General features: G+C 48.0%; 12 protein-coding genes and 1 non-coding gene across 24 annotated transcripts; 7 read left to right on the top strand and 6 right to left on the bottom strand.

The window, feature by feature from the left end:
• The first annotated feature begins 15,541 nt into the window (after nucleotides 1-15,541).
• On the top strand, nucleotides 15,542-21,779 carry THUMPD3 (THUMP domain 3 tRNA guanosine methyltransferase). Its single transcript, XM_075762524.1, has 9 exons — nucleotides 15,542-15,848; nucleotides 16,342-16,419; nucleotides 16,905-17,438; nucleotides 18,538-18,668; nucleotides 19,071-19,140; nucleotides 19,547-19,662; nucleotides 19,849-19,959; nucleotides 20,209-20,332; nucleotides 20,590-21,779. The coding sequence occupies exons 1-9, from the start codon at nucleotides 15,636-15,638 to the stop codon at nucleotides 20,719-20,721; spliced, it is 1,509 nt and encodes a 502-aa protein (XP_075618639.1). The 5' UTR covers nucleotides 15,542-15,635; the 3' UTR covers nucleotides 20,722-21,779.
• A 1,857-nt stretch (nucleotides 21,780-23,636) lies between these two features.
• LOC104630133 (von Hippel-Lindau disease tumor suppressor) lies at nucleotides 23,637-26,372 on the top strand. The gene is made up of 3 exons (XM_075762526.1): nucleotides 23,637-23,896; nucleotides 24,266-24,376; nucleotides 24,795-26,372. Exons 1-3 carry the CDS (start codon nucleotides 23,653-23,655, stop codon nucleotides 24,977-24,979), a joined length of 540 nt encoding a protein of 179 aa, XP_075618641.1. The 5' UTR covers nucleotides 23,637-23,652; the 3' UTR covers nucleotides 24,980-26,372.
• A 4,603-nt stretch (nucleotides 26,373-30,975) lies between these two features.
• Nucleotides 30,976-50,228, top strand: IRAK2 (interleukin 1 receptor associated kinase 2). Of its 3 annotated transcripts, none has more exons than XM_075762529.1 (13): nucleotides 30,976-31,349; nucleotides 33,173-33,352; nucleotides 39,918-40,088; nucleotides 40,743-40,855; nucleotides 42,284-42,478; nucleotides 42,862-42,926; nucleotides 43,375-43,489; nucleotides 44,211-44,320; nucleotides 44,688-44,883; nucleotides 45,586-45,648; nucleotides 46,681-46,881; nucleotides 47,047-47,551; nucleotides 47,932-50,228. In XM_075762529.1, the coding sequence occupies exons 1-13, from the start codon at nucleotides 31,163-31,165 to the stop codon at nucleotides 48,048-48,050; spliced, it is 2,220 nt and encodes a 739-aa protein (XP_075618644.1). In that variant the 5' UTR covers nucleotides 30,976-31,162; the 3' UTR covers nucleotides 48,051-50,228. The 3 variants fall into 3 exon arrangements, with proteins under 3 accessions (XP_075618644.1, XP_075618642.1, XP_075618643.1); XM_075762527.1 differs by having other exon boundaries at nucleotides 30,977-31,349; nucleotides 42,308-42,478; XM_075762528.1 differs by having other exon boundaries at nucleotides 30,977-31,349; nucleotides 42,311-42,478.
• A 13,066-nt stretch (nucleotides 50,229-63,294) lies between these two features.
• On the bottom strand, nucleotides 63,295-70,124 carry SEC13 (SEC13 homolog, nuclear pore and COPII component). Its single transcript, XM_075762545.1, has 9 exons — nucleotides 69,985-70,124; nucleotides 69,575-69,619; nucleotides 68,679-68,794; nucleotides 68,073-68,224; nucleotides 67,166-67,299; nucleotides 66,213-66,346; nucleotides 65,562-65,682; nucleotides 64,587-64,733; nucleotides 63,295-64,151 (listed from the first exon to the last, which is right to left on the bottom strand). The coding sequence occupies exons 1-9, from the start codon at nucleotides 69,985-69,987 to the stop codon at nucleotides 64,041-64,043; spliced, it is 963 nt and encodes a 320-aa protein (XP_075618660.1). The 5' UTR covers nucleotides 69,988-70,124; the 3' UTR covers nucleotides 63,295-64,040.
• Nucleotides 70,097-92,232, top strand: LOC104635765 (cullin-associated NEDD8-dissociated protein 1-like). Of its 4 annotated transcripts, none has more exons than XM_075762541.1 (15): nucleotides 70,097-70,757; nucleotides 72,958-73,101; nucleotides 76,978-77,132; nucleotides 78,819-78,942; nucleotides 79,599-79,855; nucleotides 80,471-80,576; nucleotides 81,251-81,399; nucleotides 83,446-83,738; nucleotides 85,070-85,211; nucleotides 86,717-88,222; nucleotides 88,593-88,688; nucleotides 89,376-89,545; nucleotides 89,660-89,824; nucleotides 90,511-90,618; nucleotides 90,804-92,232. In XM_075762541.1, exons 1-15 carry the CDS (start codon nucleotides 70,690-70,692, stop codon nucleotides 91,029-91,031), a joined length of 3,711 nt encoding a protein of 1,236 aa, XP_075618656.1. In that variant the 5' UTR covers nucleotides 70,097-70,689; the 3' UTR covers nucleotides 91,032-92,232. The 4 variants fall into 4 exon arrangements, 3 of the variants coding, with proteins under 3 accessions (XP_075618656.1, XP_075618657.1, XP_075618659.1); XM_075762542.1 differs by lacking the exon at nucleotides 70,097-70,757 and adding an exon at nucleotides 73,788-73,859 and having other exon boundaries at nucleotides 72,962-73,101; XR_012837081.1 differs by lacking the exon at nucleotides 90,804-92,232 and having other exon boundaries at nucleotides 70,568-70,757; nucleotides 89,664-89,824.
• A 169-nt stretch (nucleotides 92,233-92,401) lies between these two features.
• On the bottom strand, nucleotides 92,402-173,927 carry RPL32 (ribosomal protein L32). 2 transcript variants are annotated; one of them, XM_075762547.1, is made up of 4 exons: nucleotides 173,922-173,927; nucleotides 93,562-93,662; nucleotides 93,160-93,341; nucleotides 92,402-92,577 (listed from the first exon to the last, which is right to left on the bottom strand). In XM_075762547.1, exons 2-4 carry the CDS (start codon nucleotides 93,655-93,657, stop codon nucleotides 92,448-92,450), a joined length of 408 nt encoding a protein of 135 aa, XP_075618662.1. In that variant the 5' UTR covers nucleotides 93,658-93,662; nucleotides 173,922-173,927; the 3' UTR covers nucleotides 92,402-92,447. The 2 variants fall into 2 exon arrangements, with proteins under 2 accessions (XP_075618662.1, XP_075618661.1); XM_075762546.1 differs by lacking the exon at nucleotides 173,922-173,927 and adding an exon at nucleotides 94,556-94,650.
• LOC142603273 (small nucleolar RNA SNORA7) lies at nucleotides 93,732-93,870 on the bottom strand. Its single transcript, XR_012837163.1, has one exon. It is a non-coding gene; the product is annotated as a small nucleolar RNA SNORA7 (small nucleolar RNA).
• On the bottom strand, nucleotides 95,137-101,480 carry EFCAB12 (EF-hand calcium binding domain 12). Of its 3 annotated transcripts, none has more exons than XM_075762530.1 (8): nucleotides 101,328-101,404; nucleotides 100,607-101,176; nucleotides 100,287-100,481; nucleotides 99,737-99,890; nucleotides 98,793-99,019; nucleotides 98,077-98,290; nucleotides 97,125-97,290; nucleotides 95,137-95,823 (listed from the first exon to the last, which is right to left on the bottom strand). In XM_075762530.1, exons 2-8 carry the CDS (start codon nucleotides 101,063-101,065, stop codon nucleotides 95,400-95,402), a joined length of 1,839 nt encoding a protein of 612 aa, XP_075618645.1. In that variant the 5' UTR covers nucleotides 101,066-101,176; nucleotides 101,328-101,404; the 3' UTR covers nucleotides 95,137-95,399. The 3 variants fall into 3 exon arrangements, with proteins under 3 accessions (XP_075618645.1, XP_075618646.1, XP_075618647.1); XM_075762531.1 differs by having other exon boundaries at nucleotides 95,139-95,823; nucleotides 100,607-101,017; nucleotides 101,328-101,480; XM_075762532.1 differs by having other exon boundaries at nucleotides 95,139-95,823; nucleotides 100,607-100,809; nucleotides 101,328-101,454.
• Nucleotides 101,345-106,581, bottom strand: MBD4 (methyl-CpG binding domain 4, DNA glycosylase). Of its 2 annotated transcripts, XM_075762533.1 has the most exons (8): nucleotides 106,501-106,581; nucleotides 106,072-106,263; nucleotides 104,955-105,709; nucleotides 104,217-104,291; nucleotides 103,459-103,593; nucleotides 103,056-103,205; nucleotides 102,312-102,415; nucleotides 101,345-101,566 (listed from the first exon to the last, which is right to left on the bottom strand). In XM_075762533.1, exons 1-8 carry the CDS (start codon nucleotides 106,536-106,538, stop codon nucleotides 101,489-101,491), a joined length of 1,527 nt encoding a protein of 508 aa, XP_075618648.1. In that variant the 5' UTR covers nucleotides 106,539-106,581; the 3' UTR covers nucleotides 101,345-101,488. The 2 variants fall into 2 exon arrangements, with proteins under 2 accessions (XP_075618648.1, XP_075618650.1); XM_075762535.1 differs by lacking the exon at nucleotides 104,217-104,291.
• Nucleotides 106,688-140,267, top strand: IFT122 (intraflagellar transport 122). Of its 2 annotated transcripts, XM_075762537.1 has the most exons (30): nucleotides 106,688-106,818; nucleotides 107,616-107,682; nucleotides 108,645-108,729; nucleotides 109,571-109,649; nucleotides 110,436-110,512; nucleotides 110,952-111,018; nucleotides 112,053-112,199; nucleotides 112,549-112,710; nucleotides 113,632-113,707; nucleotides 114,234-114,425; nucleotides 115,176-115,314; nucleotides 115,952-116,154; nucleotides 116,604-116,741; nucleotides 117,519-117,683; nucleotides 118,553-118,750; nucleotides 120,333-120,473; nucleotides 122,232-122,285; nucleotides 124,553-124,714; nucleotides 128,151-128,317; nucleotides 129,211-129,382; nucleotides 130,513-130,615; nucleotides 132,142-132,282; nucleotides 133,325-133,422; nucleotides 134,269-134,369; nucleotides 135,521-135,686; nucleotides 136,660-136,771; nucleotides 137,214-137,342; nucleotides 138,238-138,317; nucleotides 138,955-139,119; nucleotides 139,825-140,263. In XM_075762537.1, exons 1-30 carry the CDS (start codon nucleotides 106,778-106,780, stop codon nucleotides 139,912-139,914), a joined length of 3,717 nt encoding a protein of 1,238 aa, XP_075618652.1. In that variant the 5' UTR covers nucleotides 106,688-106,777; the 3' UTR covers nucleotides 139,915-140,263. The 2 variants fall into 2 exon arrangements, with proteins under 2 accessions (XP_075618652.1, XP_075618651.1); XM_075762536.1 differs by lacking the exon at nucleotides 112,549-112,710 and having other exon boundaries at nucleotides 139,825-140,267.
• RHO (rhodopsin) lies at nucleotides 145,052-148,376 on the top strand. The gene is made up of 5 exons (XM_075762538.1): nucleotides 145,052-145,420; nucleotides 146,337-146,505; nucleotides 146,609-146,774; nucleotides 147,016-147,255; nucleotides 147,730-148,376. The coding sequence occupies exons 1-5, from the start codon at nucleotides 145,060-145,062 to the stop codon at nucleotides 147,847-147,849; spliced, it is 1,056 nt and encodes a 351-aa protein (XP_075618653.1). The 5' UTR covers nucleotides 145,052-145,059; the 3' UTR covers nucleotides 147,850-148,376.
• On the top strand, nucleotides 150,921-152,202 carry H1-8 (H1.8 linker histone). Its single transcript, XM_075762606.1, has 5 exons — nucleotides 150,921-150,936; nucleotides 151,025-151,410; nucleotides 151,496-151,622; nucleotides 151,717-151,775; nucleotides 151,849-152,202. Exons 1-5 carry the CDS (start codon nucleotides 150,921-150,923, stop codon nucleotides 152,200-152,202), a joined length of 942 nt encoding a protein of 313 aa, XP_075618721.1.
• PLXND1 (plexin D1) lies at nucleotides 155,071-237,818 on the bottom strand. Of its 2 annotated transcripts, none has more exons than XM_075762540.1 (36): nucleotides 236,364-237,818; nucleotides 216,910-217,086; nucleotides 213,895-214,026; nucleotides 212,010-212,110; nucleotides 211,219-211,348; nucleotides 209,750-209,924; nucleotides 208,130-208,238; nucleotides 207,294-207,396; nucleotides 203,112-203,216; nucleotides 200,670-200,759; nucleotides 199,701-199,794; nucleotides 197,124-197,287; nucleotides 195,227-195,378; nucleotides 194,814-194,913; nucleotides 191,435-191,574; nucleotides 190,473-190,640; nucleotides 188,077-188,167; nucleotides 187,619-187,894; nucleotides 186,543-186,692; nucleotides 182,632-182,746; nucleotides 181,457-181,564; nucleotides 180,669-180,781; nucleotides 179,323-179,430; nucleotides 178,208-178,338; nucleotides 177,587-177,785; nucleotides 171,579-171,725; nucleotides 170,115-170,271; nucleotides 168,993-169,096; nucleotides 167,878-167,941; nucleotides 166,080-166,114; nucleotides 164,280-164,384; nucleotides 163,290-163,453; nucleotides 161,722-161,869; nucleotides 158,472-158,612; nucleotides 157,437-157,511; nucleotides 155,071-156,833 (listed from the first exon to the last, which is right to left on the bottom strand). In XM_075762540.1, the coding sequence occupies exons 1-36, from the start codon at nucleotides 237,681-237,683 to the stop codon at nucleotides 156,717-156,719; spliced, it is 5,808 nt and encodes a 1,935-aa protein (XP_075618655.1). In that variant the 5' UTR covers nucleotides 237,684-237,818; the 3' UTR covers nucleotides 155,071-156,716. The 2 variants fall into 2 exon arrangements, with proteins under 2 accessions (XP_075618655.1, XP_075618654.1); XM_075762539.1 differs by having other exon boundaries at nucleotides 179,374-179,430; nucleotides 236,364-237,803.
• Nucleotides 237,819-263,058: the final 25,240 nt, after the last annotated feature.

Here is a 263,058-nt window from a genome sequence, read left to right on the forward strand (position 1 = left end):
TCTTTCAGCGAGCAGAAATCATCCAGGCTTGGTTTACATTTGAATGAGGTTATCATGGCTATTTCAGTTAGGGTGAGGAACGCTGTCCCTAACAGGCACAGCTAACCCACCACTGATAGAAATAATTTCTAGCAATGAAAGGACCTTTGCTATTATGTCCAGGGAACTGGTTTTTGTTTTGAGTTTTTTTTCCCAAACCTGTTCATTTCTGTTCTGCAAATACCCAACAGTCTGCTCTGGGAGAGCCTAGCAGTCCACTCCGCTGCCTTCACTCCATCGGCCACCCTCGGAGGGGCAGATACATCCTTCATCACTGGGAGGAACTTCCAGGGCCAGTGTTTCCCCAGAGCAGGGGAAGGCAGGATGGCGGGTACCAGGGCTGTAGCGTCGCGCAGGCTCCTCAGGCATCTCCTGCACCCAAGCACACACCTGGCACAGCACCTTTCACGACTTGGGCAACCACAACTTCAAACAGCCATTACACCGTATCCTTGCCAGAGCTGCAGAAAGCCACAGAGAAGCTAGCAGTAAAGTTGGAGGAAAGATGGAGCCATAAGGATTTAAGTTTAGCAGAATTTCTTTTATTATTAGAGGGCAGAAGGGGCAGGGGGTAAAATTCAAACCAAAAAGTTTCCATGGGCTTTATTCCCCACTCCTCCCACTACAGCTATGATTAGACCAACTGACAGTATTTTGCCTTCAAACTTTGCCTCATAAAAGAATTAAACAGATTTCGGGTTCAGAAACATACATATCCTGTGATAGTGCATTCATTAAAACAGCCAGAGGCTGCAATTTGAACAGCAGTAACTGGGACAAGCAGATCTCCAGTTTAGATTCTCATTATTACAATTCCCGTTCAGTTAAACAGCTTTCTTAAAGTATCAGAGAGAAAGCAGAAGATTTGCTTCCTTTAAATTATCCATCAGTCGGTGGCAATGGCCTCTCTCTGCAGCCCTTCTCTTGTGTGTGGTCTTGATCAAGGTGCTTTATTTAAAACACATGAACGCAGCCTGCTCGGTCTGAAATGCTGACTGAAGCCGAAACACACATGAAAAAGCCGCAGGACGGAGCCGAAAAGTCCTTCTGACTCAGGCCCCTCAGCAGGAGGCAACTTCTTATACACACATACTGCCACACATGAAAATGAAAATCAGCTAGCAGGTAGTGGCCAAGTCATGTTTTGGCAGAAGCAGAGGCGGTGTGCTGAGGGGGGAAAGGGTCTGTCCATTCAGACAAAAGTGGAACACACTGATACCTGTGGTCTGTGCGGACTGAGACAGTGAGTCCGGCACTCTGGGCTGCATCCGCGACCACGGCCCCGTGGACATGCTCCATGCACCAGCACCGCACCTTCACCTCTGCACCCAGACATGCTGCTGCCCTGCACACACTCCTGTGCAGAAAGCCAGGACTTTGCTGCAAGTCCAGTAGCGCACAAACCCTGCACCAGCAGGAGACTTAAATAGTCTCCTGATGGAAGAATCAGCAAATTTACATAGAGCATTTAATAAATTCTGAGTGCAGTGAACAATGCTGCAGCTAGGGTAATGCCACTCGCATCACCAAGGTCAAATACTGGTTTTTTCCCAGCCACGTGTGCTGGTTCTATGGGGAAGTTCTGACTGATGATGGAAGGCAGTGACAACCCAACAAGACTAGGAGCTGCTGCTTCTCTCAGCAGCGACCCGATGAGGCTTAGCTGTTTCCAGCAAAAACTCCCAAGGACACAAACTATCATTAATGGAGAACGTTTTACAGACCGAGGCAAGTGCTGGCAGTGGCTCGGCAAATGCACTGCAGTAATTTAATGACCTGCTCTACTGACAGCAGCGAAGCCTGGGTATGTTTTATGGGAATTTATGCAGAGGAACTTTCATTCTGCATCATGGCAGGCAGGGAAGCCATCGCAGCTGCTGTGCAGTGAAGGCAATTTCAACAACTGACGGATCGAACACTGCACAAACCTGCCTTGGGTTTTGAAAGACCCTGTTTACTCAAAGATTCTATCACAGGGTGTCCTATCACAAGGAACAAATGTGTTTGTGTATACCACACCTTCCCCCTTTACCCCAAGGAAAGCGAGTTCAGGTACAAAGACAGAAAATATTAAAAATACGTTGTGGTTTTGCTTCCAGAGCTGTTAAAGATAAGTTTCAGGATTATTACTTTTCCAATCTTTAAAACTTATGCAAGCTCAGCAGGAACTTTGGCAAATCCCCATTTTCTGGATGTCAAAGCGGATCCAAGACCATGAAGTTGTATTCCCGACGGGAAGAGTAAGAACTCCTGAACTGTGCAACCTCTTCTCCTCCCCACACAGGCCACCGAGACAGCACAAAGGCCTGGACCCCATTAGACCTGTCTGACTGGTTTGCAGCTTACACCACAGGCTATCTATCCACACTTAATTCAGATCTTACCAGCACCATTTGAGGTTAAAATCCCATGAAAAAATTTGAATTGTAAACTACTTCATCTTTGCCTTCTTTTTTATTTATTTGTGTGTGTAAGAATTTTCTCTTTACTAAGTTATCTCAAAGTAAACTTGACTGTCAGTTAGGAAGTAGATGCTGGTAGGTTAAAAGGTTAGCTGAACAAATTCCAGTACTTAACCCTCACTTCTGTAGTAAATCCATGGCAACTTTCTGTGTAGCAGTGACGTACAGCAGAAGAGGGAGTAAAAACAGTACCAAAAAGCATCCAGCAAGAGTGACATTTGAAAAGGAAGTGGTAAAGCTATTGCCCAAAGTCCCTGAAAGGAGTGCTTTCTTAAAGAGGTTACAGAAGGAAAGAGCCTGACACCCTCACGTGCATTTTTCACTGAAAAGCTTTCTGTACTGCTCAGAACATTTTTATACTGGAAGAGCAAACTTTTGATTTCACTTCTCAATGCATTTTTCTCAATGTATATTTCAATACAAAACTAGATGCTCGGCAAGTTTGCTATTACTCCAGAAGCAATCAGAGCCACAAGAATGACAACGCTGTTCAGCCAGCTTGTTTCTAAAGGCCGTTGGCAATGCACCCACGCCACAGCAGAGCAGCCACTGAAGGTCCACCAGAGATGTGCATTAGCAGTGATTAAAGTGATTAAAGTGCTGGGAGTGAAGTGACAGGGAGTTTAAAACAGGAGTTAATTCTCTGATCTAAGACAGTCATTCAGGATACCCCAGAAGCAACAACCAGAGCAAAAAAAAAATGATCCAGAGGTCAGAAAATCACGGTGCCTGGCCTTCTTATGGAGCCTTCATGCTGTCATTTACAAAGAGACGTTTAATCACCGTATCTAAGCAAACTAATCCATGAGTCCCAAAGTCCCCTTTCTAGGTGAGCCGTTCCCACCTAAGGAAACCACACATCTGCACCCCTGGTAGGAGCATCAGCCCCATGAACACTGCCTCCAGATGGCTGGCATAACTCTCTGGGTGCACTAGAACTACTATACAAATCAAACTAGATAAAATCCTTTTTTGGGGATGAAAACCTTCTCCTAAAGAGACTGCAACTTAATAGATTCATCAGAAAGAATACAAGTGAGAAGATTTGAGGTGATTCAGGCAAGGAAACTGGGAAAGCCACAACTCCAGGGTCCTTTTCTCAGCCTTGTTGTTGATATGTCGTATGATCTTCAGCAGGTGTTGAAACACTCAAGCCTTGGCCAAGACCTGGGAGCAACTCTGATCCCTCAACACGCAGGTACCAGCCAGGCAATTTCTAGAACACTCCAAAGACTCTGGTTGCTTCTTTTGGAGACATCTTAGCTATTAAGGAATGGAAGAAAGAAAGAGAGGTTTTTTGTTTTGTTTTTAATACATCAACCAATGTCATCATAGCAATAAAGACAGCTTTCAATTTAGCTACTAACTTATTGTACAAGAAGCTACAAGTAAAGTTTAGCTTTTGATTTTTCTTTCACAGTCTTCCTGTTCAGAAAAACAGAGCTTATTTCAAAAAGAAGACCAGGACAACTCAGCTTGGTCCCCGCAGAGCATGGTTTGAGGGCTTTTTGCTACTCTCCCCTCTTCTGTTTAGTAATGAAGTTATTATCATTGTCCATTTCATGTTAGAAACCTGCCATTCTTTACTATCAGTTACTCAAGCTTAAGTTCTTGTCTAATGAATCACTCACATTTACAAACACCAGAGAAGTTAAGTGACTAGCCAGTGAGTCACTGCTGTCACTCTTAGACCCTGTTTGATTGCCTCAGAGTCACGGGCAGTCCAAACCGTACACATCTCCACTAAACTGGCATGGCAGTGCTCTGTCGCCTCTTGGCATTCCGCTACACAAAACATCAATCAAAAGAAATGTCTGTCCATTGTCCTCTACGAGGTCCAGGAGTCCTCTGCTGCCAATTTGTTACTTCTGCTCTCTCATACCCTAATTATTATGATTTCTGTTCCTCTGCTGCCAATTTGTTACTTCTGCTCTCTCATACCCTAATTACTATGATTTCTATGTCAGACTTTCTTGCTGTGCAGAATGTGCCCTACCGTATTTTTATCTCCCTCCATACTGACAGTCGCACTGTGCACATTACATTACTATTGCTGTTGTTGCAGAGAACTTTTCTGTTCCCACTAAGCAGCTACATGAAAATTACTGATAGTGATGGATGAATGCACAGCAAGGCTCTCCTTGGCCAAGGAAGGGATGGAAAGCACCGACAGGTTACATGAAATACAATAGAGTCCGGTAACATCCGGAATGTCCTTCTCCAAAACTGGCCTAGCAGTGTTCCCAAGTACTAGAAACATTTCACCCATATGTGAAGCAATAATCGAGTTTTACCTCAGGTTTAAGCTTGTAATATGACCGGCTGCAGGAGCTGGAAGAAAGAAATCTCTCTGCCACATGTCAGGGCCTGGCAATATATTCATATGCAGAATGAGAACAAACATTCTGCTGTTTCAGATATTCCTCTATATAGAAGATCTAATTTATCAGGGCCAATAACCTGATCCAATATAAGGAATTCTGCAGTCTTAATCCAGGGGGTAGCTTTTCTGGCTGGAACATTCTCCTTTTTATATAAAATCGCCCCTCAAGGAAACAACTTAGACTCTGACCAGCAAGATACAAGAAAGAACACTGCTACAAAGCTTTGGAAAGTAGTATCAGGCACGCACTGTATTTAACAGACCTATAAAATACTGAGTCCTTGTAAAAAAAAACAGTAGAATAATTAATCATGGGAGCAGTTTAACTTGCACATGAAGGATTCTCTACCAGCTGATAGTTTTATGTTACCTTTTTCAAAACTAAGCTATAGGCAAACAGAAGATACAGGGTGGATGCAGGAATTACTGAGTGCAGCTTCATGTAACAGACCTGACCAAAAGTCACAAAAATGGCTCCATCCTTAAAAGTGAAGTTCAAAGAATTTTACATTGTTTTTAAGGTAGTATGCCAAACCCACACAGTTGTAAAATACATCAACATCTCCTCTCAGTAGTGAAAGAGCTTGATTTTTTGTCTACAAGATCCCACACAGTTCTCATTCTCAGTGTCACAAAGGATCCCAATAAAAATAAATGGCTAAAGTATCTATTCTGTCAGGATACAAACTGGAAGAACCTATTCTTTTACATCCATGCCTGGAATTGTCCTTCCAGCATCAGGCTAAGTCAAAGCCTACTTTCCAGCTAGCTAGCAAGAGCCCCAATTAAGTGGTTTGACAAGGAGCACGCTGTGCCAATTTCTGATGTCAGTAATGGACCGCTGTAGGTGTTGCTTTGAAACAATGAAAAGCCCAGCTCACTCTACCTATTTAATAGCTTCAAGCTGTTAAAACATAAATATAATTTTAAAAAGCACCCTCTGGAGCCAGAGGACAGCCCTCTGAGACATCACATATGGCTTCAAGAGAACAAATCTGAAGCCACAGACATATACTTTGTCCTCCAGAAAATTATCTCTCTGACGCCCATGGTTACAAGTCCTCAGAGATGGATTTGGTAGCGCTGGAAATCAAACTCACCTTCTCCAAGTTCTTCTAAATTCTGGGGCTTGTTGAGGACCAAGCCCACAAACCAACAGCAAGAGCAGCTCAGATCCTTCACTGGGGACAGGTTTACAGCCAGAGAGCATGCAGGCTGCCTGTGGTAGGAAGAGAGGAAAAACTGCTGGGAAGCAGAATACAGTGTTTGGCATTAACTTTTAGGAAGAGAAATCTACTAAATTACATTTGAAACCACTGATCAAACCCCATTTCATTTCTGAAATTGCTTGCCTAACTGGTATTATTTTGCTTTCCACTCCCAAGAAAACAAGCCTGATCCAATTAAATCCAGCCCTATTATCAGCTAGTGTAATTTTCCGTAAGGGGAGTAGGAAGTGTCCTTCCTTCTGCAAAGCTGAATTCATCTCAGCGGGCCCTCACCTGCTAATCATCAGATCTTTAGTGATGAAGTGAAGCAATTATCATCTGATGGCTGTTACATTAGCATAATTGCGGACTCTTAGGGAGCGGTGAATGAACAGTTCCCTGAGCACCGAGAAGTGCCACGTCCCAGGGATGGGACCCCAGTACCTCCCGAGGTGTCAGACCACCGTGGGGGCACAGGGATGGCCCTGCAGTGCCTCCACCCAGGGCACACATCTCCTGGCACACTGGGGTTTAATACAAGGTAAATGCTCCAAGTGTTGATCAAATGAGGTGCCAGTGATTCAGGTTTAGCTTCAGACTACACAGAAAGGTAGGGCATGTGGAAATCACAGACCTTTCCAGGAGACACACACACTGCCTTGCTCTGAACGTCAGCCATGGGTGGCCACTGGCTTATTTGTGGAGTTTTATCAGGGTGTCTGGCATCTCTGGGCTACTCAGGGTTCAAACACCTTTTTGCTCTCTTTCTCATTGAGTGTTTGTTTATTTATTTACCACAGTATTTGCCCGCCTCATAGTTTCATTGAATCGCTTCTCAAAACTTCTGAGGTAGAGGAGTGCCATCTGGGACATTTTAGAGGTGGAGCACTATGACAGAGAGGGTAATATTTTCAAATATGTCTAAATGGCTTAAAAGGCTAAACTCCATTTACAGTGTGCAATCACACTGGAACTCAACACTCTGACAATCATTGGAATTTGGGCTTTAAGTGGGTTGCTTTGTTATAGGGTATGGTGTAAGTGCTTTGCTGCCAGGGGGATCCACGGTTCAGACAGGGGCATGCGGACAGACTCCTTCACAGTGCCACAATGGAGGGGAATAATTAAATACTCAAAAAGGGACCTAGAAAGCCACCTAAACCTAAACTAGCAGCAGGAAGTGCAGAGAGGGGAGGTATGGTTCGAGCCCTAAAGCAGTTAGACACTTCTGAGTTTTCACTTGAAAGTCCCCGCCCAGCCTGTGGGACGTAAGACAAATTACCTTTTCCTCCAGAAAAATGGCTTTCCCCACTGGCTGGAGCACACCACACTGCTCTGCCAGGTTTGGAGTGGAGCTGGAATCCAGGTCAGCTCTGTCCCAGGGAAGCACCTCAGCTCCAAGACCAGTCAATGGTCCAGTAAGCACCAACACCCAGAGAAGTAACTGCAGCAGCAGAGGCTTAACCCTCCCCCCGCAAGGCTGGAACAAACAGCAAAGGCACCCAAAGACAAGACTTCTCCAGGTCGTGTGGAAAGGAGCTTTGACAGACCCTCTTCCTCTTGTCTTGATTGACAAGACAAAAGACAGCCCATAAAGCTAACAACGAAAGGTCTCAATATCTTTCTTTTGGGAGGGGTTGGGGTGGAGGGGGGTACGCTTTGATTTAAGCAAGAGATTGATATCTCTGGATCAGTCTCCATGGGCAAGTTGGAGAAAGAGAAGGTCTTGTCTGAGAATCCTCCCAGGCCTTGGGCATGAACTGATGAACAGCTTCAGGAATTCAACAGTTGTGTTGATGTCTACTGACAGAAATTTAGGTATCTGTGGCTTTTAGGTACCTACAAGATTAGGCAAGACTTCTCAGTTGCTGGAGGCACCTAATAACTGGATTTGGATGCCTAACAACTGCCTTGCACACGTTCACAGAGAAGGAAAATGGTAGCTCAAGAATTTGAGACCAGGTTGCTGGAGCTGGGAGTTACCACTGCCCTGCTCTTCTCTGAACAAAAGACCAGCCCAATCCATTTCATAGAATCACAGAATCATTGAATCATGTAGGTTAGAAAAGACCCTTAAGATCCCCAAGTCCAACTCTTACCCCAGCACTGCCCAGCCCGCCACTAAACCATGTCCCTAAACACCACATCTACACATCTTTTAAATACCTCCAGGGATGGTGACTCCACCACCTCCCTGGGCAGCCTGTTCCAGGGACTGACAACCCTTTCGGTGAAGAAATTTTTCCTAATCTCCAATCTAAATCTCCCCTGAAGGGAGGTTTATTTTTTGCCAGAAGCAAAAAATACAATCCAGATCTGTATTAGCTGAAATAACAGGCAACTCTTTTTCTGAACGTGCTTTTCAAATAATTTAATTTTCTAAAATAGATATTCATTCAAAATCAAAGGAAAACTTAGTAATAATGGGATCTTGCCCATTCATCCTCAAATAAGGCTTCAGTCTCCAGTTACCTGTGAGTACAGCTTTTCAATCACCCCTGCTCCAATGAAGCAATGGTCTATAAAAATCTGCACAAGTCTGGAACACCTTGGGAACCCATTTTTAGTAACATTCAGCGTCATATGACTATTCATTTTGTTGGCATTTCTCTTAACAGCCACACACACAGTGCAGTAATTTCCTGTCCATGTGCAAGACCCATATATAGGGCTCACTGGTGGTGTGCAGGGCATCAGTTTTCATTAAAGGTAAGCTGATATGATCTCTGATACGGAGATCTAAGACAGCTCACCAGAGAGTGAATGCTTTATGAATGTAGGAAGAGATATAAACAGAGCAGAAGACTACTATTTCTTGAGTTTCTTCTGATTTTGATTACCACAGTCAACCCAGGATTACCTTGAGATGAGCCTCAAACGTATCTAGTGAAGCCAATGAGGTTATCCCAGAAATTAATTCACTGTACTATTTTCACATGTATTTTAAAAGAGCTATGGCTAAATAAGCAGAATATAGAAAGTCAGTCATTCTTACATAAATGTATGATTTTCTTCATATCCACAAGAAAATGTGTGGAACTGTGTTTTTGCTGTTCATGAATTTGGATCTAAAATGTTTTGTCACCACAACCAAGAGATAATCCTGCTCTGTCCTGCGGTGTGGCATGCTAATGCAAGGACAGAGACGCAGCTGGGAAATGTTACATATTTGTGATTTGCCAGAAACAAGAAAGGTCTCATGCAGCACCAAGTTGGAGGAAAAAACCCACGCAGAATAGATTTGTACTAAATCCAGATAAGATCTACACAGCTCCTACTACAGCACCGAATAAAGGCAGCAGCGTGGTGCTAGTGCTAGCAGTGCTGATTACCATGCTGCTTCCACAGGACACAAAAAAGTCATTTGCAGCTATCTGGTAATTCCCAGAAAGACAAGAGTGCTGACTGTTTTGAGAGTGCTGATCCTACCTGAAATCAGTCCTTCTAATCTGTTTGTGTTTTCCTTCCTCACTGTCTAACTGGCATTGTTACTGTGGTTCCCTCTCAGCCAAAGAACCATTTCTAGGATGGTTGAAATGCTTCTTTCCATGCAAGGACATTTCAGGTAACCGACTCCATTGACCCTGAGGTTTAACTCACAAAGTCTCCACAAACTACCTCAAATAAACGAGTGAAGATAACAGTTCCTCTGCTAACGAAGTTAGGTGCAGTATGTCTGGAACCAAGGATGCTTGTTTTTTTCTTTCCACCAGGCACTCCAGGCTCTCCACAGGCAGGACCCTGAAAACCCTGACTGCTTCATCCTTCCCAACAGCCTCCAAGAGCACAACGGGACTCAGGGCCAGCTGAACCCAGAGCCATGAAAACTGAGCGACACCCAGATCGCTTTGCCGGACCCAACACTCACTCGCTGCTGCTATGACACAAAGCCCAGGAGATCTTTGGACAAAAGACATCAGAGAAGCGCTGGCTGCACGTCATTAATGTAAACAGGCTTTTGCTTGACCGAACAACCACCACATCTGGAGTCACATGTGGCAGCTTACATGGGACTTTGTTATGAAGGCTGATGCTAATGATTTGAATTAATTGTGATGTTTAATTTGGATTAATTGTGATGTTTTTCAGTCCAAACCAAAAGTTGCGATGGTCTGAAGCAAAATCCAGACACTGAAAAAGATCAGCTGTCTCACTTTAAAGGTTTTATTTGATGCAGATTTCTTAGGATGATATACCATGGATATTAGATTGTCCTATCCTCCAGCTTTTCCATGATGGCCTCGAATATTTAGAGATCCCAGCACTCCTTAATGCTTTCTTAAAAGCTGGGCTGCTCTGAGGAGCCCCACTTGTGTTTTTCTCTCCAGGAAGACCCGGCTCCTCCTTAGGTACGTCTTAGGAGGCACAGGCTTTGCAGCTCTATGTTGAGGGACTGATTTGGAAGAAAACATACTTCCTTGCTCAAAGAACTTTAACCCTTGCAAAACCAAGTGCTGGATGGGATTTACACAACACATCCCTGTTACTGCAAGACAAACTGTACCGGTTCACACCAAATTAATTCTACAGCTCTGAAATGAACTCAGTATAAGCGGTTTCTCCAGGCAAGGCAGGTGCAGGCAAAACTTTGCGCTTCCTTATTGGAAATTCAGTGCCATCTCTAAAGTTGTTTATGCCCTACCAAATTAATTAAACCAATCAAAGAAGTTAATTTCAGTTACTCTGGTCCAAATTAAGCAAGATCTTTGAAACCTTTCACTGCTTTCATGAAACTGTTAGTGGTGCAAAGTCCTGTGTGCACATGAAGTTTCTTGCTAGATAAGGCTCCCTCAGCAGAGTTTTCATTTAACAAACCTTACAGAGGACAAACCTCGGTTTCTCTGGGCCGAGGTGTATGCAACACAGTTCTGAATGGCTTGATCAGTCTGACATTTTAAGCACATCTTTTACGTTTTGTAGTATGAGTTCTCATTCTTGCATCCCCTTATCACTCATCTGACTTTCCAGAACACGCAGCTCTGCAACCACCCATGCTGCCCATACAGAAGTTGCTAATTGTGGCTTATTTGTTTATGTGCAAAATCTACTGGGGACAGGAAAGGTGGGACGATCCCCTTGTTAACAAAATACCTCCAGAAATAAAGGTTTGCAATACAATTTCTCACTTTAAGTTGTTAACTTGGCTTATCGCCTGCTAGCCTCAGTTCACACCTCTTCTGACCAAAGCGCAGGGCTCACCAGTGGTACAATGAATACTGACTAATTCTTCCCCATCCAGTAACCATTAAGTTGCCAACTCACCCCTCTTCTGATCTCTGGATTTCAAAATAACATTACTCTATACTTCAGCTGGAGATTCCCAAACACTCTACCATACTATCTTTCTCTCCCACAGATGGAAATAGTAAAACTCAAGAAAAATTAACTGACTCCATGAAGAATGCTGCTGACGAATGGCTTACCAGTTCTGCCTCCCAGCCCACTGCTCTACCAGCCTTGTGTGAGGAAGAAAAGCCACGAGGTCTCAACTCCCCAGACCATCGCTTTGTCTGCCTCACTGCCCAGCACTCCTGGTCTCAGGAGCAGACTCTTGGTCCAGCACACTAGAAGGCCGGCACTGGAATTTCAAACTGCTCCAAGGGTACACTGGACCGTGCCAGCCCCTCACCACCAGCACAGAGGGGAACCTGCTCTTGCAAGCTGTCTGATTGACAGCAGCTTGCAAACACACAGCCATTTCAATCCGTCACACTCCATGCTAAAAACTCCCCCAGCCCCATGTTTTTTGCTGCAACTTGACTTGCTACAGTGCACAGTGCATCCTTCTGCCATTGTCCTACAGCCAACCAAGGATTCATTTGCTTAATTTTTACTTTTGAAATTCAGAACTGCTGACAAAGGGACTCCAGAGACTTTCTGGAGAAAACTCTGATCCCTGCAAAATAGGAGAATGGTGGTACAAAACCAGTCCGAAAGTGGTAACGGAACTTTTGAGAAAGGAAATTACTTGGCTGAGTTGTTTGAGGTTCTTGGGGTTTTGTTTGTTTGCTTGCTTCGCTATCTGTAGTCAAACAACACTTCTGGAAAATCATACATCTCTGAAAGATTTGTCACCTGAGTTGCCTTATTTAGGTATGAACTGAAAGAATTCATCCAGTTGTCGAACAGGTCACCTTCAAAAGACCCTGAATACCCAAAAAAGCCAGAAACGTGGAATCTTCTCATGTGGAAAGCCAGTAACAAAAATTAAAAGAAAACCTCAATTCATCATATAGAGGTCCAAACCATGCTCTTTGAAAACAAATTTGCAAATTATGCTTAAGTGACTCTTCCAAAGTCACAGAGCAAGTCAGTGGCACACTAACCATACAGCTGCTGTGCACAGTCGTATGCCTATTCTGAGGTACAGGACAATGCAAAATCCAGGTTATTCTTCTTTTATATTCATCTTATAGTCCCAATTATAGGATAAATTATGGCTTTTAGTAAGTTCAGTTTATTGTAAATATTCTTCAGTTATGTGCCAATGAGACAAATAACTTACTCCAGGATAATATTAGGACACTTTTTTTTAGATGGATGATTGCTATTTCCATCACTCTGTTGATTAACCCTGAAGAGCAAGAGTGAAGAAAACCACCGTATCCTCAGGGATGCAGCCTGCTGTCTGAAGCGTGCCTTCCAAATGGACAGACCCAATTCACCCGGCATACAAAACCTTCCAGAGGAATGGTCAGCAATGTTCTTCTTCAGGTATGTACTAAACCAGCCATGAAATCGATGCTGCCAGCTCACCAGGAACTGCTGTTGTCTGTAAACGAGTCCAACAGATCTACCCAGCAGGTACTTTCTTGCTTTCACTGAACTTTTCTTCTGGGAGCCAATTCTATTTCCCGGCTCTGGGAAAGGTGGTTCATAATGGACATGAAAATACAACTCTGGTTTTGACTTGAAGAGAGTTTGTCATTTTTTCTCTCCTACCAAAACACAGGTCCGATATTGTCTAAATGGAAAAAATATATTGGCTGTTTGGATAAATGAGAATACGTGTGATACTACCAGTCTGACAACGCACACTGACTCCCACAGAACGGCACAGCAAGAGTGCCTTTTTCCACCTACATTTGCAACACTATGTCCCAGCTTACATATTTATGCAGCACCAACTACCAACATATCTATGGTCTGCTTCTACAGAAAGAGATAGAAATGAGATAATACACAGTTGAAAACCAGGGAGGTTTATCTCACAGTCACTCAAGAAGGCTTTGAAATATACAGGAGCTTTCTATAACCAAGGGCTGATCAAAGAATGAGAATTAACATACTTCGATTCCACAGAAACTGTTCTGAGTTTTGCCAGGATCAGCTCTCTTCTGTCCCATGAAGTGCTGAGCAGATGCCATCACCACAGTGCATCCCCACGTTCCCACTGAAAGCAACTGCAAAATTCTCATGAGGGTTCAACAAATGCAGCGATTTTGGTGGCAGCCAAGGACACTCAGACACTCACGGGCTGAGTCTGCACCTCTCGGATCACATGGGAGGACTGCCCTCTAATTCCCTGTATGGGACCCTTCTCAGGATAAGATCTTAACAAAAGTATTAATGCAGTTACATGTACTATGTTGCCCATGTGCCTCCCACATAGGAGGGTTTGTCCTGAATACTTAGGCAAAAATTTCTCCTTATACCCACTGTCACACATTGTGCCACGTGGTGCTGGTTTTGTGTCTGCAATTCATAAAGGGAACATCTCCACCTATTTAAACTGAAAGATGTTTCAGCCTTACATTTACAGAGCACGTCAGGAGTTTTTAGGAGGAAAGCTGCAAGCAAAGTGTGGTATTATTCTAAGAAACAGTCTTGCATGGGTTTTAGACAAACAGATGTCTTCAGCTACTGTGGGATTTGGCCACTGGCAGGAAATAATTCTGCGAGTGGTGCTTGGACAGGTGTCAAGAGCTGAAGCATCACAGGCCGATTACCGGTTCTCACCTTTCAATCTGAGACCGACTGAGAAAGGTCAGACCTGCGGCTGATAGGCCAGACACATGGAACTCACGTGTCTGGCAAACACCTTCAACAAAATGTGCTGACAGTTCTGCTATTGAAAGTAGCTCAGCAAGCCGAGCCAAGCAAGTTCGTTATCCCACTTGAATCATGAAGCTCTCCCTTGCTATAGACATTGTGGCAGCACAGAGCTAGGCAAAAGCTGTAAAATCGATGTGAGCAGCGAGACACAGACCCTGGGACTTGGCCCGCTTGGGTTCCCTGCTGCTGCCAGGAGAGGCGCTGGCCAGTTCAGTGCTGCGGTGCCGTGTCCATGCTGCTCTGCAGGCATGGAGCCCATCAGCGGGACGCTCCGACGTTATCGACAACGTAGAAAATACTGCGCTAAAGGCGTAGTGTCCCGGCCTACACCAGCAGTCGGCATGGACACACCGCATGGGAATATGCAGTTTGTGCAGCCACTGTCACACCCCGTATCGCAGTGCTGTCACCACATTGCAGGGTGTCAGCTATGGTTTAGAAGAAGATGCAAACGTGCCCAAGAGGTTCTCTCTGCTTCAGCTTATTTTTTAAGTTCTCATCAGAGAAGCCATTTCACAGAAACTTTCTCCAGTATGTTTATGACCCAAATTCCACAGTTTTAATTCTATACTTTCAGACTTGAATCACAAGGTAAAAATAAACCAACGGAATAAAACCCACACCTTCCCTCTCTGAGACACACTCACGCTTCTTATGAAAAGCAAAGCGATGCTTCAGGTTTAATGGCAAGAGCAATGCTTCAGGCATCCTCGTTATTAAAATGTCACAGCAGAATCAGAACCTAGGTAGGAAAACAGAAACAAACAGTGCTGTTGCCAGTGCACGCTGCAACTGCGGAAGACCAAGCTGCAGGGACAAGTTGTGTTTACATTTATAAATCCAGTGCTGGGAAAAGGTAAAGACTAGGAGATTTAAACAAGAGAGGAGGAGGAGGGAGAACAGTGCCTCTGTGGCTTCACACAGTTCATGCTCTGCCATACTGACACAGTCATGGCTATAAGATATTTAGGGCAGCCTGTCTCTTTCTTTCTGTGTCTCCTGAAAAAAACCCCAAACGTTTTGCAGGTAGTGTTTTATTTAAAAATCAGTTCTAGCGCTGGAAACACGCCAAGGACAACAGCTGGAAGATCAAGGAAATTCAGTACTTTTTATAAGAAGGAAGAAAAAAAAAAAAAGGAGCAGAAACATGAACGGACCCCACGGCCTTCACGGCTCCTTCCTGCCTCCCCTGCACGTTTTCCCTGCCCACCCGGACGAACACCTGCCTCTTCCCGGCAGCAATACTGTTCTCCGGGCGACGGGCGCAGGCCACCGCTGCTTCACCCGCACGGCCGCCGGTCTCCTCAGGCAGCGGGCGAAACAACTTCCCCGCCGGGCGTCGCGCCCGCGCACTGGCGGCAGCGCCAGGGGGCGCTGCCGCCAGTGCGCGGGCGCGACGCCCGGCCCGGAAGCGGAAGGGCCCTGTCGGGCGGCGGGAGGTCCCGGCCCGGCGGTCACCGTTAGCCGGTGTGTCCTCGGTGGCGGGGCATGGCGGAGGCGGCCTGCGGAGCTGGGGCCGGTATGGCTGCGGGCCCGGCTGAGGAGGGAGCGGAGCTCGCGGCCGTTATCGGCGCTACCGTGCCCACCGGGTTCGAGCAGACGGCGGCCGAGGAGGTGCAGGAGAAGCTGGGCTCGGCCTCCAGGATCAGCAAGGACCGGGGGAAGATCTACTTCGAGGTCCCGGCCCGGAGCCTGCCGCAGGTCCGTGCGGGCTGCCCGCCCCGCTGCCCCCCCCCTCCCTGCCCCGGGCGCCGGCCCCGGCCCGTCGCGGCTCCCGCTGCCGTGGCCCGCTCCGCCGGGACGGCCGTGCCCGCTGTGGTGCTCGGTCCGGCCGCGCCAGACGGCCCTGCTGGGCCTCGCCCCGCGGAGGCTTTAATGCCGGGGACAGGGTCCTGCCCACCGTGAGGTTAAAGGCGTTCGTTAGGAGTTCTGCCCTGGCCTCTGGGGTTCCAGAGCTGCCTGCACGTTTGGGGTTGAGGGGTAGGTGAAGTCAAAGATGGGGCGCTTAAATCAGCGCAAAGAACGCTTCCTTCTGGCTTTGCACGTGAACCGATAACCCCGTATGAACAAAAAAAGTGGTAAAACGTGGTGTCGTCAATTCAGCTGCAAGATGACAAAGCTCTAATTACCATACACAAATCCCCTAGACGTCCATGGCTAGTGGCATGACACCGTGGTTTCTGGTTTCTTCTAGGTCCATCGTCTGAGGTCAGTGGATAATTTATTTGTTGTTGTTCAGGAGTTCAAAGACTATCAATTTAAAGAAAACAAGGTGAGTTACTTCTCATTTTTCAATCAGTTCTGGGTTCTGGAGTGTTGTGGGTTTTTTAATTTAAGACTAGTTTCAGAAAGCATTCTGTTTCACGAACAAGAGGTTTTTATTTTATTTGTGCCATTATCCCAGTTCCTCTTTGCTGGCACATAAAATGGAAGCGTGGTTGTCTTGTCCAACATAATTTTTTCAGTTATGTATGTTGCATAGGCAAAATCTAAGATGACAGCAATGCCACGCATGTAGGTCACACTTAGAACAGCACAGCATCACTTCAGTCACTTAATTTAGTGTTAGCTGTTTTTGACACGATAAGTGATGAAATACTTTGGGCCCTGTGACGTAAAGCGCAAATCAGTTATGGCAAAAATTGCACAGAAATTTTGGGTTACATGTTTAGGAAACTAATTCAAGAGACTTAAAAAAGGATAGTTTTTAAAGGGAGGGAATGACTTTAAAGCACAACTTTTTTTTGTCTTTTAAAGGAGGATGCTCTAAAGGATTTGGAAGATTTGGTTAAAAACCTGCCTTGGACCGATCCGTTGAAAGTTTGGGAGCTGAACAACAGCTTAAAAAAGAAAAAGACAAAACGCAAAAAGCCTAGTCTGCAGAGTACTGCAAGCAAAGAGAAGCTGAATGAGGATGGAGAAGAGGAAGGAACAGATCAAACAGACGCCAGTAAACAGGAGGACTGTGCCCAAAACGCTGCAGGGGTAGAACCCGCTAGCAGCCAGGATACGGAAAAGACACAAGGAGTGGCATCCCAAAATGCGGGGGAGGAGGAGGACAATGAACAGTCAGATGCTAAAGACGAATTGCAGACGGGTTCTGGGGATGAGCCCATGGCTGGTGATGGTAAGCCAGGTGAAGGAGAGGTGAAGGTGTTGAGGTTCCGTGTTACATGCAATAGAGCAGGAGACAAGCACAGCTTCACGTCCAACGAGGCTGCGAGAGACTTCGGTGGAGCTGTGCAGGAGCACTTCCAGTGGAAAGCTGACATGACTAACTTTGATGTAGAGGTACAGTGTTGTGACTTAGCAATACCTACGTTTCTATTGTAAAAATTCTTAGTTCTTAATTCTGATGCTTAGAGGCCTCCAAAATGCCTTCAGAAGATGACTCTGGAAGTAAAAGTTGGTAACGCTGAAATCACAGTGGCGGCAGATCCCACCACTTGCTAGTGCTTTGGCTATCCACAATCATACCCTCTTTCATGGCCTGTGTGCACACCCCTCCTCTTCCTCAGGTCCCCCTCTCGCTCTGCAAACACAGTTGTCTTCTCCTCGGGTTAACTGATTAACATCACTAAACCCAGTACAGCCGAGCTGGTGCTCAGACGCCTTCCCCTCTCCCTCAACTACAGCAAAAGCTGTGGTACTGAGTGTTACCCATAGCGTTTGATCTCGTTCATATTTAAATATACTGTAGGTGCCTTCTGCTTTGCATTTACCTTCATTACATCTTTGCTTCATCCACTGTTTTATATCGGTGTGAGTTAACGGAAGATACTCCATCTAGAAGCTGTAGTTCTGTGGTTGAAGGGGACTAAAAGGGTTAACATTAGCTGCCCAGTATTTATTTCTTATCCCAAGGAAAGCAGAGATTTGGAAAGGACGCCCAAGAGACGTGGTTGAGCGATGGTGCGTGACCACTGTTTCGGAGAGGCAGAAAAACTAACTTTTTCTTGCAGGTCTTTTAAGGGCTGGCCCACTGTCCTGTAACGGTATTTTCGCCTTCCAAATTAATATGGTGGAGGGGACCAAGAATATAATTTTTATTGCTGCTTTGCAAATGCTTCACTGTGACTTGCAGGACTTAGCCGACTTCTCCCCCATACTTAAAAAACAAAACCTCTAAAAAGTCAGCGCAATGGTATAGCACTTCTAGAAGTCTTGTGTAAAAGCTGCTGTGTGAATGAGAAAACGTGTGACCGCTCTCCTGGATTTTGCCCACTGTCGCCATTACAAATGGTGCGTTGCTTTTCTTCCAAGAATGCTGTTTTATACGTATTTCCTCTTCTTTTTTAAATTACTGCCTAAGATTCTCATAATTATTTACCAGGTGTACTATGGAAAACTGCTGTTACTCCTGAAATTTAGCACTCAAGTTTTTTTTTAGGTTCTTCTGAATATTCACAACAATGAAGTAGTTGTGGGCATTGCCTTAACTGAAGAGAGTCTGCACAGAAGAAACATTACACATTTTGGACCCACAACTCTTCGTTCAACTCTCGCTTATGGCATGCTTAGGTCAGTGCGTTTGCATAGTTTTATATTACTCTGTTAATGAGTCATTTTGTTTCAGAAATTAGATCCTTTATGCCCCCCCCAGTGCTTCCTCAAAAGCCGTTTCTGTTAATTCTTAAAAAGAAAAAAAAAAAAAAAAAATTGCTGAAGCAGTGTGCTTTGTAATTAGCAGTGGATGCTTTCTAGCTTAGTAAAGTAAACGTTTGCTGTGATCCATTAGCCAGTTTTCAATTTCACATTCTTGAAAGTATTGCACTGTATTGCTGCTTATAAAATGCTAATTAATGAACAGAAAAAATAATGACATAGAAGTTGTTTCGTTAGAAGGGTAGTTCAGTTTTCCTTCCTTACAGAAATTCACGGTTTTAGGACTGTTCTCACCACATCTTTTTTTCTGTTCCTCAGACTCTGTGATCCACAGCCAACAGATATCATAGTTGATCCCATGTGTGGTACGGGTGCAATACCAATAGAGGTGATTCTTCCTTTAGTTTTTAACTTAATAAAACTTGATGGTATCTGCAACTGAATAATATGTGTAAGGTTGTTTTTTTTTTTTTGTAATAGCTGAATAGCCAACTCCAAAAGTATCTCATGAACTCTTAAACAGATACAAGTGCATTTTTTCTAAACGACCTCATTTTTCCTCCCAGAGCTGTAGCAGGAAGAAACTGAATCCAAAGTATTTTGAGCTTTTACGATGCTTAACAGCTGTAACAGATACCTGTTACAGAAGTTTAAAATCATTGATGTCCGCTTCCAGTTGCTTTGTTGTATTCTGTCATATCTGAGTAATTCTTCTGCTTGTTTGCTTTGGTGTTTTTTTTAAAAATTAAGCAATGTTGATGCTAATGTTGCTTATTATCATTATTTTCCCCCAGGGAGCTACTGAATGGCCTAGCTGCTACCATATTGCTGGTGATAACAACCCACAAGCTGTAAAGAGAGCAGCAAACAACATCTGTTCTTTACTAAAGAAAAAGGAAAATAAAGAAAGGTGAGAAGAGTACAAGTGATTTTCTTTTCCCGTAGTATTGGATGTGAAGAAATGCGTTTTGCACTGCTGCATTTGACTATCTTGTTCATATTTTCCTGTTTATTTTTTTGCTAATGTTATAGCCCTCCTCAATTTAAAAATATTCTCAGAAAACCATGCCTGAGATAAACATCTTTGCACTTGCAGCAGTACTTCCTTGGGCATACCCTTAGACATCATTCAGTGGGACATTTGCAATCTCCCTTTGCGGACTGGTTCTGTGGACGTTATCGTGACAGACATGCCATTTGGAAAGAGGTGAGGTACCACTGGTAAAGTTACTGTGCTTAACTGTTGCTACTGCCGGGGCCTGCCTGCCAGGGGTTAGGGTTCTCTCTACTTAATTACTTAACTGCACCTAATTAAGAAGTATTATTGTCTATATTGAAAATTCAGGTTGAAATCATTAGTAAATGTGGTCCTGAATGAACTAATCCATGTCTGAAAGACCAACAGGAGTTAACTATTTTTCAGTGATCACAAAGGGGATCTTAATTTGCTTTGCAGGATAGGGTCTAAGAAGAAGAACTGGGACCTCTACCCAGCCTGCCTTATGGAGATGGGGCGGATCTGCACACCGGGGACAGGCAGGGCTGTGCTGCTTACACAGGACAAGAAATGCTTTGCCAAGGTACGTTCTGTGAGACAAAATCAAACCCATGAAAATATATTGAGAAAAAAAATTGTTAGCTCACTTCATTGCAGAAGATTATCTATTTTTAGAGCAATAATTAGTAACTTTTAAATGCAGTTTTGGACCTGAAGAGTCATTTGACATTGCCATCAGATGTGATTTAGAATAATCAAAAATCATTTCTAAAGCAAATGTACCCATACTACCTTATCTTGAAGCTGCCACCACTCTTTGGCTGTTTTTTTGGATTGTAGGCCTTGTCACGATTGGGACACATCTGGCGCAAAGGTCAGACCGTGTGGGTGAATGTAGGGGGACTCCATGCTGCAGTGTATCTTCTGAAACGCACCTGGGAAAGAGCAGAAGAAAAGAGGTCATTCTGGTAACCTGTGTGGAAGAAAAGAGACACCTCCAGAACTTGTTGAATAGCAACACCTGAGAGCATAGGTCTGTCAGTTCCTGAGGGGGGATAAACCAAACAACCTATGCAGAAATTGTGTAATATGAGTATTAAAGCAGAGATCAACTTGAGAGCTACCAGTTGTACTATATGTTCTAGAACCTTGTTATTTAAATCACCTCTTTCCTCCCTGCCACCCAAACTGAAATTCAGTAGTGGAATTAGTAATGCTTTCCTTTGAGTCTTCTCTACCATGTCCATTGTATTTTTCAGTTAAATACTTATTTCTTCTGCTTATAGTAGAAAACACATTGAGGCAGCTTTTGGAGGTAACAGTGAATTTATTTCCCAAACTGTAGAAATCATATATGTGTCTTAAAATGACTAACCAGACTACTAAGACTGGCATCTTGAAGGGTTTGGAGGTAGTATCTCTTTTAATGTAGGGATTTTCCCAATTGAAGTTTTCTAATTAATACCATTGCCCAAATGAAAACTAAGATAATAAACCCGTATCTGCTTTTTCTGGTCTGATAAGCAAATGCCAATTAGTCAACAGTATGCTGGTGCTACTGTTTTTTTTAGCTGTTACCTCAACTTAGTGCTAATTATTACTAAATGTCTAATCTACATTTTAATGTACCACTGCTGTGGGGGCAGGGGTAACACACACAGCCTTAGCAAACTGTCTGTAGTTACTATTTGAGAACAGAGATACTTCTAGCAATTATATTAAAAAGTTGAAGTTTTCATTGTCTGCTGTAGACACATTGAGGTGGCGATATCTTTAAATTTATTAGGTGATTTAACTGCTGTAGTTATGCCACAGTATTTACAAAACTGTATTACCTGTTGAATAACTTGAAGTTGCAAATATTTTTTCTTCTGTAAATGTGCTGTGATTTCTCAAGCCTCTTACTCTTTGCTCATCAGAGGCTGAAAACACTAGTTTGCCATTTTCATTGAAGTGTATTAATGCTAAGTGTGTGTAAGTGTTTAGAGGTGAATTAACAAGTATTAAAGTTTTACAAGTTTTGCATAGGAGGTAAGTCTTAATTGTACTCTTTTTCTGGTCTGTGTCCAGTAAAGGATAATGCAGCCCTTTATTTACTACACAGTTGTCTTTCTGGGTAACACAGTGCCAGGAGCATCCACTTAATTCTTGCCCACAGTGCATGGTTTATGACTGTGCCAAGGTGATGCATGCAGTTGTTGCATGAGGTGGCTATCTAAATACTCCTGTTCTACTGAACTTTACAACTTAACCTGGATACATTACTTAAAATGCATTAACACCTTGGTGGTTTGTTATTGTTGATACCTTTTTTTTTTTTTTTTTTAAAAGAAGACCAAGCACAGTAACATTTTCCGACCTTATAGCGTGCTTTTTTAACTATTTTTTTTTTTCTTGACTTAAAGATCAGTATGAGATTACTATAATGCAAGTCATCATTTTTGGCCTGAAAGATGATAGGGTCATGTTTTATTTTTTTAAAACCACAGCTAACATTAAATAGATTCAAATCAGATTGACGTGACTTGGCAAACTAGGCTTTGACCCACATCAGGAGATGGGACCTAAGATTACTGACCGTTGCAGAGAATTTCTATTTGATTTTCAATACTAGTCACACTAAAATTGTGTCATATTTCATAGGAAACCCTAAGTTTGAAAATGCTGAAGAACTTGGGAACAAGAAGAGAGAGAGAGATATATAAATATATATAATTGTACATCACTGCTCTCTTATAAATGTAAATCTGCTCAGAGTTGTGCAATTTAAAGCAGTTTCTCTTAAAGATTACACTTCTGTGTCAATTAAGACAATTGGCCTCATTTGTCTATAAATGCTGTATAATCCCACAGTGCTGCGCACAGTTTCTTACAATGAGTATCCGAAATGCGTGCCCCTTTCATGATGTGAATTTACTGCTTTCCTCTCCTAGAGGGAAAGTGGAGGACTTCCTTTGAACAAGGGCTGGGAAGCACACCTCCCCAGTGGTTCTTACACATCCAGCTGTACTGAAAAAAACCTAACTGACAGATGATGGCTTCTCTTCTGTCATTCTCTACTGATTCTCCCTCACAGGCTGCTAGAGGGATAGTACAGAAATTACAAACATGCCTCTCACCTAAGTCTTGTTGCAGAATGTTAAGTATTATAAAAGAAAAAGCTGATGTGTTGAGACAGCCAAGGAAAAGGCACTATTGATACTTGCAGCATTGTAACCTGCCATGACTGTGGTAAAAAATACGCTAAGCTGCTTTCAGGCACGAAAAGCTGTGTTTTGAGGGGTATCTTGAAAAACCAAAGCATCCTCTGAGGAGGTGTACCGATCTTTCCAGAAAGGCTGAAGGCCTTTACAGGTACAGGGGACTTGAAGCACAAACCGCTTTATGTCAGGTTATTTGTTAAAGTCTGCCGGAGCAGCTCCAGCCCTGGCCTTCCCCGCAGGATCGCTGGACAGGCCCATCCCTGTGGGAGAAAGATCGAACCTCTAAGAATTTTCTTCCTATGACTTATGTGGCATGAGCACGTTTCCTTCACTAAAAACAGCACCTGCCGGTTCAGCTTAGTGATTTATTTTCAAACAGATACACAGACCAGGCTGATTTTTTTCCACAACGCTTCATCAATCAGGCCGGGACAGAAGCTTCACTGCACTGACTCTGCTGTTCCGCACTTTTTCCCCTTCAAATTCGGACTGCGGGCTCACGCCTCTTGACCGTAAAACCCAGCGTACCGATCAAGGCCCGTTAACGCCGCTCTCCAACCCAGCTGCCGGTACCGTTAGGCCGCTCTCCTGCCGCTCCGCCCTTCGTTCCTGTCAGCCGCCGCGGAATGGCCCCACCCGCTCCCCGTCGCGGCGGTGAGGCGACGCGCATGCGCGGCGGGGCGGTCCCGCCCCGCCGCGCATGCGCGTCGCCTCACCGCCGCGACGGGGAGCGGCCGCGGTGATGTCGCCACCGGGACCGGGGCCTGAGGGAAACGGCGGCGGGCCGTGCCTGCGTTCCGTTAACACGCGAGAACTTTCCGAAGTCGTTTTCAACAACCGCAGCCCCCGCTCCGTTCTCCCGATCTGGGTGGACTTTGAGGGCAGGCCGCGTTATTATCCGGTTCTGCAGCCGCGTACCGGACGGATTATGCATAGCTACCGGGGTGGGTGCGGCTGGGACGGGCTGTGGGAGTCGGGAGGGGGGTGCGGCCTTCGTTCTGTGTGGGGCTGCGGCTGTCTGCGGGCGCCGGTTGGGTGAGCTGGCGGCGGCGGGCCTTCCCCGGGCCTGCCCGCCCGTGCGGGAATGGAACGGCGCCCCGTCGGGGTCCGGGCACGGCTAGCCCCTGGGGCTGTCTGGGAAGCAGAAGCCGGCCAGGCGCCCACTCCTCGATGACATCCCCCGCTCGCACAGGCAGGCAGGGCCGCGGCGGTGGGCTGTCACCGGGGAGCAGATCGGTTCCTTACAGGCATCCCTCAGAACCGCTCGTTAAACGGATCGGTAACGGCTGTGTTTCCACCTTGTTCTCTCCCAGGTCATCTCTGGCTGTTCCGGGACGCGGGGACAAACGATGGACTCCTTGTCAACCAGCAGGAGCTGTTTGTAGCGGCTCCCAATGTGAATAAAGCAGACATCACGCTGCCAGGTAAACGGAGTGGGACTGCCTCTGTGGTGGAAACAGACGAATTTTGTACTTGATCTCTTTGGACTTCAGTGTAAGGATCGAGGGAGAAATCAAGTACACAAATAATAAAATCTGCCTCAGAAATAGGAAAGAATTCTATTGTAGGGTTTCTAGCTAGAGCTGTCATTGTGCTGTATTGAGTAGAGCTGTTGACGCACCTCTCATTTTAAAGATGTCTCTGATGGGTTTTGTAGGGTGCCTCACAACAGGAAACAACAAATTCTTTTCCTCTCTCTAGTGAATTTAGTGCGTTGTGAAAAAAAGCTGCTAATGTTATGTTCTGTATTCATGTATTTGGAGAAGTGCTGTCTGTGTTGGAGGCAGTGGCTAACGAGAGCCCTTGTGATGAGGTTGTGTGTGTGTTTGTTTTTCACCTTAGTGTTCACCCTGAAAGAGAGGTGTCTCCAGGTTGTTCGCAGTCTGGTCAAACCGATGGATTACAGGAAACTGGACATTGTTCGATCGTTATATGAAGAGCTGGAAGATCATCCTGATATTAGGAAGGATCTTCAGCGACTTTCTCTGGAGAGAAGTGAAACATTGAAGAACGGAATTCTGGAATAACATGATTACTCACTCCAGACTCTTTAAATAGCAAACTACTGAATTTAAGCAGGAAGAGTTGCTGCGAAACATGTCAAGAACTAATGTCTGCATTTTAGGTTCTGAAATACAAACTCAGTTAAATTGAAGAAAACTTGCTATGATGCTATGTCAGATCCAAGAGACTAAAGAGCACGTAGAAACATGCCAGGTTCCTGATGGTTCCGTTCTGTTCTTCGTTATGTGTATTGCAAACCAATGACTCTAGAGGCCTCGTGCAGGTGAAGCTCAAAGAAGTTTTATTTGGACATAGATCAGGTCACCTGTTTGGAGAATATGCGTACAGATCAACTTTCTTTGTAATAGAAAGTAAATTACACCAGGGATTAATGTAGGCCAGACTCTAATGATTGTAAGTGGCACAACACCATTTTTGCTTGAATAATTTGTTTTCAATGGAATTTCACCCTCTCACGCTTAGCTCAGATTTGCCTGTGAATCACAGAGCGTGGGGGGTGTTTGTGTACGCAAGGGTTTCCACCACCACCTCCTGAGGGCCTGACCTGAAACGTTATGTTGGTGGAAAGGTGGCATGTGTAAATGCTTGGGGGCTTTTCTGCCTCTGACCTTTGCATTTATAAACCCATGTCATGCCCGCTCTGGGGCCAACGGATTTTTACACAGATCATACCTTGAATGCCTTATTTGCCCTTCATGATGGATTCTTGCCTAGTTGATCTCAAGGTGATCCAACCTAGTCAGCCGTATAGCCTGGATCCTAGTTTTGGGACACCTTTCTCCTCTGCAGCTGCTTCCCCAGCTTCCTGTACAGGTGTATGGGGTAAGCGTTCAGAGAAGGTAGATGCTTTGAGTCCAACCTTTCCCATCGCAGCGCAGCAGTTGGGGTTGTAGTGGGAGGCCTTTCCGGGGAGCATGGACCACTCAAGCTGTTTGTGTCCTAGGGAGCAGACAGCGGGCTGTATCAGCTCCTCCGGGCCTATTGCTAGATCCAGCTCACAGAGCCACGCTGTATTACAGGCTAGATAAGCAGAGAAAACATTTCTTTTCCTATATGGTGCTCCTCCCATACCTCAATTAGAATGCATATTTGTGTGAATGTACACCCGTAAATCAAAGGAGCGCTGCTTTTAGCAGATCTGTGAATTGTCCACCAAGTAACAGACGTAGTGCTGTTCAGTGTTAGAAGCAGGTTGATAGGAGATTATAGCAGGTTATTTCTGTGGCATACTTTTCTTTCCAGCTATACATTCTTAAGAAACACAGCTGTGAAACTGAGAATATCAAAAGTATTCTGTAAGTATGAAACGTCTCCCCTTGTTGTATACTTGTTTTTCTTACATATTTGAAGTGTATGAATTGATCTTTGTCATAAAAATGTAAATCCATGCTAACATTTTTACTGTAATTCAGTCAAATAACTTCAGGACCATATGCTTATATTCCTGCAGTACCCCTGAAAGTCGTCCTAGTTGAAACTGTTCAGCCCCCTGTTGCTGCAGGACTGTGTGGTAGCTAACACTAAACTGTTACCACAACTTCAGGCAGCGTCTGTGCATAAATGTAGCTACGTTACAATTCCTGCTCTTACCACCATTTGCAGATCTCTTTGAGGAACGTGAGCCTGCGCAGGCCTCGGCAGCAGACGTCAGTGAGTCGCCCAGCTCATCGGGAGCCCTTAGCTTAGAGGGTGCTGCGCTGTCCTCCTGCAGGTGCAGCCCTGCGGCTACCTGAGTGGGGTGTTCCTCCTGATGTCCTTGCGATGCTGTGGTTACAATCGATGTGGCAGCATTGCCAGCCAGCTGCAGAAAACTGGCTGCTTGACTTTGCAGTTTTTGTTTTAATGTAGTAGGTATTAGGTCTTAGGTTCAACAGATCTGTACGTATCATAAACATTCTGTATGTTTCTGATCTGTGTGGGGTCTGGGATCTCTTGTGTTGCTTGTTAGAACAATTTACATTTACTGGACTTCTTCCAGTATACAGCCAGCCGGTGGCACTTTTCTAGTACAACGCTTATCACTGCTAAGGGATCAGGTTCCTTGGATTCCGGAACGTTGGAGGACAGCAAAGCATACTTACGTATCTGTGACATGCCGAAGACAAACACAAAAACTACTACCCCATGATCTCATTGCTCATAGAAGAATCCTGTCTTTGCTTAACTTTTAGTTGCATATACTGAATTCCAAGGCAGCTTAAGTCCTTAGCTAACGAGAGCTCCTGATAGGCAACAAATAATTGTGGATGCTTTGTGTTCGTTTGCTGTGGTTTGGCCCTTTTTCTAAGGGACACTTCCTGTCCACTCTGTGGAAGATTGACTTAAGGGCAGTTTGTTACCATGTAGAAATGAACCAGAGATCTGTCAGTCCATAGACAGCCTGACTGATGAGGGTACATCCAAAGCAGAGAGCGTTGGGTTGTTACTCAATGACTGTTTGATTTAAATTGCAGAAAAATGCAGAAACAATTGTCAGGGTCGAGACAATTGTTCAGGTATGTGCTGTAGTCAGCAGTTATGTGTCTACACAGTCGCTCTACCACATTTCCCTCACCAATTTGTGTTTTGAATGTGAAACATTTGATACTTTGGAAGACTTGAGTGCATTTACCCACAGAATCCCAAGTAGAAGGTGCCATTTCCCTGAATCCGTGAGGTATGTGAGTCCTAGGACAGGAATTTGACAAACCCTGCTTCAGTTCTTTAGCTTCAGCATTTCATTTAAGCGCAGATGCTGCCCTTGCACAGCAGGCAAGCCGCGCTCAGTCCCCTCTGGAGGTGGCAAATGCCTCTTCCACAGAACAGAGGCCAGACAGGGACTTTTGGATTCCACACCGGGCAGCTGTCCCTAAGTAAGGCACTGTAGCATCTGATTTTTAGTACCAAAGGACATTGCTTGGATATGGCTTCACAATGTTATACTGTTGTTTCATTCTGCCAACAATAGCTGACTACTCCTTGCACAGCCACTAAGAGTAGGAAGTACTTTAAGCAAGAGGCAATCGTCATTTAAAAAATAATGTATAGCAAGAGGCAATCCAGACTTGAAATTTTATACTTTCCCTATACAAGATAACAAAGGAAATTCTGCTTCCATTTTGCAGATGACATAGAGTTTTCCAGAGTTACACAAGAACTCTGGGAGAGTAAGGGACTGAACAAAGACAAAGCCCGATGCAGAACCCTGCTCACACAGCTGCCTCCCCTATTCCTCCCACAGCTCTTTTCATGCAATGTGGACACATTTTCTTGTGATAGGAATTCTGTAACTACTTTAGCTAATTGTAGCTCTAATGTGCCATCTAAGTGTTAATTTTCCTGTTGACAAATCATGAAGTACCTTTTTTTTTTTTTTTCCATACATCAGTTTTAAAAACTTAGCAACTTCCTCTCTAAGATGAGAAGCACTTAAAAACATGTCTCTCAAATATCTGACCAGGTTTTATTTTGACAGACCACCGAGTCACACCTGATGTTACACTTGATCTCTTGCCACAGTCTGTACTGTTAAAGGTCTGGGGTTTTTAACCAGCATGGCAGTGACTGTGAGCATGTTAAATACCACCTTCCTGTAGCTGGGCTAGTCATGAGGCTCAAATTATGAAATGCTCTCAAGACCCTACCATGGACTAAGTTCAGTAACAATATCAGTCCAGCTGTGTATCTTCCTTTTTTTACTTAGTGGCATTCTAGCATAAAACCAAATTGATTACATATTATTTGTCATTGGAATGCAATAGGTCACAATATTTCTCATATCATTTGAGTTTCATTCTTCAGCATTCAAAGTGGAAGGCACTGACAGATGCAAGGAACTAACTGACGAAAAAGCCTCATCAATTAGTTAAAGCAGGTGCATAAACGTTATCCTAGAAAATTTTGGTCAGTAAAGAACTCCTATTGATAAAATATGTTTAAAAAATAAACCCACATGTTATAGATTGGTAAACTTCTGGAGGAATGATCAACATATGCCAGAAAGTCTCTTTCTTCTGTTCTGGAGCGCTCCTTTGGGTCAGAACAACAAAAGACTAGAGGAAACTCCAGCTGGCTCTAAGGCATGAACATTGGAAAATGGAGCCTCCCACTGGTTACTCAGCTGGATCAGTAACGAGTGAAAGTTGCCATGTACTTGTGACAGCTACATTAAAAATTTGGGTAGTTTTCAGTGGGAGTCATGGTGCCGTCTCGCTGGCAGTCCCCGAGCAGAGGCAGCTGAGCCAGAGGTCAGGACAGGACGGAGAGCTCCCGCTCGACACGGGTCAGCGCGGTGTGGTGGGAACGCGCTGCTGCAGGAAGTGGTGTGTCACGGCCAAAGGTGAAAAACACCAGGGAAATAACAGATGGTTCTGAGGTTCGTTTAGTGTCCAAGGGCTCAAGGAGAGCGCACAGCAGTGCAAAGCCCTGCCTGATACTTCGTCATTTGAAAGCGAAGGCTAAGCAACAGGCAGGTATAGGATCATCCTAGTCTCCATTTGAAAAGGTACACGTCAGTTCCCTTGTAAAACCTTTTATTACAATGGTTGGTGCGAAACTGAAGCCATACGCAGAGCTAGATGCTAGCTAGAAATGAGCATTCTTTCCCCTTGTTTTCCCGTGAGGCAAATAGTCCAGACAGTTTCACAGGTTTTTTCCAGTACCCAAGGGAAAGAAGTTTCCTTTTCTTCCTGATTTTATACAGTTCTTTGCAACACAAATGTCGGTCTCGTCTTATGTGACTTTCAGAGATGCTCTGATCATCTTCCCATGACAGAATTTAGATATGTGTCAGAGGGATAGTAAGCAGGGAAAAGGGAGGGAAAACCCCATAAATTTAACTGCTACTGTTGAAATAATGGTACTACTGCTAAAACAGCTAGGTCCCGAGGCAGTCTTTGAATTGTGATAGATTTAAGTAATAATACCCACTGGATATTTTTGTTTAGGATTTTTTCTGTCTTTTGACCTTGTAGCTACATTAATATCACAGGTAAGAAATTCACTGTTACTTTAATGGTGTGTGAAAGGCTCATGATTTCTGAGGCAAGAAAAAACCGCCAAGGTTTGAAACTTTGATACGGAAAACAAGGCTTAGCTGTACTGTAAAATACATGCGGATTATAAAGAAATTGTAAATTAAAAGCCCTCGAAACTTACAGTACGGTTTGCACTTAATACAAAAAGACCAGAGGGAGGAACGGGTTAGAGTTACGTGTGCGGTTGTGCAAACTCCCATGATGGCAGAGGTACAGCTGTGAGGCTCTCCAGGTAGATCATTTTGCCAGAGGTATTTGTAGCATGTACACTGGTGAATCAATTGATTATAAAACTTTCTCAAAAGCAGGTTAAATACAAAAAAAAGGCAAAACTTAAAAATTTAGAGACAGTGTTGATTTTTAGAGCACAGTTTAAAGCTGATCTTTTACTAGCAAGACCTGGGCAGGTCACCACTATTGACGCTTTTGACTTCTCGCTACCTGCATCTGCTACTGTGCACTAACTATACAAGTGAAATCCTGTACGCTGCGATGAGTGTAAATCCTGGGAAGGGCCAGACTGGCAGCAGGCCGGCTCTCGGTGTTAGCTGGCTGTGCTTTTTACTGCCCTCTCCGTCGGTGCGCGTTTCTGTCTTGGATCTGGTGGTCTTTGAAACTTTCTGGATCCCCGATGGTACAGCACCCAACACGGTGGGGAGCGTGGTTGGTGTGGCCCTCGGGGATCTATGTTTAAACACGCATCCCTATACCCACACGGGCGAACAAGCCGCAGCTGACCGCCCTGGAGATGCGGCCAGCGCCCGGGCTGCCCTGCGCACATCTGGCTTTGCTGGGAGCAGCTGTTGCGCAGGCTGTCGGCAACGCCAGCTGGGCGTAACGAGCAGGAAAGCATCTTTCACCTCTGCGTCACGTGAAACTTAATTTGGCAACCAGGCTGGAGCAATAAGCACTCATGGAAAGGAAAATCTGATTTGCCTTTGGGGCCGGGCCCTGACGTCAGCCGGAGCAGGAAGCGGCGCAGTGCGGTCTGACGCTGCCGAGAAACGCTTACCTGTGCCGCGGGGCGGGCGGGGCCGGCCCCTCTGCGAGGAGGAAGCCGTCGGAGAGAATCAACCCTCGGCCGCGCAGCGCAGCGCACGGAGGAGGCAGAGGCGGGAGAGCGTCGCTGCCCGCGGTGCCTGCCCTGCGGACCATGCCCGGCCGCTGCTGATGGCCGCGGCGGGGACGAGGGGCTCGGCGGAGAGGGGCTGCGAAGCGATGACCCTGCGGCAGCCGGCGCCGGCCCCGAAGGGGGGCTGCCCCCCGGCCCTGTACGTGCACAGCATGCCTGCCTGGGTGCTGGAGGATTTCTGCCGCAAGATGGACTGCCTCAGCGACTACGACTGGATGCGATTCGGTGAGCGGGGGGGGGGGCTGGCCGGACCAGGGCTCGAAGGCTGGGAGCAGTGCGCAGCCACGCCGGGCAGCCGTCCCACGCCACGCCGGGCAGCCGTCCCACGCCGGGCAGCCGTCCCACGCAGGGCCTCTGGCCGAGTCGTTCCCCGGCGCTATGAGCACAGGCAGGGAATTCCCGAGCAGCGATCTGCTTTGGGCATCGAGCGAAAGCTCCGATGAATCGCTGGAATTCCAGACTTGTGGGCTCCCTTGGCTTCCCCCGGGCAGCCAGGCTCCTTCCCCTCGCCCTCCGCTGTCTTTCGCCCTCCCCTCTCCGCTCACGCTTTATCTTCTGCTACTTCTCACTGCGTGCCTGTCTTCACAACATCCCTCACGTGTGCTTAGATGTCCTATTTTTTTCTTTCTTTCTTTGCTTCCCTCATACGTATTGCCCCTATTTTTCTCAGTCCTGGCCGTGTCCAGTTAATGAGTATAGGGAATGTAGTCCCCGAGTTTTTTATTCTCTTTTCTGTATCCCAGTCCAAACAATTCTAACCTGCATCTTTTATCGGTTGGCATACCTTCCTTTATTTAACATGATTGAATTTTGTTCGAGACTTTACTAACTGCTGAGTAAACTCTTACCCCAGTGAAAGTTGCTGACCAAGGGTGGGATTTACCTTCGCTGTCTTCAGAAGCATAAAACTGTATGTTGGCATGCTCCTAAAGCCCACTGCGGTGTGAACTCGGGAGTCTTTGTTTCCCCGCACACCCCCGGCCCCCAAGCCTCTCCGCTTCAGGCTTGCGAAGCGAGGAGCACATCAGGTGGGGCCAGCTGAGAGGGTCTGAGCTGACGGGCGCCTTTGGTGGCATCTCCCCCGGAGACCACAAATGAGCACAGCCGAGCTGGGCAGATCCCAGGACGGAGTGACAAGGCAGCCCTGTGTCACAAACCGCTGTTTCAGCACAGTTTGCCCGGTCTTCTCTCCCCGACCCTCTGCCCGAAGGAGTCAGAGCTGCCACCACCCGTCCCGCAGCCGCAGAGCTGCCCAGGGCAGGCAGAGCCTCTTGCCGCCGTTGGGCGGGCACTGGCACGTGGGGAAGCTGGGATGTAGTCCCGTCCCAAACACGAGCATCCTTAGACACGTTTGTGGTTTTACGGTTCTGGTTACCTCGCCCTCCCCAGCCCACGGCGCTTCACTGCGGCCGGGTGCATGGGATGTAGTGGGAACTAAACAAGGGAGGTGGATGACATGATGGTAAGCGAGCCGAGAAGAGCACAGGGGGTAACCAGCACACTCTGCACATGCAGCAATCGGGACAAATTATGTAGGGTCAGCTTTAGCACGGTATCTCCTGCTGTTAAAATAGCTGCATTTCACCAATAGGTTTATCTGACTGTAAATAACACCCAGGTGATTCAGTTACTATTTGGCTTACCGTAACGTTGGTATTTAGTAATGTAGACAGGAGTGCAGTCTCACCACTGACTTCTGTTACCTGTTTTGGGAGAATCACACCAGGAATTTCATCTGAACTTACTTTGATAAAAAGTACTATGGTGAAGGAAGGTTGGGGAGAAAATATGCTGAAAAGTGTGACTGGGTTTTCTTTTTGGGTCTCTGATATAACAACATTTTTTCCATAATAGTCAAAGAAATAAAAGGAATATCCTACTTCAGAAACTGAATTTTCTTCACGTCCACATAGCTAATTTATTGTGATCCTTCCTTGTAAAAGTGTGCAAATGAAAAAGTAAAGTGTGTCTCGCACCTTAGCTTTCCCTACTTGCACTTGCTTGCTTTTTCTGACTTTTAAACAGAAATATCTGTTGTCTCCCACTAGCCTCCTACGTGATAACTGATCAAACAGAGCTACGGAAAATCAAGTGCATGGAGAAGACGGGGATCAGCATAACCAGAGAGCTCATGTGGTGGTGGGGAGTGAGGCTGGCGACAGTGCAGCAGCTGCTGGACCTGCTGCAAGGACTGCAGCTCTACCGAGCGGCCCAAGTCATTCTGGACTGTGAGTAGCTGCTGTTCCTCCCACGGGGAGTCTGCGCTGCTTCTGAGAGCACCCAGACCCAGTCCTGTAACTCTCTCTTGCCAGCTGAAGAAGCTTTTTGCTGGGAGTCCCATGCTCAAATTCTAAAATTTCTCCTCTGATTCTGATTTTCTACTCTCTTAAATAAAATTTGTGGTGGGAAAGAAGAGGTGATGTAGAGGGGGAATCACTGGTCCCTCTATTTCATCATCCCACCTTTGTAGTGGCCGTCTTCGATGCTGAGAGGTGCCAAAGAGAGATGGGCTGTGCTTTGAACCAGGGGTGGTACTTTCACGCATCGGACAGGGTTTCAAATCAGAGCTTAGTTATGAATGTTTTAATTTTTCATACATTCTTGTTTCTCCCTGAAATTTTGTCATCATACTCTAATTGTCAACAAACTTGGAGGAACAAAACATATAAACAGTTCAGCCTATGCAGCCTGCTTTCCTGCTGCACGAGAAAAAGGTTATGAAAAGGAGAAATGGTTTCTTGACTGCCTGCATTACTATTTCTTTATCCCACTTCAGATTTTCTCTATCCCTATCATATGTTCTCCTCAATCCTTCCATTAATTAAACAACTGTTCTCTTTTCTAACTCTTTGCCTGTAATTCTTCTTCCCTATCTCCAGGTTGCTCTATTTCAGATTTATATTTTTTGAGGTAGGATGACTAGAGTTTGAACTCAGTGTGCCTAGTTGAAGTAAACAATTGGCTTATAGAAATCACAACACTTTTAAGTATAATTTTCCTTTCCATTTTTCTCCATTGAAAAATATGTTTAAATTCCAGCTGTCCATTTTTGTAAAGCAAATTGTACCTTAATCCAGTTCTACCACAAAATCTGTTGAACCCTGGACAACATACTGTCATTCTGTATTGAGTTGCCCCAAAAAGTTGGGAGCGGACCACATTCCCCTTTTCACACATATTCCCACCCAAAATCTACTTTCTGGAAATCAGATACTTGCATGAATGTTGCTAGTTCTCCATAGAGAATTACAAGAAAGAAAAACTACAGATTTTTGTTACGTGGCCAAAAATGCTCGGAGAAGCACCATCCGGGTGCACGTGGGAAAGCTCAAAGCTTATGAGGCCGTACGCATCCGCAGGTGGAAAGGTGCGGGAGCCCTGTCTGCTTCCCACATTCCCTGACTGGCGGCTGGCGGCCGGGGCTGGCTGTGGGTCCCACCGGGAGCAGCTGTTGGGGAACAGGAGCCGGCCCGGCCCTGCTCAGGGCTGCAGCCGGCATCCGCTGCGCAGCAGCTGGAGGCATTTCTCGTGGAAAGTCCAATAATGCATCATGGGTTTCTGTAGTTTCCTGGCATTAGCGTGACTTTTAACCTTCATTTTGGAATGCAGACAAAAATCTTTAACAATGGTACTCTCAATTTCTATTTTCTTTTTTTTTAAAAAAAGGAATATTAAGTACTACAGCACAAGCAGCCGTCAAGCAAATTCTGCCTTAGCTCATCAAACACCGTAACCACAGACCCTAAGAGAGCTTTGCTCACTTGACAGAGCTGGTTTTGGCATCGCCCATACGCAGCCTGGATCAGCAGATCCACTGTCAGACTGAATTCAGTCACAGCGTTCAGCTTAGGAGACTAACAATTCTTACTCCTCATTCTTCAGCAAAGCGAGCTACAGGGAGGCGAACTTGAATCTGTTTTAATTTGTATGGCAGTGATCCAATTGTCAATTTAGTCACGCTGTGATTTTGAGGGTCCAGTCTGAGTGGACAGGATTGAAAACAAAATCTTGATTTTTTTTTTTTTTTTTTTTTTTAAATCTATACATTGAATAAATCTGACCTAGATATCACTAGTGCAATAAGCCTGGCTCCCTGATAATGGTGGTTTTATGGATCCTCTGGAGTAGAGGGTGACTTCCATGATGTGATGACACTTTTGCTCTCTGCCTGTTCAGTATTTAACACCGTTGATTCTTTGTCCATAAACAGTGTGTGTGGGTGCTCTTACATAACACAGTATAACCTACCACACCTTAAACTCTCATTAGTTACTCCTTGCATTCTTTCCCCGTCAGAACACATCCTGGGGCCCACCTTTGTTTACAGCTGGCTCATTTTGGTGTATTCCTTTACAGAGTTCATTGACCTTTCTGTAATCTCACCTTATACATTGTGATTTAATTTAAAAAAAACCCACAAAACAACAAACTGCATTTTCCTTCCATAAAAAATAAAAACTGAAATAGAAAAATTATGGAATGGTTTTACCACTACATAATAACAGCAACAATTGTCAACATAGTTTTTGTCTGTCATGGAAAAGGCTGGGTTTGTTCAGTTAGGTATGATGCCTTTTCTTTCCCATGTGGGTTAATTTTGCCATTTTTGCAAAAGCTGAGTTCAAAGAGCTTAGAAAAATCACTTGCTATTAACAACTGAGATGCTGCTGCTTTTACCCCAGGGCAGAGGGTTTTCTCTTCTCTTACAGACCTTTAAAACAAGACCGTGAGTAGATTTCAAATGGAGATTAGTTCAGCACATTGCAGTGGTGAATCACTCCCAGAGAAGCTTCATGTATTTAATTTCAGAGAGCTATTTCTTGCAACCCCCGACACCGTTGGAGCCAGGCTGATGTATAGCACCTTCCCCTGGAAGCCCAGAGGCTGCGCAGAGGGTCTCTGATCATTCGGCCTGGTCCTGTGTGCAAATCCAGACAATGGCACTGGATCAAATCCTGAGAGGCCGCGTTTTAAAGCCCGTTTTAAAGCCCCTGACAAGATTTCTTACACAAAAGCCAAGTAAGATTGGTCTCTCTGATTATGTAAAATGCAAAGAATTAGCCTTCCAATCCAAGAGCAGCTTCCAGCAACATCGCCATTAAAAATACAGACACAGGAGAAATAATCATCATCACTGCACAGAAACATTCATCATCCTTCTGTTCATCTGACCGGTTTCCTTTGAAGTGGTATGTAAATATCAGTGTGGCTTGTGCAATAGGCACCTGACTTCAGCCTTGGTGCCAGAGGGGATTACCTACTTTTGCTTCTGCTTCTGTGATTTACCTTTTTTTTTCTTTTTTGAGCTTTCTCAAAAATATTTCTGAGACTGCCGTGGTTTAGCCCCAGCCGGCAGCTCAGCCCCACACAGCCGCTCGCTCACTCCCCCCCGGTGGGATGGGGGAGAGAATGGGAAGAGTGAAAGTGAGAAAACTCATCAGTTAAGATAAAGACAGTTTAACAGGTAAAGCAAAAGCGGTGTACACAAGCAAAGCAAACCAAGGAATTCATTCCCGCTCCCCACGGCAGGCAGGTGTTCAGCCATCCCAGGACAGCAGGGCTCCGTCACCGTAACGGTGACTGGGGAAGACAAACGCCGTCACTCCCAACGTCCCCCCTTCCTCCCCCAGCTGTATGTGCCGAGCATGACGTCATAGGGTATGGGATATCCCTTGGGTCACTGGGGTCAGCTGTGCGGCCGTGTCCCCTCCAACCCCTTGTGCACCCCCAGCTACTGGCTGGTGGGGGGTGAGGAGCAGAACAGCCCTGGGCTCTGTGCGAGCACTGCTCAGCAGGGATAAGCCATCCCTGTGGGATCAGCGCTGTTTCCAGCACACATCCAAACCACAGCCCCGTACCGCGACTGGGAAGAAGCTAACTCTACCCCAGCCAAAACCAGCACAGAGACTTTTTGGACTTCACTTGCCACAAGCTGCAAAAACTAAGGGTTTCCCCTCTGTTAAAAATAAAACCCAGTCAACTTCCTCCAGGCCAGAGCAGTACACTTTGTGATTTCTAAGGAGAAGCTTCGTTTCTAAAAATTGGAGTTGGCTGATGCAAGTAAACAGGAGTCTTTATAAAGATTTCTGCATGCTAGACAGTAAATAGGGAAAGTAAATATTAAGAGATCATGGCAAAAAATGGACATACGCGATACAGCTCCTTAAGGCACTGAACTGATGTAATAGATCTAACAAACCTTTGTTTCTCTTTGTGACAATGGGTGAACTACAACATTGGACCGTTCCAGGAAGGGCTTCGTAAGGAGTTAGCAGTGATTTTGGGTTTGACTTTTGAGTTCTGTAAAGCATTATGAAGACAAAGAGGGTTTAAAAGAGGATGGAAGAGACAAATCCTGTGGAGAGATCAAATTTTAATTATGTTTCTGGATGATTAATATTAATTTTTGTCCCAGATCAATTCAAATGCAATAAATTGCAAAACTACAATGAAATGATCTTTTTAAAAAAACTTCTTGTAGTTGTCTTTTATATTGGAGTCCATAGCAAAACTTCACATTAATTTAAGTGGCAGTCCGGATTATTTTGTTGTTCTGCCATGTGGAAGTAGGGTTTTTTTCTGGAATTAACCCAAGACGGGCATTCCACTGTGTGCTCAGCCAGAAGCAGAAGTGATCTCTAGCAGGATCTTTTTAGGTTTAGACAAATCTTTGAAGTCTTTACCCTCTATTTCTGCTTTTTTATCTCTATTTATCTGAATGTGCTTACTCAGGTGATTCCTCTTGGGCAGATAGGGAGAATAATTGCTTTTCTATGGGGCACTTTAGAAAACTAAGTGGTCCTTACATCACCATAGTTCTATTTGTTCTGACTCAGAGGAATCAGACACAACACACAGATAGATTTTTGCTGGTAGATCACTTCCAGGAGAGTTCTACCTCCCTTCAACAATTTCTTGCACTACTCTAGTTCGCACTACTGAATGTCCATGATAATAATTCTTTTCTTATGTCAGTTCTTTAGCTTCAGCGGTAACCTGTTTGTCTGATGTGCAGGAAGTTGCAAAATTAATGAAAACCCCTGAAAAATAGGTTGAAAGAGGGAAGTGATTCTAATTTTAGAGACTTCTACGTTAACGTACAGGAGGGAAAAGCCAACAACTGCAGAATACAGGACTGTCGGTTTTGACTAAAGGCCTGCAGACTGTTCGATAGCTAATTTCAAAAACCCGTAAAATCCGGGATTTCGTGGCATTCTGACACAGTAATAAAGAAGCATACCTGATTCTTCTGAGTTGTACTTTGAAGACCTAGTTTCATTCAAACCTGCATTCATAGGCGCCACTGAAGAACGTGGATACAAACCCCAAACAGAGGTCAAAGGAAAAAACTTGCCTGACATGAACATGTCCTCTTCTACCATCATGGCTTTTCCTACACTCCTGCTCTTCAAACCTGAGTACGCTGAAACCGCCATAGCTTGTCTTCTCTTAAACAGTTCTACTCAATCTTGGTTTATTATAAGGAACAAAGATTATAAATGAAACATACTGCTTCCTGCTTCGTTCAGAGACTCCCAAGGCTTTGTACGAGAAAAGCACACAAAGTGGTTATCTGATTTCAGATGCAGAGGGCTGCAGCTTTTGATGCCAAGATCACTGCCATGCTTAAGATTCAAAGCTGATAAAACAGCATGACAACCCTCCCCTTGTATTAATACTTGTGCTTATTTTCTTTTACATCAAAATAAAACACTCGTTTTGAATTTTAAGAAAATGCTAGATGTATTGCTGATAAAAGGTGCCAGGTGGAAATGAAAGTTTAGAACTACAACCAGGAAAATGTGGTTATCAGGCAGTAGAAAGTCCTTATATCACCCCTAGTGCACACTGGGCATGTCCAAGCTCCTTTTAAATGTATTCATGGATAAGAATTCAGCTGCTTCTTCAGGAGATTCTGACAGTATATCACAGTGTCTTGAATTTTTTTTTACTTTATTTTTTCCCATCCTAACTGTAGCCTAATCTAATTTCAGTAATTCCCTCTTCGAGTCCCTGTATGCTTAAAGCATCTTTGTACTTCTTTTAACCAGACTTCAGGTTGCTTTTTCAGGCCTGATTCTGAGATTTTACCAAGCTATATACAATACGGGATCTTTTAGAGTTGTAGTGAATCAATAATTTGGCCTTTAATTTTTCCTTATATATCAGCAAGTCTTGACCTTTGACCATTTTTATGTTTTCCCTTGATTGTCTCCAGTTTGTTTCTTTCTGTTCGTAAGTAAAAGTATGATTCTTTATTGCAAATAGTTCTGTATAGGAAGGTGTTTTCTGGGAATGAGCATGGTCATGACACTAAAACCGCACAATTGAAAATAGTCTAAAATATTTAACTGACTAAACCCAATACGATTCTGTCAAATTTCCTCACAGTCCCATGACAGTGAGCAAAGAACTAGATGCCTTCTTTAGGCTGGGAGATATTTGTGATGATTGCCTGAAGGATGTCGTATAGAAAATGACAAAATAAGTATACTGTTATTGCGAATTCCTTATTGCAAGAGACTATACATCTTTTGCATAGCCATCACTGATATTTGGTTGAAGCTATCACTTCTTATTAATTTTCAGTAGTAGTTAATGTCATGAATATGGTCTGAATCTAAATACCAATAGTGTTCCAGCAATTTAACAATAAATTGCTTGAATGTTCATTTTAATGTTCATATTAATTTACAGTCTGGTTTCCTGACTAGGATTATTTCCTGATAACTGAGTGGAGTCAGACTCTATTTTCCCTGGTAATCTTCATCTTTGCTTTCTTTTCTTCTGAAGGGACATCAGCCTCTAATACTACCAACTCTGAAAAAGAAGAGCTGGTAGAGCCACCAAAACAGGAGAACATATCTTTAACTCCCACAGAAAACAAAAACAGAGAGAGAGAACATGAGATAAGGCTATTGCCATCACCAGACTCTTCTCATCTGGGAGTATCACCAGCAGGCAGTAAGTAAAAAGTAACAGATTCTGACTCTGCTTTAATGTCGAAATGACTGTATAGACAAGACTGCTTCCCATTCGCTTTCACCATAGCATAATGAATATATTGCTCTTCAAAATGGTCACATTTGACTATTTGCCTTTTTCCTAGCACTGTGGTCTCCTGAGCTGTTTATTCTTAACGTTAGCACACGGCCTCCTCTTCCTCCTTCCTACAGCTGTCTTGGCTTTGAGAGATGCTGGCTATATCCTGTGTATTTCAAGAGGTTTCCCGGGTCTCTCTGAACACCCTGGTCTCATCCTGGCTCCATACATTTCCTGCCCAGTGTCCTTCTCTCCATGCAAAATAAATCTCGGCATGCGTCAGCAGGCTCCTCTGCCTGGGAAGGAACCTCAGGACGTAGTGAGGAGAGCACCTGGCCAGCAGTATGGACATAGCGAGCTCCATGTCCCCGAGCCAGGACTAGAGATCTGTGTAGTCATCTTGCAAAGAGGAACCAGAAAAACAGCTCCCTGTCTTCACACAGTGTTTCACATTTTGACAGCTTGTCATAGACTATCCCTGGTTAGGAAATTCAACAAAATACCCCAGACTTTCATAATTAGTCACAGGTTGTGGTATTACAAAAATAAGATGTATTTTCAATGCTGCTATTTCAGTTTCAGGGTCTGTTTCTGAAGGAGCCTTGTATTCGCTCCCTTCTCCGCCACCTCCCCCAATGGACCTTTTGAAATCCTTGCAGTCCAATCCTCCTGTCTCATCAAGTGTGAAGGTAAATCCCTTTAGCACTCTCTGATTGTAACAATGAAAATTGTCTTTGACATTCTGTGGGTTTTTCAATTAAAGTTTATCCCTCTACTTGTATAGTGAAAGAGTGGGGCTTGAATACAATTTGTTTGGACTGAATATAATAGTAATGGTGCAGTTAGATTACTTGAGGTTTACATCACTTTTTTGCCAGTGAAGGACCAGCGAGGGGAAAAATTAACAATATTGCATACTGCATAGCTCAGCATGGGTAACATGCCCACAAACAGCAATTAATTTTGAAGGGATTTCCAGTATAGATTTTACAGAGGACTTAACATTTCTGGTGAGATTGTAGGACAGTGCAATGTATACCACTGACTAGGCAGAATGGCATACTTCTTTTAGTTTAATTTTATACTTAAAATGCAGTTTCTGCTCAAAACTAGGCTAGTATCAAATATAAGTCAGGTTGCGCAGAGCCTTGTGTAGCTGACAATTGAAAATCTCCAAGGACGGAGGTTCCATCACCTCTCTGAGCCCCCATTCCAGTGCTTCACCATCTCACGGTGAAAAGTTTTTCTCCTGTTCCTAGTGCTTTCAGCACAGTGTCCTGTTCCTTTCTCCCTATAGCTCTTTTGTCTTTAAGAGGGTCTAGCTAGATCTGTCCTGTGGGTTCTCAGAGTGTTTCCCAGATCCACATGCACACTCTGGTCCCACCACGGTTCTGACTCAGCCTGTTTTCTTTGGTTTATTTTGTTCGAGTTTTTTTAAAGAAGATTGTGTTCTAAGACTTTAAACTCTTTCAAAATAACGCGGTTCAAGAGTACCCGCCAGAAGAGAAGATCGCTACAAAGAGTGCAGTAGTTTCAGAGTTTCTTGAGAGGGAGTTAATGTTTTTGTTTTCTCAAGCCTAGAGCACATTAAGGTTGTGAAAGCTGCATGGTTAGGCTACAGTGGAACTGTAATAACAATTGGCATTAGGACTTGCCACACTGGAAGCAACAAATTGTTGTGCAACGAACACCAGGTGCTTCAGAAGTAGATGTGAAGTTCCTCCCAGAACGTAAATACATTATGAGGGACCCTACTTTCTGTTTCTTCCTATATGCCCCAGTCATAAAGATTAATATTTTTTGTAACTTAAACTAACATCACTTCAAATAAATACATGGACTTTTAGACAAAACTTAGTCTGTTTTCTGGGAAAGGTGGAAAGGCAAGTTCGTAACTGTTTTCACATCTATTATGCAAAATTTTTACATCAGCAAAACACATGAAGACAGGTGTTACAAAGGGAAACCCTCATGAGTGATTGCACAGTCCCTTTCACAATTTCTTTCAACAATCACGGTGATTGCTTAAATCATGGAAAAGAAAATACGATACCAGAAAGAAGGAAAAAGCATATGAGTTTTCATGAGTTAAACTTGTTTCTTCTACAAATGTGTAGCCTTGCAGCTCTTCTACTCCTCAGCAGGAGACAATGACGGATCTCCCCAGCGGGAGTCTTTTGTGGACCCAGAAGGAAGTTACTAATGCCACAAACGATTTCAGTGACACGAGCAGAATTTGTGAAGGTACTTTTGCTGATGTCTACAAAGGTCAGAGGAGCAACATAGTGTATGTCATCAAAAGACTGAAAGAGGCAAGTACTCCACCTTTTCTTCTTCTTGGTTATTAGTGTCTCTCGAGCATTAGCAGTTGTTGTGTAATATTGTATGGGCAAGGAACCAGAACAGCTACACAAGAGGAGAGTAAAAAGGAAATGATACAAATTGAACCTAGATTCAGCAAACACGTGAGTAGTTTTATTAACTTTGTCCGTGGGAGTAGCCTGCAGAGTGGCTACCTGCATTGATGATTGGATCAGAGGTGTCTGTACACTGTTTTTTGTTCTAATTTTCAATTAATTGTTGCCTTTGACCCAAAGCTGTCATCAGTGATACTTGCCTAGAGACTAAAAGATCAGTATAAATGCAACATCTTAGTATGACTATTGACATTCTATTGCATGTTTTCATTTTTCAGATGGAATGCACAAGCCCAAATTCCACCCAAAGATTCTTTCATACAGAAGTACAGATTTGCTTTCGGTAAGCGGTTGACTTTAAAGGCGTTCTGTGTGTATCCTGCTTGCGGCCTGCTGCCCGCATGTTTGGTTAAGACTGACCGCAGGCACGGTGCTGTTTGGGGACAGAGGGGTTATGCGCTGCCCTTGCAGGAGCCCTGGGGAAGCCACGTGCCTCTGGTGATGCTGCAGCTCCCTGCTGAGCGCAGGCAGCCGCGCTGCTGGTCTTCGAGATGTGAGGAAGCGGTGCCTTCTGGAGCCTTGTACCCCTCCACCTGTGCAGAGCGGGGCTACGCTGTAGTGATCTCTCTTTGCTGCCAGGGTAGCCTTCTGTGCCTGCTCAGGGCCGTTCCGTGCTTCCACCTGCAGGACGCAATTCCTGATTGCCCTGAATTATTTATTCCAGCTCAGGAATGTATTGTTCTGTGTTGCTCTTATTCCCTTTGCAAACTATCGTTGATCTGTGCCTGCAGGTGTTGTCACATCAACATTTTGCAGCTGCTGGGTTTCTCAGTAGAAACTGGATTGCACTGTCTGATATATCCATACCTGCCTAATGGATCGCTACAAAACAAACTGCAGTGTCAAGTAAGCAAATAATCTGGGTCCGTTATCTATCTGTGATTACAAGTCCTGTCCTGTCCCTGTATGAAAAGCAATTATATCTCTTTGAATTCTGAGAAACAGCCAAACAAAAAAAAGTGCCCAGATATCCTGACTGTAAGCACTAGAGAGGCTGCAGCTCTTTTCCAGTTTTTGTACTGCAAAGCAGATCAGGTCAGTGGGAAGTTTCTGCTGTGCGGCCTTTGGCTTTTTAAAGTAATAAGGAATCTGCAAAATATGTCTATTCATATTGTAGTATTTCGATGGATTTGGGAATATGTTTCTGTAGAATCCATCATCATAATCATTGGCATAATGTGCTATGAAGTTTTACAAGGGCTTAAGAGGGAACAGTTTGAGGTGTTTGCACCTACTGAAAGAGCATCTGCAGAGGGCACAGAAGCATCAGAAAAGCAATCCATCAACACCAGCACTATGCCTCAGTAACGGCCAGCGCTTGATGCTTTGGACAAGTGTGATCCTTGCTGTATCCTTATCTCACTGGGTCCTGTGGCCACACAATATATAAGAATCGGCTCCTTCCTTGGCCTAGAAATCGCCAGTTTCTGCCTTGGACCAGACTTTTGATTTAGGTCATCAGGAGTTTTGACTGGGACTAAAACTATGTCTTTGGTTTTCAAAACTACTCATGCCTTACAGTTTTTTATTCTGTAAAATACCTTTTTTTTTCCTCTCTTCCTTGCAGGATGCTTCTGCTCCACTGACCTGGGAGATGCGAATTAGCATTTCTATAGGACTCATCCGAGCTGTAGAGTACTTACATAATTTTGGAATTCTTCATGGGAATATCAAAAGGTGAGGGGTTTGGCATATCAGCACGTCCTTGGTCACCTGTGAATTCGGGATTTCTTTAACAACAATGGCTGAAAGCTTATGCAACTTTGAAATCCATTTGCAGTATCTTTCTGCTGTCTCATGTTTACTGTTTTATGTTTAATCTGTCTTTTCTAAATGAGGGAAGTATACTCTTTTGAAGTAATTTTTGGAGTGCTTGTTCTTCCCCCTCTCCCTTTCTACCACTCTTTATCCTTCCATTCACACACAGCAGGCCAAATGCTGGAAACTTTCAGCACCTAACTTTAAAAGCGTAGAACCGTAATTCTTTACCTCAGGTTGAAGTACTTACTTGACCAATATTGTTATTTGTCTCTCGTTGTCACAGCTCAAATGTCCTGTTGGATGAAAACTTTACACCAAAGCTTGGACATTCAGGTCTGCGATTGTATTCTGGTGATAAAAAGTCAGAATATGCTGTGATGAAAACCAAAGTCCTACAAGCTTCTCTTACTTATCTGCCAGAAGATTTTATCAGACATGGGCAGTTAACAGAAAAAGTTGATGTATTCAGCTGTGGTGTGGTACGTTGCCTTTCTTCCCTGTTCTGTTGCAGACTTTGGTGCTTCTAGACAGGAAATTGGATATAAGAATATGTGCCTCATACAGTCGTTTTGCCGGAAATTTCATATCATACTTGCTGACTATGTAATGTGTTGAAATCCTGGTTCACACTCCAAATGTGCTTCACTTTGTGGCAAAGTGAGGTGAACCTTTTGAACAACAGAAACAAAATTGTTTCTTGTTGCAAAAAAAAATATTATTACTGCTGATCATTTGTAAAAAAAAGAGTAGCAGAAAGACTGCAGTTAGGTTCTCAGAATTCTTGCAGATTTGTCATGTGAACTGCTACAAGCATCACTGGTTAATGTGGAATTTCAACTAAAATAATTGATAGTCTGTGATATCACCTGTCTCCAGGTGTTCCCATTTAAATAGGACGTTACTCTATTCAGTGGGATTTCTTATCTAGATTTAGAATTACTTTCTTCTCATCCTTTGTTTCAACAATATCTATTGTACCCAACTATAAAATTTGGACTTGGCTCTGGAGGTAGATCTAGTGTCATAAAGATTGCCCAGATCTGGCATTGTTAAGCCATCTGAAGTAAAAATGTAACTTCAAAATGCCCTGGCAGTTCAATATTTCTTTAGTTACAAAACTAATTTTTAAAAATAGAATTAATTCTGAACAAATTATTTTATCTTTCAAATATACTTTCTAGGTCTTAGCAGAGATACTGACAGGGATTAAGGCACTGGATGAAGGAAGACACCCTATTTATCTGGTAAGAAAAAGCAGGACTAATGAATACCAACAGGAGTGAATGGTGTCGCTGTCATAAAATGAATTTTCCTTTTATCTAAGTACAGTTTGTTATTTGCAGGCTGCTGTGCACGTCCTGAGGAAGGGATGTTGAGAAGCCATATCCTGGTCCCATTAACAGCCATAGCCTACCTGCCTTTCGATAGAAGCAGAGTATATGTTCCCATTTCCCGATTGTATTAGGAGATACTCCAGAATAGTTGGTGTTTAAATACATGCTTATGTAAGAGACAAAGCTTTGTGCCGAAATGCGGCTACATGTTTTTATGTGCCAGAAAGAGGTGTTACAAGCCAAACCATGTGGGGAAACCTGGGTAGGCGGGAACTGCGGTGGCTCATGTTCATGTTTATCAGGCATTTACGTATTGCACTCGTGTCTGGAATGTATAATCCTAGGCAGATTGCCTGTGGTTAGAACAACACCAGTGACTTTCACAAGCAGCCAGAACTGGCTGGGCTCACCGAATGCCATTAACAGCATCTTCATGGAAACAGACCCCACCTTATTCCTGCTATGGGTTATGCTCCTTTGGATTTGCCATTGTGCTCAAGCCTTTGAGGGGAAAATGATAGTACATTCTTACTGACTGTTTCCAAGCAATTCAGCAATGTTCAAATGGGTTCAGAAAATAAAGGACCCTAAGTTTCTGGTTTCTTTAACAAACCTTTGAAAATTCCTGTGTGAGAACGCTGCTATTTACAGCGTTGATTATTTTTCATTCCTGTAAATGGGTATAAGCCTAGAAGAGCTTCATCTGCCTTAGTGAATATGACATTAGACACACACAGAGAAAACCTTTGGCCTTTTCTTTCCTGTGAAAACAAACATTTCTGTCAGCTGCATGAATGGAGATTCTGGAAGCTTTTAGGTCTGTAAACCAGCCGTTAAGGAGCAATAATAACAAATTTATGCAAGACTCATATTCTCAGTGAGTCAGACAGAAATAAATGTGTTAACTTTGCTCTCACTAATGTATCTCTTTCCTTTGAACAGAAAGATATGATTGCCGATGAAATTCAAATAGCGAAAGAAAGCTCATACTCCAAAGTAAAAGATTTTGAAAAGCTAGCCGCCAAGGAAATATGTTGTAAACATCTAGACAAGAAAGCAGGATACTTGCTGGAAGAGGTTGCTATTGATTTTGCTTCAGCTGTCTGCCTTTGTCTGAGAAAGAAGAATTCTAACATAGCAGAGGTAATATTTTAAATACACGACCAAGATTTTAGTCTTCTTGACAGCAAGCTCTAAAGCTACAACATGCATGCCTTACTTATTTTTGAGTGTGTTGACGTAGGAGAGTATGTGTAAGCAGGGGTGCAGGAACTATTCTGCATTCACAGATCTTGTTGTTAAAAACAGGTGCTTGAAATTATGGAAATGGCTGAAAATAAATTAAGAGAGCATTACATCTGTGGAGGCAGCACTTCTGGATTCTCCATGAACACTCCAGAAGAAACTGATGATGACACAACCAGTCTCAGCATGGATGTGCCTTCTGCGGGGGAAAATGAAGAGTATGGCATGCAGCCGGTGACCCTGACAAGTGCCAACCCATGCACACCTCTGGCAGGAGTCGTGCCTGACCTCTACTGTGGGCAGATGTCAAGGGTCCCTTGCGAATCAGATGAATCAAGTAGTTTTCTATGGAATCCTTCTGAAAGGTCTGCAGAGGAGCTGTCTAACAACAGCTGTAACAATTCAGAAAATACGGCAGCCTCTGATTACAGGGTCAAGCAGGAAAATCCTGCAAACGGACTCCAGGAAAGAAATGCGGCGTGCACCAGAAGTGATGACATCTTGGAAACAGCAGCTACTGCACAGAGCACCTTCCAACAAAAAAATGCAGACCTTGACTCTTCACAAGGTAAATCCAGATAAACCTGAGGGGTGCATGCAGGACATTCAAAAGCATACGATCCTCAAGCTGTTTTGGCAAAACTGCCCATGCCCCTGCTATGCTAACCGAAGTCTTTGTTAAAGTGCTGTAGTGTTATAATAGTAGGGACAAATTGCTCTCTTCTCCAGATTTGCTTAGGTTCTCCTTCCTACTTCTAAACACATTTCAGTAAAACTTTTCTCCTTGGTTATGATTTTACCAATAAATCTACAAAATGTTTTCTGGTTTTCTATCAGATTTTTTTTCCTAAGCCAGTTTTGTTTTATTTTTAATTTAAAATTATCATCTATTCCTTAGACAGTAGATGGATAGTTTTTTTCAATATTTGGGCTTTTTTTGTTTTTCAGCATTAGCCAGAGAGACATCTTGGAAAATAAAGATAAATGATCAAAAAAAGAAGCTCATGGAAAATATTCTGCTGTATGAAGAAGACAAATTAAACAGTTCTGAACTTTTTGAATCATAAAATGGATGGATTTATTAGCAGTGGACTGCTCAGAAGGACCAACAAGGACTGTCTCCTCATTAGAAAGATGGTAAAAGTATACCTTTCAAGTCAAGTAGCAGATTTGAATCAGAAACATTAGCCCTGGCTGAAGAAAACAGAAGTGATCACACTGAGAAGAAACAGAAAATACCTGTTCTAAAGCAGCTTAAAGCACAACGCCACCCCGTAAACAGAAATGCCTTCTTCCTTTTCAGCTGCAATGTAAAACGATATGGCAAACAATTGCCAAAATAACTTCTGCAGTGTATTTCAGAAAGCATCTACATATAACGTATGTCTTACTAAAAACCACAGTCCTAGAAGTTGCAGGGCACACACTGATCAGCAACCAGTTAGCAATACCCTTATTGTTATCCCACTGTCTACATGCAGACAGAAATCTCCAGAGAGCACGGAGGTTTCAGTTGTCAGAGGAGTCTATCCTATTCCATGTCATCTTAGTCCACACACTCAAAAACACTGCATTACCAGCGAGCGGAATTTTTATGCAAGTTCTCAGATGTATTCTACGTGACTTAATCTCAATTTGAATTGCACTGAACATAGTTGTAAGTAATTTAAGCCATGTTAGTCTACTGTACGAGCTGCTCTAATACATATATACATATGACACCTTTTGAAGTCTAACCTTTAAGTTTAAGTTGTCAGGACCTCTAAGTGTATAATACTTCAAAAAGTACTTTGGAAGCTTTTTTTTAAAAGTATCCTTTACATGTTATTAAGGTTTCTCACTGTGTTTTGCATGGTAACCGTTGCATATTTTGGGTTAGGGACAAGATTTTAATTTAAAATATCTTTAATTTTGTTATAGGTCGCTTGAAATTTAAGTTGTTACATCTATTTTGACAATGGGTTAAAGAATCAGTGAAAGATGAGCTGGCAAGTGGATCTGTTCATGGTGCCATGCTCACCACGCATTCTCAGTGGGGAATCATTTTGTGTGTCTCGTGGCTTACCCAGCCTTAGCAGCCTTGGGGTCAGCCTCGGTGATCACGCTCAACAGAAGAACCCGAAACTTGTATGCTGTCATATTTATTATCAAGGGAAAGCCCCCTTAAGAAAGTGTTGCTGTTATTGTTATGACTATTTATTATTTGTAATATTGTTAGCATATTCCAGCTTGTGCAGTCTAAGGAAATACAGGTTTGTTTTAAACAAAAAGAACTATCAGAACATGTAGCTCAGCTTACAGACAGGTGACTGCTGCCTCCTTAGCTCAGGTAATAAGGCCTGATGTACAGAAATGGCTAAAACTCACAATGGAGTCCAGAGAATATTAAAAATACCAAAAAACTTTGTATGTAATTATTTTCATTGGAATTGTGTAATGATATAGTTTTCCTAGCTTTACACGAAGGTCTCCGAGTAAGGCCTCATATCTTCTATATTTGTACAGTACCTAGTTCATTGTAGGTACTATTATGAGGAAGTAAAAGTATTTTAACTGAGACTTGAGTATTAGAATAATCTACAGAGCTATCAAATTGATTTCTACACTAAAAGCTGGTAAAATTCCTTAATTATAAGTGCCTTGGATACTGTCTATATATTTACCAGTGTCAGGTTTTTTTATTTTACCAGAATCAAACCAAGAATACATTGATACTGACATAAGAAACATTGAGTATATTCAGATTGGTCAGTAACTGCTTAATTCTACATGAGAACTGAGATACTTTATGGTGCTGAAAATTTAATATTTGTTGGTTTTCCTGGGTATATTTTGGGAGATCCGTGGTAAATCCCTTGGATCTCCTCCAGGAAGAAATGCACATAGGCACACCCCAGAGCTGAATGGAAAACCTAAGTTTTTTAAATTGAGAAACATAATTTAGACACAGTTGATGATTGACAAAAAATGCTTTAAAGGTTTTGTTCTCCTGCAGTCACAAAATGAAATTATTGTTTTTTGCCTTGTTCCATGTTAGTTTTAAAGTATTCTGAGGTGATATACATGGTCTTGTAGAGTTGCATAAGTATATAATGTAACATATATAAGACACTGCGTAGTCTTACAATAATGGACTCTGTCACATAACTTGGCTATTCGGTATAATGTATATTTTAATCTCAACTTGGCAAATGTATACATTACCATTTACTAATACCTTTGTGAATAAAAAACCTGAAAAAATCCTTTCTTTATAGCTTGCTTTTTCATGTTTATGGCACAGAAATATGTCTCTCAGTCCACCTTATTTATGTAAATTTGTGTTTGTAGGGATGCAGCACAAGGTCTCTTTGCACACACTTAATCATTAGTAATTATTAGTATAAACATGTTTATTCACTCTTCATTCCCTGTTAAACTGATTTTTTCCTTTGACACGTCCCTAGAGAAAAAAATTCACTCTAAAGTTAATAATTACAAGGATTACTGAGGTCCAACGGACATTTATCATCATTTAGATGCACAGTCTCTAGTATCCTTTATCCTTAAGGCATTGTAGCTCTTTTTGTCAAAAATGGACAACTCTGCTTTTTTTTAATCCATGAACACTAAAATAAGGGCACAGAATATAAATTAAAAAAATGTATAGTTGTTCTAGAACTATAGAAATGTGCAAGTAAAACTGATGTGGAGATTAGCACCTCCCAAAGGTGCTGTTAAAACCTAGAGGCTGAACATCATCCTATATTGGGATTAGTGGTAAGAATTACCAATTCATTCACACAGTATTCTGATTTTTCTTGTATGTTTAATAATGTGAATAATTACAGACACGGAAGCATGATGTCTACTAGCAAAACTAAGAAGGTACTTAAATATGCAGAGTGTGAAGAAAGCTGCATTACACAGTTTTCAAGGTTACTAAATGCTGTGTAACAAACTAGCAAATTTTTCAGCAACCAGTGACTGCATCTTAGGTATGCTTTGTACTAGAACATTTTTGTATCTAAAAAAGAAATATCCATGCTATAAAATATACAGCTTCCAACATGTGCTAGGGTGGTTTGTTTGGTTTTTGTTTTCAGGCAACAGTGAAACAGATGCATTTCCTAACATTTGATGAATCGTTTTCCTGGTGCTATTTCTTACACAGTTGCTGCTGTTTATTAAAGTAAATGGTAAATTCCCTAAATTGAAAGACTGGCTTACACCTTCACGCATTCCAGCAAAGTGAGTGCGCAAGGACAACCCAGCCAAATGTGACATTGACCTGGACACATTATTCTTAAGTGGAATCTCTTTGAGTTTACAACTTGAACCAGCAGTTGACAAATACAAATAAGTATTTCAAGACATGATTCCTCCAGGAGAAGATTATCAGAGAAAACAACCACAGTGTTATCTATGCAAAGCTGTTGACTCTTCAGACAACCTTTAGGTACTCACAGTGTACTTCTCGTGTATTCACCCCGTGGGGAATAACCCTAATCCAGAAGTGCAGGAGATGCTCATCGGAGAGGAGAAAGGAGCCAGTGAGCCCAACAGAAAACCAGTGTTTGCACTTGTGGGAGGGTTTGTGGCACAAGCTGGGAAAGGCGAAAAGCAAGTAGAAGAGAAAATGGCCCGACTGCATAGCCAATGACAATTGTCATCGATGACATACTCACTTCCATGCATCAGCTCGCTTACAATCAAATGCGTATTTCGTGTTTTGTGTGCTTATCTGCACACCGCCCTTGCCCAAACTGATGCCTTTCAGCTGCGGTAACATACAGTACAATCCACGTGGCTTTTGCAGCATTCGCAAGTGATACAAATATCTTTTCTTCTCTCCTTACGTCCTCTAATTAATAAAGCCTGTCCTGCTGAGAAAAGGCTTAGTACAAAAGCCCACAGGAGAGCCCAGGCCGCTCCTCAAGCGCCTTCTGTGCGCTCCCGCCCCACGACAGAGGCTGCGGGCCGGGCCGGGCTCCTCAGAGGGCAGATCCCGCGGGCGCCCCGGGTCCCGCAGCCGGTCCCGCAGCGGTCTCCTGCCCGTCCTGTTACCGCGAGCCCTTTCCTGCAGAGCGGTCCGAGTGCGGCACAAACGAACCCGCTGCGACCTCCCGAGGATCGCCGTGGCGGGGCTGAGGAGAAAGAGCCGCCCTTCCCGCCCTTCCCGGGGTGCCCAGAACAGCCAATCGACACCAGCGGCGGCTGGGAGCCGCCCAATCGGCGTCAGGGCTGGCTCCAAAGTCCCGCCTTAGGAGGCGGGGCTGTCCCCTGAGGGGCCGCCTCCCCGCTCGCCCCTGAGGTGCTGCGGCTTGGGGTCGGTGCTGCCCCCCCCCGAGCGGGAGGGGCTGCGGAGCCGCAAGAGCCGGGCCGGCGGCGTGAGGGGCGCAGGGGGCCTGGCCGGGCGCAGGGCTCCCCGCCCAAGCATCGCCAGCTGCCCGGAGGCGGCCGCCGCAGCCAGCCCCGGTGCTGCCTGTGCAGCCGGCCCGGAGAGCCGGGGCCCGAGGGGCACCCTGGGGCTGCTCAGGGGGTCCGTGGGGCGGGAGGCCCAGCCTCGCGCAGGGGCTGCGCGGCGCCGTGCGTGGGGTGTCCCTCTGCCTCCGCGCGGGTGGGCGGCCCGAAGGGCTCCTTCCAGGAGCAGACCCAGGGGTTCGGGATGAGAGAGCCAGTTGCTTTAAAAGGCAGATGCTCTTGGTGGCTGGAAGAGCCAGAGTGTAGGAGGTGAGTGCAGGAATCCTACTGCTGCAGCAGCGTTAGTAAAACCACCTGATTTTTTTTTCCCCCCAGGCTTGGGTTGGGATAGAGTGACAGAAGTTTGTCCTGTAACGATATGCTGTTTATCGCCTGTGTTGTAAAGTAGTGGTCTGAAGTGGGACATCTGCAGAAAGCAAACGAAAGTTGTTTGTGTCCTGGAAGTTTTAAACATGTGGCTGTCGTGTTTCTAGCATTTCCTATGGAGCACTGGCAAGTGTTGGTTTTAAAAGTAACTTGTGAAGCGTGGGAATGGGTTCATGTCTTTTTTATTCCCTTGTGATGAATAAAGCTGACTCTGACGCTGCTTACCTTCTCCCTGGGAACTTCTAAGCCCAAAGGGAGAGTCGTGGTCAGACTGGCTGGCCTGACATCCTCATGCCAACAGCAAACAATGCGTATGCTTTAGATTTTTGTCTGTAACTTAAACTTTTTGCTAAATCCTATCAATTAATGGTTACCTGTGTCTAAAAGTACAAAGATTTAATCATAGTCTTTAAATATATATGTATATAATTATGTAGTACCATTGTTTGCCATCATTCAGTCCCACAGAACTTCTGTTATCAGTGACATCTTGTAGTTCTGCTATTGAAACAAGCCTGTAGATGCACGTGTGAATGAAAATTTCAGGTTTCAGACATAATTTCCTTTTTTTCCAGTTAATAACTCTTGGAGGGCAATCGAATGTCATTTGTTCACTCACTTTAAAGATTTCGAGTGCTGTTCCTGTCACTCCTATTTTTAGTTATGAAGCAATGTTTCTTTGTGGAAGTCTTTCAAATCTTCACTTCCCTTTCTTGTAACAAACTGCAAGAATGAACATAACGGATTGAGAAAGTACTTCATTTGTAACTATAAAGCTGATGTAAAAATCCTTTATTGCAGCAGAGCTACTTTTTTTTTCTTTTTGCTTAGCTTACTGTAGGTGGTTGTTTTCTATAGACCCTCAGGCTTTCTAATAGATTTTTATCTTAACAAGTGAGGCTATGAAACCATAACATTCATTGAGTTTGTGTTTTGTGTTGGCCAAAACCAATTGTATTCTCTTTAACTATTTAGCCTTTTTAAATCTGTATAATTCTATAATGTTGTCTGAACCTTGCTTAGTATCCTGAGATGTCTGGTCACTTAATACTTCCAGTCAGGTAGACAAATGCTGATACGTTTTATTGTAAGCATAAGTGTGATGAGAGCAAAACTCTAGGGAATCAGCCTGCTCCATTTCCAGTTATCGTACTGGCAAGATGCAATTTTATAGCACCTTCCCCTTTCTTGGGAGGGGGGGGAAGTTCTCATCCTTTAGGTTGTTCTTCTCCCCTAACTCACATACTATCTGTTTAGTTGTTAAAAACTGCTTAAACATGTTACTAAGAATAGACTGTTTTGTTTATTGTCTAGCTTGAAAATAAACCTGAGTGTGATGAGGTAAATGTCGTGCAAAGAACAGAAAATAAACGCGACTCGAGAGAACAACAGGCTGGAGATCTCAGGAAGAAGAAATCAGAGCATCAGTGATCCAGTGTAATATGCCTTACGGCACTCCAGAGTGTGTTCAGGCGGGGGGGACAGCTCCGAAAGGAGGTATCTCCACCAGGTGAAGTTCAGGCTGATAGTCTGCAGTCTGGAAGAAGTCTTGTAAGCTCGGTTGCACCCCAAGAAGTGTCTGTGTCATTCCAAATTTTCAAGAAGGGTGACAATTGCAACTGTGTTCAGACAGAAAACAAAAGGAGGTGAACGAACCTGCAGCTGCCCCGTTGTTGTTCTGAATCAAAAAAAGGACATCCTGTGACTTGTCGAAGCGCAGTCACTGAAGAAGCCTCTCCAAAGCCTGCATTTGTAGATGAACAAAAGAAAAAAAGGGTGGTGAGTATGTCTTTGATGAATGTTTATGTTGAAACATTTGTGGGACCTCAATGGTAGAATCTTTCTGAAAAATTTTAAATGAAGAGGATGAAATGTTTTTAGTCTGTTTCTTACTTTAGGAGTTTCCTGTCTTTGTAAAGCCCAGTCTAGTGATGTACCATTACGGGGTGGGGGTGGGGCATTAGAGCATTCTTTAGATTGAGAAACTATTACAGTTGAAGTGACTAGATATTTCCACTTCCTTAATCTATAAAGAATTAAACACTTAAAGTCATATGAAATACTAGCTGCTTATTCTGAGGGAGTCTTGATTGTTACTTCTTTGTGATGTTACTATCATTTTTTTTTAATAGGAAGTGGGTTGCTTATAGCTTAATTAGTCACCTTATTTCACTTTCACAATTGAATAATCATCTCAAATTAGTGGAAGAAGACAACTTTTACTTTTCTTAAGGGCTTTGGAAAAGTAATACTCCATCCTCTTCAATGTAGGGAGATGGAGTCACCTTCAGCTGTAATCAATGGCAGCTGCATTTGCCTTTTCCCAATGTGATTTTTTTTTTTTTAATTTTATATTTAATTCATTATCTCAAATTATAGTAAGAACAAACCATAAAGAAATAAGCATATTCAGCTCCAGCATGAAAAAAAAATCTTAATTTTGGGCACTTAAGTAATACTGGAATGGTGACTGATCCCAAAATAGTTTCTGGTTAGGGAAGTCTGAGTGAATGACTTGGGACTAACACAGAAGTGCACTCTTCCCTTTCCTCCTCCCATTCAAATAATATTTAAGGACATAATCAAATATTTGTGTAACTTTGTGCATGGCTCCAGGTCATATATGAGTGCTTTGTCATACTGTTACCAAGCACATAAAGGAATATTGTTTTAGGGGTTGTTTTGCTCTTCAGCCCTGCCAGAGTCCATTCCTTTTGGTTGCTGAAATCTGAGGAGAAAGATGAGTTTCAAGTTATTGACTTTATTAGGAACATTATTACCAAGTGAATAGAAACTGGATGTGGGTTGGCAGAGTAAAACCCATGCTTTTACTTTGGCTTTTGATTTGGGTTTTTTGTTGTTACTATTAAATGATTTCTTGCATCATGGCTAGGTCACGTTCTTCGCATTCGTTGTATGCAGTATTTGGGTTAGGACAACCAGTCGTAGTGAATACCCCGGTAATTACCCAGCTTCTGTTACATGTTTTTTACCTTGATGTCTTTGCTCAGAAATAAGATAACAAGAATGCCAGTTTTGAAATTACCTGTATGGTGTCAGAGGTAGAGATCTAGCTTATTTTTTCGAATAGATTGCATAGTCATTTTGGAAAAATCCTAGAGCAGATGTTGTAGGAGTAACATAGGTTATTTTATTTTTCTGTGCCAGAGCAAATTATACCACAAGAACAGTATAATCAGTGAGAGCTAATATTGCCCTCCTTTTTTAAAAAAAACAACAACAACAAAACAACCCATCCTCATGTCAATCTGGGCAAAAAGAATTTTAGGAATCTTTCAGTGATTGATGCTAGTTTAGTTTACTGATGCCAACCCAAATATCTGTGGGCCAGCTAATTCTGATAATTATGCAATTTACTGTTCTTGAAAGTGTTTTATTGAAATCTTGGTTATTTTTCCCGCTTTGGTTTGCAGCTCAAATGGAAGGAGATGCTAAAGCAAATCGAACTTGGTATAAAGTCTCCTGAATAGTTGGCACTTAAAGTTTTGCATTGAAAATGGCATGTATTCCATGATGTACACATACTTTTAAGGGAAGTGTAGAGATGGACAAATAATTATACACCAGAAATACTGAACTAAATCACTTCTGCCTCAGTATGCAAGGATTCTTTAATATATTAGACACTTTAAACTGTTGAAATCGGGAATCTGGTGCTAATTGCCTTCTGTGGATGTGGTGATAGGACAAGAGGTGATGGTATTAAACTAAAAGAGGGTAGGTTTACATTAGATAAAGGGAAGAATTTTTTTATAATGAGGGTGGTGAGACGCTGCAGCAGGTTGCCCAGAGAAGTTGTGAATGCAGTCAAGTTGTAACCACGCTAGTCCAGTGCTTTGCTCTTCAGGCGTTGCTTTCCTGGCAGCCACAGTCTCATAGCACTGTTCCAGGAGCACTTCTGTGGAATTCACTGCGTTGCTTACCTATTCTTCTGCCTCCAAAGCAAGAGAGACTGTACAAAAAATCTCTCTGAGCAGGATACTTGGAAGAAAATAGGGAGCATCAGTTTCTTCTAGCAGGGTAGAAAGCACCAGAGATCTGTTTTGCTCTTATAATCGTTGTGCGCTACTAGGTTATACTACCCTCTTGAGGCTGATGTTATATTTGCAAAGGAGAAAATAGTGCACACATTTATAGGTCCAAAGTTTTTTCTCTAGATCACCAGGAAACGGTTGGGTTTTTTTAAGACAACCTTAGAATGTTCTGCTCAGTAAGCTGGATAAGTAACACAGCATAATAGCTTGTGCCTCAATTTTTGTTCAATTTTTGTAGGTTAGCTCAGCCATATTTTTTCTTCTCAGTGAGTAGACTGTATCCTGTGTAACTCTGTCAGAATTCTAGAAACAGCAATCCTAACTACAGTGCTTCTTATTTTAGGAAAGGATTTATGCAGTACCTCTGGCTGACAGTTTCCTTCCTGTACTGTTTGGCAGCTTATTGGCTGACTGTGTCGATGGAATATGCTTGGAAAACATTAAATATAAAAATAACACAAGCAGTAGATCTGTTGTGGAAGTGATGATTAGAGTTCAGGGTAATAAATATGACTTCAGTGCTCTTTCTGACTCTTCCCTTTCAAAACTTCTGCAGGTTCCAAAAAGGATGTGTCCACATCCTTACCCTGGGCTAGACTTCTAAGAACTGTTTACTTGTCTTTTTTAATCAGTTTCCCCCTTCACTTTCTCTCTTGCCCTCTGGTGGAGTATAGCACAAGACTGTGCTAGTGCCATCAAAGGTGATTCATTTAGGTGATTAATTCTGTGACAGGAAAAGAGACCTTGTCTAATAAAAATGTAGTTGTATTTACATTTATTGCATTAGGCTGTTAAAGAGTACTTTATAGTCTTCAGGAGGAAATTCTAAAAAAAGTTCATGGATTATCAGATGTCTGTATGGGCTGAAGTACAGAAAAGAACGTGTACTGTATTGGAGCATACTGGTTTATGCATTTGAAGGCATGAAAAATTACCATGTACTTCTGATGTATGCACCAGTATGGATATGGTTCTGAATCCAAGCAAGTTAAAAAAAAAAGAAAATTAGTTTTCCAGTTTTGGTTTGTTTTTTTTTAACTGGAAGAGATATTAGATGGCTTCCTTGATAAGTTCCATATTCACAAATCCCTTGGCAATTAAGCTAATTTGGCAACTGAAAGTTGGGTCCTTGTCCATCTAGTTCATGTAGTTTATTACATGAACTATCTAGTTTGAGCTACTCTTGAGCAAACAAACAAAAAACAACCCCACAAGTAACTGCAGTTTCAGCATAAGCTTTATTCTCTATTATATATGTGTACAGAAGCATAAGAAGACGTTTCCACCAGTTTTAGGGAGGATTCATATAGCCTTCAAACATGTCATTTAGAATAATCGCTATATTTACTAAGGAAAAGAGATAAAATAAGAAAATAAGCCTATGTGTCAGCCTGTGATTAACCTTGCCCTTTCTTTTTTTTGACTCTAGGTCTTGTATTCTTCCTTAAAAGATAATCCATTCCAAAGTCTGTCAGGGCAAACTGTTCAGGTTCACATACTTCCTTCTTCTTTAGAGTTGTGAAATTAGTAATAATTTCATTTTAAAGTAAAATTTAAAACAAAACAGGCCATCTAGTGCTGTATTTGTCCTTCATCTTGCCTCAGTTTCTCATCTGAGTTTCTAAAAAGGCAAAAGATAAAGATTATTTTGATAGTCTTAATATTTTTCTGAAAATCCTGTTTCAATAATCTGAAAGTTCTGCAAGTGCTGAACCAAAGGCAGAAGATAAGGTGGCTTTCACATAGTTACAGTCTATAAGGGCATATCATATATGCATAAGACTGTTTTATTTGTGTAATGGCCATATTTGTAGCCCTTCAGAAGGAATTCAGAGGAAAATGAAGAGAGGAGCTTGGGGGATACCTTAGGAGCCTAAAAAGCAGGGTGAAAGTGGAAGCATGAAGTAATTTGTAGTTAGAATGTGTAACGCAGATATTAAGACTGACATAAATTAAAACAGAAGATTCATAAAGATGAGCTTAACCATGGGTGAGTGCAAATGAAGTATGACAAGCTGTAAACGTAAAAACCAGGCAGCTTGTGGTGGGAGCTGGTTATTAGAACTGTCTTGGTTACAATAATGTTTTTAATACTTTTCACCATGAAAATCATGAAAGATCTTTGCTGAGAAAATAAGAAACTGCTGGGATTTGAGGGCAAAGGGGGAAAAAAAAGATTAGTAGTGTAAGGAAAGGAAGCCTTCCCCTTCTGCCTAATATACTTCAATGTGATTCTTCAAAGTTCAGCTAGCGGTTTCCAAACATTAGATACTTAGTGGTTCTCTTAGGTTCTACTTAGTCCCAATCACTTCTGAAATGCTGCTCTGAATGTCTTACATGACAAATTAGATGACAAAAGTTGTTTGGTTTGTGGTGTTGGTGGTTTTGTTTGGTGGGTTTTTGGTTTTTTTTTTTTTAAAGCTCTGCTTTTATGACTTGGCTGGCATTACCTTTAGCAGTCCCCTCAAGCATGTCCCCTAGCATCTTCTCCAGCACTTGTCCATATTCTTGATATTCTTCTTCTGTTATCTTGACACCAATTTCAAAAGGAACATTGAACTATAAAAACATTAAAAGACAGAGTTTAACAGACAAGTTCTGGACAAGGACATGACAAGTTCATTTTATTCACGGGAACAATGATAAGCAAGAGGTATAAAAAGTTATTCCATCTATTTACTTATTAGTGCTGAGACATGTAATCAAAATCTGAGAAACAGGGTGTACAGTTACTGCAGACCAAACAGCACAATAAACTGGAGGAAAGAAAACTTTACAGGAAACTCACATTATTTTATGTTAGTTCTGAAATGTAAGTGAATCCTAAATAGTAGACTGTGATCTGAATTACTGCAGCTAATTTTAAATCATTTCATACTATCAATGCTGGCAGTTTTCACTTGCCCTTTTCTATTTGCATTTCCAGTTAAATATGATTGTAGTTTTAATTTGTACAGCCTCCTGTGACAGAAATCGTGTAACCCAACCCCACCCCTTAAACTTGTATGTGAGGAAGAAGAATAAATACAAACCTTAATTTCAATACTGCTTCTGTCATCTTCTGCCCCTGCTTCATCTGTTTCCCAAAAACCTTCTGTGTCTCGACGATGTAATTGTGCTGTGGGGTTTTTTGGATACCTTTGTTGCTGGAAAGCAAGCAAAATAATAGCTATTCTTTCCATAATCAAACTAGTCTGTAGTGGGGAAGTTAGAACCTGTCATTAACGCAGATGCAGCAAATTAGCTGAAGGCATCATACACTTATGTATGTATGATATGTAGGCCCATAATAACTGTACTACTATTGCTGCATTCACTTTAATGGGTATTTGGTTTAAGGGGTCATTAAAGAACAAGCACCTTACAGTTAATTTCCAAAGAAGATGCTAACAAATTATTTAAATTAATGCTTTCTCTTCAATTGTTCTTTTTTTTCAGATTATTAATTCTTAGTGAATGAGATTAGATACGTATTCTCATAGCATGAATACAATGCTACTGGTTTGTTACAGAAGTTCTCTGGAATAACTCCTTCCTCTTCCAGAAACTGTATCTTATAAAAGCTTCTCTGAACACTGTAAAGAATATTGTTTTTAAGGACTTATAGAGGAGGATAATGTTGAGAAGGTATTTTCCTGCATTTTTTTACCTGTGTTTTTTTATATTCAGGGCTTAAAAAACTAGAGCCAGCCAGAGTAGTTTCTGTCCAGAGGATGCTGAAAAGAGTAATTCCCAGCAGAGTACTTCTGAGAAACATGATTACCCTCCTGAGGCAGAGTGTCAAACCTGAAAACATAAGTTGAAAAATTAAACATATTTTACAACCTCTGCATTTAATTGAATCTAGATCCAGTGAAAATATTTCTCCTGACTTGAATGACCTGAAATTATTTCTAAAGATGGATGTATAAAGCAAACATGATTTCTATATGCTAAAGGTAAAAATATCCTGTCCAAAAGAGACTATTGCTTACTGTGAGGTACAGTAACTGGAACAGACAGGTTAGTGGAGAGGAATTAGACAAGAAAACTGGCGAAAGCTGAAAATGCTCTGAAACTTTACCTGGTTAGTTTCGTGGCTTCACCAAACCACTGCTTTCTGAAGCACTTTATATATTGAGTGGAATATTTGTTCTGTTCTCCAATATTCCTGGAAATGCAATCTGATATGTATTTAAATTCCTTGGAAACTTGGCCTGCTAGTAAGATAACAAAATCAACAAAAAAGTGAAAACGATGCATAGATCTGTTACTGTGCTTATTTTTATGTAGAATGAAATTGTGTAGGGAATGAAGTGAAAGTTTCCTTTTCCTGTGGCATTAACATTGTTTCTTTTAAAAATGAATAAATAACTGTAACATGAATTTTTCAAAAAGGAAAAGCCCCAAACCCTTCTTTATGATCTGAGGTGGGGCAACAGAAATAGAGAAGTTGACCTGTAGTGACAGCCATGTTTCTCGTTTTTGCCTTTAAGTGCATTTTTTCTCTCCTCCTGTATTCTTTCCCAGGTTCTGTTTTACCAGATTTTGTTGTCTTTTGCTGGAAGACTGAAACTGAAAATGATACCTAGGAAACTTGGTTTCCATTACTCTAAAACTGGAATATTAACAAATCCTTAAAACTTCACTGAGTATTAGTAGCAATGGCTGAGGGCCTAGAAAAATCCCATGAAGGGAAATTGGGATTTTTTTAATTTTTATATTTTACTTGAGAAAGTGGGAGAAAAGAAGGAATGTATGATGAAGGATGACAAATTTGCAACTTCTGTTGCTTGTATTCTACTTTAACTTGAATGACATGGCTAATTTGTAGGATCCATTTTGTACTGCAGCCTTAGAAATTTCCAGCAGTAGGATTGAGGAAGGCATGGGGAAATGTGCAAAGATGGAAAGATGAGGAGGAATTTATATATAGTGGAGGGTGTCCCTGGAGGTTGGAACTAGATGATCTTTGAGGTCCCTTCCAATCCAAACCATTCTATGACTCTATGAATTTAGTTAAATCACATTTGTTGTTGGAGAAAATGTAACATGGAGCTATTTGTAACAATCTTAACTGTGCTCTGGCCAAGTAAGACTATGTATCTTTAGCACATCTGTGGAGCTGGAAAACTAGTTTTATTTGGGGATGCAGTTCCATTTTGTTTTCTTCTGCAAACATGATTTAAGAGCTTTCCTCTTCTGTGTCTCATGTGGTCGCTTTCTGGTTGATTATTTCAAATAATCAGACCGAGCGGCAATTTTAAGTTCTTCTGTGTGAAACTTAGGTTGAGCATGTTCTTTTTCCTCTTTCTTTTCCCCAATCCTGACCGCAAGTATGAGAAGGAAGAGATCCAAAACCATGAAGGTCATTCTCAAGAGCAACTGAAAAACTTTCACCTAATGCTTATATTTGCAATGAAAAAATTGGATAACTCTTAAAATAATCTTTTATCAATTGTAATTGTTGGAGATACTTTGATCATTACTTCAAAGCCTTTTAATACATTTCATCTTAAGGATGAAGGAATAGCAGGCTGAACTGGGCCTTGCTGTTAAGTAGGCTTGAATTCTTAAGTATAAAACTCATAAAATTTAAGGACAATTTTTAACATGGTGAATTGTGGAACCTAATACTCCCACGGGCAAAAACTTGTCTTGTGTACTTAAGAAGTTAGTGGCCTTTTTCCTTAGAATACAATGTGGTAACACTAACTAAGAATGAGGTTTAATTTTTGAGCCTCTTTATTGGAGCTAATGTTCTTGATTTCAAGCTTTTTTAGTTTTCCACAGCAGTTAAAGCCAACCCAAAACCCTCTTGGATGACCACATCCTCTGTACCAAAGAAGAACAAGGGAATATGGTACTGGCATGAAAGACTGCCTGTGCAGCTTGTTTTCTTAGTAGAAATGGAAAACAGCTTGAACATAATGCTTTACTGTATAACTTGAAATGGAACTGTTTGATTGTAATGCTAATTTCTAGATGAGCTGATTGCTTTTTTTGGGTAAGGCTACAGTGCCTTTAAACAAGAATGGGGATGTTGCATACTTCTGTTGGTATACAGAAAGATAATTCATGTATGTGTTTCTGTGAGAGCAACTAGGATGTTATTTGGCTAGTATAGATAATGATCATAAAATGAGGTTTGTTTTTCTAGAAGAGGGGATATATTATGTTGACTGTGCCAAAACAAAGAGCATACTTAGGAACCGCTACCTTGGAGAAGAAAGAAGGCTGTGAATTGATCACTTGTGTTGCTTCAGTGCAACTTAAGAATAAAGGGAAAATGTGATCTTCTACAGCATTAGGTGCTAGTGGAGTAATACCTTCCCAGCTATTACAAAGCACAGATGGGAGGACAATGTGACTGGCTTGACTGAAGGTAGACTGTAGACAGCCTTGACAAGGCCCCTGTGAAAAGATTATTAAATACAGCACACCAGGCTTTAACCAATAGGATTTTATTCTGTGGGTATCTCAACAAAAGAAACCTGAGGTACAGTACAGAAGTGTGGCTAAAAAAAAAAAAATAATCTTCAAATTATGGTTTGATTTATTGATGTTGGTTAAATGACCAAGTTTGAGATTATTGTAAAGCAGAAGACATATGCATTCCACTACTCCTTTTCAGCTTCAGGAAAGCACAGAGCCTTTCATACATCCAAGCACATTATTTTCAGGAAGCTCTAAGCACCATTCACTATACCCAGAAGGGCTAGCTAGCATGCTGTCATCTAATGCCAAAAACTCCAACAGCCCTTCCCCTCACTTGACATAAAGTGCTGGACTTTGAAGGGACAGAGTATTTGTCCCCCTTGCACAAAGGAGTTCACACCTCACCCCTCTGATAGCCTCCTCCTATTCCTACTCAAGTGCTTGAAGTCCACAGCACATCCAATTAAATTTGATCCCTAAACCAGAAAAGCAGGGTATAATTTCTACAGCATCAAGGAGTAGTATAAGGCACAGTACTTTGCCATGTTCTTTACCTTAAATTTAAGGGAATGTCCTTTAAGGCTGATTACCAACATATTGTAGCCTCCTAGTAAGAGTTACAGAGTGCTTATAAAATTGGATAATTGTTTCCCATGTTCATGTCCAGTTTAGATAAAATCAGTTCTCATCCGGTTCAAGAAACATTGCAAATCAGGTATAGTGATCACTTGCTGCTGCTGAACATTCACTCATGCATCACTGCTCGTTCTGCTGCCCCTCTGTAACGGCAGACACCCCTCCTTGGCCCTTGTTGACATCGCTGATACACGCCCACAGTCCATCTACTGATTCCTTCCATAGCGTCACCTCAAAAACAGATCAGGAGGAAGTTTCAGCCTTAACACATTCTCAGTTTCCTATTTCCTTGCAACCATCACATCACTAGTTTGGTGATAGTCTACAGTTACGGAAGCATCGCAGCATTGTTCTAGTGATCCAGTTGCTGCGTACTGAGTTATCACCCAGTGATAAAGGAGAGTATGTGAATTCTGTTAGTACCCTACAGAATAAAGTTAAACTGCATTTCCAATCTCCAGTAAGGACTAAGAATGCAGTGCAAGTAGTTTGCCAAAGGTTAGTGTCTGCCTTCCCTCTTGGTAAGTCAAAAGGAAAAAGTTTCCACCATTGCAGCAAAGGAGAATCTACAACAGTCTTAACTTAAACAGCAACAAGAGCCTGTCTCATCACTGCTCTTCTGAAAATACGGCATGCAGGAGCAAGAGTCAAGGCAGCAGTACTCACTTTATTGTCTCCTCCAGACACCGCAAGAATATTTGCGGTAATGGACCAACTCACATGCCAGACGACATCATTGAACTTGTGTAACAACTTTGGTGACCACGAGTTTCCAGAGGCATCATCACACGTCCAGATAAACACTCTGCCATCCTACAAGAGCAAGGAGACCGAGGTGGTTAGATCACTAGTTGTAACACAGAAAAAACAACCTTGATTGCACTTATGGCAACACTTCCAAATCACAGCCCCAACGTGAACCCTAGACGTGTTTACCTGTGTCTTTGCTCAACACAGCAAAGGGGCTATTTTCTTACTATAGCTATAAGCAAGACAGGAGTACAGCGCTCTGATGAGAAAAACTGCACAGAAAAGATGACTTGCAAACACCAGAGAAGAGCCTCCCAAAATAGACAGATATCAGCTAGATTTTTTTTCCCCCAGAACGAGATTTTGCTTTCCAGTCACATGACAGCAAGTTAGCAGCTTACCAAGTAGTCTTCTTGCTATTAGAAAAAAAAAAAAAAAGCATTTACAGAATTATTAGCAGCAAGGACACTACAGTCAATATGAAGATTGAGGACATCAGAGCTGATTAAAAATGCCAGTCATTAGAAAATGTATTTTTAGCTGGAAGTTCAGTGAATTTGATCCAGAGACACTAAAACATTACATTAGTTTGAAGGTCTTCCTCGTAGTGAGACCATGCTGCTCATGATTTTCAAAATAAAAGATGGTCTTTGGTACAGAACCACACACGCACAAACTTTCGTCCAGAAATGCTTCCACTGGGCTTCCAAGTTTGGGAGGAACAGAAATCAAAGGCTCTTATACCCAGACCCAGATATAGCAAAGGATTGCCCAGAAGGCCTGTTACAGCAGTTCTATCCTTACTACTCCTTTACTAGAGAAAAGGGGAAAGAAGTAAATGAAAGTGAGGGCATTGAGAGCCTGCCTCCATCACTCCAACAGAAGACTCACCTGTGAGCAGCTAGCAATGGTACTTGTTGGCAAACCTATGGACGGAGCCCAGGCTACATCTCGAACCCAGTCACTGTGAGCCTCCAGCTTCTGCTCTTCTTTCCACTGACCGTCTTCTTCCCTGAAAACACGGTTATACAGTCAAAAGGGTGGCAGCAGTAGCCAGTCATATTTCACCTGTTCTGGAAGGCTTTGTTTTTGTAGTCTTCAGACTCCTGGCTTATCATACAAATAATATATATATGCACACACACAAAAAGCATGAGTGTTCCTCACTCTTCTCCAAAAAGCTCTATGACTTAAACTGACAAAATCCCTTCCAGGGCACAGAAAGCAGCATAGGCAAAGAGTATCTGATCTTCAGTTACTGACAGAGATCTGTTGCTATCCAAGTGACAGAGGTAGTCAAAGACAATTAGAAAGCCACTTTCCAAGATAAGATGAAGCAGGACTGACACAAATTGCTATAACCATGTGAGATATTGTACGTCACTGTGTTGTTTGTTTTTAAAGCACTTCTCTAAAACGATAATTCAAAGATGAAAGCACAGAGGTACCAAAAACATTACTTGAGATACTAACAGGGACATTCAAAGACTATAAAGGCTATCAGGTTTTTTAAGTTCTTAAGTCTGGCAACAGAGCACTTACTTCCAGATCTTGACAAGGTTGTCACAGCCACCAGATGCAAATCTTTTGATGTAGTTTGGTTTTTGACCAGATGGTTGTTCTATAAGGCTTCCTGGTACAACAGCAGGAGCCCAGCTAACTGCATTACATCCAATCTATTTAATGAAAAAATATCATTATTAGAAGTGGCTTACTTTAAATAAAGAAATAAAAAGCTGCCGAGGGGGCAAAGCACACCTAGCATGCTCACTATTGGGGTGGGGAGGGCAGGAATAAGCCCATCTTAGGAAATTAGGGAGTCTTGCACGATGCTGGATGGATATCAGATGAATAAGAAATCCAGGTACAGCATAGTCTCAAGAGGGCACTTACTCAGAACACCTCAGGTAGCTAAGTAACCGTTTTATGTGCAAATATCTGAGATGATACGTAAACAGAGGGAATGGAGATATAAACTAAAAAGACACAAGACACGTGCAGTTGCTAAGATTTAGGAATGCAGGAGTAGAAGGAACGTGTGGGTCCAGAGCCCAGTTGCCTATTATTGAGAGCCACTGCCATTAGCTTATCAAGTTCTGCTTAAGCAAAAATCCCCACTATTTTGGAAAAAACGAGTCCTGCGGTTTTTCCAGCTTCAGTTTATTCACAGTCAGTTTGTACAGGTGTTCTTAGTACCAAAGCCATTTCCTACCAGGCAACTGCCAGCGCTGTGCTTAAGGTGATGCTTAACAAACAAGTATTATCAGTGCTGTTTAGTAACCTTCACATCTTGTTTTCTACTTCATATTAGTGACTACAAAGTATACCTTCCCACTCTGGATTAATTTAAAATACGTTATTCTTGATTCTGGAAAACGTTTCACACCATTTCACTGTATTTCTGTATTTATCTAGTCTACAAATTCTTTGAGGCATCATCTCGGTGCTTATCTGTAGCTCCAAGAACTCTGTGCTGCTCCAAGGGAACAACTTACCGTATGTGCATTGCTGATCTTTTTGACCTCCCACTGCCCATCACCCGTGTAGCTCAATAACGAAATGGCCCCGTCAGAGCTCCCGCAGGCCAGGATCAACCCATAGTCGTGTGGTGCCCAGCAGACAGAATTCACTGTGAAGGGTGAGACAGGCTCGATTACCACGCAGCGACTACCCAAAACTGAACAACCGATTCACTGACTAGTATTAGTGGAATAGTCACTAAAAGCAAGCAGCTTTGAAACCTACGAATAAGAAACTCAAGAATAAGAATCTCAGCATTCCTGAATTTCAGCAAAGCTAGTCAATTAACATTGTTTAATGAATGACAGAAAACTGTCTTTATCTTTGGCACCCTTTTAGAAGGGGCACACCGAGAAAGCACACTTAACGAGATCACAAAAACTGACTATCCCCTGCGACAGCAAAGGCTATTGCTGACTCCAGAACAAAAGCTGAATGGCAGGCGTAGTGTTTAAAGTCTAGATTAGTAACAAAACAAGGCTGGAGACTTCTCAGATCTGCATGTAGGAGGGCCAATCATCTGAACAAAACGATTTCCATTGTAAAACAAAATGCAGCATGCTAAAATCTACCTTTTTTCTTTCTTCCTGTAGTGGATACACTCAATGTTTCCCTCAAGAATTCAGGACCCTATTGTTTGTAAGCTGATTTATTTGTAAAACAGCTCCTATGCAAACATCCCCTGAATCAGGACAGGAGGTTATCCAGCAATACAACATTTCGTAAGTGTTCTGTTTATGCCAAGTAGACTCATGTCTCCCCATGAATGTATCCCTATCTTTTTGATAGGAGCTTTCTTCCATAACATGGATGGATTTATTCCAACCTTTCTGAATCCCTTCACATCCCCAGTCTCACTTCCCAGCTCCAGGCCCCACATACCTGAGGAATCATGCCCTGTGTACTCATATGTCTTTTCCCAAGTGCCATTTTCTTCCTTCCAAATAATAACCTTCCTGTCATAGGAACAGGATGCCAGGATATTTCCGTACATAGGATGAGCCCAGGCAACCTGCCACACGGGACCTTCATGCCTGCAAGAAATGATGTTATTTGGAAAACCTGAGAGAAACCCACTCCAGTTGCAGCTGTTTCACAGCCACCTTTATTGTAAATTGGTGTTCTGTAAGCGATTGATGCAGCAATATAAAGAACATGAGTAATGCCAAGATGAAAACCAGCATACAGGACTGTCAGACAAAGCCACTGCCATCGAAAACAATTCCCAACATTTATCCTTAAATTAGCAATTAAGATTGTGAGTTTACTTCTTGAAAGTTATAGGTGTCAAATATTCAATGAATGAAAAAGTCCCAGTGTTATTTCTAACTGTCCCCCCTTACAGCCCTGAAGAATTGTTTAGCAACAACCAGCCATAGCAATTTTTACCTTGGAGGAATCTACCATCCATCTTCTGTTACCAAAGGGCAAAATGACAAAACATTAAAGATTTCCACAAATTAAAATCTGCTGTTTACGACACTTTACCCTCTCAGGTCTGCGATGAGGATTTGCCCTCCATTCCGAACATCGAAGATTTTCACGGATCTGTCTGAAGAACAGGTGGCTAACCGAGTGCCATAGTAATCCATCTGAGCATCGTGCTGCAAGGCGATAGGAGAGCTGGTGTCAGCACGTGAGAGCCCTGCTTTGTTAACAAATCTTACTATGTTTTAAAAATAGCAGTACGAGTTGTGAACAGATGACAGAGTTCCAGCATGACAGGTTAAAAGGGATAGTTCCTAACAACCCCAACAAGCCACATAAGTCATTTATTTCCCCAATTGTTGTTTTCACTATCTATACCAGTGTTACACAGAAGTAGTCTAAGGGACTCAGCGCAGTAATGCACAGCGTTTTCAGGAGAGGACAGGAGATTAGTGCCACGGACTATACAGCCTTGACCAGTTATGTATTTTTGTTTCTTAATACATGAAGCGGGTGTAAGAACGCTGATGTCGCTTACTCATGTTTGAAACTTCATTATCTGACTGGGTTATTTTGAAGTTTTTCCTCCTACCCATACTTGTACATCTGCTCCCCAAAACATCCACATAAGGGACATCAGTTTCATCTTCCAAAGTTCTGTACCATTTAGGATATGCGTAGATGTTGTTTCATAGAAACAAGCCTAGGCATGAAAATTAAAGTTTGAAATCATCTCCCCTTCCCCCGGTACCTAACTTTTCCTGTCCACACAGTGTAAAACAGCACTATCAGAATTTCAGGCAGTATTCTCCATCTAATATCCCCTGCGCATCCCTTTACGCAGCCATGTACGTCGCGCTCTTCGCCCCTCACGGCACGGTGCCACGAAGCGGTTCCGTTAAGGCTGGCGGGAGCGCAGCGGGGGGTTGTACAACAGCAGCCCCCAGCACACTTACTATCATGTCCTCGTGAGAGGTGTCCACGGTGTTAATTACCGAGACCTGCGGGGGGAGGAGAGAGAAGAACCAGTACACCGCACGCCAACGCGCGGCCCACGGCGGAGAGCCCGCCCCTCGCTCCGCGGCCCCAAGCTCGCAGGCCGCTCCGGCGGAGGAGGCGCCTGGCCGGGGCTGCCATTAAGCAGCAGCCGGGCGCGTTACGCTTTGTGCCGTGGCCGGGTGCGGCGCGGGCTCCCCGGCCCGGGAGGCCGAACCCGGCTGCACTCGGGCCGGGCACCGGGAACGCCGCCGGTTCTGCCCCGTGCTGCCCCCCCCCCCCCCTGCTCCGACGGGCGCCGCGGGCAGGGCGGCCCGGAGCCCCTCTAGCAGCCGCTCTCCTTCCCTTCGCCCCCCCGCCCCGGGCCTACCATGGCGGCGGCAGACCCCGCGGTGCTCCCGGACGGCGACCTGCCCGGCCTGCTCCCCGGCCGCGCTCCTCAGACGTGGCACGACGGTCCCACACCCAAATGGCCCCGCCGCGGCGCGCGCCCCGCCCGCCCGCGCGCCGAGGTTCCGCCCGCGCGCCGGAGTTCCGGGGGCGCTGCTCGTGCCGGTGCCTCCGCGCCCGCCCGCCCCGCGCTCTGTGCGCCGCGGAGCCCCGCCGCAGCCTGCGGGCAGGGAACGCGCAGACCGGCCCTCGTGGCCGGCCCGGCCCTTCCCCGCGTGGGGGGTCCCTAAGCCGCCCCGGGCGCTCCCGCAGCGCAGGGACCCGGCATCGCCCCGCGGGGGGCCAGGGCGAAGCGCGGGCGGCTGCCGTGCCGTGCCGTGGAGCCGAGCCTCGTGCAGCGGGGAACGGCACCGGCCGAGCCCGGAGAAACGACCGGCCGCCGCCCGCAAGGCCTCCGTGCTGCCGCGCGCCCCGCCGGCAGGGGCCGCCCCAGCCGCGCGCCGCCGCCCCGCTCCCGGCCGCCGGGGGCCCTCGCGGCCGCCGCCCTCGGTCCCGGCCCGCCGCCTCGGGGGGGCGCCCGGCCGGCGGCGGCCCTGAGGGGAGCGGAGCGGAGCGGCGGCGGCGCGACCCGGCCCCTGCGCCCGCCGCCATCTTCCCGCGCAGCCCCGGCGCCGCCGCCGCCGCGATGGCCAGCGTCTCCTACCACATCTCCAGCCTGCTGGAGAAGATGACCTCCACGGACAAGGACTTCAGGTGCGGGGACCCCCGGCGCCGGACGGGCCGTGCGGGCGGCGGCCGCCCGGAGACGGCGCCTTGGGGCCCTGGGGGGGGGCTTCCCTTCCCACCGGGCGGGGGGTCCCTTCCCACGGAGAGAGGTCCCTTCCCACCCGGGAGGCCCCCTGCGGCAGGAGCCGGCACGGTGCCCTCGACCCTGCTGGGGGTAGAATCCACCCGCAGCCGTGCAGGACGTTTCTATGTCGGAAGAATTGATCCTTTTTAGTCACTGTATTAAAAGCCAACTGTGTTGTTCTGGCTGAGGGGGGGGGAGTGTAGAGAAGCAACAGCGCTCCCCGCCCCTGCCTAGGCTGCTGCATAATGGCAGTGAGCGAGCAAAGTGGAAGCGGGAATAAGAGTCTTGACAGCTGGACTTTAAAGTCTTATTTGTTCTGTAAACGAAGAGCATCGTAGCAAAAATGCTGAAATACTTGTTAGTTTGTTTTTCCACGAGGAGGTTAGATGGTCAGTGCATCAAAGGGTGTGAGAGGCACCGGTGAGCAGCCGTGTCGCCCGGGTGATGGACGCTGCAGATTCTGGCTGTGCTCAGGTTGGAAAATATGCCTCCCTAACAGGACTAAGATTTGTTTATTCTCTTTGTCAGCAGAAAAAGTTGACATCTTTTTAGGATGGGGCCCAGTGGCTCGATACTTAAGGCGCTCTGTAAAAAATTGTTCAAGCTATCAAGTATGAAAGATTTAACTCATGAGCATATTGTTCTCCCAATGTCAACCTGGAAGGTAACATTTGTGCCAGACTTGATATTTTGAGGTCTTTTAGACAAGAGGGGTTAGTAATATCCTAAAAGTAGGTTGATTTTTGCAGAGGCTGCTGATATTTTTCTGATGTTAAAATAGGTACTTTTTAAAGAAGTCAGCGATGCAGTAGTTGCACAAACAGTTTGTTCGAAGAATTTATGGTCAATACTCCAAACAAGATGTGCCCAACACAGAGCACGTGTCATGTTACAGAGGTATTCCAGGGCCGTTTCCTCCAGCACACGGTCAAATGTGAGCCCGCTGTCTCTTCAGTTGCACAGCCAGTTACCAGACCAGGTTTCATGTGCTTCCCTCTCATCAATGGATCCGTGTGCCAGTTCCCGAGGTCCTGTGGGCAGAACGGCAGTGGGTAGTGAGTCGAAAGCTGGGTGTGTTGCCGCAGAAGACTCTGCTCAGCCTGTGGCCATAATTGGTCATGTTTGTTCTACACGTGTAGAACTGCAAGTGCAGCTTAATAGCTCTCGCAGAATCAAAAATAGATTGCACATGAGAGGTAAATGAGAGGGAAGAGCTTCCCTGTGGTCCCTTTTAGACATCCATCCATCCATCCATCTATCCATCCATCCCTGTGCTGGGGCTGACATTAGAAAGCAGCTAATATATGATAACCACTCTTATATTTCTCAGAACCTCAGACTTCTATACAGCACCTTTTACACTTCCTGCTTCCAGGAAAATAGATGCTTTCCAGAACTTCTCAATATCCATTTTGACATTGTCCCTGTTAGAAAATTGTGTTGACTAACAGTCAGCTGGGAGTTTGTTTTTCCTTCTAAGCTGGAATGATAAATACTTGCTTGGTCTTGCTCATAGCAATCTAAATATAGCCTAGGAGACTTCTAAGGTATAGTTTGCATGGAGTCATGACTTAATTTTTCCTTTTTTAGCTTGATGTGCCTTCTCCCTGTGTGGGATCATACTGCCAGTGCTAAATAAGCCAGAAAGAACAGAGCCAGGTGCATTCTGAGACCCTAGACTGGTTTTCCTAGGCCAGGCAGTTGGTGGAAAAAATCCCACCATGATTTTTTCTAGCATAGTTAATCATCTTGATTTAGTCACTGAGAAAAAATACACAAGCTGGGTGCCAATTTTAGAGTTTTAGTTCACCCCATCCCTGTTATGTATTTTAAGGAGAAGAGAGAATGTATATTTCTCATTTTCACAGATTCCTTAGCTAAAGCTTTTGCACCAGCTACCTCTGTCCGAGTTTTCCACTTGTCAGATAGTAATAATTCTTTGTACCTTATTTTTCAGGACAGTGTTAAGGGTTGTAAGTTACTCTTTGAAAATGGGTTTTCATACAAGCACTAATTGTCAAGTTCCGTTGTCCAAAGCGATGCGAAGGAAATGCATTTGTGCCTGTATCTCAGCCAATCCACTTTTGCTCTATGTTCCTTCAGGTTTATGGCCACCAACGACCTGATGATGGAACTGCAGAAAGATTCAATAAAACTAGATGAAGACAGCGAGAAAAAAGTTGTGAAAATGCTTTTGAAATTGCTGGAGGACAAAAATGGGGAAGTACAGAACCTCGCTGTCAAGTGGTAAGCACCTCTGCAGTGATTGCCATAGTCCTTGGCAGTGACAAAGCTGCTGCAGGCGGCAGGGAGTGCCTTAGAGTGGAGCCTGGCCCTGCAGTGTTGGCACCTTACTCCAGCCTCACTTTGCAGGGGCTTCCCCTCTCGTGCCGGGCACAGCAGTTTCTTTCTCTGTTGATATTCAGGAAGGGTGAGCATACAGATGTCTTTGTAGATGATGTAGGTGATGTAGATAGATGTAGGTGATTTTGGAACTAGTTCAGTGTTGATATTATGAATCTTACCATATTAAAAGTAGCATGCCTAAGATTTTATTTCTTCAGAGAGAAGCCCAGTTTAAAATTTTGGTCATCAAGTTCCTCTCCTTTCTTGGGCTTTGAAATCCAGTGCTGAATTTCCCAGTGGTTCTGTCTTTGATAGAGACAGTACTAAACGTGTATAGCCCTTCAAAAATGGCATTTGAATTTCAGGTCCAAATCCTACCCTTCAAGGGCATTTTCATTAAAGTTTATAATGCACTTGGGTTTTTTTCCCTGCTTTGACTCCAAGTGCAGCCTGTACTGTTGCTTTGCCTTTGACTGTTTCAGTATTTTTTTAATCCAAATAAAAAAGGCAGAAGGCTCCTTTATTACTGAATCATCTGATGAAGTGATCCTACTGCTGACATGTTCTTTCCTGTCTCTTTCCCCCAGCATGTCTAAATGGGAGTGTTCATTCTAGAAATGAAATTGAATGGGTCAGTTCACGCACAGGGCTCCAGAAAGGTGGGCCATTTCAAGATGACTTTGGGTTCTTGTATTTTTTTCCTACTGTGGATCTTATCCATATTCCCTTCTTTTTAACTCTGTACTGCTTCTATCCCTGTACTTTCCCTGTGAGCTTTGGCTCTTTCTGATTCCCACTGTCCTGACTTTTTCTGGCCCTGTTCCTGTCTCTGCCTGCTTTGGGTTTTTTTTTTTTTTTAATTCTGTTTTTTAAAGCAAAGCCGTCGGGCACTGAACAAGCTACAAATATCTTTGCCTGTTTATCTATGGTTCCATACTTGTTATAATCTCTCGTTCATCATGAATGTGATAATTAGAAGGCCTCAAAATGGAACCAGTAATATTTTCTTTTCATACTTAAGGAGGTATTTATATAACAGCTAATGTCCAGTCAGTTATTCCCAGCCAGGTGGCAAGGATCGCTAAGGAGAAATGTGATGGTTGGAAGGACACTGGCAGTTGGATTAGGCCCAAGTGTGGATCTGTGCAGCCCACATCAGGATTCAGGAGTAAGTTAGGAAACTACTGAGAGGTCTTGCATTTGTTTTATCATCTAAAACTATGATGTTATTTCTTCAGAGGAAAGCTGAAATCACACTTCACACCCAAAAAACCTCACAAATTTGAAGTCCATGTGAAAACTTGCCCTGTTTCTGGTTCTGTGATTTTTTTAATTTATATTTTTTCAGTTTAGATGTGTTCCTCAGCTTCTCTGTGCCCTGCCTGTAAAATAGGGGTAACTATTGGTTCTTTCTGCATGTTGAGGTGTAAGCTTGAATGCTACTTGCATAAAGTCTTAGTATTTCTTTTCTAATTCTTGTATTTCAGGGTAGCTACTCAGACTCTAAACAGCTATTATTGTCCCGATTGTTGAATTTAGGAATAGTCTTATACAGAACAGGCTGCGTGTGAGTTTGCTGTGTGTACTCTGGCAGACGCTGCGCCTGTAGTGTTAGTTAAGCATGCTGCCTGTGGTGTGCCAGCAGGGAGACGGCTCCCTGCACATAGGTGTCCATACAGTTTGCATTACTGGAGCTATGCCGAAAGGAAGAGAGAAAAAGAAGACAGAAAATGCATTTTTGTACAAAGATTTTATAAACTGTGTCCAGCAATAAACGCTGTAGAGTGCTAGTACATGTCTTCTCATACAAGCTCTTAAGAAAATGTAAATCATCGAGGCCAATGTTTTGGCAGTCCTGCTCAGCTCCCACTGGCCAGGGACTTTAACCACTGACTGTCAGGAGCAGAACCTTTCCTGTGTGTAAACTTCAGTGAAAGAAGGGTATGTTGAAAGCCCTACGTATCTCTCTATCTCTTTTTGTACTCTGTAGGCAACTGGTAGCCTTTCCTTTTGAGCCGTATGGACATGTAGCACTGGTGATAGTCCCTAGGGATCACTGACTATGCCCTAGTATTATGCAGCACACAGAGCCAAAACCTCTAGTCCCTCTTTTCTGTATAACATGTGGGGGAAAAAAAAAAAAGAAGAAAAAACAAAACTCCAAAGAGGCAGAATAGTCCTTTCCTTCACTCCATTTTCTATTTTCACGTGGCTCTGTGGACAGCATCCTGAGAGAGGGGGGAAAGGAGAACTGTGAAACTGTTTAGGAACTGGTTATTTAAATATATTTTTGCTGTAGAACAGCAGCATCATTGTATTTTTAAAACTCTAGAACCCTGTTTAGAAAAATGGTTTTGCTGCACATGAATCACAAGGAGCTATTCAATTCTCATATGTTTTTTGAACCAAAAGGAAAAGATTTGTATTATTCAGTTTTGACTAGTCCCCACAAGAAAGGGAACAAGGAAGTACTGACTAACATTTTGTACCTGGCACAGAAACGGGAGCACAGCCACATCACTGCTACAGCAAGTAGCTGCTTCTCTGGAAGGGAAATAGGAAAGTACCTAAAGCATCTGTCAGGAATCTCTGTTCAGGCCCAAATCCTTCCAAATTAATTTCTAGATTTGGGCATGAAGAATTACCTGGTGATGTTAATCTGCAAGCTAGGGCCCCAGTTTTTCATCTGGGCAGGCGGTTCAGTGGGATAACCACAGGGCTTGGGTCTCTGCTGCTGGTGGGTCATGGTGCCATGGGCGAGCTCACTCAACCTGTAGAAAAGTGACGTGTTGTTAGGATTGAAATCAGGCTCACAGTATTTTCTGCAGATGTTCACTAAAACAAGAAGATGGAATTTTCTGTGCAGTATGATGGTTCCACTCGTCTCTGCTTCTCACAAAAATTCTAGCAACCAGATTTGCTGTCTGTGAAACAGCAATTTCTTAGTAAGGGATACAGGATGTTCATGGGAAACAAATGCAGTTTCAATTCATTAGCTTAATTCAAAGAGTTAAGTGCAGCTGATTAGGGAGGGAAAGCAGTAACATGTGACTTGCTGAAATACCATTAATACTTTACATTTTAGCTAGTTACCTTGTAAAGATGCGGAAATAAATAGTTGCAAACAAATGCTGACAATCTATCTAGGCACAATTTTGAATACAAACTTATCAGCAGGAAACATAGGTTGTTAATAGAAAGTTTTTCTAATAATAATAATTTTTAAAAAGTGCAGGGGAAAGGCAGCAGTCTTCCTTCCGTAGTAATTCTGAGCCTTGGCTCAAGTAGAGGTTTTCACACACACACAGAGGCAGTAGGTAGCTAATTGCTTGTGAAAATCTATTTGGGATTTCCTCCTGAAAGTCAGTTTTTGATGGTTGGGTTGGTTTTGTTTGGTTTTTTTTCCAAAACCTGACTGTAACTTTTACCATTACTCTGTGTAACATGGTTGCTTTGATTCAAATTCATCTTATAATTTCTGAGCTGCTCCTTCCAGTAAGATCTTAACTGGCCTCATGTTTGCATGTGAAATGTCCTCCTACAAATCTGATGTGAAATCCACTGAAGTCTGATATAGAGTTAACTGAGGCAACAATGCAGGGTACGTAAACCTGGGGACACGACGTGCTGCAGGATATCGGTACTTGATACTGATGTTTTGGTAATATTTGCACTTGGGGCTGAGCTGCCTTTAAGGAGGAGTGAGCCTGAGCATCCCTTTTGATGGTGGAAGGCATCCCTCTTCCTCTCCATTCTGACTGGCTTCTCCTCCCATAGTCTGGGCCCGCTGGTTGGCAAAGTGAAGGAGTACCAGGTGGAAACCATCGTGGATACGCTGTGTACAAACATGTTATCGGACAAGGAACAGCTGCGGGATATCTCCAGCATTGGACTGAAAACAGTCATCTCCGAGCTGCCCCCAGCTTCTACAGGTAAAATGTCTGTCCCTGTTTGTGAGACTGAGGCAATAGGCAATCACAGCCTTTGGGAAACAGAGGAAAATGTGTAGTTCAGAGCCTAGAAGTTATCAGATTCCTGATTCACCGGCTAGAGGACAACTAATGAAATAAGTAGGAGAGAGAGTAGAAGCTGAGACACCAGTATGATTAAAGATGGGATGAAATGAAAACTTGAGCTAGTCACCCTGAGAATACTCAAGTCTGAAACTGCATCTGAGTTCTTGGAGAAATCTGGTTTTGTTTACGGCAATCATAAAGCATTCGCTGTGCATCAAGATACTGCAGTTTGGGCAGTCTGGCAGGGCCGGTCTCCATGTCAGCAATGCCACTGCCCTCTGCGATCTCAGCACTGCACCACCTCCTGTCCGGCTGGACCGAGTCATCCGACTGCCACAGCTACCCTGGCTGCTTCTCCTGCATTTGGAACTACGTGTCCCAACAGTGCAGCAGCTATTCAGGAGATACCCGAGGCTCCTGGAGATAAGTTTCCTCTGCAGCCATCTCATGTATCTGTTGTTCCTTCATGGTGGGTGGCTGTGGCAGCGCTGCCAGGCTGCTGGATTTTAGACTGGGAGGAGAACTAGAATTAGTACGTAAATATGTACTAGTTTCTGCAAAATGCGAAGCTCTTGTGAGCCATTCTTTATTTAACGTACACAACATGAACTAAAACTAGTTTAGAGTGGCAACAGATAAGGGCTGGGATTGACACTGTGTGGGTAGAAGGCAGCAAAAGCACTGTGGGTTTGCTGCAAAATGGGGAGGTTGGACATCTCCCCCCCGTGCTTCCTTCACCCTATGCCCTGCTCCGTGTGGTTGCTGGTGCTGTCTGGAGCAAAGGGAAGGTTTGAAATAATAGTTCAAGAAACAGCGTGTGCCTGAGGCAGGCTGCTTTCTCAGTGTTGTACAGCAGTTAATGACGCTCCCAGGGTGTTCCACTTCTGCTTTGTCTCTGTTGCATCACGGAGGCTGTTCAGAATGGCATGGGAGGCAATTGAAAGTTTTGTGGAATTTGAAGCTGCTTATGCTTTGCACTGAACCGATGGGGGGAAAACCCACAACAAAAGTCAGTGTTGGGACCGGCACACCCCAGCGTGAAGACTAAACTGGTATCTAGACTGTTGATCTGGACTGTAGGAGATTGAGGTTCTAGACTGCGGTTGTAATCTCAACATGTTCTTGAACCTGGGTTATATATTATTTTGAGACAGATTTATCTAGTTTTACCCTTAAATTTCATCATGGAGCTGAGAAACAGTTTCTGTCAAGACTGCTCGTCCTATCAAGGAAACCTCAGTTTGTTGAAACTGAACGTTTTCAAGTTAAAAACGGGGAAAAAACATGCCAGAAACTTTCCACCCAGCTCTACTCCCTGCATTGCATGGGCCTGGGAGCTGCCTGTGAGACAGCCAGGGTGTTTTAGGGTAAAAGACACTCTCTGAGAAGAGAAGCTTCTTGCAAATAGTTAATGCATCATACTGCGGGGATGCCTTGCTGTTTGCAGTGTGTATCTGCCATCTCATTTGCTAGTTGACTGCTGTTCTGGTTAGGTTTCCTGGTGGTGATTCCTTTTTTTAATGCAGGAGGCATTGAATGGTTCTTAGCAGTAAAAAAGACTTCTTTTTAACTTACAGTGGGGAAAAAATCTCTCTCTTGCAGGCTCCACCATGACAGCAAATGTGTGCAAAAAGATCACAGCCCAGCTGACAGGAGCCATTGGCAAGCAGGAGGATGTATCTGTGCAGCTGGAGGCTCTTGACATCCTGTCAGATATGCTCAGCAGGTACCAAAGGATTTCCTTCTGGCAGCTATGTACAGCAGGGGGCTGCGTGTGTGTTTGCTTTTGATTTCTGCATTTCCCTAATCCTACTACGAGGGTGTAAAATAAAGGATTTGGGTTGGCTGCCACTGGGGAATATCTCAGCAGAGCAGATTCCCCAGCAGGGATGAGAGATGACACGCTGAGCCTTTCTGTGCTTGGGAATAGCAGTAACATTGGTGATGGATCCCACAGAGGCTCAGTTCAAACAAGTGTAGGGAGGGAGACAGCAAAGCAGGGAAGTTTATTTTAGCCTTGTGATCTGATCACACATGCATTTTTTTTTTTTCCTGGCTGCCTCTTTCTCTTGTTACATAAGTCAGAGTGACAGTGTCATATGTCAGCTGCATGCAAGAAATTTTTGACAGACCCCCAGGTCATCCAGAAGGACACAGTCAAAATCAAACTCCTCCACGATGGAGACAAATAACCCCTCCCTGTGCTTTACAGAACAAGTCGGTGTTCAGACCAAAATGCCAGACACACCCTTTTCCTCTGCCTCCCCACAACATGCATGAAGTCTTCATAGCTGAAGGATTTTTACCGTTTTTTTTGCTGGCAAGAGGGCTTTTTCTCTGAGGCTTTGACTTTCAACTTCTGCCTTGTTCTGTTGATTGCAGGCTAGGGGGAACACTGTACTCTTTCCATTCCTCCATCCTGAACTGCCTCCTACCCCAGCTGACAAGCCCCAGGCTGGCAGTACGTAAAAGGGCCATCATTGCCTTGGGTCATCTTGTCTTGACCTGCAGCGGAAACATCTTCTCGGAGCTCACAGAGCATCTGCTTGCTGAGCTGAAGAAGAATGAGTCTACTTCTACTACGAGGACGTACATTCAATGTGTCGCTGGCATCAGTAGGCAGGCTGGACACCGCATAGGTAGGACGAGTAGCTTGAAATGACGGTGGGAAACCTGCATGCATTTTAGAGCAGCTCCTTTTAGTGGTAAAAGAAGCGCGCTCACTCTGTTCCTAACATATTAGTGGCTTGTGCTTTGTGATTCCCTCTGTGGTCCTGACCTGGCTCTCTGATCTCCACTTGGAAGGGAGGAGACACCAGAGTAACTCTCTGGCTGCCCTTCTGTAGTGATTTCATCTCAAGGTCTTGCAGCGCTTCCCTGGTCTGAATTAACACCTCTGTGAATTAGGTCAGTGGATTCACCCCATTTTAAATGAGAGGAGAAATGGAGGGCAGTGTATTGTGTTACTTCTCTAAAAGATCTGCCAGAGCTGAGATCAGGTCCTAGAAGATCTCTAATCACAGCTCTTTCCATGACTGGAGTGCCAACAAAGGGCTGAAAACTGGGAGCAGGGGTCTGCTGAAAATCCCTGCAAGGCTGGTCTCTGGTGGGCTGCTGGCTCCTTGCCCGTGGGGGCCAGGGGAGGAATGCCCTGCCAGGCACACGAAGGAAGTGGCAGATGGCTGAGCTGTTAGCCACCCGGATGAATGAAGGCTGGAACGATTTCTCACTGCTGCTTACTTTGTCCTTCCCAGGAGAACATCTGGAGAAGATAATTCCTCTCATCGTTCAGTACTGTAATGTGGAAGATGATGAGCTGAGAGAGTACTGCTTTCAGGCCTTCGAGTCTTTTGTGAGAAGGTGTGTGCCCTTGAGGAACAACTGTGCACCATCCTGTGCATCAGTGTCCCCCTGGTGTAAATATCTATACGTTCAGCATCCAGGGTTGAGTACCATCCTACACGTGTTCCTGTGATTTCAGTGCACAGATGAAATCACTTCTTTGTAAGCAGAGTTGGGCTTGAGTTATGAGCTATTTTACCTCAACATGTGAGAGTGTGTTTCTGTATTGGTTTTGCAGGAGCGAGAGTTTTCCTTGTCCTTGGAGGATTCCTCAGCAAGAGGGAACTGCCTGGCTCCTGGGCATGGAGGGAGTGGGAGGCAGGAAGGGGGCTCAGGCAGAAGAGCTGCTGAACTGCAGCTCTCCTGTTGTTTGGTCAAATGTTTACTGCTTTCCTTGGAAAAGGAGCCCTGCAGAGCTGCTCAGGTTTTCTCCATGAAGGGAGGATTCAACCAGGTGGTGAAGGCAATTTTTTTTTTCCCCATATACTAATCATTGCATCCTCCCTAGGGGAATGTGGTCTTGCTTCGTGCACAGCAGGAAGGAGCAACTCCGATTTAACTTACGTTAACAAAATGTTCATATAGTTTGTGAAGCATTTTGGGATCCTTCTGAGATTAATTATATTATTTGGATATTTAAAATAGCTTAGTTTTTAATTTTTAACCCTTAGGATTTTTATTTGTCGTGCTAGGTGCCCAAAGGAAATTGACCCTCACATCCCTGGTGTGATGCGGTTATGTTTGAAGTACATCACCTTTGACCCAAACTACAACTATGATAATGAGGAGGAGGAAGAGGAAGAGATGATGGAAACCGAAAATGGGGAGGATGAAGAGCAAGGTGCCTGCTTGTGAGGATGACTGTGCTCAGCAGAACACTGGGTTAACATTTCTCCCCTTCTGCTTTCTTGCCATCTGTGAACGTTACTTTTTGCTTCAAGACAGTCAGTTCTTTTAAATGGGTTATTTTAATTTACCAATGGTAATAACATAGCTTTATGTGCAAAGTTCCAGCAGTAATTCTGAGTTTGTAAGCTTTATTTTTTTCTGACAAGGTCCTCAGATCTCTGCCTGCCTTAGGCGACAGTGAAAACACTGAAATGTGAACTCTGAGCTAGCTTAGTGGAGAGCTAGACAGAGGAAGCACTGTTTTTCCTCTGCCTGCTGACTGCGGGAGTTTCTTAGAGCACATCCAGCAAGCAGCCAGGCTTAATGCCTGGAAATTCTGAGGAGCAGCTGCTCTGCCATCCTGAGAAGCGCTCAGGATCCTTGTTGGAAACACTCCCTTGTGTTCCCAACGGTGCTGGTGCAGCTTGCAGCCTGCCAGGCAGACCTTGGACTCCTGCTCCAAGCCGTTGACTCGATGTGCATGGGTTGCTCTTCAGGGGGAGGCATGAACGCTGCTGTTCTTGCCTGCTTTCTGGCTTGTCCAAACTTCAAGTGGTGACACCAAGTGTTTGAACACAGCTGTAACACAGGTTCCTGTCTGTCCTCATAGTTTAGCTCTAGTAGGCTTAGGCTTGTGTGAGAGAGATTGCTCCTTGTGGAGTCCTGAACAATGGTATTTCTTGAAAAAAAAAGATGTTACAGGCAGATCTAGAAATTGCAGTTAGTTACCCTCTTGCTGCATCTCCTGGGGTGTAAGACAGTGGTACCTTTTTTAACCAGGCAGCTAGCCAGCATTTGTAGCTTACTCTGGTTAGAAAAGGAATCAGAAGTCTTTGATGTGGTCTGACCTATTTACTGGACTGGAGCAACTCCTGTTTTCCCTGGTCACAGGGGAGGTCAGGCAAGCAAGCAGCCCTTCCAGGCTGTGGCAGCCAGCACCCCTGCAGGGTGTGTCAGAACCATGCTGCTTTGTCAGGCTGCAGCTTTTTCTTGGTTTCTGCGTTGCTTCCTCTTATCTTTCCGTCTGTTTTCCACACGTGCACGCTGTTCCCGAGCACAACAGCCAGCCAAGGCTCGTCTTTGCAGTCACCTGGAGGCTGCAGAGCCTGTACTTCTGCACATGTGCCCCTCTTTGCCAGTCTAGTTGCCTTTTTTTTTTTTTTTTTTTTTTGTAGGAAGAGGTATATGCTTAACTGCTATTTTAAATGAAAGCCTGCAATTTTGATGTAACAGTTTCAGGGCAACTTAACTCATCCTACAGAAGAGACCAAGTCCTGAACACTTCAGAGTGCCACCACTAAAAACATCTTAGTCAGTGAAAGCAATATGATACTGTCTTCAAAGGAGGCCTTTCATTTATTTTCTGAATCGTGTTGACTTTGGTGGATGCTGAGCCTTGGTCAGATAGGAGGGATGTCTTTAATGTCTGTTAGCTGTAGACAACATTTCATTATGTCTCTATTTATAGTTGCATATAGTGTGGCAGCTAAGAGCAAAAGTTAGAACAAGTTCCTTGGAAGAAACGCAGTTTTGTTTACTTTCATACTAATTGGGGTAAGATCCTGGCCGGCTTCCTGCAGAATACGTCAAATGTTCTGTCAATAACATAGTAAATTGTTACGCTGTTTTGTGCCATTCAGGAATTGCCAAGACAAGTATTTACATATTTCTGGCTTTAAAATCTGGAAACCTCATTCTCCCTTCAAAACAAATGCCTTGATGCCTGAGCTGAAGCAGCCAGTAAGGGTAGTAACATTAAGTTTTATTCTCAGTCAGCTCTTACTTGGAACAGAAGAATCTGATGTAGGGCAGCCCTGGGCCATATTGGCTGGTAACGATGTCTATAGGGACAGGCTATTCGGGGCAATTTCCTGTTCCCAGATATGTGACAAACTGGCATCTGTTTGTCTGGTCAGCTGGAGAGGGAAGCTCTGAGGATCAAGTGATCCTCCGGTTTTCTCATAATGTTGCACCTTGTTTTCCCTTGTCTTCTTTCCAGAAAGTGATGATGAGTACAGCGACGATGATGACATCAGCTGGAAAGTCCGCAGGTCTGCAGCGAAGTGCCTGGAGGCCATTGTCAGCAGCAGGCATGATCTCCTGCCGGACTTCTACAAAACTCTTTCTCCGGTCCTGATAAGCAGATTCAAAGAGAGGGAGGAGAACGTCAAAGCTGACATCTTCAGCGCTTACATCTCCTTGCTGAAGCAAACGCTGCCCATCCAGAGCTGGCTGCATGCTTCAGATGCCTCTGGCAAGGATGACGTTCCCCTGACAATGCTTCGGAACCAGGTGTGTGAGGAGGTGCAGGCTGGGTTAAATCAGAAAGCAATGAAGAGAAGGAGGTACCGTGCCACCGATGAATATGCCTGGTAATTAAGCTTGAGAACGTAGCTAGCTGCAGGAGCCCTTAGGACCAAATCCTGAGGCTGACCGTTTCTGTTTGTCTCCTGCCCATCCCGGGGAGAGAGCGCTGAGCCAGTGCAGGAGCAGTGGGGTACAACCTGCATTGCCCCCCTCCCGCCTCTGGCATGCGTGTGCAGACTGTGGGAGACGGGTTAGCCTTTGGGCGTAGTGTCAGTCTGTTGCCTTACAGTTACACCAGCTGCTGTGCAGGAAACTCATTGAATAAATCGTGGTGGAACTGTTCCAGAGTAAGCCACTGGGAGCTCAGTAAGGTTTGGATCTGGTCAGTAGGTGTACGAGAGCATGAAACTTGGTTCATTATGGGAGAACAGCCAGTGGCTTCCAGGGTAGCTTGCTATGGTTGTGCAGAGAGTCTGCACGTCACTGCTGATCAAACAATAGTGAAAGCAATTTTTCTGACGCACTGCTTTAATTCAGAAATATGCTGGAGTAGAGTCAGAATAATTTAGCCACACATGCTGATCAGGACTCTGCCTAGCCCAGGATCCTTGCTAACGCTGAGGTCCACACATGGTGTTTCAGAAGAAGACAAAAGGAATGTTGGAAATAACCATGTTGTTAGAGAATAGCATGACCACGAGAGCAGCTTTTTCTGGCAGATGCTGCTACTGACTGGTGAGTCCTTGAGGCAGGAGGGTTAAAATCCCTGCCAAAATGTAATTACATCACTGATTAATCATGTTATGTGTATGAGATATCTATTTAAATAACTTGCACCTCAGCCCTGTGATTTGTGTTTTGATTTCACTGAAACACTGGCAGGGTGTCCAAGTTTAAATATGGTGATGGGGCTAGGTCCTTAAACAGCAGACTGGGAAGGAATCGTAGATCTCTAAGCTTCTTCAGCAGTGGGTCCTGGTCTGATCATTTTGTTGTGTTTCTTTAAGCTTCTGTGTTAGGGGATAACCCTGACTTCAGGAAGGGCTGCTTAGGAGTCTGTTTGTAGCGTACGGAAAAGAAGAATAACGTGCCCTCCCGCTCTATCTTTTCTTCATGTGCACTGTCCTGCAATCTACCCCAAGTCGGTTCCCCTGGTGAATGAGTGCGCTGTTTCTTGCTGTCCCCCCATTAGTTCTCTTGCTGTACTGTTGGAGCCTCTGGCTCAGCTGAGCGAACTGCTTTGGTGGCACAGCTCTGGGCCCTCAAAGCAGCGATGACTGGTGTGTTTCTTTCTGTTTTTCTTTTCCAAACTGCAGGTCCCCAACATCGTCAAGGCCTTGCACAAGCAGCTCAAAGAAAAGAGCATCAAATCAAGACAGGGTTGTTTCAGCCTCCTGACAGAACTGGCCAATGTTCTTCCCGGTTGCCTGGCAGATCACATCCCTGCGCTCGTCCCTGGTAAACTTGTCCGTGGCCTGGGGGAGAAGGAGCTGAGTTGGCTCGATCCATTCCTAACATGTGTGCTCTTTGCCTGCGTGATCCAGTTTTATTCCTGCGTAGTATTCTGCTCACTGTCAGGACGTACACATCAAACTCTGCTCTGTGTTGATGTGCTAAACAGCTCCCAGATCAATCCTGGCTTCTGTCTGCCACTGAAAGCCAGGATAAGAACATCAAGTTCATTTCCACAGTCCCTGGAAGAGATGCTTTTGGGAGAGCCAATTCCAGCCTCCTTTGAAACCAGCTGGAATTATGCTGTTAGCCTGCTGAGATCAGTAACATGAGTGACATTTTCTTTTACAAAATGCAGTGGCATTTTAAAAAATTATTTATATTGACTGATTATTTAATTTGCACCGCCACATTTTTCTCTTTCCTGCCTGTAGGTTCACAAAGCATCCCACTGCTGAAAGGCTCAGAATACTACAGTCCTGCCTTTGCTTTTAGTGTGACTATAGTAAACATAAAAAAAGTCTCCTGTGATTGTCCCTGGGCCAGATCCACGCACCTCTTACAAACAAATAGGTTGGAAATAAGCATTCAAACCAAGAGTCAGGCATGAGTTCGGGGGTGGCAAGCAGTATTGTTGTAAAAGTTTCTCATTAAGTCTTCTGAGACACAAATATGTGCCCAGAACTTGGAAGTACCTCTCTTCTGCAAGGCAGTCCATCTTTAGTGGTCCACAGTTATGTTCCAAACAATACTAACAGAAGTTGTAAAACTAGATAAACATAGAGCCCCTGCTGCTGCTTTTTTTTCTTCTTTTTTCTTTTTTTTTATTTTTTCTTTTTTTTTCTTCTTTTTTCTTTCTTCTTTCTTTTTTCTTCTTTTTTCTTCTTTCTTTTTTCTTCTTCTTCTTCTTTTTTTCTTCTTCTTCTTCTTTTTTTCTTCTTCTTCTTCTTTTTTTCTTCTTCTTCTTCTTTTTTCTTCTTCTTCTTCTTTTTTTCTTCTTCTTCTTCTTTTTTTCTTCTTTTTTTCTTCTTCTTCTTTTTTTCTTCTTCTTCTTTTTTTCTTCTTCTTTTTCTTTTTTTTTTTAAGATTTCTGAGAGAAGAATGAAGGAAAAACTCATGATGTGGCATTCCTGCTGCTGGGAGTGCCTGTTGTTGAGACTAGGCTTTCCTAGTCTTAATTTCATGCTGTTTTGTCATACTTACCCACACTTGACTAACCATCCCTTCCTGCCTCAGCCCAGGCTGACTTTTCCAATTAACTTTTTAAACAGTTTCTGTAGCCAGCCAGCCAGCCAGGACTGCACCAAAGGCCAGTTATGTCTGAATTGCCAGTTCCTGGAAAGCAGGAGGACAGCAAGGAGAGAGCTCTCTCTAATAGCATGTATCATCTGGGTGGGGAGAGGAAATAAGGAAAACTGACTCCAATTGTTTCCTGCTTTGAGGGGGCAGGGGGTGTGATAAAAACCACTTGATGAAGTAAGGCAGCAGTCATTCTTGTCTCTTCTGCACAGGTATTGTTTTCTCCTTGGCCGATAAATCCAGCTCCTCCAACATGAGGATTGATGCGCTGTCTTTCCTTCATGTTCTTCTTTGCAACCATCAGCCGGAGGTATTTCATCCTCATATCAAAAGCCTGCTGCCTCCTGTGGTGACCTGTATTGGAGACCCCTTTTATAAGATCACTTCAGAAGCTCTGCTGGTTACTCAGCAACTTGTGAAAGTCATCAGGCCTTTGGACAAATCTTGCACTTTTGATGCCAAGCCCTATGTGAAGGACCTTTTCCTTGGTACTCTGAAGCGACTGAAGGCAGCTGACATCGACCAGGAAGTGAAAGAGCGTGCTATCTCCTCCATGGGACAAATTATTTACAATCTGGGAGACCACTTAAGCACTGATCTCCAGCCAACCTTGAAGATATTTCTGGAGAGGCTCAAAAATGAAATCACCAGATTGACAACAGTCAAAGCCTTAACCTCAATTGCTAGTTCTCCACTTAAAATAGATTTGAGACCCATTCTAGGGGAAGGTTTCCCCATTCTAGCTTCCTTCTTGAGAAAGAATCAACGTGCCTTGAAACTGAGCACTCTGACTGCTCTGGACATCCTGGTGAAGAACTACAGTGACAGCCTCAAGCCCGCCATGATAGAGTCTGTTCTAACGGAGCTCCCTGCCTTAATTACCGAGAATGACATGCATGTTTCCCAGGTGGCTATCATGTTCCTTACTACTTTGGCTAAGGTTTATCCATCCTGCATCTCTAAGATCAGTGGTTCAGTTCTTGCGGAAATCTTTCAGCTTGTCCACTCGCCTTTGCTTCAGGGAGGGGCACTGAACGCGATCATAGACTTCTTCCAGGCTCTGGTTCTGACGAAGACGGCCACCATGGGTTACTCAGAGCTGATGAAGCAGCTGACTGCACCTATCTACTCCTCGGGCTCAGCCGGGGCATCAGTGACGTTACACAAACAGGCGTATTGCTCTGCCGCAAAGTGTGTGGCAGGCCTTTCCTCAGCCTGCCCGAAGGAAGCCCCTACAACAGTGAACCAGTTTATCCAGGATGTGAAAAACCCCAAGTCCAGCTCTGCTGTTAAAGTGCTAGCTTTCCTTTCGCTGGCAGAGATGGGGCGCACCACAAACCTCAGTGCTCAGAGGGAGCTCAAAACCGTCATCCTGGAAGCATTCTCTTCCCCCAGCGAGGAGGTGAAATCTGCTGCTTCCTACGCGCTGGGGAACATCAGTGTTGGGAATCTGAAAGAGTATCTTCCCTTCATGCTGAAAGAGATTGGGAGCCAGCCCAAGAGACAGTACCTCCTGCTGCACTCTCTAAAAGAAGTCATCAGCTCCTCCCCAGCAGATGGCCTCAAACCTTACGTGGAGGATATTTGGGCTCTGCTTTTCAAGCACTGTGAGTGCACAGAGGAAGGGACGCGCAATGTGGTGGCCGAGTGCTTGGGGAAGCTGACGTTGGTGAATCCTTCCGAGCTGCTGCCCCTCTTGAAAAAACAGCTGTCATCAGGTACTGGGAAGGGCAGTGGTGAGGGTGGGGAAATGCCTTTTGCTGGAAAGTCTTCATGTGAACTGCTGGTGGGTACAACAGGGAGCAAAGCCAGTCTGCAGGGGCAAGAAGAAACAAGGGATCTCTGCAAAGGGGGATCTGAGGAGCGCTGGCTTGTATGGAGGGCAGGAGGGTGTTAGGAACAGGGACAACATGTGGAGGTTGTGCTGGGGCAGGATTTAACAAGGAAGTTGTTAAGACAAATCCTCTGTCCTTTTATCTCTTGAATGCGTGTGTAATGTGACCAGGAGTAGAATACGCACTTCAAAATGACAGCAATGATTTTGTCTCTTGATCTTCCGCTGTTTTTTTCTTTCCATCTTCATCGCAGGCTCTCCACATGCCCGGAGCACGGTGGTAACTGCAGTCAAATTCACAATTGCAGACCAGCCTCAGCCTATTGATGCTCTTCTGAAAGGCTGCATAGGTAGGCTAGTGCAGATAGCAGGGGAGCTGGGAATGTGAGACGTGTTAGGCAGCATTAGCAGCTCAGGGATTTTTCACACCTATGTGAACCTCATCTAATCCAGTTAGTTTTTTACCTGTGTTTCTACGCTTTTGGGGTTACAGAGCAAGTGTCTCACACGAGTCCTCGTTAGATGCTCTGGGGCATGTGCCATTGGTGACAGAGTTTTTTACAGAGCATAAGTTCCATCTGTGTTTAAACTTATGATTCAGGCATCTCATGACAAGGATCATGTAAAATAGAACCTACATTAAAAGGGTCTTATGTCTAGGGAGCCTACATCTCAGATCTGTTGTGTAAAACTGGGCCTTCTGTTTCGGAGGAGTCTGAGCAGACGACGTCTGAGCAAGAAAAAAACAAAAACCAACTTCCTTGAATACTGAAGCTTCTGATTTGACTTCAGGGTGAGGTAGCTAGAATCATGCCATTTGTTTTTACACCCAAATGCAGGAAGGTCACGTTTCTCCCATTTACTATACCCCAAATGAAGGGAGGGGAAGCATCTCCAATGTCTGTGAGGCTGCAGCGCTAGAGTTCTTTTACTATAGGTGCTTTCATAACCAGGCTCCTTGAAATACAGTGGGATATGCTTTTAAAATACTTTTAAAACAGTGCAGCAGGACTGACTGGTGTGTTCTTATCCCACAGGTGACTTTTTAAAAATGCTTCAGGATCCAGACCTGAACGTTCGACGTGTGGCTTTAGCCATGTTTAATTCTGCTGCTCACAACAAACCTTCTTTAATCCGAGATTTACTAAACACAGTTCTCCCCAGCCTGTATAATGAAACGAAGGTCAGGAGGGAACTTATCCGGGAGGTATGTCATTCGCTCGGCCCGGGTACAGTTCAGCCGTGACTGCGCGTGAGGCTGCGGTGAAGCCATCACCTTGTCTGCTCTCAGGTGACAGTTGTGGATTTTTTCTTGTTTAAGGTAGAAATGGGGCCATTCAAGCACACAGTGGATGATGGCCTTGATGTGAGGAAAGCTGCTTTTGAATGCATGTATACACTGCTGGAAAGCTGCCTTGACCGACTGGATATCTACGAGTACCTGAACCACGTGGAGGATGGACTGAAGGATCACTATGACATTCGGGTAGGTGCTGTGCCTTAACTGCTGGCGGGTGGTGACCTCACTGAGGTTATTCGTTCTCCGGGGGCCTGGGCTTGAATCGAGCCGGCGTGTCACCGCAGCACAGAGTGCCCCTGCCGTGCCTTTTCGTCGTCTCTGCAACTGCTGCAGCCTTTCATCCAACAGTGGCTAGCTCTGGTTTGACTGTGGTGGCCTTGGAAACATGCCCCTGGTGTAGCTGGTTTTGTAGGAAATTTACCAAAGTCCAAGATAAGTTCCCTCCACCTCTAAACTTAGGATTGTCACTTGCTTGGTGGGGCCAGTGACACTGTATTAAAAAAATAGAGCATTGTCATTGTTGATGGCCTCATAGCTCAATAGGAAGCGCTACATCCTTTTCATACTGTTAATTGATTTACCTCCACCTAGGCGTGGGTACAGCAGCGGGGTGTTGTGTGCTGACTGTTGCTGTTTCTCTCAAAGGCTGTCAGCCCTTCAGACACCTGAAGGGGGGCAGCGCACAGCCCAGCCGCGCTGCCAGCGCATGTGTTTCTAATACAAAAAGCTCTTAGTAAAACCCTTCACACAAGCGCACACGAACTCACCACGTGTGGGTACAGCAGGACAGCGCGGGGAGAACAGGCACGCTGGGCCTGGGGGAGTGGGGGGTGCTGTGAAGCAACGCGTTTTGTCTCTCCTCCTTGGCCTAGATGCTGACTTTCATAATGCTGGCTCGGCTGTCCACGCTCTGTCCCAATGCCGTGTTGCAGCGGCTTGAGCGACTGATTGAGCCACTCCGGGCGACTTGCTCCACGAAGGTAAGATCAGGCAGAGTGCGACACGCGGGGCCGGGTTCCACTGTGAAGCCAGTGGTGCTGTCACTGCTGCTGAGCCGCCTGCTCCCCACGTTCCTCCGGACAGAACATAATCTGCTTGTCTCAGTCTCTGATTCATTGTGCCTCTGCCGTCCTTTCTAAACTGAAATGGTGCTCTGGGTTTGTAGGTAAAAGCTGGCTCCGTGAAACAGGAGTTTGAGAAGCAGGATGAACTGAAGCGATCTGCCATGAGAGCTGTAGCTGCTCTCCTCACCATCCCCGAAGTAGAGAAGAGTCCGGCAATGGCCGAGTTTTCATCTCAGATCAGATCCAATCCTGAAATGGCGTCACTTTTTGAGAGCATTCAGAAAGATTCTGCTTCCCTACCCACCACAGAGGCGATGGACATGAGCTAAGAGCTGCCCTTTACTCCGCCACCTTCCTGTCCTCGCGATGCATGAGCCGATCGGAGACGCCACGGATAGGCTGAGGCAGAACGTCATCGTGCTGGTCTGTGCTGTGACAGCTGCTTGCAAGTCCCTGGGCACCAACAGCAGAAACTGGCTGGTTCCAGCTGCGCTTGATCAGACACCTCGCTGAATCGTAACAAGCTACAGGGGATAAGGGAAAGGTATCCTTGCGCAGGGGAGGGGTTGGAAGGCGAGTATAGTATTCTGATTTTTTTCAGCAAGTTTTTAAGGGGCATACAAAGCAATCTAAATTGACCGTGGTTCCATGAAAAATGGTACTACTTCCTGAAATATTTCCTTACTGCAGTACAAAGAAAAATAGTTTAAAATTTTTTTTTAATCACTGCACATGCACTTTCTACCCCAGATTGCCTGAAGAATGTATTTATATTGTTTCACTAAGTAACATGGCTGAAAAGTAGAAGTCACAGCTTTCGTTAGTGACAAGTATTGTAACCATAGGCCCTGTTGCAAAAAGAACATGTCATCCAGGCTGCAGGCACTGCATTTGGCAGTTCGTTACCTGAACCCCAGGCCTTCTGCCTCGGGCTCGAGTCACAGAACTGGCACTGATAGTTTAGTGTTTCTGTGGTGGTTGAGTGACAGGAAGCTAACTTGCTTGACTTACAGTTTTGACTGCAAAATACCTCAACCAGCTGTCTTCCAAGAGGGATGGCTACTGGATTGTGTCACAGTAACAAACCTTACACTGAGCTTTTCTCTGCTGACAGCACTGGCCTAGCCTTCACCAAGCCACCAGCGAGGTGGGTGCTGACCTGCACGGAGCTCCAGTCACCAAACAGCAGCCAGCACTTGTGGGAAAGCCGGTGTTCAGGATTTAGTGCTGCAGCAGTAGGTGCAAGCACACAAGCAGCCTGCACTAACCCCACTGTCATTTGAACACGCACTCTGTAGTGTTCAAATCCTGCTTTGTGTAGGGGGAAAAAGCCTTAAGCGACAGAGAGGCTGTAACAGCAAATGAGAGGAGGAGCCCACCATGCCACACTTCTTGTAGCCATGGAGCTGTAACAAGCTTTCATTTCTCTTTTTGACAGAGTGGTTGATGTGAAAATTATTTATAGTGCTGTGTGAAAGAACATCCATGCTGTTTGAGTGGTATAAAAATAAAGATATACGTGTGAAGCCACATGTGCTCCCGAATCCATAGCTATCGCAGTGATATCACCAGTCACTACCACCATGAGCAAGGGGACAGCCACCCCCCACCCTGGCCCCAGCAGCAGGTGGCTGCCCTACCTGCCCACAGGCCCCAACCCAACATCTCCCCCTTCGGCCATTCAAAACACCCACCCGTGTTTGGTTTTACACTTTATTAAATACATCGTGGCTGCAGGAGCCGGTTTATTCATTCTCCTCACTGCGCAGTCTGGCGTTGGGATTGGTGATCTTGATGGCAAGCTGAGCGGCTCTCTCCACAATTATCTTCCGGTTCTTGGAAGACACATTGTGAGCGATCTCTGCGCAGTATGACCTGTCGGAAACAGCGCATCAGGCTGGCAGCAGCCAAGGCACAGAGCTCCTGAGCTGTCCCCGCCCAGCAGAACCACACAGCTCCCGTCCCTCGGCCACACGTGACCCTCTGGCCCGACGCAGGAGTTCGCCCCACAACGACTCAACCCTTTGCTTCTCTTCACGCAGATTAAGTCAGTGAGAGGTAGTTTTTAATGGTGTTATGACTCTTACTACTTTGCTTTGAAAGAAAAAAATCTGCAAGTAGATTTAGGGGCGTGTGTCTGAACACATAGGAAGCCGCAGTTCTGATCACTTCTATCAGCAATACAGGTGCAGTGCCATTTACCACCACCACGATGTTGTATTTCTGCCAGCCCCAAGACACCCTCCGTGCCCTCCCACCAGCGGCACTAAGGAAACAGAGACAACTCTCGTGCTCTTAAAAGCAAGAACTTCCCTGGTCTCCTGCCTATGTCTCACCACAGCCGCGCTGCCTTTTTGCCTGCCGACCCAGCGCTGCGAGGCACCAGCAGCACACAGCCCCGGCGCAGGCAGCAGAGCTGCTGGCACCAGAGGGAGCGTGCAGGCCCTGCAGACTTACTTGTTGCTCATCATGAGCACCTCCAGCTCTTTGACGTTGTGGACCAGGAACTTCCTGAAGCCCGTGGGCAGCATGTGCTTTGTCTTCTTATTGCTGCCGTAGCCGATGTTGGGCATCAGGATCTGGCCCTTGAACCGCCTGCGAACTCTGTTATCGATACCTCTCGGTTTACGCCAGTTGCGCTGAAGAAATGCAGAAAATATTTAATAGTTATGAAATGACATCAGTCTGAAAACACCCGCCTCAAGCCAAAACCAATCTCCAACACAACCCGCCATGCCAGACTGTTGCAGCATGGTCCACTGCTTCAATACTGACCCTTTGGGCCTGAATTCAGCATTCAGCCGCCACGTCCAACTGCCACAGAATTCATTTTCTAATGAACTTCCAGCGATTTTTTACCTTGATCTTGACATAGCGATCAGACTGATGGCGGATAAACTTCTTGGTCCTCTTCTTGACAATCTTAGGTTTCACGAGAGGTCTGAGGGCAGGCATGGTGCCTAAGGTAAACAGAACCAGGATGAGAACGGAAACCCAACACAAGGGCGATGTGTTGTTCCACCTACAACACGTGTAGCAGACTATCTTCCACTCACTGCCCACTCGGGAGGCCAGCGAGGGAATGGGTATTCATCTGCAGTGTCTCTCCCTCCCGCCTCCGAAGCTGGAAGAGCACTGGGAGCTCTCCAGATGCGATCCTGGGAGGTCACACGTTGCTCAGACCACTTTTGCAGCATTACATTCCCCACCCTCTGTCCTCCTGCCCGAACTGCTCGAGAGCCCTCCCAGCTCCGAAAAGCCCGGCTTCCCCAGCGCGGGCGGAAGGACGGACAGCACTCGAGTTCTGTTCCCGGAGACCACAGCTGGCCAGAGCCACCCAAGGCAAACCTGCAGGCTCAGCTGGAACCGCCCCCGGGCGGCGCGGCCCCCCGCAGTACCAGCGCTCAAAGCGTCGGGTTGAGCTCCGCTCTCCGGTGCGGCCCTGCCCGAACGGAAAGGCGCAGCGCGGTCCGCGCTCCCGGCCCTGGGCCCGCTCCTGCACCGCCCCGCGATCGCCCTGTGGGCGCCGGCACCGTGAGCGCGGCCAGGCCAGGCCAGGCCCCGGCGCTCCCCGGCCCACACGCGGTGCCGGTCCGCGGGTGGGAGCGCGCAGCCCGCCGGGGGCCGCCCACGCCGCGGCCTCGGAGCAGACCCCCCGTTACCCGGCCGCGGCCTTTCCCCGCGGAGCCCCCCCGGCCGCCGTCTGCGCCGAGGCCGCCAGGGAGGGCCCGGCCCCGCGGCTCCCCACGGAAAAGGGCGGCGGAGCGAAGGGGTCGCGCCCGCGGGAGGTGGCCGTGCCGGGCCAGCGGCCCCCGGGGCCGGAACGTGGCGGATGGACGCGGATGGGACTCACCGGGTGCGCGAAGGCGCCTTCCGCCACGGCCCCTGCCGAGAGAGAGAGAGGCGGCCCCGCGCGCAGGGGCTTATGGGATACGCGGGCGGTCCTGGCAGGCCCCTACGGCGCCGCGGCTGCGCAGAGCAGGCACTGGGCCCTCGCGGGGCACCGGGCCTCCGCCGGGAGGTGGCGCCGGGCTGGCTCTGTCCGGCGGGGACGTCCCGAGAGAACGGATCGGTGCTGCCGCCCCCTTCCCGAGCTGTCCGTTCGGTACGAAGCTGCCAGGACCTGCCCGGGTCACTTCCGCCAGGCTGTGCCGGGGGGCGGGGGGGCGCGAGTACCGCTTCCGCCAGTCCCGCCGGACGGGAGGGCGCCCCCTGGCGGCTCGGCCTCTGCCCCGGTACCACCCCGGGCACGGCCCCAGCTCCGCCCCTAGCCCCGTTCTACCGCCGGGCCGGGCCGAGCCGCGGCTGCCGCCAGGCTCCACCACCCCAAACCGGCCCCCGCCCCACGCCCGGGACAGGCCGCCCGGACCCGCCCGCCACCCGGAGCGCAGGCCGAGGCCGTGAGGCCCCCGGGGCGGGTGCAGTCGCAGGACAAGGCTCCCCAAGAGCCCGAACCCGCTGCTCCGCTGCTCTCCCGGGGCCGGGGGCACAGGCAGAGCCCCGCTAGGGTCAGCGCCCGACTCACCCGGCGGGAAGGGGCCAGGGCGGGAGCGCCCAGGGAAGGGCAGGAGCCGGAGCCCGGCAGCGGGGGCCGAGCCGCGTCCCCCTCCGCCACCCGCACCGCACAGGCCCTTGCACTACTGAGCTCACGCCCGGGGAGCACGGAGAGCGCTGCCTCCCACAAAACACACGGGCAGTTACGGGAGGAGCAGGGCAGCTCCCGGCTGAGAAGTGTATTTTGTGCCCGTCCCGCCCCTGCACCGGTACCCCGGTGACACGGTCCGATAGCTTTGCTCTCCCCCTGAGCGGGGCCCAGGGCCCGGGAGCTGACTGACGGAGCAAGAAGCCGCGCTCCCTTGGCGCACTGCTGCGAGAACGGCTCCAGCAGCAGCGGGTCTTTCGAAGGCAGCGTCGCCGTAGGCCGAGCCCCCTCCCTGCCCGGTCAGCTGCGGCGGGGCCTTGGCTGCGCAGACACAGCTGAACAGGGCCTGCGCCCCGCCGGGCTCCACCTCGGGAAGGTACAGGCGCAGCCCGTCCAGAAGATGACCTGGCCAGAAGTTATTGTCATTTGACTTGCTCACGTGCACAAGCTTCATTTGCATTTTATTTCTTTGAAACTTCCTAGGGAAAAAAAAAAAAAAAAAAAAAAAGAGATAACACTGTTTTACAGAAGTGAAATACTGGGAGTTTCACCGCTGCTGCTACAAGTGGCAAAAGCAACACTGAGGGGAACCAGGTGCCCGGGCTTCCAGGCGCTGGGATGCTCCCGCCAGACCTGCACCCTTTCTGATGCTGTCAAGACTAGAGTTACAAATGGTTTTGTTTGAACAGACTGGGATGATGATCCCCAGTATTTCCTCAATGGCATATTCAACCTGCCAACCCTTCAAACTGGGCTGCCAAATGACCTTTTTTGAAGAGAATTTTAATCCAGCTTGCCTTGTGTTAGATCCAAATATTTGCTGAATAAACCAGGTACGTTTGTCATTTTTATACATTATTTACATTAGAAATGCCAACATGCAAAGTTATCTCAGGAGTTGATACATTGCCCATCACTGCAGTATCTAAACGCTCTTGAACTGAGACAGCAGAGAAAGTTGTGCTCTACTTCGCTCTGTTTCTTCCCCTCTAAAAGTTTCTCCACCAATGCAAACAAGTTTGGATTGTTCAGTTTTTGGAAAGAGAAAGTTCTCTGCTGCTTTACCAGCCCTGGCCTGGTAGGAGGAAGGTGGGATCATGCTGCTTGCCTCCGAGAACCAATTCTCATACCCCTGTAACGTTCAGGGTAAACTCAGAACAAAGGCGTCACTTCTTACATGGGCGCCCCAGTCACTTCAGACCTGAGCAGAGCTTTTGTTTCAAAGTGCGATTTACTGCTTTCTGAAAAAAAAAAAATCAACCCATGCCAACGGCCGTGAGGAGTTCCGACGTTAGGTTTAACAATCGAAATGCAGTGGTTTTGGTGTAACAGGAGAAGCATAGCTGCAGCAGTAAGGCCACCCAAGATGAGACAGTAAAGCTCAATTCTTTGGGATTGTCTTTCTTCCGCAAGAATAAATATTCTCTGAGTGGATTTCAGACAGCGCAGGGTCAGTCTGAGGAGGACCTTCCCAGGAGAGAAGGTTGTCACCCCGCAGCTCCCTCCAAGTCCAGGGTACAGAACCAGACCCAGCTGGACCATAATGCTCCTGCCAGGCACCACAAACTGCTCACCGGCACCACCACAACCCGGAGACTTCACTGAAACACAGAAGCAGCCATGTGGCCAAGGGGGGCTCTGCCTCTTGGCTGTCACTGCCTGCTCCCTCCAGCACCATGACATCTCACCCCAGCACCTCCCCGTACCACTCCAACGCGGCGGGGACTGAGCACAGAGTGACACGCAACAGGAGCAGATCCTAAACCCTCTTCAAACAAACCTATTTTCCACCTCTCTGGCCTGCTTTCTGGATACAGTTCTCGATCTGGATGTGCTCGCAGGCGACGGAGCAGGATCACGTGCTGAGGTGTAGGATCCTCCAGGCTGCCTGGTCTGCCTTGTGTCTTCTCCCTCTTTGATGATCTTGTCTCCCGGGTGCAGCAGGGCTGTTGGCAAAGTGCACAGTAAAAAGAAAACAGCTGTGCTTCGCTGTGCCCAGTGATGGGGTGAGGACAGAAGATGCCGAATGCATTTACCAAAGAAAACCCTTGAATTCTGTTGCCCCAGGCCTGACCCTAGTGGTCTCTCCCCACCCAGCCCAGGCCATCTCTGTTCAGTCTGTGACACTGCCAGGAAGGGATACGGGATACAGCCATGGCACACAGGAGGTGGCTGAGGGCCCCAGCTGCACTAATAGGACTTCACGGCCCTTCCCACAGGCCCAGGAGCCCATCTTGGCACAACCGTCACCCTTCAGTCCCAGTGAGCCACGCAGTAGGTGTAGCGGTCCCCAGCTCAGCCACAGCCGTGTCTGTGCCTGGCCAGGGACCCTGCTGGCCCTGACCCACAGACAGACTTCCCAGCTTGACCTTGGACTTGCCACGTCACCATGAACTTGCCTGATGATGTGGGCTCTTGGTCAAAGCTGGCTACCAACCCAGGGGCAACGGGACAGGGCCCTGGCTGCCAGGCTCCTTCCCAGCCAGCCGTGGTATCGCACTGGGACACTGCTGTGCCCAGACGCTGAGCCGTAGCGCCCTTTGCTATCTCAGCTCTGCTCCGGCCCTAATGGTTGTCTCTGATCCTAACCGGCAGCCTCCCATTGCCCCACAGGGCTGCAAGCATGCTTCATCGGCAATCCCTCCCGCACGAGCCATGTGTCTGAGCTCAGAAAGAGGCACGAACACGTCAGATTTATGACATTTACATCACGCCTTTGGTCTCTGCTTTACCTTTTTGCAGCATTAGCTCCGTGAGACCACTGTTGTGTTCTCTGCACAGCTTGAGGCTCTTCCGATAGCTCACGAAGCAATCCCTGCGGTACCGGTCCACCAGTGCGCCCACATCACCCTCCGCAGTTGACGGCAGGCAGTGCTCATCAACGGCTGCACCCTCAGACCTCACCAGATGACACTCTTCTTTCCGTTCTAGCGGGCTGTCCTTGTTCTGCCAGTAAAGGACAGGTCCTGGTTAGCGCTGCCGGGCAAGTGCATCTGTGCCCCTGCCAAGATGCTCCAGATAAAGCGTTTTGGGGTGAATTAATCAGTGTCATATTTTTATTTGATCATCTTGCACTGACCCTATAACTGAATGGGACAAAGTGCTTCTCAGCATCTTGCAGGACAAATCACAGTCCGGCAGGCACGTCAACTCACGGTCAGGAAGACTCCATCCCCAGACATAAACATGGTTTCAACATCACCTTTTTCTTGCCATTTACCCATAAAAAAAAAGTTAATCTCGCCAAAGGATTCAGAAGGTAAAACAATTGTTTTAGAGGGCTTGTAACGCCTCAGCTGCAAGTCCCACATGGTCAAGGGACTACTAAGAGGTCAGTATTCACAACAGCTCCCTGTCCATCCCTTCCCCGCTGTACTGTCCCCTCCAAACCACCCCACACGCACCAAGACGTGCGGGCATGCTTGTTTTCCTGCCACGTACACCACACCTTCTTCCATTGCCTCCTGCCTCTGAACTGTCTTCCAGTCTCTTCCATTTCATCGTAGCTTAGGTATCTGTGTTCTGGCTCAGTGGTGACTGGGGGAACTTCTAACAGCATTAACTGTGTTTCAGGCTTGGCAGGAGCACGAGGCTTCATCTCTTGGGCTTTGCCCCCAGCAGAAGTTACACAACTGGCAGTTGTGCAAGTGGTTTTATGGAACTGAGCTTGTACACCTTGACAGATTAAAAACAAACAAACAAACAGCCCAGAGAAACTGTGTTACAAACTGGCAGAAACATCAGGGCTAATCAACATTTAAGGCAAAGGGCTTTTGCATTTCATGCAAACTCAAACTCCCAGCAGACTCAGATCTTTGAATGAAAACATCCGTTAGCTTTTGACCCAGACACAAATATCACAGACCGCCCCATCTCTGTTTTGCAGTTTCCCTAAAGCATTTTGCTTCCACTTTCAGTTCTGTGTTTCACGCTTACAAAGTCTGTCTAATCTGCAAAACGCTTAGTGCAATGCAATGGCAGCAAAACACCTCGTATCTCACAGATCTGACAACTGCAGCTTAAGATGACACTGTGAGGAGCCTTCAGGTTTGGGTTAGGTTTTAAAAGATAACCCCTTCTGACTCAGTGTTTTCCAGCTGCCACCATCCAGCTTTTGATCAGCTGGATGATCAATGCTAACTAACAAAATCCTTTGCAGTATGTTAAACCTCAGGGTTAGACTTTAAGCCAAACCCAAGAGGTTGGATAACCTGTCCCCTGTGGTTGGGGTGACGCCTCCTGGACTCTACAGCTTTTCCCCAGAGAAGCCTCCTTCCATCCACTCTGCTACAACAGGTCAGTGTCTCAGGGAGCCGTATTCCGGATGCAGTTCAGTGTTTCCTGGCAGTAAGGATGCGGAGCCACTTTCCCAGCACTGTGCTTTCCTCTCACCTGTTCTGGTCTCTCTGGATTGCCCTTTCATCATTTCCAGCCACTGCCTTTGACATTCAACTAGATCGTTCTTGCTTATAAAGTCGCCCCTCACTGAGGAAGCCAGGAAGATGATCAAAGTCTCCAGGTCCTTGTTGCTGATGGGAACTTTGGTCTGTCAGCCAAAACCAAAACGAGAGAGTCATCACAAACACATCAAGGCCTGGCCCAGAGCTAGGAGGGGCACACTCTGCAGCTGTTCCAGATGCTTTGGCAGGGAAGGATGGCACAGAGAAAACCTGGTGAGGTTCACTTGGGGTTATCAAAGATTAAGGACTTTACTGGACCTCTGCAGCCCTCAGCAGAGCTCTCAGCTGTTACCACACTGAACTTCCCAGCCCTCAGGGTTTCGAGCAGATAGTTTCCCTTGGACTATAATATCAGACCACCTCCGAATAGACCTGAAAGTGCTCTTCAGAGCAATCTGCTCCACAGAAACCACTCTGGGCTTGCACACAGGAAAATACAGCAAGAGCTGCCGCAGTTCATTCCTTTTCAGTTCCCTACGTACCGCTTTGATGACGCAAATAAAGTCTGCTCTCGTGATCTTCCTCCTGTCCATACCAGCCCTCTTGAACACGTCTGCCATCGTCAGCTTCTGCTTGCGCAGGAGGTTATGCAGCGTGATGAGAGCCAGGGGGTACGGTGCACGAGTAAGGGGAGGGTGACCTCCCTGCCAGGGCTGGCAGCTCCCTGGTGGTGAGCTCTGGAAAGAGTGGACAACGCCCCGAGACCGTTACCCACAAGCACCACGCCGGCAGGGGCTGTGGCAGGGCCCCAGGAGACGCAGTGCAATGGTCCCAAGGGCAGGACAGCACCACAGACACTTACACCCAGGCTGTGGGTCACAGCTGATTTGCTTTCAGCCCTCCTGTCTGCTCTGCACGCCTTTATTCTTCCCCAGACTCTTTCCTCCTGGCCGCTAAGGGAAGGCTTTCTCATCAGCCATTTTTCTACATCCGCAACACTCTCCAGCTGAGACCGGAGCTGCTTCCTCTCCTCAATCCAAGCCTCCAGCTTCTGTGGATCACCTTCTGCACCGGAGGCGACTTCTGGAGCCCAGAGGCTGCCTCCTCCCTCTGGGGGCAGCTGCAAGGCAGGCAGGTGGCAGGACTCGGGGGCCCAGCTCACCCTGGAGCAGGGGGCAGCTGCTCGCACCATCGGTGGAACAAAACCAATATGCTGCCGGGAGCTGGGTGGGCAGAGCCCGTTGCCTTCCACTGGGAGCAGCGGTTCAGGGATCTGCGTTTTGGACGCCGCCACTTGAGGCAACAGCCTGAGCCCCAACATCGGCCCAGCCCTCGCTGGTCGTGCGGGCGCTGTGGGCGACAACCGTGGGCCCAGACTCGGGCAGGTGGTGGCGGGCGGTGGTTTCGGGACAGGCCGCTGTGCCGAGCGGGGCTGGGGGGGGGGACGGCCTGCCTCGCCCCCTGACCCCTGCCCCTTCACCCCTGCCCCCGGCTGCCATTTCTGCAGCGCCACAGAGTGTTGCCAGGAGAACGATGCTGCCGCCCCGCCCCACGCCCCGCCCGAGCCAGCCGGCGCCACGAACCTGCCATACGTTTATTAAAAGATCAGCGTGACCGTGACCGTCCCATTACACCGCCGCCAGCGCCGGGCATGTCACACGCGCACATGAAGAGCTGCGGTGTCCCGGCAGCGCTGCAGGCACTCCCGCTGCGCAGCCAGCGCCGGGGCACGAGGCGGCTGCCGTCAGTCTATGCTCAGCCTCTCCTGGTTCTCCCGCAGCCACGCATGGTACACGTTTAACTTGTGGTCCTGCGGCTGTACCTACAACAGCGGAACCACGTGACACTTACAGACACCTCCTCTCGCAACACCCCAACGCATTTCCCCCCCGCGGCTGAGGGGCTCTCCGCGGCAGGCGGGCGTCTGCGCAAGCCAAGGACCGCGGCGCTCGGTCAGCCTGAACGCGGCCCTGCCCCTCGGGAGGTGGCCCTGCGCCGGGGAGCAAGGGCTGTCGTGGGTAGTCGTGGTGCCTACACCAAGCCAAGGCCTTCTGGGCCTCCCGGGCCCTGCAGGAAGCCGGGAGAGCTGAGCCAGGCTGGCTGCAGGGACGTGCCCTGCCACAGAGCATCACGCTCCGGACGGAGCTGGGGAAGGAACCAGGATCACTGCTGGGAAACAGGCTGGGCATTGGGTTGGGTTTTTTTCCTTCCACATGTAATGAACAATTGCATTTGTGCATGATTTGGTTTTTATATTTATTATTATTATTGCTTTTAGTATTATTATTGTTCTCCTCCTTTGTTATCCTATTAAACTGTCTTTATCTCAACCCAGAAGTAGTTTTTTCCCCTCCATTCTCCTCCTCATCCCCTTGGGGAGGGAGGGGTGAGTGAGCGGCTGCCTGGTGCTCAGTTACCCGCTGGGGTTAAACCCTAACAGGTACATTCTGGGAGTTCAACCTACTGACGATGTAAAAATTTTTTTTAATCCCAGGAGTCCCTAGGTACAAGGCCAGTGAAGCCAGAGGACAGAGCCCCGCTGCCGGCAGCACGGCCACACCACCCACCTCCTTCCATTCGTTGACACAGAAGATTCTGTAGGAGTCATTCCCGTACTTCCCGATCCCGTGCAGCTCGATGGGGTACTTCCACTGCTTGCTCAGGTACTCATCTGCAACGGACAGTCATGGACTTCACTGCCTGTGGGCAGGCAGGTCACAGAAAGCAACACTGGACAAAAACCTCAATTCTCTGCTATTTTAACATATCTCCACTTTGGAAAATTTTAAGTGAAAAATGCAAGCTTTAGCTATTTCATGGTGAAAGTAGGCAATGAATCCCTATGGGGTACATCTTAAACACCTTTTAAACAAATCACTGTGGGTGAGTTTTAATTAAATGTCTCTCCTCAGAAGCCACAGAGGAATACTTTTATTTTAAGTATAGAAAATACCAGAATCATAGAAAAAAATCCATCTGGAAGGGCCTTCTGGAGGTCACCTGATGCAAAACAGAGCAGAGCCACCTTACCATAGCGCTGCAAAACACTGAATCAAGCCTTGCAGGCATTTGGATCTTTTTCCCCAGACAAAGGTCTCTTGCAGAACTCATTACATATACATTACTTCATTCTCAGCTAAGACAGCAGGATCAACAGCTTTGCATATGTACAACCAACTTATACCAAAGTTGCATAAAACCAACCACCGCTTGCCAAACAGAAGGAAAAGTCACAGAGTGCTGTTTAATAATGCTGCTTGTCCTGCCAGTGTAATTCAGACCATTCCACAGATGTACTCAGGAAAACCTACCAGAGAACTTGATGATAGTTTTCGCTCTGAGTTCGTAGAGGCCGAGAGGTTTGAGCAGCTCTGACATTTCTTTCCAGTCTGCAGTCCTGGTTATTTCAGGAGAAGGATACTTCTTAAGGAACTCCCAGAGCACAGGAATTGCCATTTTACCTAATGACAGAAATCATCATGAACAAAAGGCTGTGCAGGCAATTCTCTTTTTTTATGTGTTTTCTGAAGCGAGCTTTTTCTGAGGCAAGAGTTACAAATTAAAGCTGGTTTGTTTTTTTTTTTTTTTTTTCCACACTGACACAAGTTAATATAATTTATTCTTTCATTAATGCCATTAAAAAATGGCAGCTGTTCTGACCCTATACCATCACCCCAACATTTACACAACATGACATCGTATTAGTCTATTTACCTGATGTTTTATTGAGAAATATGGTTGCAATGAGAAGTTTCCATGGATCGTGGAAAAGTGTTTCTTGGATCAAATTAAAAGGAGAACGCGGAGGAGTCCATTTTCTGAAGGCCTTCCTTCTGGGTGGGCTGGGAGCTGTACACAGAGGCAATACAGGAAAATTTAGTGGGCAGTAAAGGATAGATTTAAAGGAAAATAATTTTTAAAAAATGAAGACCTTTTGAAGCAGATTCATCTTTGTGGGGGCACTACATGTGGATGGAACCACAGCAATTCAGAGATTAATTTTACAGAACTGCAAAGGACTACGCGTCCCCTGGCACAGACTGCAGTAAGAGTCAAGGCTGCCCGTGCCATGCCCCCGTGCTCCACATGACAGGTTTTCTGAGGAGAGAGGCCCGCCCCAGCTACCGCCACGCTCCTTTCCAAGTGCAGAGCAGCAGGCACAGGGTACAGGGTTTCCCCTGAGAGGGGAAACACCTCAGCGCTCTGAGGAGAACTTCCCCACAGCCCCCTCACCCCACCACCTCGCAGCTGCCGAGGCATTCGATACAGCCTTAACAGTTGTTTGCAAGACACAAACCACTGAGGTTTAAAATGGGACAAGATCAGCACTAGTGCAGTAAGCCAAGGTCTCCGATGCCACCTAAGCATGGCCAACCTAAAACTGGAAAAATTTTCTGTAACATCACTCGATCTTGAGCCATCCTGTTCGTCCCCCCATAGAAAAAGATTTATTTCCCTAAAGAATATTATACCTTCTTTACTGTATTTACTTGAAAAATACGGACTTGTTTTCCTCCTATCCACTTGTGTTCGTGGGATAGACTCTTCTGTAAAGAAATAATACTTCAGCATTAAAAACAAAAACCCCAGGTATTTTGGTGTCATGTTTCACACACCATTTCCACTTTACGTTGTGATGGAAATACAAGGATTTCTTGTAGGGGTACAGAACATAAACGTGCTTTAGATTTGCTCCAGTATTCCTCTGTATTTCAACTCTAAGAAAAATCTTCGGAAGACAAACCGTTACTTTGCCACAGTCTGAGGAAAGAGGCTCAAACTACAACCAAGGATTAAATGTTGTCTGCACACTCTAGCACATGAAACAAACTAAAACTACCCTTTTTTATGAATCAAACTGACCAACTGTGCAACAACATTAAAAGAGTTAATGCAGCAAAGGTAATTATTATATTATACTATACAGCTAAAGAGACTGGTAGAATAAGTTACAGTTGTGAAGAAATCTGTATTAAGTTAAACGCTGTTGGGTCAAGAAATGAGACAGATTCAGATGTCAAAGCAGCTTGACCTGAAACAGAATACCCTGCTCATACAGTCAGGAGAGCCCCTGGCAGAACGTTAGGATAATACTCTGCTCAAACCCACACATATATCTGGTGGCATTTTAACTGCTGTGAAGCTTTTCTTGTCACACAGCTGCAAGACGTTAGCATCTGTTTCAGTGTCAGATTTAATATCCTGGTTACCTGAATCCCCTCGATCTGTCTCTTTCCCCATTTTAAATCCATCCGTTTTCTCCTCAGATTTTGCAGAAGACGTGCCATCAGAACCTGCCTCCACACATTCCTCCTCTGCCGGGCTCTCCAATTCCCTTTGCGAGCGAGTTGTCATGGAGCTTAGCTGCATGTCTGACCGTGACCTGGAAATTCTTAACAGAGTTTTTCCTGTGTCCATAGGGTCTGCATTCTGATCATCCAGGCCCCGACTATCAGCGACACGCGTGCGTCTCTTTCTACAGAATTTCTTGATTTGAACGCACTCGGTTTCCTCTTTGTTACATACTGCTCTCCGTCTTTTGTGTTGGGTATTATCTCGATTCCTCTTTTCTGAGCTCTTTCCAGTTTTCTTATTCTGAACACTTTTTCCACCTGCCACTTTTTTTTTGGTTTTCAAACAGTCCTCTGGTTTTATGCCTTTCATGGTCAAATCTTCACTTTCCAGAGTGGATGTAACATCTTCCAGGTGTCCATTTCTCATCTGAATGTTCTGAATTCTATCCTCTTCACCATTTGGTATACTGTGGCCTTGCGCTTGACTGAGACGATCCTCATTCTCTAAAACAGTTCCCACAGCTTTTGTGCTGTATCTTTTCACCCTCACATGGGTTCTCCTCTGATAAGGAGCTGTAAAATCAAAATCTTCTGCTTTTAGCGTTGTCTCCCCAGTTTTCCGAAAATACTCCACAAGTGCACTTTTTGATCGTAGCTTATTTCCTTCAGGACTGTGGTGTGAAAGAACAGTAAATTAGTGATGACTTCTTCGTTCTCTCGCTCTCCGCTTAGAAAACTGCTCTAGCATCAATAACAAAAATAGTTGACAGGGTGATGTCTAGGCTTAACCAAAACAGGTTTACGCAAAGAGTTTACGGATAACCCTACGCGTTACGCGCTCCATCTCACGAAGCCCGTGTGTGGCACGAGTGCCCTACACAGCCCCACCCCCCCCACACCCCCACCCCCCCACACCCCCCCCCCCCCCACACACACCCCCCCACCCGAGTGCCCTGCACGACCGGGGCGGGACGGCGCCTTGCCAAGGGCTCCCCGGAGCCAGCCCGCGGGCTCCGCTGCGCCCCGGCCTCACCTGACAAAGTACACGTCGATCCTCCCGGCCGTCCTGCCCGACTGCCTCTGCCTGGTCAGCTTCTGCCAGCCGCTGGGCCCGGCCGTTTTCCTCGCAAGCTCCCTCTCCGCCGCGGCGCCGGTGCCCCCGCCGCTGGGGCCGGGACACTCCGCCGCCTGCACCGCTGCCCCGTCTCGGCTGCCGCCCGGGAGACTGCACGGGGAAAGAGACGCCCGGGTAGGGCCCCGCTCCGAGCTGGGGGGGGGGGAAAGGGGGGGAGGCTCCGGGGCGCGGCGGGCCCACGCCGGACCCCCACACAGCCCCGGGGGCCGCGCCGGCCTCGGACCCGCCACTGCCCGCCTCACGGCCTCCGCCCCACAGGCATCATGTGCCGCCCCACCGACGAGCCCTGCGCTTCACCCCTGCCTGCCTGCCTGCCGGCCTGCCTACCCGCCCGCTGCTGCTGCTGCTGCTTCCAGCGCCGCCATCCCGCGCCCTTCGATCACGTGACGCCCCACGGCCTCGCCCCCCTTGTGTCGCTCCCGCGTCCTGTCCTGCGCAAGCGCATCGCGGCCGCGATGGCGGGCGCCCCCTGTCGTGGCGGCGGGCCGGTGGGTACCGTGCGCATGCGCGTTGCCCGTGGCGCCCGCGGGGCGGGTGTAAACATAGCAGTCGGCAGCGGCACTAAGGCAGGATCGGCTCGGCTCGGCTCGGTTCGGCTCAGCTCATGCGGGCCGCGCTCACCTGGCGTGACAAGGCCGAGCAGTGGTGAGCGGCCCTGGGAAAGAGCCGGACCGCTACGGCCCGCTCCGCTGCGAGGCGGCCGGGGGCGCCCCGCGCGGTCTGAGGAGGAGCCGCAGCGGTGCCCCGGCGGTAGGGCTGTGGGTCGGGAGCAGGCCGGGGGGCCGCGGCCTGGCCACCGGGGCAGCCTGGGGAACAGTGCCGGGCACGGCGGCGGCGCCTCCCCGGGGCGGCTCGTTCAGTTCCTGCTGCGCTCGCCGGCACCGTCCCGGGCTCTGCCCCGCCACCGCCGCGGGGCACATAGGCCGCGGGAGCCCCGGTCCGAGCGTGCTTTCTGCAGCCGGCTGGCCTTCCCCTTGGCAGGCGGCTGTGGGCAGGAGCAGCTGGATTCCCACGGCCTCTGGGCTGATACTGGTGATCTAGTACCAAAAAGCCTTTCCGGGGGTTGGTTTGGGGGTTTTTTTTGTTTGGTTTTTTTTTTTTTTTTTTTTTTTTTTTTGCTTTCTGTTTAGCCAACGGCAGCAGCCTGTGTCTGTATCTGCGGTTCTGCCTCCCAAGGTGCGGCTGCAGGCTTCTTCCACCCTCCCGTCCGAGTCCCCTGCGGCCTGGGTGGTGCCCAGTGCTCGGGCTTCTTCCCAAGCACGGCAGGCAGTCGCAGTTGTAGAGGGTGGTTCTTGGTTGGGGAACTTTCTCGGGAATCAGAGGTACTCTCAGGTGTGCAATTGCAGTTTTTGCCATGTGGCATCTTTGATGTTAAAGGACATATATTTTCTGCCTGCTAATATGGGGTTTTCTTGAGTTATTTTTTTCCTTTTTGTCTTTAGTATTTATGATCTTGCATTCAAACCGGATGGGACTCAGTTGATAATTGCTGCTGGAAATAGACTGCTGGTAGGGAAACTTTTTTTGCTCTTGCAGTTACAGCTGTACAAATATGATTTCTTTCACATTAACTTATGAATGTAACCTATCAAAAATCCTCTTATCTCTACTAGTCCAGCCTCATATCTACATACATATTAATGCAGGCTAACTGTAAAGTGCTTTGAAGCTTTTTAATGTTTCTTACCAAGTTTTAAGCTCCATTTCCACAAGTAAGGAGATTTAAGTTACTTTTGCCATCTCATCCTTTCCTACCTCACCCAGTGGCTTGAAATCCATTAACCTGCATCCAGGCTTAGCACAATGGCATGGCATACAAATACTGCATTGTTACAAGTTTCATGCAAATATCTGAAAAGGGGCAAGAAACTCAAACTGATGTCCCTGCTTTGTGAGAAGCTTTAACTCAAGCTTTCTGCGGTTCCCTGGGTCTGCTCGCCTGCTGCTAACTTATCAGCAAGAGCAGCTCCGGATGGTGCTTCTCAGGGTTCCTGCAAAGCTTTCAGATGGGGCAGGCGTAGCAGCTGCAGGGATGGCTGGGTGGCTGGCACAATTACAGAGATACAGTCTATAACTGCAGGACCGCAAGCTTTATTGTTTTCAGTGCTCGCAAAATGGTATACTTGGTGATGGTCCTTTCCAGTAATTTATTATGTTTAAACATCTAATGCAGGGAAAGAAGTAAAACAAGCTGGCCAAGTGAACTGTTTGGAAATTTCTTTTGTGCGAGTAATTTTCTAATACTGCATCTTCTTTCATTCTGAGAAGTATTACATTAAGGAAAGCTGCTTCCATGCTTTAAAATGTTTTGTTTTGCATGGACTGTACGCTATGCAAAAAAGCAAGCACAGAAGAAAGTGTATAATGTTGTTGACCTTTGATAATTTTATATGCTAGTCCTCACTGAAAGATTTCTTGGTGTATATTTTTTTGTTTGTATGTTTATGTTTTGTTCCCTTCTGTTTAAATAGGTATATGATACTTCTGATGGAACCTTAATTCAGCCTTTGAAAGGACATAAGGACACCGTATACTGTGTGGCTTACGCTAAAGATGGTAAATATCACTTTGAGGGACTTTGTTAGTCTGGTTTGTAAAGGGCATGTCTTCCATTTCTTATTGCCAATTGATAACTAGACAAATTGAGGTTGTTTCTGTAACAGTATTTTGAACATGTACGTGAGTGCTGGTGTTTTGTTTGCTCTTTAATCAAGGGTTTGAGCTGCCGTATAAATGCTACATGCAGAAGTACCCTATATTTACATGTAAGGCTACCTGTTAGTCTGAGAACTGTAGTCCCCACTTCCCCTCCCCTTCTTCTTCAGTGATGGCTAAGTGTATATTTGTGGGGTGAAGGCTTACCCCAGAGATCCTTCTTTCTAGTACTGCCTCTGGTTTGTATTCCCATAGTTCCTCTATCCCAAAGCTTCCCGATCTCCTGATCCTTCACACATTACCTTGCTTGCTACAGACCTTATTTGGCTTCCGATTCTGTCATTGCCTCCGATTCTCATTCTTTGGGGACTTACTGTCTGTGGACTCAGACGACTTCCTCTCAAATACTATTTTTTAAGTTACAGGTGATACCTGTGAAAATGTACCATTTTTCCCTTGACACTGTTAACATAAATCTCCAACTTGTGACTGACAGTGTTGAAAAGACTGTCTGCTTGCGTGCATTGCTGGCCTTTAATGAGGCACGCTCTGTGGGAGTAACAAAGTCATCGGAGTTTCACATAGTTGGAGAAGTGCAGTCACATCAAGACACTTGCAGCATTCGGCCCTTTATTACTTGAGCCTTGTCAAGTTCAAGAACTTCTTGCTCTGTCTTTTATTGAGTATTTGGAGTGAAAGAGATTCTTGTATGTGTGGGATTTAAATTATATCTAATTCCTAGGCAAACGTTTTGCATCTGGCTCTGCTGATAAAAGTGTGATAATTTGGACTTCAAAGTTAGAAGGAATTCTGAAATACACGTAAGTGATGCCTTCAGTGCTGTGCCTCTCAAAAGCTTACTTTGATTATGCACTTCTGCTCTCAAAGAGTTCATGCCCTTAGATTTGGAACAGTTGACTAAGGTCAGAGAAAATGCTAGTGAGTGGGTAATAGGAGAGGGAAGAGAAAAAGAACAATTGAATGAGGCAGGAAAGCAATTAAAGGCATAAAAAAGGGGTGGGAAGTCTAGATAAATCTCTGAATTAAGAGGGCTGGCAGAGAACTGGGGAAACTATAGGTCAAAATAAAATGAAACAGAACATGACTCTGATCTGGTATAATAAAATTAATAGAATTCTGGTTCAAACAACAAATTAAAGATATGGTTTGGTACTTTTGGTATAGTTCCATCTTTCTTCTGGCTTTGTTTTCATGTCATCCCTCTTACACTACATCTTCAAATTCTGTTTCTGAATGTGTGTGTATATTTATTACTATTTAGTATGCCCAAGCTAGTGTACTACTAGGAACATACCCAAGCGTACTTGTTTTAGAATTTAGATATAACCTTTGATCATATTTCACAAACCACCATTTACGTACATTTTTAGCTAATCTTGATGAAATACAGTGAATCCTGCCACTTAGAGACAGGTTTTAAGGTTTATTACCAATTTAGTTTATAGTAATTGCAGATTAATTTGAGGTAATGTAGACCGATTGAATTATTTCTGGCATCTGGCAAACCTTTCAGCTATCCTGCTGAAAGTCAGAAAAACGGGCATTTAAGAATGATTTATTGAAATATGATTGTAACTTCATTCTAGGCATAATGACTCAATACAGTGCGTTTCCTACAACCCTCTTACTCATCAGTTGGCATCCTGCTCTTCCAGCGATTTTGGTATGGCTTCTTCCTCTCACTTTTCCATTAAGCCAGTAAATTCTATTAAAGTTGTACAGCTAAGCTAACTACAGGTAGGTATAGCTCTTTATATCCAGAAGAGATGAGATACAAAGCTACCTAAATTTAAATAACGTTAGATACTTACTTAAATCACTTAAACTCAGTTGGAAAGGACTGTGCAGTGAAGTGCCACAGGATAAAATGTACTACCTTGTTACTATGATTTTTTTCAGAGACATCCTCTCTGTTATTAAGATGGATATTTTTTTCCCCATTTACTGATAAATAATATGTATCTAAATGTCCTCCTAGTGGTGGATGAGACTTTGATGCCTCCGAAGTCCCGACTGAGTTTTCTGACAGTATTAGTTTCTAATTGAATACTGGTAGATGTTTACTTGTAATTTACTTTGGTTTTTTGTTTGCTTCAATCAAGGCTTGTGGTCTCCTGAACAGAAGTCAGTCTCTAAACATAAAACCAGCAGTAAGATTACTTGCTGTAGGTAAGTTTTAATGATTACCTGTGTCATTTAAGTTAGTTTCAATAGAAACAATTCAAAATAATATGCAAGCTTAAAGAAAAAATATTGAAGTGAAATAGTTCAACATATGCAGAGACAGTACCATGTAGCTCTCCTACCTGCTGGTCGGTAGCATTGTGTACCTTGTGCTGGTTTGCCATTTTCATCGTTAAAATGCCTGAGTAGCATTTATAATGCTGCAGTAGGAATATGACTAATATTTATCAAAGATGATTTCTTGTGCAGTCTTCTCAGAGAGCTTTTTTTCTTCTTCCCCTCTTCTTTTTTTTTTTTTTTTAAAATAGCAAAGGGTTTGCTGTTTTTTTGATACTGTTTATAACTGAATTCTTCTGAAAGTATGAGAGGTGCTCTGCTCTTGAGCAAGTGTCTTAACTTCTCTCTCCCTCTGTTTAGCCATCTTGTGCAAAAACAATAAAATTAAGTTACAGGGAAAATAATTACACTTTTTGTTTGTAGAGCTGTTCATCTCCTGTGTTGGTATTTTTAGTGAAAGGAGATACTGCCATTATGGAGAACCTGAAGCAGGGGTATATTATTTGTGTAAGGTCATCCAGCTAACTGCAGTAGAGACAAGAATAGAAACCAGGTCTCCTCTGTCCCGCGCCATGCAGTTTTATCTGATGGGTGTTCTAAATGTGGCTTTTTTTTTTTTTTTGAAAGAGTTTGGTCTACTGCCAACACTGTCATCCCCAAAAATGTATCTGTTACTTAGCACATGTTAGAAGTATTGCAAGCAGATGATAGCTTTAATTTCTTTATTTCTACATTTTTTTATTTCTGTGTATATTATAAAATGTTCTTACTGTAGTGCATGCTGTTGCCATAAATGTGGATTTAGATGCATAAACAAACTGTAGGATTACTGGCTATCTCCCAGAACTCCCTCTTAGAAGTATATTTTCATCTATCATCACTGTTTGAGTATGCTGTACCATCCTACCTTCCTGCTGCTTGTTTTTAGTAGTTTGCTTTTCAGTATCTGTGTGTTTTATCAGCTGGACAAATGATGGCCAGTACCTTGCTTTGGGGATGTTCAACGGCACTGTCAGCATAAGGAATAAAAATGGCGAAGAGAAAGTTAAAATAGAGCGTACAGGGGGTGCTTCATCTCCAATATGGTCAATTTGTTGGAATCCATCCAGGTAAATCATTTGTTCCTTCCTTTTTTCATGCTGAATAGATAATCCTGGGCTTATTGATTGCAGAAAGGCTTGACTTTTATCCCTGCTGAAACAGATTAATGCCATGTACGTTACCTTTTTTTAAGTGATTATGTATTGGGGTTTTGGCTTTGCTGCCACTTTTAATTGGATGGAGAAACTGGGAACAAGTTCCACTTAGATCTCAAGAAACATTTCTATTTTCTTTTGTATTGTTTTGAGTTGTTTGGTGGGTTTTTTTGGATAGGGGGAGAGAGAGGGGAGCTGTTTTTTCACTTCAACTCAGAGGGAATGTTGTCCCAAATACGTGAATAAACGATTGCTATTGCAGTAGGTGGGAAAATTTTTGGAGTAGAGCAGATGAACAAGAGGAGTCAGTTCATGGCTATTTAGAGGAGATACCAGTACTGAAATCCAGGCCTGGCAGTAGGCAGTATAGTCAGGCAGAGGGAGAAGACCATAAGGAAGAAGAGACCTCTGTGGATTTCAACTTGTGAGTGCAACTTCAAAGGAACATATATATCTATGTTATCTAGAACAGTAATTTACAAAAAGGACCAAGGGCAGAGTGTGTTATGCAGGGTACAAAATCAGACATTCAAAAACTAGGAAATTCTAGATTAACAGTTGCCTCTGTGGTTTTAACTTATTCTGCTAGTATGTGATCACTATGCGATAGTTCTCAAGTGTATGAGAGCAGGTTACTTTTCCTCACAGGTGCACACGTTGTGCATTGAGCAAAGCAAGGGTGCTTGTTAAGCAGCTGGCTTTTTATTAGGGGTTTTGTCGGTTTCCTTTTTGTTCAGTTTATGGCTAGGGGCATTATTTGCAGCAGAATGTTCAGATTACCATCTCCCTTCTTCCTAGGCAAGAAGCTGTGGGGAAGGGTGACTTGTGGTTTGCTCCAAGCTGAACAGATCACGTCAGAGTACCAAAGTTAACAAATTTGAGACCTGAAGCCTTTCCTTGGTCTGCTGCTGGTCTCACACAAACATTTGTTTTTTTTTTTTTTCCCCTGCCTTACACTGATAATTGTAGTTCACTCTTCTCAGCTGCATTGACTTTGATGTTGTGGTGGCTTTGTACTACTGTAGCTAAGATAAGAATCCAGGCCCAGGTGCTTCATCTGTTTAAGGGACCATTAACTCCACTGTACCCACTGCTTATATAGCTGTATGTGAAGTGATACATCAAGCTTTGCAGTTATTCCTGTAAAGGAGACTGATTTTTCTTTTGTGTCCCCAAGCTGTCTTCCTCAGTTTTAAATGGCAAGATGTATCTGCTGTCCTTTCAGTTTGTGGTTTTTTAAAGAGTAATATGAAGTAAATTCTGCTATTCTATTACTTGGTTCTTTTGCTCTAAGAAATTTGTTAATAAATTGCTGTAGAATTACTACCTTTTTTTTTTTTTTAAGAGATGAACGGAATGATATTTTAGCTGTGGCAGACTGGGGTCAGAAACTTTCCTTTTACCAGCTTAGTGGCAAACAGGTATGTTTTAGAAAGTGCATTCAAGAGTGGAGGGTATTCCTGATTCTGTTTTGTGTCCTATATTCAAAGTGTTTGTATACAAGTACTTTATTAGCCACGTTAAATGCTTTCTGTTTTCCCAACCTTTTATAAGTTTGCTTTTTTCCAACCATCTTTTTCTTCATCTCTTCTTTTTCTCATGGCAACTCAGCTGCTGTCTTACAATTCTTGTATTAAAGCCCTTACAACTTTGCTGACTTTTGTGATATGGTTTACTGGTCTTTAGAGGACATCTTTGTATTTTTTTCAACCAGTTAAAGGGGGTTTTGTGAGTTGCTTGCATTCTGAGTAGAGTGGTTTGAGACTGGAGGGATTCTTGGATGTATTTTAGAACTGCTTTTGGGAATCTTACTACAGCCAGTGGTTCTTGGGTATTGAAAAGTTGTTTATGGCCAGAGGGATGAGAAGAGTGGTGTCAGTGATGGTACTTGTTGCCTTGGGAAAATATGAATTGATTCTTTTGTTAATTTTTTTTTTCCCCTTGTAGATTGGGAAGGACAGAACGCTCAATTTTGATCCTTGCTGTGTTAGCTACTTTACTAAAGGAGAGTACATTTTACTGGGAGGTTCGGATAAACAAGTTTCCCTCTTCACGAAGGATGGCGTGCGTCTTGGTACCATAGGAGAGCAAAGCAGTTGGGTGTGGACGTGCAAAGTTAAACCAGACTCCAACTACGTGGTGAGTAGGAACACTTCTCTGACACTTTTACAGACAATTTGTCACATAAGACCATAAATTTCAAACTCAGTTGCTTAGTCTAGACGTCCTTACTGTGGCAACAGAACCTAAGCAGTGTCTAGTGAGGTCCTAGAACTACCACCAAAATTAAAAATATCCTGGAGAATTAAAACTTGGGCTGTAAAAAGGCTGTAAATGAGCGTAACACCTGCTTTCAGATGGTGAGGCATTTGTTGCATTTTGATTAAAAAAAAAAAAAAAAAGAGGAGGGAAAAGAAGAAAAAAGTGGCAGCTAATAACTTCTAGGTTGACCAAATCCAATTCTTTGATGGAAAGAAAGTGTTTGGATCTGTTTGAGTTCTTAGCATTACACCTTGTGGAAAATGCCTACAAGACAACTGTTAGCCACAAATGCTGCACTCTGTGTCATTGTACAAATGTGAAGAGATACAGAGCAAATTTAAAAACAAACAACCGCCCTCCAAAAAAACCCCAAACAAACCAAAACCAACAACAAAATAAGCCCATGCCAAACCCCACCACCCACCATGGTGGTCTCCATGATCTGTGATGAGATCAGTCATTTTGCGTTGCACTTTTACCACTGTTTAAGTACAAGTAGGCTGTAATTGGTATCAATCTATACGTTATGCAGGAAAACAAACATAATGTTTGTATAAGTACTACACATTTTGTGAATCCTCACCTACATGTACCAATTAACTAAAATTATTTTCTTCTTGTGTTCAGGCAGTAGGATGCCAAGATGGAACAATATCCTTTTATCAGTTGATTTTCAGCACTGTTCATGGCCTTTATAAAGATCGCTATGCTTACAGAGACAACATGACTGATGTTATTGTCCAGCACCTCATCACTGAACAAAAAGGTAATTTCACACTTAGAGTCAGGCCAGCGCTTCACTCTCATTCTGTTTTGTTTTATTTTTAATTAATATCCATCAGAACACTTGGAATATATGCTGCATGTACCAGACAGATTGTTGTTATCACTTTGACAGTAAAACTGAGGAATGCTGTTTGCAGGATGAGAGTACAAACTTGGAGGATCAGCGCTGACAAGCTTAATGAAAGATGTGGGGATTTGAAAGGACATTGGGAGGGGCAGAGGCTTTTAAGATAAGGTTTTAATCTCTGCAAATGAGATAAAAATACTGTGCATCATATTTAGTTGTTTGGGTTTTTTTCTGACTTGCAGCCTCAAGAGTTTGTGCTGGTTTTGTTTCTTCATATCCACTAGCTTTTTATGGCAAAGAATCAAAGTATTGCTTCAGAATCTGTTGTTGACAAATAATAGAGAGTGATAAATTGTGTTGGGGATAGTAGATCAGATAGATGCAGAACAACAAACATGTCCGATCAGGAATCTGCTTTTGATTTTAGAGGTGCTTTAGAAAGACTCAATTTTGATGTATTAGTAAGTTTTCTGATTTCTGTATCGGTTATTTTCATGTCAGCCTATACTGTATTGTTTCTGTGTTTTGTTTTGTTTTTTTTTCTCTCTAGTTAGAATAAAAGGCAGAGAGCTTGTAAAGAAAATTGCCATCTACAAAAACAGATTAGCAATCCAGATGCCAGAGAAAATCTTGATTTATGAGTTATACTCAGATGATTCTTCAGATATGTATTATCGGGTGAAGGAAAAGATAGTAAAAAAATTTGAATGCAACTTGCTGGTTGTATGTTCAGATCACATTATTTTATGCCAGGTACGTGCCTTAAAAATCTAGAATAGTCTTGGGGTGCATTCAGACTTTTAAGACAGCTGTCCAAATAGCTGGTAGGAAAAGATTGTACTGTATCATCTAGTACAGTTTTTTCCCCAAGGTACCAATGTGTAGTGCTGACATACTTCTAAGCAATAGCTGTGGCATGCCACAGGTGGCTCTGTTTATGTGAAACAGTCTCTGTAGTGAATTTGATAAATGAGCACATAATCCAGGGGAACTTTTGGTCAGAGTGAACAACTAGAAAAAGGTGGGGGGGGTTGGTTTTGTTTGTTTGTTCATAGCATTGGAAAACCTTAAAGAATTCACCCTGTTAAACTGACTATTTGACTTGATGGTTTTTATTAGTACAGGTATAAACATTGCACATCTAAGACACAGGGTTTTATCTTTACTTCTGTGCAGTGTTTTGTGTGTTATTGTGTCTTTAGGAGAAAAGGTTGCAGTGCCTCTCATTTAGTGGCATTAAAGAACGAGAATGGCTGATGGAATCTCTTATTCGTTATATTAAAGTAATTGGAGGACCTCCAGGAAGAGAAGGACTCTTAGTTGGTCTAAAGAATGGTCAGGTAACACAGAATGTCTGGTATGTCTCTTTTCACTGCAAATAAAGTCTCTTCTGTGTTCTTAGGGGCAGACCTTAGGAGCAGCATGCTCCTTTACAGCCTAGAATTTATTTAACAGTCTCACCTTGTGGTGAAAAACTAATTACTTCTATCTTTCACATTCTCTGGCTTTAAATTTCATACAAACATGTTTAACTTTGTGTAAAGTCTGTAAGTTGTTAGGAATAACTGACAAAAATGGAGTTCATGGTGAACTGAGAGAGGGTTTGTCTTTAGTGGGGGTTGGGGGGGGTGTGTGTGTGTGTGTACACTTCTCCTGATGACCACTTGTGACAGTGTGGATGTTCTAGAGGTGAGATTGCTGTCTATTTCATAAGCCAGTTAGCAGCTGAAACTTTGAAACTGGAGCCCAGAGGTATTGATAGAGAGAACAGGAATAGAGAGGAGGTTGAGATCCCTTGTGTCTTCTGTATCTATACTATATGTATTCCTGTAGTAGTATGTTAATGTAATTGTTTAACTATTGGAGCATTAAAAAAATCCAGAATGTGTAGCATGTGATTTATTTGTATAGGCTTGCAACCTAGAGTACGTTGTGGAGACGAGTCTCTTCAAGATACCTCAAACTGAAAGCATTTCCTTAATTTTAATGCACAGTTTGCTCTGTCAAAAAAATTGCAATTGCATGCTTTGAACAGCATTGAATTTTGTACCTGCTATGCTATTTCTAGTTTTAGGAACAAAAATGGATGGTCTGACTTTGGTTTCAAATATGTCTAGATTCTGAAGATATTTGTCGATAATGTCTTCGCAATCGTCCTGTTGAAGCAATCCACAGCTGTGCGCTGTCTGGATATGAGTGCATCCCGAAACAAGCTGGCAGTGGTTGATGAAAACGATACCTGCCTAGTATATGATATTCATACCAAAGAGTTGTTGTTTCAGGTAAAATTCAAAGTTTTGTTGTTTTGGTTTGTGTTTTTTTTTAAAAAAAGGGGGGGGAGAGGGGGAGGAAGTGATTTGGAGCACAGAACGTACCAGGGTGTTGCTATGCAGAAATTCATGTATTTAAGCCATTAATCACATCTTGTAGGACCTAACTGTGATCTATTTCTCTATCAAAACTACCCTTTTAGAGGTGGTAGACAAGGAATTACAAGACAGGAGATATATGTGAGCAACAGCTGAATAAAGAGCACTTAAACATGTGACCTTTTCGGTTTAATTCAGAGCTCTGTCCTGGTTCCCTTTGATGCATTACAGTTAATGAGCATTTTGGCTTTATCATTAGTACGAACAAAATTAAAGCCTAAACGTCTTTGTTCGTCATGTATTCCCAGAGTGTAAAATGAATAATGATAATGCTGTCTTCATTGGCAGTTTAGCAGTCACTCTAAGGGTTCACTCATTATGTTGATGACACATTTTTAGAGGATAGTTAGATGGACAGGAAGTATGAAGTGCTACAAAGATAGGGTCTGTAACTTCCTTTTGTAACAGGCAGAAAAATGATCAATTTAATGTGCTAGCTAACTAACAGTATTATTGTGGAATTTTATATTCTATAGTTTGATAGTATGAGTCATTAGTAAATACAAAACAAAGGAAAGGCAATTACAGCTGTTTATTAAAATGTAAAATATGTCCCTGTAAATCTGTTTAGGAATATACTAGGCTTTAGAATATTACAAACATAAATAAGTATGTGTGTGTACACATCCAGGCTATAATAAGTTCTAGCTGAAGGATGCATATTTCTTAGGAAAGATGATGTGATTGCATCTGTTGTAATCATCAGGTTTTTTGCTCGTTAGGAACCCAATGCTAATAGCGTGGCTTGGAATACACAGTGTGAGGATATGCTTTGCTTTTCTGGAGGGGGTTACCTCAATATCAAAGCTAGTAACTTCCCTGTCCATCAGCAAAAACTTCAAGGCTTTGTTGTGGGTTACAATGGCTCCAAGATCTTCTGTCTTCATGTTTTTTCTATGTCAGCTGTTGAAGTTCCGCAGGTAATCCTTTAATCTCATTAAGTGTTGCTTTACATTTCATAAACATCAATGTTTAAGAAGTGAAGAAGCTTTTCTGAGATTTACTCGGATTCCATTACCAAAATGATTGCAGTTCACACTTTATTCATTTTTATTTAAGTTATATTACATTATCTATTTTACTTTTGTTTATTTGGCGTTAATTAAGCTAACTTCCTTTTTGCTGTTGATTGTTGTTTCTTATTCTCCCTTTCTACTTGCAAATGCACGTAACCTAAAAGCAAAGGTGAAGATACGGTGCGGGTGTTACCTCTTCCTGTATTTTTACTGAAGTCTCTCTCTGTACGTTTTCTCAAGTTGTAATTTCATTTTTCCTATGAGTACATCAAATACTGTCTGCTTCACCTAGATGTGTTTAGGCAATATTTAAGCTGTATATTTTAGTCTGAATGTATAGTACATGTGTAGTCTTTCTGTCCTAAATTTAGAGATTGCCTTCCACAAAATGCTATTTTCTGCATTATGGGAAGCAATGGAAAGGTCTAAAGCAGTCCAAAAATAAAACAAAAGGTTCTGATTATGCACACAAGTGTGGGCAGGATTTGAAACTGAGAGTCAATGAAGAAAGAAGAAAGTGCCGTGTGCTTTTACTAACTACTGGCTACCTGTCTGTTCTGTTGCAGCACTGTGTAGACCGTAATGAGCTCTGGGTTGTCCGTGTGCTGGGCAGCCATGAGATCTGCCAGACCTACTACGCCCTTTGTCTGGCTTTGGCATGCTGTACGCACCAGTATGCCATAAAATTGTTGTTGAGTATCACAGAGGTAGCTTTTTTAAAGCTACACTTTTGGAGAGAGGGAGTACCAAAAAGTATACAATTTTCAGATGAATTAATAAAAATAACATAGCAATCAAACTGTCTTTGGTTGCAAACCCACAGTTAAAGGTGAGCTAGCTGCAGCGCTCCCTGTTGTTCAAAGGGCTCGAGCTGTAGCTGCAGATCCTGAGCCTTAGTCTGTCTGTGTCAGCCTGCAGTTGACAGTTTCTCCCTTTAATTCCATTTTAGGGCAGGTCCTTGAGGTCCTTAACAGTCACGATCTTGGTAAAACAGCTTTGTCGTCAGGGCTGGTACAGAAGGGTTACTTCCTCATGATACCTCTTCCTGTTGTGTCTGAGTATTTCCAGGGATGCTTCATGCCAGGCTTTGTGCCACATTTCATGCTTTTAGCCTTTGAGAGCAAACTAGTCCTTTGCTCTGCTTCCACAGTATTAAAAAAAAAAAGTTCATTATGCATAATATTTAGCATGTCCAATGCTCAGAAGAATTCACATTCTTAACTCCTTCCTTATACGCAAGGAACTAAAGATTTCAAGATGGATGAGTTTGGAATATAATTAACCCAACTTGTCTAAAGATGCAATAATAATCACCCCAGAATGTTCTTCTGTCTGTTATACAAAAAACATACATTTATTTTCTGCGGAGCTTATAATGGTTGGGATGGGAATAGATTTATTCCCCAACACACTGTATGTAGAGAATTTCACTAATATATCTCAGTATTATGCTTTCTAATACATGTTTTTTGATGGAAATCCTCAGTCTGCACCCATGTACCAATATCTGGAACGAAAAATGTTTAAAGAAGCCTATCAAATTGCGTGCTTAGGAGTAACTGATGCTGACTGGAAAGAACTGGCCATGGAAGCCTTGGAAGGGCTCGAGTTTGAAACTGCTAAAAAGGTAAAGCAGATAATTACTTATTTAGCAGAAAGTGTGTTTTATATTTTTATATGTATAGTGTGTATGTGTATACTGTATGTTTTGTGGCTGGAATACAAAGTGGTGTTCCTGGGTTACCATCTTGCTTGTCTTTAGTGTATATATGTTATTCCACGTACCAAAAAAAATGTTGGCTTGTTATATACTCAGGATCTTGAGATGAGGTTTTTAACTGAAATCGAATTTATCTCTCCAGATAAATGCCATGTTCTAAATCAAAGTGTTAAATGCAAAGAAAATGGTTTCTTTCATCCGCTGGAAAATCCATAAATGAATTTGAGGGGAAACAGAACTGGAAAGTCGTTCAGTGGTGCTGCTGACCACTGGGTGGCAGCAAAGAATGCCTTAGCTGCCTTTTTGTTTGGGTTTTGTTTGTTGTTGGGTTGGGGTTTTTTTTCCTTCCCCAATGCTATAAACTTATTATTTTCCCCCCATAGTATTTAAGATAACCTCAATTCAAATGTGGAGGATTCATATGCTTTGTTATTTACACACTAATGCTCTCTGAAGGCCATGGTGATGAGATGTCATCATTTTAGTAATTTTCTATCTGGAATGCCTTGGGTTTGGGAGTGGTCTATAAATGGGTATATACTGAAGAACAGAGTTTTTCCCAGCCTAAAATATTTCCCTATTTTCTTTCACCACCTTTTCTCAAATAAGAGAGGGCAAACTGAGTTCAATGTCATGAATATTGTATGAAAGACAAAACATTCTAAAAATATGCAGGGAATGGCCTGTAATGATAGGCATCTTTTAATAACAGATTTTTTTTTTTTTAAAGGAAATTAAATGCCTTCCCCCCCCCCCCCCGTAAGTGGAGGCATCAGAATAATTCCAGTTTCATATATGGCTTTATGCAAATAGATATTCTTAAAAAGAAGTTTTCAGTGCCTCCTTGGAATTTAAGTAGTGCCCTCTTAGAATTAGAGCGGATTAATTTGAACAAAAGCAGCTTCTTGACATTAAAGGCTCTCATAGTTCCTAGTCCGATCTGGTGTAAGCAGAATATTCTATGCCCTCTTAAGTATTAGTTTGGTTAGAAGTCTTGAATGTGCAGACTAAAGAGTTAAATTTCTATTTTTTGATGCATGTCAAGAATAAATGCTAAGCTGCTGTAACTGCACGTGACTTTGCCACTTGAGACTTTGGGTTGCACATTTATCTCCATTTGCAAAAGATATTCCACTGTCTTGCAGTACTTTTATCTTACTGTCTTCTTCCTTTCCTCACCCTGAGCTACTCCCATACTGAATTTTCAGAATGATATAAAAACTGTAAGCATATGCAGTATGCTTTGGCAAGCCAGTCAATTTATATGTTCTGCCTTGTAATAGTTAAATTTCCTTGTCTGCATCATGCCTCACATCAAAATGGAAAAGCTATACAATAGCCAGAATAAAAGTATGTAGTATTTTGAATGGCATTTTGTATTTCTTGTGGGACTGACATACGTACACCTACTAGTCCCTGCCTTTGCTGTTTATTTTCAGTGATAAGCTGTTTGAATTGTACCCTGGTCTTGTTTACTGTAATGCCTCAAGGGACCCAGTTGTAGTCTGAGCCCATCAGGTTTTGGACTACACAAACCTCAGCCTATTTCTGTCTGTCCTGTTTGCGTGAAGACAGTCTGATTGATGCATAACAATATTATGTTGATTTTTCTGGCTTTTCAGGTTAATTCTTTTTATTATTTTTATTCTTTTTTCTTTTCAACAGGCATTTACCAGGGTACGAGACCTTAGATATTTAGAATTGATCAGCAGCATAGAGGTAAGAGAATGTTAAAGATAGTGTATTTTCTTGTACTTTAGTGCTATACCAAAATCAGTACTTTCTGTTTTGGAGGGACATTTGTTCGGATAGTGCTTCTGACAGTTGGAGATGTGTTTAGAGTGAAAAATCCCCATTAGCAGAGATGACTCAAATTCCAGTCATATGACTGAAACTTCATGGAAAAAAATGGGGATGTGAGACAATGAGAACTTACGAAACTGTCTTCAGGAAAACTGAAAAACATTCAATATTCAATTAATAATTAGTAGAATACTACTGTGCTAACAGAGCTTAGTACAGAATACTTCATAAACATGAGTTAATTAAGCCTTTCCTTACCCCCTGGAGGTAGGTAATTACTATTATCTCCTCTTTGCAGAGCCAGAAACAGGCCCAGAGAAATAAAATGACAAACTCAAGGTCTCATGACAAGCCTGTGGCAACTGGAAATAGAATTTGGGATTCTTTGCTGCCATACTGTGCTCTAATCACTATTTCCTGTTCTTTTCACACTTCTTGGTAGAATTTCACTAGACAATAACTGTCTGTGATGAGCACATTAAAAGACATGGTATCACCCTTGTCCTTCTACAAAGACAGCATGATAATGCTTAGTTTAAAGATCTGTGTTGAGATGACATAAAGGGAATTACTCTTTCTCACGCTGATCAGATTTACAGCTTCTCTGAAGGAATACATTCCTTCTCTTCCATTTCTGCAGAGCTGTCCTGGTTCTGTCAAAACGCCAGTTGGTTGCATGGTTGCAGTTAACTTTTCTTGGTGTCTAACATGGGACAAAGTTCTGTGTTAGGACACACCCTTTTTTCTTTTTTTTTTTTTTTTAACCTTTAAAGGGTAGCTAGGTAGATGAGAGCATTCTCTCACCATCACTAACCTTTCTCTTCCACACGTGCTTCTCCAGATCTGCTACTGAGGATATTCTGGAATTGTCGTGTATATTCTGTTCAATAAGAAAGATTCCCTTTGTAAATAGACGTAAACTTACTTTCAGACTTCTTGAAAATGCTCCTTCTGAAGTGAGAGTTCTGCATCAATGCTTACTCTTGCTTGCGGTGTATCAGATTCCTTTTAAGGCTTGTGAGGGTGTAACTAAGCACACATCTGCCATTAATATGATGGTTTTCTCTCAGTAATGACACTTTTTTTTCTAGTTGATGACAGCAGGAAACATAACTGCCTGATCTCTGTATCTGGCAAGATTCTGTGAAGTCTTTTAAAAATGGTGTAACAATTCCTCCGATTATTCCTTTAACCAATTTTTTAAAGGGAACTTTCAACACCAGTGCAATATCAGCCTAGTCAATAAGCGTGACCAGAAGGAGTGATGGCTGAGTCTCCTTTGGCAGTAGAGAGTTGAATTTGTGTGCTTGTGGAATGCTTTTCCCTCTTTCATGCAGTTTTCTTTACATTCAATTCATATCTATGTATTTCCACATGAGGCAGACTAATAGTAGCAATGATTTTATCCAAAGCAGGGTAGTAATGTGTTTCCAAGATATAGGATGAATATAAAAGTACACCTTAAAACGCACACATATGCACGTGTCTGCATGTATATGGCATCAGACCCTTGAAGTTGGTGGACCTCTGTGGGTCTGATTCACGTGAAGGATTTCTCCATGGCACTGCGCATGCTTTCCCTCTGTGGCCCCTTCCCACACAATTAGTGAGCAGTTCCAATTAGCAGGAGAGTGTGTATAGGTGGCCTGGAAGCAACTGCTGCCTACCTGGGATCAGGACCTCTTACATGTGGGGACAGTGGTGGTGACGCTGTTTTGTTCAGAGGCAGGTTAACGTACTTTTTGAATTTACTTACTGCTAGCAATTATTTTCATGTTTGTCATCCCATCCGCACATATTGTTAATTTAGCCAAATTATATGCTAGTGAGTTTCTACAGGAGAAAATAAGGAACCCATCAGATGCCTTTTTTAAAATAGCATAGCATAATGATAGCGTGTGTTCATTTTCCTCTGTGAAATCAAGAGAAGTGATTTTTTCATCACTTTGGTTTGTATAGTGACATTTAATTTTGCTCTTCCTAATTTTAATTAAGAAGGGATTTAATCCTTTAATTATAAATTCACCAGAAATGTAGGAGAGGCATAATTATCATATCCTGTTACAGGTTTTTATTAACAGTTAAAATCTAAGCGTGAAAATCTAATTCTTCAATGGCTATTTCTCACCTAGGTCCTGATAATGTAGAATATTTTTTACATCTCTCTTTGATTTCTTTTCCAGGAGCGGAAGAAGCATGGAGAGAACAACCATGAACTGTTCCTAGCGGATGTTTATGCCTACCAGGGAAAATTCCATGAGGCAGCGAAGTTGTACAAAAAGAGTGGACATGAAAACCTAGCTCTCGAGATGTACTCTGATTTACGCATGTTTGACTATGCAAAGGTAATTGTTTGCAACTGAATATTTAAATGCAGAATTAGTAATGTACCTGTAAGTGGTTTCCAAGTACAGTCCTACAGAAGATTTGGGTGAAATGTGTTCACCCAAATGTGAAATGTGGGCTTTGAATGCCAACTTTTTCTCAGTTAACTGGTGGAAGTTCATTTGGCTTATAAGGGGGAAAATGGCTATCTTCTGTGTTTAGATGTAATGGGAGCCTTTTTCTTCAGAGTCTGCAACTGAGGTAGCAGATTGTGTTTTGTATAGTCTCAGATGCGTCCATGGAATTCACGATTTTGAAGTGGTTTGGTTTTTTTTGTTGATACCACCAAAGGTGGTGATTATATAGTAGTATCCATAGTAATTTTCTTTTTTTAAAAACTAAAAATATCTGGTTTGTGACTGTTTCTTCCCCATTATCTCACTGAAGAATCCCTTTCTATTTTTTTCTCTTCCCAAGATAATAAGGTAGTATATGTGCAAAATGGAGGTGAATGCACCGTGCATTTAATTCACTTCCATATTATAAAAAAAAATTTTCTTTCAGAGTTTGAATTGAAATAGGTGTTCTATATTACTGTATTTTATAAAGTGTATAATGTACTAACCTAGTATATTTTTGTTTACTAGATAATTTTTTTCCAAAGATTCAATATGTCTTGGCTGTTTTGTTTTGTTTTAAAAACTCTGTTTCCATATAGAAATTAATTGAATATGGTTTTAAAATGTGATGTTTTTATATGTTGATAAGAAAACATTACTTGGCTTTTAAGTCTTCTATGGCGTTTTCTTATCAAAATCCCTGAGAATGCATGCGCTGTTTAGTCTCATTCATCACTCAGTAGAGCCTTATTCTGCCCAATACAGGACAAAGACTTTACCATGACATGCATATAAACTGTTTTAGCATAGATTCCACAAACTGTGCTACAGAGATCTTTTCTTCCAAGAGCTTAATATAAATACTTTGGGGCTTTGCTGATGTAAGTCTGACTTCCACTATTTTTGGCTGATGAGTCTTTGCTAGCTTCAGTGTTTTGGCTCCTCTTGAACATAAATGTAATTCATAGATGAAAATTTTCCCATAAGTCCTCATAAGAATCTTTTAATTCTTGGCTGTAGTCATGTCTATATTTAACTAGCAGAGAGCAAAAGGTCTTGTGTCTCCTATCCTTGAGAGTAACTCCATGCAGAGGAAATTAAAGGTACTTCATAGCATATGAAGGAAGCTTCTTGTGCAGGGAGTGCACAGCACATGGAAGAATCTGTAACCCCCTCCTTGTTAGCCAGTTATTCTTTCCAGGGAAAGACTGGGGGTGGTGGTGTTGTATTGGGGTTTTTGTTTTTATTAATGCTGCCAGAATTCATAGAACCCCAGCCTGGTTTGGGTTGGAAGGGACATTAAAACCCATCCAGTCCCACCCCCTGCCATGGGCAGGGACACCCTCCACCAGGCCAGGTTGCCCAAAGCCCCATCCAGCCTGGCCTTGAACACTGCCAGGGAGCCAGGGGCAGCCACAGCTTCTCTGGGCACCCTGTGCCAGGGCCTCAGCACCCTCACAGGGAGGGATTTCTGCCTCCCATCCCATCTCTATCTCCCCTCCTGCAGCTTCAGGCCATTCCCCTTGGCCTGTCACTCCCTGCCCTTGTCACCAGCCCCTCTCCAGCTTTCCTGGAGCCCCTGCAGGGACTGGAAGGGGCTCTAAGGTCTACCTGGAGTCTTCTCCGGGCTGAAGAACCCCAACTCTCTCAGCCTGTCTCCATAGCAGAGGTGCTCCAGCCCTCGGATTATCTCCATGGCCTCCTCTGGACTTGCTGCAGTTACACAAAGTGACCCTTACAGAATCTGATTTCTTGTGCTTGACTTTGATTAGCTCTGGCTAAAGAGTCTGGACTGGAGGCAGAGGTCAGGAAGTCCTTTGATATCTAGTCATAGGCTTGTTATTGCAGTACCAGATCACAAGTTACTGACAACTCACAAAAACTCTTTATACTGTAAGAAGCTGAGCTTTTGATTTAGGACTTACTTCAGTGACCTAAGCTAGAAAACAAGTTGTGTGAAAGATAATTGTTTGACTTGATTCTTTTGCTTCTGTTTTTCATATTAAAATATTAACATGACACCTTTATAGTTATTCACTTGAATCAGGGCTGTGTTTGCAGTAGATAATGCTAAAATCCTACGTGGAGCTCATTTAAGAGCTGACATGGAGATGGGGTATCATTCTGTACCTGTCAGACAGGCTGCATCAGGGAAAATGGTGAATTGTGGTAGTGGAACAGATCTGTTGTGTGGGTGCTTTTTGTGGGGGTTTTTCGCTTGTTTGTTGTTTTGTTTTGTGGGGTTTTTTTAGACCTGAATCAGATTTTACCAGAAACAGAGGAGAAGGTAATTTTCTACTCTTTTCACCATTCCATATTCTCCCCTGTTCTAATTTTTTATTTGATAGAACCTGTTTTAATGGACAGTAGCCTGTTCTGATAACAGACAAAATTGCTCTTAATCGATCTTCTCATGTTGAAATACTCTTCCCACCCCACCCCCCCCTTAAATTTTTTTATTTTCTATTCCCTGGCACATGGTATCAACAGATGTGAACCATATGGTCCCAGGGCTTTGGTATTGGCAGAGGAAGCTGAACAAACTATTAGAAATATTTCCAAAATGGTCGTCATCATCACAGCACCCAGGCTTGGTGTTTGCATTCCCTGCAGAAGTCCAACCGGTAGTTCAGAGTCACTTTCACTTTTGAGCAGCTGTCATTCCATCCTTATAAAAGAACTTCTTTGATATATTGTAGTATAATTATCAAGTGTCTTTGCAGAAAACAAAATTTCAGCTTTTATTTGATTTGTGGCTGGGTATCCTGATACTAGCATGTGATTAAGTGGGCGTACTATTGTTAATTAAGCATGGAGTAGGGCTGGGTCATCTTTGAGAATGAAACCGTACCTTCTTGACTTGCAAAAGAAAATCTGAAACTTGGAATTGATCTATTACAGGTTTTGAGACTGGTATTATTTTGTTCTGGAAAGGCATGTTCCTGAAAAGCATGCAGAAATCCTAATTTGTATCCACTTAAACAGAATCAACAGAGAACTAGTTTTCCAAGAAATCAAGTGGGGATATTTATTACCTCTGAGGCATCTGTATTGCCCTTCTCCTGGCCCTCCCAGAATCTCCCACTTTTTTTTTTTTTTTGCCTTCTAATTGAAAACTATCTAAATTGGAGACTTGCCATTGTTTCCTACCAAACATTGGGCCTTGATGATTAGTTGCTGAAGGCTGGATCAGTTCATGTTGTTCTATATGCAGTATTTCTTTTCTTAAGAGGCATAGCGATATTAATTTTAAAAGTCTTTATGTATTTTAGAATTTGGGCTGTAACAGTGCTTATGACCAGAAGGTAACGCAAACTTTTATATTGCACTATTTCAGGATTTTCTGGGATCTGGCGACCCCAAAGACACAAAGATGCTAATAAAAAAACAAGCAGATTGGGCCAAGAATATCAATGAACCAAAAGCAGCAGTGGAGATGTACTTGTCTGCAGGCGAGCACATGAAGGCCATAGAAATCAGTGGCGACCATGGCTGGGTTGATGTGTAGGTTTTAGTTCCATTTCAGAGATAAGATATAATAAAAACTCAAATGAGTTGTTATGAATTCTGCATAATTTTAAAATAAGACAAAACTGCTTTGAAATGTGCCTTTGTTTGCATCAAATTGAGTATTTGAAGCAGATCTACAATTAAAAAATGTTTTAAAAGTTACAAATGTTTAGAGGGTAGGGACATAAATATGTTATGAAAACAAATGCATTACAACAGTAAAGAGAATGAACGGGTTCATCTGTAGCATGAGACTGTCTTCTGAAATATGCATGCCTTAAGCTTTTCAGAGTAATCATCACAGCAGTGTGTGTGTGTGATAGCCTATTTCTGTTGTTTTAAGCTGTTAAGGATAATCATCAAGTGGGTAGAGAAGACAACTGGAGCACAGAACCCCTAGAAATTCTGGGGCTACTCCTGTCACTGGTCAAACTCTCCTTGATTTGCAATAGCTGACACTTTGGGTTGTTTGCTGAGTTGCCATAAGATCTCAGACAGGTCACTCAGCCTTCCCTTGCCCTAGTTTTGTTGTGTGGCACATGGGTGGTTTTTATTCATGAGCCTTTTGTTTGGGTCAGGGTTGAGAAAATGTGTCCCATGTCACTTAGTCATGTAGGACCTACTCCCTCCCTCTGTTTTCATGACTGTGCAAAGAACCTGAGATATGGAATTGCACGTATAAGTAAAGATTGAAGGAACAGGTTTCAAGTTTGTAAAAGGAAAAAAAAAATTAGACCGTTTACTGAAAGCTGTTTAAACAGTGTTGCACGGTAGTACTATTATGATATTTATTAAATAACTGATTAAAGGTGAAGTTATTACAATAATTAAAAGGCAAAACAACAAAGCAGAACCTGAAACATCTGGCTTCTTTTTACTGGGTCTAGGTTAATTGAAATTGCTCGAAAACTGGATAAAGCTGAGCGTGAGCCTTTGTCAAAATGTGCCTTCTATTTTAAGAAACTTGATAACCCTGGCTATGCAGCAGAAACCTACATGAAGGTTGGTGACCTGAAAGCATTGGTCCAGCTCCATGTGGAGACGCATCGCTGGGAAGAAGTAAGCATGCCCTTGATTTCTGTGTTTAAAACCACTTCTGCTTATTGTCTCTGGTTGCAAGAAAGGGAGACAAATGTCTGGCTCCCCCACTACTGTAGTGAAGGGAGAGGTGTGTGGGGGGGGGGGCTTCTTTAGAGTGTGATTCAGGTATTTAAGTTAATTTTGTATGCTTGGTGTTTCTTTGGTGGTTTTGGTTTGGTTTTGGGGGGTTTTGTTGGTGAGGGTTTTTTGGTGGTTTTTCTTAGTTTCCTAGCTGAGTATTTCTTGGTCTCACTTCTGAGCATCGTTTTTGCCTGTTGAGTTATAGTTGCCCAGTTCCTATGGTAATCCGTGGGATGCTTCTGGTCTATCAGAAAGAGTAAATAGTAATTATATCATGGAAAATTCTGTTTTGAACTGTATTATTTATAGTTTGGACACACCCGAGTGAGAATTCCATAAACATAATTTAGATCTGATGAACGTGTGCTGTGTTAGTGCAGACCCTGCTCTGTAACTGGACTTATGCTTTTGACTAGGTAAAGTTCTGACTTCACTGGGGTTTTCCATAAAAACATGGGTCTGCCAGAACCACCCACCTCACTGTTGGGGTCACCATTAATTTTGTTCTTGGTTCTTCACATTAAGTTGTTGGTAGGTGTAGTTTCTTAAGGAAATGTTTTCAAAGTCCTGCTGGAACCCCCTCCCCCAATTATATGGGTGCTTTGGAAAACTGTAGACTTAGTCCTTTAGTCCCACTGTTAGTGAGTTTAGAAAGTGAATCTAAACTGCATTTATAGTGTTACTTCTATTTCTTTAGAAGATACATTCAGTAAAAACAAAAATATTTTTGTGTCTTGCTGTGAAATCTACTAAATTTCCTAGAGAAGCACTTTCAAGTTTCCCTGATTCAATAACCAGACTGTTACTATGATTAGCTTTTTTTCTTTTATTGTTGATTGCTTTTTATTTTAAAATACATCAGTTTCATACTGGAGAAAATACGGATTACACTCTCTATTCTGTGTGTGTATTTTTATGTTACTGTGAATTTACTTAGAGCTAAAGGATTGATCCCATGGAATTTTCTAAACCCTTTAAATGTTTAAACCATGCAGGATTCTAAAATGAATTTTTTTTATTTACCTCAGGCATTTGCTTTGAGTGAAAAGCATCCTGAATTCAAAGATGATGTCTATGTCCCTTATGCTCAGTGGCTAGCAGAGAATGATAGATTTGAAGAAGCCCAAAAAGGTAAGAATGTCAACTGCACATCAGTGGTCACTCAAAACTTCCTCCATATTTTTCCAGTACAAAATACGGAGTCTCTGTCCTGGAGAGTTTCTTATCAGTGGGATTCAAAACCAAATAGAACCTATGTTTTCATGCCAGTCTTAAAGTATCTGGAGGTCTCCTTATTTTATAGGAAAATGTGATGAATCTATCAAAAATGATGACATCTAAATACAGGTCCAGATTTTCCATCTCGTTGTGTATCTCAGTGTGGCATGTGGCATATAAGCTGAACTGTCTCTATTAATATTTTTATCACAATAGAACTCAAAATATGGCAGCCACCTTGCAAACCTGAGTGGAAAGCATAGTTTCTCCTTTTATTTAGGTAATGTTTGGTTTGTACAAATAACATTTTTCTGTTTCTTTAAGAATTTTCATGTATTTTGTTAAGCTTATAAAATTAAAGAGAACTGTCAACCTTCCGTCATATGAACAGTCTTCAAAATTTAATTCATAAACTGTTCCAGGGACAAGGAGGTGTGGAACCAAGCTCCGTGGAGCCAGCACGTTTTTAGTACAGTTCCTTTTCTCAGGTGCAGCTCCAATGTGAGCACTGCATCTGCTGTTTCCAGAGCCAGCTCAGATCCAAGCTTGTAACTGCGTTTGCTTATAAGGGCCAAGCTAGTGAACAGGCCAGGCGTGATCTGTCTCCACACAAAACTAGTTTCTGTGCCTCGGCACCAGAGCTTTGAGCACCTGGTTTTAGAGCAGTTTGGTAGTGTGTGCATAGAACTCTGTGAGTATAGGTACACTGCGCCCAGTTTGTTCCACAAAGCTCTGTGCCGCTGCGGCTCAGCAAATATAAATGCTGAGAACTGGGTGAGCTAGAGATCGTTGTGTAGCTGTGTGAGAATTTGGTTATATCCTGAAGTCAGGAGGCAGCTGTGCTGTGGGTTGGGGTTTTGGGGGTTGGTTCCCCTTCCATCCCTGTTACCCTCTGTGAAGGCTGTGTTTGCCAAACACATTTTTACCAAGTGAGAGTTCACTTTATACTGACTTCTGAGCATCAAGTAAAGAAACGCTGTTAATAAATGGTAGAAGGATATAGTAAATGCTATACTCTTTCAAAATATTCAGCTTCATAAACCAGAACACTAACTTCAAACATTAATTTATTGTAGTTCTAAGTGCAGCTGTGACTTGCAGTGTTTAGAGATTGACATTGTTTGTATGGAGATCTAATCATCATAGCATTTTTGCTCTTTCCTATATTTAAAGTAAGGCAACCAGTGTTGTACAAAATCTATGAGCTCAAGGGCCGCTGAGACAGTGCAAAAGCCACAAAATGCCTACGGATGCGTCTCATGTTCCATTAGTGCCGCTGCTTTCAAGGAGAAAAATACCAGTGTATAATCCTTTTTATCTTGCCCTGGATAGACTATTTGATATTGGCTGAATAGACTGCTCTTAATTTAAAAACATTCATTTCAGTTAATTGATATAATCACACTGTAAAATCCTCTTTGTTTTGGCCTTCTTTGTAGCATTTCACAAGGCTGGCAGGCAGAGTGAGGCTGTAAGAGTACTGGAGCAGCTAACACACAATGCTGTGGTTGAAAGCCGATTTAACGATGCAGCCTATTATTATTGGATGCTTTCCATGCAGTGTTTAGATATAGCCCAAGGTAAGTAACTGAAAGGAAGTTTATATTTGTTACCTTCTTGTGCATGTAGACAAACAATTACTGAATTGTGATAGCATTGCTGCAACTACTTCACTGTTGTGTGGCTTTGTTTTTTGGTTTTGTTTTTTTAATGGTGTGTGTAACTCTGGCTGGTGCTATTTTTGTAGTCCCCCTAGTTTTCCCATGTGCTTATTTAAAACAAATAAGCAAAACAGCAACATCAGCATGTGTAGGCCTCTGTTTTTGAAATCTGACTGGAATCAAAATCGTGTCTCCTGGGACCATGTATCCTCATGTACCTTCCCACAACGCACTTTAATGAGAGAAATGATTGGAGGGTTACAGTACTAGTAAATAAAAGATGATCTCAGAGTGTAAGATAAATCTAGTATTTGAAGATAGGTTGGAGAGGTACTTTACAAATTATTTCTGCCAACAGAGATAAAACTTATTGTTTGCTGGCTATCTTGTCTTCTGAAGGTATATCACTGGGAGAGAGGTGGAGCCAGTAGTTAATAGGTGTAATTTAGTAATAATGAATACAAAAGATTGATAATACTGCCTTTTGCCTGGTGCTGTAAGTACCTTTTTTAGTTCAGCTGATGCATAATAGTGCTGATCTGTTACCCTTCAAGTATTTTAGAAATGCAAACTTTTCCAACTGGATGAGTAGTGTATTTAATATTTATGAAACAAATGTTGCAAAACTCATTTTATCTGCAAACTCTGAAGTTATGGATAAGGTTTCCAGTGATGCACACCTACTATTTTCTACCTTTAACTAAGCTATGGCCTCTAGCTATGTTAAAACCATTGCCTCAATGGTTTTGTGTTTTACCATCCTTGTTTTTGTTCAGAAATTTGCTCAGAAAAATGGCACATCTGTATAGCATGTGGCTTGCACAGGTAGGTGGACACTCTTGAACTGGTACATACCTCTGTTGGAAGTGCAGGAGCTAAAAATCATAATATGCTGTTTTCTTCCAACTGAGTCTCTTAGACTCATCTTGGAGACTTATACTAATGCCTTTGCCTCCTGCAGAGAATGAAAAACAGACGACTGAAATGTTACAGAAGTTTCATCACTTCCAGCATTTGGCAGAAGTTTACCATGTCTATCACTCTATTCAAAGATACACTGTAAGATATTCACTTTAATAGTTGTGTATTTATGCTTCCTGAGCATTTTTCTTTAGGGAGTCCAGAAATAACTAGGAATAATTAATGACTTTTCAGGCAATTAAATATTGAATGTAGATTAGTGATGCTGTATAGTAACTTTATTTCTTTGTTTTATTTTATTATACAGCCTTCTGCTGTACTGTACAAGAACTTCTGTTGTCTTAGCTCCTAAAAACTGCAGTGCACTTTTAGCAGATCTGTGCTGTCAGGGTTTAACTCCAGCGGGTAACTGAGCACCAGCCAGCCACTCGCTCGCTCCTGATAACCCTAACTTAGGGATTCCCACAGTGTGGTACGTGTATCACTAGTGATGTGTGTAAACTACTCCAAAATGATAAGCAGGCATGAGTGAGGAGCTCCTGCTTCTTCCAGCAATTATAGTAATGTCGTCGCCACTGTTGGTGAAAGTATCTTTTGTAAAACATTTGAGATCCCTTGATCTGTGCCCTTGCCCAAAAGAAGACTCTGTGCTATGGAGGTCTTTGCTGGTCGGACTACTTCAGACCTTACAGTGGTGGAGACTCTCACTATTGCTGGCCAGTCTGCTCTCATTTTTAAATAGTCTGTTAAAGATTCTGGTTTAGCTACGTGGATCTCTTTCTCTCTTTTTCTGCATGTAGCAGGCATGAGCTTTGGTGATAAAGACATGCAAAAATCCACTTGCTGTATTCTGTCAGCACCTCTTCTTTTTGCAACTGTTTGAAAGAAGCACAGTACTTGAGATGCCTAGTGCTGTGATGCTTAGTGATGTGAGTTGTTGGTTTTCCAGCTCAGAAATACGTGTCTGTATTTTCAATACTGCAGGAGGAGCCTTTCAGTTTCCACTTGCCTGAAACCCTCTTCAATATTTCCAGGTTTCTGCTTCACAGCTTAACAAAGGAGACTCCTTTGGGGATCTCAAAAGTGTATCCTTCCAATACAGTACAAAATCTAGAAGTTATCTTGTGAGATACATGAATAATTGATGTTGATCCACAATGCAGAGATCTCCTGTAGGGTATCTTCAGTTTTCAGCCATTGGTACTGGAAACTGACTTTTGTCCCTAAGGAAATGATCAGCATTTTCAAACCATTGTGTGTTTAACTGCACTACCTTTTTTTCAAATAGCTTTGGAGAGCTGTACAAATCAACTAATGTGTAATTCTCAAAACCACCCACCCAGTCTGGTGTATCACCTTTGTCAGAGAAGCAAGCTCTAGGATACCAGTCACTGCAACAGGATGTTGGCTCTGAGTCTTGACAGTGTTGTTGCAAGGAGACTGAACTGAGACGGGGGCCGGGGGGGGGGGGAACCAGCCAGGAGCTTTTGCTTCACATGAGGTTGGTATAGCTGTGTAATGTCTGTCAGGCTAGCATTTGCACAGCTTTGTTAGGGCATATTGCAGCTTTGGAGAGTACCTCAAACACTATGTGTGGAAATGCACCTGTCTGTAAAAGATAACAAGAAGGGTCACTGGATGCCACAGGGAGGCCTGATTGTCTTGTTTTCACTTCATTTATGGCTTTGGATGGGATGTTAGCTTCCCTTTTCATGACTTGCTCGCTTATAAATGTACAGTATTTCATAAAGTCTTTCATAATGTGCCTTGTGACCAGTAGCTTTCTAAACAGCAGTTACCGTTATACGCTGCTGAAAGGGAAACACAATCCTTGGTCAATGACACAGAGCTTATGCTTTATTTCCAATCAGATCAGGTGTATTTAGTTGGTGTCAGTGGGCTGCTGGTGTTGAGGGGTTTTTTGGGTTTTTTGGCTGGGGGAAAATCCATTCACACTTAAATTACTGAAATTTTGTAAATGGAGTCAGACTATTTAACCAAAGCAATGTTTATGTAGGGTCAGTTCCTTACCTTGCTAATAATTGCCCACAGACATTTTGATAGTCCTTTCACACTTGTTTTTAAATGGAGTTACGTAAATAGATTTGTCTTGTTAAAGCCTGTTTAGAGTACCAGTGTTGGATATGCTTCATTGTACAACTTCTCTGATTTTAGAAAGAGTATTGCAGTTTTTCCTAAATGCCATATATATTTTTATTCCTTAATTAAATTATAGGAATACATTATTTGCCCTGGCAAAACAGAGTAAAGCTCTTGGTGCATATAAACTGGCTCGTCATGCCTATGACAAGTTACAGGGACTGCAGATCCCAGCTAGGTTCCAGAAATCAATTGAGCTGGGCAGCCTGACAATCCGATCCAAGCCATTCCATGACAGTGAAGTAAGTTGTAATGTGTTTCATGTTAATCATTAATACGTGGCCTAATCCGAGAATCTGAGTTGCTATACGCACAAAAAAGTCTGAAATATATTACGCATAGCTCTGTGATATAATTGTATTTCTGCTGGAAACACTGTCCTTTTATCATTATTTTTCAGGTCAGACTTCCTTTTGCTCCTGAGAACAAATTAAAATCAGTCTTCTCTTTATGGGCAGATTCCATCCTCCCTCTCCTGTCCTGGCGTCTACCTTCCTATCTGCCTATTAATTCTTTCAAGCCTTTTTCTCTCCAATCCACATGCAATTACTCCACAGTCTTTGTGTCTCTCTCTGGCTGGAGGTCACTTTGATTTGTCCCACTCCTAGCACTCCTTCCCTCCTCCCCCTACCCCTTGAATGACCTTCCTTCCTTAAGTCTTATTTTAACACCTTTTCTTCTTTAACTGAAGTCTGACTTTCTGCAGTGTTCTGTAAAGCCATGTCTCATCGACTACTCACTAAAAATAAATTGTATTGTGCAAGTGAACATGCACCTGGCCACCTGAAATAATAGAAATGCAATCTTAAGAACTGTCTGAAATAACTGCTCTAGAAGAGAGATGAATTAATTGGAGAACTTAAATTTGACCAAACCTTAGAGCAAAAATCTTTGCTTCAGTAACCTTCTCTTTGACTTCTTTTGTTGCTGTGTATTTGATGCAGAATTCTGCTTCTGTTACTGCAAAGGCAAGGTGATAATTTAATTGTTAGAATGGTGAAGACAGCTATTTTTAATGTGAAAACTTGCTGTTTTATTAAAAAGGGAAAGCATTTGCAGATGTTAAAGGATCTGATTTCACAGCAGTATTTCTCCAGATTAATGCTGATGTAATATCAGTGGTGTAAACCTAAGGAGCCCATGTTTAATTGAAAACAAAGAGTTCAGGAGTGCTGATCTGTTCACGATTACTGTGCTCTGTATGTGTCTTTGCAGGAGCTCGTGCCCTTGTGTTACAGGTGCTCTACCAACAACCCTCTGCTAAATAACTTGGGGAACGTCTGCATTAACTGCAGACAACCTTTTGTCTTCTCTGCTTCCTCCTATGGTGCGTTGGAATATCACATTTGGTTGTGCTTTTCAAGTAGATAAATGTTAACTGAACAGAGTAGGTTACTACTTAATTTGTTCTCTCTGCAGTGTTTTTTGGACAAACAAATCTTCCCTTTTAATGTTGTTAGATTTGGTTAAGTGGCTGCCTCTTGTCCCAGGGATCGTTGAATTTCATTGCAAGATAGCAGCAGAAGTAAAGCATTGCTCTATTATGAGACACAGAATATATCAAGTGTTTCATTAACACAGATGCAATCCTTCGAGAAGTTGAAGGGGGTTTGTTTTGTTTTATTTAACTTGCTTCATGAGACACGTGGGCAGAGCACTACCGTCATAGAAGCCAGAGGGTGTTCATTTCTTAAGGTGCACAGTGTCTTCTAGGAGGCATTTTCTGAGTTCTTGCAGGTCAAACGCTCTTTGCTTTCACACCCCTTTAGAAGTACTGCATCTGGTTGAGTTCTATTTGGAAGATGGCATCACAGATGAAGAAGCTGTAGCTCTCATTGATCTTGAAGCTCCAAGATTGAATAAAAGAGAGAATAAATGGCAAGAGATGATGAGTGACCGTATCCTTTTGGTTAAAATTGGTTTCCAGCCCTTTTCTTAGAGGGAAAAGAGTAATAAGTTTGAATTTCTTTTTTCCCACCCTTAGATTTAAAATTTTCTTTTTGTCATATGACTGATGTGAGTACAATTGTGTCATGTTTCCTTTTCAAGTTAAAGTTTTCCTTTTCAAGTTTGTATAACAACAAAAGTGATGTTTTAACTAAACCTAGTATTTTCATAAAGCTTTTTCATTAGGACGATTTGTTTCTAATCATGTGAAATATTTCTTTTTAACAGGGGAATGCCATGCTTTACCTATTCTGCTTTAACTGCTTTCTGTAAAGAATGGGGAGAATCTGAAGCGTGTTATTCACTTCCAGTAATGGCTGCTTTAGAGGCTGCCTTCTCTTAGCCAAGTCCACCAGCGTGGACTTGCTTCATAACCCTTCCTATTGGAATCTGTTTTCTAATGCTTTAGCATCCAGAGCTCCCGGTTGCTGTGGGGGCCATATACTGTTAGCTGCAGAGTAATGCATGAGAAAACACAATCTCCAACTAAAGCTGCTCAGAACGGAATGAAAATAGGTTGCTTCGTTTGCTTTTTGTCATCTGTCAGAAGGGGGCAGAGAGGGAAAGAAGGCAGAGCTGATGTCACACTTGGTTGTGGTCAGTTTTGCCGTTCTACAGCAGCTACAATGATAGATTCCCCACTTGCTGTGACTCAGAGCAAGCCCTTCCCTAGTACTGTCTATAGTAGTCTAGGCACTGCAGCAGTTTGAGGATACTCTGACCCTCTGGAGCAAGAAGGATACCCGTCCTGCTGGTGTGCTTTCCTATTTACTCTGTGAGCACTAGCTGCTGCGAGGACAGCTAATTTTATAGGAACCATGTTTCTTCCTTAAGAAATGCATCTAGATGCACAGAGTTTGAGGCTTGATGACAATACAGATGTTATTGAAGATGATGATCCCTTTACAGCAAAACTGAGCTTTGAGGTAAGAGTCTTACTTGTATCTTCCAGTTGTTTCTTTCCTGCTACCAGCAGAAACGGATAGAAAATTTTAACTTACAGTCCATGCTGCTCTTCTGGTGTGAATGTGTCACAAAGACTATGGCAAGAGAGATACAGAGCAGGGGACTGGAAAAGAGGGATGGAACTTGAGAGGGAAAGTGATTTACCAGTTAACTCCTCTCTTAATAAAAACAAATCAAAACCCAGATACTCACAAAACAACAAAGATCTTAAAGTAAACATTACTGGAATTTGGTTTTATCATCATAAAATGATACAGTGGGGCTGTCCCCCAGGGTATTTCTGTGCCTAGGCAGTATACCTATAAAGCAGTCATTACTGTGAAGTTTTAATAAGGACTGTGGGCATGGGTATTATCTACAAGGAATTGAGTTAAAATGAATAATGAAGCTCACTGAAACCAAGTTAGACATGTGGCTGGATGCTGCTGTCGCTGAAGGTGTTGATAAAACTGACTGAGTTTGGTGGGACTAGACTCAGGCCAATTTTATATTAGCTTTTTCTACTGAATTTTACTTTGCTGCTTACAAGATCTTATTAATCCTCAAAGGGCTTTGCAGTTGGTAACAGTAATGCTTTCTAAACCTGCTCTCCTGCAGCAAGGAGGCTCAGAATTTGTTCCAGTGATTGTGAATCGCGCTGTTCTCCAGTCGATGAGCCGGAGGGACGTCCTGATTAAACGCTGGCCAAAGCCATTGCGGTGGCAGTACTACCGTTCCCTGCTACCAGATGCCTCCATTACCATGTGTCCATCATGTTTTCAGGTAGTGTTTTCATGGAGGGGTTTAAAACAAAAACAAACCAAAAAACCCTACTGAGAGCTCTATGGCTGAAACAATTCTCATCATTGAAACCTCATACTTTAAAATGTATTCAACAAATTCCTGAGTGATGTGGAGATGGGAAGGCAAGGACAACTAAAAAATAAGCTGTGTGATGCACAGAGGAACAGCTGCCTTCTGAAAACTTTGAGGTACCTGAATTTGAGCAGTTGCACTGACAGCAAGTCAGAGCCTCTCGAGCAAACCTTGGCTGAACAACAAATGCTGATTTGTACTTATTTCTTCTTGCTCTGTCCCTCTGACATTCAGCCTGGTCTAGCAGGGAAAGTCAGTCAGTAGCTAAGTTAGCTTGTGGTTCAGTCCCTCTCCTTCCCCCCTCAGTAGTGGCTTTTTGAATTTCTGGAATTCAGTCACATTTGCTTACACGGAAACTGTAATTTTTGTCCTTCCCTCTGCAAAAGTAATTAATTGGTTTGTGCCTCTTCAGCAACACTTGCAGTGGTCTGTGAAATGCTTGCTGCTCCATTCCAAGTTATAGTGCTCTCAAGAAATCCAAAGTAAGAGGACCCATTCTTGTGATGGTAGCTTCAGAATAAATGTGCCATGGAGAAGCCGTTGAGCTCAGTTTGCATTTTCTTTGAGCTAGTCACAGGCTAACTTGTCTTTAAATCTGTTCCCAATTAACAGATGTTTCACACAGAAGACTATGAGCTTCTCATACTCCAGCATAATTGTTGTCCATTCTGTCGACGGAGAATAGATGAGTCAAACCAATGAAGAAAAACAATCTTTACCTCAACTGACAGACTTCCCTATTGGCTTGGCAAAACACTACTTAGGTTCAGAGAGTTTTCCTAACAACGTAGTTAAGTCATCTTGTTACATTTCTTCAACTCAGTTCCACTCCTACATACAAAATGGAACTGTTTTTTTTAAATGAAAATGTCTGTTGTTTGTGAATGTCCTCTACGTTTCCCAGGCAAGCAGCTGAAGTGCCAGAGATTGTTTCTAGGGTCAAGTTCAGCCTTGAAGTAATCCTTGGTTTTACTCTTGTGTTAGGACTTGATTTGTTCCTTAATATGTACTCATTATTGACAGATCTGCAAATAAAGGGGACTATTTTTCACTACTACTTGTCTTGGAATTTGCTATAATGCTGCTGCTTCTGAACTTTTTTTTTTTCCATTTAGGCAAGAACAGCATTAGTGTTTAGAGCTCTTAAGTGTGATCTTCAGAGTTACACTGATCTTGGCATCAAGGACCATCTCTCACAGCCACACTGAGAGGAAGGGGAGCAAAGCTTTTAATCTGTGTAGAATTCACCCTTGTTAAAATGCAAAATGCTGGGTTGTGCGTGGAAGTTTGCAGTTCATCTTGACCAAGCTACCCAGACACAAGTACCTCAACTGCCCACTGCCACGTGTGTAATCCTAGTAACAGTAGTGTGTTCAGCACTAAGGAAAGAAACACCACTGACCTGATGGGCTAAACTGAATATATTTGTATGCTTCTAAATATGTCAGGGTGCCAGGCAGGAATGCAAAGCCGTTGAGGGCTCAGTGGTTTCCCACAGCACCCCCTCCATACACAAGACAGGAGAGCTTTTCGTTGTCTGCTGAGAAAATCGTACGTGTCGTGACGTGCTGCAGTACTGAAATCGGGATAGTTCCCACCACTCCTGGCATCCTGTCAGTCCTTGCGGCGCTTGCGATCCGAGCGTACCTTTGTAGCGTGGGCGCACGCGCCTGCCTCAGCTTGCGCAGATCCCTTGGCTGTGTGCCGACCAGCAGAACGATGTGCTGAAGGAGTATTTCTGAGCAGTATTTCTCCAGCATTGTTTCAGTCCAGAGCCACAGGCAAGCAGCATGTAGAGGTGAGAAGAGATGGGGCTGCCACCTTCTACTTGAGCCTCTTGCTGAGCCTGAGGGGACTTTAATGATGCAGCTGCTTGACCAAGCACGGTGGGCCAGTCCCAGCAGCAACTAATCCCCCACGCAGTAGTTTGTCACTTCCTCCCCACTCCCTGCAGGACTGGGGAGAAAAATCAGAAGAGCGAAGGCAAAAAAGCTCACGCGTTGAGATAAAGACAGTTTAGTAAGCAAAGCCAAGCTGTACGTGCAAGCAAAGCAATAAGGAATTTGTTCACCACTTCCTTGTGGTAGGCAGATGTCCAGCCTGCTTCTTGGAGAGTATGAGTAACGGTTATTTGGGAAGGCAAACACCACAAACACAACATCCTCCCTTCTTCCTCCTTTCCCTGAGCTTTTATTTCTGAGCACGACATCATCTGGTGTGGAATACCCCTTTGGCCAGCTGTCCCAGCTCTGTCCCAGCTCTGGCCTGTCGCAGGGAAAGGGAAACCTCAGTGCTGCGCTCAGCTATAGCTACACCCCTGCTATGTTATCAGCGCTGGGTCAGACAAATCCAAAACTCGGCACCACGTGGCTGCTATGAGGAAAGTTAACTCCATCCCAGCCAGTCCCAGCCCTGCTGTACTCCCAAGTAGCTTAATCCTCCAAGGACAGTCACCGAGTAGTTCTCTGACAGCAGGAGAATTTGTGTAGGTAACCAGCTGGGCTGGATTTGAGCTCAAAAGCAATAGATCTCTTGACTTTAATCCAGTGTAAATTGTGCCCATGTTACCATGAGTTCTATTGTTATGACATCCCGTCTGTCACAGCCTCCCTTTGTTTTGAGTGGGAAATGATATTCTACTTTACTGTCTTAAGCTGTTGGCTGAGGTAAAGCAGCTACCACGTGAGCAGCGCTTTGCGCGTGAAACCAGCGGTGTCTCCACGTCTGCGTGAGTTCCTCTCGAGAGTGACCCTCTGCAGTGGCACCACAGGGTTTCTGAGTCCCTCAGTGCTTCCTGACCAAGTTTGCTTAATTTACCACTTTAAAAACATTCTGTTCTAATTACTGCTCGTCTGCTTTTTGACTCATCTGTCACTGTTTGCAATGAAGACTTTGCGACTGACATGGATAAACAATGCTGTTTGAGATGTGAAGCCAGAATGGAATTCGGCTCGTTCTCCTGGAACTGAGCTGGCTTTGTAGAGCTATTGGGAATGAAAAATTATAAAAATAAATAGATAGGGCTTGCTTGCTGTGACACACAGACAAAATGGATCAAGCAAGGAAGCTTTTTTCCTTTTTTAAACAACTCCGTGAATACAGCTAGGTTTAAAAAGTGTATTGGGCTTCTCCAGGCAAAAGCCTACCCAACACATTTCGTACGTTGTGAAGATGTTCTAGTTCCAGACTGCCCTGTGCCGTCGAAGCTCTCGGGTACCTTCATGACACGAAGTCCCTGGATGTACAACAAGTCCCACCACGGTGCTTTTGTCTGAAGCTACTGTCAGTGGTCGACCAACTGTTTTCTTCGATTTGCACTGTTCCACCCCATTACGACTTGCCTGTCCCACTGCTGTACTCCAGTGGTGACGCACGCCAGGCCCTAAGCTCCGAGCAGCAGCTGCTGACCTCAGCAGTGGCTTATTGCATCAGAGCTTAAGGTGGCATATTTGTGTATTGGGAAGATAAACCTTTAATCCTTCTTGTATGCCCAGGTACAAGTATGAACAGCTGCATTTGCAGTTAGGCAGTGGCACTGCTCTGGTCTTGGCAACACGTGTGAAAAGTTAATTGAGAGGGACTTAGGATGAGCAGAGCGTGTGTGAGGACGTGGTGTTTTCACGTTAACGTGAAGGAAGACCTTTGGGACTGTGCCGAGGGATCGTGGCCCACCTTTGGCTACAGCCAGCCAGGTCTGTCTTTGCCCGTGGCGCCAGCACTTCAGCTCCCTCAGACCCTCCCCACTCAGAGTGAAGGCTCGGTCTGTTCTTTAAAGAGAATACAGCGCTTTGTGCTTTTTTCTTTTAAACTTTTTGCATGTGCTAAGCTAACCCACAGGGAACACCAGTAACAACTGGGCCAGGACAGAAGGAAGTTTATTAAGGCCAAGAGGATGTGAGCTTCTGCCCACCTCACACCCATGAACTCCGGCGGCTCTGGCCATCCTCCCGTGCTGGACATGGCACTCATGATTGCCCACTCCTCCGCTCCTGGCTGCAAGGAGTGCTCAGCTCAGCCCCGGGATGCAGCCGAAACGGCACGGGGAGCTGCTCAGGTCCCCCCCAGCCCGTCCCGTACCAAGGGGCAGAGCAGACTGTCCTTGCCTGGCCTCTGCGGGGGAACCAGCTGGTACCTGCCTGCCAGCTGGAACGTTAACGACTGCTACCAAGAAAGGTGATAAACAGGGGTTGCAAAAAAAGAGATGGGGAAAATAGCTTTCAAGTTTAAAAGATTAACCATGGTGGTGCAAACTGTAAGGAACCACCTTCTCCAGAAGAGAGATCCTCTGTGGTTGGCTTCATTGTGCTTGCTCTGCTGTACGTCCTGTCCCGCTGCCTCTGAAAAATTAAGAAAAGGTAACGTCTAACTCAATTGCTAGCTGGCACAAAGGACATTTCAAGCACAATGGAGTGCAGTAAGTGAGGAGGCAGAGAGACATGGAGAACATAGGAGGCTCCAACAACGGATTCCCCTGTGGAATTTGACAATTCTGCAAGGTTTTGGGGAGACCGAAGATATCTGTCAACCAGCATATGAAGTTGAGCATTGGCTTCAGCTCAGGAGCTCCCTTCAGTGCCCTGGTCCAGCAGCCTTCTCAGCCCCAGTGCAGAACGATGCCTGTCCAGGACAGATGGACTAGGTTATTTGTTAGGTGTTACCAATGCAATTGGCGTGACCCAAACCACATACAAAGCCAGGCACAAAGGAGATGGTACAACTGGAAACCTGCCAGCGGGGTCAGTGTTTCGTGGTGGTGGTCAAACCTCCCCAGCCAAATCCTGTAGCAGAAAGGAGGTGGCCGAGAGCATGTGGAAGAAGGGTTGGAGATGCTCGTGCTGCCCAAGAGCACCCTTTTGCAGCCTCCCACGGGGAATGGCAGTTGTGGTGGGAACGGCTCTCCAGTGGGGACTAGCTGGTGTCATGGACCACTCTCCCATTGTAAGAATGGCCCTGGGACACCTCTCTGTCACTGACGGACCACATGACATCACACCACACCTGCCCAGCCACCATCTGCAGCCCTCAAACCCACAGTCATGGGGTTCTGAACTGCAAACTTCCCTCCTGTTATGGAGGGACAGAAAGGCGCTTCTGTTTGTTGGCAAGAGCTGAAAGCTCAGCCCGAGCCACGAGAAAGCACAACCAAGAGAAGGATCCCCGTGTGCCTCCTCCTCCCCTGGCACCCTCCGGCTCGCACCCCGATGGCAATGCATCCCATTCCTGGTGCCCCTCTGTGGGGAAACAGGCATTCCACACGGATGGGCAGCGCACCCAAGTGTCCGTGGAGGGTGGACTGGGGGCCTTGGGTGGAGGGAGCAAGTGGCCCCTGGGCAATGGCAGCATGAGCCAAGGATGTCCAGCTCTGGATCACGGGGTGCAAAGACTGCCATGGGTGCAGGCCCCCCACGAAGACCCTTGCTCCCTGGGGAGCACAGCCATGCTGAGGAGCAAGGCTGCGTGAGTGGAGCTGCCATCTGTTTTGGGCCCCCCCCAAATGAAAGGTGTGGTGCAGAGCTACCTCTTTATATATGACCATGAGCCGTGGTCTCCAACAATGACAGCGCAGGCCAGAAACAGGTGTCACCTTAATACCTTCCCAGGAAAGCCAATTACCCCTGGATGATTATGATTAATAACTCTCTAAGCCCTAATCGCGCTGACACCAATGCCTGGAGCTTACCCCAGGGGCACTTTATAAGGGACGCCCTGCAGAGGTGAGCGTAGCTGCTTCTCCTTGGGGTGACGGCGAAGGCTGAGAGGTGGCGGGAGCCCCACTTCAGAGGCGATCCCCCCGCGCTCAAACAACACCCCTGAGTAAGAGCAAAAGGCACCTCACGAACCGCAACCATGAACGGGACAGAAGGCCAAGACTTCTACGTGCCCATGTCCAACAAGACCGGGGTGGTGCGGAGCCCCTTTGAGTACCCCCAGTACTACCTGGCTGAGCCCTGGAAGTTCTCAGCGCTGGCTGCCTACATGTTCATGCTGATTCTGCTCGGCTTCCCTGTCAACTTCCTCACGCTGTACGTCACCATCCAGCACAAGAAGCTCCGGACACCTCTAAACTACATCCTTCTGAACCTGGCGGTCGCTGACCTCTTCATGGTCTTTGGAGGCTTCACGACCACCATGTACACTTCGATGAACGGGTACTTTGTCTTTGGAGTAACAGGGTGCTACATTGAAGGCTTCTTTGCTACACTGGGCGGTAAGTTTTCCAAATATTCAAAAATCTTCTGCTAGGAATAGCCCTGAATTTTAGGAGGAGGGAGGACGCCCAGATGATCTTGGAAAAACACGGAATCTGGAAGGTCCTCGGTCTGTTGCTGATGTGGGCCAAGGCAGTTGCAGTGTGTCACGGTGGGAGGTGAAGAAAGTGACAAATGACACCTTTTTTTTTTTTTTTAAACCTTATTTTGGTAGCCACCTGCTCGGTATCCTGAGAACAACAGTGCAGCAATGAAAAGCAACCAGTAGCAGATTTTGCAGTTGTTGGATTTGCACATCTTTTTGGCTTGCTTTCTGACTTGAGAGATGACAAATTTGTTCCTCCTGTTTCGTGGGGCTGAGTCTGTCATTCGCTGTGATGCGGTGCAGGGTGGTGCAGGCTAGCAAAGCTGGCTCTCCTCCCCCTGCCAGCCAGGCTTTGACCGAAACAGATGTTAAATAAAAATTGTATGTCTAAAAATGCTCTCCTCTGTTCAGCTCAGGCTTCAGCCACAGGCAGCTGTTTTACTGGTTTGGTCCTTGCGGCACAAGTTTCCTGGGAAGCTGTGGGTAGTGAGGGGAAATCCTGGGCACTCGCTGCATCTCAAAGTGGAACCGTAGACTTGCAGGTGCTGTCTGGGACAAGTGGTAGGGTCCAGGCATGGATCTCAGAACAGAGCAGCAAAGCGGTTACGGTCAGTCAGCGAGAGGTGCCTTCTCATACCTTCCTACTGCAGCTGCACTTGGCCTTTATTCATTTCTCTTTCCGAACCCTTGGTGTTGATTTACCTGCTCAGTAAATCTGAGTCTTCCTCGGGAACAACAGCCCAAGGAGGCCTCGTGCTGGCATCAGTGTGATTTTCTCCTCCTGTTGCTCAAAGCCCCTGTGTCCCCATCCCTCTCTCTCGTTGGTGCAGGTGAAATTGCTCTCTGGTCGCTGGTTGTCCTGGCCGTCGAAAGATACGTAGTGGTCTGCAAGCCCATGAGCAACTTCCGCTTCGGGGAGAACCATGCCATCATGGGCGTTGCCTTCTCCTGGATCATGGCCTTGGCGTGCGCAGCTCCCCCACTCTTCGGCTGGTCCAGGTAGGGAGGCTGCTGTGCCCGGTGCCTGGGGCTGCGGCAGCTTGGCCATGGCTCCCAGCCGATCTCCTCCGCTGGGCGCTGACCTCCCTGGCTCACCTTGCAGGTACATCCCCGAAGGCATGCAGTGCTCATGCGGGATCGACTATTACACTCTGAAGCCAGAGATCAACAACGAATCTTTCGTCATCTACATGTTTGTGGTTCACTTCATGATCCCGCTGACGGTCATTTTCTTCTGCTATGGGAACCTGGTCTGCACTGTCAAGGAGGTGGGTACCTGCCAGTGGCGGTGGGCCAGGGGCCACCCCTGTCCCCCATGCTGGGAAGGGGCCCACGCCAGGCTCCAGACTGGTGACAAAAATGGCCCTCAGGGGCCAGGCTGGCCCTCCACCAAGGGGGAAAATGGCCAACTACAAATGTGCAGCTCAGCTACCCCAAGCCCGACCCTGTGTCCCATGCCGGCGCAGCCCTCCCCAGCTCTATCACGTTTCCATTCCCTTCCGCCCGCAGGCTGCCGCCCAGCAGCAGGAATCTGCCACCACCCAGAAGGCAGAGAAAGAAGTGACCCGCATGGTCATCATCATGGTCATCGCCTTCCTGATCTGCTGGCTCCCCTACGCCAGCGTCGCTTTCTACATCTTCACCAACCAGGGGTCGGACTTCGGGCCCATCTTCATGACCATCCCGGCTTTCTTTGCCAAGAGCTCCGCCATCTACAACCCTGTGATTTACATCATAATGAACAAACAGGTAACTGGCAGGATGCCAGGCGATCTCCTTTTCTGCGTTTCGCTTGACACCTGTGTGCAGGGAGACGGGGCACCTCGAGGTACCGGTGGGCCGGGAGGGGTGTTTGTTTCAGGTGACCTTGTTCCTGCATGCAGGAGGGCGACTGCAGGGCTCATCCCTGGCGTTGCGTAAATCTCATAAAAGCAAGCCCATCCCGTCTGAAATGACCCCGGCGCTGGGTGGGTGGAGGAGCTGGGGCTGCGTCTGCCCCGGCCCGAGCGGCGGGCGGCAGGCAGGGCGGGCAGGGAGCGGGCAGCGCGGGCAGGCAGCGGGCAGCAGGTGGCGGGCAGCGGGCGGCAGGCAGGGCGGGCAGGGAGCGGGCAGCAGGGAAGGAGACCACCGGCGTGGCCCCTCCCGCGCTGTGGTGCCTGGGGGCTTCCCAGCCCGAGCCGCCTGACGCCCGCGCACCTCACGCCGGGCTCCCCTCTCTTCCAGTTCCGTAACTGCATGATCACCACCCTCTGCTGCGGCAAGAACCCGCTGGGCGACGAGGACACGTCTGCCGGCAAGACAGAGACCTCCTCCGTCTCCACCAGCCAGGTCTCTCCCGCGTAGGCCCCGCCGGAGCAGCCGGTGCTCGGGGTGCACGCCGGCGCCCCGGGAGCACGAACCTCGCCCCGCCGCCACCGCCCGCCCCCGCCTCACCGCGGCCACGGCCCCGCGGGGCGGGCTCCTCTCTCCTGGCACTAGGAACCCTGGGAACAAGGCTGTAAATGTGTACACACGTTTTGTAATTAAAATGCAAAGGCTTAGCTCCTCCACTGGCGTAAATCCGTGCTTTTCTGTCGCCTTGCTGAGGGACCGCGCCCCCTGCTCCAGCGCAGACCCCTGGCCCCGACACCCCCTCGCCCGGGCGAGCCCCGGGCCGCGGCAGAGCCGCCCCGCCGCCGCGGGGGCTGGGGCCGGGGCCACCTCCCGGCGCTGCCGCCCGGCCCCGGCTGCCTGGGGGCTCCTGTGGCTGCGGCGAGCCTCCCCCGGCCCTGCCCGGTGCTCCGGCCCTGCCCCGGGGGGCACCGACCCGCGCGGTCGCACGGCCCCTCCGCGCTGCAGAGGCGACGGCTGCGGGCGCTGCCCAGCAAGCGGGCGGCACGGAGGGGCACGGCCCGGCCATGTGCGGCCGCAGCCCGGTGCGCTCGGGGAGGGCTCGGCGCTGGCCCCAGCCGCACGCACCCGGTGTCCGCAGCCCCGCTCGCTGTCCCCCGCAGGCAGCACCCCCTCCCCGTAGCACCGCCGCTCATCCCGGGCACCTCCGGGCGCCCCGCGGCCGTGCCCCGAGACACACACGCTCCTCCCGGGCCTCCCCCACGCCTCCCGTTTCAGCTGCAATCAGTTTGGCTTCGGCCCAGGTAGGGGGTTTGGGCAGCGCTTGTGCTTTTGAGGATTGATCGGTGCATCGCTAAGCTTCCCTCCACGCTGTAGCAGGCAAGACATGGGAGCATATGGCTCAGAGACGTCGACATATGTTTTAAGCACTACAAGATGGCATATTGCAATTGTAGCAGTGTTCTTCATTTTTATTTTTAGCTCAGTTATACAAATAAGATGTTTTTCTCGCTGTTCAGTGTTATCAACATTTGAAACTATTTTTGTACGTTATTATCCTCTCTGATTTCTAATCCTATGCAGCTTTGCAAGGTCTAATAGGGAACATATAGAACCCATGCAAGTTAAACCTTTAATAAAGAGCAATTTGCAAGTACAATTCTCTCATTATTTTTTTTATCGATACTTCTGCATATTCAGTGAAATCTAAAGATTAGAGGTTTATGAATAATTCAGTGTTTAGGCTGATGCCTGATTCATGTACTTCAAATCTGGGAGCTGGTTTTGGAGGGAAGAGGAGGAAGAATTTGGTGTTTATTTGCTGTCCGCGAGGCTGTGCTCCACCAGAGCCATGCAACGCTTGGTGCTGCAGCTTTCCCACTTGTGGCAGACTTGCCCCGGCACATGCTGGTGATGTCCTGGCCCCGAGCCCACAAGCTGTCATCCCACGCGATGCCCAGTCCTGTGGCTGCTACTGGTGGTAGTAGGGGCAAGCGAGGGTTTGGGACCCCCCCCTGCCAGCCCAGGCGGGTGCCAGAGGCATCACGGAGCTGCTGGAGAGGTGATGACTGGATCCAGGAGGAGGAGATGTTTGGAAGAGATGCCACTATCCTTGTGGTGTGATACCCCTGCAGCCCTCCAGTGTCCCCACTGGTCCCTTCCTGGGGAATTCAGAAATGGACTGGAAATGGAGCAGGGAACAGGCTGGCAGTGCTGGTTCGGGCGAAACCAGGCATGTGGGTCTCCGGGCACTGGGTGCTTCTCCCAACTCCTTGCTCCAGACCTGGCTCCTGCTGGCACCCTGGTCCCCTGCTGGAATCCAGCCCCCGGGCTCAGCAGACCTTGATGAAGGGCTTTCTGGGCAGCGCTTTGCACGTACATTGGCGCACTAACACATCCACTGAGTCGGGCCGTGAACCAGCCCTGCCGTCACGTAATCCCGGCCCTTCCTCAGGCTTGCAGCCCAAAGCAGCGGCTTTGACAGATGATGCGTACGAAAGCCTCATGACTCTGTGTAAAGAGGGACTGACGTGGTGCTGTGGAGAAACACAGCGATCCCCACGGTGGGGACCTTTGCGCTGTTCCTGCACCAAAGAGCAGTTGGTGAATTAGGCTGGTCTCACGAGCACAGACAAAACATAAAGTAGCACAAATATCCTACCCCATGCGAACAGTGGGGAGCGTGTCCCTAGGATCGCAGGAGGACTTAGTTTTAACACGGCCATGACAGAGAAGTGCCCTGGGCGCTTTGGGGACCCCGGATGGCTGAGGGCTCAGCTCACACCTGGCCCATGGGATGATGCTGCCCACGGCATGGGGCACTTACTGAGCCAGGTGCTGGCACAGAGGGGACACGGAGAGGATGCCTGCATGTGGGGCTAGGAGTGCTCTCCCCCGAGCACGGGGGGATTTGGCAGGCAAGGGTGAGTGGGAGTCCAGCTCACGAGTCCACACCTGGGGCTACTGTGGGAGAGTCGCTCCTCCTGCCTTCGCTGGCCAACAAAGCAGCTCTCCATTTTCCTTCTCTTGTTTGTGGGTTTGTTTCCCCCTCCCCATTATCAGGCTCCCCTGGCAGTGCAGCCCTCCGCTTCCCAGTGGGGCTGTCCTGCGTGAAGGGAGCTGGCACATGACACCAGCACACCAGGAAGGGGTCCCATGCAGGCTCCATGCCATGGGCGGGCTCCCCGTCCGCCCCACGGCGAGTGCCATCAGGAAGCTTCAATGCCAGCACCCTGCCACCCACCAGGCAGCAGGCAGGTGCCTTTCCCCTGCATGGTCAAGGTGATCACCCCACAACCCCTCCAATTTCTCATCCCTCCCTAAACCCTCTGCTTGGACATGCCCCTTCTCCCTCCAGCCCCTGGCAAAGGTTTGGCAAAGGGCACTTGGACTCCCAGCCACCTGCTCCCAACCAGGCAGCAAACAGAGCAATTAGCAGCTGCTAAACAGCCCCTGCAGTTAGGGTGTTAATCAGATAAATTAGCTGGAAGTGAACTGAGTCTGTGAGGGTAGTGGTGCTGTAAGCAGAGTTGGGGCTGCCTGGGGTTTTAGGCTGCTGTGCTTGGGTGTGTGTGCGCACTGCCATGGAGCCTCAGCTGGGTAAGGGGTTTGCTGGGTGCTGTGGGGTCCTGGCAGAGCTGTGGGGTTGGGGCTCTGCTTGGGCTCTGGTGGCCATGGTCCCTGTGAGGCTACAGGGATGAGTGGGGTCATGGCTGCTTGGCTCCTGGGTGTGTGGGTGCCTCAGGGCTGGATGCAGGTACCAAGAGGTGCCTCTTGCTTCTCCCAGCAGCTGAAGCTGCCGGCACAGCCCAGCTCCCAGGTCTGCCAGCCCGGGGCCGGCGGCCCCCGCACCCCCCTACCCTGCACATGGTCATTGAGGCGCTGCGGGCCCAGGACCAGAGGAAGGGCGTCTCTGTTATTGCCATCAAGAGGTTCATCCTGGCCAAGTACCCTGCTGTGGATCCCATCCGCCTCAAATACCTGCTGAAGCAGGCGCTGAACAAGGGGCTGAGCCGTGGGGACCTGGTGCGGCCCCACAACTCCTCTGCCACGGGGGCCACTGGCCGCTTCAAGGTGAGCAGGGGGCTGCTGGCCCCGAAGTGGTGGGGCTGGGGACTGAGGTGCCGCCTGGCCCCACTTCCACCCTTCTCGCCCCCAGTTAGCCCCAGAGAAGCTGCGGCACAAGCTGGGCCGGGCAGATCCTGATGGAGGGCAGGCACCGAAGCTGGGACCAAAAGGGACCACCAAGCCCCCCCGGGTCCCCCCGGCGGGTGTGCGACAGCGAGGTAAAGGGCTGGTGGTGATGTGAGCCACCTCGGGCTGCCCTGGCCCTGTGGAGAGGCCCCTGCTTGGGCTCATCCACTGCCCTTTCTCCCACAGGTGCTGCGGAGGAGAAGCCGACAACAGCGAAGCAGAAGCCAAGGGCAAAGCCCGTGGATGTGAGTAGGGCCCAGCGCTGACACTGGGTGGCTCATGGCATGGCAGCAGCCTGAGGTGCTCTCTCCCCTCCAGGCCCGGCTGCCAGCAGCAGTGAAGCCCAGGAACGATGGAGCGAAGCCCCCACGAGCTGCTGGCCGCCCCCGGGCCCCTGGCAAAGGGCGTTCAGGGTCCTCCACGGCACCGGCTGCTGAGGATGCAGGAGGGGGCGATGGTGACAACCCTGTGGGTGCTGGGGCAAAGGGACCCCGAAAGGCCCCCATGGGAAAGAGCAAGGGGAAGGCGCCCAAGGGGGCACAGCAAGATGCCCCCAAGGCAAAAGGGGGTCAAGGCAAGGCGAGGAAGCCCAAGGTGACCCCAGGAGCCGGCCAGGGGGAAGCTAGGCCACGGAATGCAGCCCTTGCCCCAACAGGCAGGAAGGCCTTGTAGGGGGTCCTGGCCAGCCCTGCTCCCATCTGGGCCCTGGCCCTCTGGCTCTGGGTTGGTTTTAGTCCCCAGGACAGGTTTTAACTCTGTGTTCACCTCCTGCTAATAAAGCTTCTTCACTCACCTCATGAATGGTGTGACTGCTGCCCTGCTCATGGGTCTCTGCCCCTGTGCTCCCATCTCCCAGCATCAAAATCCTGCAGCCCTGCCCTTGTCCTGCGTGGCACGGCAGTGAGCTGGTGCTGCTGCCTGCTGTGCCTGCTCTTGTGTCCCCACGTGTACCCAGCTGCAGGCTGCAGTGACACAGCTGGCTGGCCAGCAGTGCCGGTGGGGGTGCTGGGGTTGGGGGGCTGTGTGTGTGCAGGCTGGTGGTGAGCCCCAGTGCTGGGTGATGGCTGATGGCCTGGGCAGGGCCCTGGGACCCATGGGGCAGAGCACGGTGGCACCCCTGGGCACTGCGAAGCTCAGGCTTGGCCATTCCTGCTGGTGTGAGGCTGTGGTGTGGGGTAGGTGTCCAGCTCTCCACCCTCCTGGCTGCCCTTGTGCTAATGCCTGGCTGAGCTGGGATTACAGGAGTGCTGGGGCAGCAGGTCCGGGTACGTGTAGTGGGCAAGGGTCCCCAGTGCTGGGGGAGCTGCCTGTGCTCTAGCCACGGCAAGAGGAAGATGGAAGTGGTTTTGGGCTCAAAAAAGGAGTTTTGGGTGTTTGCTATAGACTGCAGCATTGCTCGTGTTCTTGTTATCTGTCTGTGGCACAGTTACCCCCTCTAAACCTGCCTTGCTAGCTCCTATGGGTCAACATATCAACACTTTCATTTAATAGCTTCAAATGCCTGAATTTCTCTTGCGCTGTGCAGAACAGAGCCCTTCTGAAGGTCAGCCTGATAATGTAAGGGGTTACAGTCTTCCTGGGCAGGAGAAAATAAGTGGAAGTAAAACTCTCCTCCTAAAGAGGATTTTGCTAATCTTCAGCTGGCCTTGCCAATGCCCTCCAAGGCTCCTGGCCTTGCTTTGGGGCTTAAGCAAGAGCTGAGCAAACTAACTTCTCTTTAAACTTTAGCCTTGGCCATGTTGATCCATCTTTAATGGAGCTGAAACTTGTATTCCCCTAGGGACAGGGTGGAGGATACCGCAGTAGTAACTGAGCAGAGCTCACCTGGCTCTTTGATGACAGTCTCTCAAAGTGCTACTCACTTGTGTGGAAACGTCCTGTAACGGAACCAGGCAGGAGCTGCGTCCTCTCTCACCAGGTACTTTGTGTGAAACACAAGGCTCTTTTGCTTTGAGAGAGCAAATTGTTTAATGGCTGGATTTAGCTTTACTAAGAATCAACTTTCTAGGGGGAAAAGAAAATCCCTCTGGTGTCTGGAAAGAGCAGCTTTTACTGGGGGAGGTGGAAGAGAGAGGATTTAGCAATGCCATGGTTATTAGGACCTATGGGCTGGGCTGGTGTCACGGAGCTGAAGCCAGAAGCCTCGAGGGCTGGCAGCAGCTGTGGTGCAGAGCAGGCGCTGGGCTCCCCAGGGCTGGGAGAAGACACTGTCTCGTGCCAGCACCTGGCAGAGGTAAGGGTGCCCGGCCATGGGCACCGCTGTCTCACTGTCCTTCATGCGTGCAGCACAGCATGCAGTCAGTTCGGGCGCCTGGTTGTGTCCTCACATGGATCTTCCCCGTCCCGTGCCACCTCCTGTTCTGGCGGGAGCTGTGGTACCGGGTAAGAGGAGTGGTGTGTGGCCACAGCCTGCTCTGCTGGAAACCAGGGCTCTGCAGCCCAGAGGGGTAAAATCCCCTCCCGCATGGAAACAAGGTGTTACCAGCTGAGCTGCCAGCCCTGAGCAAAGCATGTCTTGTACATGCAAAGCTCGCTGCGCACACCCGTAGGTATCTTCCACAATGTTGTGTGTCCCTTGTTTGCACAGGGGCAGGAACTTCACTGCACAGATTTCAGCACCTTGTTTTATTACAAAGATAAGCTTTTCCAAGAGTCTGCCACTTCCACTACACAGCAGGTAAGGGCACTACACCCACAACACGTGCCAAAGTTTAAAAACATGTTACAAAGGGCTTGGGGGTTCAAGGCAACACTACAAACCCTCAAGCTTCTGCTCTGTTAAAGTTGTTCCTTTAAAATGGTTGTAGCAACTACTTTTTTTTTTTTTTTTTTGCTTTGGAAAAAATTAAATAATAAAGCAATAGGCCTCAATACACAGCCCAGTCACGTCACCTGGAGGCAAACTATACTATTGGCTCACCTGTATCCTTTCCTCCTAACAACATGGGGCTATTGCTCCATGCCCCTTTCCCCACCTCCAGCCAAGCTCAACGTTCTCTGCTACCTTGGTCCTTCTCACCCTGACCTTCCCTGTGCTGGGCCTGCTTATATCTCTGGCAGCTATTCACAGTTTCTAAAAGAAATTCAAGAACTTTTTGTGAAATCACTTTCAAAATAAAATGTAGCCCAGCTACATTCTTAGAGTTTCTATTCTGAAGCCACATCCTCAGCAAAGACATTGAAACCTCCACAGTGTATGTACTTTTTCTGTAGTTCTCTTTAAAAAAAAAAACAAACAACCCACCTCTGTTCTTCCCTTTTCCCTCCCCTCCCTACCCCCCATTTTAACATACTGGATAAAGTCTATCATTTGTTTTAAAATAGATATCTATATACACATACACAATTCTGATGTTCCAATTTCTGACAAATGTGGCATTACTGGAAACAATGGGATGGAGGCCACCTGTCCATGGCAGTGAGTCACCCAGGAGGAGTTTTGGTGGACCAAAGTCATCTAATACCAGGTTGCATCCTTGCCAGCTGGATGAGTAATGGAGGCTCACCTTAGCCGGACCCTGCCTGGAGTGAGGTAGTAACTTTTTTTCTTTTTTTTTTTTTTTTCTCTTTTCTATTTGGCAGTTTGAAAACACGGTGGCTACGGCTGGGTTTAGCTTTTGTGGGCAGGTTGCCTTTGCCTGCACGTGAATGCTGGCTTTGAGCATGTGGCGTTAGCTGCGGTCCAGCCTCTACAGAGGGGCCTGTGTGATGCTGGAGAAGACCAGAGTGGTCTCGGCTCCCCTGGCTGCAGAAAGGAGAATGGGCCACCAGGCTGGGACGGGGGTTTTGCCGCAGCGCAGATGCCGCAGGACGGCAGTGAAGTTTCTAGGTCGTGGGCGAGCTCTGTTTATCTGCACGATGGGACCCTGCCTGCTGACCCCAGTGTAAGTGCGGGACACTTTCCACTTTTGTTTGCAGCTCGGGGTGCTGGCCTGTGGGAGCAAGCATGGTGCTGCCAGGGGATGGGGCCCAGTCCCTTTGCCTTTATGGGCCGAATAAAAGACCGGACACACAGCAAAACTGCGTGCTCTTGGTTGCTCTCAGGTGACAACCATGGTGGCTGGGTCCGAAGCAAGCAGAACAAGCTGCTTTAGGAAGACACCACTGTAGCACTGACCTTGTTTTCGGTGCTGATGGCAGGAAGATGCTGGAGTGTGTGGGGCAGAATGAGGGAAGATGCTACCCAGTGTTCTGCCCTGCACAGGGCTCAAGCCCGCTCTGTCAGAGGGCTGTCACCAGGAGCTGACCCCTCTTGGCATGAGCGGCGTTACTGGGACTGAGCTGGGGCAGCACCATAGATGTGATGGGAGGCTGGGCCGCCAGGCACGAGTCCTTGCCCTCAGCCGCTGGGCAGAAGCCATGCCTGTGACCAGCCGACCCACTCCAACTCCTGCCCTGCTCACTGTGCACACGGGTATAGGAACCTGGGGAAGGAGGAGCAGCCCTTCCCACGCTAACACATCACACACTCCCTCTGGCTCCGTAACAGCTGTCTCCGTTAGGGGATAAAGTGCTTTCACCATGCCTTAGCTTCTTGGTAAGCAACTGCTTTGCCTCAGCCCCGAGTTCCCCATGCTGCCCAAGTCTCAGATGGAGGAGTGGTTATGTTTACACATACAGTACAAAAATTAAAAGGCACAAAAATACACAGAATGCAGCAGATAGTGAACAGCTGATAAGAGTCCCTGGTGTTGGAAAAACAAGGATGTCGGAAGGATGGTGTGTAAGGGAGCTCAGGCGTTGCTCCGATGGCCTTTGCTGTGTCTGCTCGTTACTCCCTGAGGCTACCCTTCTGCTTTGCGTCCGTTGTTACAGTTTCTGCAGCCCCGTCTCTCGTCCTGAGGACCCACAAACAGGGATGCAGGGAGCTGCTGACCACTTGGGCACTGATCAGAGGGAAGTGGTGAACTGAGCTTGCCACAAGTGTCATGTCTCCACTTCTGGCTGGCAACAGCAAATAAATTATGGGTGCCACAGTGCAGACCAGATGTTTTTTGAGCTGCTTGGAAAGATGTCTTGTGGCTTCTTGTTAGGTGAGGGAGCCCTTCAGCCACGGGCCAGGCCCACCCCCACCACAAGGCTGGTTTGAAAATGACCCTGGCGGAGGTGATCCACGGTGTATCCGCGGCTGAAGGCAGGTTTCCTACGGCACTGCGGAGAAGGTCATTTCCAGGGCTGCAGTTGGCCTAGGCTTCGCTGCAGCACTCGTAGATGTTATCCTCCATGAGTGCAATCACTTGCTCAAACTTGTGCTGGAGCTGGGTGCGCTTCGTTGTGGGGTTGGCGTCCAGGGCGGCCACGATCTGCAGGAGACGCGGGCAGGTGGGTGGCTGAGGCAGTGCGGACAGGGTGCCCACCCGCTAGCCCTGCTGAGTCCAGATCTCACCCTGCCCCACGGCCCCCATGCTCACACCCCACAGCACCCTCCGGCCGCTCCAGGGCACAGGCGAGTCCCTGGGTGGGGGGTGCTACCGAAAACCATTGTAATAATAAAGCTCGGGGCACAGAGCTAGCCCACAGCTGGGGGGTGCAGGGGGTCAGGAGCCAGCCGGGGGCAGTGGGTGGCAGGTTATTTTGGGTGTGGACTGTGTCAGCGTGCTCTGCCTTCCTGAAAGCATCTGTGGGTCTACGCATTGGGCAGCCCTGCTTCAGTCCGGCCTAGCCAAACACTGTTAAAAACAGCCAGGAATAGCTGGCCTTCTCTTCCAAGAACTCGTCAGCCAAGGGATAGGAGAGCAGGTGCATCTGTGTGTGCATACATTACATGTATGTGTGGGATTATGCAAAACCCAATAATCTCTTTTCTGTGGGACTGGATGCAGGTGTCTGACCGCTTGGTTACAACGTACCGTTTGATATTCCCTCCGCAGGTACACTGGGGCCCAAGTGCAGCTGAACCCACTTACCTGGGAGCGATATCTCTTGGCGTATTTGTATATCTCAGCCATGGCGACGTTGGTGTTGAATTCGTTCCTATATTTCTTTATAAAGACAGAACAAAGAGGGGAGGAATATTGTCGTGATGCAGCAAGTGAGTTCAAGCCCAATCAGCAGGCATTACCTAGATTAAAAGAAGGTTTTGCCTGGCTGTTTTTGTTACTGTTGCATTGATGCGGCTGGACTTTTGACTTACTCCTTTAAGGAAGGTACATTTGCTTGCATCAGAAACAGTCTGTCTTTTTAAAGCCAGCCTTGAATGCCCACGCTTGACAGCACTGTTTACCCCTCTGTGCTCAAAGCCATTTTGAAGGATGGGGCAGTGCAAGAGCTGGGTAGAGGAATGGCAAGGGAAAAAAACCCGCTCGGTGCCTGAAGCGAAAATGCTGCGGGGAGATGGTTTGATTTTGAGGAAGCTGTGGTGTATCGCTGGCAGGACTCGGATCCGGAGCGCAGCTGCCAGCTCCCGTAGCTGGTACTAGGGACGGCATCCCGCACCCGGGCCAGCTGCCAGGGCCGGCTGCCAGCGGGCTGCCTGGGACTCGTGGCCGGCCCTGGCAGTTGGCGCCCGGGGGCCAGCTGGCCGGGGGGCTGCGGGACTGCAGAGATCCTTTTCCAAACTTCCTGGCTCTTTGGCACTGAATTTTGCTTTCAACTCCCAGTGGTGCCAAAGCTAGTTAGGTTCAAGCTAACTCGTGGGTGTTTACTGCAGCTCTGGCAGTAATTGAAGATGCTTGGAATTAGGTCAGATGAAGTTTGTGTGTGGAAGTTTGAGGCAAAATGTCCTTTCTTGTTTGCTCCTTCCAGCACCTAAGCAGTAGCTGACTGCAGCCTATCTGTGTTCCCAGCTGCTCCCAGACTCCTGCTGTCAGCCGGAGCAGAGCACGACCAGTGCTCCTCACTCCGGCAGGGCATGGAGCCTGCAGACCCGACCCCATCCCTGGCATGGGGGCACGCTCCAGCCAAGCCCCCCCCTCCACCCGCTGCAGCCCAGCGTGCCTTACCCTCGACTCCTCCGCGAGGTGGGCGTTCATTTCCTGCTCACTGAGCGGGGGCATGTCGTGGATTTGCTTGTAGTATCGCTGCACTATTTTCCTATACTCAGGGATCTCCTTGGCATACAGTAGTTTATTAGTCGGGGAGTCCTAGAGTGAGGGCGAGATACCAAAATCACACCGTGTTGTTCCTGGCTGAAAACTCCTTATCCTGTTTGACCAAAGTGCTAACCGTCAGACACCGACTTCAGCTACAGCTGGGTTCAGGAGACAGCTATGGCTTTGGTCCTCACTTTCCACAGACGGGAGTGTGGTGGGACGGCACCGAGGCACAAAACAGCTAATGACAGAGGCGCTGGCTCAGACACATCAAGGTGCTGCAGAGAGGTACCACCCGCCTGTGGGGCCACAGCATGGTCCCTCTGCCCTTCTTCCTAGCATGAGCTAAACGTTCGTTAGCTACAATGGCAGTGAAGGTCATCTATGTGTGAATGTGTTTTAATTTGCAGCAAGGGCAGGCTAAAAAGCATGCACAGGGTCAGGCGAGGTGGCTTGCTGCCGGGTGATGCTCTGCAGATGAGTGTAGCACAACTGTGTTAGATAAAACACTTGTGCTCTGTGGCTCTGTGTGTGGAAATTGGTAACAAGGGAAGGGCTTCTGCATGCATTTGCTCAGGTCTCTTGAGCAGCCAGCTTGATTTAAGCCGAAGAACAAAGCTCTCTTACAAGCTGAACTTTGTCAGATGAAATGTTGCTCTTGGATTTTTCATGTAGCTTTGATTTATTTTGCATTGGCTAACCCAGCCTGCCTGGCCTATATTGAGTGCGTGTAAAGTAATTAACAGAAAATACTGAGTTCTCTTGATTAATGTCAGCTTGGACAAAGCAGCCTTAACCTCCCAGCCACACGATCGGGTTGTACCAGTGAAGGCATAACCCTGCCTGCACTCCTTGCAAACACAAGCATGAATGATTTTAACCTCAAGGCAATCCTGCCCTGCTGATATCATTACCCCGGGAATGAACTTGGCTGACTAGCCTAGCGTTGCATCCCCAAGGGAAACAGCCCCAGGCTCCGGGACACAGAGGGGAGTAAGATGCACGTGTCCCGCCGCCCCGACACTGGATGCGGGAGGGCTCCTGGTGCTGACAGGTGGAGAGGGGAGGAGGGATCTCCAGAGGAGACAAGCATGGCAGGGCTCTAGCGGTGGAGGCAGCATCTTCAGCTGCACTGGGCAGTAAATAAGGAAGCCCGAGGTAACTGCAATCTGCTGCTGCAAGATGTAGCGTGGCTAATGCTGCAGGGGAAACGGGAAATGGGCACCAGGCTGTGGCACCAGATCCCACAGCAGTTTATTTTCAAACCCAATGACAAGGCATTACAGGAATATAGCCAAGTTACAGAGTCTGCTCACAACATTTTTTTTTCCCCTTGGAAACACAAAAGAAACCCATGCTGCCTCTTTTCTAAGTTCTTTTTAAATTTGTGTCTGATTTCTCTGTATTATGAAGAGATGGATACTGGTTTATTAACTGCTTGCACACTGTAGATGTATGGAGTCTGAGTCTGCTCTCACATTTGCAGCATCAAGAGCAAAATGCTGAAACCGGGGAAGAATCCAGTCTGGAAAACATTCAGCAATATACTGCATGTATATGCAAGCTGATTTTTATGCTGAGGATTTATTCTTCCCACATTACTCAACAATTCCTTCACTTATGCTATTGTATTCCTGAAAAATGTTTCCATCTGCTGTCTGACTCCAGCTGACCCCTCTTCCCCTCATCCACAGCTCGACAAGGACAAATTGTAGGTGTTTCGTAACACATGTAAAAAAAAGTACAAAACCCAAACAAACAAAAAAATCAAGCGCTCATTAGATCTTCCTCCAGTGTTAACCTCTCCCAGTGAAGGCTTCCTGTTGCTCTCAGTCTGAGGGATGCACTGAGCAGCGCCAGTCTCCTGCCCCTCTCTCCATAGGGTCCCCTCTACGTCACACACCGTGCTGCCGCCAGCCCCTGGGGCGGGGGGGCGGCGGGAGATGATTTACAGCATTTCTTAATAAAACTTATTTAAGTCGGGAAGTTTCAAATGTCAACACTGTGCTCAGCCAAGGCAGTGGGAGAACAGAAAACATGGCGCTGGACGTCTCGCTGCCTGCCAGCCCCGCAGGATGGTGCGTGGGAGACCTGGCCCGCGCAGGCTTGCCTGTGCCCGGAGCAGGCGTAGCTTCCTGGGCAGGCGTGCCGAGTCCGCCGGGCTCTGACCACGCGCTGGAGGTGGCCAGCGTGTGATGGAGACACTGCCACCAGAGGGGAGCACCAAGTGCTCCACAGGCAGGGCTACGGCAGCGCCCCCCAAGAGCTTCCCACGTGCTGATGGATGGCGTCAACGGGAAGGCCCTGGGCAGTCCCCACACCTCCACAGGAGCCAGGCCGGGTCTGTGCTGCCTGGGCAGGTGCAGCCCGTGTTCAGGAAGGCTTGGTTCACCTCCTGAGCTTCTCATGGCTCTCCTAGGTGAGAAGCTGTGCAGAAACCACTGACAGCGATGATTAAAGCTTCACCTGAAGCTACATCATTTTCTGTCCTGCCACTGGGAGTTTCCATCGTCCCTCAGCTGCTGTTAGGGATTGTTAGACTAACGCTGTCCCTAAACCAGCCATAAATGAGTGAGCTGGGCTCCCATGCCGAGTCGGCCCGTGCCCTGTGCCTGCGCCCAGAGCAGAGCTGACATGCACCTGTGCTCGCCTTGGCACGTTACACCCCTGCCTGAGCCAACAGCAGAGACTCTTCGTCTGCTTGGGCACCAGCTCAGCCCCGTCAGGAAGCGTTACGGACACTGTGCTAAGCCGGGTGCTCTGCTGGGACCACGGAACAGCTCATACGGCCACTGGGTAACACTGAGCACACAAGCCAGCGGCTGGGTCTCCCTCCATCCTCTGAGCATTCTAAGCTGGGGCCCTGCCCTTTGTCCATCCTGCCTGTGACGGCGTGTTCCCACTCCCTGACCACTGTTTGCGGCAGAGGGGGTGCAAATTTCAAGCTCAAGCCTGAACAAAGTGGTGGGGAAGGGAGGGATAGACCTCATCCCTGGAGACAGCCAAAACTCAAGCGCATGAACCTGAGCAAAAGTGGCTCCCAGGCACCCTGCTGCTGGAGGAGGTTGGACTGGGTGACCTCTGACAGTCCCTTCCCACCCGCGCTGGGCCGTGGCCATGACAGCCCGAGCCGCAGTGAGATGTCCTCTCTGGACGGTACCTTGCCCAGCTGCAGGTCAGACAGGGAGCAGGCGTCAATGAAGGCCTGGGCTATCACAGAGAGACAGGCGTCGATGTGGTCTGTCTTGTCAATGTCAAAGACGAACTGCGGGTTCTTCAGGATGTTGACCCAAAACCTCAGAGGTAGGCTGCGAAGGAAACAAGCCAGAACACACACTGGGTATACTCCAGAGGGAGCGGGGAGGAAACGCAGGACAGATTGTAGTAGAAATTGAATAGTAGAGAGGAAAAAAGAGAGGAGCAAGGCTCTGCTATTTAATCACATTCTGGTAGCGTATGGCCCTCTGCCTATCTAAAGGGGCAGGCGCATGTCTTCACCCGAAGACATTTCTTCAGGCTGATGCCTGCGACACAGGAGACTTTGTGTACAGCCTTGTCTAGGTGAGTGTGTACCCTCACTCCTTCAGCATCTCCCTGAGCCACTGCAGGTTTGCCTGTGTGGGGCTGTTGAACCAGGCTCGCTGCTTTCTGTAGCAATGGTGTCAGCCCCTTCTCCTTCTTCCCCGACAGTAACTGTCATCTGGTTCTGATGGTAAGCCCGGCCCCGTGAAATGCATTTCATGTGTCTTTTTTTCTGCGCTCTCATCATTTTCTCCTCCAGTTATTTCACTGCTCATTTGGCCACAACGCAGTTTCAGTATTTTGCTCACCCTTCCTACCATCCCTCCTCAGCAGCTGAGTGAAAGCTGCTATAAGTCTTGCTCTACTGGCAATTAAAGGTAACGAAGGGTAGGCAAATCTGTAGCTCAGTGGTTGTGTCTGCATGCCTGCTATCCCAGCCAAATTTGTTTTTAATTTTCACATGTTGGGCTGGAAACAGTTACTGTCCCTGCAGCCTCAGAAGCGCTGAGTCTCTCCTTGACGCTCCCTTCAAGATCCCTGCTCTCCCCAGTTAAATCTTCTGGTTTCTCCCCTGCTCCCTTCACTTTGGCTGCCCCACCCCATTCCTGCTGCTCATCTGGTCCCTCAGCACAGCTCCCGGCTGGTCCCCAGTGCTGTGGTGCCCGCCAGCATGCGACTGTCACAGCACCAGCTCCTGGAGTCCTGTGAATACCCTGGAGTCTCAGCTTGGTTACAGAGATAAATTGGGAAAAGTGCACCCAAGGGCTGAAAAGCCAGAAAGCAAAGGAAAAGGAGCCAAATATGCTGTTTTAAAAATCTCCATGATGTTTTAAGACCTGACATGATTTTGGACTCTGTCTCAGATCTCCAGTGCTTGGAGCTAACACCGTTGCTGTCTCCTATCATCTTGTCCCTCTTCTGGTTCTCCTTTAATTACTCGTATTAGTGTGCCACTTTGTTCTGCCCTTTATCTGCCTATGCCTCCTCTTCCAGCTCGCCATTCCCCTGCGCTCTGTGTTTGCTCAAAGCTCTCCAAGACTGTGTTTGGCCTCATCTTTTGCTGCCCCCTCCACCACCCATCCTGTTTTGCAAATCCCTCTTCTACTTTTAGCAACCTCATGATTAGTCCAGGACACCAGGGCTTTGCAGCTGCTGCTCCTGAGAGATGGAAGGAAGGAAAGAAAGAAGAGATTTCCTCTTCCAAACCTGTTGGTCTTCCAGATGTGCATAGTGTCAGGGTCTGTGATCCCTCTTTTCTCTGCTTGCTCCTCTAGGAAGTCAAAGAAATATTTCACGGCCACAGGTGGTTTATCATCTCGGATACTGAGAATGGCTTTGAACAAGTCGTCCAGGAACTTCTGCAGCGTGCCCTGCGGGACAAGCGCACACGATGGAGACTGGGGAAAGCAGCAGCACCCGAGCCCAGGAAAACAGTGTGAGGGGCTGCGGCTGCTGCACACAAGGGGAAATCCTTTGCTGCCAGTTGGATAAATCAGAAGAGAAAGGGGATGATGAAGCAGGGAGGGAAAGGTTTGTTTGTGCATAGCAATATAATTAGCTTGCATTTGGGTTTAATTTCTTTTGGCATCGAGATTTTTCTTTCTTACTGCTAGGATCTCACATCTGTGATTGTTCTGCACAGTAAATACAAAGAAGACTGGAGACTGCTGGCCATTCTTGTGATCTCTGCTCCAGTGAGGCATCATGCTGGGATTAAAGATGGGCTGGGAGCCCAACTGCTGGAGCTGAGCACTCGCAGAGAGTGGGGAAGTTCAAATCTGAATTAAGATCACACAGACATTCTCCCTGCTCCCAGAGCTGAGCATCTCCATCTCCTTTCCCAGCAGGATCTCTCGCTGGCGAGATGGGTTCAGGTCTAAACTGTGCATCATGAGCCCTGAGGCAGTCAGCACCCCTTTCATGTGCACAGACCCCAGACCAGCCTGGGGAGATCGTGTGGGGCTTCACACAGCAGCACTGCTGCTCAGAGGGCGAGCTGGCAAGCTGGAGGGAACCCAAGGAGCCAGCGGTGCCCAGCAGACTCACTAAACATGCTCCAGCTGCCCAGGACAGAAGAGTCCCACTGCCTCTCGAGAGCAACCGGCCCTGCAGTGCTCCTTCCCTAGAGCAGGCTTCTCACTACAGACCACAAACAATAATCCCACCTGCCGCGAACGGGGGCATCCCGTCTCCTACCTTTGTGGAGAGCAGCCTGGTCAGGTAGATCTCCGGTAGGACTTTCTTCCTATGGCTCTGTCTGTGGGACTTCTTATGTTCGACCGATTCATCAGTTGGGAGAACCTGGTCCGATATAAAACACATGTTCAGAGCACTTCTCTCTGGAAGTGTCACACTGAATTTTCCTTTAAGTATAGAATTTCAACTGTATATAAAATTAATTTAAAAAGTAGTTACTGCGTTATAAATACACCCTTATATGGCTTTAAAAAAGTGATTCATAATGCTCAGTTTTTCTGACATTTGTTTCTCTTGCGCTCTTTATTGCCTCTCTCAAGCTAGACAAAGAAAATGAAACAATCAATCTCACTTTGCATGTTAGTCTACTCGCCTTCCTGGTCTCTGTGCAGTACTCCTGTGTGGCTGCAGTTTAGGCTCTCAGAAGCAACACACAAGGCTTCCGTGGAAACCAGCTTTCCTTAAGATTTGGAAAAACTGCAAGAATGATCAGCCAATATTCCTACCCTGGCCTTTTTAAAAACAAAAATAAATATTCCACTGGTCAGGTCAGTTAATTACTGCTCTATAATGACCTAGCAAGCCATTTAAGTCCATCTTGGCATTGTTTCACATGTGCACATTTGGTTTCCCATCCCTTCTCCCTCCTTGCTCTGCATGTATGTGTGCGTGCGTGCATGTGCATGCACGCATTGTGTGTTTGTACGCTATTTGAGCACAGAAACTTTAGCAGAGGAAAAAAAAAAATCAGTCTATAAAATATTGTTGTTGTCCATAACACTTTTTTTCATAACAGCTTTTAGCAATGTTTAGCACTTCGTACTTCCAGCGTGGCGCACAAGCAGGAACTAATAAATCTCCCCAGCCCTGGGAAGCAGGCGGCATGCCAGGAGCTGCTGGTAGGTGACCTGACCAAGGCTGCGCAGGGTGCTGCCGGCAGCGCTGCACCACGCTCCAACCATGTTCTTGAGCTCTCTGGCTGCTGATAGCTAGATCTGGCACAATTACTTTGCCATCCTGGTAATTTTTTATTATATCTCATAGTACTAAAACCTGTCTATAGATAACCTTTCTGCGCCTCTTTGAGCTTCTCTGGAGAAGACTAACGAGCCCTGATCCAGCTTGTTCATCACATCTGATGTTCCAGCCCACAGAGATGAATTAAGTTAATATCAGCGAGGCTGAGAAGATTTTCTCCTCTTTCATCACATACACTGAAAAAACAGGAGCCAGAGACTTAGGTGCAGGAGAAGACAAGGGACCGCTGCACACACAGCCTGACTGGTCACCTCTTTGCTCCTAGTGCTTTCTGGACAACCTGCCCCCCTGCCTGGCCGAGGGTTCACCACAGCCCAGGGCCTGCCTGCCCCAGTGCCGCAGGGGCCGGCTGCTGCCAGAGACCAAATGGCCTGTTTGGCCCTGTTTGTAGGGACAAAAGCAACAGCTTCCGTTGTCTGCCAACGGGGCGTCATTGTAAAGGTGAAATATGTCAAAATACGCAGATGAGATGGGCACTCCGGCACCACTGCAAGGACCTCTTCCTCCAGTGCCTCGCCACGCCGCCCGCCCGCACCCCGCCAGCATCCTCGCTATCACGGCGGCAGGAAGGGTCTGGGGGAGCGGAACCGCCGCTGTGACCTGTCCCCTGGTGTACTGGTGCCATGCTGCAGAGCGGGCATCCTGGAGGAATGGCTCTGCTCTCCAGCAGGGCTCCCCTGACAGGGCAGGAGAGGAGAGCGGCTCCTGGCCCCCCCCCACCATGCAGCCACCAGCCTCTGCAGCCAGGAGCGTGGTACTTACCAAGTGGAAGTACTTTTCAGTGTCCAAATCCTTCACTGTGAAGCATAAGAGAGAGACATACAGCTCAGTTAGGGGACCCAAACAGAAAACCCGCCTGGTGTTTCGCTTTCCCCAAGAACCCCAACACTGAGCTGGTGTTCCCACCCCAAGCGACCTCAGCGTTTTTGTGTTGGTGGTGTTTATCACCTTCTGGGGTGCGTGGGGAGTACCTCAGGAAGTACTTGAAGGAGGACTTGAGGACTCCTAAGAGGTGTTTTATGAGGGACCCAGGAGGGTGCAAGAGCAGGATCAGCACAGGGCCACTCCTGCATCGTGATGCCCCGCACGCCCTGGGCCATCCCAGCCCGAGCAGCTCCTCCAGCAGGGAGCACTCCCACTGCAGACACAGGCTTGGTGCGGGCAGCCTGGAGACGGGGTGAAACTCCATCTTCCTTGGTCTGTTTTGATTCTCTACATGACCTGAAACCTCAAAATACACTGGCAAGAAACTGCATATATGTAACTGGGAGGGAAAGCACTTTTCCAATCCAGTGGGTTTAGATTTTTTCACTTTGTTGGCACAGATTGACTGCAAAACCCTAGTGAGGATGTGAGATGAAAGGTGCAAACGCCTCTAGCTTAAGGGCTGGGAAAGCACTCGGCACTCCAGTAAGTGGAGAAAGCAGGACACTGGATAACACATGTTTAAAGCAAACCCACAAGCATGACACTTGCATCTCCTGCAGTGTGCGTATCAGCAATCTATACTTCCCAGACCTCCTTCATTTCTCTTACAGAAGGAAAAGTGGGCACAAACCCCTACTTTTTTGCAAGTGACATAGACAAGCCTTAAAGTTAGAAGTGTGGAAGCTGCCCGCTCTCCAGGATCAGTCCTACACTCGGGGACCTGTAACCTATCCAGTGGCCACTGCAGCTTCAACCTGCTGCCCGTCCCCCCCCGTCTGGCTGGAGCTCCCTTGCCTGCGCTGCGTGGGGAGCATTCGCCGTGAGGGGAAGGGGCAGTGCACAGCCCTGCCGCAGCCGTGCAGAGATGGCAGCAATGGACAGGGCTATTCAGACATGGATATCCTCGTGCCGAGGCCAATACAATCCCGGCCGCCTGCGGGCCGGCATGCCTGCTCTGCTCACGCCCCGCAGAAACTCAGCTTCCAGGTCCCCACACTCCTCTTCCTCCTGGGTGCTGGCTGCAGTTCAGGCAATGCCACCATGCACGGCAGTCATTAAAGCGCTGTCTCCACTCCGCCTGTCTGTCACGCCATTGGTCCCACCTGGGACGGTTGCGCTGCCGCTGCCTGCATGGCAGGACTCAGACCTGCAGTCCCCGCAGGGAGCATGGGCACATCGCTCAGCCATAGCAAGGGGGAACCCCGCAGGAAGGAGGGAGGTACTTCTCCTCCGCTCCATGGCTATCTCTGCCCCAAACGTACGCCACAGTCTAAGGGGGTTTGCAGGAGAGCAGTGGAGACCCTGCAGGACCTGGAGGGCTTCCTCAGCACGCCCCGGGCTGCCAGCAGGCCAGCTCACCCGGTGGCGGCAGTCCCAGGCCATGCTCAGTGTCTTCCAGGTACAAAGCTGGCCCGACCGATGCCCAGCTCTGCCCAATGTGCCACTACAAAGGGGTGATCTACGAGTGCTGGTAACACCAACGCCAGCCCTGCACAGGCCAACACCACACCCCAAGGTCTGGGCAAGGGGGCTGGCAGCTGGCTCTCAGCATCCCTGGCCAGAGACGCCCCTCTAAAACCAGAAGTGTTTCTGCCCAGTCACCAGCAACAGGGGAAGAGAGGTGAGACATTACCTCTGCTCAGCGTGGTGTCCTTCTTGTCTGACAAACTCATGGCCAGTGACGCCCCTTCGGGGATCTGCAGAGGAAGGGAAGAGCAGACATCAGTGACAGGGCCTTAATGGTGCCTCGCACGGAGCCAGGAAAGGCCCTGGGGAGATCCTGGGAGCTGGGGGACACTGGTGCAACCACTGCTCTGCCAGAAATGTCCTCTGCGCCTGCCCTGCCCCTGCTCCCCAGTGTGGAAACCAGCAGTAACGGCACTGCCCTACATGGAAAGGATTTTTTAAATCCAAATGCAAGATAGTGAGGTTCTCAAATCCGACAGGAATCAGGCAAATACATGTATCCAGGATCCATTTTTGAATGTTGAGACCAGGTGGTTTTAAGAGGAAAGTGTTACACTGTGCAGATGCTGTTTTGAGTTTCCCTGGAAGGGGAGAAGGAGCCTGGACCCAGGGCGCAGGTACCACCTCTCTGAGCTGCGGCTCTTGGTGTCGCGGGGCACCATGCCAGCAGTGGGGCTCCACGGCATGGCTGTTACACAAATAATAATATTAATAAGTATTCTGCTCCGTTTTTGATTTTCCATGCGCTGTTACAGACCAGTGAGGATTATGCTCCAAGGCATACTAGGGAATATGGAAATCATATATGAATTTCTGGTTTCATTTAATTTTAAGAGGAAAAATGGTCAAGGAAACAATTTGATTTGCCACATTTCCCCACAGTTTTGGCCTCTGCTCCTCGATGGCATCCCCAGCCCCTGCTCTGAGGGCAGGCAACGACAATTGTGCCAGTGATTTCAGCAGGAGCACAGATCAAGAGCAGAGTGATACTAATCAGCCAAGCTGGTGGCCGTTGGGAATAGGAGATTTTTTTTCCTCCTCTTTCTGTTGTCAGTAATAACTTGTTTTGCATGAAGAGTGTTTAATTAGTTTCAGTGTGTTGCAATATTAACGAGCTTCTCGCCAGGGCAGATGTCTATTCCCCGGAAGCTCTCACGGAGCTATGGCAACCTCCCTGCTTGTTCCTGATAATCCTGTTTTTGGAGGGGGAACCGCAGCTCACCCCTGAGGCCAGGCAGGCTCCAAGGAAGCAAAGCTTTCCTGCAGTGCCGGCAGGTTTACCTTGTAATGTGCTAATGTGTTGAGTTTCTTCCTGCCGTCCTCCACCACCGAGGTGTCATCAAGGTCCCGGAGGATGTAGCTGTCAGTGCTGGTGGCGAACCACTCTGAACACAGAGAAGGGAGAAGTGAGACACCAGCCCGAAGGAGGCACGTGCAGCGGGGCCTGGGGCTCCTGGGACTCCTGGGGCTCCACAGACCGGCCACACAGCACTCAGGGGCTGCACAGCCTCACTGCCGAGGCCTCCAGGGCTGCGTGAAACCAGAGCAGATGTTTAGGTTAGGCCCTGGAGTGGGGATTTCCAGACTAGGGCAGACCTGGATGCAGATGGGAGAGGTGACAAAGGCTCTGCTCTGCGAGACAGGGAGGAGTACATCTCCCCTTCCCCTCTCCCATGCTCGCCCCTGGGGGCTGTGTGAGACCTGCCTCGTGGAGTGGGTGAGATGCTGCGTGGCCCGTACATGGCCACTGAAGGCTGGTGGCAGCTCCCCGCAGGGCAGAGCTGGCCATGTATCAGTGAACGGGGGACATGCCACGTGCACCAGCTGAGAGGAGCGGGGCCCCATCACTGCTCCAGCCCAGGGCATTCTTCTGCGGACACTGCCTTTGGCACTGGCTACACAGAACATCACGCCCTGCGACTGCTGCCAGCCAGGGTCCGTCTCCACGGCCCACTGCATGGCACGAAGGCACCACAGACAGCGTGGGCTTCTCTTACCAGCATTGGGCTGGGATCCTTTTTAAATTTTGAGAGGAGTTGGCCACTGGGTAGACAAATGACAGATCTGAATCTGTTAACAAGCTATCTGCAGGCTCAAGGGTGTTTCAGAGGGTACCTGTTCTGGAGTTAAGATTACAGGCTTTAAAGGGTGCAAATCCAAGCATCCCTCTGCTCCACCTGGGCCTTCCTAAAGCTTCTTTCCCGTTAATTGCCCAGTTATTCCTGCCCACCAGTACCTGGTCCCATCGCTCATTCCTGAAGATCATTCTCAGGCCTGATATCTGCCCTCTTGTCAGTGCTCTTGTCACCCACTGCCCTCTGACAGACACCAAGAGCTGCCGTGCAACACCAGGTGCTTCGTCTGGGTTTAAGGACTGGCTGGTCCAATGCATCTGGTCCTTACCGAGGTCGACGTCTTCCACCCTTGGCCACTGGGAGTAGGGGACGTTCTTGCAGAAGGCCTCCAGAATCTTCTCCTTCACTTGGCTGAGTGTGTCTGTGTCCATGGCCCTGACGCTCAGGGAGTCCATCCCGCAGCCTTGGAAGGAGACGTTGAGGTTCTGCGGGCAGAGACCGAGTTAGGGGTGACCTGCCCAGTTCTGCTGGCTCCCGAGGATGCAGAGAGGCTGCGGCACCCGCACAGCTCTTGCTGGTGTGCTCTGGGCGCCATGCTGCTGGAAGTCAGGCTGAACAAATGCGGTCATATACACTTTTCTGCTAATGAGAGGCACTGATTTATAGTCCCCGGGGCTGAAGGCCCCTGTTTGTTGACGGAGCCAGGAGGACACAGGGAGCGACATTGCAACCTCCTCTCACACTGCCTTGCTAATGGGCCTTACCCCTGATGCGCAGAGACCTTTTCTTTGCAAATGCTGCTTTTAAGTGTCAGGATACAGAGTCAGCATCCTTGACTGAGAACAATGTGAATGCACAGATGAAGTCCAGTTTTCTCCGTAGCACTAAATGAAGATGGTTTTTCGCATTGCATACTATGCAGATGTTTTTTAAAGCAGAGGTTCAGTTATCAGCAATGCGGGGAATTGCCGGTGAGTTAGCACTAACCCTGCATTGCTCTCCTTCCTCCAACATATCCTGTACACTTTTGTTTCTCTTCTTCCAAACAAAGTAGGAAGCAACCACGCTTCCCTTGCTCAGACTTATGAAGTAACCATTTCTGCCGAGAAAGCTAATACTTTGCGCCCTGCTGCTAACCCCTCTCACTCTGCACTGTAAATTTACAGGTCAATTGGTAACAGGAATCTGCAGAGGATGTGGAGCTCGAACCTGCTCTGAGTTATGGTGATGCACATCTGGGGTAACCCACTGACTTCAGTGAAGCTACTCCAGATTTATGCCAGGTAATTGAAAGCAGGATTTGACCCAGGCTCTGGAAAGGCATCTGCTGAATTCTGTGTCAGGCACTCGAGGGAACCGAGCCGTTCACACGCACAGCCCTCGTCTGCCCTGTTCCCACAGGAGGCCTTTTGCAGAACTGTTTTCAGCACCACTCCTGTAGCGCCCTGGGCAAAGCCCTCACCCCAGGACTCAGGTTTGCTGCTAGTGAAGATGCTCCTTTGCCGGGAACAGTAAACCTGTTGCTTTAACCCTCTGAATACGGCAGAACAAATTTTCTTACCTCCCTCCACCCCTAATCTGAGGCACTTAGTTGATCCACCACGGGACGGACATGAAAACAAACAGTCATTATGAGCCTTGTTCTATGGTCGTGTGCTTAGACAGCAGCACGGTGTCCACGCAGGTGTATAATTTACATGGTTATCATACCTGCATGGGTACCAAATCAGCCACTTGCACAACCAGTCTGACAGGGTACGCGTCTGTCAGACCCAGGGGTGTAGGTACTCACCCTTGGCTTTGCCTCGATGTTCTCCCTCAGAAGCCACTCCTCATTGAGGGTGTACCTGGCTTTCCCTGTGATGGCATCGATGGACCCTTTGTTAATCTGCTGTTTGATCGCACAGATCAAGAGGAAGAAGGGCTCTCCGACGGTCTCCTGGGGGGAAGGAAAGAAGACCAAGTAAGCAAACGGGACCTGGTGGCAGTAACTCCTTCCAGCGGTGTTGCAGGGGTGGGCTCTGCATGGACACTGACGGTGCCTCCACACATCGGGGAGCAGGACTGGTCCACGCCAGGTGCTGTGAACCCCCGGCGGCTGCTCAGTGCCGTCGCCCACCCAACTCCCACCAGCATCTCTCTGAGGCTGCTCGGAAGTTTTCAGACTTGTGGCAACGTGACAGCGCAGACGGGGAAGAGGACGTAACAGCCGACAACAGCCGCAGGCGATTTTCAGAGAGGGTGAACTGTGATTGTCAGCATCAACATACCCCATCCAACTTCTACGGGGCTGTGGATTGCTACCAACAGGCTATGCCAGCTTTTGCTGTCTCACGGGCATAGAGTGCTTGGGTACTGCTCAGAAGGTAGGGGCATATGTGTAGCTGTGGTGAGTGGGTACGTGCATGCATGATGCTCAGCAAAATACAAATGTGCATTAATTTACATGTGAAATTACACACAAACTTCAGGGAGAATCTGGCGTACTCCAGTACAGAGATGTTTCTTGCAATCTGACAGGGTGCAGACTGTACAACGTACGGCACTCAGCAGGACAACGATGGGGCTGATGTGCACAAAAATCCAGGTCTCCAGCGATATTTGGGCGCTCAGCTTTCTCATGAAGGTATCAGCCGAAAACCTCTTTGCGCTGCCTGGTTTGCCATTGAAATCCATGGAAGCGAGTCCACTGCGTGTGCCTGTGGCTCTGGGAACTAGCGTTCATACTTCTCATACCACAGCAGAGCCCCGATCACAGCAAAACAGAAAGGATCAGGGTCAACAAGCTGTTCCCATGCGACAGCAAGCAAACACCATTTAACTCCTCACATTTATCAGACTTCATCTTACGGGAGAGAGGTGAATTCTGACACTGCTGCAGTGAAAACAAAAAACATAACAAGGACCAGCTATTTCTGATGCGGTTCAGCTACATGGTTTAATGCCAGATTTCTGATTCGCTTCTGTCTGCTACGCTGATGTGCAAGTAAAACATAAGTGATTTTCTTAAGAAACTTTTCAGTACTGGAGTACATCCCATTCTCCCTAATGTTCATGTGCAATTTCCTTTCAACGAGGCAAGTGCAAATTATTGCACATTCATGTACTTTCTGAGCATCGTACACAACCCTCACTAACATTGCTGCCATCTGAAATCTTACTCAAGACAACAGATATCAAATGATTTGGTATTTCTCAGCTAGGAGCTGCTAAATCCTGTTCAATCTGCTTCTTAATTAAGACTTGGTGATTCTTCTATTCTAATTGCCCTATAATTGCTAAAGCAATTAGCTTGATGTCAATTTTGATTCAGCTTCATTCAGCGCAGTTGACAGTGAGACACTACAGCAGGGCTGTAGGTGGGCACGCACCACCTGTGCCAATGGTGCACCCGCTTTGTTTTCCAAGGGCAACTTTTTTTTGAACACAGGGAAGCTCCTTGGGTCTTCTGCCGGGGCTTAATAACTTCCTGCAATGCTCCTTGTGAGCACACAGCATAAAACAGGCTCAGCAGCAGAGCTGCCGGTGCTGGAAATGGAGGAAGGCGTGGCTTCCAGAAAGCAGAGAAAGATGTGAAGTCGTGGGGACGTGGAGAAGTTTAGGCTCACAGACAGAGTGGAGAAAGTGTCAGCAGGCACAAAGAGCTAGCTTCTGAGAGAAAGGCAGGAGTACGAGAGAACAAGCAAGGGGATGACACTGACACGGAGACACCCCCAGGCTGCAGTACCTGCTTTCCCCGTGATGTGAACGTGGAGCACTGCCACGGTGGCCCTACACAAGTGCTGACAGATCCTGATGATGGCCCTGCCACGAACAGAACTCTCTTGGTGTCGCACTCTGTTTATGTCCCTGCACACAGCAGGGACGAACCACGGCTAAATTCAGCGCCGGGTTTTGGAGCCTGCCCCATCCCTGCCGTGGGAAGCTCTGGCCCCGGCTGCAGCTCTGGCTGCAGAGACGTGAGGGGGCTGCCAACGGCTACGCGGCTGCCTCCAAAAACATTAGAAAAGTGTGAGTCCTGCTGATACAGGAGCTCTTTACGGCTTCAAAATAGCGCAGGCCACGCGGGTCGGGGCTGACCGCGTGGCACCTTCCCGCACATGCAAAGCCATGCAAAGTGGAGCTGCGGGCGTTTCGGGTGCGCTGCAGCGTGCATGAGCGGCATCAGCCCCAGGACTGGCTGCACGGGAAATAACGACAGCGCTCTGACGGCGAGATACTATTTCTGTTTGGCTTTTTGGCTTTCAGGCGCAGGAACTGCGGGATGTTATGGCAATCTGCAAAAGTGCTAATCAGACAGCAAATTTCAAAGAGGGGAAAGAAGGGCTGGCAGGCAGCGACTAGAGATAAAATGGCAAACTTGGAAACCTCAAGCATTGTTCGGAAAACTCATCTGGAAACAAATCAAAACTGTCTTTGGACTTGGCTAGTTGGGAGAAAGGAAGTTTAACTAGAAGAGATCAGTGCTGATTCAGAACAAAAAATACTTAAAAAAAACACAGTCTGGGGCCTTTTTTCCTCCTATTGTGAATGTATTTTAATGAGACTTCATTTTCATTTTTGACTGAACTGTTACGGGCTCTTAAAGCTACCCAGGGCACTGAAATAACTTTGCAGTAATGGAAAGCACAGGTCAGGCTGGCATTACTTGAACTGTTTCACGCACGATGAGCGTGGGAGGGCCTGGTTTTTATATGCTTGGGAAAAAAAAAAGGTTTAGAGCACAGACTGGATTCACATGTTGCTGCCCTATTAACAAGGCTGACAAGTCATTAGAGATGTCCTCCCAGGAACACGTTACAGCCATTTCCAACATGTCTTGGAGAGGCTGGGGTGGGAAAAGCACAGAAAACAGCTGCTTATCCCAAATGCCTGCTAATTCTGGGATCATTATCTATTTGTATTCTGTGAAGAACCAAACCTCTGCTCCATCCCACATGCAGAACTTTGGGAAGCTTGGACTCAGACCTAAAAGCTGAATTTCAGGACCTTAATTTTCCTTTAACTCCTGGTCCCCTGATCCTGTTAGGAGCCAGGCACAATGGTACCACAGTATCTCATGGGGAAGACTTTTTTTGCAGCATTTTCCACCAAACCTGTAGCAGAAAGTAGAGACATGGACCATTTTAGCTACGATTCTCACTCAGTTCTGCAGAAACGGAGGTCTGCATCGACTGTGCAAATGCTGCAGGTTTCCTCTGAATCGAGTCCCAAGCAGCAAGCCTCCTGCTAGTTCTTCATCGTATCTCCTGCACGCACCGAGCCAAACCTCCCCGTCACAGTGGTGACTCCATTGCCTTCAGGTGCCCTCCACATGTTCAGACCACTAGTGACTGTGGCCTGCAGCTCCTTCCCAGCTGAAGACAGCTCCTTCAAATCATTTTCCCCCAAAACACAAATGGACGGACTGTTAGGCAGAGCATTAATACGAAACAAATGTTTCGAGCATGTAGCGTTGACTTACAAGGGAAAATACAAGCACTTGGAATTTTTCCACTGCACAACGGCAGGGACCTTTGCAGCAGCTGTTTCGAATAGATGTTGTGATTAATGGGGATAATTCAGGAATGAAAACCAGACCCATCGTCACACGTCTGACAGACCAGTGCTACAGGCAGGCGGGCAGCCTTTTTTTTTTTAACCATGAAATGCCTCTCTGAAGGCAACAGAGTTTAATCCAGAGGAACGCAAGGCACATGGGAGGCGTTTGACTATCGCTAGTGTTTAAATCACAGCCCTGAGCTGAAAGCAGCCCGCGTGTAAGGAGGTGCTGTCTGTCTGACTGCAGCGGCTCTGTGCTCATTTGTGCAGCGGGGAAGATCCCGGCTCTGCTGATCCGGACCGAGAACCCCCGTCCCTTTGCACAGCTGAGCTGGTGTCTGCCTGGGGCAGTGAAAGGGCCTCTTCGGACATTTCTGTCTGATCCATTCTCTTCCTCCTCCGTATTTCAGCAGGCAGTATGGTTTCTCCTCTGATCAGGTCCCTCACCCTCACTGTGGAGCACATATGATGTGAAAGTCTCTTGGAAATCAACTCTTTATTGCGCTCTAGTACGGAAAGTGTTTGCTTTTCAGAAACGGGAAACAGGCTGTGGTAGAAAGTGCCGTGATGGTCTTCACTGCCACGGCTTCAGGCTGAGCATGTGGGGCAAGGAGGGGGACTGCAAACCCAGCGTGCAATGTCAGCCCCTGCTGAGGACCTATCCACAGGTGGATGGAAACACAGATTCAGCTGGTGGCCTGTCAGCTCTGCAAAGGGCCACCACCGGCCCGCAGACCCGCTCCCATCCGTCCCTGTCCTTCCTCCTCCCTTCGCGGGGCAGGCCAGGGCCGCACGGCACAGGAAAGCCAGCTCATGGCTCACACCAGCATCGTCCACACCGCCCCGGCCGCAGGACGGCCACCGGCCCCACCACAGACCATGGACAAGCCTGCGGTGACGGGCACCTCCCTGCCAGGCACCCCCGGGAAGGGCGGCGTGCTGGCACTCGGGAGCTCTTCACCATTAATTAGCTATGTAACATGCCTAAGTCTTCAGGCCCTCGTGGTAAGACTTGACTTTCTTTCCTCTTTTTTTTTTTTTTCCCCCTGAGAAGGCTTTCTTGCACAATGTCCATTTTTAGCACAAACTGGAGTTGGATCAGATGCCTCACATGTGGTCTCCACTCTCCAAAAGGAGAGATCAGCACTTTTTTTTCCTCCAATGGTTTAACTACAGGCACAAAACCCAAAGATTAAAAAAAAAAAAATTCACTAATTCACTCTTTTCTGCTCTTGCAGGCTGGATAGTTGTGCTGCATCGGCACAGCCATCCTCATTCGCTCCTGTAACTTTTCTTTCATTATACTGGCTAATTATTTGAGCTAAAATGAAAGATTATGAACTACAAAACCACAGGCTTTAGGACAAAAAGCGATCCTCAGCTGGGATCAGAAGACATTATGATATGTACGAGGACAATACAGTATTGCTTCTGTGGCTATAGCAAACACTTTGGGAAAAGAGATTTTTCAAAGGCTTTTTCAAGGCTCTCCCCTGTGAGTATAATGGGGTGTCCTCCAATTAACTGCCATGGAATCAATTAAGTTATTGCTCAATTCTTCTGGGAAATTCCAACCAGAACTGGCAAATGTTGGAGATAAAGCACTGAGCAGATGGACTGCTGATGTGCTCTGAGATGCCAAATTTATTCCTTTTCGTTACCGTCAGAGGACAGTCAGGCTCCTGGGACAGACATCCCACCTCTCCTGCTAAGATCTGTCCGGCCAGTGCGCAACCACAAGGATGCCATGCGCGAGAAGCCCCACACACCAAGGGGCAGTGGCACGGAGCAGCCCCGGCTCCGATGCCACCATCCCTCCCGACAGCCGGGCTCTTGCGCTTAAGACAGACAGTGCTGAACTGGCTGGTGACCATCAGCGCGGCTGCGCGAGCTGGTCAGGGAAAACAACAAATAGCTGGAACGATTTCCAAAACCTCAAGCCATTCTGGTTGTTTTTCAACTCCCCTACAGCTCTCTTCTCAAGCATGGTGAAAGCGTTCGTTTGTGCTCTGGCCTTAGGAAAGGCCTGCCACCAAGTCTGATCTCACCAAATCCCCAGGCAGAAGTGGAGCAGCAACTGAACTTAAGGTTGCTTTTCCACACTTGAACCTTTCAAGACACTGGAGTTTGTCAACCATTAGTGACCGTTCAAGTGGCAATGCTGGCAGGTATTTAGGTCCCCAGCTGTCCCACGCATCCCTCGTTACCGCTGCACAGAGTGAACTCACACCCACAACAGCAGTGATCTGGTTCTCTTACTCTGAGATAGCTGTACATGCAGATGGACATCCAGTTCGTGAGCATCTTCTCCACCACAGATTCCGTTCTCCTCAGCATTAACTTGGGGTTTTTGGAAGCTGAAGCATCTATTAGATCCACCAAGAGGTCCTTCATGATGCTGGTGTAATACTCCAGTTTCCCATGCAACGCAATAGTAAGCAGGGAGGCCAGGTTACACCTGAAACACAGAACTGTGTATGACTCAACCACCAATACAACAAGACTAAACTGCCGACTGGCATTAAAAAACCCCAAAACACAAAGGCAGCATTTCAGACAATTTTCATGAGCCTTCTCAACAGTGTTAAAACTTCAAACCCTCTTTCAGTGCTGCAGGACCTTGGGTCAGCTGGCACCCTCTTACTGGTAACCCAAACTAAGTGTTCAGGGATACAAAAGCTCATGAGTGTCACTTGTATTTTTAGTGCTCTTCAGGTTAATGGAGGTTTATGGCTGTCCATTTCCAATAGAAAAGTGGGAGGCAAGTGCAACTCAACATTCAACTGAAATGCACGGCTCCAAACATGGGCTGGATTGCTTACAAGTTAGGAATAAATCAGTCTCCTCCAGCTGCCAGGTCTTTGGTTCTGAAGCTCATACCTGTCTCTGACAGCAAAGTCCTTCTGTTGCTCAAGAGCATGGACAAACACGATGAGAAAGTGCTTGTTGTTGAGTAAGGTGGAGAACAGCGAGATTCCTTCTTCCATATTGGGTCTGCAGTTTTCAGGGATCTAATGAAAAATTTAGAAAGCAAAGTGAGAAAACCCCTGCTTGTTGTTTTCCTCCAGCTTTTATCCTTCCTGACTGCAAGGATGTCCCCGTTGAACGCGGAGGCACTGAGCTGAAGACCCCTTACTCCCTCTGCTTGACACAAGTCAGCAACATGCTTTCACGGCAACGGCATGACTGCGTCCGGGGCTGTATCAGAAGCAGCTCGGCCAGCGGGGCAGTAGCCATTCAGCACTTGTGAGGCTACCTGGAGTGCCATGGCCAGTTTTGGGCTCCCTGCTACGTTGGCAAACTGGAGCAAGGGGAGATCTTACTGCAATCTTCAGCTGCCCCATGGGAGGGCAGAGAAGGCAGAGCCAGGCTCTTCTCTGCTGCCGCAGTGCTAGGACGAGAGGCAAGGCACACCAGATGGACCGTGGGACACTGATTAAATATAAGGAAGGAAGTTTTCACCTTTAAGGTGGTCGGACACTGGAAGGGGGCCCCGAGAGGCTGTGAAATTTCCATCCTTGAAGATAGTTAACACAGCTGGACAAGGCCCTCAGCAACCTCATCTAGTTGGAGCTGCTTTAAGCAGATCTCCCTGCCAACTCAACGGACTCTCTGATTCTTCAGTTCCTATTTGGTGTCCACATGAAACCCAGCTCTGGGACAACAACAGCTTTTACCAAGTCCCTGCTTGGGAAGAATCTCTTTTATGATGAACTGCTTATGGGTCTGAAGTGACATACAACACGATACACCCAGGAAGAAAAGCCCATACCAGAGCAGGGGAGGATCTCAGGACAATGCTCCTTCATGCGAGAGCAGAGCCACAGATCTGCCTTCTCCAATCAGCCAAAGCTGATCCAATGCTGTTATGTGTTAATTAGTTTGAATGATCAAGCATCTCCCACGCACCACAAGAAAAAGCATGGCATTGTCAACACACGCTAGTACGGTTCGCAACCACTCAAGAGCATTTGTTTTGTTAGTGGGTTACTCACTTTCCATTCCCCCACCAGGAGCGGATGAGTTTCCTGGACCTGGGACCCCACCTGGGAGCTGAGCTGCTGGGACGGCAGGATGTAACACTCCTCGTAGAGCGAGGAACACTGCAACCAAGCACAGCATTAGGGGAGGGCAGCTGCACCCGGCCGGGGACCTCCTCGTTTGCCCGTGCACCACAAGGGAACGAGACAGAGAGACATGTCATCAGGGAAGATGGCTGAAGACCACCCATTATGAAGAAATGCATTGATATGGTTTACGAAGCCTTTAAATACTTTGCAAGCGCCTCTTGAATGAGCAAACACCACAAGAATGGGAGGAGGCAGATGTCTGTGCAGACACAAGCCTGTTAGGGTAGGGAGACTGCAAATAGACTCATTTGACAGCTAGAAAAATCCCAGAAGAGAAAGCATTATAGAAGACTAAGTCAAAATAGAGGAGTACTGGGTGTTTTAACATATGTAACTTTTGAAACAGATGGGAAGAATGTTTAAATCTCTAACATTCATACAGCAGCCTAAATCTTAAAGACTTCAGTGCACAGATACATAGAGATTGGATAACTCAAAAACCTGAGTAATAACTACTAATGAAACACTCTGCAGTCATAAATCATCATCTCACTCCTCACCACTGAAATGCAACTGCCTCAGGGGTGAAATACAGCCACTGCTAAGGGCGCACAGTGACACAGCGGAGCAGCCGGTGATGGGAATTATGGCACCGGCGCGTCTGGCGCAGCCCTGGAGGAGGACTCTGGGTAGACAGACTGGGACTGGGCGCCCAAGGGGCGTCTTACTGGGAGCATCACGTGCGCAGCCTTTGACACAGAGAGGAGCAATGGGCAGGCAGAGACATCTGACAAGCTCCTGAGGACCGGCAGAGCAGCTGGGAATGCTCGGTGGCATGCTGCGTGGAACAAAGAACCCCCTCTCCCTGAACGCCCTTCAGCCACCCTTCAGCCTCATCCTCCACCAGAGCAGGGTGACATTGGAGCCCCTGGGGAGAAGGGGGGGCCTCCAGCACTTTCTGCTCATGCCAGAGAGCGCTTTCGGAAGAGGGTGTCCAACGGCATCAAACGGGCGAGCCAGAGCGACTCCCGGGATGGTGCTGCCGCTGGGCTCCTATCATGTGCAAGCAAGCCTGACCTTACTTCACACCCCAGGAGCTGTGGCTCCACTTCTGACGATAATTGAGGCTGAAATACGTGACAACTAAATATACAACAGTGGAATTATTTTATTACGCTGTAATAACCCTTTAGCAGAAGGAAAGCAGAGCCCTGATCTGGTTAGAAGGACCTGGGAGCAATTAGGTGCCCGTGAAACCGGTATCGCCTTACTTTGGGGAAGAACGTCCGGGTGACAAAGTGCTTGTACTCCAGGAACGGGATCCCCTGGCTGCGGTTTAACTCCTTGGTCAGGTCTGTCATGTCTGTCTGCAGTTCCGCAAAACCTTACACAAAGAGACCCGCAGATGGTAAGAGCTCCGATACTCTACCAGCTGAGACAGCAAGCAGGCTGGCACTGAAATACGTGGCGTGTCTCATCTCTGCCTCCTCAAGCCTTTCCCTCGAGTGGGCTGAAGCAGGGTTTCTCGAGGAGCAGCAGATTACCGTCAGGGTTTAACCGTCAGCACTACACATCACGTCCCGCAGCACTGACAGCGTCTCCCCTCCCTCCAGCCCCCAGCCTGGCTCTGCAGGAGGAGACCTCAGCCCACAATGCAGGGGGACAGCAGATGCAGACGCTTGGGTTGCTTCTCCCATAGCTCTAGCAGGAGCGTGCTGCAATTTTTGTTGCACTGAATCGTAAAGCACACTAAAGATTAGTGTGGCCTTCAGGCAACCCTCTGGCATGGCCGAAGGCCGTTACCCCGAGACAGGGAAAGCAGTGGCACTCATGATCAGTGGCTTGCCCAAGTCAGATCAGCAAGGCAGCGGCAGAACCACACTTCCAGCCACTGAGCCTCGCTCACAAACCCTGCCGAAGCTCGAAGGCGATCACAGAAATTCTCCTATAACAATTCCATAAACTTCTACAGAACAGAAGGTGAACAGCTTCAACCCTGCTATTACAGCATCTCCCTCCTAGCCCTGGCTCCTCCTCGGTGCCTAGCATGGTGACTTACCTTTGCGGATTTCCTCCCGGATCTGCGACTCCATCTCCTCCATCTGGAGCAGGGTTTTCTGCCAGTAGCGCTCCGCTCTGCGGCTCTTTGTGCAAAACACAAAGAGAGCTGGAAAAGAGGAAGGGAACAAGCCTTTTGGACTAGGGTTTAGGAGCAGCTGCAGCTGGGATCAGAGCAGTCCTCTGCTGACACGGGTGCAGAAAGCTAAACTCAGTGTTGGTTTAACACCTACAACGAGACTGCTATCTGATCAGGCAGTTGTTGATTATCTGTAAATAAGTAAAACCAGCTGGAATTTAATGATCATGCTGTAACTGTCATCTTCAGTTTAGGTCTGGGCTGTCTATATTCAGCTTAGCTGTATATTAATGTGTTCCAGCTGATTAATGAATACAGATTTTAAGACATTTACCACCTGTATTACAGTGCTCATGTCTGACAGCCTTCCCATGCCTCCAGAAATATGTTTCTAATGATGGGTGGTGCATTTAATAAATAGTGTGCATTACAACCTTTATTAAAAATAAATTAAATCTCTATTAAGAAACACCTCATTTGCTGTGAACTGACAGGTTTCTTGCTACACAGTCATTCTGGGCATGCGACGAGAAGGTACCCTAGCCAGAGAACACAGGTGTGTTGCACAGCTTCCAGTGAGGTTAGCAAACTGTTGTGTCTGCTCCAGATCTGCAGCTAAGGACTTGCTCTGTTCTTCACACTCTTTGCCAGGCGCCTGTCACTGGCTGTTACTGATGACAGGACCTCGGGCTAGGTGGACCTTTGGGACGGTCTGGGACAGCCATGCCTGTGAGTGAGCCCTGTTCAAGTCAGTGCAAGTCCAAGACCAGTTTCTCACACTGTTCTTTATTTGGTATTATAGTAGCTACTAAGTGTTTTGGGGAAAAAGATAAGTTTATAAATATCACATGCTCAAGTAATAGAGCTGAACTATGGATTCAGCCAGCAAACACTCCACGCTGCAGGAAGCTTTGACCCTGGCTTGGTCCTGTACAAAGAAGAGTGGCCACTTGCTGCAGCCAGCCCAGTTTCAGACACTGCACAACCGCAGCACTCAGAGGTTTCCTAACGTGTGAGTGTGTCATCCTCACCCCTCCATATGCAATGAGAAAAAAAACCTCGGTACAGCCTGGAAACTCATTGTTCTGTTCCCTTACCTACGACAGAGAGGACCAGCAAAATGCTGCAGATGACAATGGAGACGATGATTGCGGTCTCTCCTCCCCCAAGGTGCAGCATCGCAATTGTGTAGTTGAACTTTCCAACTTGGATCTAGAGAGGGAGAAAGAGGGAGGAAAAGCAGGAGCTGAGCAGCGTCTCTGAGGTCAAGCAAGGAGGGACTACGGGGCAGACCTTCACCCCGGGACGTACTGACCACGCTGGCTCAGCCCACCAGGCTCTGCGGGGAGGCTGGGCTCTGCCTTTCACTGCTGCACCTCCAGGACTCTGTGTGTCTCAAAAGAGCCCAATTCCCTTCCTGCGTGCTCTGGTGGAAAGCTGAGGCTGTCTCACGGCAGGCTGCATACTGCAGTAGTGCTCATCCTAGGGCCACCACAGGACTTCGGTGGCAGAGCCGCAGGCTCTAGCCCATGTCACGGCCCCACCGTACCCACCCCAGAGCACGAGACCACCCTTTCTTAGAGCTCATCATACCATATAGCACTGCCTGTGCTGCTTTTACTAGAAAACCACTTCCACTAATCATCCGACTGTTATGCGTTGGAATGGCCTTTGGATCCCAGCTGCACTCGCTCCTCCAAAAGCAGAACTGCTGCCACTCAGAAGGAGGGTAAAGAAACTTTAAAGTCTTTGAAATACAAATAAAGTAAGGGAATAAAAATAAATAATAATGAGACCAGAGATGAGTCATGATCTTGAGGCTAAAGCAGTGGACTGGGTGTCAGGAGGTGCTGGCTCTTCTCCCAACCCGTACTTCTTGTGACACCAAGCACAAACCACTTGAGCTCAGTCCCTTGGTCTCCTGATCACCGGAAGGGAAGAGGCCAATGCACATCACAGGCAGGTTGGCAAGTTTACTTGGCGCTGTTTATAAAAGGCTCTCTAGGCCCCTGGGATGAAAGCCTTCAGCAGCAGCATCTGATAAGGAAAACTCATGACCACACAAATCTTTCGCTTCTGGAAATATGAGTTTCACTTCTCTCAAGGAATGAGAAGCGAGAGTAACTTGAGCAAAAAATCCTGAAACAAGGTAGGGAAGAGATGGAATAATCTTATGATTACATCTGTGTCACAGAGCACCTCTGGGAAAGGTGCACACTGTGGTTAAATTACAGTCAGTTCTCAGCAGATGGGCCAAAGTAGTGCCACAAGCAGGGCCTTCCCACCACGTCCACACATCAAACACCCTGTAACGCACAGCTCCGTGCCCTCCGGGAAATCCAAGTCCTTGCTCTTGGGAGCACTGGTGAGGGCACTGATGCTTCCAGCTGAAGGCATCTGGAGGAGCCCGGAGGTCTGCCCCTGCGCTGCTCCTCCACAGGCAAGCGAGGAAGGACTGCCCTGTCACGGGCAACGCCAGCTGCCATCACCCAGGATCAGGAAAACCTTCAATGCCTCCAACCATCAGCGCTGGACCACACGGCCGGGTTCCTGTGGCTCCAAGGCCCACTGTGCCCTTGTACCAGCCCTCAGATGGACTCTGGGACTGGCAGTTTCTGGGGTGGTGCCTGCAGGCAGCATCCAACACTAAGAGCTTCCGTCTCCTCCCCGGTGTGTGCTGGCTGAGAGCCGAGATGCTGGGTGAGGACAGGGAGCCACAAGCGCCGTGCAAGCATCTGCGGAGGTTCGTTTGACAGTCTGCACAGCACCCTGCCTAACCTCAAGATTTCCACCTCTTTCGTCTGAAATACTGCAATGAGGCAAGTCCTCGATGCGTTTTGAATCTTTTTTTTTCCCCAACAACTCAACCTTTTGCATTTGCCAGAGGAGAAATCCCACACTTGCTGTTTAATTCTGTGTTTAAACAATTTGGTCATGAACAAAAATGGATTTGAAGGCCTCGGCAAGCTTCTCTTGTTTATTTGGACAGGCATACTCAATATATTTTTTTGTAAGGGGAATTAATTAGGCTGCAGGCTAAATGGCAACATTTCCTGTCACCGGCATGTAGGGGGCTGCAGAAGGGGCCAGGGCTGGAGGACACCCCGCTCCCGGGAAGAGCTGTCAGTGCTGGGCAGGACTTTGGGGCACAGGGCCACCTCAGGGGTCACTGGGAACCACACTCTGGCTTACGGGATGGAGCCATCTTGCAGCCTCCCAGGGTGTGAATGGGGTCCCCTTTGGACTAAACTAGACCAGAATCAAGCTCCAGCTCACCTAAGGCACTCCCAAAAGAGCTATTCGAAAGTGACCCCCAAGACACAGGGAGGCTCAGGAGCCCCATCTTCATCACCGGTTCCTTGTCTCTACAGACAACTCTTGCTGCCTTCTGTGACTTGCTAACACAGACCTGGCCCAAGAACACCTTTACAGAACAGGCATACCCAAAATCATGGGCAGCATTAGGATCAACAGTGGGGCACGTTTTAAAGGGCTGCTTTCCTGTGCTCTGATCAGTGCAGGCGTGAGCTCTACCATCTAAACAAGAACAAACTGGGCAGTCACAACAACAGGCTTCTCAGCTTGCCAGAAGAGAATCTTCATCAGCAGGCGAGGCTTCTGCAGCCCCCGACAGCTGTCCTTGATGCAAATCAGGCAGGGACCCTGTGCAAGCCTGGCCCCGTGCTATCAAAGCTATCACAAGCATGTTATAAAGGCAGCTGTTGCCTGTGAAATGGCCAGCAGGCGATAACTCGAACCACGTATGAAGGTTTAATAAGTGCACAGACGTGAATACACAATGATTATTTAGCTGCACTCTCACTGCTGGTACCCTCTTGACAGCTATGTGATACTTTAGGGCTGGGTATCATGCTCCTGCTTCCTAGGGACCTGCTAGGGCATTGCCTTCAATGTTTCATGTCAAACCAAGACTAGCAAACTCATAAATTCCTTTTCTTCCCCAAAGGGATTTCCCTGTTTCTCAGTTCTCACTAAAACCCAAATTACCCTATTTAAAATTTCCATTAAATGACTTGGGAAATTCTGCTACTTCTGCATTTCCATGTTTCCAGTTTGCAACAGAATTTCATACACGCAGACTCTGACCAGAAAACTGGACAATCCTGTCAGTGAACTGGTGGTGCATCTTCGTGCCTGTCTTCTGGGCAGCACAAGTCCACGGCCTCCTCCACTCCCTTCGCAGCCTTCCTCCTCCTCCCTGCCCAGGCCACAGGCTCCCACCCACTCACTGTTAACACATGCACTGGGAGGGGGGGCTGCAGCGTCTCAGACCATGGAGACAGAGGCGTTTGCTCTCCAGACGTGAAGAGCCATAGTCACATCCCTGCGTGGCAATGGGCTGCACATGAGACAAGGGAAGCTGAGGGCGAGAAGAGCTGTTAAGTCAAGCCCTCTATGGAGAAAAGGAAAGTAACAAAGTATTGTGAATTTTGCAGATGCAAAGATGAACAACAGCCCTGAACACCGAACTCTTTGCAGTGACAAAACGGCAGCTCTGGGAAGCAAGATGAAACCTTCCAGCCCTGAATACTCCTCTTGCCCTCCCCGGTCAGACACAAGGACCCATCTCCAGCGGCTTACTGCAGCTTGGTAGGGGTCGGATTCTCACGTCCACTTGTAGCTCTTCTGCTGGCAGTAGGAGGCCAGCTGACTGAAAACTGTATGGAAATCCCCAAACGTATCTCATGAGGGGCAGAAAGAAAATTACTGCAAGTGACGAAAACTCACATGCCAGGGATTTCACAGTGCCTTACAAGAACTGACAAAACTCCTCCCCTCCCAGTTACAGCACAGTTAACTCAGCAGGCAGCTGCTGGTGCCCCACGATTCGGAGCGTGGCAGCCCCTCTCCATGACTCAGGGCAGCCTTAGCACAGACTATGCCCGCATCCTGCCCACGCACGCAGCCGGCTCCTTCGCACGCAGGGGCTGCAACAGGGACCCCTCCTGCCCTGCGCACTCCGAGTGTGGAGGCTCCGGGCACTCACCGTCACGGGCAGCTGTCTTTCTGAGGTGCTCAGCGACTCGTTGACGGAGCAGTGGATGACTTTGTCCGAAACAATCTGGATCTCGCATGAGATAAGGCCAATTTTCACTTGGTACTCATTGCTTTCCAGGCCCAGGCTGTCAGGTTCTTTCTAACAACAAAAATAGAATCAGGATGTCAGTCTTTAGAGTAGCAGTCGGAATTGCAATGGATTTTCCTGCTTTACTTTCCGTATTCCCTGCTGTTTTTCAGACCTGAGAGCACTCTCCTTGTCCAAGGACATTTTTCCAGCACTCCACAGGAAACCCAGAACCGGGGTTCCATTCCCCATTTTCCTGTTTCCCATTCCTCACTCAGCGTGGGGCATGGGACGAGCGAGCCCCTTGTGGAACCTGGAAAAATCTGCTTTTGATCTGCCCTGGCTGTGCAACACAGATAAGGATCTGAGCGCCCACCTGGGAGGGGGGAAGGATGTACAACAGAGGAGACAGTCAGGGGATGCGTCTGCAGAGCCTGAGAAAGGGGGAGTACATTTCTGAAGCACATTGCCACCAGTGAGGATATCCTGCAGTGAACAATGGCCTTTGAATTACCATTGCACATTGTCCAAGCCACTCAATTGCTGTATCCCGACTTCCTTGTTAACTGAGCTGAATTCAGTAGCCAAAAGAGAAGAATGCATGACCTGTTTCTGCAGGAATAAATATCTATTGTCAGGACCTTTTGGAGTACCTGCCTGATTTCAGGCCAGCGCATTATCGTTCTTTTTCATACGTCCAGTATTTTATTTAGCTTCTTGCTATTACATCCTTCAAACGCAGCTCTCTGTCGTCATGCCTCAAAGGGCATTCTCAGGTCAGGCTGCGTCTCCTGGTGAAGACTGATGCAGGTGCAGCAGGCTGAACAAGAACTGCTTGCTCCTGCGCAGCTCCTGCCTCCCCCATTCTCATCCGCCCCCCTTCTCTCTCCTGCGTTTGTGGACAGTTTTTGCTGGCACTTAGGACTGAAGAGCTTCCCAGTGGGGAGCAGACAACACCCCCAAAGAAGCAGAGCTGTAAAAGCCACTCTCTCTCTTACGTGTATAACCAGAGTTAAGGGCTCGCCAGGATGGTGCTTGATCCACTTCTCCTTCTTGGCTGTAAAGAACTGGGGGTCGGCATAGTACTCCAGGCTGAACTTGCTGATGTGCAAGGCCTCCTCGGGGTACATCTCCTCATCCAGAGCTGGACGGTCGTCTGCATAGAGGCGACCATTGAGATAGAAATCGATGGGTGCGGGCTTGCTCCCTGCAGTGATGTTGGAGGCAGATGGAGAGGGGCAGGTGATCACAGTGTCGGTGTGAACCTTACAGCTCTGAAAGCAGGAGAGAGCATGCACATCAAAAAACCACCATCCTGAGTGCTCCCAGCCAGCCTTGCTCCCAGCCCAATCTGTCGCACGGGCCAAGGCCTCAGCTTCACACCCCGAACGCCTCCAGGCACCGGGCACGCAGCCCTGCTCCCAGTTACCAGGCAATACCCAGCGGGGACACCCACCGTTTGCTCTCTGCCGATGCCACGGACCACCATGGACGCGTTCTGGACCAGCTCAAAGCCTCTGCCTTCCAGGGTGAGGATCCTGCCCCCGCTTCGAGGAGAAGGGAAGAAAGAGGGTGATTGCAGAGGACAACACGGAGCAGCGAGGTGCAATGGCTGGGTGTCCGCCTGCTGTCATTTTCCCAGGGACGTTTCCCAGCTATTTGAGCAGAAAATGTAACCCAACAGCCAAAGTCTTCCTCCAACTTGCAGCAAGCACCCACACTGCTACCAAGACATCAGGGCAGGAAGGAGGAGCAGCAGCTGCTGTGGTGGAAAGGGGGGAACCTCTTCCAGCAGCAGCAAACTGTCCCCCTTGCTCCCACTCCCCAGAGGAGCAGCCTGCCTCTGCATGCCAGGGTACGCAGCAGGTTGCCCAGGCCACCAGCGGTGTAAGAGGTTAACCTCCAACCCCTCAAAGCAAGGGCCAGGAGATATTCCTTGCCCCTGCCCCGCAGTAACCCGCAGAGAACTCTAAGTCTTGGAGAGGGAAGAGACTCCTTTAAGGTTGACAGGGATCCTGTGTCTCCCAGACACTTCTGTTTAGATCAAAATGTGAAAGTTGTTTTGTGTTTTGGATCTGTTGCCTGGGGAATGCAAAATACGGGCCGCTCAATGTGCAGTCAATTGACAACGACAGTAACAAGGACCCTGATGCACACACGACTGATGGGCAGAGCAAGGGGTGGAGAACCAGCACCGCTCGTCTGCTCTGGACAGCAGAAGCTATACTCGGGGCTTACCTTCCCCTTGCTCCGTATCACATTTACTCTGTTTGGAGTATCTGTCAGGAACAGTGAGGACTTACAAATCCCTTTATCTCAAGACCACTCCAGACACAGTGGCTTTGGGTCCAAGGCCCTGAAAGTCAGGTTGACTGAAATCTGTAGATATTACCATGTAGTTATGGTCCAAGTTTCTAACTAAGAGCCTGTCACATCTGCAGAGTAGTTTACAACTTCTGTTTTGCTTTAAACTTCGCTTACACAGATTGTTTTAGCAACATGGTAAGATAAATCAGATCCAGCTAAATTTTTACACAAGTTATTGACCCCTCATGATCAACAGCCCAGCAACACACTGGAGCAGTCAGGCCACACGAGCCACCAAGCAGTCTGAAGAGAGAGACTGCTGTCACGTTCTCAGCAGTCTGAAATGTGGAAACTGCTGTAAATACTAAGAAAGCAGACTAAGGTGATGGAGAAATACCCTGGTGGCTTCCCTTGTGAATATGGGCAGTGACATTCTTCCACTGTCTCTGTGTTTAGATACCGCTCTCGCCACTCAGCATAGCTCGCAAGCCTGCTAGGGGCTGAGGTTGGCTGAGTCACCGCTGTGCCTTGTCATTAACTTTCCCACAGCCTGCATCTTTGGCGCTGCGCTTGGGAATGCCGAGACGGCTTTGCTCCAAGGGGATCAGACCGTCAGCCTGCTGCATGCTTGCACCCGAGCGTGCTGCTCTCAGCGCGGTCCTGCAGGCACAGGCGCCGGACTCTCAGATTTCTTGGTCAGCCCTTGGTTTTCCAGGCTCTGCAGCCGAGGAAGGTGGGATTTCACCATGGTATCCAAAGGAACAGGAGCCTGACTGCTCCATAGAGAGACATGAAATTAAAAGCAACACGCTTTAAAAATGAAATACTTTGACCTCGGGGAACGCTGAAATCAAAAATTACAAGTCTCAGCTTATCCTCCAGCATTTTTACTGGCCAAGAAAAATCTTCAGGGTCTCATAAAGCCCCCCACCTTAACCTCCCTAAAGCACCCACCAGGTTTACACAGTACAGTTACCAAGGCTGACTTTTTTTCCATGTCTTAAATGCACTGAAATGAGCTATGGACGGCCCTGGTGCGTGACACCTCTTCTACTCCAGTGCTGGAGTACCCAAAACACCCTGACAGCACTCCGCAGCCCCTCTTCTACCTGTCTGCAAGGCAACGTGTCAACCCCCAGGGCTGAGAAAGCCCCTTTCTCCCTGTAGGACCCTCTCTCACCAGCCTGGAGCCAACCCTCTCTTCTGCAGGCAGATGCAGACATGTGCCAGCTCTGAAATGGAAGTCCTGATGGATCGGCACAGGGCCTCCATACCATACCCTGCCTCCTGGCCGTGCTGCAGTGACTGCTGGGGCTCCTGACACGGGGTTTGCTCGGGATCTACTCTGCCTCTGGATGGCATGAAGCACAGACAGCGTGAGCTCACGTTGCCTGCAGCGGGCTACACCAGGATACTCCAATAGCTCTGTGCTTTGATGGGACAGCACTGTTCACTTTTGCATTCGGCAAAAATTATGAGGCTGATCTCAACAAAGGCCACAAATCCTGGCGGACTTGGCTGTCTCTGCTGGGGGAGGGATCTCACCTGATCTGGCTCTTTTTGGGGTTGATGTCTGATATAATCGGGTTCTTCTCATACTTGAACGTGATGTTGTAGCTGGCACAAGACTTGTTCTCAAACTGGACACAGACTCGCACGGCCGTGGTGAGGTCCGCGGACGGCATGGTGCAGGTGATGGTGCTGTCATTGCGGCTGCGCAGGGAGAGGCAGGGTTAGCTGCAGCAAGCCACGGCAGACAGAGCGGCCGGAGCCAGGCACCACGGACCTGAGCCCTCCCGGGGCAGCGTGGTGGTCAGCAGAGACAGGCAAAAAGGAGCTTCCAGTCACATGCCAATCACCTATTAATCACATTGCCTACTAACAGGCAATTATGAGCATATACCATCCCAGGCTGCCAGACCGATTTCCCAACAGCTAAAGGAAAAGGCCAGGATCCTGCTTCTTCCCACTGATGAGACGGGAACATACAGGAGGAGGGGTTTCTTCCAACCAGTGAACTGCCGCAGGAGTGGGACCCTGGGCGTGCAGGTGCCTTCTGCCTCCAGCAGATCTGGGAAGGAAGCCCATGCCTGCTTCACCCCCAGGGTTTTGGTCCTGGTCCCAGACCACCCAGGGGGTCTGGCAGTGTCCTGCAACGGTGCGCGAGAAGCAGTTTGTTTGCTGCTGATCGCCGCCACCACATCATGGCAACACCAACGCCATCGCTTTGCCAAAGAAACTTGCCCCATCCTGGTGTCAGGCACCCGCACCACAGCTCTGCCTCACCGCTCCGGGGATACCAGGCTGACGGGGCGCTGGAAATGGAGCAAGCGGCAGCCAGGCGGGCCGGTGGGGATGCTCTGCTGGCTCCAAGGCTAGCAGCAGCACGCAAGTGTGCCCCCCACCCAAACTCCAGCTCTTCCTGATCTCCTGGGAGACAATATCATCCTTCCTAACGCTTTGGCTCTTGTCACTAGTTCGGTGCCAGGCCCCAGACCTAGTCCCACCTGAGGTCAGTGCACTGCTTGGAGGTATTGACGAGGACACGGAGCTCAGAGCCGACGTCCAGCCTGCTGCCTCTGATGGTCACTCTGGTCCCTCCAGCCTTCGGGCCATTCAGGGGAGCTATGGACTGCACCACAGGAAGCTAAAAAGAAAGGGGAAATCTGTTTTCTAGCCTGGTAAATTCACATTTGGATACTCCACACTGCACATGGGAGTTGCTTCAGTAAATTTAGGTATCCGGTATTGTGAGGCTCTGAAACAGCAGCACACCAAAAGCTTTCGCTGGCAGGGTTACAGAATGAGGAGAGAGGTACAAGTGCCAAGAAGTAAGATCATATAAAACCTCTGTGACTCTCTGCAGTCCCTAAATTCTGGCAATAAATGAGACATGAGTTCAAACTGGAGCCCAGGATCCCACCAGTCCCTTGAGATTTCCAATGGAGGGTCCAGAGCTGGCAACAGCTCAAGGTCCATCAGCAAAAGGAAATTTCTCATCCATTCCAGCTCCCACCATCTCTGCCCTTCCAGATCCATTTCCTCCTGAAGGCAAAGCTAACGCTAAAGCCCCGCTGGATGTTGGCTTTGAGATCTGTGAAAACAGCCACATGGGTCTAGATAATTGAATCTCAAACTCCTTCTTAAGGAAGCTTCAAATCTGAATCTCTTGAGGCGACAGGAATGAAGGGGGAAGTTACTTTGCCTCTCGCCATTTACAGCAGAAATTAGCATGTATGTTATCTGCATTTGCAGCCCCTGGAAATCTTCCTGAGATTCATGAGCTTGAGGCTTTGATAACTAATGCAACGCTGAACCCTCATGCCTGCTACAGAGCGCCCCAGGAGAGTCTCTGGGCAGCTCCCCGGCGCTGGTTTGGATAGGACACCAAGGGCAGAGCAAGTTATTATTTCAAGACCCTTCCATAAGGCACTTGGTAATCCCTGTCAAACACCGCAAACCCTGGTGGCAGGAGACCCGCCGGGCTGCGCAGGTTGGCTGAAGGCTGCTCACCGCCACAGCCCATCCCTCGCTGCAGCCGCAGAGCAAAACCGCACCAGGACAGACTGAAGAACATGGGCTAAGCTGCTTCGTACTGCCTGGTGCTAATGCCCTTTCCTGTCAATCCCAGCCACACAAACATGCTTATTAATAGCTATCCTTGCCCTTGTCCTACACTCAGACTGCTTTATTTCTCCACAGCCATTTCCTCTGTTGTTTCTGATCATTACCCATTTCCACAGGATTCATTTTGTTAATTTGTATTTCTCTGAGTGTTTGCAGGCAGCTGTCTCCTGCCCTTGGCCCCTAACCTATACATTGAAATCTGCAGTTACAACAGCAGAGAGGATTCTTCATGTTCCCCAAAGCCCTCCAGCTCTTCCCCTCAGCCAGAACCAGAGCCTACTGCTCTCAGTGCATTGCCAGCACGGATTGCCTCCATCGCAGCTTTTGCAAATTCAGCTCATTTGGCAAATTCAGCTCATCCATAGGCTGCTATAATGTTCTAAAGAAGTCTCTTAATCACGTTTCTCCCCCCTCCTCAGCAGAATTACAACTGAATATGGTCTCTTCTAGATACGTCTAATGGGGACTTTGGAAGATGTAGTACACAAACAATAGTTGGTAAGTTACAAAGGACTTTCTTTGCAAGGACAGCTCTAAAAGTCTTCTAGACATTTTCAGGTAAACTGCTACCAATGCTCAAGCTCAGGTCTCACCAAGACCAGCCTTGCATGGGGTAGTGTGCTCCATCTTCATGCCATTGTATGTGAGAGGAGAAGCAAGAAAACTAAATGGCATCACTTAGTTTGCAAATGGTGCAGAAGCCACCTGTGGTGTAGAACACAGCAGCAGCTACACTTCGTGCAGCTTCACCCCCTGACACGTGCATGCACAGAGCAGGGCACTGTCCCATCTCTTCTCCAAGCTTTGCTGAGACAGACACAAGACAAGGAGGACATCCTTTGCCATGAGCCCACTCAAGAGCTGCCAGCACAGAGCTGTTGTGGACTCAGTTTGAGTTCAGCGACTGGCTTTTGCTCCTCTTGCTTTGTTGAGCGCTGGTGCTTTTTACACCAGCTTTTCCTTGCATGCCGAAAGCTGGCGAAGAAGTTGCCCAGCCCTTTCCCACTCTTCGGGCCCTTCTCCTCTTTGTCATCAGTGAGTGATGTGGCCGAGTCAGCACACACATCCTGATGGCAACGTACCAGAAATCCCAAAGCCACGGTTCGTTACTGGGTCGTACCCCAGCTGTACCTTGCGCCACTCCAGACTGCTGGATCTCTATGTTTTGGATGTGAACATGGATGCCTGGAAATGATGGGAATGGGTCCTAGAGCAAACATCCTCCTGGGAACTATCGCTGAGCCAAGCCTGGCAGTGCCCTTGCCTCACTGGTCCCCTCCTCATGCGCTGCCAGGGCTGGCTCTGCCACGGGGCGCTGGATGCGCCATGCCTGTGCTGGCTGCACGCTGTAAACCTCCCTGAACTAAACACCTAGCACGTGATCGGTTACAGGGTGGGGGGATTACACTCCACGATCCTGCCCTAAATTCCTCACAATGGCTACCAGGAATCAAACGTCGTTTCCTGGGGCTCAAGCCTTCTTTCAAGCCACTAGACTGCAGCACAGTCTATTCTTCCCCAGCACAAGCACAAAGGCTCCCAGTAAGCAGTGTGCCCTTGGCACCCATCCTGTTGTGTTTGCCCTGGAAGCACGGGGCTGCCTGTGAATAGCGTCTACCCAGAGATGAGGGTGCTTGTAGGAAAGAGAAGAGCTGCATGCATTTCTTTCAGGTTTATAGAGATGAAAGTTATCTTTGTGAGGTGGTACAGTACAAAACTATAAAGGGCTTTTCTTTGTATAATGACACAGGGTTAGCTCAAGTCTAATCCCTACACATTATTCTCATGCAAAAACTAAGACAATCTCTGCAGCAAAAAAAAAAATCAGTCCAAAATAATGTGAGTCCATGGTACATAACTTAGATGTAGCACAAAGAGACTTTGCAAGCCTCAAAAAATCTCACAGGTTGTAAAGGCACTTTAGCAAAGGAGGAGGAATTGAAACGAGCTCCTTTTTATAGCAGGAGAACCGATGCCACAGGCAGGCTAAGTGATGAACCACTGCAGGAGCTGAGGCTGGGAGCGAGGTTGTGTGCTGCAGTCCTGCCCCTGGTGCTTGAGCCCAGATTTGCCAGACCTGGCTCAGGTCACCACAGGTGAGGGATCAGGGCAGCTGCCCCTCGAGGACCTTGACACTTCTTGTTACAGATCCTCTTTCTAAGCCAGCTGGGGGCATGGGGGCTGCAGGCTTGTTTTAAGGGGTGCATGGAAGGTCAGCGTGAGAATCACCAAAGAAAGGTCCAGGAGGCAGCTACTCACCACGTAGGAGTATCGCTCCCTGGACTTCCCCTCCCGGCTCACGTTAACTGTCACCACATCAGAAAACGCCTCCTGAGCCTCTCCGGTCTGGCACACGATCCTGCGGATGGGAAAGAGGAGGTTGGAGGCCGTGCCGCCCCACGAGAGCGGAGGGCCAGAGCCCACCGCCGCCTCCTGCTCCTTCGTGCTCTGCCCAGTGCCCGCTGCAGGGGTGACGGGGCAGCACCAGCCGCCCGCACCTGGCGGAGGGCACACACGACCCACCTGGGCCGGGTCACCTGCCCAGGGCCCAGCGCGCCAGGCGGCCCGAGACCGGCGGGCGGGAACGGGGTGAGCAATGGGGATGGGGAGGGACAGGGATGGGCATGGGACACGAAGGGGACAGGGACCTCCCCAGCTCCCCCAACACTCACGTCTCAGAGACCACGTATCTGTCGGGCAGCGGCGCGCACTGCACGCTGCCTATCCTGACGGCGCCGAGGACGTCGCTGAAGCGGCGGCCCAGGTTCCTCCCACGGATGGTCAGCAGCGTGCCCCCCTCCAGCGGCCCACGCAGCGGCTCGATCTGCGGCACCAAGGGGAAGGTCGGAGGTGAACCACCGGCAAGCTTCTTGCCTTCATCCCTGAGCCTGTGCCTGTGTCTACCTCCCACTTGGCCCCCCATGAAGAAGACGGAATTGTTCCTCACGCTCCTGCTGCCCCCACAGCGGGCCCACCACCACGTTCCCCTTGCTGCAGCTTTGCAAACAAGAAGCCGTCACTGGGTTTGGTACCGGGGTAGGGCCAGGGATTACTCCAGCCGCAAACACATCTGGGGTGAAACATCACCCCTTCCACACCACAGCTTCGAACGGAGTTGGGGCAGAGACAAACCCGGAGACTCAGAAACCAAGGAGGGATGCTAGTGTGCTGGGCAGAGAGAGTCCTACCATCACGGTTTTAAGGGCTGTCCCAAGCACAACAGGGCCTTTCAGGACAAAAACAAGACAAAAAGTGTCCTGATGCATGGACCGCGGCCAAGACACCAGCACTGCAGGATGAGTCCGGTGCAGGACGAGTCCAGCACCATGGGAGGAGAAGGCTGTTCCCCATCCATCCATCTCCTACGCCACTGGTTTTTCACCTGGCAGCTGCTGACCCCACCGCTGCAAGGGGACAGGCTGCCAGGCGTGATGCCGTTCCTGGTGTCCCCCAGGCAGTGCAACTGCTTTATTCAGCGGGTGAGAGAAATCCCTCCCATTCAGAAATGTCTCTTCCCTTTGCAAAGGCAATGGCACACAAAACCTGGTGGCACCAGTTGGCCAAGCTGGCCAGAGCAGGTCAGGACCCACCACCAGGCTCGGTGTCCTTCGCCTGCTGCATTGCCCCCCTTCCAGGAGGGCTCTGTGAGGGCTTATTTGCTTGCATGACTCCAGAGGATTTGGATTTACCAGCCACTATTTGCTAAGGACATAGTAACAGAGTCCAGTGACGCTCTGCGACCTGAACTGTGGTTTCCTTCCATCATTTTCTGGCTTGATGTGTGTTGGGGGAGCAGCCCTCCCCATGGTGACCAGAGGGAAGAGGCAGGCGATGGGGATCCTGCAGTCCCTCCATGCAGTGTTACAGCACCCGGATTTAGAGCAGCTCTTGCTACATGCGTGACTAAGAACAGAAATCCTGCACCCTTGCTGATTTTGATGTTCAGATTAGTTGTTTGCTTCTCCAGCTTCTCCTTTCCTAGGGAGCTCATTTTAAGATTTGCTCTATATACTTTGCTACTTGTCAGGGACAAATTTGTTGGCTTATACCATACTTCTAAGCAGAACCTCAGATCCAAATGTCCCCAACAAATACTTATTCAACTACAATTTAAATAAAACTCATTTCAAAATGCATAATGCCAAAAGGTCCCTCTGCCAGTCTTAATCTCAGCAGAGCTGCAGAGCACATGTGTCTGGAGATAGGACTCACATTCACATTTCAACTATGCTCCACTAAATGCTATTCCTGATAAGAATCCTTCAGTCGACCCTACAAATCTTTCTCGCTTTTACCAACCCCAGGAACTCTGGGATATTTTGATTGTGCTGCTGTTGTTTTTCCCACTAACATGAAGAAGATTGCATCCTGTCACTAGCAAGATGTCCTTGGCACCAGGTGACTCAACAGGATAGAGAGTGAATAATTCAGCGCTGGTCTTGACCCTGTCCTGTGCCAGAGACAAAGCGTGGTTCCTCCTTTGCCCCCAGGCAGGAATAGTGCTGCTGGTTTCAGCCCTCCGCACCATTTTCCATGCCACACACCCTCCACGTTGCATTCAGGTCTTACCTTCTTAATCTCCGGAGCTGGGCAGACATCTGAGATCTGGGGGGACTCGCCGTGCAGCCGGCAGCTGGAGCTGCTCTCACTCCAGACGCAGCGGTGCCCCAGGTCCTCCCTCCCCAGGCACTGAGAACAGTCAGCACTCCCAGTTGCACAGTTATACACCTCCACTAAACCACCAGAGACAACAGAAAACGTGAGCTCCTGGGCCTGAGACTTTCATAGCTTTGCTTAGCTTGAGGCAGTCAAACACCCCCCACTCCCCCCCACCCCCGGGCTTAATCCAAGAAACATCTGAAATCCAGTGGAAGAGCAGAGCAGCTTGCACATACAGCAAGATGAGGCAGTGCTTGGCTGCCATCCTGAAGATTTCCCAGAAGGGCTGGGTGCTTGTTCTCACTGCAATATAATTTAGCACTTTCTTTTCCTTTTTCTTCCCCTTGAAAAACAAACAACACCCAAACTCGGAACCTTTTGTCAATTTATGCTACATGTTTCCAACTCACAGCATCCACATGGGAAGCTGCTTGGCAAAGCTGGCTCCATCCTGTTAGCAAAGCAATCACATTGCTTCCACACTCTGACAAAAATCGGATGGCTATGGTGCCTTGTGCAGTGTTTACGGTTCCTTTCCTTCCCCCTGGTGACCACGGGCCCCTTTCATTGACTTCTCCCTTCAGATCTGCTCAGCTCAGCTTCCAAATCATTTTCCTACACCGCTTTCACCTCTTCGTTAGCTGGTGCCCTAGGTTACGTTTCCTCTCCAGCCCAAAGCCTTCTGCCACCGAAGTGTGGGTATCCGCTGAGATAAACAGCCAGAAACACTCAGGAAACATTGCTTTCACACCCTTTTCCCCAGAGGAGAATTTGCAGGAGAACATAAAACAAAGAAACAGTCACATTTTGCACTTCTGTTCACAGGAAGATCTCAAGGCGCTTCATAAGCGACTAACGAATCCCTCAGCCTTCAACGGTCTGCCTGTGCTTGTGCTGATGAAACGTCACCACCACTGAGGGACTCTCCACAAAAAAATGAGCTTATTTCACCTCGCCTTGCATCCACTCAGTGAGTTACGCTGGCTGGCTTTCCACCCAACAGCAAAGAGCTGGGATTCCTTCAGTGAACTACCGAAACGCAGTTTACAATAAAAGCTAATAAATATTGAAATAAAAAACAATAATAACAGTAATGCCATTAAAGAAGGTATAAAAAATGCACATATTTGTAATTGACCCAGATCTCTGTCTCTGCTTGCAAGTCAGCCTCTAATTTTACTCTCACCAATCTGATCAAGGCGAGGAGGAGCCAGAGCAGTCTAACAGTCCCACAGGATCTCCAAATATTCTGGCAAATTCAGACTGATGCAAACATGGTCTGCATAAGCGAGCCCCTTCTCCGCACAGGAGGAGGGGGGATTCCACCACGCTCTTTCCGCTGTCGTTCCCGCTCCCAGCACCACCCACGCTGAGAAGTAAGAGTCTTCTCTTGCACATCAAAATGGTCTTAGCTCAGATCTCCTACTCCTCTCCTTGGGGTTACCCCTCTATCTCAAAAATACGGACACTCTCTTCTTTCTTCAAGGAAGTCGTGTCTCATGCCTACCCATGCTGATACTTCAAAGGTTATTTCACCGCAGAACGCGTTGCAAGATAAGCCTCCTTTATACACTGGGATTTACTATGGGGAAACCTTTTTATCTTGGGTCAGTGGCTGATGGTGTTAATGTCTCTCTACCCATTACAGCTATCCTCCAAAGAAAATCGCACTTCAGGGATCTAGTTCTCATTTGCATCTAGGGTAAATCGGTCCTTTCTACTGCAACTGCTGACACGACTTAAGGGGGAAAGAGCCCAGAGCTGCTGCCTCCAGCGGGAGCACACAGCGAGGTGCAACACCGAGTCCCCGGCCGGGGCAGGGAGAGGCGGCTGTTGTGCAAACGCTGGCCCCGTGGGCCAGCTGGCTGGGCTTGTGCGGAATGCCTCGTCCGAGTGCACTCTCGGTCTGACTCTGCCTGCCTGCCTTAGTCTGCTGATGTAGCAAGGGCTTTTTTGGGAATCCGAGCGTTCTTCCCAGAGACAGAGAGCGGGCCAGGGGTGAAATGTGTTTACACATTTTCTTCTTTCTCAGCACAGGGAGAAAAAAAAAAAAGACTCCATTTTTATAGCGTGCTGAACCTTAATGCCAGGCTCCTGTGAGAGCTCACGGCAGAGTTCTCCCCCACCCCTTATCTCTGCCGGGAGGAATTCCTCCCCGACCCCGGGGACGCCCCACATCTCTGCTGTGACCAAGCATGCCAGCACAGCCTGTCCCAGGCTGCCGGCAGGCGAGGGCTGAACGCTGCCTGTGGTCAAGGACGGGGCTTGACTTTCCCTGGGTGTAAAGGGGATGTCCGTGGGTGTCCGTCTGGTTTCTGGGCACACCTTCACCCGGGTAAATATGTTTTTCTGTGTGCCTGAGAGAAAGAACACAGCTATGCCCGGCTGAGCCACGGTCTCTCTCCTGAACCTATAAACTTTGCCAGGATTTGAGAGTCATTCAAGATGACCAGATGAGAGCAGAATAAAAATATTTTCAACTCAGACCTGTCATCGTCTCTGGACTGTCGATAAATCTGTCTGGTCTGTCCTTCAGCTGAAGGTTCACTGGGAAGAGGTGGCTTTTTTCTGATGTGTGGAGCTGCACAGAAAAGACAAATAAACAAAAGCTTGGGAAATTTAGTAAAATACGAGGTTCCATATGCATGCTACATGGATTAACATTCCTCGTGAGGCTCCTCTGACCACTGCTTCTCAGTGCAGGAGGGTCTCATCTTTAGCAGAGAGAAAGAGAGAGAAGGATGTTTTCTGTTTTAATTGTTTTGCTGAGGTCCCAACAAAGGGCACTGGGGAACAGCGCACACCACAATGAGAGCAGAGCCCTGGCTTGCTCTTTTTTTACTAGAAATGGACACGAAAACTAACAGACTGGCAAGTCTGTGCATTTTCAGTGCTGGGCTACAACAGAGAGTTTTGCAGGTGATGTGAAGGAGAAGCGCTCCTCTCCAGCTTCCACTCCCAGTGTTCCCATCGGTGGAAGCCCACGTTTGCCGCATTTCAGAGGTGCAGTTTGCCCTCCAACAACCACACACTGCTCCTCAGTGGGCGTCTGAGCATTTCCTCAGGCCAATTCCTAGTTCAGAATAAAAGCTACAGAAATAGCAACACTAAAAAGTGGCCAAATTTTTACCCTGAACTGAACTCTTCCCATTTAGAAAGGTAAACAAGCAGCTAGTTCCCAAACCCCAGTGCAGTAGGGGCTGCAGAGGCACAGAGCAGACAACGCAGCATCAGGGACTCGTGGGCACCCTTCCAGCACCAGCACACGTAAAGAGCCTCTTCCTGGAGGGGTGAACCCGGTCTGCACTTTTTTTTCAGCTGGAAGCGGAGGGAGGGAGGGGGGAAGGCAGCGTCCCGGCTGCCAGGTGGGAGGTTGGGGGCAAGACCCTCCCCGCCCTCGGACCTGCCCCATGCCGCAGGGGGACCAGGGGCCGGCAGCATCACCCTCCGACTCACCAGCACGTGTACGCACTCTACGGCAGAGGAGTTCACCCACCGGGCTTCAAACGTTCTGTCCGTCCCAAAATGGCACTCCAGAGCCGTCTCCTGGGGGAGGGAAGACAAGGGCAGAACGGCTGCAACAACCGTTTTGTGCAGTTCTCCATCTGTCAACCCATACGGCAGGCGCCGTGTCTCACCTTGTTTCTGCCATCAACACCCGAGCCGTGTGTCAAGTCAAATAGGAGATCAGAACCCGATATTGTAAATAGGGCTGGGGTCTGTGTCTAATTACACACCCATAGATATAACTGCTGCAGGCTGAGCATCGCACGGGGAGCCAAGCCCTGCCCCTTGCTCTCACCCAGCGTGCTGCTGTCAAGCGTCAGGACCGGGCGCAGGGCAGCCGCTCCTGGAAACCGGGGCACACAGCACGTGCAGACCAGAAGTGCCTGACCCATGGCACGTGTAGACCAGGAGATGCGTTTGACCCATGGCATGTGCAGAGCAGGAGACATGCCTGGCCAGGCTACGCTCTCATAACCCCCACCGTTGGGGTCATGGGTTCTGCTGAACCAGGGGTGTTAGGAGCTCATGCTGCAATGCAGACTGAGAGCCAACACATGGTCCCAAACTGCCTTACTCATACCAGACTAAACCAGTCCATGATTTGGGCTCAAAGCTACCTTCCTTCTCCTCCAACAGCTGCACAGAGCAAATCTCTAATTCAAATGAGGACCCAGCCAGGAGTATGTTCAAAGGCAGATTTTCTGTGCTGTTTTCCTGATAACACAAGGATGATATCCTGCCCCACGTTACTGCTGTGCCCCCATCCTCCAGGAAAAAAAATCCTATCTCCAAGCAGGTTGATGCTCCACCACTACTGAAGTCTAACTACCCTTTGAAAACTGATGGATCTGATAAAAGACATGAAAGAAAGCACCAGACTCCTGGCAGGCAGCTGCTGGCTCAGCGAACACACACGTGGCTGCGAGGGGGAAACTGGCATCTCCTCCAGCGCATCGCTTGCGCCCAGGCAGCTTCTGCTCTGCAGCTGGCCCGTGCCCCTCGCCTCTCGCCCACCGCCTGGGCAGCCCCCCCATGGCAGCAGAGGTGTCGGGGCATGTGTCTCCGATGCTCTGAGCTCCAGCAGTGCTCACGAGCTCCTGCAGAGAGGAAAGGAGAAGGAATCCCGCCCGGTGCCCCGGGACAGTTTGCGGATGGTGGTGGGAGGAAGCCAGGCTGCCAGAGCCTCTCCAGCCGCCCCGGGAGCTGCGGTGCCTCGGCCCCTTTCCTGCTGACTTCATTTCCTATCAGGTTACATGCGGTATTGCTTCCTCTTCAGCCACCTCCAGCATCCACAGAGGAAGAAGGATTTCTCACCCTTTTTTGCTGATTGCAGAGGGCACATCCTCCTTTACAGAGGCCAGAGCTGTGCAGGAAATGGCAGCCTCAGCCAGGCGGGGGGAGCTCGTTTCTGCCCCCGCGCCGGAGGGCAGGAGGCCCGGTGGAAGAGGTGCCTCCGCAGCGCCTGGCAGCCCCCCCCACCGCCCCCAGCGCAGCAAGCCGGGCAGCTCCACCAGCATTTCCAACCTTCTCTTTTCCCTGCAAAAAGAGGAGTTGCCCGGCAGTCCAGCGTACCGGTATCCTCTGCAGGGGTACGGTGAACCAGGGCCCACGGGCCCCATTGAAGATTTGACCCAACATGACAGTAGGCGGCTTTCTACAAATACCAGAGCTTAGTCAGATATTTTCCCAGTGCCCAGCCTCCCTGCTCAAAATTCCTCCAGTTCCTCCTGGCGTGGCACGCATCTCTGAAAGCACCATTTGACGTCCACTCCCACTTTTAACCCTATTACAATTTGCAAGCCAGAAAATTTCACAGTAAGGATTTTTTCACAAAAAAAAGAGCTCCGCAGTGACAACCAGAAGTTAAGTTAAAACATATTTCCTTGCTGTACTCCAAGCCATGGCTTAGCCAGCACAGGGCTCTCTGCCCAGAGCTCTGGGCTTTGTCCTTCATTCCCAAGGGCAGGGTGGTGGGGCCGGGCTGGCACACAGCGCCGGGAGAGCGCGACACCAGCACACTCTGCGGTGGAGCAAACACCCACAAGCAAACCAGGAATTTTATATCTCCCCTAAACATTTTGTTCTAGTGACCAAAAGCTAGAAGTCCGTCATTAACTGCAGGAGGTCCCTGGAGAACACCTGGACACAAAGAGCATCTCCCTTTAGCTCTGCCATGCAACCCCACTCGCCATCGGGGTGCCTGCTTTCCACCAGCCTCTTTGGTTAACACAGTGCTTTCAGCTGCTAACGCACACTGGGACCAGCCCCATCACCCACTCCCGAGGCAGAAACCAGCTCGTACTTAAAATCCCTTCGGCTGACCTGGCCACCTTGCTGCACACCGGCCTAGGCTCATCTGAAGCTTCCCGATCTCTCCAGGAACTCATTTACCTTAGAGAAAGTCGTGTTAGCCAGTGAGATCGTAATGTCTCGAGACACTCCTGTGGGCATTGGGTCCAAAGAGGCAGGTACGATTCGTGGACAGTCGATTTTCTTCTGTTAGGTACAAAACAAGAAAAAAAAAACAAAAAAAAGAGGTTAGCTGGGTGCATGCTGAGCATCCTCAGTGATGAGGCAAGAAGACACATTGGGCCCTTGATAACATTAATTTCACTACATCATTAAAGTCTGTAACCCAAGAAAGTGAAATATCAAAATGGCACTGTGATGCACTGAGTGGTAACGCCATGTGGAGCCTTCCTCCCCCGAGTCATCAGCTTTAAGTCCAGCCCAGCACAGCACTGCCTTAAGATCCAGCCCTCTGCTAGCGGTCAGATAACCAGGGCAGGGTGGCTGGGCTTCCAGGGGTACTCGTCCACAGCCGTGGGTCAGCAAAGGGAGGAGCGCAGCAGGAATTCCCCCCTCGCTCCTGCCTGGCTCCTCCGCCAGCTTGGGGACATCGGGGACACCAGCAGCTCCCAGCCCCCAGGTGCTGAGGCTGCCAAGCCTGCACCTTCATCCTTCTGCACTGGAAAAAATGTACTCCCAGGTAAAAAGCAAATGCATATGTACTCCTCAGCTGCCACTCTGGGCAGCTCCCTCATTACATGCACTTAAATGTTAGAAGACGGGGCCAGAGTGACACTAAAAGGAGGCACTGCAGCCTACAATGGTACATCTGCCGGTGTGACCCCCCTCCTGCCAGCGGTAAGCCAATGTCTCACACATCACAACGCGCATTTCTGCAAGCCCCTGCAGAGATTTCGCTTTCCAGCAGTCTCCCTCCTGCACAGTGTCATTTCAGAAGTGTGCGGGGGTTTGTGTGTGCACGCGTGTGTGTGCAGAGGAAAGGGTATAATGAGCTGTAGGGGCTTCAGCAAGGGGACTGCAGCAGTAGGACAGCTGAAATGAAAGGCCTAAATGAAGCTGAAAAATGATTTTAAAAGGTCATCTGTCCCCCTACTTTTGTTCTCACTTTAAATTGATGGCTCAGATACTGGAGCTGACTCAGAATTCAAGTCTGTATGACAAGCCCATCCTGTTCTCCCATGAGATGTAAATCACACTGCAAAACTACAGCAAAAATGAAGCCAGATTCTCCGTTGCCCCAGGGTATATCCAGATTAATGCCTTTGACAGTGAAGCCATTGGGGTAAAACACAACAAAATATTTGGTCCATTATGCAGAATAATTTGCAGCAGGCAAGGTTTCCTTCTCACTTGCACTAAGGGTTACCCCACTGTGACTCCACTGATGACAGTGGTGCTGCTGCTCTGACGAGAGGTAGAGCCTGCCCTCCGAGCACCAAGATGCTCAGCAGGGCACATCCCCGGTGCCAGACACGCAGTGGGCTTGGGGTTCCTCTCTTGCCTTCCCCAGACCTAGCTAGGGGTCAGGGAACTATCTAGAAGTGCCTGTTTGACTGTGGAAAACACGCCTCATTTCTATCAGGACATTCATCTTAACCAAGCACAGTTGGTGCCGCCTAAACAAGGAGATTAAATAACAGAGATGCACACGATAAGAAGTAAAACAACAAAGCAAAGCACTGGAGAGAGATTTCAGTCCCAAGCCTCTTCTAGGAGAATCAAAAGAGTTAAAATAAAACCAGCAGGGCTACAACTGAAAATTCATGCAAAAGCTCCTATGGCCTGGTGTGTCCTTGCATGTCACAGCAGCTGGCGTAGCTTGCTAGATAAATACACTTTAGAGGACTGATTAACTTGTCGTCTTGCAGCCCCTTCTCCTGCTGTTCATCAGCAGCTAGAAATAGAGCTTTCCAGCTGATTATATCATTCATGTCTGGATCAGAGCAAAGGGTCTGAATGTTTAAAATGCTGCGGGTGAAGCCAGTATGATGCTGGCTTCCCGGCGGACCAGTTTTCAGGTGTAGCCACGCCAGCAATGGTTTGTTTACTGAAAGCTCTGACTGTAGGACAAGGCACCATGTTTCCAGGGCTACAGAGCGCCTCGTCCTGCAGGCTGCTCACTGAAATCAGCAGGAAGATCTAAGAAAGGCACAGCGATAAAACAGGAATATGCCCAAACCAGGTGCAGCATCCAACCGAACTGTGCCTCTGGAGAAGGAGATCAGAGGCAAGAAAGCGAGGACAGGCACTGTTATCCTTAAGGAAGGATAGGTGCAGTTATCCCTGCCAGGTGGTAACCCTGGCTCTTGTCGTCTGCTCGAGGCGACGGGAGCAGAGTGGGAAGACTGGCTGTAGCTCTCCCTAACCCGTAGGCGAGACTTCTCAAGACCCATGTCCACGACCATAATTTCCTCCCTCCAGGCAGAAGAGCAGCTATTCCCCGTGACGATACGTGAGCACCCCACGCCATGCTGTCCCGCACAGTCCCCACGGCCAGGGAGGCAGATCCGACGCTGGGCTGCCGAGGCCCGGCCGTCCCAGCACCTGCGTGCCCTCCCTTCGCACCGGCACTGCCGCCCAGGGACAGAACAACGTCTCTCTTGGGTTTGATTTTGGAGTCCCTGGCCAAGCGGCAGCCCTGGCGCCCGGGGGAGGTGCAGCATGAGCATCTGTGGCTCACGGCCCTCTGCGCCGGGAGGTCTTGTGTCCCAGCAGCCCGGCACGCTGCCAGACACCCAGCACAGCTCCCCGTGTCCCGGCACAGGGCAGACACCCCACCGCGCAGCCTCAGCGTGTGGGTCCCACACCAGGAGCAGCCATCAGTGACGGTTTTCTAGTGCCCAACTCCCATGCAGACAGCAAAAGAAAAGGCCAGATACTTTCTGAAACCTGGGAAGTTCACAAAGCGGAGGGTTCTTGCTCAAACTGCCAGACATTCACCAGGGAGCACAGCCCATCCAGAAAGATTTCACAAGCCAGAGGACAGACCAGCGCTGCCCTGCGCTGCCCGGAGCCGTCACCCCGCTGCCACCCACTTTCCCAGGGTTTTACACTAGACATGACCGTGCAGAGCTGAGACATGGTGGCCCCATCTCCTTCCCCGTCCCCTGCACTTGCAGCCGCCCACCTCCTCTGCACTGGAGGAGAGCGGACACCACAGCCAGCCCGGGGTTGAGCCCGGGGGGTGAGGGTGGGACGTCTGACATGGGGCCAAACTCCTGCCGGCGACAAGGCAACAAACACAGGGAATCGCTGGAAGAGCTGAGATGAGAGCAGAGCACTGGTGCCAAAGGGATATTCAATTTACAGTGTAAAAGCTTGGCTTGGATCTACGGCAGACTGATTACTAAAAAGCCAATTTTATTTAAATTAACTTCAATTTAAATTTCAGAAGCAGGAACACACTGAGCCTCTGGGTTATTAGAAGCTATAATTTGGAAAGGGTGATTTTCTTCTGTAGACAAGCACCACCAGTGGTGCTCCAGCAAATTATTAGCATACCGCAATCTAGTCAAAGCTAAACGAATTGTAAAGTATTGCTATGTTTATTGTATTACTCAAACCCAGGCATCCCAGGATGCAGAGAAGTAGCAGCATTGCTCCAGATGTGAGAGGTGATGAAGAGCCAAGGGACGGAGCCTGCTGAGGCCGCTGAGAGAGACAAATGCTTTCGCTGGGCTGCCAGTCCCCTCGCACACACACGTCTGGGCACGGCACGGCACGGCTGCAGCTTACTTGCCCCATGCACATCCCCCATCGCAGACGCCGGCGGAGGAGGGTGCCCCAACTCCAGCCCAGGACAAGCCATGGCCACGCTGCCGTGGCCAGCAAGTGCCACCCGCTGATGGAGGCGACTCAGAACCTGCTGGGAGGAGTGGCTGAGCACCGGTGCCTGAAGACCCCCAGGGTCACTAAATAAAATGAGGCTCAGCCTGGGGACCTGAAGTGAGGTGGTCCGAGCCCGGTCTCAGCCCCGCACTCACACGATGCATGCAGAGCGGCACTCCAGAGCAGCCCTCCAGCTCTCCATCTGCTGAGCCTTTGAAGTGAGATGCATATCGCTGCATTTCCGACTGCGGAGGCTTCCCGAGGCCAGGCAGCACGTCAGCAACGCCGAGCGGTGCCGTCCTCGGAGCTGCCCCCGCCTGCCGGGGCAGCGCTGCCAAACCCAGGCCATCTGCCTCCATCCCCGGGAGAAGGAAAACAGCAACAGCACAGGACGTGGGAAGGTCTCCCGAAGCAGCAAAGTTTGATGGGCCTTACCTTCATCTGCAGCGCGTCGGCACACTGCGAGTGGTTGGAGACACAGGCGTAGGTGGAGGGGCACCAGTAACACTTCCACCTGGTCGAGAGGCAGCTGGTGCATCTGCAGTGGCAAAGGTGCGGTGAGAAAAGCAGACCTCAGGCTGCTCAGGGCAGCCACACCTCAGCCATGCAATCCATCTTCACACATTGTGTTCAGTATTTAATGGCACCCAGAAAAACCCGTGGCGGGTGCTGGGTTTTCCTCTCCTCCTCGCCTTGGGAGCTGGAGGGGGACATGGGCAGAGCCCACCATCCCCAATGCCGCTCCGAGGGCAGCTCCAGAGGGTTATGCTCCGGAAATGTGGACAACCTTCTGTGGGTGGCACCAGACCCCTCCTCTCCAGCCCACCCTGCTGATGAGGGGTACCCGGCTGCTCCTATACAGGGTTGGAAGGGGAGAGAGAGCGGAGGGAACGCAGCCCTCCCTCCCTCACCGCCCCACAGGGATTGCTGGGGAGGCCGGCTCTGCTGCCTAAGGGTTAACAGAACAAGCTCCATGTAAAAAAATTATTCACATTTAAAAAAACCTCAACATGTCCAGATGGCTCGAGATGCCGCGAGGACCCTCCTTTGTAAATCCCTGGCAGCGCAGCGACTACGCCCCTGCCAAATCCTGCCCGGGCCGCCAACCCTCCCACCGGCAGGGAGGCTGCTCTCCCCAATTAACCCCGCGCGGGGGGACCCTCGTCCGTCTGCGCACGTGCCCCCTCCCAGCCTCAAAACGCTCCATCTGCCTCCGTCGCCCCGCTGCCTGCCCGCGGGGGCCCGGCTGCCTGCACACCGGTGTCACTTACGCTCTCTTCGGGTAAATGTTTCCAGTTCTTTTGCAGTCGTAGATGGTGAAATTGGCCCGGATAATGTTTTTGCTGTTGACCCGGAGAGCCGTTTCAACGACCACGTGGTCTGAGAGAATCAAGCCAAAGAATATTGGGTTGCAAGAGCCTCTCGCTCACGCTCACGCTTAGAGGACAAGACAGACCCTTGGGAAAACAAGGGCTAAATCTGATTTGTTTTCTCTAGGGCTTCCTCTGAGCTGCATTTCAGAGCTTGGACCATTCATCTTTTGCCCTCTGACTTTAAGCTCTTCCCTCTTAAATCAACGCTTTACATCACCCTCACCAGAAAAGAACATTGCGACTTTCAGCAGAAAATTCCAGCGTGTTGTGCAAGTGTTAATTAGCAGAGTTAATTATTGTCTTCGCTTACAGTTGGTGCTAAATGATATTTTTAAAAAAAAAGTGGTAATTAAAACATGTTAGTTATCATGTTTTAAAACCCCGCTCACTTTCCCCATGACAACAAACCCACAAAGAAGAGTGGAAATCCCTTTTTTGGCTACTTAACATGCTATACTAACTCCCCCTCCCCCCCAAAATTGCTTAATTTATTTTTTTTCTTTGCAATTTTGCCATATAAGCAACAGGGACAAGGGACAATGCTTCTTTCAGAATATGTACAATAAATCAGCGCATTGGATTCCAGAAATTCATTTGGACACTGCCGTAACCAACAATACAGAACAGCTAATGATCTCCCATTCTTTGGATAGCTAGGGAGAAAAACAATGCAGCTTTATAAACTTGCCTATGAAAAGTGGGATTTTCAAAAGGACTGGCTAATTCTTCTCCTACTGAAGTCAGTCATCTTCAATAGAGCATTCACTCCAGGCTTGAAAGATGAAGATTTAACAAGCACTCAAGTCTGGAATGAAGCATCCAACTTCTCAGAAGGAGCTATACAATGGGGCTGTCTCCATCGCTAAGTGGCCACTATCAGATTTGGGCAGCTCGGCCGTCAAGGCTCGGTTGGCTTTAACCAGATCTGCAGGTGCTTGTCACCTCCAGAACGCAGCTCCACCGAGCCTCGAGGTGGGCATCCTGTTTGGTGCCGTCTAAAAACAGGGGGATACTAGAAGACCTCAGTCTGGCTTTTAATTGCATAAATGAGACGGAGAGTTTCTGAGCTGCCTTTAAGTACGCACTTGCTCTTCCTCCAGAACTTCTCCTGAAAGGTAGAGCATGTTCGGGTGGGAAATTAAACACAAGCAACTGAAAATATCAATATAAGTAGCAACATTATTTCCTCAGGGCTAAAGCATTTTTGTTTTAGTACTTATTAAATCCAAACCAGAAGCTCTAACCAGATAAATCTTAATAAAGTAAGTACATGAACTGGCTTTTAAAATCTGATGTTTAAAACAAAAATTGATAGAATTGAAATACTGTCAATTCATTTTAAGATGGTGGAACTCCCACGCTTTAAAGTCATATGCCCTATAAAGCAGAAGCAGCCTGGGTCTTTTTTCCCTGTATGCATTATCTGCACGTACAATTGGAGAAAGTAAAAAAAAGTCTATGAAAAATTATGTCCCTAAAAGTGGTTAGAATGAACTGAGGTTGTTTTCCTCTACATACCTTGGTCATCTGGAAACACTGGGTATTTCTCGCGTGGAAGTAAACGGCAATAAATAAATTGGTTTACATAATCTCCAGCCACTCTGGCTACCGTGTGGATATTGTTTCCATAGTCACATGAAATATTTGTTCCATTCAGGTTTGGGATAGTCCCATTTATTTGTATTATCAGGGCCTATATTTGGACAAAAAAATAATCAGTTATTATGACAGAAAATTATATTTAGAATTTGTCAATCTTTTACAGGCTTTTCATGAGCTAGTGACTCCAAACCAAGCTCACAGATAGACATTTTCTTTCATTTTATGCACTGTGAACTCTAAAAGCCCTCTGCATACAAAACCTTGCTTCAGGAGTAAGAGCTCCGTCACCGCGCACTCCAGCACCTGTAGCTGGTGCGTTACCAGCTGGCACGAAAACCCAGCCCAGGGCTTCCCTGGGAGGCCACTCGGAGGGAGCAGGACGCAGGGGCTACGCCCTCCCCAGCTCCCCAGGCTGTCCCCAACCCACGCCGCTTGCACAAGCAGAAAATATCAACCCCTGCTTCTGAGCTCCTGAGCCTCCCAGCTTGCACCAGTCCGTACCAGGCACCAGTGACGGGAGGTGTGGAGCTGGTGCTGGGAGGGCTGCTGGGGACCGGCCGCAAGCCAGCGTGCTCCCCCAGCACACCAGGGCCGAGCGGGCTGGCTGCAGGGGTTTCTTTTTGCCACCAGCCTCCAAGGGGAAGGGACGGGAAGTTCTGCAGAAAGGGAATGCTTTTGAGGACGGCTACTCAGGAAAACGCGCAGCCCACGTGCTCGGCTGGCTTCCTCCACCATCAGCGGGGTGACTCCCTGGGAACCCCGGCCCACCACTCCTGCACAGCAGAAGGGGAGCCGGACTGGTGCTAGCATCCCGTGGGATCGCTCTCCAGCTCTGGGCTGGGCTGTGCTCCAGCCGCTGCCTGTTTACGAGCGATTTCCCCATGTTGGGGCTGGTTGAGAACTTTGGCACAGAGGGATTTTTGCCACTGGGAGAAGGTCTGTCTTTAAAGGAAAGATATTTTGATGAAAACATTTAAAATATAATTAAAATATTGTTAAAAATAGCAACTATCCAAAACCAGAAAATGAGTTGATTTAGCTGTCTGCATCTGGTCTTCTGTATTTTGAAATGTTGCAAATCTCTCCAGTGTGTTTAGTGTGGCAGCTCTAGAAGTCCTGTTCACCTCCAGGCTCAGCAGCCGGCATCCCGCTGTCCTGCTGGCTGCTCGGTGCCAGGGCGCAGGAGGTCGCCTCCCGGCACCTTTGGGAGCCTTGGCCTGACTCGGTAGCGTACAACAGAGCTCAGCATCCCCACGACCCATAACTGCGCCACATGGAGCCACGCTGCAACACTACAGGAGCACGGATATTTATCAGCCCTGAGAGCAGGTAACAACTCTGCGGGATTCTGCACGTGATTAATTTGGTATTCACATCCAACGCACCGGGTTCTCTTTGTCGATATTAATCTCAGGCTCCAAGATCGTCATGGAAGGGCACTGCTGCACTCCTTCACTTGCACTTGCCCAGAAGTTGGCCCCTGTGAAGTTTGTGCACTCATGCTGCAGAGAACACCTGCAATGTACAAGGGAACAATTCATGGTTGATTATTTTTAAAACAGGTGATAATAACGTTGCCTGCCTGTGAGGGAAGAGCCTGAGAAAATCCTGTGACTACATCTTTTTCCTCCATCCATGGAGCTAAGCCTAAAGCTTTGCTGCTATATTTAAAGTGTCTGCTTGCCACGATAAGAGCGCATACTCCCACCAGCATCAACAGAGCATCAGGATTCGGGGTGAGTGAGAGCAGGCCAGGCTGAACCCAGAACCAAGGAGGAGAAGGTGATGTTTTGTCCGACTTCTTCAATTTGTAAATGCCGAGTCTAATTTTGTAAATCCCTTTTTGAATGTTGATTGTCTCCTACTCATAAACAATTACAAGGGCAAAAGACGACCTTTACCGGGGTGTTGGCTCTCTCAGTCCCATGGGTGGATGCCTGCAAGATATTCTTTGCACTTGCAGCTGATGCAGCATAATAATGCAGCTACAGTTAAATCCTGGCTCTGAAGAGCATCCCAACTGTGTTAGATCAGATGCAACTGTTTTTAAAAGTACGAATTTTGTAAGGAATGGACAAAGACTAATGGTAGTGTGACTGTGTGGAAATATAAAAGGCACCAGAAATTCTTGCCTGGGCTTGAGGGCCAAAGCGCACCAGGACACAACCAGCCCTACCTGGTCTCCATCGTGCACCACCCGCAGTATGCGTCAGCAGCGGCCAGGCACTCTGTGCACGTCGAGTACTGGTTGCAGGCAGCCACCTTCACCCGCGTCATCTGCACGACAACAGCACAACTGCTTCCAAATGTTTTACCATACCACAGAAACACTCAACCCAACCAGGACATGCCAGTATGGCCACGCGTAGCCACACCAGGCTGCTTTACCCATTAGTCTGGACCAAGTCTTACAGAACGGACGATAAGGAGCAGACCCTGGCACCGCCGTCCTCTGCCCCACACCGCTCAGAGGTGGATGCTTTGTGTACGACCAGCCTGCACAGGGACCGGCACAGGCAGCTGCCCACTGCCCTGCCGGTGCCCCCAGCAGAGCCCATCCCAGCCTGGGGGCTGCGTGCCCCAGGGCAGGTAAGGATGCCCAAGGGACGGGGCTTGCTGCCACTGGCAGAGCCGCCCTGTGGGGTGCACGGCAGCACTGAGCTGAGCTGCTCCTTTTCAGCTGGCACCTTGGCAATAGATGTGTGATGGTCAGGCTACGGAGAGCGACACTGCACCTTTCCAATGTGTCAGATGGAGATGGTTTCACAGCTTGTCCCTCCCTGTGAAAAGCTCTCACTCAGACCTGCAGAAAGCGCCTTTCTAGACAGAGCTGAATGCTATCTGGCTATTCACAAAATGACCAGAAAGCAAAACCACTCTGGAAACCTTAATTTGTAAAGAAATCAAAGTACCTCTGGGGACTTGTTCAGCAGGAGCAGTTGGAGGGAAAGCATGTGTTTGTTTCTGCTCTTTCCTCCCTCAATTTCTAAATGTTTGGGAAGGAAAACTAAGTCGTTTGGTACAGTGGGGACTGACAACATGAGGTGCTGAGACCCCTGAGTTCCCACCAGGCGAGCGCACCTCGGACCATGGGCTCCTTGGCCTGACCCCTGCTTTACCTGCAGCACTTCGCTGCTCCCCAGCCCTGTGGTGCTCAGCACCCCCCTGTCCCCAACCTCATCGAGCTCCTGGGGAGCTTCCCAGGATGCTAATTCCACCAAAGATAACTCATCTGGTTTACTGGAAAAGAAGCAGACAGAGGAGAGCATCACAAGTGCTGCACCACATGTTTGATCAATCCCAAATAAGGTGCACAGCCCAGCCTGGGAGCTGAGATGAGACAGTCTGAAACATCGGCTAAAGAGGCATCCCAGGAGGGCTCTGTGAAGTGATAATGACCAACCTGCAGGGAATTAGGGCTTGGAAAATATAAATGCAACATATAACATTTGTGGTTGTGTATCTGTTTTGACAGATTAAAATGTAATTCAGGACAAACCACCAGCGCCTGGAGCGCTCAGTCCTCATCTTCCTTCTCTGCTCACTTGACGGAGATGAGACCGTCTGTTTCTACCTGCTGCGGCGTTCCCAGTCTCCGCAGAGAGTCCTCCTCCCATCCAGCCCCCCTGCCCGCCAGGCTGAGCAGCAGCTTCCCCCAAGGACCATTTCTGACAGGCAGACTTTCTGTCTGTAGCATGTCCTAAAAGCCTTCTTAGAGACTGTGTACCATTATTTTCGGGTTTCTATTCAGGAGCAACCTCTGCTTATTTCTGCGCTCCTGTGAGTGGGGTCGGTTTTGACATCTTTCACTCTTCTCTCTACCTTGCCACCACAAAGACGAGAAGACCTGACCCCCACCCCGCACGGGAGAATGGACAGGCACAGGTATCCCCCCCCCGGAAAGCCCTCTGACACCCCAGCCAAAGCTCTGAACTTCTTGGCTCTGCCCATTAATATTAAAGCACATTTTATTGTCCCTTCTGGCTCCCAGCTTAGCGCTGGACGCTAAATCAAATGCATGATGCTCAAAGCGCTGTTTTGCTGAAGACTAAAGGTCTCACCTGATAAGAGGTCATCAGATAGAGGTATGTGGAATCAGAAGGGTCGAACTGCATGACAGGGTGGACAGGCTCTCCATAAGCCACCGAAATGGATCTCCTGCTAATAACCTTCATGGTACTGTCCAGATTAATCTGTAGTGAGAAGAAGCCACTCACTGAGACCATTTTTCAAACACTATGGGGAGAAGATTATTTCTCCTCAGTTATAAACAAGAACCAAAGTGGTATCTAACAGTGTTCCACATTTTCAAGGGCTTCGCAAGCTGCACACACAGAACTTTACTGAAGAGCCAGCTCTGTGCCACAGGGAACCCACTCAGTGGTCCAGAGAGCCCAGGCCACGGCCAGGAGCCCTGCTCAGTGATGAACAACCCTCGCAGCCCTTGGTCCCTCTGTTTAAAGCCCTCTGCTTGAGAGGCTGCCTGGAAAACTTCTAGTCTAAGGCTGTACCCACTGCACGGCTGTTTCCAGCAGGCCACAGCAGTGTTACTCTCGCTTTACTCTCATGTAAGTGGCACCAGCCTTCAGCCCTCATTACACACATATGCGCGTTTCTGTTACAAAGAATGTTGCATTTCTAAAGCTTAATGAAAACCATTGAAAATCAGCAACAGGCCTGTACAGGATAGGATGGCATTCCCCGCTCCCTGCATATTTGAAAAGTTAGTGTTCTTATTCCCGGCCAAAAGAGGCTTTTATCCCTGCGAACTCCAGAAGACCACAGCAGCTGCCGCACGAGAGCCGAATCCTACCTTGCCTCATGAATCACCAGCTGAAGCGCTGGCAGTGATGGAAGAGGCTGCAAAGCATCAGCCTGCCTTTCAGATCTCAGAATGTCTTGGCATTTGACTTGAAAACTCAGCAAATTAAATGTGGCATTGCTGGGAGGAAATAACAATAGGGCTACACAATTTCGCGTGACAGTCACTTTTCAGCTTAAAACAGAAAGGGAGAGAGGAAAATTCCTACCTCCTTAATAGCAAGGGAAGGCAATAATTGTAAGGACCAAGTGTGCCTCTGCTCTCTAAAGTCTGGATTAATTAATTAACATAGGATTAATTAATTCTTACGCTAGAGCAGCACTGACACGTCCTAGTAAGATAGGACAAGCTCAAAGCAGAGGGCTTCCCTCTGCTAAGAACTGTGTGTAAGCACTGCAAGTTACTTTGTAGAAAAAGAAGGGAACTATCATTATCCCCATTTTAAAAGCTGGCTATCTACAAGCTAAATAATTAGCCTGGGATCACCCAAGATGTCCATGAACCGAATCCCAATGCCCTCCGCTTCAGCTTTGTGGCCATCTTCTCTCCCTTCTTGCTGAGATTTTCTCTACGCCTGGCTGTTTCTGGGTGCCTGTCCCTAGGTGCCTCTGCCTCCCGGGCCCGTTTACCCTACGCTTCCAATGCGCAGACGCTTTCCCTGGATCTCGGTGAGCTGCGGGCCCCGGGGCAGAGCCAGCGCAGCAGCACAGAGGGGCAGAGACCACCAGTCCTCTCGCCGGAGCAGGGCCAGGACGTGCTGGAGGAGCCGTGCTGCACTGGTGCTGGCGAGAGCAGGGTGGGCTGAAGCTCTGGGTAACCCCACCGCAGCACCTTGCCCGTGGACTTCCAGACCTGGACACAGGGGCACTGGCCAGAACAGACCCTTCCTACCCCCCAGCTCCTTCGAGAACATCGCACCCTGGCACACCTTGCCCTGGCCAAGCGCTGTTTTTCCTTTAATGACTGCTGGACGTGGCACTGATAATGGCCCTCGCGAAATGCCCGTCTGCAGCCTATCTGATTAATTCCCCATACATACCCCTGGCAGCCATAATTGCTGCTGGCAGGAGCTGGTCGAACACTATTTCTGCCCCTTTGCTGTCTTTTCTCAGGCAGCAAATCTGAATGATAACTCGCGCAAAGTATCTTGTATCCCGTGCCAAATAACAAGGAGCCCCGAAGGTAAAAGGGCTTCTGGTTATGCAGCTGTGTTACAGAATTAGATTAGAGCTATCTGAGCAAATTACCCCAGCAAAGGGTAGCCAGGAGCCTCTCCCTAATGGAGGCTCAGCAGATAAGGCTGCTTTCTCTGAGATGATAATGGGAGCAGAGCTGTTAATACTGTGTGAACATGGGCCGCGCTGCGTGTGGCATGTGCCTCTCCAGCCCGGTGCACCTGGCCGGGTTGCCAGCTTCCTCCCACCCTCCTGAATTACCTGCCCCTGCGGGCAAAAATCAAAGCAGCGAGTTTCTTTGTGATTGTTCCCACATATCTGCCAGGAGCACTTGGACACAAGGGAAGAGATTGGATCAGTTTTCTTCTCTCCAAGCATTTTGATGCAGTATTCCATATTATGCACCACTCACCCCAGGCTGAGAAAAAGCAGGTATCAGCTGTGTCTCTGCTCCAGGGCTTTTTTCCCCCTCTCCTCTGTGGACTTTCAATGCTGAGAGTATACCAAACTGTTGTGGCTGGCTGGAATCAAAACTTTCTTTGGCAAACTTCAAGTGCTAAAGTTACTGAAACCTTGGCCATGCTTCTTGGCTCTGGAGCCAGGGTATTGCACTGCCCTGCATTGCCTTTGGCACATTATTTAGAACAGATACTCCATCAGACGCATGGATTCACACCTGCTTTGGACTCAGCTGTGATGAAGCATCTCTCGGTGATTCCCCTGTCTACACGGAGCCTTCAAAAGCCATCAGCTCAGAGGGAGAATTTATTAGAAGGGCTGTTAATAATTAAATGCCGCACAATAACATTTCCAGCATAGGGTACATCAAGAACATCCTGCTCACATGGCAGCCTTGAACAGTAATTAACAGCCACCAGTCACCGGGCAGCATATATCGCTGCACAGATTACGGCAGCATCCAATTACTTCTCCATTGCCAAACGAAAGCAGGTGCTCAAACTCGACAACAGACCTTGCCCTCTCTGCAAACCTGAGGTGCTGGAAGGGGAAGCCTCGCCGCCCTCCCTGTCCCTCCCAGCCCTGCCTCCCCCATGTCGGTGCTGCCGGGCTCCACTTGCCTTCAGGAGTCCTCCGCTGGCAGTGCCCAGGAACACAACGGTGTAGTTATTGACGCTGGCGACTGCCACTGCCGTCAGGCCGCTGTAGGTGAACACGGGGGACGCTGTGACAGGGTTCACGATGGCCAGTGGGTGCTGAAGGTGTGCCGCTCCACAGTCCAGCTGCTCCGGCTGCAGCTGCGGAGAGACATGCACGTCAACGGGCTGCAGCAAACACCAGCAGGTCCCCCCCGCCATCACCGCCTCGGGCTCAGTGTGCACAAACTGCTGATGGCCCTGCTGCACCCAGGGGAAGCTCCGCAGTACCGAGTCATGGAATAGGAAAATGTAACGGGTTAATAGGCGAACGAAGAGCTGTAATAGAGCCTTCTTTCTGCTTGCCAGATCTACCCTCAGAGCCAAATCCTCACCTCAACACAAAAGTCTGGTGCGATGGTAAAAGGGGAAAAGGGGGCTCCTTGCCTCCCTCTGCCACCGAAGCAGTCAGAGACCTCTTCTCCAGCACAGCGCTGGAAGCCCATCGCCAGCGGGAGCTGCGCCGCAGGGGAGGTTTCTCAGCCTGCTAAAGATGAGCCCTTCCCAGCGGCCACCTGCCCTTGCAGAGGGGGACACTCTGCCCACAGGAGGCTGGTCCCACACGCTGCCCCAGCACCATGACGGGTCCCCCTTCCCGCGATGGGTCCCCCTTCCCTCAATGGGTCCCTCTTCCCGCGGGTCAGTGCTCGGGAGCACGCAGAGCTGCACTCAGCTGGGGCAGCTGCAAGCCCAGGAGCCATTTCTGGCTCCTTCCTTTTCAAACAAAAGGTGAAGCAAAAAGCTTCTCCAATAAAAGAACTCAAAATATTATTTCCCTGCAAGTGAGAAAGTGACTGAGAACAGAGCCAAGGGGTGGGGGGGTGGGGAGGCTTGCTGGCGACTCTCAGGACTGTAAATCCTGGCTCTGATCTTGCTGCTGTTGCAGTCAACAGCGAAATTTCCACTGGTCTTCCACTGGGACAGGATGGAGAAGCTGCCGAGCGGGAGGAGGCACTGCGCTGCGGGACACGGAGCGAAGAGCAGCAGCTGCAAAACTCTGCCCAGAAACGCTGGAGCCACCAACCCCATCCAGCCTCAGCCTGCAGCCGCTCGCTGCGGCCCGGGGAGCAAGTACAGGCTGTGCCCTGTGCCCAAGACCACAAGATGTTCATTATTCGCCTCTGGCTTCTGCTTTCAAGCTGTTCCTTGAAACGCTGGGGGAGCAGGAACTGCCTTCGCTACAGAAAAGTTAAATTCCAGACAGCAGGATGGCAGGCGCTGCAGCTCGAGCGGGAGCTGCCGTGGTGAGCGGCACTGCTGCGACTGGCCCCAGCGGAGAGCCGCCCCGCGTGAGGGCTGGCAACGGGGGTCGCGGGGCTGGTATCGAGGCTCCCATGTCGATTTGCTATCAGGTGCCGTGGGGCGAAGGCAGAGGACAGTTGTTCAGGACTCCTCATCTGTGAGCCTTGTCTGTGAGCAGGCATTTGGCTCATTTGGCCCAAAGTAAGACAACAGACTTCACTATCCCGTGCTAAATTAATTAGCACAGTTGCTGCACGACAGCAGCATTTGAAAACGGGACCGATGCCTCATATTCCTCCTACCCTGCCGAGACGCGCCCAAGATTTATAACCACTCTCACCCTAAATCCTCTGAGACTCTCCTTATAACTTCTGCTCAGACAATGTGGATGGATTCAACAACGTCTGAACACCACAACAGTCTCGCTGCCAACAATTCACCTGCTGTCACTCCCGCAGCAGCTTTTATGAAGTGCTGTGGGTGCAGCCGAAGCCGTTCAAATGATGAGCATGTTTCAAGGGCCATTACCACATCATCTACAGTGTCATTTCAGGCTCATCTTAAGAGAAGCCGCAATCGCGCTGTCACCCTTCCCGGGTGTGGGCATGCAGCTGCAGGGCTGACGTGCCGACAACTGCGGGCGTCTGCAGGCTGCCTGAAAGCACAACAAATTAAGGCCCTGATTGCGGGGAAGTGTTATACAAAACTCTAGACAGGAGACCACTGGCGGACTGCAACCCACACCCCTAAAACTAAGCACATTTTACGCCTTGCTGAACTCAGCCATAACATGGATATTTCTCCCAAAATAATCGTCAGGAGTGCTAATTTAAGCAGAACAAATGCAGGGATTTGAGGCTGTAGCCATTAGGAAACCAGACCACGTGCTTCCACCAGGCAGGAGAAGTTGACAACCAGCCTGTTTAGCATAGTCCCTTCTCCCTGGGCTGAGTGCTCCAGGGCCGGTATTTTAATTCCCTTATTATCATTACTATTTCATTAATGGAACCAGACTAAATCTTCACCACTCCCCTCACTCCAGACGGTTTAGAAGATTAGGAAAATCTTCAGGCTTTCCAGCGATAGCATGAAACCCAGGCAGGACCACCCCTCCGCTCTGACCCTGGTTTGGGGTGCACCTCCCACCTTCTGCCTGTCCACCCTCCCAGCCATGACCACGTCTTGGGTTGGTGCCACACTACAGCAACACATCCCTGGGCAAAAACCGCAAAGAAACTTGCTGAAACCCAAAATGTATGTGAAGCAACCGGGTTGTGTCTCTGGGAGCGAGGGACGGCATCCCCTCGCAGGGCGAGGAAAGGAGCCCCCCCCAGACCACCGCAGGGATGGTGACCTCTCTGCAGCAGCCGGGGGACGGTCCATGGGGGGGACTGTCTGCGTGGGGACCGCAGGCAGCGTCACTGCCTCCTCTTTGCACGGGAGAAGACAGCAGCAAACCCCACGGGCTCGGGGTGAACTGTAGGTGCCCGCCAGCTCTCAGCCTTTCATAGCAGCTGGTCAGCAAACAGCACAAGTTCCCAAGTACCAGCTCCCACGGCATCCTCTGCGCAATGGCACGCACGGCAGACAATCCCTGCTCCGCAGAACACCTCGTGCCCCTGCCCGGAGGGACAGTGCCGCTCCAGAGGCACCCAGCGCTCATTTCCCCGCTGCTGGACCAGTGCAAACGTGCTGCCGCAAACGGCAGACTGGGTCCTCTCCACCAAACCACCCTGATCTTGGTCACCTGCGCCCCAGCAGACACCAGACCCCGCATCCGCTGCTGCTGCCGGTCGTGTCAGACATGAAGTAACAGAGACTGATTTGAAAAACTTCCTCTGCTAAAGCACTGCCAAGCGGGAGGCAACACGCTCAGAGCTGCAGCTCGGTTCACATGGGACCGAGCCAAAAGGATCAAGCGTTGTGGATGCAAGTGACTACGCTAAACACATTTTGCAGTTTTACGCCATTTCATGTTATTAAAAAATAAAATCGCAGCCCAAATTCTTAAGTGTGCATGCTTCCCCCTGTAACTGGGCAACACAACTTTTTTATACCATACAAAGGATATGACAGGCCATTCATGTTTCTGATTTAATGGTCCCTTCCATTCACAGCCAGACCTTTAGATAACAAACTTGAGTTTATTTATTTGTCTGGGGGATGATTATCCCAACCCCTCTTCACTACTCTTTACCAATACTAACCACCTGAAGCTCACAAGGCTCCTTCCTGCTGGGAAACTGAGGCACAGAGGCACCGCAGGCCGCCGGGGAGCCCAAGGGATGCTCAGCACCTCGTCTCCGCAGCAGCTGGCTGGGGAGCCGGTGCCGGCGTTTGTCTAAAGCAGCTCCGCCGCCTCCCAGCCCAAGGGACGCAGCCCTTTCTTCTCACAGGTGGCCGAAATCACGGGAAGTTCCTTATCTGCTGTGCCTGCCTGCTTATAAATCACGCATTTCAGAGCTAATATCAGTGCAAAGTGTTTTCCACAGTAAACAGGATGTAACTATTCTAACGCAGGCCAAGCTTTATTTTGGCCGCACACATCCTTCCTCCGAAACACCTTTCTTTAAATGACATCAGCTCTTCCGACGGACAGGCAGGAGGAGACATATGGTGTTTCCCTCTCTCAGGTCCCAGGGTGGGGTGACACACTGTGCTGCTGCTGTCTGTGCACCACAGCACCAAGGGGGCATCTCAACTCTGTCACGTTACAGTAAACAGGATACGGCCAAGTCACATCCTTCTGCAGGCACCAGGCAATCACTGCAGCTTGGGAAATCGCACTTAAAGGTTGTGCTAAAAGGATTTCTCCATGCGGAATTGGTTAAATCTCACTCCATCTTAAATCAAACTGTCCTACCTTGAAGTGAGGAAAGCATAAACGTTAAGTTTTCTTCCAAAACCAATCTCTTTCTATCATCTGCATTTTAAAACAACCCCGTGGGCATTTACTGTATTGCCACTATTTTTCTGCTACTGGATACTCAGTAGTTCATGGAAATATTGGGTGAGTCTAGATTTAAACCCTTCTGTACCCAAAACATTTGACTCTGCCACTTTCACGCTAACGAAGAGCCACCTCGGGTGCAAGCTGGAGACAACCCACAACCGGCACCGGCCGAGCAGCGTTGCTGTCACCCCAAGCACTTGCAAGGAGGCGTACTCAGTATTTCTGTAAAATATCACAAGTGATGCAAATTAATTCAAACCAAGGAGCCACATCTAAGAGGAGGGTTAGTCAGCTTAACCCCTGAGCGTGATTGCAAAAACAAAGCAGGACAGAGATAAAAGATTTCCAGCCACATCACAGCTCAAGAGTTCAGCTGTTTTCATGGTGCAAGTTCAGTTCTTTATCCCAGGCCGAAAAGGAGCAGAAAAAGTGATTTCCCAGAATTTCCATTACAGCTCCGCAGCCCTGGGCGCTGCGCCCCAGAGGCAGGCACGCAGGATGTCCCTTCGGGAAGGAAGTCTGCTGGAAACAGAAGGAGGAAGAGGAGTGGTGAGGGAGCACTCAGGAAAACCACGAAACGTACTGATTTCTGCATCCTGTGTTTGTGACCTTAAAAATAGTTCTTAAGCCAAGATGGAGTTTATTTCTGAATCAAAAGCAGGCTGCAGTTCAGAAAAAAAACCCTGCAGCTTTTGCTTTCTGCGAGGCTTTTCTGACTCCACTGCAGCGGGTCTGAAAGCTTCGCAGAGCAGCAATAAGTGGAAAGGGAGTCCGGCCCCTTTCATGCATCGTATCAGAGCGGATTAAAGTGTTGGCTTCTAGCATGCCTGGAGTCCTGGGAAAATGACACAGCCAGCATCCGATAATCCGCTCCAAACTTGTTGATTTGTGGGACTTAGCCATCGTCTTCATAGGCTCAAAATTTGGCAGTTGCTCCCACACAACTGACATTTTCAGGCCATTAAAGTCTGTGATAAAAGGGCTCTAGTTTTATCTCTCGCCTTCCTTAACGTAAACCATTAGGCTTTTATTAACATTAGGTATGACTCAGGGAAATCTCTGATTGCAGAGAGAATATTCAAAATAATTCAGAATAGCAGGACACAGACTCAAAGTTGAACAGTAGGGACAGGCTAAAATCCAACGTGGAAATATTGCATAGACACCGTAGGAAAACGAGCAAAGCGGGAGATGGCGGCAAGCCGGCCTGGCTGCATTACGAAAACAGAAAGTACAAGCCCTCCTCTGTGTCGGGCAGAGCCCAGACTGGCCACGAAACCCCTCCCGGGCAGAGCCCATTCATCCCGGAGCCCCCCCCCCCCGTGCTCCCAGCAGTTTGTACACACAATCACGCGTTTATCTGCTGGAGCGTCACAACCAGAACTGTCAAAAACAGGCTTTTTGGGATGCCTGGAGGAAAATGTCATCCTCAGAAGAGGACTCTACTGTTAAGGCACTTGAGACGTAAGCGGTCTCTAACTGTAGTGCTGCTGCAAGGGCAGGCATTACCATAGAGCTCCTCTAACTTCCCATTGCATTTTTTAGGCAATGGGAGGCAAATCAATGTGCACTCTTGGCCAGTTGAAGGCACTCAGGCTGAGAACCTCTGATAAAATGGATCTTGCTGAATTTTTCTCGAAAATCATCCACACAAAGCAATCAGCACCCCCACAGCACAGCAGACGCCCTTTACAAAACAAGGCTTAAAATGAGATTTGCACCCTGGTTTCACTGTTTATTTAGACCACAAGTCTCTTGAGCGAGGAAGTGGTAGTTCTGCTGTGTTTTGCACATTTCCACAGTGCCAGCCCTGACCCACAGTGCTCTGCAAGCCACCAATGTGACACCAGTAACGGGTTGTCCCAACATCCATCTGTCTGCTCTCAGCAGCAACCTGGACCGCATCCTGCCCGCGGGGAGCCACGGGCCACGGCTCCACCACACCAGCAGCTTTTCCAGCCGGACGGCATCTAGACACAGCTGAGGGCAGAGTCCTGGGGCTAAATCAGCACTGCCCGACCGATGCTGGGGGGGCCCGTCAGTGGCCACAGGACCTGCCCAGATGCTCCCCTAAGCGCGCACAATTGCCGCTCAGCAGCAGCAGCAGCCCTTGGGACCTCTCCTGCAAAGCTCCGCGTTGGTTCACGCCCTGGGAAACCACAACGATCCACGTGCAGCCCCGTGCGCCTTGCCCCCGCACGGGCGACAGCTGGGACAACTATCGCCTCCAGCCCCGAATTGGGAAAGTTAATGTCTTGCTGAAGAGGAGTAATTGCTAATGACAAACTATCACCAGATTCCCTGTCAAACCCCCACGAAGCACCACTCCCGGCCAAACGCGCATCCACTGCACCACAGCAGCAGAGCCGCGTCGGCCGCGCTGAGAGAAAAATGACCGTGTCAGTGCACCCACTCCTCCCTCCACCGCAGACGAATGTCACCCCCGTGCCAAAAAGCATTCCTTCGGCTTCTGCAGAGCTCCTGATGCCTGGCAATTTTTTCAGCCTCTTATCTTCATTTTTATTTTACAGGAAAGCTTTTTTCCTCCCCCATCTTATAAAACTCATTCTTCCCTCTCCCTGCTCTCGACTCCAACCCTTTTCTTTCCTGCCAGCTCCTAACATTCACTCTCAGCAGCTCCTCGTGGGACATTCACCTGATTAAAGTGACTGAGGAATTCAGGCTTGTGTCCCTCACACGAAGCGAGCAGAGCGAACCGGGAGGAAGCCCAGCGAGCGCAGAGCAATGGCTGTTGGGGAAGGCAGAGTGCCGCAGGCGCTCCGCAGACAAGTGGTTCTCCTGAGACTTTTCATCTCCTTAGACCTGTTCTGTGCTGCACAAGAACGACTCAGGAACCTGCACAATTGGAGGCATAAGATGCCCGGCAGCCACTCGTCCTGCCCTTCACTGTTTTGGGCAACGCTTGAGGTGCTCACCCTTTACAAGGTGATGGGCTTGGCAGACCACGTGCCTGAAGCCAGACTCAGGGCCTGAGCTGACCCGACAGGCTGAGCCCACCAGCCCCCTGAAAGCAAATGAGAAACTGTTTTCAGTGGGTTTGCAAAGACACAGACCTCCAGACAGCTCAAGGCCAAGCCTGGGTCAGGCCAAACCGCTGTACCTAAGCGGCAGCAGCCACATTCACCTCCGCTGCATCTGCAGACCTCAAACCACCAGAGGTGAGGTGGTTTGCAACGCCGGAAGATGCTCTCAGCACCGTGTCTCATCTCAGAGGGTGAAACCAAAGTTCTGGCTGCCCTTCCAGCAGCGGCAGCCCCGGGCAGACCTCACGTATCCCTGCTCAGCTGCTGCCTGCAAGAACCCGTCTCGGAGGGAAGACGCAGGTGGGTCAAAAGACTGGGACAGGACCCGGGAACACCTGGGATGGACGCAAAACCAGTCAGTCGGCGACAGTGAGGCCAAAGCCCAAGAACAGCTTGAACAAACACAGGCTTCCTGCGACCATCCATCTTCTGCTGTATCACTTCAGGTGCAGAAGGAAAGGGTGGGGGTGTCCATAACAGGAGCCTTCCTCGGGGTGTGAGGGAGGACGTAAGAGCTCTGAGGAGTCCCCAGAGTCTCCAGCCTCAGCGCCAGCAGCAGCACCAACTTGGGACGCCTAGACAGTGTGATTACCCCCTTGGTCTCCTCCGCCACCTCCCGCTGCAGGAACTGGCCAGGCTCACGGCCATCCATCACTCTGCAAGTCCCAACCCCGTCGTGCTGACCCCGAGGCTGAGCTACTGGTAAGGAAAGCCGAGGGCAATGTTGACAGGAGCCTGGCAGGACCTGCTCTGCGCAGCCCTCCCCCCAGACACCTTCCCCCCGGCCCGGGCAGCCTTGGAACGGGTCCCCCTTCCTCGCCCTGCGCAAGCCGGGGGTCTGGCACGCACCAGGGCTTCACTCTGCAGGGAGCTGGAGCAGCACGTGTGACTGCACGGGGAACTGCTCAAAGCAGAGAAATATAAAAAAGTAGCAGTCTTTTAACTGAAATTGCACATCCTTCATGCCGCCAGGAAGACTGGTCAAGCTTATTATGTTAGCCTTCATCCTGTATTAAATACAATACTTCAGATTATACAATCAAATCCCCCAGGAATGGGCAGGCAGAGGGATTAACGAACAACAGGCTCCAAAGGGGTTATCATAGTCAAAATAGCACGCATTTAAGCAGTAAGAGTTTGTATGTCCTTTAAATTCACCCCCGTTGGAAACACAGCTCATCTGCCCCACTCCCCAGGGACAAGGAGCAGAGCGGATCAGCCGAGTGCGTCTCATCCCAAGGATGCTCGTGCTGCTCCAAAAGCCGAACTAACGTGTCCCCCTCAAAACTGTCTGGAGTAAGGCGCCTGATTTATTCAGGCTGTATTTTCTTAGCTGCCCTTTCCTTGGGAGAGCCTCCCCTTCCACCACTCAAGCTGTGTTTCTCATTTATGCTGAGCTTTGGCTTCAGTAACCAATCTCAAACTATTCAAGCTCCTTCCCACAGGGAGGAGTCCTGGGTGAACCGTGAGTTTGGCTCCTCAGTCTTTAGGGGTTATTTTTTACTATTGCTACTGCTAACACTTAGCACTTTACACGCTCAAAGTGCTCTGAAGGCATATCTCTGCAATTCTGGGCTGAAAAAAACATCCATTAAAGTAACAACTTCTTACCTAACACAATTGGTCTTTTGCATGTGTCAGTTCAAATCTGCTTCATTTAGCCATAGTTTATAGTAAATGTTTTCCTGTATTTTCTTCATTAGTTCTGCCGAATCAATTAAGCTCTGAGATAACGAGCAGAACTCTACTCTTCTTTTACGCATCCTCAGTAAAACCTGCCTCTGAACGGCAGTGCTGCCCCACGCTGCCATGCCGCCGAGGTGTCCTCTGTGCATACCACCGTGTGCATTGCCTGCTCAGCAGCCTCGGCACAGCATCCAGAAACAAAACAACACCGCTTGCTCTCGGCACCCCGCCTGCTGTGGTAGCGTGCCATGGGAAGGTTAAAAAGCATCTTTTTGCTCATTAACAAAACACTCTAAACGCAGAAGCGACCATGGCACAAAGATGTGGTCTATGACAGACGCACTGCTTCCTCAGCTCACAGGTTTACCCTTCCTCCACTCTAACGCATGAGAAAGAGACCTCTACCCCCGTTTTGGGGGACTGAGAAAATTAAAGTAAACAGGTTAAACAGATGGTTATGGTAAGTGCGAAGAAAGAAAGGTGTGAGCATGGTTTGCCCCAACCTGCGGCCAGCCCTCGGACTTGCACACGTAGTCTCCTCTTGCAGGCGGCACCTGTACAAAGCAAAAGAGATTCTCCAGGCATCTCTCTGAAAGCCCTGTGCTTGTTGACTTGCCAGTATTGCATCTCTACAGCTTCTTCTTTGGTGGTCCCCCCTCCTCACCTCACCCTCCCAACTAGGAAATTAGGATCAGCAGAATAATTTAAGAATTTGTTAAAAATCAGCGGTCCTACTGGATTCAGCAACCGAACACCTCTCTTATTTGGTTAAAGTATAGAAGGCTTTCCTTTTCTCTACTCTTTTATATTTGTCTCTGCCTGTCTTCAAGATTTGTAGAAACTGATGTTTCCAAAGCTGTTTGGAAAGATCCGCTGCGCTTTGCACCTTGCTGTGTTACCAAATCTCAGCAAAGAATGACACTACAGTTGGGTGATCTCAGGAACATAACATTGCAACCCCAGCTCCTCCCCAAAGCTTGAAACCTTTCTTCAGCAGCTTATTTGACAGTGGGCAAGTAGCCTTTCTATGTTCAGGGAGCCCCAGGGCATCGAGCTGGCCAGCAGACCGTCCGGAGGGCTCTCCTGGTAGGAGAGATGCACGGGAACTTCCACCCATCCCAGCCTTTCACCACGTGGCTCACCCCAGGGACATGCATGATTCAAACCAAACGAATAAGTGCGATGAGGAAATCATCTGCATCAGTTGCTCTCCAGATGCAGATGTCTGTCCCCTCAAGCAGAGATTTAGTCACAACTTCCTTCCCATTTAATGACCTGTCACACTGACTGCCGAAAGCCTGACCTGAGCCCACTGCCTGCCTGAGCTGGTTCCCAGACTGGGGTGGTGGTCCACCGCTCTCCGAGGAACCACATGCACGCCGTTCCTGGTGCCTCTGTACTGCCTGCAGTTAATACCTTGATTTATATGATATCCTGAAGGATGACAGGGACTCACGAGTCAAAACAGCTCTGGAAACTGCTACTTTATATTACATTAAAAAACCCCTCATCTTTCACATCTCCCCTTCTTCATCGAGTGCTATCATACTATAAAATTTTCCCAACTCCTCCTAAAAAAATCACTCTACACACAGCCAATTTCTAGAACATTCCAGGTTTTCAATGGCCCCTTTTAATTAGGCAATCCACCAGAGATGGCTTTTGGCCACTAGCAGCTCACAACTCGTTAAATGTTGGCAGCGGTCAGCAGACGGTGGGATGAACATCTAATAGCCGAAAGGTTTTTGCTCCAGAAGGGAGCAGTACGAAGCAGCATAATACTTTAAACAGAGATGAGTCAGAAACAGGAAGACAAGTTCCAAATTTCCTTCAAATAATAGAGGTATGTATTTGCAAAATCCAAACTTTCAGGCAATTTTGCTTCTGGCTTAGAACCGAAAGATTTGTATTCCAGTGCCACTTGCAATGCATGAACTGCAGAAATCTTGTAAGAACAATGACCCTCCAATGGTTCGGGCCGCCTTGTTCCAGCAGCTGGTCCTGCCCGGCCAGACCGCTGCTGCCCAACATCAGCTGCTTTGCACTGTCTGCGCCGCTGGCACAGCGGCCGGCACAGCTTTGGTGGCTGCAGATCCAAATGTGAGCTTGCAACTTTGCTGAGGCCTGAGACATGAATTGGGGTTTGTGCCCCAGACTCGAGCAGCCCCACCATAAGTCCTGGGCTCCCTCCGGGTCCCGCAGCCCCCACAGCCGCTGCTCACCCTTGGGAGCACGGCAGCAAACCCGGGGATTGTGACTCTGGCCACGCTGCCTTCAGAGGAGGGAGCAGCAGAATGTGAGCCCCAATATGGAAAAAAGCCTGGATATCCAAGTTAACCCCTATCCTGTTGCCTACCTGAGAAACACCCCAAAGCAATGCGCCTCTCGTCACCCCCCTGGCCTGCAAGGCTGTGCTTATCCGTAGGTCCCTTCCTCTGAAAAACAACGCATCTAGAACTGGAGAGCAAGGCACAGTGGCCGGCAACAGCAGATCGGCTTTGCTCAGACCATGAGCCACCACTGCTGCACCCCGATGCTGCAGGATGCCACCGCCCCCGTGCCCCCCCATCCCTGGGGACGACCCGATCCCAACCCCCAGCACAGATCTGTGTGGGGAGCCAGCGTACGCTCCCCACGCTGGACAAGCCCCGCTGACACTAAGTGGGTAACGAGGCAAAATCATCACAGGCTTTGATATCAGCCCTGCTCATCAGCACACCACATCTAACGGGCTCATCCAGGCTCTGTCTGATATGCATGGGCCTTCTTGGGAGCGAGCCGTCCCACGCCCCCGCCGGCCTTGCTCCGCTGGAGCGGCGGCTGCCAGCAGAGCTGCTATCCAGATGTTAGAAATTAGTACTGCTCCCTCTGCTCAAAAATGTCAATAAATTCTACGGGTCTCTCAAAGTGGGAGATTGCTGTAGACAGTCTGCCACCTCCTCCACTTGCTGCAAGGTGTTAGATCCCAACTTGAAAAGAAAACAACAACTTGCAATCATTTCTTTACCAACCCAACTGAAGGAAAAAGGAAAAAGGGGAAAAAGGGAAAAAGGGAAAAAAAAGGAAAAAGGGGAAAGAAAGGAAAAAGGGGAAAGAAAGGAAAAAGGGGAAAGAAAAAAGAAAGCGCTGATCCCTCCTACAGATGCAGGGGTTAGCTCACCCCCCACCACCACGCTGTGCCCCTGGGTATGTGTGCTGGGGACAGTGACACAGCAGCACTCCAGCACTCAGGACCTCAATTCAAATCCTGACGCTGTCACCATCTAATCAATGACAAGGCATCAATCAGGCGGTCTCTTACCACCTACACACACACCCCCCATGAAAAGAGGGCAATAACACTCCCCCGGCACAGACTGGTGCACTGTACCAAGGGTTCACAACGACAAACAGATCTGTGAGTGCACGGAGCTGCAGCAACCCACTGGCACAGCCCTGGTGCTGGGGGCACAGCACAGGCAGCAACACCTCCGGGTGTCAGCCACATGCCCCTCACCACGGAGCCATTTATTCCTCCTGGTCAAGAACGCTGACCCCCGTCCATCACCTCCTCAGTGCAAACAAGCGGTTACACGCCTGTGCACGCAGTCCCTGCAGCTGGGGAGCCCCCGGCCGCAACGGGAGACCCCTCACGCGTGCCATGCGCGAGCCTGAGCTGGGAGGTACAGCCGCGCTGCTGTAGGTAGCGTGTGGTGGTGCTCAGGTGGTTATAATTGATTGTTTCCAACCGCTGCTGGTTCAGGCTTGCCCCGTGTTTGCATTAAATTACCACAGCCAGGGGCTCAGACCTATTATGTTTCCAACAACTTGCTGGAAGAGGTCATCAGACCAGAATATCACAACGGTGCAGTTGCCTGCAAGTTTGAATAGATGCCTACTGGGATTTACAAGGTGCAGTGAGGGGTTTTTACAGCATCCCCAGGCACTTGTTCACATCTCTAGGTGCCTTATTCACCTCTCCAGGTGCCCTCAGCCCCATAAATCTTCTCTCTCAATCACTATAAAACAGACTTTGAAAAATCAGAAAAGGGATGGCTAATCCCTTCATTTCCACCTACTGAGACCCTGCAGCCGCGCGAGCCCCCGCCGGGGCTCCTGGGGAGCAGGTTCACATTCACGTGTGGGAGCCAAACGCCTGCCCTAGAAAACATCTGGGGCTACATAAACAAAAGTGGTTGAAAACCCCTGAATGAAGGGACTGCTGCCGAGGTACGATCACCGCCTCCGCACAATCGTACGAGCAGCTCTCCAGAGTGCTCCAGCGTCCTCCCAGCCATGATGTGCCTTCCACGTGCAATACTGGACTTGACCAAAATGATCCTTTTTCTGTTGTCCACCTAAGCCATTATTTAGTTACAGGAGACTTGATGAGCTCAATGGATCAAAGTTATTCTGTCTAGCTACTGAGAGTGACAAGGTCTGTGCAGCTGGCTGCGGTTACGGCTCTCCAGAGACCTGAGGGGGTGGCTCTGATCCCCCTCTGCAAAGGGACCTGGCGCCCACCTCACCCAGCCAGCCAGCACGAGCCAGCAGCGTGGGCCCAATGCTCCAGGAGCAGGCGGGCGCTTTGCCACGGCCAGGAGCCACTTTCTGTTCTCTCACCTAAAGCAGCACGACTTCTGGTTTCCAGGCACGGGAACTTCTGCCACTTCAACCAAATTTCCCTTTGCAGTTTGGGATCTGTTTGAGCTTGAGATGCAAAGCAGGGGCGAGCCCCGGGGCCCCCCAGGAGCCGCGTTCCCACCACCCACCTTCGGCTCCGGGGCACCGAGCCGCTCCCCAGGAGACTCGCCTGCACGAAGCACCGGTGCCGGCCGGCCCTCAGCAGCAGGAAAGCCCCCGGGCGCAGGCAGCCCACGGAGCTGAGCCTGCCTTCCCAGGAAGGATGAGATTCACACGGCTCCTGCTCTCTGCTCCCAGCTGCCTGCGTGTGCCTTGACTGCAAGCAGAAGGTCGTACTTCCACATAAATTCCCAAGGAAATGTACCCAACAGTTGGCCACAACTCGCTAATACCAGGTGAGAGACAGAGCAGGTACGCAGTATTTGAGTCTGGGTCTGAAGTCTTGCAAAGCCTGGCAAAGCTCAGGCTGTAGCGAGAACCTCTTGTCCAGGGCATCCCGGGTCCTGCTGGCCCCTCCGTGGGCAGATCGGCCCCTCGCCGACCAGCCCTTGGATGGCAGCTTGGAGGGACACTAACCTCCCACTGCTTGTAAAACAACATCCAGAAGCAAAACGGATCGTGGCGATACAACAGCACGGTGCAGCTTTGCAGTAATGGGGCGTTTGCACCTTCAGATGGGGGCTAGCAACTCCAAACACAATGCGTTCTGTGAAAAGCAGAAATTAAGTCTGCTACAAGAACTCCTGCCTCATTTTTAATGTACAAATTAAGTGTAAATTCCCAGTTTCCTTTCTGTGGCTAATCCTCTGGATTTATTTGAGTAGATGTAAGGTTAGAGCACATTTATTTTCATGTTTGGAATTTCTAAATTAGTATAAACCAGCACTTCAAAGTAACTCGGCTCCTATAAAACCCAATCCCATGGAGATGCCACAGTATATTTGGACAGTAAGTAGATGCTTTGTCATATTCCCACGTGTATATGAGTTTTTTCTTTGGGAACATTTTCTGACTGGTTTCAAACCACATTTCCATGCCCAAGCATACATGTACTAGGACTGTTTATACAGTCTACCCAAGGAGTTCGTTTTATTTAACAACCCGTTATAGTAAAGCTCACTGGTGGGTATCTCATCATGACACCACAAAACACTGTGCTCAATGAGCAGGCAGGATCTGACACAAAGCCACAAGAGCCAGAAACTTGAGAATTAATGCTGAAATGCATCATTATCCCATGCCGCTGTGCCTATGTTTTTCAGCACAGGAAACAAACTGGATTTTCAGCCTTTTTTGAGTTTCGGACCCCAAAATATTTCCCAGGAGAGATGCAGATCCCTGGCTAGCAAATCTAAGTCTAACGAATACAAGTCTGCTTTCCCTAGCTACCTCTCCGGGAGTTTTTAGAACAAGAGCGTGGTGCTCGGCACAGAAACCACAGAAGACAAGGAGTCCAGCGTAGCTGGGAGTGTGGGTTGGGGTTACCAGCTCAGCTCTTCCCCAAATGTGCTTGTTCCTCAGGCGGTGCGTTTTATTTTGTGTTAAACTCGGACCTCCATGTTGGCCAATGTCTGGACACCCAGAGCGGGAAGGTCTGTAGAGTTCCCCGCAAATCCACATTTGCTTGCTCTTCTGCTGTGACTGTGGCTGGGAGAGCAGGGCTGGGGCTGGCCAGCAGCCGTCTTCTTTTCCCCGGCCAAAAACGCAGCTGCTGGTTGGAGCAGCACAAAGGTGTCCGGTCTGTCCCTGAACACCAGCCCGAGATGGGGTGGTGGCGAGAGGATGCCATGGGGCTTCTCTCCAGCAGGACGTGGCTCTGACACAGCGCAGCCGCTCGTGCCGCAGAAATGGCCGTACCTTTATTTTCAGTGGTGCTGGGGGGAAGGCGCTGGGACGCCCTGCATGGCCACTTCTTGCGGGCCAGCAGGAAGCCAGGGACAGGGTCTTGCCTGGTCACAAGGGCTCTGGCATACTGCAGCTGCACCATGCTCCAGCCATACAGCCGGCTGACCTTCAAGCCTACTGGGCTGTAATCCTGCTGGGGCAGAATAGTTCAAATATGAAGTAAACCCACTCACTGTCCTCGGGATTTGATAAGCTCTGTCAGCACATTGCTGTAAATGACGTTAAAAACAGTCTGCTACAGAGAGCTCATACTCCTCCTCTAGGAGCTCGGGTCCACATTCCACCCGGGCTTTGAGTGGGCAAAACACAGCAGTGACTCCATGCGAGTATTTCATTTTAACTGCATGTTTTACAAAGACAGCCCAGTATTTGACACAAAATTCATTATAAAAAGCTATTTCTGTTGAGGGAAAGCAATCTTAACACTCACCCACTCACTCTTGGTACAAGAACCCAATCAAACTAAATCCTTCCCTAATACATCCTCCTTCCCCTAAGCTGCCGCTGCAAATTCACCTCCTTGGTAAGTGACTTTTCAGCAGCACTCTTTGAGAACAACCGACCAGCCTCCACTCCTGGCCCAGACCATCCTCCTCTGCACATTTTCTCCACGTCTCACAAAGCCGTTACACTTAATCGCAAGTTAGCTCCCATCAAAGCAACGAGCCCATTCCCAGGCCAAGCTTGCGACTCCCCTTGCCCAGCAGTGGGGACGCAGGCCAACTGGCCACCCGGGCTCCTCGTCCAGCCAGCGAAGATATGCTGTTCCCAGGTCCACCTGCCCTTCGCAGCCCCTCGCATGGCTGGTCCCACCATGGTCACAGCAGGAGCCAAACAAGCGGCTGCCACCACACCTACCACAACAGCTTCAGAGCGCTCCCCTGCATGGGGACAAAGCCCCTCTGTTCAGCACCAGCCTCCCGTTGGACCTCTTGTCATGACACTGAGGAATAACGAGCCTGGCCCCTCATCAGAGCGTGCTGCCACAGCCGTGCCGCAGGGACAGCCAGCGATGGCCAGCGCGCTGAGGGCCTGCTCCCAAAACCCATCACTGGTGGCCGGGTGCTGCAGCTCCCTGGCTGAGTCAGAGCCGAGTGCTGCCGGAGAGGAGCATTCAATTAGACAGAACAGCACACAAGGGGGCAATGATTTTCCTTTCACACCGCATTACGCCTAACAGTCCGTGCTCCCTATTTGTAACAACCGACTACTTCAGCTGAACGCGCACTCGGAATGAATCAGGCCATCATTAGGTTTTTATTTTTTCTTCCAGAAGGAGCTTAAAACCCCACCACCTAGTCTGCAGGAAGAGCTAATGAACCACAATTTTGATAATACCGGAGCACCTATCAGTGATGCATAGGCAAAAGAAAACCTGCAAACCCACTAACGGGTGGAGAAGTGGCACTTATAATGGGAAGGCAGCTAGATGCTGATCTGCTCCACCAAACCAGCTGCTTGCTTTAATACATTTTCCTGCTGCGTTCCCAGAGCTGGGATACAAAATGTATTAGAGTATTTCATCGTCTTGAAGGTGGAAATTGATGTTAGCTTTTTGCAGCACAAAGAAACACAATATTACAACTCTTCTCTTGACACTGCCACTCTGGGACTTGAAAACGAAAACAGCTTGTTAACTTGTTGGCAATTCTAATGATTAAGTAAAAGGCAAAAAAAAATGAAAGCCTCTCCTGACTGGTAGGAAGGCTTCCCAGCAGGTTTGGTCAGCGGTTTTAGAGGAATATGCTTCAAATAAATGGGAAGCATAGAAATATTAGGCATGAACGAATATTAATGGTATGCTTCATTTATATCCTGCTGTACTTGACATCAAAGCATCTCAATGCAGCTTTAGAAATGCAATCTTATGCTACGTGTGAGTTAGGTTTTTGAATAATAGTAATAAATATAGGAGCGTGTAACAAATCAGGAAACTGAGGCACCTAGGGTTAAATGACTGGTTCAAGGTCAGCGACACAGCAGCAATGTCAGTTGGGACTAGAACCTGGTTTTCCCCATCCACCCTATATAACCACCAACCATACTGCTGTCTCCACGTAAACAAATTTTCTTGCAGCCTGATCGCGCCACAACAGTAAACATGGAGGGTTTCTACTGACTTCTATAGGATTGGAGAGGCTCAGCGATTTCTTGCTTGCTCCTCTGAACCTCACATCCCTTATCGCTTACCCCTTCATGAACACAGCCAACCTTCACGGACTGCCTTTGTGGCATCAGCTGACAACATACTCCTCACCTACCCAGGGAGCACTCCGAGAGAAGGACTGCTACCAGGAGCATGCTTTACAGCAGAACAGCATTACGGGCCAGACCCAAAGACAGAGTGAAATCTCATTTCTGCACTGAGTCTCCCTGAAGTCACTAGGGAATTAGCTGTCTAAATACCTGACTGGATATAGTACTTAGTATTTTAAACATTAATAGACCAGTGTTAATTATGATTATTTTCCCTACTGAACAAAACATAGAAAAAACCAGTATTTTCCCAACAGTCCTGGAGCACTGAGGAAGCTCAAAGGAAGCACTGACTTTCAGTTACAACCAGGCTGTCAGACCTCTAAGTACCCTCCAGGAGTCTCAGCCACAATGCGGGCTCTTGACCTGCCTCGTGGAGACAGTTCAGTCCTCCTGAGGGGCTGATTCGCCGGGATGCTGAGCTTCAGCCACAGCCAACAAGAACTGCAGCTGCCTTCCTGCCCTGTAAATAGGATTTCTGATTCCCAGTGACTCCTCTGAGAGCCGTGACCATGTCAAGGCTTCAGGACTGGGCTCCCAGTGTTTAACGCACCGCGTCTTTGTGGAATTAACTCAAAAGCCAGGACAACTACCAGATTTCCTGGCTGTCAGGCAGCTTGTGTTTTGCCACCAGGGAAAAACTATTCAACTTTGCTAGAGTAGGTCTATGAACCAGTGCATTAAGAGTACATATTTTAACACAGCGTGGAGATGCCACACTAAACACTTTGGTTACCATGGGAAACCTTTCTCGCTTTGCCACTGGCATTGCACAGGGAAGCCCAAGCCCAAACGCTCTATCTTGCCTTTGAAATCAAACAGATGTTTTTACCATCTTTGATGGAGCTGAGTTATGCATCCTTCCCAGAGGAAGAGAAAAATGCAGTGTTAAAGCAGCCCTTTTTTCCTTCTTTTTTTTTTTCCCCAAGCATCTTTAGTGAAAGGGAAAACAGGCGTCTTTATCATTTACGGCCACTTGGTAACAAATCGTGACAACGGCAAACTTTTACCTCGAACCAGCAGAACAAGGCAGCCTGTGTGTGCGTGCCCCCTGGCAGGGCTGTCCGGCCGCGGGAAGGGGTCGGCTGGGCTGGCGACGCTCGACGGCCTCCCGGCCGCGCAAGGGCACCCACCGGGGAGCGGGGACAGCGGGCCCGTGAGTCACCGCGGCTCACGGGGGACAGGGGCGTGGGAATAACGGCGTCCCCTGACAGACGGGGACACCCCCCCAACACACACACAGACACACACACGCGTTCTCTGTTCGGTACGAGCCCTGCTGCACGCTTAGCTGCGGGGGGAAGCACCCGGGACCCAACCGGCTTTGTCGGTGTCACCCGGTGCGACACGGCTCCCGCGAGAGTGACCACCGGCGCGGCGCACGGAGAGAGCGGAGCGTGGGGAGCGGGAAGCGGAGAGAGCAGAGAGAGCGGAGTGCGGGGAGCGTGGGGAGCGGGAACCGGAGCGGACCCCCCCGCCCGCAGCGCCTCCGGCCGCGGGACGCGCTCTCGCCCAGGGACACTGAGCGGCAGCAGCGGCGGGACGGAACGGGGCCGCTGCCACCCGTCGGCCACCGGCTCCCCGCGCCCGCCCCGTCCCCGGGACGCCCCGTCCCTGCTCCCCCACCCGCCCCGCCCAGGCGCCGGCAGGTGCCCGCTGCCCGCCCGTACCTGTATGTTCCTCTTCTCGCAGGCCGGGCCGGTGCCCTGCACCACGCTGTCCAGCACGGTGACCATGCCGGCGCCCGGGCTGACGAAGCAGGAGTTGCGGGCAGCCCGGATCGTTTCCTCGATCTCGGCGAAGCGGAAGACGCAGAGCGCGGACTGCGGCCGCCCCCCGCCGCCGCCGGCCCCGGCCCGCTCGAAGACGCCGAAGAGCAGCTCCTCGGCGGGCGGGGGGTCCGCAGCGGGGTCCGCGGGGCTGCGCCAGGCCGCCCGCGCCGGGAAGACGGAGACGAGGCGGGTGAAGGCGTCGGCGGCGCCGCCGCAGCGCAGCCCCAGCTGGATGTAGGACTCGGTCAGCTTCTTGGTCTCGCCGCTGCCGTTGAGGGTGGCCTCGGCCGCCTCGCCCAGGCAGATGCGGGCCAGCAGGCTGTGCGAGGGGCTCTCCTTGTCGCCCGCGTTGGCCTCGCTGTTGAGCGCCAGGTAGGCGTAGGGGCGGCGGGCGGGCGGCGCGGCGCCGCGCTGCAGGAAGGCGCGGACGAAACTGAGCTTGTGCCGCGCCTTGGCGCCCTGCTTGATCTTGAAGATGTTGTCGTCGGAGGGGTTGATGTCGAAGGTGAAGAGCTTGGCCAGGTCGCCGCGGGCGTTGAGGGCGCGGATGGCGATCTCGGGCGTGTTCTCGAAGCGGTGGTCCTCCAGGCTGCGGTTGCGGGGGAAGAAGGGGCTGCCGAAGCCGGTGTAGGTAGCGGCCACCAGCAGCCGCGCCCCGCCGCCGCCGCCGCGGCGCAGCACCAGCCCCACGGTGGAGGCGTTGGGGTGATTGGCCGCCACGTTCAGCATGCTGGGGAAGACGGTGACCGGGTCGCTGCCGCCCGGCGGGAAGCGCACGGCCACCGCCGAGATGTTGGCCATGCTGCGCAGCTGGCAGAGGCCCTGGTAGATGGAGCCGCAGACGACGAGGACGCCCTGCTCGGGGTCGGGCTGCAGGATCTTGTTGTAGTTGTTGGTGAGCACCTTGGGGTGCTCGCAGGAGGCCTGCGGCAGCTGCGGCGCATGGCAGAGCGGGCTGTCCAGCACCGGCCCCACCGCCGCCTCCGCCTCCAGCGCCAGCTCGCCCCCCGACAGCTGGAAGAGGCGGTTGACGGCCGCCAGGTAGACGCGGGAGCCGGGGCCGTCCAGGGCGAAGTTGTTGGTGGGGGTGGGCGAGTGGAACTTGCGCTGCACCTCCAGGCCGGCGGCGCGGCCGGGCAGCAGCAGCAGCGGTAGCAGCAGCGGTAGCAGCAGCGGCAGCAGCGCGGGGGGCCGCGGCTCAGCGCCCGCCGGAGCCATCCCGCCGCCCGCGCCGCCGCGCCGCAGAGTGCATGAGCCCGCCGCCGAGCGGCGGGAGGGGCCGGGCCGCGGGACCGCTTCCTGCGGAGGCAGCGACGCCCGCGGGAAGTGGCGGCCGCGGCGGGTGCGCGGGGCTGCGCGGCGGGGGGCGGCGGGGCGCGCTCACGGCCGCGCCTCCCTCCCTCCGCCCGCCCCCGCTCCCGCCCTCTCGGCGTTACTCACTGGGTCTCGGTGCGGGCCCGTCATGTGAGTGTGATGAAGTTACCGCTGTGCCCCCGCGCCGCCGGCCGGCCACGCACCGGGCAGGGCGGCGGTGTCGTGTCCCCCCACCCCGCCCCGGGAGCGGCTCCTCCGTTGCCGGCAGCGCGCCTCCTCCGGGCTTTTCGCCTTTCTCTCCGCTGTCTCCTTCGCGGTTTTGAGCAAAACGGGCCGGGGAAGGGGGGCGGGGAAGAAGCACCTTTCCCAGCTGCGGAGCAGCGCGGCGAGCCGGAATAGAGATTCCCCCCGCAGCCCCCGCCAGCCGGGCTCGGGACAAGGACGCGAGTAAGCGGCGGCCGGGCTGGCCGGTGCCGGGGCAGGCAGCACGTGGAGTGGACAAATACAGCAAGAACGTAAGGGGTGGGGGTCGCCCGGGGTGTCCCTCCAACTCCTCCGCAGCACGGACGCCCCGCCGGGGGTTGCCAGCCCCGTCCGGGTGGCCGCGCTCGCCGCGGACTGCGCGCCTGGGGGGAGCAGCGGGTCGGGGGTGTCAGCGCGGCCCCGGGACACCGCCCACCACGGCCAGGGCCACAGCCTCGGGTCGCCCCCTGGCCCCGCTGCCGCCCGCCCGGGGGGAGGACAGCTCCCCGGGGGAACGGGGCGGGGAGCGAAGCGCGGGCCGCCGCCGGGCTCCACCCCCAATGAAGCTTTGCCCGCACGCCTTGCCAAAAGCGAGTTGAAAATAGGACCGTGCATCTCCTCTGCCCTCCAACGGGCTCTTTTTTAACTGTGGAGAAAAGAAAAAGAGAAGTGATGATATTCCCAAATTCCGCCCACTGGAACCCACAGCGGGGGGAACAGCCCCCAGATAGCGCAGCCTCTGATCCACCCTCCCTTATCAGCGTGGGAAAGCTCTACCTGCGTGGGCGAAGGTGTCAATTGACATCCGCTGCAGTTCTTCCCTCATCTGTGGGCATGTGAACTTACCCCCTCATCGTGGAGAGGAACATGCTCGGAGACCAAGGAGCACTGCCAGGTGAGGGTCTGCAGAGAAAGTCAGTATCTGTCCTGGGACTGGAGGCTGTGCAGGCTGTGCTCTCTGCAGCAGACACTTTGCCCACGTAGGTTATGTCCCTGCTGTTTAAGCGAAAGAGCCCTGAGTGGTTGCCCAGAGCAGCACTCACCTCCTGCCACACCATCGTGACACAGGGCTCAGCCATAGGCTCAGAGTACACCCAGGAGGGACCCAGCTCCTTGGGCAGCACATCCAGCTCCCCCTGCAAGAGGGGTCACAGGTGGACTCCAGCACACAGCAGATATCCTGGTCATGGTGCTCACAGCACTGTGTGGACACTTCGAGCTGAAGCGATGCCAGAGCTTACAGCTGAGTGGAGAGGTTATAGGGTGTGGGCACAGCATCCTTGTCTCAAACCTGAGTTTCCACTAAGAGCAGAGATGTAGCTAGAGCACCCGCATGTTGGAGGAAAGCAAAGGGGAAGCTCACAGGCTTGGTTTCACCATGCAGGTACAGCAGTACATCAGTATGCTGGCACAGGTCTCCTTGTAAGGGTTGAGCACAGAGGCACCTTGCCATCCACAAAGACCCAGCAGCATTTAACGCAAGGGTGGGAAATCGAGGCTGGTGTTTGGTCAGAACTGTCTGGAAATGCTCCGCAGGCGAGCTGTGGAAAGCTGTCCTCCCTCTCCTTATCCCCAAGCATTGCCTTACTGCCCTGCCTGTTCATGTGGCACACATCTTCGTTTATACAAAACATGTTAGCGAGGCTGATGAGGATTCTGCGCGACTTCTGTTCTGGAGAGAAAAATCCTCTGTTGTTGTCTAATCTCATTTCTACACCTGCCAATTTCCCTCACCCCCTTCCTGTCCTCCTCGCCCTCTTCAGAGCACTAATTAATACATAGCTGCCTTGGCCACGCCATGTCCACCGAAAATGTGCATTGAATTAAATGTTGTGCTTTCGTGCTATCTAACTCATTGTCTCTACTAATCATATCCTTAATTAATAGAGTTATTAGCTGTTTTTAAATGTGGGACTCCCAGTTGTTGGGTTTTTTTTAAACTACAAGTTAGCAATTTTTAAATGTGATCATGTCTTTAATTGCATAGAAATAAACCCCCATGATCCCAAACCCTTAATCTGCCTATTTTAGGATTTCTTATGGCTGCTTATCCTGATAGTAGAGCATCTTCCATGTGAAATCAGTCTTTTAAGGCATATCAAATTAGGTTCCAGATTACAGTCAGTTAAAAAAAAATTAGGCCAAAGAATATAGAAAAATGTGTGACTTACCCAAAGGTATCCAGCACTGGCTTTGTCAGAAAAAATCCCCCAGGAGCTCTGACTCCCATTTCCTATGCTGAACAGTTATCTACGCTCATACAATTAAAGCCAAAATATTTGTGGTATTGAAGGATTATTTGACAAAGATTTTATTGTTGCTGTTAGGAAACAATCCTCTAGTAAGATGCTTTGAGGGGAATATTTTCCAGAAATGATTTCCCACCCCTATTATCTGGGCTGTTAGAAGCTCCAGTGAGTATTTCACGGTAATGCTCCTAATGGAGTAGTAGAGGGTTTTAAGTCTCTCATACACAGATCACCATTATTTTTTGTTCAGGAAGCAAAAAAAGGTCAAAATTAAACCACATGCCTCTTGCCATAGACCATCACCTCCCTGCCAAAGTCCCTTCCTGTTTGACTCCTGCACAGGTTTAAAGATAACAGCCTTTCAGACATCTCTGTGGGGGAGAGGGGCTGTGTGCACAAGAACTCAAAAACACTTTAATTATTAATAAATATATTTACACGAGAACAGTTTCCCTTTAGAGGAAACATGAGTTACTCATGCAATTACTCAGGTTATATTGACTCAACACTGTCAAAAAACAGGATCTAATCGCTTTAATACAGGGAGTATAAACAACTATTTATTTAGCGGGCTTTATCTGCAAGGTAACCATAGAGCACTCTCTGGATTTGGGAAGAAAGTTCACCCTAGCACACCAGAGATGGCGAGGTTTGACTCGGCAGCTCTGGGCGAACACCAGCAGCTGGTGGCGTGGTGGAGAGGCGCTGCCTGCGGGACAGGCATGCGGGACCACCGCTGCCTTGGTGCCTGGCGGCAGGGACCCCTGGGGACTATCTGCGCACAGAGGACTGCCTCAGGAGCTGGCACCTGGCAGAACAGCAATGATGTGCTTCGTGTCCTTGCTTGTGACGCTGAGCGCATGGGGAAGGCCTGACTGGGTGACGTGGGCCAGCGCGTGGAGCGGCCGCCCCTCCTCTGCCCTGCACGGACCCCTGCAGAGACAGCCAGCCCCTGCAGAGGGGCTGCTTGGCACCTCAGCAGAGGAAAAGCCAAGGCACAGCGAGGAGAGTCCTGGCTGTGGCAGTGGGTCAGAAGGTCCCTCTGTTCCTACCCAGGCAGCCAGTCCTTTTTTTTTTTTTCTCATCTCCTTCACTCTTTGCCTCTAAGTGTGCTATTTGGGTCATTTTCTATATGATTGCAGGGCAGACTGGCAGGAGACCATAAGGTGCATTCACAAGCGCTTAACAGACACGTGTTTTGAATCCCTTTGGCTGCTTGCTTTCCCTCTCAGAAACACATACTGATGGAAAATGGCCATGGAATATAGCTGTACCGGATCAGAGCAGGGGTCCCACTCATGCCTTTTCCCCATCTTGAGAGAGGCTGCTAGCCGTTATCCAAGAGGAAGAGGGTAAGAGGCAGGTGAGAGCAGAGTGGTCTGTCCCGCTTGGTCTCCACCAGCTCAGCCCAGAGCTGGCCAGGACAGGGCTCTCCCTGGAGCAGCATTTCTGAACAGAGAGGAGCCATGCACCGGGGAAACACAGGAGGAGCTGAGAAGCACTTAGACACAGAGAAATCATTGCCTGAACAAGAGCTGTTCCCTGATCACCACACTCAACTAATGCTCTCCAGTCCTGCCGGCCACCCTGCCTTTGTCCAGTCAGTTGTTAGTGCCTTGTGTCATCAGGCTGGAGGCATCAGCAAAGTGCTCGCTAAGGCACTTCAGGCACTCAGAAATAACACAGGGCTTGGAAATAGACTGATTAGCAATCCTCAGTATATTTCTGGATGACAGTGGACTGAGTCCCTATTTTATTGTTATTAATCTGTATTGCAGGCACTGCTCATGGAGAAGGAGCCCAGATTGTCATTACTGTTATTACTAATGATTTAGCATACTGGGAGCCTGCTAGGCGCTTAGCAGAAAGATTAAGGCAAGGTCCCTTCCCAAATGTCCTTTAATGTACACACATGCTCCGGTGTGGTCTCAGGCTTCGCTGCAAATGGCTGTGGCAGGAATTGCGCTGGCGCGGCATGCTCCACTGCCACCCCACTGCCGGCCTCCAGCCCTGGCCTGAGCAAGGAGGAGTGGGATTTATGGGGACCTAAGGCACTTTCTCAGCAAAATCATGCTTTTTTTTTCCTCAGGCCTCTTTGTTTTCAAAGATGAACCTTTCCCAGTGTAATATAGAACATTGCTCCCTTCAGAGTATGTAATGCAGTCATAACCTTGTCTGCAGCGTGCAGCCGGCTGACGTGTTCATCGTGAGGGATTCGCCTCCAGAGAGGAGCTGTGCAGACAGAGGTTGTGAGCATGAAAAGGTCTCCTTCTAGGTTAATGACAGATTCGGTACTGGTGAAAGCTCACACACACAATAATGGCAGGATTTTCCAGACCAGGAGGTTTATCACAAGACAATAAAAAATGTGTCTCTTGTAGCCCATGCTGGGGTTTGACCTGGGCGCTGTGGGTGGAAAGCCGGGATGCAAAAGCAGCAGGTTCCCCAGTTTCCCACAGGTCTCCTCGGTGACCTGTCGCTTGTATTTTCTTTAGAGGCTTAGAAAGGGCTCAGCACTCACTTCCCACAGCTTCACACCCGTCAGGGCTGGAAACATGGCTGGTAGGCTCAAATGCATCTCCCGCTCAGCTCTGCAGGAAATTTAGCACATGCTGGGACTAGTGGTCGGATGAAGACACGATCCCTTTGAGCCCCAGCCTCGCTACGGTACGGTCTCTCATCCATACCTGTCCCTTGTCAATGCAGTCCGTGGGGTGTCACAGGCAGGCATGGCTACAGGTATGCATGGCAGGGTGAGTCCCTTCTTTGGCTGCATCCCAACCAGCCCCAGCCTGAGGGGGTTTATGGCCAAATGATAGGTTCAATGTGACTACAGGGTAAAGGAGGATTTCATCCAGTCCTGCTCTGTCCTCTGGGGAAACTGAGGTGCATGGTACCTCTCTGAGCTTCAGAGGGGTGTCAGATAAAGGGTGTTTGATGACCGAGCACCTGACTGATGTCCTGCAAGGACAGCACAGGCGTGTTTCTCCGAGCACAGAGATGGGAGGACACTAGCCCCTGGCACCCTGGTGCACAGGCCCTGCTTTGCGGGTCCCATCCCAGCACCGGCCTCAATGCCCTGCTGGGGCCGGTCAGCTGCTCCCCACCAGGTCCCGAAAGCCACAAACGCCACTGCCCAGCTCGTGACGCAGCGCGGCCAGGCTGCCAGCCGTCAGAGCACTGGGGTCTGCGAGTACAGGACCACAGGGAAGTGGCAGCGCTGGTGCAGTCGCTGCAGCGGTGGGTTTAGCACCGTTTTGCCTGGACTGACCAAGCGGGGGCTTGTTAAGCGCCCCCAGGGCCGCAGGGCCCTGCCCACCCACAGCACTAAAGCTCCTGCTGGAGCAGCAGCAGCGCCCGACACAACAGGGGCTGGCCACGTCTAGTCTGCGTCAGGCCGTTCGCACAGGCCCTGTGCGTCTTGACTGTGTTCCAGCAGTGTAGGATGCAGTGCTTGGCTCTGAGCAAAGGAAGCGAACACAACATAAAGCAGAGCATCCCCTCGTGGGATTCACAGCAGGGGCCGTGCTGATTGTTCAAAACAAAGCACGGCTGCATTGGAAGCGAGCCTGGTTTTTACCCCGGGATTCACACATGAAGGCCCTAGCTGACCCAAACAGCAAAGCCCTGCAATAACAACCAGCGAGGCTGATCCTACCAGCTTTGTTCAAACATCCTGCGCCAAAGCCTGGAGGAAGTTTTTCCTTATGAAGTCAGGCAGGATCGTGCCGCATTCTTTGCAATATGCTAACTTTCCAGTGAGCAGTTGCTCAATACGTGCTTAAGTAGACAGGCCACCACTACCGCTTAACCAAAACAAATGGGAAAGGGGGAAAGCTTACAACACAACAATTGCTTTCAATTAGAGGAAATATCTATTGCCAAAATATGTCAGCGGGATTTGACAGACTACATTTTTAACTGTGTACTACTGAAGAACTGGCTGCACTAAAATGCAGCTTAAACTAAATGGGGATTTAATCCCCTTCCCTTCCTTCCCACAGTATAATCACCAGGCTGTAAATATATTATTACAGCCCACACTACCCTTTTTAATTCCAACCAATTTGACTTACCTCGGTGGCTTCAATGTTAGTCTCTCCCATGTTCACTAGGCTTGTTGAGGCTTCAGTGTCGATGCTCATTATATGCTTTGAAGTGAAAGGGTTAACTGTGGTTAATCATAAAATTATTGTTTGCTTTGCACATCTTAACACAAACCTAAGCATTTCGGTTAAAATCTCATATTGCTGTAAAAGATATACCATGTTGCACTGAGCTCTGAGTCAACTCTGAATTTGGTGTGTCCAGCTCTAAGCATCTCTGGTGTCTACCTTGCTGAACCAACTAGACCTCAGATCAGCTCCAGACGTGCCCTCAGCTTGCCAGGGCCCATCGGTGGTAAACCTCTCTATACCCCAGGTGGCACCTCCCTGCTCCATCCTACATTCTCAATTCCCTCTGACAGGCCCCATCCTAATCCCAGCCAAATGACCATGACCACCACCTGCCCTGAACCAGCTCCGCAGATGCTGCTGGACCCAGGGCCTGTGCAAGTTCATGGACTTCTGCCAAGGTCAGCCCCAGCTTCAAGTCTCTTGCACGTAGCCCTTGCCAAACTCAGCCCTGCGCGCCGTCCCGTAGCTTCTGCATCCAGCCGTAGTGCTGACTTAGCTTCTGCTAGCCTGATCCTCAGCTGGTGTTGGCCCCAGCCTCGTAATGCCAGCCAGCCCCAGCCACAAGCCTTGTTCAGATAGCCCCTGACAGCACCATCTCCACACCGGGCAGTAACCTGAGCTGGGTACCAGCACTTCTAACCCTGACCCCACCAGGGTCCCTCCTGGTGTTTACCCTGCCCATGCCTATTTGTCCTGTCCCCGAGCACTCTAACCTTCATCCCCTGTGCTGTCCCCGCTTGAACTCCAGCCCAGAGGTCCCTGCCAGCAACCCACCTGCTGCCAGCCCCAAGCCCTTCCCCTGCACCTCACCTGCACTCCAACCCTGCCCACAATGTGCCCTGCCCTTTCCAGTGAAGGCAAGGCAGCACTTGGCATTACAGGAAGACCCTCTTCAACCTTGCTGCACTCCACATGGGCTGATCAGGCTCTGCAGCTCTTGCACCGTGTCCCAGCACTTGAATAGAGGTGCAGAGTCAGCCTGAGTAATTTATTAGCAGGCATTAGTTACAAATGTACGCAACCACTGCTTTTCACTAGGAAACCTGCAATATTTTCATACCTATGCCTTGCAATGGCCTGCTATCTGCAATTTCGAGATAAATCTTTGACATGCGCCATCCAGCAGCATGTGTTTTACATTGCCTCTAATAGCTGTCTCTCATTATAATGTCACTTGTGGGCTGTCGTCTAGCGTTGTATATTTTTGGACATATTGTAAACAGTGTGATCTCGGTCTTGACATTTCCCTGGTGACCCCAACAGTCTTAAAGGTTTACACATTTCTCATGTGCAGTCAACACATTCATTAATCTTAGAGATAAGCCAAAAGTGTCACACACACACATATATTTGTATAAAAAAAAGACATGTGTGCACATATACATTTAAAATGTCAGCAAGTCTTATCCTGGACTAGTTGTAGCATTTTGAATTTTGTAGCAGAAAAGGAGAGCTATCAGGCGGTTTCAGTTTAGCCTGCAAAGATACTGTCTATGTACAATCTGCACGCTTCTGTGCATACATATGTAATTGTGTCTGAACTCACCACAAAATCAATAATGTAAATATGTGATGTTACAAAACTGAGTACTAATGGAAACATTCACATGAATCTTCATACAAGTGAAACCAGCTTTTTTCTTTGGACTATCGGGATAACCCAGTAGAATGGGCACCCAGAGTGCTTCACCCACCAGTGAACATGACCCTGAAACCAAGAAGAAGTAGTGGTAAAGCAAAGAGAGAGGGAACAACCTGCTGCTACGGCTGAGGAAAGCGGAAAAGAAAAGGTAATCAAACAGCCTAAATAGTTAAAATGACCTTTCAATACTCACTGTTTTAAAATGTAAACACCATACACTTAAAGATTGGGGTACTTTTATGACTTAAATGTCAGCTGTTCCATCTTTCGTTTCCATCTAAGCAGTAGTCTTTTTGCTATTTTCACATCCACATATCACATCGTACATAGGTATGCAGTGTTTTTCAGGGGTTGTGGATGTCACAGGGGACTCACTTTCCTCAGCATCTTCTGCCCCACAAGGGCAGAAGGAATCATACAAATAACACTGCCATCTTACCCGCATTCAATTTAAGTGATGTAGTCACTTACACAGGGTGCAGAGCAATAGCTTCATTGAATCAAATGGCCTGCTTTGCCCTGGAAAGGCTAGGGAAACGGCAACAACCCTTCACTTCATGGTATTCATCTAAAGAGAGAGTAATAATGAGCTTAAATAATAATGAGGACTAACGAGCTGCAGGCGCTGGCTCTGTGCTGAAGATGACAGCCTGGGACTGAGCTCCTCTGCCTCTTGAGACGAGGCGTGGGTCAGGAGGGTTTGTTCACTGGGGGCTGGACAGAGACAAACCTGGTTCACTCACACTGTCGGGTCAGATCTGGGCTCAATCAGCAGCAAAACACCCATCCGGGGCAGGACGTGGGTTTGTCTCCCTCCCACTCTGCGGGGCTGACCCCAAGGTTGTTTCACTGCTCCCCGGCGAGTGCCATGGCCATCCCCATCGGCCAGGGCAGGCGACCGAGGGTCTGTCAGAGGTCATGGTGGGAAAACACACATTTCACTTGGGGACTTTAGAACATGTCATGAAATATAGGGCCTTTCAGGCCAGGCAGCTAAATACCCCAAATTTGTTCCCACCCGGAGAGCTGCTGGCATATAGGAATTAGTTGACAGGTTTGGGTCAGTTCCCAGAGGAGAGGTGCAAGTAGCACCAAAACCATCACAGCTGGTGCTCATTAGGCTCTCGCCTGCGACCCGCGCAGAGGTGCCCAAGACAGAGTGAGCCACCGAGGTTTCTGTAACCTGGAATCTGACCTCGTAATCTTCTTATCTCCCTCTCGGTGCTCTCTGTCCTCTTGCACAGAGAACAGCTTGTCATACAAGGGCAGGCTCCTTTAACCTACTTAATGGTACTTTTCACCTTTGGGGTCCTCTCATGCACTGGTTTATCTTTTGATCGATGTTCTTTTTCTAAGTGATGTCTATTTAAGCCTGGGTTTAAAAAAAACAGCAAAACTTACTTCTGGTTTCAATCAAAACTGTCAATCAATTGCCTTGCTCATTTTGGCCTTGCTTAGCAGTATTTAGACTTCCCTGCACAGCACTCACAAAAGTCTGGAGGCCAGTCCCCGAGCTCCTCACACACACAGAGAGGTTTCCTATCTCACAAATGGTCCCACTGATTTTATCAAGCTATTTGCTAAGCAGTTCAATAATCATCGCTAGCAGGGACAACAGAGTGCGGCCCATAGTAAACAGTATCTTTGTTTAAGCTCATTCCTGGGACTGCAAAAAAGGAAGGGCATGTTGTTCCCAGCAGATCTAACATTTCTAGGGCTATCAGTTAGTCACCCATCTCTGGCACCAATGCTGCTTAGCAAAACTAGAACTGCACTCGCGGGCCCCTGTCCTGCACTCCTCTTACTCGCATGAAACCTGTGGAGTAAGCACAGTAGCAAGTGTGGCAGGATCTGGCCCAGTGGCTGTTCAGATGCAGAAGGTTGAATAAATATTAGTGGTTAAACTAGTAATTAACCTGCCAGTTGAAATATCCAACAGATCCCATGTTTTCCTCCCGGTTGATGCAAATGAGAGTTGATTGTAAACATCTCATGCCTAAATTATACCTTAGAGAATCCAAGTAACACAGTTGGCCTTGCCTGAATTATTTCAATGAAAATAAGGCAGACAAATTAGTGTAATTGTCCAACTTCTTTCACTTGCTAGCTTTTTCCTTGCTTGGAAACTCTAGCAGCTGGACATTCATGCAAGGTTTTGAATGTAAATGTACCTCTTGCCTCCAGATCTGGCACTATTAGCAAACCTGTTTTTCTTTCATTCTTTCTAAGATAGAAGGGGAGGGGGGGAAACGAAAAATGAGAAGAGCTTGTCTGTGGCCTGTATTTCAAAGAAACATTGTGCTCTGGCTCCTGGACTATCATTAAGAAACTGGTGGCCAATACTTTTGTTATTGTGCTGGGGTCTCACACTTAATCAGCTTCAGACCTAACAGCTCTGATCCCATGCAAGACATGGGGAAAGACAGCATGTAAAAATATATCCCTGTGCCACTTCACTTGTTGCATGAAACTTTGCATCTGTTTTACACTAAGACCTAATCAGAACAACTCCTGGCTGGAGCTTTTTGTTCCAGAATCAGACAAAAAAAGCCAATGTCTACTTCCTCCCTAAGGGGCCAATTCTTCCCTCCTCTCATGCGCGTATCCTCCATGAACACAGACTACGGAGGGAGGAGGGAAGCATCAGAAGAAGCAGCAAAGGAAGAATGAATGGATTTAGGAAATACCAATTAACTGAGGAAGTTGGTCCCAGTACAGCTTTGGTTAGCATTATATATATATATGTAGCACTTGGTAAAGGTGCTAGACACAGACATTGTGAATATTGTCCGCTAGCCACAAAATAGGCTTCAGCTTGAGGTACGCAGCCAGATGCCCAGGTGAGGTCTGCTGCTGCAGTATCTGATCATCCTCATCCGGAGGGACTCTGCGGTACTCTGCAGTCACCACACATGCACATATGCTGCATTTTAGCCGCTGTGTTCATGCTGCCAACAGGTGGGCTCAGCTTGCTGTAGCAGCAGGTCTGTGCACAATGCGGAAGCTGGAATTTGAAAGCAGCAAATGCCTTTACAGCAGCTTCACCAACTCATCCTCACATATGTTGTTTATAAGGATTCCAGTAAGGCTGCTGTGGGGAGCTGCTTGTTGCAAGGCCAGATTAGTAATTTGTTGGGAAGAGCTGAAGGGTTGGGCTGGCTCCTCAGGACTGGGAGGGGATGGTTTTCAATAGCATGTTAATCAGCCCTGATATTGGCAAATGCCAACAGAGCCACAAAACAGACAGATTGCAAGGTGGCAATATGGATCCCCAGCTCTGTACATACCAGGAGGGAAACAGCAGCACGTTGAGGGAGAGTGTCAGAAAAATGCATTCGTATTATACCTTTGCACTCATTGCCCCCCTCGTAGGGTACAGTCATCTTTGCAAGATGTCTAACAATGTGAGTTTTTGAAGAAAATAAGTAATTCTTTCAATTTCAGGAGGGCTAATTGTGAGCTTAAAGCTAGACACATGATCAAACACCTTCCTGATTTGAGAAAGGAAGAGAATAGAGCATTCCATTTTCGAGCAGCACAGTATAAGACCCTTTCCACTTAGGAAAAACAAATCTATGTCTCCTTATCTTTTCCTTTGCTGCAGATTCATTGACTAATGAATTCTTACCAGCTGTAACATTCATCTGCACACTTAAAATCAACCTTGTAAAAGTCTACTTGTCCACAGTGACTAATTCTTTTGATGGGTGAGTAATTTGTCTCTGTGGAGGGGCTTATGTTTGGTTTATGCTTTTGCTGCTTGGGATAACGTGCAGTGGGAGTCTGCCTATTTTGCATAATTGTGTACTTTAACTAAGCATCAAGGGAACTCAGAGTCAGGGGAGGGTAATTTCATTTTTATTGTTATTAGTGGCAACTGAATAAATAAATACAAAATAAAAAAAAATCAAGTGATGATATGATTCTTTGATTCCCCCCCCCCCCCCCCCCCCCCTCCAGATTATCCCAGTAAAGGATGCAGGAGACAATATGATGGCTGGCCTGGGAAATTTCCATGGCAGTTTTTCAGGTGCTTCCTAAAAATGTTTTCCATTAAGTGTTCCTAGAGGCCCAGTATTTGTGTGATTATCAGAAGGAAGAGGTCTTGATTTTTCTTTCCTCCTTCGGTTTCCTTCATCTAATGGCTCCTTAAGACTCTGCAACCCACATTTTTCTTTATAGAACACAAGAAACAGCATCCTTTGTTTTCACACTTCAGAGAAGAGACAAAAGAGACCTTTTGGCAAAATGTCAGATTGTGTGACTGATAACACCCCCAATCATTTCAGACTATGACTTGTGGCCATGTTAGACTCAGATGTGAAAACAAAACACATTTTCTGTTGGCCACTTTGCTCCATTGTATTAAATTAGGACTAGTCATTAGCTGGTGGAGAGGGAGAAACATTTCCATCAAGAATTGGGGCGGGAGGTGGGGGGTCGCATCTGACATCCCCTCTCCTCCCTCCCCCAACTTTCCAGCATTTTCCCCTCCAGAGATATTGGTGTGAAACCAGCTCACATGACAAATTAAAGTGATTCATAACCCAGCTGCAGTCTCTGTTGACAAGCCCCATCGCAAAGCAATCATGCAGGTTTTATGCACCCAGAGCGCCAGGGAAGAAGCCTGGTTAGTGGCGTACACCGTGCTTTCAAGAGCCGTCTGACACAACTTGGCTGAATTCATCTACAACACGTGAAGGCCAAATGGCTGTCACTTGACAGCAGTTAATAATGCAGTTTTAAAAGGGATATTTTCCCTGCTAAATTAAATTTCCAAGACATCACCATGCATCTTCAGCCTTATCTTTTTGTCTGGATTTGGGGGGGGGGGGTGTGTGTGTTTGGCTCTCCTATCAGTCTTTAAACACACAAACAGAACAGGGATTATACAGATAAACCCACAATATGGTTCATTCTGGCAGTGGCTTATCAATCATGGTTAATTAACTTGGTGGATCCATAAACTAGACAATTCAGTGGCGATTCTCTTTTCACCATCAAGTTAGAAACAGCTCAGTGACCATTTCAAATGTGTCAGCCTGTCCTCTGCGGGCAGTGCAGCAACTGAAGTGCAGACCCCCCCCCGTGCTTGACAAGAATATTTCAGCCCGCACACAGACAAGTGCACTACATCAAGCTCTCTCCACTTTCCACTGTGTTACCTCCCCTCCTTTAGGAGGGCTGGACTTTCCTATGGGTTCGCATTCATTTGTTTACAAGCTCAAAGCACTTTTGACTGCAGGCCAAATGGACATGCAGTTACCCATAATGTCCAACCAGCTACGCTTGCCAATTCGTTGTTTCACAAGCACTGATTTACACAGCCTGCTAAGATCACTCTCAACTCAGTGCCCCAAAGCAGGGGCCAATCTGACCTCCCCACTTTCCCTCCCGTGTCCAGATGAGGGTGCTGAAAGCTACCTTTCCCAGATGACTGCTAAACAAGGGTTGTATGTGTTTTCAGGGGCACAGCTCTGATCCCAGGGTGCTGCACAAGGGCCACCCCCAGCTGTGTCAGCAGCACCTCCTGTACCACCTCGTGGTCGCAGCAGTGCTCTGGAACCCCAAGTCAAGCAGACTGGGAGCACTTCCTCAGAAACTTTACCAATTTCAGTTCCCCAGGATGGCAGAGACACAGATGGTCAGTGTTACTGTGGTTGTAATGCTTGAAGACCTGCCCAGCAAGAGAAGGATGTCCTGGCAGCTTCTCATGTATTTACACATCACTCACCTGAAGTTCCCAGCAGCTCTGCAGGATGCATCCAGCTCTTCCACAGCCCGCCCTTGAGCCCCACGCAGCCTTGCTCTGCACTCCTCAGCAGGCCACGTTTGCCTCTCTGTGTAGCTGTTCTTCAGAGCTGGGTGCAAGGAATTTCCCGTGATCTTTCCTGATGATGCTTCTTGGGGCCAACAGATCCAACCATTTGACTGTGGATCTGTGCACACAGCCCCTGTCTCCATCAGGTCACCGAGCAGCAGCAGAACAGACCACATAGCAGTGGGCCTCTGCGTTAAACAAGGGCAAGCTCTAGGTGAAGCTCCACGCGTGGTTGTAACATCAGCAATGTTTCCATCTGGGGGACTCCTCCACTGTGGTCTCCTCGCCCCAGGTGATCAGAACACCCAGGTGCCCGCTTTCCCTGTGCCAACAGTCAGAGGGCTGCTGGGAAACTGCACCTCAGGCTGGCTGCATCCCCTGGGTCCTGACACAGCTGCACTGCCTCACCCTCTCCTGTGAGGTCTTTTACAGAGGAGATGGCATCTACTTCAGTCTGAAGCTACACCCTTGTGTGCAAAGGCTGGCTGAAGCTGCAGTATTTCAGATCAGGAAATACTACATAAATAACATTAACATGCTCATGCTGCACACAGAGACTTTGGATACATGGCACTGGCTGAGTTAATGGCTCCACTTCAATCACAGTCCTGGGGGGTTGAGCCAAGAAATTGCAACCCCAGCTGAGCACCATGAAAGGTGGAAGAATGCTAGCAGTGCAGAAACAGCAAGTCTTTCTCCCCATGCTGAGCACTGGGGAGCAGCAAGGGCTCTGCCCAGCACAGGCAGAGGCCTCACTGACAGGGCATGGCCCTGCAGGGTCTGGCTACAGCAGGCAGAGGCAGCTGCTGGTGACAGGGTCCATCAACAGCCCCAGGCAAGGCAAGCAATGCACCAGGTCTAGGTTCCATCCAGGGGATCCCATCAGGAGCAAAAGAAACAGAGACAAGGCTACAGCATAGGTCCAAAGCCCACCCAGGAAACAAGACTGGAGACAAGCCATAACCTGCCATCAATGGGCCCACCCAGGTGCCTACCATCCATCCAGAGGGCAAAGGGCTGGAGAGCAGCACCTACAACATAGCCCAAACCAGACCCAAGGGCCCAGCCCTGGGCTTAAATGAGCCCCTGGGCCCTGGCCAGGGGTGTGTGGGTGGAGGCCCCAGCTGGGGCTGCTCAGGGCTGTTAAGGCCTGATGGTGCAGGGCACCAAATCTGCACCCAGGATGACAGCAAGCTCAGACGGGCCTTTCCTTCTCCCGTCCAGTGAGCACTGATGGAGCAAGAGGGGCCAAGAGGTCCTTTAGCAATACGTCACTGTGTCACAGAGATCCCAGCCTTCCCAGGCAGTCACTGGCAGCAGTGGTAGACATGTGATGGAGGGCACTGTGCTCCAGGTGCTCTGTGCCATCAGGTGCCCCCAGCCCTCAGGGGATGCCTGTGGAGAGATTGAGGTCTGGCCCAGACCTGCTAGTTTTAGTTGTATCTAACACGGGACACTGGTGCTCCTTCACAGACCACGGTCTAAAGAGCGGGGAATATCTTGTCTGGACCGCAAATGTCCACCTCGCACCAAGTGGGTGGTGGCTGCTCTGCGAAAACCCCAAAGGAAGACATATTTAGAGGTATTTTCACCAGTGCCTCTGCTGAGGGAGAAAAGCAGCAGTAAAAATGCAGAGGAGGAAAATGAAGGATTTCAAAATAATGACCTAGGCTGATTTTGACTCTGAAGTAGATGAAGGGAACTGAGCTGGGATCCGCTCCCATCAGATGGAAGCAAATTGGACTATTTCCCGGACAGATTGGCCCCAGCTGGGAAAGATAGAAAGAAGGCAAGGAAGAAAGATGGTTCAAGTAGGAGAACAGCAGCTCTGAGATACCGGGCGTTTTCAAGAAAGCCAGATTAGATATATTATAAAATCAACAGCATTAGACATGGCTGGCAGTATCAGAGGAGCCAAGAGACAGAGCTTGTCAAAGCTGATAGTAAATCAAGGTGGAAAAGCAACCAGGCTTCATGTGGGGTTTTTTCCTGAGCATGACAAAAGCTGTGCTCTGTCCCCACCTGCAGCTCGTGGGGCAGAGGGGACACACTGGGGGCTGACTGGTGCTTCAAAACCTCTCCTGCCTCTCAAAGATACTTTAGGCAGTGGCTGGAGGCCATCGGGACTGGCCTGGCCCTCCGTCTGCGCTTTGAGCCTGGACGTGGCCCTGCCTGGCATCACTGGGGGAGGCACTTGGGGCACCAGCACTGTGTCCCCACCCCCCCACTGGGTTCAGTGAGCTGCCAGGGGCTGACACAGCACTGGGAGCCTCAGTGGGGCTGCTGGCTCCCTGGCTACGCAGGGGCACCCTGGGTGGACCACCTCTTACCCCATCACTGGTCTTGTCAGGGGGAGACACCTCAGCGAGGGGAGCTCCAGTGTGAAGCCCTCTGGTTTGGGTGGTGCAGCTGGGAGGGCCTTCACGGTCCCAGCTGGCCTTGGCTGTTCCTGGACTCGTGACTCTTCTGGATGCCTCCGTCTTGGGGCGGGGGGTGGTGGTGGTGGGGGCAGCAGTCTCCCACCAGCTGAGCCTCACCATCACCCCAACGAGATCCATGGGGACAGCAGCTACCCCATGCACGTACTCAAAGGGAAGTCTTAAAAATAGAAGGTGGTGGAGCATGTGCCAGCATTGCCAGGTGCTGCAGATGCAACAAAATCAGCACGGTGCTCAAGCCAAGCCAGCTGGGACAGGCATGGGCTTCACCCACCCACAGTACCCCACAAAGCTGGCTGGTGCAGGAAGGGCCCTATGGCACCGCTGGACTAAGCTTGGGCTCGATGCCCAGACAAGGCTGCTCCGACCACCTCCAGGCAGCATCAGGGCAGGTCCCTGGAGTATGGGCACTCACTGCCTTGCTGCCTGCTGCTGCCTCCAGGCAGCAGGCACTGGCAAGCCCTGTGCCGGCTGTGTAGGAATCCAGAGACAGAGGAAGCGAATTGAGCATAATTAAGTAAAAGCCCTTTTGTAACCCAGATAGTAGCAATTTATCTACTCTGCTGCCATTATCACTTCTGCTCACTGCTACATCTGTGTGTAAAACATGTTTAGGTTAGCCTAGCAAGAGCTATTATCTCAACCTACAAACTGTGCTTTGCCTGTTTTTCCATATCAGACGTGGAGACTGGGCAAGTCCACCTTTCCCTCTCCTCTTCATATACTTTGTGCTTATCAGCCAGTGCAGCGGAGAGGAAAAGCAGACGTTCCTCCATGTATCAGCACTCCAGAGCAGCTGGCTCCAGGCATCCCTGCAAACGCCCACGGCAGGAACAGCTTCACCGCCACGGTACTTTGTCAGAGACAGCCAGCAGCAAGCCCTGTCGCAAGCTGCCTTCCCCAGAGCCACCAAGTCTCAGCCCCAGGCTCAAGCTTCTGCTCACAGGTTTTCCAGGCACCACGCTGTGGGGCTGGGCTGTTCCCATGGAGCCTCACAGAAAGACCTGAGTTCGAGGGGGTCAGATGGGACGTCCCGGCTCACTTGCTGTTTGAGTTGGTGAATTCCTGCATGGAGCTCTGTCAGCAGCTCATGCAATTGTCCGTGCACCAGAGCAAAACAAGAGTCTCTGGGGCAGAGAAGCCCCAGATTTCCTTTTGCTGATGGGGAGAGGAGGAAGGATTTTTAGCAGCCCAGTTAAAAGATATTTCCCAGACAGCACTCTGCTTTTGCCAGTTCACAGCCGTGCCCTGTTCGCACACCATGGGCAGCTCGCTCTTCGCCCACTGCGCCCACCCCAGTGTTGGCTGCGTCCATAACCTGCCTCCAGTAATTAACTGCACTGTTAGCACTTGGCAAAAGGTGCCAGCTGCAAGCAGTGCTTGGGAGGGGACATGGCAGAGAGATGACGGGCATTTTGCTAATAGGAGAGAGCATCTTCAGGCTGAAGCTCTGCAGGCTTCTCACCCCAGGGGGAGCAGGCAGCCTGTCCCTGCCAGCTCTGCCTGTACTGCCATGTGTCTGCATACCCTATGGGTCATGTCCCCACGGAGCTGGCTCGGCTGCCGCCTCCAGTCCCTGCTGCTCTGCAGCATTGCCACTGCAGAGATCTCTGCTTCCCCGGACAGTATCAGGAAACGGGGAATTTATCAATGTGGTCGTTGTTCCAGCATCTCTGTCCTGTCCCCAGAGAACCTCCAAATCTCACATGATTTTTTCCCCCTTCTTTTTATTATTAGGAGCCTTACCCTGCATCTGAGAAAAGGCGCCTTTGTGTGTGATCTCTGCTGCTGGGCACACAGCCCCAGCAGAGCAAGGCTGAGGCAGGCCTTCGGGAGCCTCGGTCAGCGTGGTTCCCCTCCGTTGCTGAGGCAGGTCAGCAAACAGGACAACATGCCGTCCAGGAGCCAGAGGAGACACTAGGCCTCGAGGGCTAGGACTGCCAGCAAACACACACCGTGCTGCAAACAGGAGTGAGAGAGGCAGTGGCAGGGTCAGACCTGTATGCCCAACAGACCCTGTCTGGTGTGCTAGCCATGGTGGATGAAGCAGGGAGGAGCAAGCCACCAAATTTTTGTAGACTCCAGCCCCACTTTGAGGAGAGGAAAGGAAAGGTCCAGATCAGACAATTGACTAATTTTCACTGTAATCAGAGGCCCAGCCGTGCTTAACAGACCAGAAGCAGAGCATTCAGCTTTATGTAAGAGCCACCAACATGTGCCACAAACAGTTATGCCTTGGAATAGCTCCCTCCAGAGCCGGGGCAATGACACGCTCTGTCCCCCGGCCCCGCCCGGCCCGCCGCCCCCCCCGTCCTCACTGCCGGCCCAGAGAGGGCTCCGCCACGCGCCCGCTAGGTGTCGCTAGAGACCGCGGGCGGGGAGCGTACGCTGCGCAGTCCCAGTATCGCCGCCAGGCGGCGGCAGAGACCGCGCGGGCGGGGCCGCGGGCGCCCCTCAGGCCGGCGGGCGCTGCTGGGGCGGGGGGGGGGGGGGCTTGCGTTCTTGAGGGTAACGTAAATTAGATGGGAACCCATATAAGCTTTCACTTAATCCCCTGTAATTAAAACGATCTAGATGAGGGTGGTTCAGATCGCATCCCTGCGTGAGACCCGCGGAGGGCCCTCTGGCAATGTTGTGAGGAGCCCCGGTGCCCCGGGCAGGCCCCGCGGGGAGGGCCTTTGCCTTGTCCCGGCTGCCCCGGCGCAGACTTCCCGGAGAAAGTGCAGAAGGGACTTTCGTTTTTCTGCATGTATGCGCAGACTGGGAGCTCCTCTCCCCGCCAGAGCTGCCAGCCCTGCACTCGCAGGTTGGGGTGTTTGGGCCCAGCCACCTCCCAGGCTGGCTTTTCGGACTCAGGGCATAGGGCAATCAGGCTGCAGACGTGCAGGCCAGCCTCTCCCGGCAATCAGAAGCATTTCCCAGCTGGGAAAGGGATGGATGGGACAGACGGCATGCTAGTGGGTACTTATGTTACAGTCTATTTCTAAAGAGGAAGGGAAATGCAGATGTGACCAATGCAAGAGCAGAGTTCATCTGAAATAAGGGAAAGATCTTTCAAAAAAAAAGTTTTTGGAAGAAATATAACCAAAGTTCCTGAGCAGTCTGGGAGACCGCTGTTACATCCATGCTGAGCATCATAACCGCCTCAGGATGCAGAGACAGAGAGCAGGAGGATCAGAGGCATGTTATTTCCTTGAAGATGTTTTCTGCTGAGGAGTGCTCCACCAGTGAAACGTGACTTGCTCTTCATATGGTCCCTGTTCTCAAGATCCCTCCCCCATGTAAGCAGAACGTTCATTTCCCAAATACCCCACTTAGCTTTCAGGGTGTGCCTGAGGATGAGTTGTGCTTCCTGGGTCACAGTTCCTTCCCTGAGCAGACCAAAAAGCTCCCTCCCCCTCAGTCTGCTCACCTGGCTCAGCAGCCTCCCCTTGAGTGACATTTTCAGCAGGCCAAGGATGAACGGGGGGGTCGTCTTAACCCAGAGCTTGTGTTCACATTAAGGGGCTGGAGGAACATGTGGGTGATGCGCCAGTGCAGCAGCAATGCCTGAGCCAGCTGGCAATGAGGACCCCAGTGAGCAGATGGAGTGACATGGTGTCATACTTCATGCACTTCTCTGTGCTGGCCAGACAGGCTCATGGGTCGCTTCCTGGGGCTCCTGCTCCCTACGTGTCATAGCTAGTGTTAGGTGTAAAAGTTTTCTTCAAACAATGAAATTGGAGACAGGGATGTCCTCAAGACTGTCACAGCAGGTACCTGATAGTTAACCACTGTAGGATACAAGTGCTTTTATGTGTGTGTAGTGGAGGAATTTCTGAACTCCTTCACACTTGATTGTAAGGCAAGTTGAGTATCTGTGCACAGGCACGGCTACAGGCAAACCTGCACCAGGGAGGGAGGCTGAAAGCTTCCCATCCTGTTCTTCCTTTTCTCCACAGGCAGCGGTCCCAATTTTGTGTCAGCATTTCCCACTTTGCCCCTTTGGGCCAGGGCTGGTACAAGGCTGGTACAAAGGCAGAGCACACATACATGGTGACTATCTTCTAAGTTCAGAGGGGATCTGGCTGAGGCTCTTGCTAGGGAATGAACCACTGGGTAGAGCAGCAGAGAACCCACTTCCCATTTCTGCTGAACTCCAGTCAGTGGGAGAGGCTCCACTGAGGCCTACAAACTAACCAACACCGTCTTTCAAAGGAGAAAGTGGATTTAGTGCTTGTTACGAAGCAACTCGAAGACAAATGTCTTGTGGTAGGGAGCTGTCTGTTTGCTCAAATTTCCACTCTCAACACGTCAATGTGTTGTGATTTGATCTGGGAGAATGACTGCTCCAGTGAGAAAGATCAAATTCTTCACCTCCACCATGGCAGCCCAGCAGAACCATACCCTTGCCACATCCCTGTTTGTCCCCCAGGACCTGGGTGGAGCTATCAAACCACCTCCCACAGACTAACCAAAAAGATGAGTAATGATTCTTAATCCTCTAAATTATGGGATTAAAACTGTTGACATGGAGAAGGCCACTGCTTTCACCCCCGGTCATCATGCCCCCTGTTCATCCTGAGCCACCTTCAACAACCCTACTGAGTCCTACCAGCACCTATCAGGTGACCACCCCAAAAGAATGCAGAAATGTTCAACTTCACAACCAGCACCCATGTCCTGTCTCAAGCCAGGGAGCTCTAGCAAAAGCAGCTTCATCCATAATGACTCAGTCCCCCTTTAAAAAGTTGTTGTCATTCCCTTCTTGGTTCTGTGTTCTTGAGGCCACATGACCAAAACTCAAGAGGAACGAGTATTTTCTCCATGTTAGTGAGGAATCTGCTCACTTTGACTTTGCACAAATACTAAAGAATTCAGAAATTCTTGTAGGAAACTTGGTAGACAAAATACTTATGTTTAGTGGTGGCCCACCCAACATTATACAGGCTCTTGCCTTTCCTCAGAGGGAGTGGGCTTTTGGTTAGTGAATGCTGTCCTGCCAGCTGAATTCTTCATCAAAGCTGAGCTGGGGCCCAGAGCTGCTCCATCAGGAGATCCACATGAAAAATACAGGTGAAGCTAGAATTGCACCTTCCTTTGCACAAGCAGCTCAGCACAGAGCTGATCCTGCAATGCCAGTAAGGTAAAAGTTCAAAGAAGCAAGAGCCAGCCCTCAACCCTTCTTGGCTGGGGCAGTCCAGTTACAGACCTGCTCAGAGGTGGAGAACACAGGACCAACTCCGGGTCTTCACAGATGTACACCTCTTGGGCAAGTCATCCAATTGTACCCACCTCCAAATTGAGGCTTGCAGCTCTGCAGGTACGGAGGGCAAAAAAAATGCCGCCATGTGCGAGCCACAAACAGGTTGGTATCTGGGGGAACGGCGGTGACCCTGCAGAGAGGCTGTTCCAGACTCCGGGTGGGCTGGAGGAAATGGATGAGGAAGAATGCAATGCTGCTCCTCCTCCTCCTCTGCAGAGACTGAACAATGCAGACAATTTATTCTCACCATGCCCAGGCAGTGTATGGCTGATTATAGGATGAAGTTTGATGACTGGATCTATGGAGAACTTGCTCAAATGTTAAGCTATTAGGAGAGGGCTCAGCACAGTTTTAACACACTCCTCTTTTTTCTTTTGACCATCTCCCTCCCCCCATCACTTTGGAAACATTCAAGTCAGGCCAGTGTTAATAGCTGAGGTCTTTATTTAAAGTTTTTTATATACAGTAGAAGTGTCACAGATAAATCTGCAACAATCAGACAAGACAAATGTAAATCTCTCTCAACAATTAGCAGCTTAAGATCTATAAACTACAGTGTTACGTTCACAAGTGTCATTTCTGTACTTTTCAACCCGTGCAAGTGAGTTTTTCTGTTTATTTTTTTACACTTTTAAAACACACTTACAGCTAAGTCAATTGCCTACTACAATACCACCTGGCATACACAACACAGACACACAGGGTTTTTAACTCTTTAGCCACATTCAGAATTCACTTTAAAAATGGCAAGACTACCCAATCTCGAACCCCTTTGTAGCTTGGCTTCTTTTGTTATAATGCTGCTTTTTTAATTAAAAAAAATATGCATATTTTCAAAGCTGAAAGACAGTGCTTTTCTGTCCCAGTGCAACATGTACAGAACTCAACATTTAATCTGATCAGACCCTAAGGACTCATGGGACTGGAATAAACCAATGAAGTAATTGCTGTGAGCATGCTGAGTATCATTAAACTAAACTAATGAGACTGAGAGAAAAGAGAACTTTATAAATTTAAAAATGGTAAATTTTTTTGCATCAAGATTTTCTTTCTTCTTTACATTGAGAAAGCAAATAAGGGGAACAGATGAACTTCATCTGAACCATTGAATTTCAATGAAGAGCTGCTGTTTTTTGAACTAACACAGTCCATTATATTCTTCCCTTTTTATATGCCAAGTTGATATGTGCTAAACATATCTAACCAGTTTCAGAATCATTTAAACTCTGAATATGAAATGTTTTGGGAAACATTCAGCAACTCAGAGATGGTCACTAAAAAGTTTACATCCATAAGGAAGGCTAATAAAAGGTACTCACACGCACACTCACATCCATGGTGGAAACTGTCTTCTATGTGTCATCCAGAAACACTTCATCAAGAAAGCAAACACAACCACTTACAAGGAAAGGGAGCTTTAAAGCTAGAATCACATTTCCAACAATATAATCATTGTTAAACTATCAGAAATCATCACAGACCTTCAAATTGAAGAGGGAGGAAAAGCCCAAAATGTTCTGCTAATGCAAAAGGCAAAACACATGGCAGTTGTGTTCAGATATGAAAAGTGGATGCAGCATCATATATGGCATTACTGCAGACAACTTTCTGGAATGGAAGAAACTGTCGAGAGAGAAAGACAGACAGACAGACATTGTCCAGAACCATATGTACATGGCCTTCACCAAACAGTTTTGAGGTGATAAGTTTCTGTTAAGCCTGTGCCTTCTGGCAAATTAGCAAATGGTATTTACTGAAGATGACACAGAGTTGAGATGCTAAATGAAATTAGGATATAAAGAAGAAGAGGGCCAAATGGTTCCTTCAAATACTACAGACAAGTGGCACTAAGTGTCCAGATCCATTGGCCTTAAACTCCTTCCTGCTTTGACCACATAAAAATTCTAGTGTGATCAAAACTGCGAAAAACAGGTGCAAAGGCTGGTTTTCAGAAATAAAGGCAACAAAGCTTTTCAATTACATGCCAAATCAGTTCTTACTGTTATTCATACCTTTGTTTCTGACAAAAACTATGTAATGGTAAGACAGTGGTTACCCATGTAATTTGAATCAGCCAGAGAAGGGTGGTAAACAGAATGGTTTCACTGGAGCTAGAAGCACGGTCTAGGGAGGGATGTTTATGCAATCTTTGCTCTGTCTGCAACTCTGTGCAAAGCATGATTATTTTTGGCTTGAGTCAGTTGCAATTGGCAATTTGTGTTTTAAGTAGGACAGGAGCAGATTAGCGCACATGGTGACGAAGAGAGGGGTGCTGGGATCCCTGGGGAGAGGGGTACCTGAGTTTCCTGTGACTATGGAAAAAAAGAGACAGAATCTTTGAAGGAACAACGATAGTTGGGCAGCAGAGGGCTTGCCTCCACTGGCAATCAGAAGACCCTCAAGGCTGTTAACCTAGTTTGAGGGAATTTCTCAGAAGCCAGAATTTGCATCATAGCATAAAGTCCTCGGCTTCTCTGTGTGTGTGTATATATGTATGTGTGAGTGATGTACATGTTCCATATATGTACATGTATGATTTCAACTGGTTTAGGTCACTTGGGCAACATTTGGTTCCTAGAGGGAACTTAAGCCTGGAAGGAAGGAAAACAGTAAGATCTAACTAAACACCATAAATGGTTTAGAAAGAGAATCCTGGAGTCTTTTTGGATTTCATGGAGAAGGAAGTTGAATCTTGGCTTTGTTACGGTGAAAGGGACACCAGTTAAAGAAGCAGCATAGAGTGAACGCAGATCCTTGGACATGAAGCTTGCGTGCCAGTGCCGACAGGTCACCAGCATGTTGCCGGGACTTCAGAGTTACATTTCAAACTGACATTTCCTGTAGAGCTTCAAAAAGGTATCTATACCAAGTATTTGCCCCCACGGCTGAAGAAGAGGATGCTCTCTATGGCACATCACACAGACAGAGTGTACAAAGATGATCTTGACACAGACACACAAATGATCTTACCAAAGCCTGACAGGAGGAAAACTTTGGTTTTACATTTTAGGAGTTTATTTAAAAATTAAATCAGAGATATTTCTGAGACAATCATTCTTTTAAGTGGACTGTTGATTCAGTATTTCTTTCCTTAAAAGAACTTGTCTTTTCCCTAGGAAGGGATGAAGAGAAATTCCTATTCTTATCCTGAGGCCAGGAACGAGAGATGACGTGGAAATGAGAAATATAAACATACTCTGCTTCACATCTGGAAGAAGAAAAAAAGGAAAAAAAAAAAAAGCCCTGCATGACAAAAATATGTGGAGAAGATAGATGTTTTTCATGATGCTGCATCTGTATGCTCAGGAGGACAGATAAATGGCGTATGAATAGCACTGCGTTCCAGACAGGCTGGCACTAGAAACTACTCTCTGCCCTCCTCAAAACTGTTTCAGGACAAGACGGCTCACAATTATTCACGCATTTCTTCATTTAAAAACATCACTTCTTTATTTAAAAGGAA

Source organism: Balearica regulorum, chromosome 10 (assembly GCF_011004875.1).
Source record: "Balearica regulorum gibbericeps isolate bBalReg1 chromosome 10, bBalReg1.pri, whole genome shotgun sequence".
Lineage (NCBI taxonomy): Eukaryota > Metazoa > Chordata > Aves > Gruiformes > Gruidae > Balearica > Balearica regulorum.

Coding starts and splice junctions, on each gene's coding strand:
- THUMPD3 (XM_075762524.1), top strand. CDS start 15,636: ATGGCGGAGGCGGCCTGCGGAGCTGGGGCCGGTATGGCTGCGGGCCCG. Junction 16,420..16,904: donor ATCAATTTAAAGAAAACAAG/GTGAGTTACTTC, acceptor TGTCTTTTAAAG/GAGGATGCTCTAAAGGATTT. Junction 17,439..18,537: donor TGACTAACTTTGATGTAGAG/GTACAGTGTTGT, acceptor GTTTTTTTTTAG/GTTCTTCTGAATATTCACAA.
- LOC104630133 (XM_075762526.1), top strand. CDS start 23,653: ATGCGCGTCGCCTCACCGCCGCGACGGGGAGCGGCCGCGGTGATGTCG. Junction 23,897..24,265: donor GATTATGCATAGCTACCGGG/GTGGGTGCGGCT, acceptor GTTCTCTCCCAG/GTCATCTCTGGCTGTTCCGG. Junction 24,377..24,794: donor AGCAGACATCACGCTGCCAG/GTAAACGGAGTG, acceptor TTTTCACCTTAG/TGTTCACCCTGAAAGAGAGG.
- IRAK2 (XM_075762529.1), top strand. CDS start 31,163: ATGGCCGCGGCGGGGACGAGGGGCTCGGCGGAGAGGGGCTGCGAAGCG. Junction 42,479..42,861: donor TCATCAAAAGACTGAAAGAG/GCAAGTACTCCA, acceptor TTCATTTTTCAG/ATGGAATGCACAAGCCCAAA. Junction 42,927..43,374: donor GAAGTACAGATTTGCTTTCG/GTAAGCGGTTGA, acceptor CTGTGCCTGCAG/GTGTTGTCACATCAACATTT.
- SEC13 (XM_075762545.1), bottom strand. Junction 68,795..69,574: donor CCTCTCACGAGGACATGATA/GTAAGTGTGCTG, acceptor ATCGCCTTGCAG/CACGATGCTCAGATGGATTA. Junction 65,683..66,212: donor AACCTTGTCAAGATCTGGAA/GTAAGTGCTCTG, acceptor CCGTGTTTTCAG/GGAAGAAGACGGTCAGTGGA.
- LOC104635765 (XM_075762541.1), top strand. CDS start 70,690: ATGGCCAGCGTCTCCTACCACATCTCCAGCCTGCTGGAGAAGATGACC. Junction 88,223..88,592: donor GAAAAAACAGCTGTCATCAG/GTACTGGGAAGG, acceptor TCTTCATCGCAG/GCTCTCCACATGCCCGGAGC. Junction 89,546..89,659: donor GGAGGGAACTTATCCGGGAG/GTATGTCATTCG, acceptor TTCTTGTTTAAG/GTAGAAATGGGGCCATTCAA.
- RPL32 (XM_075762547.1), bottom strand. CDS start 93,657: ATGCCTGCCCTCAGACCTCTCGTGAAACCTAAGATTGTCAAGAAGAGG. Junction 93,342..93,561: donor ATCGCTATGTCAAGATCAAG/GTAAAAAATCGC, acceptor GCATTTCTTCAG/CGCAACTGGCGTAAACCGAG. Junction 92,578..93,159: donor GTGCTCATGATGAGCAACAA/GTAAGTCTGCAG, acceptor TGTTTCCGACAG/GTCATACTGCGCAGAGATCG.
- EFCAB12 (XM_075762530.1), bottom strand. CDS start 101,065: ATGTTGGGGCTCAGGCTGTTGCCTCAAGTGGCGGCGTCCAAAACGCAG. Junction 99,020..99,736: donor ATCCAGAGAGACCAGAACAG/GTGAGAGGAAAG, acceptor TAATCTGTCAAG/GTGTACAAGCTCAGTTCCAT. Junction 95,824..97,124: donor GCCAGAGAGGTGGAAAATAG/GTTTGTTTGAAG, acceptor TTTTTTCCCTAG/GAAGTTTCAAAGAAATAAAA.
- MBD4 (XM_075762533.1), bottom strand. CDS start 106,538: ATGGCGGCGCTGGAAGCAGCAGCAGCAGCAGCGGGCGG. Junction 106,264..106,500: donor GCAGCAGCAGCAGCGGGCGG/GTAGGCAGGCCG, acceptor TTCCCCGTGCAG/TCTCCCGGGCGGCAGCCGAG. Junction 101,567..102,311: donor GTGTCAACGAATGGAAGGAG/GTGGGTGGTGTG, acceptor CCGCTGTTGTAG/GTACAGCCGCAGGACCACAA.
- IFT122 (XM_075762537.1), top strand. CDS start 106,778: ATGCGGGCCGCGCTCACCTGGCGTGACAAGGCCGAGCAGTG. Junction 106,819..107,615: donor CGTGACAAGGCCGAGCAGTG/GTGAGCGGCCCT, acceptor TTTTGTCTTTAG/TATTTATGATCTTGCATTCA. Junction 107,683..108,644: donor CTGCTGGAAATAGACTGCTG/GTAGGGAAACTT, acceptor CTGTTTAAATAG/GTATATGATACTTCTGATGG.
- RHO (XM_075762538.1), top strand. CDS start 145,060: ATGAACGGGACAGAAGGCCAAGACTTCTACGTGCCCATGTCCAACAAG. Junction 146,506..146,608: donor CCACTCTTCGGCTGGTCCAG/GTAGGGAGGCTG, acceptor CTCACCTTGCAG/GTACATCCCCGAAGGCATGC. Junction 146,775..147,015: donor TGGTCTGCACTGTCAAGGAG/GTGGGTACCTGC, acceptor TTCCGCCCGCAG/GCTGCCGCCCAGCAGCAGGA.
- H1-8 (XM_075762606.1), top strand. Junction 151,411..151,495: donor GGGCCACTGGCCGCTTCAAG/GTGAGCAGGGGG, acceptor TCTCGCCCCCAG/TTAGCCCCAGAGAAGCTGCG. Junction 151,776..151,848: donor CAAGGGCAAAGCCCGTGGAT/GTGAGTAGGGCC, acceptor TCTCCCCTCCAG/GCCCGGCTGCCAGCAGCAGT.
- PLXND1 (XM_075762540.1), bottom strand. CDS start 237,683: ATGGCTCCGGCGGGCGCTGAGCCGCGGCCCCCCGCGCTGCTGCCGCTG. Junction 190,641..191,434: donor AAGCAGTGCACTGACCTCAG/GTGGGACTAGGT, acceptor CTCCCTGCGCAG/CCGCAATGACAGCACCATCA. Junction 181,565..182,631: donor GCTGGTCCTCTCTGTCGTAG/GTAAGGGAACAG, acceptor CCTCTTTTCCAG/CTCTCTTTGTGTTTTGCACA.